The sequence below is a fragment of the Tachyglossus aculeatus genome, chromosome 16 (assembly GCF_015852505.1).
Source record: "Tachyglossus aculeatus isolate mTacAcu1 chromosome 16, mTacAcu1.pri, whole genome shotgun sequence".
In the NCBI taxonomy this organism is placed as follows: Eukaryota; Metazoa; Chordata; class Mammalia; order Monotremata; family Tachyglossidae; genus Tachyglossus; species Tachyglossus aculeatus.
Window position 1 is genome coordinate 6,277,530 of NC_052081.1, and position 288,358 is coordinate 6,565,887.

Consider the following 288,358-nt stretch of genomic DNA (forward strand, 5'->3'; position numbering starts at 1 on the left):
TGGCTCTACCAGTTGCTTGCTGTGTGACTACGGGCAAGTCACTTAACTTTTCTGCGCCTTAGTTCTATTCTACTTCAGGTTCTCCCTCCTGCTTAGACTGTGAGCCCCATGTGGGACAGGGACTGTGTCCATCCTAATTAACTTGTATGCATCCTGGCACTTAGAGCAGTGTTAGACACATAGTAAACGCTTAACGAATACCATAAAACAAACCAACAATTGTCTTGTTGAACCTGCAGCACAAGATGAGTCTGCAGCTTACAGGAGAAACATCCAGGCTTACAACATACCTCCTCCAGGAGGCATTCCTTGATTAATGTCTTAATCTTCCCAGGTCATATCCTCCCTCAACTGTCACTTCAGCACTTCTTCCTGCTTTTCCCTCTTTCTCCTGCCTCTAAATTATTTCAGTGTCTATCTCCCTAACTAGATTGCAAGCCCCTTGAGGGCAGAGATCTGTCTTCTCGCTCTACTGACTCTACAGTACACTCCCCAATGCTTAGTACAGCGCTCTGCACACAGTAGATGCACAGTAAATAATGCCGATTGATGGACTGGTTGATTAGGTGTTTTGACAGGTAAAACCAATACTAGCCCTGAACGTTACTAGAAGGTGCATTTAATGAATTGTCTGCCTTGATGTTTTTTGTTTATTTGATCTCCTGAAGAAGTACCTACGTTCCTCGGTGTGGGTAATGGGTTCAGGTTTTTATTAGTCCTCTGACTACAACATGAGCAGTAGCTGAAATTCCTCCTCAACCCGTGGACGTGTAGATTCCTTTTTCGGCTTGGCCCTTATCTCCGGGAAGGACAGACTGTGTTTCACCAATCAGGTCTGAGGTCAGGAGGCCCGACAGTGGAGTGGTGAAAGCAGGCCTCAGCTGGCGTCATAAAACAGGAGACGGGCTCACAGCCGCCTAGGAACACATTGTTTACAGGGGGTATCTTACCCCCAAATAGGATAGAGATCTGTTTTCAAAAGGAAAGACAGGAGCCATCAACAGAGAAAGGAGCAAGGACGCTTAAAGATGAACAGGGGAATTTCCCAAATTTTTCTCCCCCTCTTCTATCCGGTAAAAGGACCAAATCTGAATCCAGGGAGTTCCCTGGATTTGATTTCATCCCCAAGTGCAATAACCAGAGCTTCCAGACGTGGAAACTTCCCACCCACTGACCAAGTTTTGTTAATATGTTTTGTTGTCTGTCTCCCCCTTCTAGACTGTGAGCCCGCTGTTGGGTAGAGACCGTCTCTAGATGTTGCCAACTTGTACTTCCCAAGCGCTTAGTACAGTGCTCTGCACACAGTAAGCGCTCAATAAATATGAATGAATGAATGAATGAATGAAGTCTCCATCCCTAAAATAAAGCAGATTATTGGAGCCATTATTGGATCCTGAGAGCAAAATTAATCTTTTCCCTCTAAATCATCTGTGTAATTGACTCAATTCTCCACTTCTACTTTAACTTAGAAGCCTGATCTTTGTATACCAGAACCTCCTTTCCAGAGAACATATCATCATCAATCGCATTTATTGAGCGCTTACTGTGTGCAGAGCACTGTACTAAGCACTTATCACTTTTCAGACACCACTTTCCCTTCAAATGATGACTGAAAAATTAAGAACCATCAAAGCTTGCCTTTAAAAGGCTGGAGCAAATTTTTGTGTCCTCTGGGGAAGGACAGCAAGGCTGGCTGTAGCTTCTTTCCAGAGAAATTTGGAAACTCTCCAGCTCATCTCAGCAGATCAGTAGAGGGAGCCGGGGTGGAAAGGAATGATGGCCTCAAGTGTCACTTATTAAAAGTAAAACTAATCCAAGGATCTAGAATCAAATAAGAACACGCAGCTGTTCAATCTGTGCCACCAGGTGGATTTGAGAAGGCCTCCAGGCCTGACGTTTGGGTGGATAAGAAATCTGAAAGTGTGCAAGAAAGTACTTGAATCAAAATGAAAATTTAGTCTGACCTAATAATAATAATAATAATAATAATTGTGGCATTTGTTAAGCACTTACTATGTGCCAGGCACTGTTCTAAGCACTGGAGTAAAACAGGATCATCAGGTGGGACACAGTCCCTGTCCCACGTGGAGCGCACAGTCTCAATCCCCACTTTACAGTTGAGGTAACTGAGGCACAGAGAAGTGAAGTGACTTGCCCAAGATCACACGGTAGAAAGGGACTAGAACCCAGGCCCTTCTGACTCTCAGGCCTGGGCTTTATTCAGTAGGTCGTGCGGCTTCTCAGACGACTGAGGCACAGAGAAGTTAAGTGACTTGCCCAGGGACACACAGCAGACGAGTGGCAGAGCCAGAACTAGAACCCAGATCCATCTGACTCCCAGGCCTGTGGTCTATCCAGTAGGTCACATTGCTTCTTGCTGCTTCCTGTAACACCACTCCAGTCTGCTATCCAGTGCCACCTTCACCGCACTGGTAGAAGTGGATGAACCATTTGCAGGCTGGAGGTAATTCTGACACACTGGACCACTTCTTTGAACCAACGTACAAAGCTGGATTAATTGACCTTTTTGTTTCAATTGACCTGCAAGAGCAGAAACTTGTGACATCCTCCTCTTCCTCCTATCTGCAAATCAGGTCATGTTTGTCTTCCCCGTTAGACTGTAAGATCCTTAAGGGCAAGGATCATGCTTATACCTCTAATGTACTTTCCCAAGCACTTAGTGCAGTCCTGTACACTCAGTAGGTGCTCAATAAATAGTGACTGATTGATTAATTTAGTGATTGAGATATGGCTGAGAAGAGAAACATTCAGAAAAGCAGGATGGAAGGCTTGGAGAAACTGCAACTGGAAGGTTGGTGTTGAGCCAAGTATGTCCACCTAGTCTTTCCAAGGAGCTACAAGCTCTTTCTAAACAGGATCTCATTCATCCCACAGCCTTCTGATGATAATGGAGACAGCAAACAACGTTCCTCTTGTTCTTTTATCAATCAGTGGTATTTACTGAATGCCTACGGTGTGCGGAGTACTTCACCAAGCAATTGGGAGAGTACGACGTAACAGAGTTGGTTGACACATTCCCTTCCCATGATTAGCTTATTTTTGAGAAAAAATTAAGCATCTCACAAGCTGGATCCCAGAGCTATCTGCAAATTGAAGGAATGAAAGACGTAACATTTGATGATAGTGGTCAGGGTGGGAATGATTATCTTCCCTCCCTCTTCTTCCATCCATTTTTATGAATTAATATGGCATTCCGATCAAACACCTAAATCAATCAAAGGCATTTAATGAGGGCTTAATTTGTGCAGAGCACTGTACTCCTTCAGTTTGGTACTCCTTCAGTTTGGTGATCCCTCCCCCCCTCCCAATCTATATGGAGAGGAGTTTAAGGCATGAAAGAGGAAAGGCCAAAGGGAATTTTTAGATGTGTTTTCTGGAGCACGGACAAACTCTTACCTGGAGAAAGACACGAATGGCTTGAAAATGGTGCATGATGGCTTAGGGAAGTGTTGACGTAATAAGGTCATGACCTGGAAAGTGTTGAAATAACATGTTATTTTGGCCTTTTTTCACATTTCTAAATTCTAACGTGTAAATCCCGTGTTCTTATCCACAGTGACAAGCAGTGAAAAAAAGGGTACAAGGAAGAGAGGAATTGCGTAGCTATTACTAGCCAAATGGACGTCAGTTTTATCTGACACCTCTCTTCCGAATTTCTCCTACTGTGAGGTGGGCAGTTAGGGAAACTGAGGTATGAAGGGACTTGGCAGCTTGCCTAAATTCACACAGTCAGGGATAATACCAAGATGAGAATTCAGGTCTGCTTCCACCCAGGGTTTTTAATACATATACTAAAATTGGAATGATACAGAGAAGATTAGCATGGCCCCTGCGCAAGGATGACACGCAAATTTGTGAAGCATTCCATATTTTTCCGCCAAGCTAGCTCTCTTCCTCCCTTCAAGGCCCTGCTGAGAGCTCACCTCTTCCAGGAGGCCTTCCCAGACTGAGCCCCTTCCTTCCTCTCCCCCTCGTCTCCCTCTCCATCCCCCCATCTTACCTCCTTCCCTTCCCCACAGCACCTGTATATATGTATATATGTTTGTACATATTTATTACTCTATTTATTTATTTATTTATTTTACTTGTACACATCTATTCTATTTATTTTATTTTGTTAGTATGTTTGGTTTTGTTCTCTGTCTCCCCCTTTTAGACTGTGAGCCCAATGTTGGGTAGGGACTGTCTCTATATGTTGCCAATTTGTACTTTCCAAGCACTTAGTACAGTGCTCTGCACATAGTAAGGGCTCAATAAATATGATTGATGACGATGATGATAAGGCACTTACTATGTGCTAAGTGCTGTTCTAAGCACTGAGGTAGAATGCAGGTTAATCGGATTGGACACAGGCCCTGTCCCACATGGGGCTCACATTCTTAATCCCTATTTTACAGAGGCAGTAACTGAGGCCCAGAGAAGTTAAGTGACTTGTCCAAGATCACACAGCAGACCTGTGGTGGAGCTGGGATTAGAATCCAGCTGCTTCTGACTCCCAGCCTGTGCTCTATCCACTAAGCCACGCTGGTTCTCATCTGCATGCAGTGCACTGTATTAAGCACTTGGGCGAGTACAATACAGTAGAAATTGTAGCACAATTCCTTGCTCATGGGTGTGGGATTGGACAGACCCTTGGGTTCTGAGTCAGACAAGGAGAAAATGGCTAACGGAGGGTGCCCAGGCTTAGGGGCTTCTTTCAGAGCCTGGGGGGCAGGATGGTGGAGAGTTGAGGCAAGGCATGGAGTGGGAGTCATGAGACACGGATTCCGGCTCCAGCTCTGACATAGGTTGGCTCCAACTTTGGATGCTTAACCGCCCCGGGGCCTATGTGTCCCCATCTGGAAAATGGGGGAAGGAAGAGAAGGGAGATGGGTCCAGCCCCTGAAGCAGCAAACTGGAATTTTCTAACCAGGGAACTCAGAACTGATCAACTGACTGAGAGCCCTGCAAGACACAGGACTGACAGAACTATTTTCCTCTGGCTCGGGACCAAACCTCTGACATAAAAATGAAAATCTCACAGCACCCATATTGTCCATCAATTAGTCAATCAATCAATGGTTTTATTGAGCACTTACTCCGTGCAGAGTGTTGTATCAAGTTCTTGGGAGAGTACAGTACAATGAATTGGTGGACGAGATCCCTGCCTATTCAGTCTAGAGAGACAGACAGACATAGCTTCAATAGTATTTATTGAGCACTTACTATGTGCAGAGCACTGTACTAAGCATTTGGGAGAGTACAACAGAATTAGTAGACACATTTCCTGCCCATAACGAGCTTGCAGGCTCAAGGACGAGCTATATCCACAAAATAGATTATGGATATGAACAGGAGCAACACAAGGGTCGTAGGACAGGAGGTGGGGTGAATATCAAGTGTTTAAGGGGTACAGATTCAAGTGTATAACCAATGCAAAAGGGAGGGCAAGTAGGGGAAATGGGGGACATTATTAGCGAGGCCACTGAATATTCCCAGGAATATCAGACACCTCTTTGCCAACCTCCACTTCTGCACAAGCAATAGCTGAACGCTCTGTTTTGTACATTTCATAATTTCATTAACATAATGAGAAGTAGCATGGTGCAGTGGATACAGCGCGGGCCTGGGAATCAGAAGGTCATGGGTTCTAAACCCAGCTCTGCCACTTGTCTGTTGAGTGACCCCAGGCAGTCACTCTACTTCTCTGTGCCTCAGTGACCTCATCTGTAAAATGGGTATTGAAACTGTGAGCCCCACATGGGACCGGGCCTGTGTCCCACCCAATTTGCTGGATCCACCCCAGTGCTTCGTACAGTGCCTGACACACAGTAAGCGCTTAACAAATGCTATTATTATTATTATTATTATAATGAACCATCTTTCCAGAAGTTTGTGGCACTCTTACAGATGCTGAATGTTTATTCACGAGGCCCCATGACCAACTTACTTGCTTCTTCTAGACTGTGAGCCCACTGTTGGGTAGGGACCGTCTCTATATGTTGCCAACTTGTACTTCCCAAGTGCTTAGTACAATGCTCTGCACACAGTAAGTGCTCAATAGATACGATTGATTGATTGATTCTGAGCCACTGTGTCCCCTTCCCAGGTCTCTCTGAAAATAGGAGCCGCTTCTGAGACAGAGAACTTAGCTGCAAAAGCTGAGGCGGTGGGAGACTGGCCACTTAAATGAAAATACCAGCGCTTAGAACAGTGCCTTGCACATAGTAAGCGCTTAACAAATACCAACATTATTATTATTATTATTATTATTATTGTTATTATTATTAAAAGTCATCCGGTACTGTATCAGCAGGGGTCAGACCCGCTGAAAACTGGACTGTCTGGGGCAAAACGGACAAATGTCTTCCCTGGTCATAGCAGTGTGGGGAGTCCCGAGTTAGGCCTCCGAGTTGGATCCCTTTCGTCAGCCTCATCCCTAGTTTTGGTAGGCCCGAGGAGGGGCAGAAGGGGCAGGGTGCCAGCGCCAGGGCCTGGTGTATATATGTATATATGTTTGTACATATTTATTACTCTATTTATTTATTTATTTTACTTGTACATATATATTCTATTTATTTTATTTTGTTAACATGTTTGGTTTTGTTCTCTGTCTCGCCCTTCTAGACTGTGAGCCCACCACTGGATAGGGACTGTCTCGATATGTTGCCAACTTGGACTTCCCAAGTGCTTAGTCCAGTGCTCTGCACACAGTAAGCGCTCAATAAATACGATTGATTGATTGATTGATTATTATTATTATTATCAAAAGTCATCCGGTACTGTATCAGAGCCAGGACAGGGGTCAGACCTGCTGAAAACTGGACTGTCTGGTGCAAAACGGACAAATGTCTTCCCTGGTCCTAGCAGTGTGGGGAGCTCTGAGTTAGGCCTCCGAGTTGGACCCCTTTCGTCAGCCTCACCCCTATCTTTGGTAGGCCCGAGGACGGGCAGAAGGGGCAGAGTGCCAGTGCCAGGGCCTGGTGTATATATGTATATATGTTTGTACGTATTTATTACTCTATTTATTTATTTATTTTACTTGTACATATCTATTCTATTTATTTTATTTTGTTAATATGTTTGGTTTTGTTCTCTGTCTCGCCCTTCTAGACTGTGAGCCCACTGTTGGGTAGGGACCGTCTCTATATGTTGCCAACTTCTACTTCCCAAGCGCTTAGTCCAGTGCTCTGCACACAGTAAGCGCTCAATAAATACGATTGATTGATTGTTATTATTATTATTATTATTATTATTATTATTATTAAAAGTCATCCGGTACTGTATCAGAGCCAGGACAGGGGTCAGACCCGCTGAAAACTGGGCTGTCTGGTGCAAAACGGACAAATGTCTTCCCTGGTCATAGCAGTGTGGGAAGCTCTGAGTTAGGCCGCTGAGTTGGATACCTTTCGTCAGCCTCACCCCTAGTTTTGGTAGGCCCGAGGTGGGGCAGGAGGGGCAGGGTGCCAGCGCCAGGGCCTGGTGTATATATGTATATATGTTTGTACTTATTTATTACTCTATTTATTTATTTATTTTACTTGTACATATCTATTCTATTTATTTTATTTTGTTAATATGTTTGGTTTTGTTCTCTGTCTCGCCCATCTAGACTGTGAGCCCACTGCTGGGTAGGGACCGTCTCTGTATGTTGCCAACTTGTACTTCCCAAGCGCTTAGCCCAGTGCTCTGCACACAGTAAGCGCTTAATAAATACTATTGCATTATTATTATTATTATTATTATTATTATTATTATTATCATTATTATTATTATTATTATTGTCATCGGATACTGTACCAGAGCCAGGACCTGCTGAAAACTGGACTGTCTGGTGCAAAACAGACAAATGTCTTCCCTGGTCCTAGCAGTGTGGGGAGCTCTGAGTTAGGCCTCCGAGTTGGATACCTTTCGTCAGCCTCACCCCTAATTTTGGTAGGCCCAAGGAGGGGCAGGAGGGGCAGGGTGCCAGTGCCAGGGCCTGGTGTGTCTGATTGATTGATCGATTGATTGATCGACTGCCATGAAAGTCCTGCCAGGATCCAGGCCCTCGCCTGGGGTCTCGGGCCTGGGTCAGCTCCGACCTCAGGTTCCTCCTTGCTCCATTTCTCCGGGAGGAGGCTGAAGCGGCCGCCCCCTCCTCCTCTCCCCGACCTCCGACCCCCATCCCTCCACACATTTCTGCCAGATGGTCGCTCCTACGACCCCCTCCTCCTTCCCTTCGCTCCTGGAGCCCGATTGAAGAGCCAGCTCCCCCGCCGACCCCTCCTCACCCTTTCTGCCGCCCCCTCCTCCGGGGGAGGGCCGAGCTCTGCCGCAGGGTGGGAGCATGAAGTAAGTAGCCCTCTGCAGCTGGAAGGAAACGTTCAGCCTCCTTATTAAAAAGAAATACATAAAGATAATAATTCCTTCCTTCATTCAGTCAATCAATCAATCAATCGCATTTATTGAGCATTTACCGTGTGCAGAGCACTGTACTAAGCTCTTGGGAAGTCCAAGTTGGCAACATATAAAGACAGTCCCTACCCAACAGTGGGCTCACATTCTAAAAGGGGTAATCAGTCGTATTTATTGAGCGCTTACTGTGCGTAAATAGAATAGAACGTTCCGTCTTCTTATTAAAAAGAAATACATAAAGATCATTCATTGATTCATTCAATCGTATTTATTCATTCATTCATTCAATCGTATTTATTGAGCGCTTACTGTGTGCAGTCACACTAAGCGCTTGGGAAGTCCAAGTTGGCAACATCTAGAGACGGTCCCTACCCAACAGTGGGCTCACAGTCTGGAAGGGGGAGACAGAGTTCAAAACAAAACATATTAACAAAATAAAATAAATAGAATAAATATGTACAAATAAAATAAATAAATAGAGTAATAAATACATACAAACAGATATACATATATACAGGTGTTGTGGGGAGGGGAAGGAGGTAAGGCGGGGGCGATGAAGAAGGGGAGGAGGGGGAGAGGAAGGAGGGGGCTCAACCTGATCACTTTGTAACCTCCCCAGCGCTTAGAACAGTGCTTTATTGAGTGCTTACTGTGTGCAGAGCACTGTACTAAGCACTTGGGAAGTATGTAATGTAATGTATATGTATGTATATGTATACGTAATATGTATATGTACATATATATTAACAAAACAAAACATATTAACAAAATAAAATAAATAGAATAAATAAATAGAATAGAACGTTCCGCCTTCTTATTAAAAAGAAATACATAAAGATAATTCATTCATTCATTCATTCAGTCGTAGGTATTGAGCGCTTACTGTGTGCAGAGCACTGTACAAAGCGCTTGGGAAGTATGTAATGTCATGTATATGTATGTATACATATATGTATATGTAATATGTATATGTACATATATATTAACAAAACAAAACCTATTAACAAAATAAAATAAATAGAATAAATAAATAGAATAGGACGTTCCTCCTTATTAAAAAGAAATACATAAAGATAATAATTCATTCATTCATTCAATTGTATTTATTGAGTGCTTATATGTACATGTATTATATGTACACATGTATATATGTTTGTACATATTTATTGCTCTATTTATTTTACTTGTACATATTTATTCGATTTATTTTATTTTGTTAATATGTTTTGTTTTGTTGTCTGTCTCCCCCTTCTAGACAGTAAGCCCGCTGTTGGGTAGGGACCGTCTCTATATGTTGCCGACTTGTACTTCCCAAGTGCTTAGTCCATTGCTCTGCACACAATAAGCGCTCAATAAATATGATTGAATGAATGAAATGAATGAATGCAGAGCACTGGACCAAGCGCTTGGGAAGTACAAGTTGGCAACATCTAGAGACGGTCCCTACCCAACAGCAGCTTCACTATCTAGAAGGGGGAGACAGACAACAAAACAAAACATATTAACAAAATAAAATAAATAGAATAAATAAATTGACTAGAACGTTCCGCCTTCTTATTAAAAAGAAATACATAAAGATAATCATTCATTCATTCAGTAGCATTTATTAAGCGCTTACGTGTGCAAAGCACTGTACTAAGGGCTTGGGGGAGCATAATATAACAACAAAAAGACACAGTCCCTGCCCACATCGAGCTCACAGTCTAGAGGAGGAAACAGACATTAATACACGTAAATAAATAAATAAATTACATATATGTGCTCTGGGGATGGGAGGGAGGATGGATGAAGGGAGCCAGTCAGGGCGACGCAGAAGGGAGTGGGAGAAGAGGAAAGTGGGGCTTAGTCAGGGAAGGCTTCTTGGAGGAGAGGTGCCTTCAGTAGGGCTTTCAATTGGGGGAGAGCATAATAGCAGGTGGTGGTAATAATAACAATAATAATAACTGTCATCGTTAAGCGGAGAAACTCTGCAAGGGACCAGGGAAGGGTCAGAAGGCAAAAACCAGAAGAGAAGAAAGGCAAAAAGAAGTGGAAGGGGAAGAGGGGGATGACGATGGAATCAGCCGGCCTGCTCCCCGCAAGATTAGCAGAGAAGCAGCGTGGCTCAGTGGAAAGAGCCCGGGCTTTGGAGTCCGAGGTCATGGGTTCAAATCCCGGCTCCGCCAATTGTCAGCTGTGTGACTTTGGGCAAGTCACTTCACTTCTCTGGGCCTCAGTTAGCTCATCTGTAAAATGGGAATGAAGACTGTGAGCCCCCCGTGGGCCAACCTGATCACCTTGTAACCTCCCCATAGCTTAGAACAGTGCTTTGCACATAGTAAGGGCTTAATAAATGCCATAAAAAAAGATAGAGACCCCTCCGGGGCAGCGAGAGGAGGGGGAGGAGGGGAGTGGGGAGCCCAGCTCACCCCCACCCCCGTCCTGAGGTCGACCACCGCCCCCAAAAGGAACCACAGGCTGGATATGGGCCTCTCTGGACAGAGGGATTGCGGGTGACAACCACCCTAGGGAAGGGAGACCAAAGCCCTCTTCAGGGCCTCCTGCCCTCTGCCCTCGACCCTCGGCTCCCAACGGATCCACGCTGTAGAAGTAGCGTGGCTCACTGGAAAGAACACGGGCTTGGGAGTCAGAGGTCATGGGTTCGAATCCCGATTCCGCCACATGTCTGCTGTGTGACCTTGGGCAAGTTACTTAACCTCTCTAGCCTCAGTTACCTCATCTGTAAAATGGGGATTAAGACTGTGAGCCCCACTTGGGACAACCTTGATTACCTTATATCCCCCCACGGTTTAGAACAGTGCTTTGCACATAGTAAGCGCTTAACAAAATGCCATCATTGATTAATTAAGGGATGCGGCTTCTCGGGATTCATCCTCCCTCCATCCCCCTTTTCCCCCTCCTCCCGCAGCTCTCTTTCATTTCCTCCCTCTGTCCCCCCCTTCCCAGGCCTCGTGTCCCGGGTAACCCCCCCCCCCCCCCACCCCGGGCACCATTTGCTCACACTTTAAGGTGAGATCAGGGTCGAAGAACCGCATCCCCTTAGTGAGAGCAGAGATGTCTCTTCTCACTTATCCCTCTTCCTCTCTCTTATAATAATAATAATAATAATAGTAATAATGTTGGCATTTGTTAAGCACTTACTATGTGCAAAGCACTGTTCTAAGCTCTGGGGGGATACAAAGTGATCAGGTTGTCCCACGTGGGGCTCACAGTCTTAATCCCCATTTTACAGATGAGGTAACTGAGGCTCAGAGAAGTTAAGTGACTTGCCCAAGGTCACACAGCAGACATGTGGCAGAGCCGGGATTCGAACCCATGACCTCTGACTCCAAAGCCCGGGCTCTTTCCACTGAGCCACGCTGTTTCTCTCTTCTCCCCTCCCTCTTCCCCCTCTTCTTCCTTTTCCTTTTCTCCTTCTCCTCTTATTTCCCTTTTCTCCTCTTCCTCTTCCTGTCCCTCTTTTCTCCTTTCCCTCCCCCTGCTATAATGCTTCCTCCTCCTTTCCCTCGCACTCTTCTCCTCTTCCTCCTCTTCTTCCTCTTCCTCCTCCTCTGCCCCACCCCCGACCCAATCTTTCCGAAATGCTTGAATTCGAGAAAGTCATCAAGGAGAGAAGGACCTAAATCGAGCCTTCTCCCCTCAGGCGAAGCCAACATGAGGCTGAAATCCGGGCTCCAATCTCCAAGTTGGATCGTTTGCGACACAGAACCCGGGTCACTCATGTGGGACACTGCTTCATTCTCAAGTTCAGAAGCAGCATAGCCTTGTGGCCCGAGAGTCCTGAGTTCGAATCACTCTTCTGCCACATTCATTCATTCATTCAATCGTATTTATCGAGCGCTTCCTGTGTGCAGAGCACCGTACTAAGCGATTGGAAAGTACAGTTCAGCAATAAGGAGAGACAATCGCTGCCCATACCGGGTTTACAGTGCCTGCTGTGTGACTTTGGGCAAGTCACTTCACTCCTCTGTACCTCGGTTACCTCATCTGTAAAACGGGGATTAAGATTGGAGCCCTACATGGAACAGAGGAACTATGTCCAACCTGATTAGTCTGTATCTACCCCAGCGCTTAGTACAATGCCTGGCTCATAGTAAGTGCTTAACAAATACATATTAAGTTGACCCCCTACCCATACATCAATCAATCGATCAGTGATATTTATTCAGCATTTACTATGTGCAGAGCAATACACAATTTGTCTATTAAGCCCCGAAGCCGGGGCACAGATTCTAAAGCAAGAACTCATTTTCCCACAAACGTCTTCATCTTCTCTTGCTCCTCCTTCTCCTGTGTTTCCTTTCCATCATCATCCATCAATAGCATGGATTGAGCACTTACTATGTGAAGGGCACCGTACTAAGCTCCTGGGAGAGTACAATATAACAGAGTTGTTAATAATAATGATGGCATTTGTTAAGCGCTTACTATGTGCAAAGCACTGTTCTAAGCGCTGGGGGGATACAAGGTGATCAGGTTGTCCCACGAGGGGCTCACAGTCTTAATCCCCATTTTACAGATGAGGAAACTGAGGCACAGAGACGTTAAGTGACTTGCCCAAAATCACACAACTGACAAGTTGTGGAGGCAGGATCAGAACCCATGACCTTTGACTCCCAAGCCCGTGTTCTTGCCACTAGGCTATGCTGCTTCTGTAAATAAATAAATAATCAGTGGCTAGAGCATGGGCCTTGGTGTCAGGGAGACCTGGATTCTAATCATGGCTCCGCCATTTCTCTGCTTTGTCACCTTGGGCAGATCACTTAACTTCTCTATGCCTCAGTTCCCTTATCTTTAAAATGGAGATTAAGACTGTGAGCCCCACGTGGGACCTGGACTGTGTCCGACCTGATTGACTTGTGTCTAGCACTTAGTACAGTGCCTGGCACGTAGTAAGCGCTTAACAAATACCATAAAAATACAGCAGACACTCAGCGCTTAGAACAGTGCTTTGCACATAGTAAGAGCTTAATAAATGCCATTGTTATTATTATTATTATTATTATTATAAAAATACGGGTGTGTACGTGAGTGCTGTGGAGATGAGGGAGGGGTGAATAAAAGGTGCGAAACCAAGTGTAAAGGCAACGCAGAAGGGAGTAGGAGCAGAGGAAATGAGGGCTTAGTCGGAGAAGGCCTCTCGGAGGAGATGTACGTTTAATAATGAGGCTTTGAAGGTGAGGAGAGTGTTCATCTGTCGGTTAGGAAGAGAGAGGGTGTTCCTGGACAGAGGCAGCACGTGGACCAGAGATCGGCGGCGAGATAGATGAGATCTAGGTACAATGAGTAGTTTAGCATTAGAGGAGCAAGGGCTGGGTTATAGTGGTATAGCAATTTGGTAAGGTAGAAGGGGGCAAAGTAATTAAGTGCTTTAAAGCCAATGATAAGGAAGTTCTGTTTCTTCTCTTTCCATCCCCCCCACCCCGCTGCATCACCAAAATGGGCATCATCCTCGTTTTCATTTATGGAGAGAGAGTATGCCTCTGTATGCCTGGTAGTCAACTTTTGTGATGTTGAGGGGGCGGGAAGGATCGGGTATTGGGGGGTTAGGGCTTAGATTTAGGTTAGGGAGCGGGGCTACCTTAGCACCCCTGTTTCACTTTCTGTCCCCCTTCCTCTCCCAAGTGCATGCAAAAAACTCTTTTCCAGCCTTCACCGCGTAAGCCGGCTCCGCTTCCATCAGACCTAAAGAAAAACCAAAGCCAGTGTTAACCAACTTAAACGACGACCTTGACCCAGGGGACCGGGGCGGAAAGAGAGGGAGAGAGGCGGCTACCGCCCACTAGGTTTGGATGTGAGCCCACTGTTGGGTAGGGACTGTCTCTATATGTTGCCAATTTGTACTTCCCAAGCGCTTAGTACAGTGCTCTGCACATAGTAAGCGCTCAATAAATACGATTGATGATGATGAGGATGATGAGTCTGCTGTCACTCATGGAAAGGCCAACAGCGGCCCTCGGGTCAGCAAGAGAGGGAAGGGGCCGGTCCTCCGGACGAGATTTGTTCACTGCATTTTTACCCGCACGCTTAAAGCATCTAAGATCCATCTTTCTGGCCCCCCGCACGTACCCGCCCAGGGAAACATGCAGAGAAAGTCAGCCGCAAGCCTGCACTGACAGGGCCAGGAGGCAGGAGGATGCAGGCGCAATTCAGACGGGCGAGAGACCCTCGGAAAAGCAAGTGGTCGCGCCTGCAGCATCGCACTTTTGCGCACAACCCAACCGGTCCGCGTCTGGTCTTGCGGATCGGCAGCCCGAACCGTCTCCAGAAATGCGCGCCACGGTCCCGCCTCCACATCTGCACAGATGTTCGACTTGTCAGAGCCCCGCCGATCAAAAGGACACAGTCGCGCTGGACTGGCAGCGGCCTAGGCTCTCTCCGTCTGCAGCAGAGGGGAGAGGGAAGCGGGGGGGGGGGGGGGGGGGGAGGGAGGGGAGGGGACCGCGGCGGACTAATGATGAAAAAGTCTTCCCCACCCCAGCTCCTTAATTAAATGCATGGAAAGAACCGAGACAGGGACATCTGGTTTCAATCTGCAACCCTTTGATGGCATCAAATGTTCTTTTCCCAGATCAGGGGGCTGGAAGTTCTGGGTTAACTGTGGCAGCTTGGAGCCCAGACTCCTGCCCTTTTAACACACACTCACACACACACACACACACACACACCCTGCTCTCTTCTATCGAGCCCCTCACCTCCCCCCCTCCGCCCCCCAAAATCCCCAAAACAAAAAACACCTCAGCAACAACAGTAAAGTCTAGCAACCCAAGTGGTGAGGGCGTAGCCTGGGTGTGTGCGTGTTTTTTTTTTTAGGAACATAAAACGCCACAAATAAGCACTTAATATTTTACCCGCTCGCCCTACAGTAATTCATTTCTAATGAGACTATTAAAACCGTTACCAAATTCCAGCAGGTCATGAAAAATCCGCTCGGCACCTCTCTCTCCGTCCTGTCTCCCCGTTTAAGGCTCCGCGGGGCGGATGACAAAAGTGTGGTGTGTGTAGTTAGATGGAGATGCTTTCCCCCCACCCTTTCTCCCACCAGAAATCGGAAGGGAGCAGGGGATTTCACCGACCCCTCTCCCTTCCTCTCTAAACAGCGGGTTCCCCAGAGAGCCCTTCACCCGAAGACATAGAGAACCCCTCCTTTTTGTCGATGGTGGAGGTGGGTGGGGGGAGCACCCTAATTCCAAGGTGGGAAGGGGGAGGGAGGTGTTGGAGATTCCTTTCTTATCGACTCCTTTGGAGAAGAAGAGTTCAATTGTTGGTTTGAGATTCGGATGCCTCTATGGGAGCGAGAGAGTAACTTTCTCTCAGACACTTTTAAAGGTGTTTCTCTTTAACGCGGATCTTCCTGGAGTCCCCCGCCGGAAGGCGTGGACGAGACTTGAATTATTTATTGTTTAGTTGAGTATTTAATAAGTCGTCGATAGGGAGCCAAAGTGTCTTTCTTCCTTCCTTTCCTTCCTTCCTTCTTTCTCTCTTTCTTTCTTTTCCTTTCTTTGCTTTTCTTAGATTTTCTTTTCTTCTCTCCCTCCGAGGAAACGGTAAAAGAAAGAAGGGAAAATGCGATTGCAAGGACTGTGGAGCTTTTCCAAGAAGTTTTCCCGCAGCTGTTATCAAAACATGCAAATGAGATTTTCTAACAGGATCTTAAACAAATCAAGAGGAGTTAATGCCGAAGCAAAATAATCAGCCCGTTTGAAGTGCCCGGGTTTCAGTTTGTCTTTTCTCCCCGTGATACTATTGCAGGGGAATGATAATTAGATCTTTACTTTACGAAATCCGAAGGGGCTCTCCGGCTCGCTCGCTAGCTCCCCCCGCCCCCTCTCACCCCCGCCTCTCGCCCCCTCCCCTCTCACTCAGATGTTGGCAAAGGGGGTTTTCTTAATCAGACTGTTTTTCTGGTCCGGGGGAAAGGAGGAAGAGGGAGATTGTGATGGAGAAAGGGGGTCTGTAAAACGTCAGAAACAGCACAAAGGCTTTGCCACGTAATTACAGCCTCCTATTAAGTCGAGATCTGCCCTCCCCGAGGTCTCCAATTTTCAAGTATTCCCTACAAAGCCTCCTCTGCATGCCAGTCTGTGGCTTTTGAAGTGCCAGAGAGCTTCTTGATCCAACTGAGAAGGGGAAAGGAGCTCCACAAGAAGAGGGGGGAGAGACAGAGACAGAGAAAGAGAGAAGGGAAAGCGAACCCCCTCCCACCACCCTTTCTTGGACTCTGAAACCTTTCCTTTTTTAAAAAAAATCCTTTACGAAGAGTAAAGTGAGAATCCTGCTCTCCAATACATCTGCAAGACATCATCCTCCCTCCTGAAACCCTAGCACTCCTGAGAATCAACAGGAGTGCAGAAAGGGGGGAACACGTTTTCTTGAAGATGTTTTAAAGCTGGAACAAGCCTTCTTCTGTCGGTGCTTAAACTCTTGCCTGGGAATAACTTCTTAAAGTAAAAAAAACCTTTGATTTTCTCCCCCTTCTTCTCGCTCTTCTTCTGTTTGCGTAAATTCTCCCCGCTCCCTTCCCCCGCTCCTCCTGACTCTCCCCTCCCTTTCTTTCTAACATCCTCATCATTACCGTCCTTATTACTACTTGTATTATTTGCAGCGTAGCGTGGCGGGAAGCTTTCGGAGCGCTGGCAGGGCTCTTTTCCTCTCGACTCGAGCGCGGGGTCCATTCCGTTTGGGGCGCGTGGATTATCCGTCCGGAGTCCGCCGGGCTCGGCTGAAGGGGAAGTAGCGGAGACCTGTCGCGACCGTCGGTGGAGAAGGTTCCGACTGTCTTCTCCCCCGTCCTGCCTTCTGAGCGCTGCGGGGCCGAGGCCGCCTGTCCGTCTGTCGGTCGGTCGGTCGGTCCTTCTCTGCCCCTCGGTCGCTCGCTCTCTCCTCGGCCCCCATCCATCCTCCCATCTATCCAACCATCCATCCCCCCACCCATCCACCCATCCATCCACCCACCCAGCCATCCATCCATCCATTCACCCATCCATCCATCCATCCATCCACCCACCCACCCACCCACCCATCCATCCATCCATCCATCCACCCATCCATCCACCCATCCACCCATCCATCCACCCACCCATCCATCCACCCATCCATCCACCCACCCACCCATCCATCCATCCATCCATCCATCCATCCATCCATCCATCCATCAATCCATCCATCCATCCATCCATCCACCCATCCATCCACCCACCCATCCACCCATCCATCCACACATCCATCCATCCACCCACCCACCCATCCATCCACCCACCCATCCACCCACCCATCCATCCATCCATCCATCACCTCCTCTTCCTCCCCTCGCCCCCTCAGCGTTTAGTGGCACCCCGAGCCGGGCCGGGGGAAGGCGGGCGGCGAGCATGGCCTCCAGCTACGGCCACGTCCTGGACCGGCAGGCCGCCCTGGCCGGCCGCTTGGACAGCCCCGGGAACCTGGACACCCTGCAAGCCAAGAAGAACTTCTCGGTCAGCCACCTGCTGGATCTGGAGGAGGCGGGGGACATGGTGGCCGCCCAGGCGGACGAGAGCGTCGGCGAGGCCGGCCGGAGCTTGCTGGAGTCCCCGGGGCTGACCAGCGGCAGCGACACACCGCAGCAGGACAGTAAGTCCCGGGGAGTGGGGAGAGGCAGGGCAAAGGTGGGACGGTGAGGTGGACGTGGGGGAGGAAAGCTCAGCAACCGGGGAGCGGGCTGACCCCCCGACTAAAAAGATCCCCCTCCTCAGAGCCTCCGGGCCGGCCGCTAGGACCAGGGACCCCCGCCGGACCCTCCCGTGCATCTCAGAGGGCTTCCCGGAGGACAGCGTCCTAAACTGCTAATCCCGGCTTCTCCATTTATCCGCTGTGTAGCCTAGGGAGAGCCACTTCCCTCCTCCCGGCCTCAGTTCCCTCGTCTGTAAAATGGGGATTGAGACTGCGAGCCCCACGTGGGACAGGGACTGTGTCAACTCGATTTGCTTGGATCCGCCTCAGCGCTTAGTACGGTGCCTGACACATAGCAGGAGCTTAACAAATACCGGCTTATTTTTATTAACTCCCTGAGTGCGGTCTCTTAGACTGTGAAGTCCTGGAGGGCAGGGATGAGTAGTCTTCTCACTCGGTACTGCAGTTACAGTGATAATAATTTTGGTACTTGTTCGGCGCTCACTATGTGCCAAGCACTGTTTAAGCGCTGGAGTGGGTACAAGTTAATCGGGTTGGACACAGTCCCTTCCCCATATGGGGCTCACACTCTTAATCCCCATTTTCCAGATGTGGGAACTGAGCCCCAGAGAAGTGAAATGACTTCATCATCATCAATCGTATTTATTGAGCGCTTACTATGTGCAGAGCACTGTACCAAGCGCTTGGGAAGTACAAATTGGCAACACATAGAGACAGTCCCTACCCAACAGTGGGTTCACAGTCTAAAATGACTTGCCCAAGGGCAGACGGCAGACACGTGGAGGAACCGGGATTAGAAGCCAGGTCCTTCTGACTCCCAAGCCCGGGGTCTTTCCACTAGGCCATGCTGCTTTTCTACGATCCTATACTCCTAGTACAATGTTCGGGCCCTCATAAACACTACTGGTCGATTGATGATTGATGGATTAATTGGTTAATGGAGGGCACGGAGAAGCTCTGCCAGGCGCGGGTTGGAGGAACGATTCCTCAGGGGATGAGGAAGCAGAGAGAGAGGGAGAGGGTCCCTGCTGGGGGGCAGAGCTGGACCCCAAGGGCCCCAAAAGGCTGCCTCTGGTAGTCTCCTGATAGCCCGGGGTTGGGGTGGGAGCTGGAGTGTGGGATCCCCGACTTTGTGGGGCTACGCTTGGGCGCCGGCCGGGTGTGAAGCCCAGTGCCCGGAAACCTCGGGAGGACAGGGAACATCAGTGCAGTGCAGCAGCGAAATCCGAGTCTCTCTGCGGCCGGGGAATAATAATGATGGTATTTGTTAAGCGTTTACTATGTGCCAAGCGCTGTTCTAAGCGCTGAGGACAAAAACACACACCACACACACACGCACTCCCCGCACCCCCGGCAGAAGGACCAGATTCAGGCCAACAAGCGCGTCCTTATTGAGCACCCGTGAGCACTAGGCCCGCCCGGAGCCTTTCTGTCGGGAATAGGCCGCTCAACTCCGGATTTTTGCCCCGAAGGCGTCTCACCCCTCTTTAACACCATCCAGCCGAACCCTTTCCAGGGAACCGGGGGCCGCGGGGACCTGCAGGTGGGACCAGACCGGTGGGAAGACTCTGTCCTGGAGCGGGATGAATCGATCCTCTCTGGGCATCCCGGGAAAGGGAGAGAGTGGGACGCTTTGGGTTTGTGTCCAAGGCGGGGAACGAAAAATGGTCAGGTTATAAACGCTGGACTGGGCTCGACCGTACTCACCCAAGCGCTTGGTGCAGTGCTGTGCACGTAGCAGGCGCTCTGTCAATACTCTGGACTGATCAAAAAGTGCTGTGGACGACTGTCTCCCCCTTTTAGACTGTGAGCCCACTGTTGGGTAGGGACTGTCTCTATATGTTGCCAATTTGTACTTCCCAAGCGCTTAGTACAGTGCTCTGCACATAGTAAGCGCTCAATAAATACGATTGACGATGATGATGATGATGATGACTGATCCGGTGTGACAGCCCTGAGACCTCGACGGGCCCCGATCGGTGGAGACCCCAGAAGTGTGGCGAGATGAAGAGGGGGACCAGGGGGGAGAGAGGGAGAGTCTGCCCTCGTGGCAGTGGACAAGTTGGAGGAGAGCTGGTAGTGTGGGTGCAGGGTTGGGGGGTTCTCTTTCCCTCCTTTTCATCCATTCAATCGTCTTTATTGAGCGCTTACTGTGTGCAGAGCACTGTACTAAGCGCTTGGGAAGTACAAGTTGGCAACATATAGAGACCCACCGAGGTCGTTCCCTGCAGGGAGATCCCGGAGCCGACTAGGAATAATAATAATAATAATAATTGTGGTATTTTTAAAGCGCTTACTGTGTGCCAGGCACTGTACTAAGCGCTGGGATGGATCCAAGCATATCGAGTTGACACGGTCTCCTGTCCCACGTGGGGCTCACAGTCTCAATCCCCATTTTACAGATGAGGTCACTGAGGCCCGGAGAAGTTAAGTGACTTGCCCGAGGTCATACAGCAGACAAGTGGTGGAGAGGGATTAGAACTGTGCTCTATCCATTAGGCTTTTGGAGGGCTCGGCGGGGTCGAGGTGGCTGCAGTGCGGCGAGGGAAGCTCATCGCGGGTAACACGCCATTTGAACCCAATATAGAACAGTGCTTCGCACATAGTAAGCGCTTAACAAATGTCATTCATTATTATATACGGCGCCCAGAATGCTAAGTGCTATCGCCGCTCTGGTCACTACTGTCAGCGCCCCGGGAGGGCAGGCCGCAGGCTGGAGCCCGGGATGTGCCAGGCATGCCATGGCTTCCCCGGGCATGAGAGACGGGGGTTGGCAGGGGACTGACTACGGTCTCAACCCTCCCCAACATCTCCGCTACGAAGAAGGGGGAGGAAGGGGAAGGAAAGGGGAGGAAGGCCGCCGCGGGTCCGAAGCCGGGCAGGACAGGACAGAATAGGTCAGGACATGACAAGCCCCATCCTGAATAACTTCCACCGTTTTCCAAGCCGCATAGCCTGCGCAGTGGGCGAGGATAATAATTAATACTAATAGTATTTGGTAAGCGCTTGCTTTGTGCCAGGCGCTGTATTAAGCGCTGGGATGGATACAAGCAAATCGAGGTGGACGCAGCCTCTGTCCCGTGTGGGGCTCACAGTCTCAATCCCCATTTTACAGATGAGGTAACTGAGGCATAGAGAAGTGAAGTAATTTAGTCACGGTCACCCGGCGGACAAGTCACGGAGGCGGGATTAGAACCCGTGACTTTCTGAGTCCCAGGCCTGGGCTCTAACCACTATGCAATGCTGCTTCTCATGCCACGAAGTATGCCCGGTGGTCTGCCCTAGGCAGGGCGGCCAGGCCAGCAGAGAGAACCCAGCTCTGGAGGTGGGGGCCAGGGTGGGTGGGGTGGGGTGGGGGAATCTCCCTAGCTCAGGGGACCCCCGTCTGCAGGTTTATCCCACTCCAAAAGGCCGCAGCTGAGAACCGACCAACTTGGTCTTCGGCCCTGGCATCTTAACCCCGGTGCATGCATTGCCCGGACAAACTCCATGAGAGAGAGAGAGAGAGAGAGAGAGAGAGAGAGAGAGAGAGAGAGAGAGAGAGAGAGAGAGTGTGTGTGTGTGTGTGTGTGGTGGGGGGACCGGTTGTACACCGACACCCTCGGGGGAAGGTTTGGTTGGGAGAGTACAATATACTATAACCGACACATTCCCGGCCCACGACGCGCTTAGTCCAGCGGCAGGAATTGGCCTGTGAATTCCCGATCCACAGAAGCAGCGTGGCTCAGTGGAAAGAGCCCGGGCTTGGGAGTCACAGGTCATGGGTTCAAATCCCGGCTCCACCGCTCGTCAGCTCTGTGACTTAAGTGGCGAGTCACTTAACTTCGCTGTGCCTCAGTTCCCTCATCTGTAAAATGGGGATAAAGACTGTGAGCTCCACGTGGGACAACCTGATTACCTTGTATCTACCCCAGCCCTTAGACCAGTGCTTGGCACATAGTAAGCTCTTACCAAATACCAACGTTATTATTATTATTATTATTATTATTATTATTATTATTATTATTATGTGCATGGACATCCCAGGGTGCGCTCACACTCATACGCACCCACGTAGAGTATAGGCGCCTTGTGAACGCGATGGGCATCTCTCCCGGGCATAATTCCTCCAGAAAAGGGGGACCAGAATCGTCTTCAACCTCCTGCCCGCTCCGGGCATCTTTCTGGCGGGTTGCGAGTTCCAGAAAGGCCCAGGCAGCCGGCCGACCCGCTGGCAGCACTCGGGGCCTGCAGCGCTCGGGGTTTGGGGTGGGTGAGACTTCTCCAAGTCTTTCCTCGGGCCCTTCCAGGTGGGACTCGAGGAGCTCGGGGGGGACCCGATTCTAGACCCTGGCGATGGAGGGGGGTCAAAGGCTCCGAGAATTGGCAGAAGAGGAGGGTGGCTCGGAGGCTCAAAGCAAACTCCTCGACAGACCCTGTCGCGGGGGGCCGGCTGGTTTTCAGGGCTTGTGAGTGAAGCACACAAATGTACACGTACACACACACGCACACAGGGTGGCTTCCGTGAGCGACCAGTGCAGTCTGTGTGGTTTTTTTCCCCCATTTTGCCTTCCTCTAGTGGCCCCGGGACAAGCGGCTGGTAGCTTCCCGGGGCTGGTGTGGAGAATCATTTTTCCCGTGGAGACCCGTTTATTTTTGGTCCGACCCGGGTAGATAACTCGGACCAAAGTCCGGGGAGAAAATGACAGGGGATCGGAAGTCCCCCAGGGCTCTGCCCAAAGCGCAAAGGCCCCAGCCTTCGATTCTACTTTATCCCGGCGACGGCCCGAGAGCGTGGGGTCACCCTTGGGCAAGTCACTTTACTTCTCTGTGCTTCAATTACCTCATCTGTAAAATGGGGATTAAGACTGTGAGCCCCATGTGGGACAACCTGATTACCTTGTATGATGATGATGGCATTTGTTAAGCGCTTACTATGTGTCAAGCACTGTACCTATCCCAGCGCTTAAAACAGTGCTTGGCACATAGTAAGCTCTTTAACAAATACCGCAAATTTATTATTATTATTATCCTTGTTCCGGCCTCGGGAAAACGAAGAGGATGGGGAGCTTTGAGATCCAGCTTTAAGGGACACTGCGCGTTCCTGTCAGCAGGCCTGTGTCCGACCTTGGAGGGGGGCGTCAGAAACCTGGGTCCCCCCTTTTCTGAGGGTCTCAGGTCTCTTCTCAGGCCTCGGGTGGGATCGGGCGAACTAAAATTTCCCGAGGACAGCGAATCTCGGCCATTAGGAAGACGCCTCGTTACAGACAGGGAACGTATCTGCTAATTCTGTTAAATCGTAGTCTCCCAAGCGCTTAGTACATAGCACGCGCTCAGTAAAAAGCAGTGATTGTTGGATGGGCCACTTCATCTTCCTTTTCCCCTGGAACTTTAAACTTTTCCTTCTCTTCCTCAATGCTCTCCATCTTTGGATTTGGCCTTCTACATCAGGACTCCGTCGCCCTCAGCCGGGATGCCCTGAATTCAAGGAGATCAGGGAGGAACCGGCATGGGGAAAGAGTGGGGTGTCGGCTCACATGTGAGGAATGGGGGGGGGGGGGGGGGCGGAGAGAGATTTAAACTCATAAAAATGTGCAGAGCTTCTCCTGAGAGGATGACGAATCCCGCTGTCAGTTCTTAATCTGAACTTCTGCAAAGCCTGTTGTTAAAACGGGGCTTGCCGTCCACCTTCCCCAAGACTAAATTAGTGAAAACAGATTGTCCTAATAAGACCTTTTGTTGGAAACACATGTAGCCATAAAAAGGTAGATGGAAAGTCAATTAGACACACACACATACACGCCTGCAACACACCCCTCTCCCAATCACACCCACTTACACGCAATCGCCCTCTCACACATACACAATCACCGACGCAATTATGCCCCCAATCGCTCTCATGCAATCACACGCACTTAAAATCATAACCACACTGTGATAAATGGGGGTCCGGCATTTCTCCAGTTTCGGGAGATAAATCTAACTTTGAAAACCAAGGTAGTTTCTCCCCTTCCTTAATCGTAATCATCAATGGCATTTATCGAGGGCGTTCTATGTGCAGAGCACTGTACTAAGCACTTGGGAGAGTACACTACGTCAGGGTTGGCAGACACGTTCCCTGTCCATGACAAGTATCTGCCGCTGTCCCCTTCAGGCCAAGTCAGAGGGATCATTCATTCATTCAATTGTATTTATTGAGCGCTTACTGAGTGCAGAGCACTATACTAAGAGCTTGGAAAGTACAATACAGCAGTAGAGAGAGACAATCCCTGCACACAACGGGTTTACAGTCTAGAGAAGCGGGGTTGACACAGCCCCAAGCCCCAAATTCCCCCCCCCCTTCTCCCTTCCCCCATCCCCCTGCTGCAGGTGTACTGGGATTTTACTTTCCACGTTATTCCCGGGAAAGACGTGCTAAGGCCTTGGCCTGGGGAAAGCCCCCCACCCATCTTTCCTCCTCCGACCGCCGAGGCAGGATGAGGTTGGGGGGCGGGGGGTGGGATCCTGTATGTTAACGGGTTAAGGCGTTAAAGAGATCAAACCGCGTCCCTCTTGGTGTGTATAGGGGGGATCTTCGGCGGTTCAGCCCTATTTGGGAGACCCCCCCTGGGGAAAGGAGCCAGTCCTGCTCTATTATAGCGCTTGGTACGTAGTAAGCGCTTAACAAATACCATCATTATTATAGGCCCCCTCCTAGGGACTAGGCCTTGCCAGCTGTCCACCCCTTCCCCTCTTTCTTCCAGGCCCGCAGGGGTCTCGGGGTCCACCTCTGGGGATCTCATCATTCATTCATTCAATCGTATTTATTGAGCGCTTACTGTGTGCAGAGCACTGTACTAAGAGTTTAGGAAATACCATACAGAAATAAAGAGAGACAATCCCTGCCCACAAGGGGCTCACAGTCTAGAGAGAGGGAGGAGGACACCAGTACAAGTAAACAGGCACCAGTATAGAAAAATAGAAGTGAAGAAGTATACATAGAGACATAAGTGATGTGGGGCGGGGAGAGGGGGAAGAGCAAAGGAAGAGAGTCATGGTGGCGCGGAAGGGGATGGGGAGCTGAGGGAAAGCGGGGCTCAGTCCGGGAAGGCCGCTCGGAGGAGGTGCGCCTTCAGTAGGGCTTTGAAGGAGGGAAGAGTGATGGTTTGGCGGATTTGAGGAGGGAGGGGATTCCAGGCCGGAGGTAGGACGTGGGCCAGGGGACGACAGCGAGAATCCCAACGCAGGTGGGAGTGGGGGACGCCTTTCCCGGGTGACCGGCGACGAGGCAAAAGCCACCTAAATCCCAAATCCCGCAAATCCTGATCCCACCCAAAGCCCCTCCCGGGTCGGTCCGGGCCTCTCCACGGGGATCCGGAAAGGACCTGCTTCAGGGCGGCCACTCGGATCCAACGTGGGGGAAGGGGAAGAGACGGTATTATTGATTTCCAATTTTAAAATCATTTCGCTGAACACCGAGGGCGGGAACACCTCGAGAGAGCTCTCTGTGCCTGCAGAGTGTTTTGGAGAGAGGAGAGGTTCTCGGTGGGAGTTGACTGAGCGCCCGAGCGAATGTGCAAGGGTGTGCAATCGCGAATGTGCATGATAATAATAATAATAATATTAGTTAAGTGCTTAGTCTGTACCAAGCACTGTTCTAAGCGCTGGGGTAGATACAAGGTAATCAGGTTGTCCCACATGGGACTCACGGTCTTCATCCTCATTTTACAGATGAGGGAACCGAGGCACAGAAAAGTTAAGTGACTTGCCCAAGGTCACACAGCAGACAAGTGGAGGAGCCGGAATTAGAAGCCACGTCCTCTGACTCCCAAACCCGGGCTCTTTCCACTACGCCACGCTGCTTCTCTCTATGTATATGCGTGAGTGTGCATGTGTGTGCCTAGGAATTTGAGTCTGCGACGAATGTGTACGAACGCGTGAGAGGATGAGTGTGAACGGATGCGCCCGCGAAGTGTGCGAGTGTGTGTGAATGTGCACGCCAGTGAGGGTGTGCGTGTGAGTGTGTAATAATAATAATAATAATTGTGGCACTTCAATCATTCATTCAATCGTATTTATTGAGGGCTTACTGTATGCAGAGCACTGTACTAAGCGCTTGGGGAGGTTCTGTTCTCTGTCTCCCCCTTTTAGACTGTGAGCCCACTGTTGGGTAGGGACTGTCTCTATGTGTTGCCAATTTGTACTTCCCAAGCGCTTAGTACAGTGCTCTGCACATAGTAAGCGCTCAATAAATACGATTGATTGATTGATTGATTGATTGACAAATCGGCAACAGATAGAGACGGTTCCTACGTTTAGCGTTAAGCGTTTACCATATGCCAGGCATTGTACTAAACGCTGGGGTAGATTCAAGGTAATTGGGTTGGACACAGTCCCTGCTCCAAGTAGGGCTCACAGTATATATGTTAGTGTGTGTGCCTGGGATATGTGCGCGTCTGCGAGGGTGAGTGTGCGCGTGTAATAATAATAATAAGAAAAATGACATTTATTAAGCGCTTACTATGGGCCAAGCACTGTTCCAAGCGCGTGTGGCTATCGGGGGTGACGTGGAGACCCCCCGGCCCCGGAGGGAAAAATCCATCCCTCCAGGCTTGTGGCCTTTGGACAGAAGCCTCATCACACCTGCCATTCCCGGCCGTCGCTCCCCAAGGGAGGCAGAGGCGAGGAGGGGAGAACTCTTCTCCAGGAATGGCCTGGGAAGGGCGGGGGTGGAAGGTGCGGATTGCCAAAGGGCAGAGGGGTCGGGCCATCGGGTCCGTGGGCGATCGGGACAGATGGCCACGGGCCTCGCCACCGAGCCAGCGGGGTCAGGGATGTAAAGGGAGAGTTTCTAGAGCTCCCAGGACCAGCTCTCCCCCTCTTCTCCCCCTCTCCCCTTCCCCAGACAGAGCTTCGCCAACCCGTGCCCAGGCCTTCCCTGCCAGCAGCGCTCAACTAACGTTTCTGGGCTTTTCCCCCTGTCCCGGGCAGGCCTCTGGACGCCCTTTCGGGTCCCACTCCCATTTAGGAAATTGCCAGGAGGTGTGAGTTTGCATGAAGTGAATGTGAGAACGTGCGATTGTGTGCGGCTGTGAAATTGGGTGTCTATGGCTGGGATTGTAATAATAATAATTGTGGTATTTGTTAAGCGCTTACGGTGTGCCAGGCCCTGTACTAAGCTCTGGGGTAGACACAAGCAAATCAGGTTGGACACAGTCCCTGTCCCTCATGTAGCTCACAATCTCAATCCCCATTTTCCAGATGAAGGAACCGAGGCCCAGAGAAGTGAAATGGCTTGACCAAGGTCACACAGCAGACAAGTGGCGGAGCCGGGATTAGAACCCATGTCCCCTAACTCCCAAGCCCGGGCTTTTTCCACTAAGCCACGCCGCTTCTCAACGAAATTGCCAGGGGGTGTGAGTGCATGGAGTGAGTGTTGTGAGACGGGGGGTGTGGGTGCGATACTGTGGGGGTCTACGGAGCTGCCCGGAGGGGCTGGGCCCTTCCCAACAGGGGACGAGGAGGCGTCCGGCAAAACGATTGTCTCTCTTTATTGCCGAATTGTACTTTCATCATCATCATCAACATCATCCATCGTATTTATTGAGCGCTTACTGTGTGCAGAGCACTGTACTAAGCGCTAGGGAAGTCCAAGTTGGCAACATATAGAGACAGTCCCTACCCAACAGTGGGCTCACAGTCTAAAAGAGGGAGACAGAGAACAAAACCAAACATACTAACAAAATAAAATAAATAGAATAGATATGTACAAGTAAAATAAATAGAGTAACACACATGTACAAACATATATACAGATATACAGGTGCTGTGGGGAAGGGAAGGAGGTAAGATGGGGGGGGTGGAGAGGGGGACGAGGGGGAGAGGAAGGAAGGGGCTCAGACTGGGAAGGCCTCCACTTTCCAAGTGCTTAGTCCAGTGCTCTGCATACAGTAAGCGCTCAATCAATACGACTTATTGAATGAAAGAAAGAACAACGCGGGGCTGCGGAGTCAGAAAAATAAGATCGTGGACCACTGCGGGGGGTGGGGGGGGGAAATGATATGGGATGAAAAGGCGACCGTCATCAGCCTCCCCGCCATCCTCGCTAGGGTCCTGGCCATCATCAGGGGTCCGGGCAGACAGACAGACAGACTAACAAGAGGGACAGACGGACGAGAGGAGAGAGAGACAGAGACAGAGACAGAGAGAGACAGAGAGACAGAGAGAGACACAGAGAGAGAGACCGACAGACGGACAGACAGGCCAAGTTGCTCCCGCGGGCCGGACTCCCGGGGGAGAAAGGGGAAGGGGAGGGAAGGGGAGAGAGAAAGTGAAGACCTTTTAGCTTTATCCAAAACAGAATTCCTCTTCTTCCCTCCCAAACCCTCTCCTCCACCTAACTTTCTTATCATTGTTGACAACAGTTCTATTGCTCTCTCCCAAGCGCTTAGTACAGTGCTTTCCACACAGCAAGCGCTCAATAAATACAATTAATAATAATAATAAAAAATAACGGCACCATCCTCACAGCCAGGCTGGAGCAGTCCCCGTTCCCAGGCAGACACTTAATAATAATAATAATAATAATAATGGTATTTGTTAAGCGCTTACTATGTGCGAAGCACATAGTTCTAAGCGCTGGGGTAGATGCAAGGTAATCAGGCTGTCCCACGTGGGGATCACAGTTTTAATCCCCATTTTACAGATGAGGTAACGGAGGCACAGAGAAGTGAAGCGGCTTACCCAAGGTCACACAGCAGACGAGTGGCGGAGCAGGAATTAGAACCCACGACCTCTGACTCCCAAGCCGGGGCTCTTTCCACTCAGCCACGCTGCTTGTCTGAATAGTTTGGGGGGTAGTTATTCTCCCAGCTCCAGCGTTTCCCAAACAGGCACATTTGAATCCACACACCCATCCTTGGGTTTAAACCAGCTTCATTCGTGAAGCCGCGACTCGGCGGAGATTGTTAACGAAAGCTCGGAAACTGGACACGCACAACCGCGGGTCGCCAACACAACTGTACACACAACTGCACACAACCGTCTCGCGCACCGCACAGTCACGATAGTCACGCACTCATTTTTTTTTACAGTGTGCAATTATACCCCACCCCCGCACCCAAACGCACACACTCCCCCCAACACGAGAACCCGCGTCTCCTCGGCTTCAGCCCGTGGAAGGAGACGTCCACAGCTATTTCTAGCTCATTTCCACAAATAAATAACGATAAATCCGCCCCGTGCGCACGTGGATTTCGCTAACTACCAGGGCTCCTCGGAGTTGAGGCCTGCACTGTCCCGTACAGAATCAGCCCCTTCCCCCCAAAAGATCGGAACTTTCCCTTGTGGCGTTTTCCTCTTCCTCTTAATCAGTCAATCAATCAATCAATCGTATTTATTGAGCGCTTACTGTGTGCAGAGCACTGGACTAAGCGCTTGGGAAGTTGGCAACTTATAGAGACAGTCCCTACCCAACAGTGGGCTCACAGTCTAGAAGGGGGAGACAGACAACAAAACAAAACATATTAACAAAATAAAGTAAATAGGCGTCTGGGGGTCCAGGGGCAGGTTGCTCGAGGGGATGTGGACCCCAAGAGGGACAGAAAGAGGGTCTGAAGGGGGCTCAACCCTGCTCCCAGCCGACCTTTTAGCTTTGTCCAAAACAGAATTCCTCTTCTTCCCTCCCAAACCCTCTCCTCCACTCCCAAACCTTCTCCTCCACCTAACTTTCTTATCATTGTTGACAACAGTTCTATTGTTCTCTCCCAAGCGCTTAGTACAGTGCTTTCCACACAGCAAGCGCTCAATAAATGCAATTAATAATAATAAAAATAACGACACCATCCTCACAGCCAGGCTGGAGCAAACCCCGTTCCCTGGCAGGGATTCTTTGGGGTGGTTATGAGGGGGAGGGGGATCGTGGGGGCAAAGTTAACGGGGAAAAGGTAACTTTTGTGAAATGAGTAACACCGAGCTCTCGAATTTTCCACAGATTTGTAGAGAAGGGACTTTGGTTGAACCACTGACTAGGAATGCAACTGAAACTTTTTAATAATTATGGTATTTGTTAACCGCTTACAATAGGCTGTTCTAAACCCTGGGGTAGAAAAAAGGTGATCAGGTTGTTCCACTTGGGGCTCCCAGTCTTAATCTCCACTTTACAGATGCGGTAACAGGCACAGAGAAGTTAAGCGGCTTGTCTAAGGTCACACAGCGACAAGTGGAGGAGCCAGAATTAGAACCCACGTCCTCTGACTCCCGAGCCCGTGCTCTTTCCACTATGCCACGCTGTTTCTCTATTGTGCTGTTGTGTTAACAATCTTTTATTACTATCTATTGACTTCTATAAAAGTGTGAGGTAGACTGAATAAAAGTAAGTAATATTGAGAGTGAAATTGCTCCAGACTCTGAGCTCGTATTGTACTCTCCCAAGCGCTTAGTACAGTGCTTTGCACACAGTAAGCACTTAATAAATACGACTGGATGAATAAATGAATGAATTAAGGAGCCTGGGGCTACTTGCCCTGGCCCCTCCACTCCGGGCCTCCGGAGGACTGGCTTCTGGATCCTGAATTGTCCTAACCCTGCCAACGGGGGAATCCCTGTCAAAAGGGGGCTTCGGGTCTCCCAAAACGGGCTACCCAATCCCGGACAGCAGAGAGCAGGGAGCAGGGAATCGGCTTTCCGGCAAACTCTTCCTAGACAATAGATCTAGTCACCCCGGCTCCATCCCCCCGACCCCTTCAGCATCCACAACACTTTCCCTACTCCCCTCCTGCACTCAAATCTGAGTTCTGACAGATTGGGTCTAGCCAGTTAATCTGCTTCATTATAGCTCAGTTTTAGCTGAACCACCTCTGGGGCCTTGGGACCCAATTTGCTGAAAAAGGAAGTTGGGATTTGCGAAGCAGAGGGTAAACTGCACCCTAGGATTTTGGTGCCTCCAAACCAGCATCATAAGAAAGTCCCTGTCCCCGCCATTTGTCAATAATGTGTGCGTCTCTTCACCCACCCCATAAACCCCTTGCTTTGAGAGCTGGGCTTGTTCTTTTCCTTCTGTGGTACACACCCAAGTAATTAGCACAGGACTCTGCTCTCAGTAGACACACAATAAACTCTATGATGATGACAATTTTATCAGTGGACTCCAACTGGGCCAGGCCGGATGGCACCATGGGTCGCAAACAATCTCCCTTTTCCCTTGTCTTTCCTGTGGGTGCCCCTTCTTGCCTCTTGCCCTCAGTGCCTTGGAATTGGGGAAGGGGATGCCAGAATTGTGACTCCATGGTTGCCTGCCTATGGCACTGCCACCCTTATCTGCTCTCTGTCTAGCCCAAACACAGACCCATTGTAGAATGCAAAATCTCTGGACTTTCACAGAGCTTGGAAAGTGCTGGGAATACCTCTCTAGTTCCTGTCTGCTGCCTGCCTTCCTATCCCATCTTCATTGATGTTCTCACTCTTTAGCCTACTCTTCTGCCTCTTCTTCCTCACTCAAGTCTTCTCCCTACCCTCGCGCCCCCACCCTCTCTCCCTTTATAAACTGTGTTGGAAACTTCAGAGGGGTTGGAAGAGGCCCTTGGCTTCCTCCGCTCTCTCAGAGTGTTGGCTTTTCTTTATGCCTTTTACCTCCTTCAGATTAAGGTACAGGGCATGGAGAAAGACCACTGTTTCAGAGGAAGCAAATTCTATAACTTCATTAATCTTTCCCAAAGCTTGAGAAAAATTTAAACGACCGCAGATGGAGATTATCGTGATTTGGGATTCTTTTATACCATCGAGGTTAAAATAATTGGGCTAAAGAGTTCAAGGCAAGGGAATGCGACTAAGGCTTCGCTATACTTTCCCAAGTCTTCGATGTAGTGCATTTAGTGGTTGTTCTATTAACACTAAGACAACTGCTCCAACAGCCAACTTTCCTTGTGCAGAAACGAATGGCTCTGACTCCTTTATACTCTCTACCATCAGTCGTGGGGGCTGGGGCGGGGGGGTGTCATTTTAAATAGATGAAAGGCTCAATGCTGAACCTGTGGTCCAGATTATTGTGTATTTAGGGTCACAGGTAACTGCAGGCTAATCAATCAATTAATGGTGTGTATTGAGTGCTTACTTTGTGCAGAGTACTGTTGGGGTGATCTCTGAGCCTAAATAAAATTTGTTTTGTATAATGTTTATTTTTCAATTTATTAGGGAGAGAGATACATTAGAGAGTGTTGAAAACTTCCAAGTTTTGGAGATTCGAGGGCCTCTATTCTCTGATTTTTCTCTTCATTTGCAGTTATTTAAGGTGAGTCCTAGATAAACTTTTGGAGAAACAAAGAAAAGGAGGAGGGATACAGCACTCACTTCTCTGTCCCCTTTGCAACAGAGGGAAAATGATCATTTCCCCTGAGTAGATACAGTGGACTGTCCGGGGAGGGAAGGAGTTGAAGTCCAACATTCTACTATTTAGGAAACTAGATCATTCCTGATACAGGTCATTCTCCTTTAATCTTAACAGATAATTCTAGAGGAAGAACCACTGCTGGTACAAGGTATCTCTAGCAATTTGCATTGGGCAATTTTTCAGGCTCCGATTCATCCGCCTTTGATGGCGACAGGGAGAACAGTAGCTTTAACGATACAAAGACAGTTAAAAAGGATGAGCTAGCTGTAACTTTAATCATTCCTCTGTCTCTACTTCAGCAAAATAAAAAAAACCAGCTCAGCATTTTGGGAGATAAAAAAAAAAAACCAACAGAATCAAAAAGCTCTGCCATTCCCCACATTGCCTTTTTCTAAGGAACAGAAAATAAGAACCACCCAGAGAGAGCTTTGTCTATAACCAGATGTGTTTTGCAGTAACTTTAATCCTCAAGATGGTTGGAAGACCACAGTCTGAATCCTCAACACATTTAAGAAATAAAACATAATTTAGTTCATTAATCAAGAGGCTGAAATCTGCAGTTTCGCTAGGCAGATTTCAAAGAGTTTCCCTCAGAGAAGAGAACTGGTATAATACTACTGCTATTTTGGATGCTGTGCTGTTGTTTTCCTCCTTCTGCCATGGGAGACAATCTTTGTAAGTTAAGCAGGGGATGGTTAAACTTTCTTAAGAGAAAGGGCCACTTTTTCCCCAAACACCCTTTAAAGCTCATTTCTCTTCACCATAAAATCCTTCTTGAGTGGAGCTGCCAACATCATCTCTGCTGGAGATGTGGCGCTTCCAGAGAACAGTGGTTGTTCTGAATGCCTAGGAAGAGCTGGGCCTGGGGCCTCATTCAAAAGCAGTATTACCTAAAGCACAGAGCATTGAACTGGATGTCTGGAGGCCCAAGACATTGTCCTGGACCTGCCTTATCATTTGATGAGCACAACACATGTTCTGCTGAAAGCTCACCTCCTCCAGGAGGCCTTCCCAGACAGAGCCCCCCTTTTCCTCTGTGTCTCCTTCCCTCCCCATCGCCTCTACTCCCTCCCTCTGCTCTACCCCCTCCCCACCCCACAGCACTTGTGTATATATGTACATATTTCTTATTCTATTTGTTTTATTAATGATGTATACAGATCTATAATCCTACTTAGTTACACTGATGACACTGATGCCTGTCCACTTGCTTTGTTTTGTTGTCTGTCTCCCCCCTTCTAGACTGTGAGCCCTTTGGGTAGGGATTGTCTCTGGTCCTGAATTGTACATTCCAAGCTCTTAGTACAGTGCTCAGCACAAAATGAGCACTCAGTAAATACGATTGAATGAATGACTGAATGATTTTGGACCATTTGCTTCCCCTCTTTATGCCCAGGGCCTTTCCTTTAAAGAGATGCTTGTAAATTCCCACAGGATGGTTGGAGTTTACAATCTAGATTTCCCCCTCTAGACCGTAAGCTGGGTGTATGCAGGGAACATGCCTATCAATTCTGTTATATCGTACTCTCCCAAGCGCTTAGTACAGTCCTCTGCACACAGTAAGCGCTCGATCAATTTGATTACGTGATTGATGCAACTCTCCTCCACTAGATTGAAAGCTCCTTGTGGGCAGGGATCATGTCCACCTTCTGAACTGCCTTCTCCCAAGTGCTTAATACAGTAAGCGCTCAATAAATACCACTGATTAATTGATTAATACTGTTGTGGTCAGGCCCCAACAATCGGGATTTCAATATGAGTATGTGGTTTAATCTTTTTAGCAGGAGACAGATAGTGTCACTCAGAAAGAAGAATATTTTTCTCCGTTGATACCTCTTTTTGTTTGGCATCTTCACATTTTTTTCCCTATGTTTAGGCAGCTTGGACTTGCCCCTACACTCATCCTGAGAACTAATTGAAGGGAGAGTGATTCTGGAGGCTAAGGGAGAAGTAGCTGAAAAAAATATAGAGGTTTGGAGTCCTTGTTCCGGCCTTTCAGAGTTTAATTACAGTTAGACTAAACTACACCTTACTGTCCTCAATTCTGCAGAACTTGTGGGAATAGCTAATAAAAAGGATTAGTAGCAGCAGCGATACTTATTAAGCATTCGCTTGGTTCAGTGCACTGTACTAGATGCTTTGGAAGTACAGAAAAAAAAAAAGTGACACGTTCCCTCCACCCAGGGAGTTGACACTCTAACAGGGGAGCAAACATAAAAATATTTACAACTCAAGTGGTCAAAATAAATAATTGAATCAACATGTACAGATGAATACAGGCTCTGTAAATGTAAAGGCTGAACACGGATTGTGGTCTGATATCGAGAGGGTTTGTGAATTCAACTATGAACTTCACACTTTCAAAGCATCTCCTCTGCCCTCCCCCCCACCCGGCCCCACCACCGCCAGCCTGTTCATACAGTCATCGCTGTTGTGCAGATGGAGAAATTGAGACAATTGACATTTAAGTGACTTGCCCAAGGCCACCCAGAGAGTCAGAAGCAGAGCCAGGAAAACAACTGAGAAGTTCTGGACTCTCAGTATTTAGCTTGACCTATAAAGCAACAGTCTCTTTAATACAGAACAGTAATGCGCTCCTTTTAGATTTCAAATTGTATAATACTGTTGCGTCTGGTACAAAGTTAGATGGGCATTGGGTAGGGCGGAAGGAATTTCAGGATTAGCGGGAATAAAACCAAAGTCTGCCTACTCTGCTCCCTCATCTTTAGGCTCCACCTCCTCACCCTGCCCCATTCTGATTATCCCTACTCACCCCACCCCCTCCTCAAATTGACTTTCAAACTCTGAAACACACAGCATACCATGGAAAGCTACATTACCTAGTCTTCTGGCCTTAAGGTGTCTAGGGGAAACTCACTCAAATTCATCCATTAATAGCCAAGTCCATTAAAGCCATTATTTTATAACCTCTCCTGGTAGACTGAAAGCTCCTGGAAGGCAGGGATTTTGCCTTCTTTTACATTCTCCCAAATGCCAAGCGTTACACCCCACACAGCATAGGGGCTCAACTTATTGACAGATTGGTCCATCATATTTTAAGGAAAAGAAGGTACCCAGTGATTAGAAAACTGATATCAGAACTTCCAGTTTCCACTCTTAGGTTGGCCAATCTCTTCCAGGTGACCTTGGGCCAGTCTTGTTTAATTTCCTTTGAACTTCAAAGTTTCCTAATGTCAGGCTACTGAGGGGCTGCAGATTCCTGCAGGCTTTTGTGTACGTTCACTGATAACGTGTAATTAAGCCCAAGTTAATCTTATCTAATAATGATGATAAAAATAATAATATTTGTTAAGCACTTACTATGTACTATCTGCACTAGGTGCTGGGCTAGATACAAGATAATCAGGTCTGACAGAGTTCCTGTCCCACATGGGGCTCAAAATATAAGTAGGAGAGAAAACAGATCTTGAATCTGCATTTTACAGATGAGGAAACTGAGGTTCAGAGAAGTTAAGTGACTTGCCCAAAGTCACACGCAGGTAAGGGGAAGAGGTGTGAGTAGAATCTCGGTCCTTTGACTCCTATGCTCATGTTTTTTTCACTAATGCATGCTGCTTCCCAGGCCCTTCAGTGTGAGACATTTGAACAGCCAAGTTGATATGTTAGTTCAAATTTCATTCAGTTGTATTTATTGATCCCTTACTGTGTGCAGAGCGCTGTACTAAGCGCTTGAGTGAGTGCTCTTTGGGAATCATGAATTTTAAGATCCAGACAACGACCTTACCCTTCCGGATTTCAGCTGGCTTGGGCCAATCACAGAGGAAGGAGACCCCAACAATCTAGTGTGGTTAAATCCGGGGGCTCTAGCTGGGGAAATGGCAGCACAAAAAGGTGAAGGGCTTACCGTAGAGTGGCATGTGGAACTGACTGTAGGTTAGCTAAGGCTAGAACCAGAGATCTCCTGTGGGCTGTCTGCCGGGGTCTCGAGACTCTTGAGTGGGTCATGGTGTCAATAAGTGCTCTGCGCACACTAAATGCGCAGTAAATACCATGAATGAATAAGGAGCTGGCTAAATTCTGCCCCCAAATGTCACTTAAATAACCTGGGAAACCTTATGAGAATGTGTTTGAGTGTGTGAGTGTGTGTGTGTTTTTGTATATGTGTGTAGTCACCTTATTCTGTTAAAATGCTCTCAGCTTTATCTCATACTTAGAAGGTCTCTAACTGGTCCCTTCAGTTATTTTATATTAGACCAGTGTTTTTCTAATGACAGACCAAGCTTTTTGATAGTTCACCCTGTTCCGGGGCATTCTCTTGGCTCATTGCCCTCCCCTCTCTGCTGAACACTTCTAGAATTTGAGTGAGCATCCAAGAAGTCTCAAGGCAAAGCATATTAAAGGAGGAAATAAAGAAATACGTTTAAAAGCAAGAGTAAAAGGGTATTAACAAACAGTGTCATCTATTCTGTTGGGATTTTTATGCTGATTAGATTCTAACATTTAATACATGTGGTTGGGACTGTCAGGAAAGTCCTTGATGGCCTTCAGATTGGACAAATATCTACGTTTACTGTCGGCCTTTTTAATTGCTCCTAGGGGGAAAAATAGTTTGTTGAAGGGCAATTGAAAGAGATCAAAGAGGAATCTGCCACTTTGATTATTTCCAGTATAGCTCGGCTTTCAAATTCATGCTATTATACTTGGGGAGTTTGGGATATTTCTTACACGAAGATTTGAGAACCTTTCTGGTGATCTAAAAGAGCTTAAAGATATTCCTTTTGGACATATTTTATGTAGCTTGGTTTGATTTTCTTTATACTCCACAGTCTGGGAAAATAACATTTCACTGGTCAGTTTCCTGATTTGTTTATGGTAAGTTTTGCCCCCTTTCAGGCACAGGGCCAAATAGTTTCAGTGCAGAAGGCCGCATTTAAAAAAAAATGAATGAATTGCGGGTGCAGGATTTTATTTGTCACGTAGTTGAAGTAGAGCTTTTAGCTTTGCCAATGTTCTTTCAAGTTTAGATTCTTTTCCCAAAATGGATTTTCCGTTAGGCAGGGGGCTATGCTGCTTTTCAGTGAGGGGGCTGTACCATTCATAGGTTGTGGTTCATGGAAAAAAATACCTCCTTTCTGACCAGCTGTTTGAGTAATTCCAAAGCAACCCCCTTTCCCCTAGCTAGGGAATGCTACTTGGCTTCCAAAGGTTGTGGTTTGGGGAAGAGACGAGATTAGAAAAGGCGGGTGTCTGTGTTACTGAGCAGGGGCTAAAACCAGGGTTTCCCAAATATATACAAGCCATAGAAAAGCCCTGAGTACCAGAACCCCAATCCCATCTGGGATATTTTGGCGACTTGAACTTTGTCCCAGAATTTTTCTGACATCACTTTAGCTGGGCTCGATGGGATTATAGCCTTTTAATTCACAGTTGCCTCGTGTTTAGTCCATCTTCAATCATTTAGGGAGGTTGCTCAGGTGATGACGTGGTTGTGCTCCTGCAGTTTTCTGTTGCACAATTAAGCACGCCATGAGCAATCCATTGAGTGCCATGATCGTCCCTGTTTCTTTTTCGTGTGGGATCTGTGATTGGCTCTGTGATTGCCTCCACACACGTGACCTATGCTCTTTCCTCAAATTTCCTGGATTCCTGGTGGTACTTAACATTGTGCCCAAGGAGGCCCCAAGCTGTCCTGGGAAGAAAACTGTCTCGTACTATCATCATCATCATCAATCGTATTTATTGAGCGCTTACTGTGTGCAGAGCACTGTACTAAACCCTTGGGAAGTACAAATTGGCAACATATAGAGACAGTCCCTACCCAACAGTGGGCTCACAGTCTAAAAGGGGGAGACAGAAAACAAAACCAAACATACTAACAAAATAAAATAAATAGAATAGATATGTACAAGCAAAATAAATAAATAAATAATAGAGTAATAAATATGTACTATCACCATCTCTGTCTCATCCACACCCTTCAGGCCAAATCTACAAACCCCTGAAACTGGGGAGAGAGAGGGAAGAGAGAGCTTTCAGATTCAGGGCATTAGGGATGGTCACAAGAAGCAGCATGGCCTAGTGGAAAGAGCACAGGCCTGGGACTCAGAGGACCCGGATTCTAATCCTGGCTCCGCCAGATGCTTGCTGTGTGGCCTTGGGCAAGTCGCTTCGCTTCTCTGGGCCTCAGTTCTCCTGTTCTCATTCATTCATTCGGTCGTATTCATTGAGCGCTTACCGTGTGCAGAGCACTGTACTAAGCGCTTGGGAGAGGACAATTCGACAATAGACACATTTCCTGTCGACAGCCAGCTTTCAGTCTAGAGGGGGACCTCCTACTTAGAAAGTGAGTCCCACGTGGGACAGGACTGTGTCCAACCTAATTCACTTGTATCTACAGTGCTTGACACATAGTAAGCACTTAACAAACATCATTAACGTGGCTCAGTGGAAAAGAGCATGGGCTTTGGAGTCAGAGGTCGTGGGTTCAAATCCCGGCTCCGCCACGCGTCAGCTGTGTGACTTTGGGCAAGTCACTTCACTTCTCTGTGCCTCAGTTCCCTCATCTGTAAAATGGGGATGAAGACTGTGAGCCCCACGTGGGGCAACCTGATTACCTTGTATCTACCCCAGTGCTTAGAACAGTGCTTTGCATATAGTTAGCGCTTAACAAATACCAACATTATTATTATTATCATTAAAAACTCCCAAAAAACTGTTCTTGTGTAGCTTCCCTCCAAGAAAGCTTAGAAATAGATCCTCAGGAGCCTGGTACAGCCTTGCCCTCTAGTGGCTAGATAACTGAACGGAGGCTGTGGTTCCCCCCATAATCAGGCCTCGGGCAATGGGAAGAACCGGGAAAAATGGGAAGAGAGAGAATAATAAGAAAAATAATGGCATTTATTAAGCACTTGCTATGTGCAAAGCACTGTTCTAAGCGCTGGGGAGGTTATAAGGTGATCAGGTTGTCCCACGGGGGACTCACAGTCTTCATCCCCATTTTACAGATGAGGACACTGAGGCCCAGAGAAGTGAAGTGACTTGCCCAAAGTCAGAGCCGGGATTCGAACCCGTGACCTCTGACTCCAAAGCCCGGGCTCTTTCCACCGAGCCCCGCTGCTTCTCTATGAATGTTCAAGTACATCCCCTCTGTTCAAACTACAGATCAATCAATCAATCAGTTGTATTTATTGAGCGCTTACTGTGCGCAGAGCACTGTACTAAGCGCTTGGGAAGTACAAGTTGGCAACATATAGAGACGATCCCTACCCAACGGTGGGCTCACAGTCTAGAAGGGGATGTTTTTTCTTCAGGGTTCTTCCTGCACACACGTGAATTCTCCTAGTGTACACCAGACAGGCGCAGCCCTAGTATTTTTGCTTTTATTCAGTTACTTCTTCTCCAGGCTTGGATAAGGGGAGTTTTAGGGGCTGAAAAGTGGATTTACATTTCTTTCTTCCAATCTCTGAGCACAATTAGAGCCTGCTACTCCAAACCCAAATCTGCCACACTTGTCCCAAACAGCCCACTGCTAATTGGAGCCACTGATTGGAGCTAAGTCGAGCTTAGCTGGTCTTCGCTTCTTTGCCTCCTATTTATTGTGTTTTTGAATCTATGAGTCACAGGGGTGGGGAGGCAGAGATGCTTAAGTGGATTTCTCTGAATCAGGAATTTGGATTCCATTAAGCCAAGCTGATGTTCATTTGACAAAGTTTCAGATCCCCAAGGGGAGGAGAAAGTTTCCTCAAGCGCATGGGTAACTTGTTTGGAATCACTCTCCTAATAGATGGATGTTATTCTCTAGGACCTGAGGCAAGGTGGATCCATCCATTAGGTGTGATAGGTGTCTAGGTCCCGTGGCCCTGAGGATTTCCGGCCCTCGCTGAGATGTCTCCAATGGTTGGGACCCTACCAAGAGCTGCGGGTTGGAAAAAGACTTGAAACCCAAGCTTTCCTGAGAGTGCCGCTGCAGCCAGCAATGCTGGGAAAATTAAATTTCTGTTAGCTCTGTAAATTTCTGTTGGCATGGGTGGTTCAATCCCTCCAACCCTTTCTGAAGTTTCAGAGAATTGGGAACAAACTCTTTCTGTCTTGTGTTTTCCTAGCTGAAACTGGGACAGCTACCCCAGGCTCTCTCTCAAAGTGAAAACATCCGATGGAAAACAATAAATTACAGTGAGCCCTAAACTATAATTATGCCAGTGACTTACAAGACCATGTGAAGAGAGTGGTTCTTGGGAAGAAACACTGATCTTGATTTTAACCAAACTCTGGAGAAGGCTGACAGACGTCATATTTCCAAACCGCAATTTATGTCAATCAGAGCGTAGTGTACAAATACCTTGGCGCAGACATTGTAATCAATGCTCTTTGCTGCATTTGAGAAGTTGGATGAGGGCCAGGGATTTAAGGTGGTTTTCATCAGGCTGGGCTGAATCCTCTCGTGAGATTTCTTTAATGTCTTCATTCATGGGCTGAAAGACAGAGCAAAGGGAATTTGGTCAGAGCACATCAATCAAGTCCATTGTCATTGGGTTTGAACCACTGAATGAATGTGCTACCACAGTTTACCCGGGAAGTCTTTGGCGATGATGATAGTGATATTTGTTAGTCACTTACTATGTATCAAGCACTGTACTGAGCACTGGGGTAGGTACGAGATAATCAGGTAGCTCATGGGGTTCACAGTCTAAATAAGAGGGAGAATAAGTCTCAAACCCCCATCTTGCAAATGAGAAGCAGCGTAGTCTAGGGGTTAGAACATGATCCTAGGAGTCAGAAGGCCCTGGGTTCTAATCTTGGCTCTGCCACTTGCCTGCTGTGTGATCTTGGTCACGTCACTTCACTTCTCTGTGCCTCAGTTCCCTCCCTCCCTCTTCCCCCTCCCCACCCCACTGCACCAAGGGACAGGGACCGTGCCTAATCCCTAACTGTGCATTCTCTCCTGTGCTTAGTACAATGTTCTGCACACAGTATTTAATGAATACTACTATTACTATTATTATTATTGCTATTGCATTTGTTAGGTACTTACTATGTGCAAACACTGTTCTAAGATCTGGGATGAATCCCTGTCTCACATGAGGCTCACAGTCCAAGTAGGAGGGGGAACAGGTATTGAATCCCCATTTTACAGTTGGAGAGACTGAGGCACAGAGAAGTTAAGTGACTTGTCCAAGGTCACATAGCAGGTAAAGGGTGGAGCTGGAATTAGAACCTTAGGTTCCTTGACTCCCATAACCGGGCTTTTTCCACTAGGCCATACTACTTCCCATCAGCAAGTCACGGATAGATATGAGATTAGAATCATGTCAGAAAAGATGTTCTCATTTGGGTCTCAAAGTCCTGTTTTCTTTGAGCTAAAAATCCTGCTAAGATTGTACTTTTTCATTTAACTCTTATCAGTCTAGGAAGGTCAGCATGGCCTATGGAAAGGGCATGGGGCTGAGAGTCAGGAGACCTGGGTTCTAGTTCCAGCTCTGCAACTGACCAGTAGTGTGCCTCAGTCACTCCATCTCTAAAATGGGGATGAGATATCTGCTTTCCCTCCTTCTCAGATTATAAGCCCCAAAGACAGGTACTGTCCGATCTGATTCTGTTGTATCTTAGCAGAGAGCTTGACCCTCGGTACATGTTTAATAAATACCCTAACGATGGAGTGTTACCCAAAAGCCTAACAGTCCTTATGATTTCTCTAATGTCTGTCTCCTTCTCTGAGAAGATTCCTATCTTACCCCAAACTTTTGCCCTGTGTGAGGAGGCCAAAATAATTAACTGGGGCCTGGGTCTGCCCCAGTACTGTCTTCACTCCAGCTTCTAATCAATGGGAGGAAGTACAAGGAGAGGAAGGCGACGAAAGCAAGAGCTTTCCACGTACATGCCTCTGGTCAGAAATTTGAAGTCCCCTCCTCTGGGGCTGTTCTTTTAAGCTCTCTCTGGGACCCAGATTGGAAATGAAAAGTGGCTGGCCGGTGGAAAAATGAGGGGAGAAATTCTAGAGGACGATGGAATAGTTTTGCAAATAGAAAAATGCTCTACAATAATTTGCATTAGTCCTTGAGCAATGGGCCAAAGATTACACCAAGTTGGTCCTGGAGTTTCCAGCCCTTTGGTTTCCAGCCTATGTGTCAGTGAGGTTTCCAATAAACACAAATCCAAGGGTCTGAGCTGTTCAGTGGACTGACAGGCTGATGATACCTTTTCCTCATCCACATAACCTTTTCAAGATGGGAGTGAGGTTTCCTGCCCCTGGGTTACAGTGGTAGTAGATGGAGCTGTTGCTCCGCTGCTGGAGGGAAATAGAGGCGCTCAATCCACGGCTGTCAATTTGGCACCTTGTGACAGCATTGGACACACTTGAAAATGATGTTAAACAACATTTTAAAATGCCTGGCTCCTTCTGAGTCAAGAGGGTACTAAACAAGCTGTTGTTTGTGTATCTGCTTTTTTTTATGCGCTCTGGTCACTGGAAAAATGGCTGCTTTCACAACAAAGCAGGATTAAAACGTTTCTCAAGGGTGATGCTGGCCAGATTTGACCTGCTAGGCCCTTGTGGGCAACTTCCAGGACTCCAAGTCTACATTTTAGGCTGGTGCCCTGCCAGTTTTCAGTTTTTAAAGTTGGGATGATTAGAGGAAGGCTGGATCTCTGAGAAAGAGAGAGAGAAAGAGAGAAGAGAAGGAAAGAGGGGGGAGAGAGAGAGAAACCCTGAGAGAGTAAGATTTTTCTCATCCAAACAATCCCATCATTTTCAGTAAACTCAGAGGAGTCTGGGTTGCTCAGTGGTGCCTTGGGAGTGGGCTGGAGGAAAATGAATCAATGTCTGAAAATGCTGATCTTGGCAAGTGTCAGAGTCCTGCCCTAAGGGGTTTCTCTGTGTGGTGAGAACAGAGGAAGAGGTGACATGAATGGATGACATTAACAAGACTTTGTGAGGAAGGGACTTGGGTCAGTAGCCAGTACAGGCGGCATAAGGGAAGACTAAAATATCCTTTCCTCGGCAGCTGCATTTAAATCTGTGGTTAGTATCTCCTAATAAAGTCTTTCTCTGATGCTGCTGCCAGGCTCAAATTATATTTCTGGAGAAATATGGGAGAAAAGATGTAGTATGAAAAAGTCAAGGTTCTTTTTTTTTTAAGTGGCTCTTATAATAAGCATGTTTCGAGTTGACAACAAATGCAAGCCAAGCAGATTTACGAGCTTTCTTTCCAGCGCACAAGGGTTTAAAATGGTGAAAGTTTGGCAAAACACATATGCAGGATGTTGATACCAAGTCTGCAAAGAACCAGCTGGAGATCCTTGAGGACTCTAAAGTGGGCTGAAGTCCACCTGCTGGACTCTCAGCTTCAACATGAATCTAATCGCGGCTCAGCTTCTCCCTCCCAACTCTCGCCAAACTCTGTTGGCTCATTCTGTGTCCCTGGACTGGCCTTAGAGGTTTAAGAATCATGGCTTTAACCTGAAGGAGCAGTGGTTCAGAGGACAAGGCCCTCCTTAAGCCCCCCAGCAAATGGGTCCTTTCTCCATCGGCTCACCCTGCCACGAATGAGCGGTTTCTCTTCTGATTTTCGGCTGACATCTGGAAGTTATTGGCCTGGAGGGCCCTTGAGCTAACTGTTTGGGAATTACCCCGAACATGAAAATACGGTCTTGGGAGTCAGAGAAGGAGAGAAGGGAACCAGAGAGGGAACATCCTTATAAACCAAATAGAGGCAGACATGAAAACAGCTTGGGGAGAGAGTAGGAAAAGCGGGAATCAATGTTTAGTCGATACATCCAAACTAAAGACTTCTGGTTTATGGATATTTCTGTGGACATGCAGCATAGTTTGATGAAGAGAATGATGCGTGAGGAGTCCGGGCGGGGATCTGGAGTGCTGTTGCTATGCTGTGTGACCTTGGGTTGGTCACTGTCGCTCTCCACAGTCTGCTGTCTCATCAGCCTGAGAAATAATGACCAGCATCTGACCTGGGGACCTGCTTGGTAATAAAGCAATGTGATGCTGGGAAGATTGGCATTAGTTGTGTTCAGACGTGGCCTCTTTCAAGCAATTTCTTTCCTTGAGTAAAGAGGTTCATTCATTCTGCAGTTCTGTTTATGAAGATCCCCAGAGCGAACTGATATCCTGATTTCTGGGCAGCAGCCTCTCAACTGGATTGTAAACTCCTCAAGGGTAAGGTTTGGAACTTCTAGCTCTACTATATTATCTCATACAGCAGACACTCAGTCAATACTATTGATTGATTGGAAGTAAGGAAAAATGGGATTCTTTGACTTTCACTTCTCACACCAACTATAGCTTTTATTTTGGACCCAGGAAATGGCAAGAAAGGAATTAGGAAGAAGTAAGGTGGGAGGTCAGGAAAAGTAAAAAGAAAAAAAAATCAATTAAATTTCTCTCTATTGAGCACTGAGAAAAAGGCAGATAAAAGAACAGATAGGGAAATATAACTATGTACCTAAATGTCATCACTTAATAATAATTATTATTATTATGGTATTTGTTAAGCATTTACTATGTGCCAGGAAATGTACTAAGCGCTGGGATGGATACAAGCAAATCCCTGTCCCTAGCCCAAGTGGGGTTCATATTCTCAATCCCCATTTTATAGATGAGGTAACTGAGGCACAGAGACATGAACTGACTTGTTCAAGGTCATGCAGCAGACAAGTGGTGGGGTGGGGATTAGAACCCAAGATCTTCTGACTCCATTATACCATGCAGAATCCCAAGTCACTATTTTCCAAGGAAACTACAAGAAAAACCCAGGAGATGATTGGACAAATTACTGAGGATTTGAGAGGCAAAGTGTTCATCAGCTCACATATGGAAACTAAATTATTTTGTTGATGATTACTGAGTAGTAGTAGTAATAACTGTATTTATCAACTACCCACTGGGTGCAAACCACCATTCTAAGTGCATAGGAAAGTTCATTTCCTACCCACAAGGAACTTATACTCTGGTCACATAGAATCCCCCTCTCATCCACAACTGTGCTGGATTTCAGCACTCAGACCCTGTGTCACTAAGTGATGCCTTTATGGGTTGACTTTTCAAGTGGTTAAAGATTCATCACTTGCCATACTGACGATGACTCTTGAAACTTAATGTGTTATGCTGCATAATGCTAATAGGGAGATAATTTAAGCAGAAAAGGAAGTCCTTTAAGACAGTTTCTTCTTTTAGGCACTTGTGATTTTCAGTTTCGTGCTTAGTCCATTTGAGCTCTACTCCACCTAGGACTGAATGCTACAAACTATGGGCGATGAGAATGGGCAGGGATTGAATTGCTTCGTTCACCTGACCAATCAGACCCCACACTTCTCGATATCTCGGTGAAAATAGTTCTTGTGCTCCAGACCCTCTACTGGGATGGCTTTTGGCAAAGATTCTTTTCAGGGCTCAGGACTTCTCTTTCAGTTTTGGATCCAGAAGGTTGCAATGAGGGGTGAGGTAAGAGGTCCAGGGGACACTGGGGTTGGGTTACGTCATGACAGTTTAAGACGAAGTATGTGGAAAACAATGGAAAACAAATTCTTTGGGAGTGAATCATCATCGGAGAGTTGGACAGCATACTGATCAGAAATATGTGACGGTGGGGTGTGGGGAGGAGGGGTACATACAGGAATTCAAAACGAAGACTGTTACAATCCAGCTGCGCCTCTCATCACCCTAGACCGGGTGAGTCTTTACCCAAAGATAGGATTCGAAGTATGCCTTGGAGAAAACTCCATCAGCAACTCCATAAACCCCTCTAGTTCTTATTAGTCATCTTGCTTCGAGTTTTACAGGAGGAGTAACAGTGACTTGATGAATCAATCAATCAGAGAAGCATATTGGCCTAATGGAGTCAGTAGGACTTGGGTTCTAATCCCAACTCCGTCACTTGTCTGCTGAGTGTCCTTGGGGAAGTCACTTAACTTCTCTGTGCCTCAGTTACCTCATCTGTAAAATGAGGATTAAGGCCATGAGCCCCATGTGGGACAGGGATTGTGTCCAACCTGATTAGCTTGTATTTTCCCAAGCACTTAGCACAGTACCTGGCGTATTATAAGAGCATAACAAATACCATTAAAAATGCTTAATAAATATCCCCCAAAAATCAATCAATGTAATTTATTGAGCACCTATTAAATGCTACAAGCCATCAATCAATCACTGGTATTTATTTTGCGCTGAGCACTTTTTTTAGTGCTTGGGAAAGTACAATACAAAAGACCAGTACAACTCTAGCAGTAATAATTCAAGAATATTTCTCCTCTGAAAGTTCAGAGTTTGGCAGGGGAAAAGCAGTTGTCAGTACCACTTTGAACATGAGGAACAATTTTATTTATAATAAATAAAACAGTTGTAAATAAACTTTTTCCTCCATACATGGAGAGGAACAAATACATGCTTGTTTGGGGAGAATAGCAATTTCTAAGCCAAGTGATGAATTTGGCTCTATCATTCCGATAAAGTGAAAGTTAAAATACACCCAACAGGGGGATGGTTTTCTAATATCCTGGTTTCATTGGCTTTTAGTGGCACTTGCAATATACCGAAGGACACCAGGAAATATCAGCAACCATATCATGTAGACACACAAATCAAACTTCCCAGACCCATCAAGTTAAAATAACTAGGTGCATTCACTGCCAAGAATACAAGTCAGGAGAAAATCTCTTTTCCAGCTGCTTAGCCAAAGTCCAGCTGCTTACTCTGCATTTGTATAATTGATGGGATGGGCCACTTGAATCTGATAACTAACACACTTAATAATCCCTCAGCCATAGTGGAGGAGGCAGGGAATTAGTAAACAAGAACTAACTCTGGGGAATAGAGGAAAGAAAAATTTCCCCCTGTTCCCTGACAATTCTTAATGCATCTGAATTTTAAGTGGCGATTCAAGTTTAGTGTGAAGCAATGACATTGTTATTGATGTTGGTAACTGGGATGACTATTGACAATTTTGTGTGTTTCAGGGTGGGGCAATCACAAAAACCGGTTTTTTTCATCCTATGGAATTCAGGGATGGGGAGGCAGCATGGCCCTAGTGACAAGAACTTGAGACTATGAGTCAGGAGACCCCAGTTTAAAATCTAGCTTCTCCAACTGACCTGTTGTGTGACATTGTGTGAGTCATTGAACCTCTATAGACCAATGCCTATGTAGAAAATGGGGATTGAGACTGTGAGCCCCATGTGGGACAGGGACTATGTCCAACCCGATTTGCTTGTATCCACCCCAGAGTTTAGTACAGTACAGTTTAGTACAATGCCTGGCACATAGTAAGCACTTAACAAACATCATCATCATTATTATTTTCATTGAATCATATTTATTGAGTGCTTACTGTGCACAGAGCACTGTACTAAGTGCTCGAGATAGAACAAAATAACAGTAAACAATAACAATAACAGAGAAGCAGCACGGCTTACTGGAAAGAGCACGGGCTTGGGAGTCAGAGGTCACGGGTTCTAATCCCAACTCTGCCACTTGTCAGATGTGTGACCTTGGGTAAGTCACTTAACTTCTCTATGCCTCAGTTACCTCATCTGGAAAATGGGGATGAAGACTGTGAGCCCCACGTGGGACAAGCTGATCACCTTGCATGTATTCTAGTGCTTAGAACACGCTGCTTTGGGAGACTCCTGAAGTCAGTGGTCAGGAGTTTTTGTTTGATGCAAAAGAAGTGAGAAGTCATTGGAGGCTTCTGGAGAGTGCAGTGACATCTAAAATCATAGACATTTAGAACTGGAAAGGACTGAAGAAGGTCCAATTGACTGACCTGCTACGAGGCAGGGCTGGCTGTAAGCCACTGAAGAAAGAGGAGTGCTGAGTCCTGTTCTCTAAGGCCACCAGAGCAGCAATAATAATAATAATAATAATGATGGCATTTGTTAAGTGCTTACTATGTGCAAAGCACTGTTCTAAGCGCTGGGGAGGATACAAGGTGATTAAATTGTCCCACGTGGAGTCAATCCCCACTTTACAGATGAGGTAACTGAGGCTCAGAGAAGTTAAGTGACTTGCCCAAGGTCACACAGCAGACATGTGGCGGAGCTGGGACTTGAACCCCTGACCTCTGACTCCAAAGTCCGGGCTCTTTCCACTGAGCCACGTTGCAAAGCCTCCCATGCGGGGCTTTCATGGCCCTCGCTGTCAGAAAGTTCTTCCTGTAGCTGATCCTGAAGCTCTACAGTAAAGGAGAAAAATCTGTCTCCTGCAGGGGTTCTAAGCCAAGTGCAAATTCTCCTTAGGCATGTGGGAATGGGGTTGGTGATTTTGGATCTGCTTTTAAAAAATTTTTGTATGGCATTTTTTAAGTGCTTTTTAGGTGTTAGGCACTGTACTAAGCACTGGGGTAGATACAAGCTAATCAGATTGGCCACAATCCATGTCCCCCTTGGGGCTCACAGTTTAATCCCTATTTTATAGATGAGGTAACGGAGGCATAGAGAAGTGAAATGACCTGCCCAAGGTCACATGGTAGATAAGTAACAGAACTGGGATTAGAAAACAGGTCCCCTGACACCCAGGTCTGTGCTCTTTCCACTAGGCCACACTGCTTTTCACTGCTTGCTCTTGTCGGGGTCAGTGGGATCAGAACCACTTGCTTGATCTACTTCAAGAAAAATCAGATTCCTTCCCCTCCAGCCATTAAAGATCGCAGTGGGTTACAGCCCGGGGAGTTATTCTAACTTTATATCTGGTGTTATTCTGAAATCCTCAATACGTTTTTTATTTTTAATGACTTTTTAAAATGGTATTTGTTCATTCATTCATTCATTCAGTCGCATTTATTGAGCGCTTACTGTGTGCAGAGCACTGTACTAAGCGCTTGGGAAGTACAACACTTACTATGTGCTAGGCACTGTACTAAGCACTGGGGCGGATACAAGCAAATCGGGTTGACACAGTCCCTGTCCCACGTGGGGCTCACAGTCTCGATCCCCATTTTACAGCTAAGGTAACTGAGCCACAGAGTAGTTAAGTGACTTACCCAAGGTCACTCAGGAGATAAGTGGCATTGCTATGTACCAGGCACTGTATTAAGTGCTTTCATCATCGAAGATGTTTTGGAGCTCTCCGTTATAGGTCAAGAAGTTTGACCAAGTTCCAACCCAGCTGTCAAGATGTCCTACACATACTAATCATCGTATTTCTCTCCATTCCTCTGACCTAAGCCATTCCAGCAGGCTGCTCCTTGCCATTAGCCGTGCTTGCCGACTGCTTTTCTGGACTCTCAGGGGACCGAGGAACAGAACAGAAAAATACCACAGCTTTGTTAGTCTTACTAATCATAGAACCTTGCCTCAGGAGTGGAAGTGAGGAGAGCTATGTGGCAGTAGGTTTCTTGGAAAACATAAAGCACCCTGGAAAATGCTAAATAACTGAACCCAAGAGTGGTGACAGCACACAAATATGATTAAGGACTGGAAGTCAGAGGGCAAATGAAAACCCTGGAAGATGGGTGCACGTAGGGTCACTGGGAGCAAACACCACTGTGATGCAATTTCCTGCACATACCAATCTCGGGAGCCCCTGCTCACAGGAAACAGGGCATTTGAAAGGGCAGTACATCTTTCTTGAGAGGGAGACTAGGAAAGAAAAACAATTGACCTACTTGCTGGGCGTGGGGATCCCTCTTCATTCCCCCCCAGGTTATTTCACAAACTACTTTCCCAACCGATGGGGAAATTCCCACTCCAGGCGAAACAGGGATTTAATGGATAAGAAGACCTCCCCGCTAATCTCAAAGCTTTCATTAGGGAGAGGTTGGACAATTACCAGATACTGAAACGTGGGTGAATCCAGTTTTCCAATTGATACACACACTGACGTACTCACTCTCAGGTGGGTCACTTAAATAAACCCTGTTTGATCTATAGTAGTTCTAACTGGAGTTTGTTTTTAACAGATTCCCCTCTAACCTTTACATGAGCACGGCAGGACTTGCTATCGTGCTTCCTTTGATGTAGGTCTAATTTGTGCAGATAAAAAAGCTGTAATTGTTCAGTGAGGACAGAAACTAGTCCACAATGTACGTGGCATCAAGACCCTTGCAGATAATTATATCGACTAATATTTGCTTCTCAATCTTCACCAATAAACAGGAGATGGTATTTCTCATCAACAAACCCCACAGAGGATGATGAGAAGTTTAGGCAAGTCTTTCTTTTCAGCTGTTGGATGAGTAGTGCTATCAATCAATCAATCAATCAATCAATTAATGACATTTATTGGGCATTTACTGTATGCAGAGCACTGAACTAAGTGCTAGGGGAAGTAAAATGCAACAGAGTGGGTAGACACATTCCCTGACCACAAGAAGATTTCAGTCTACAGGGGAAGACAGACACTAAAATCAATCACAGATACGTACACAAGTGCTGCAGGGCTGAGGGTGAAGTGGATAGCAAGTGCTTAAAGCATAAGGATCCAAGTGCATAGGTGACATAAAGGGAGTTGGGAGTGGTTACAGAATCATTTGTAAATGCAGACACTGCTGTAACTTCACAAGCTAGTGGGCATTTGCACTGGGCTTTTATTTTTGCGCTCCTCAAAAGGTTGTCCAGGCCTTTTGGAACAAGTGGATCATTATTTTCCAAATTGGATTTATGGGAGGAAAAAAAAGGCGCTGAGCATAACTCACTAGGGATGTGTGCGTGCATGCATGCTTGTATGTGTGTGTGTGTGTGTGTGTGTGTGTGTGTGTGTGTGCGTAAATTACCAAGGTATTTGACATATCCTTATAAAATAGTGTCTCACCTTCCCCATATGTCTCTGTATAAGGAAAGGCTCTATCCCTGGGTTCTATTTCCCAGTGACCACAGGTTCTTCATTAGAAGGTAAGCTTATTAGGAAAAGGGGGGTAATGGAAATAGCGGGCAAATGGTCTAAACTATTTGAATATAAGCAGCTGAATTTAGGCTCTGAGAGAGGTTTTCTTATAGGTGATGATGACACCCATAGGGACAGAGGAAAACATCCAGACAGCAGATGCTCAGGTTTTTATTAAACTTCTTCATTACTGGACCCGGCACCTGCCCTGATGGAAGAATTCAGCTGTAAGTGAGGGATTCTAGCTTAAGGGTGTTAATGAGTAGGATAAGAGAGACCTAATTATGAGTTCCACAGTAATAACAGAGCCAGATCTAACATTCCTCCCTCTTACTTTACAGAAGAACTGTGTGGTGTTCCATAATTGTATTTATTCTGTTCTTGTTATGTGCAGGTACTGTCCTAAATGCTGCGGTAGATATATGTTAATTAGGTTGAACACAGTCTGCGTATCACATGGGGCTCTCAATTGTAATCCCCATTTTACAGATGAGGTAATGGAGGCATGGAGAAGTTAAGTGGCTTGCCCAAGGTCCCCCGGCAGACAAGTGGTGAAGTCAGGATTAGAACCCAGGTCCTCTGATTTGCAGACCCGTGTTCTTTCCACTAGATCATGTTGCTTCTTTAAACAGATTTAGTCTAATTTTTGTGCAGATTAGTTAATCTCTCCACGGTGCTTTTAGTTTCTCAAGGAAAGGTGCTTTGGGCTATGCAAATGACGTGTTGTGTACTGTTCCTTTACCTTCCGTTCCCTAAATGGGGAAAGGATTATCCCAGTCTCATTGGTCAGAGGGTAAGCATCTGGAGGGCCCGAATTATGGTATGTGTTGTTTGGCCACAGGTTCACCTAGATCTTAAAGAGGGAAGGAAGCAAGGCCGATAGATCTTCTGCGTGGGACTCTGAAGGCACAGTGAAATACCTTCTGGGCTGAGGCAGGATTATTTACTCTTCTAAATCCCCTTTCCTTCCCTCCGCTCCAGAGTTGGGACTGGAAAATTAAAGCAATATGTGGGATTGAAGAGTTTGGAGTCTCACTTCTGCCCTTCTTGCTTATTCGGCATGTCTCCGCCTTTGGTTTTGCTTCCCTTCTCTCCTGCCCAACTTTCCTATATTTGTTTTCTTTTTTACTGCCACCCACCTGTGACATTCAGTTTTCCCCTTACTCTTTTGTTGGTGCAAGGAAATGGGGAGTATTAGCAATAATAGCAGCAATCAGTGAGCACTTACTTGGTGTGGTGCATTGAACAAGATGCTTGGGGAGTACCAAATAACAAAGTGCCATGTTTTCTGCCTGCAGGAGTTCACACTCCAAAGAGGGAGACAATTACAAAAATATTTACAACACTGTCATAATAAATACATCTAGCAGACACATGAATGCTAAAGAGGGTGTAAATAAATTGACAAATGCTAGAATTTCCTGAAGGGGCGATTAGACTCAGGATACCGGGAAATTAATTGCATTAAACTTGGAGGAGGTGTGATTTCAGGGGCATTTGAATGTGGGGAGAGCTTCAGTTTGATTTAAGGAGAGAGGGGGGAATGGCATCAGTGAGAGGATGGTGGCAAGGAAGCTAGTATTGATCCCACAGGCTTAGTTTTGGAATTAATTAAACAGTGTGGTAATGCAGAATGGAAGCATCTCCTTTAACAGGCCTTGAGTCATTGATATATCACATTCTCTTGTCTCTCTCGGGAACTAGTGAGCCAGATATCTGTGTGTGGCTGTTCCAGTTGATGTTTGAACACCCAGGCAAACAATGTCTGCCCTGGTCCCTTAAATCAGGTCTTTTCCTAACAGGAAAAGAGGAACTCACACCCAAAAGGCTCCAGCGTCCGCATAGGGAACAGAGATCTTGTGGGAATCTGTGGCAACATAAAGAATGCATTGACTCTGACAGGGTCAAATGCCATTGAAAATTCTCTCAAGGGGATAGAGGGCTCTTGGAGTTGATCACTGTGACTCTTAGCAGTCTATAGTGCCTAGGACAGGGCTCTCATACTGTAGACATGCAATCAATACTGTTCATGTTGAGAAGGAGGATGATCGGGACTTTGGATTTAGGCTACTGCTAGTCACATTTGACTGTCTCAGAAATTGTTAGATTGGTCAAGTCAGAGTTGAAAGCGGCCCCCTTAACCTTTTTCCCTTCAACATTGGAATTAAGTTCAGTCGTGTTCAACTGTTCAACCTATATTCTGTGGCTATTCTTGATGGTGTGACCAGCTTCCTGGAAGTTGGGATCAGAGCTTGATGCTATCCCCAAATTCTGTCATCCTGGCACTATGCTATCCAACAATGCATGAATAAACAACAGTTGAAAATTGCTTGAAGGAGACCAGCATTGTCTTTTGGAAAATTCAGATGAAGCTCAATGTACTAATATTGTCAAACTTGGTCGGACTGCAGTTGAATTTATTCCCCGTTATTTCCTGTTGTTGCTTAATCTTTATGGTATAATTCCTACAGTGCAATGCCTCTTTCTACTTGCCACTAAAGGGTAAGTTTATGTGCCTCTTGAGGTTTAGATGGCACCTAATTAACCGCTGGGTGAAATGGACCCATTTGCAAATTATTTATCATGGCTTTTAAGATTTTTTTTTGCATACCTGAATTTCTACTAGACCCTAAAGTGACCAAATACACATCATCATTTGACATGGAGACTTGCGTCTGTTTACTTGTAAATAACTTTAAAAGCTGAAAAAAAAATCATTTTGAAAAACCTATAAAATGTTAAATGTCCCGTTAAGGCAAGTTGAACCAAGAGACTTTGTCAAATAAAACTAGTCCTCACAGATCTACCCTGAACAACTTACTCAGAACCTAAGTACAGGCTCTACTAGAGGAAGGAAATAGTAAAATTCTCACAGAAAGAAAGAACATTTACCAGTCAGTAAAAGGATCTGAGGCTTTCTCCATGAAAGCTTTAATTTAGCTCAGGCGGACTTCTTGAGAGTCAATTTAAAGAACCAATGAAAACAGATTATTTTTGGACCAAGAATCTGCCTGGCACATTCTTTCAACTTTATAAAGTTAAATGCAGATATCTAAATTCCTGTGATTCTTGGAAGAGGTTTGTTATAAATGAAAGTTCGTGATAGCTTTTCAAGGACACCCTTGAGTTTATATACCCACCTGGTCACTGATGTGGAGAGACAAAAAAAGTACACACAGAGACCTGTACACACTGATCCACGCATTTCATACCCATAATTTGCAGCACCATGGAAAAATATTAAGCAAACTCAGATAAAAATGAACTCCAAGATCTACCTTCTGGAAAGCAGCATGACATAGTACAGGCTTGGGAGTCAGAGGTCCTGAGTTCTAATTCTAGCTGTGCCACTTAACTGCTGGATGATCTTGGGCAAGTCACTTAACTTCTCTGTTACTCAGTTCCCTCATTTGCAAAATGGGGATTCAATACCCGTCTTCCCTCTTACGTACTCTGTGAGCCCTATGTGGGACCTGATTATCCTGTATCTACCCAAACATTTAGCACAGTACTTGGCACATAGTAAGCACATAATAGATACTACAATTATTATCGTCATTACACAGGCTCAGATATCTGTTTTGAGGGCATCATGATCTCTGGACCATAAGCTCATTATGGTCAGGGAATGTGTCCATTTATTGCTGCATTTTAGTCTCCCAAGTGTTTAGTACAGTGTTCTGCACCCAGTAAGTGCTCAATAAATACGATCAAATGAATTAATGATCACTTCCAAAAAGTGTCTGGGGGGGGCCGGAGGGGGAAGAGATTAACTAAATTCATTCTAATGCACTAGTAGCCATCCGAGTCCCAGAACGCCATGACATATTCGATTATTTAACATTAAAAAAGATGCTGCATTGGAAGAAAATGATGGCTACCCCACAGCCACCTGGGATAGCCTTCACAGTTGGAAGGAGAATCTACCTTTGCTACTCTCACTCCACTCCAGCTTCAGGTGAAAAGTAGCCCTGGGGGAACCACCTAAGGAAAACAGCCTTAAGGGATCTAAGGAGGAGTCTGTCTTCTAAAACATTAGGATCCCTTTTCTGCTGTCTTGGTTTGAGGCAGACAGGAGGGTTTTGTGCAGTGTTTTTATCTTTTCCAATCCATCATGCCCTTCATTTCTCTTCTACCACCAGGGCGTTATTTGTAGCCTGCCTAGAGTCCTCGTCTTGCATCAGTTTACCCCATTACTGATTAGTTCTGACAGGTGATTCCAGAAGAATCATCATTCCACAGCTAACACGGTCTGATGCAGAAATCTCAGGATTCACCAGCCTTGGGGGCTAAAGAAAAGATGGGTTCAGAGAGAACACTACAGGCAATACAGCGAAAGGGACTTGAGAGGGATGGGAGGCCCAAATTAAGTGGCTCTTGAAAAGGAGGCACCGATCTTACATATTTTAATTCTCCCTTCACAGGCTGACTTCAAGGGAGGCAACCTCGTCAGGGCTCACGTCCCAAGGGACAACAGCTGGGTGGTGGTGATTAAAAATTTGATAGGGCCCACCCTCCCTCCCCCTTGGCTCTTGGCACTGAGGCTGGCATCTCAGAAACATTCCCCCGGCCACTTTTCTGGTATTTGTTAAGCACTTATTATGTGTCAAGCACTGTTCTAAGAGTTGGGGTAGATGAACTCAGGTCAGACACAGTCCCTGTCCCACATGGGACTCACAGTCTAAGAAGGAGGGAGAACAGATATTAAATCCCCATTTTTCAGTTGAAGAAACTGAGGCACAGAGAAGTTAAATGACTAGCTCAAGGTCACACACAGCAGGCAAGTGGCAGAGCCGGGATTAACCCTGTGACTCTCGGGTCACACTGCTTCCCTCGATTAAAGGGGTCTGGGAGGGGTAATATTCCACAGATGGAGTTGGGGAGGGAGAGGGGGGGCCAGACATTCCCCATAGAAGCTCCTTAGTTTCAGAAAGACTTCCATAGGATGCTAGTACATTAGCCTGTGTATCCGCCCAGTAATTTCTAATGCCTGTCTTCTACTCTAGATTGTAAGCTCATTGTGGGTAGGGAATGTGCCTGTTATATTGTTATAGTGTATTCTCCCAAGGGCTTAGTACAGTGCTCTGCACACAGTGAGCTCTCAATGAATACTATTGACTGACTGACTGACTGTATCCAGTATATCTGCAGTTTGGTGAAGGGGTGACCACCCTGTCAGGGGAGACGTTTTTCTCACTTTGGTTGGGGAGTGGGTGCAACACTGAAGCTAGCCCTCAGACTCAAGAGGCACTGACAGTATAATTAACTGTGAGCCTCTGCCTTTGCAACTAATGATAAATAGGCCTGTTAAAGGTTGTAATTTCTTGTTTAACTAATGCCAGTTGTAAATACTTTGTGCTGGGGAATAATCCTCCCCTGCCAAATAAAACACTGGAAGTCTGTGGCGTGATTTGCAGCTTATTGTTAGTCACAGCTTGCCTGACAAAGCACATTCTACACAAAGGATAAACGCTCAACAGGCTCCACCGCCAATTTTACTGCAAAAAAAGGGTTTTTCTTGGATAACCTACTCTGTGTGGAAAATGTTTTTCTGTTTCCTCGGGAAACATTCATTTTTATCTTTTTTTAAACAAAATCAGTTGGTTCTTGTGAAGGGAGTTTTACCCAGGTTATAAATGCTTAGCTCTCTCCCCTCTCCCCTTGCTCTCCAAGTGCTCCTATAGATAAGGGACAGAAGGCAACTCTTCCCTTGGCATTTTGGGAGCTGAGTTCAGGGCAGGGAACTCTCCTTATAAGTTTTCCCTTTTTGGGCTCTGAGCCAGTCCTAGGATGAGGGAGTAGAAATGGCAGCCCCCAAGGACAGAGAACAAAATATTCTAGACCTCTCCTGGAGTTGTCTCTCTGGGAATCTGAAAACCATTCTATTTTTCTTTAACCCAGAAGTAGATCATTTCCCATTTCAGGAGGTTGCACACTGTTCAGTAGTCGGAGGGGCTGGGGACTATTTTGGAATGGAAGAGGTGTTGTTAAAGAGAGCTCCTGAATTAGAAGTAGACCTGGTCACCACCCTCTCTCTCCACATTGTAGCCCTTCGTTTATTTGGAGGCAGTTAAGTCAAATCTCAGTCTACACTCTTCCCTTTGGGAGAGTCAAATTACCACAGGGGTTGCCCTTTCACAAAAGTCAGTGAAGAACTGCTGATCCATGATTAATTGTGTCCAGGGTTTTTTTTTTTTTTTTTGGCTTGGAACTGAACCTTAATGAGGTTTCGATGCCTCTGTTAATGGGGGAAGTGAAAAAAAAAACAGTCAAAGCTCAATAAACAGTCAACTGTCCCAGCAGGAGAGCAGACCCCTAGGTTAGGAAAAATCAACTAGAGGGAGGATAATTTTTAAGGAGTTATCCTGTCCTTGCCACTGTCAAACAGTTTGGGATCCAGGACCAATCTTATTTGAGGAGTCTTGTGATTCTTCCTAAATTATTTTATCCCCTAAAATCAGGCTTAGACCCAGAAGTCCGTTGTTAGAGAAACTTCTTTGGTAGGGACAAAAGGACTATCATTCTGATACAGGCTACATTAATGGAAACCTGGAAGGTAGGCCCCATTACCAATCCCCAGTGGCAACCAAATCCCTCAGATGGCATCTTGAAGGGTCAAGGCCATCTCTATGCAGCCCTATCGAATTTCCTGTGTTTAGTCATGCTCCAGCTGAGAGTAATCAACCTTTCTTTGGTGTTGAGGTCTAGCGGAGAACACACTTAATGATGGGATCCACTAGCCGGTCCAACTTTGCTATTTGTGATGAGACACAGAATGGCCTAGCGGAAAGAGCACAGGCCTAGGAGTCAGAGGACCTGGGTTCAAATCCCAGCTCTGCCAGTTGCTTACTGTGTGACCATGGGTAAGTCACTTAACTTCTCTGTGCCTCAGTTCTCGCATTCTCCCTCCTATTTAGACTGTGAGCCCGATGCAGGAAAGGGACAGGGACCCAATTAACTTGTATCTGCTCCAGTACTCAGAACAGTGTTCGACACAGACTAAGGGTTTAACAAATACCATAACAAGTTCACTTATCTGATCTGTGCCTCAGTTTCTGCATCTGAAGAATGGGAATAATTCTGCATGCCCCCTTCTTTTCTGTGAGGATAAATGAGATAACATAGGTGAGGAACTTTTTTATAAGGGATTTAAGATCCCTCATAAATTCAAGGCTAGTTAATTGTAATTATTCAAACATTGAACTTCCCTTGGAAATTTTAATCACAGAGAAGTCTTGCTTCTCATTCACACTTCTCATCTCAATTCTACTTGAGTGGTGTGATGGATTTTGTTGAAATCAGTCGGCTTTTCATGTTTTAAAAAATCTTTTAAGTACGAGTGGCCTTTAGCCATAACTATGAAAAATATGTTCCAAATGTTTGCCATACTCCAGAGGTTAAGTAAGGTAAAGAAAACATCAGTCAGTCAGTAGTATTTATTGAGTGCTCACTGTGTGTAGAATACTGTACTAAGCACTTGGTAGAGTACAATATAACAATAAACAGGCAAAGTCCCTGCCCACAACAATGATTTATTGGTTGATGTCCCTGCATGCATTGGAGAGGGCACAACACCCATAGCTTGTGCTTAGTTCTGCTGAATTCAAGTCGCTTCTAGCATTGGTACAAACTGAAACTCAGCTTATCAATTAGCCTCTTTCTACTACATCCCTCTGCTAATAATCTGATTGGAGCCCACCTGCCCCAACAGCTCAATTTCAGCAGTAATAAATGACCAATTAATTTATCCTCTAACACATCCTCAATCCTAATCTCCCACAGTTACAGGGCTGCAAACCAAACTTCCCTCAAGGCTGATAAAGCATGTTTTTCCCTCTCCATCTGGGGAATGCATTGCCTTTTTGGATGCTCTCTTCTTGGAAGAGATCCTGGTTCTGGAATCTAACAGACGGGTCCAGATTCTGTTGTTTCTGGATCTGTTGGGCATTGTTTTTCTGCCCTCACTAAGAAATTATTCTTCTAGTGGGGCCTCTAACCTTTCCCAAGACTGGGTTTTCAGATGTAAAGTCTCTAATGGTTTCTGTCGGGCACCCATTTAACTGGGGCAAGTGACACTGGCCACTGCCTTCAGGAATGTAGAGTGAGGAAGATGCTTATACTTTCTACTTCATTTTTAATGCCCTCACTCCTCTTCTGACTCTTCCTCTGTTGTCCCTCTATAATACCAAATCAACACAGCAATTAAATCCTCATTGATCTAGAATCTTTAACACTCCTGGGCACCCTCTGAGCTGGAGTCTAACAACCTCAATTGATCAATCAATAGGTATTTCCTGAGTACCTGCTGTGTGTTACGTGGTTGGCAGAGTGCACTAGAGTCAGCAGAAGGAATCACTGCTTATTTGGCTTCCTCACTGAATGCGTGCTACTGATGGGCAGGGAGTGTAACTTTTTATGGCATTTGGGCCAGGCACTGTACTAAATGCTGGGGTAGATACAAGGTAATCAGGTGGGACACCGTCCATGTCCCACATGGCACTGACAGTCTTAATCCCCATTTTACAGATGAGGTAACTGAGGCACAGAGAAGTGAAGTGACTTGACCAAGGTCACAGAGCAGATGAATGGCATATTGGGGATTAGAACCCAAATCCTTCTTACTCCCAGTCCTGTGCTGTTTTGACTAGGCCACATTGTTTCTCACTTCTTTGTTCTGTTCTTCCCACTCACCACTGCACCATACGGACACTCAATAAATGCTACTATTACTACTACTACTACTACTACTACTACTACTACTACTACTAGTACTATCACTACTGCTAGTACTTCTATTACTCTTACTACTACTACTACTACTATTAATAATCACGGTATTTGTTAAGTGCTTACTATGTGTCAGGCACCGTACTAAGTGCTGAAATAATGAATCAATTCCTGATTCCACTGGGGCTCAAACCCAGGACCTTCTGCGTAAAGCAGATATGATAACCACTACACTATGGAACCAACTGCTACATGACTGTAAAAGGAGCTTACAATCTAAAGGGAGAGAAACACAGAAATATAGACACAAACATATGCATTAGTGCTTAACTATAGTAGGATATGAAAGTCGCTACGTACTGAAGTGCTATCAGTAGTTGTGAGTACACAAGTGCATATTTGGAGCAGAAGTCATGAGCGGGTAGTTGGGGGAATATATCCTGAGGGGAAGAGAAATTAAGCACGTGCACTATCCATTGAGAATAAGTCTCATGCTCGCTGCCTCTAGACTTTAAACTCCTCTAAACTGCAAGTTCGTTGTGGGTGGGGAAGGTGTCTGCTGTATTATTGTATTGTACTCCCCCAAGCTCTAAGTACAGTGCCTGTACACAGTAAGTGCTCAATAAACAAGATTGATTGTTTGCCAAGCCCAACTGGCTGGAGAATCACAAGAGCTGTAGTCTTTGCTTAGGTGTAGGTTTCACATACAAAACAACTCACCTAAGGGAGCTCCCTGATACAGTTGGTCAGGTTCAGATGAGGAGTTATTCATGAGGGCACAAGTCCATCCTTCCCAGGGCAGGGCCACTTTTCAGATGACAAGTTGGCAGGGATGGAGAGACATGCAGATGAACATGAACTTTGCACCTCTTCAAATTCCACTTTAATGGGAAGCAGCTTGGCCTTGTTAAAATGCACACACACACACACACACACACACACAAACACATGCACACACACACACACACACAGAGCCTGAAGACCTGGGTAGTCCCAGCTCTGCCATAGCCTGCTTTGTGATCTTGGGCCAGTCATTTTACCCACCCTGGGCCTCTGTTTACTCAACAGTAAAATGGGGCTGAATCCCTATCTCTTAGTCTCTGTCTCACACAGTTCACAATCTATATCAAGTCTGATTATCTTGGGTTTAGCACCATTTCCCAGCCCAGAGTAAGTACTTAATAAAGACCATAATTACCATGGGATTTTATCATTATATTTTCTCAAAGGAGTTTATCATCTAGGACCCCTGAAGTGGTTTGTTTCTCCATAATAGCAACTTCTACTCTTACAGATTTAGAAAGAAGTGCAAACAAGCAATAAGAAATGAGGGAAACCACTTGGGCCAATCAATCAATCAATTAATCAATCAACAGTATCGATTGAGTGCTTACAGTGTGCAGAGCACTACACTAAGCACCTGGGAAAGCACAGTGCAACAGAGTTGTGAGGTATGTTCCCTGCTCGCAATGAGCTGACACTCTAGAGGGATCCTGCCCAGTTTTATTCAAGATATTTGTTTATATAGTCAATTATTTATTCCATTATTTCATCTTGGAAGGTGTGTCCCATTTCCTGCTATATCGTGCCTCCTGCTCCCACTATTTGTAAATAATTATTTTCTATCTGTTTCCTCCATTTGATTATAATTCCCTTATGGACAGGGGATGAGATCTTGTCGCTCTCCCAAAGACTTAGTACAGTGCTTTGCATTCCGGAAGTGTTCAATAGATATTAATGATGATGATGATAATGATGCAGAAGGGAAGATGAAGCAATGTAAAAGCAGTTTTTAAAGAGGTGTGTATGTCCTCCTGATGAAGATTCACTTTACACTGTGGCCTCACTTTTGCAATGGGTTCGCTCTCCAAGTGGCCTTAAAAGTTTCAATCTCCTAGGCTCTTCAGAAACCATGGTAAACCCGGAGCAGAACCAAAAAGGCCTTGAAGAAAATACATCTAGACTTGTTCTAAAGTTTGTGGAAAATGAGAATGGCTGAGGAGAACTAAAACTTAATGAGGGATTCTGTTTATTTCATTTGAGTGAATTCACAGCAAAGTCTGCCGTAGTGGCCTTTCACTTGAATTCTCAGCAAAGTCTGTGAACAATTAGCCTTAAATAACCTTGCTGCTGGCTATGATTATCATTTGTTTTCCAGGGATGTGCACTCCTGGTTATCATTATTTTTTTTTACTATTGGTAAGCATTTTTATTAGGCCCTTCAACAACTTTGGAGACTTCCTGTTATGAACAGAACTGAATGACCGCTTGTGGCCAAACTCATGAAAAATGGGATTTTGGTGGTAGTGGCCGTGTCATGAGTCATTGTGATACATGAGTGACTCCTAAACTACCATTTACGTTTGACAAGGTTGCCTTTTGTTTACAAGGAACTGTTTAGGATTAGACCATGACAATGATATGAATCATCGGGTTAACAATATTCCTGAAGGATATTTTGGAATTTTTGTCTGATTTCAGCACCTGGGATTTGGGGACTTCCTAGAGTATTTTATTTGTTTTTAACACAGCTAGAATGTTACCGCTATCTCAATCAATCAAGCATATTTCATTGAGTGCTTACTCTAAGGAATGAACAGCCTCGATCTTATACCAGTCTTAGGGCAAATAGCAGATGAAGATGGCAATTTTCACCTATTGAAACAAGGAGGCACCTGAAACCAAAATTGTTTATTTACTATGGTTGCTATTATTTTAGTCTTTGTGAAGCACTTACGATAGGTCAAGCATTGTTCTGTGCACTGGGGTAGATACAAACATGAGTAACTGGTATCTATCATCATCATCATCAATCGTATTTATTGAGCGCTTACTGTGTGCAGAGCACTGTACTAAGCGCTTGGGAAGTACAAGTTGGCAACATATAGAGACAGTCCCTACCCAACAGTGGGCTCACAGTCTAAAAGCTAAGTGACTTTCCCACTGTCACGCAACAAGCAATTGGCAGAGTCAGGATTAGAACTAAGGTTCCTTCTTACTCCCAGGCCCGGGTTCTAACAACTAAGCCAAGCTGCTTTCTTGAACAATTCCCTTAGCATCATCTGTGTGTCATCCAATTATAAAACAGGATCACCAATAAGAATTCCTGAATCCTAGCCCACAGAACTCAAAGTACGACTAGTCCTAATTCAGCTCCATCGAGAAGGACATATAAGGGAGCTCAAACCTTCCAGTTTAGGCTCCTGCTCAAATGAGGTGCTACAACAAGGAACCTGCTAGCTTCGTGGGGCTTCCCGCTCTGTTCGTCAAGCAGTGTCTCACCACAGATTTTAGCTGATTGCCTTGGAAACATCAGGAAATGAATAAGAGGTTGGGTTGGGATCAGCTCCAAGAAGGGACTCTTTCGGGGAATATGGATGTCCTTGGAAGTGGGAAATGTTAATGGGACAATTATTAATATCGGGCAAAGAACTTCATTAGCTAGGGCAATCAGACTAGTTACAGGATTTCTCCTCTTTCTTTTCCTGTCTATTTCCCCTTCCTCATCCTCTCAGTACTTATCAAGTAACCTGAATATCTTATGAAGTCTCTGAGGTGGAAGGAAACTTACTAGAATGTAAGTTCCTTCTGGGCAGGGAACATGCCACATCTCTGTTTTGCACTTCCCAACTATTTAGTAAGGTATACAGTAATCAATAGATGCTTGATAATTACTGTTACTACTACAACTGCTACTACTACTACTAGTACTGTGGTATCATGGGTACAGGAACATGGGGTTGCAATGAGAACTCCAGGGAGTTGTTTTAGATTAATACTAATCTTATAATAATAATGATAATTAGTTTTATTTTAGATTAATTTGATTGCCAGTAACACCATTTAATCTAACCCAGGTTCAGATTCTGACCCATGCACTTACGATTTAAATCATTCGCAATTACCAAGAACATGGCTATATTAGGGAGAGAATAAGAATGGCCTTGGGGAGAAAGATGAGTAGAACTTGGAGGTTCCAATCTATGCATGGCCAGCAAACTTGAGTTCAGACTAAACATCTGCAACGGTCCTAGGGTGGCTCGGGAGAGAAATTCGGGAGCAAGTGGTTCTGGAAGGAGTTTGGAAGGAATGCATTTGGGTCATGTGTGGTTGTCTGTGGCAAAGGGTCAAAAGGACATCCTTATCTGATGCAAACCACTTCATCCTCACCTTGGACCTTTAAAAACAACCTCTTCCAACTGGGAGTCAGAGGTTCTGAGTTCTAATTCCGGCTCTGCCATGTATTTGCTGTGTGACCTTGGGCAAATCCCTTAGCTTCTCTGTGCCTCAGTTCCCTCATTTTCTAATTGAGGATTCAATGCCTGTTCTCCCTCCTACTTAGACTGTGAGTCCCTGGTGGGACCTGATTATCTTGTATCTACCACAGCACTTAGTACAGTGTTGGTCGCACTGAGACCTTGAACACAGTATTTGTCCAGGTTTAGATAGCTGGCAAATGACAGAGCGGGGATTAAAACCCAGGCCCTCTAACTCCCAGGCCTGGGCTCTTTCCAGTTGGCCATAATGTTTCTCTGTGTCAAATCTGCTCTAGGGCAAGCATCCCAATTAAGGGAGGGCCCTTCCAGATGGGCTTGTTAAAAAGAAGCCATCCTAACTGCAGTTGGGACTAAGCACATACCACAGGACTAACTCAATCCCGTATGGCTTTCCATGGGGCTTCCAATAAAAGCCAAACACTTTTTAGTGGTTTTTCCAATTATCCGTCCTTTCAGTTCTCCAAGGGTTCCCCAGGACTGAACCACATAGCTCCCATTAATGTAAGTGGGGCTGTTCTACGACATGAATCTCTTTGAGAACTAGAAGCCAGTGCCCATTAAGCAGTGAGCTGACTGCAACTTGTCCTCCATGTTTGCAAACCAAGTTTCACTGACCAGCTTCAGCGAGGTGATTGTTCTCGGCTACTGATGTTGGTTGTTTTCCTTGTCCAAGGTCACATAGTAGACATATAGTAGAGCCTGGATTAGAACCCAGGTCCTTCTGATTCCCAGGCCCATGGTCTATCCACTAAGCCACACTGCTTCTCGTCATTGGACAACTTCATGCCCGGCATTTTTTTTTTCAGCAGCCAGCCTCCCTCTACTGAGGCTCCTACTGCTTGGAGACGGAGCCAGAGTTCACTCAGACCTGGGAGGGAAGTAGTGTCCTTAGGTGTGACTGAAAAGTGCCCTTTTCCTACTACTACTAATAATTGTGGTAGTTGTTAAGTGTTTACTATGTGCTGAATACTGTACTTGGGTGCTTGGGTGGGACTCAGTAGCTGTCCCACATGGGGCTTACATTCTAAACAGGAGAGAGGACACAAAATGAGTCCCCATTTTACCTATGAGGAAACTGAGATGTAGATTGGTTAAATGACTTGCCCAAGGTCACACAGCTGGCAAGTGGCAGCGCTGGGATTAGAAACCAGGTGATCCGACTCCCAATCCCATGTTCTTTCCACTAAGACAAGCAACTCCCCTTACTAGAGGGCAGAAGATCATTGTGGACAGGGAATGTGTCTACAGATTCTGTCATACTCTGCTCCCCCAGGCACTTAGTATAGTACTCTGCACACAGTAAGCGTTCAATAAATACTATTGATTTATTGGTTGTTGGTCACATAGACTCAACTGTCTCCCCCTTCTCAACTGTGAACCCGTTGTTGGGTAGGTACCGTCTCTATATGTTGCCAACTTGTACTTCCCAAGTGCTTAGTACAGTGCTCTGCACACAGTAAGCACTCAATAAATATGATTGAATGAATGAACTAGAATTACTTGAGTAATTCAGACAACACGATAAATATAATAACAATAATTGTGGTATTTGTTAAGTGCTTACTACATGCCAGGCACTGTTCTAAGAGCTGGGGTAGATATGAGATAATCAGATTGGACACAGCCCCTATCACATACAGGGCTCACAGCCTTCATCTCCATTTTTCCGATAGTGAAGTGAAGTGACTTGCAGTGAAGTCACACAGCAGACAAGTGGCGGACGCGATGCCTCCCAAAGACCCAGAACCTGAATAAACTGTGTAGATCTCAGCCTTGTTGTGGCTTTGCATCCGGTTGACTTGGCTAGGGGCAACTCCAGATCTGGGAAATACCTTGGCAGGCCCTCAAAAGACCTTGATCCCACACTACATTAAAGGGAACTGACATGCCATTGGCATTACTATGCTCAGAAGTCAAACCAGACTTGAGGTGGAAGAGAGGAACCGGTTTGACTCTCTTGGAAGATAATCAGAACACCAGGCTACAGCCAGGAAAACTATCATTTCAATCAATCAATCAATCAATCACATTTATTGAGCGCTTACTATGTGCAGAGCACTGTACTAAGTGCTTGGGAAGTACAAATTGGCAACATATAGAGACAGTCCCTACCCAACAGTGAGCTCACAGTCTAAAAGGGGAAGACAGAGAATAAAACCAAACATACTAACAAAATAAAATAAATAGGATAGATATGTACAAGGAAAATAAATAAATAAATAAATAAATAGAGTAATAAATATGTACAAGCATATATACATGTATACAGGTGCTGTGGGGAAGGGAAGGAGGTAAGATGGGGGGATGGAGAGGGGGACGAGGGGGAGAGGAAGGAAGGGGCTCAGTCTGGGAAGGCCTCCTGGAGGAGGTGAGCTCTCAGCAGGGCCTTGAAGGGAGGAAGAGAGCTAGCTTGGCGGATGGGCAGAGGGAGGGCAATCCAGGCCCGGGGGATGACGTGGGCCAGGGGTCGATGGCGGGACAGGCGAGAACGAGGTACGGTGAGGAGATTAGCGGCGGAGGAGCGGAGGGTGCGGGCTGGGCAGTAGAAGGAGAGAAGGGAGGTGAGGTAGGAGGGGGCGAGGTGATGGACAGCCTTGAAGCCCAGGAAGTTTCTTCCTCAGCCCTCATTTGCCCCAGGCTTGGGCCTTTTCTCTCAACCCTTCATTCGTCTCAGCCTTGGGGCTGCAACTGTTGCTTATTTCCGAGCTGAAATCCCAAGGTGGGCAACTGCAAGTGTCTCCACTGTTTACAATGACTCTGGGGCTTCTGCAAAACCTGTGCCATGCTGTGGTCTCCAGGGTTAGCAGAGAAAACAAAGAGCTCACAGTTCCAGTAATAGTGAGGAAAGGCAGGCAGGCCATCTTAGCTGAAGGGCTGGGGATTGAGCTACCTCTGCCTCCCTCTGCTTCTTTCTTTCCATGACAGGGCTTCCCTTCCCTGTCACATTAGTCTTTTCCAGTACTAATCAATGGTATTTACTGAGTGCTCACTGGGTACAGAGCACTGTAGCAAGCACCTTGAAGAATACAATACCACAGAGTTGGTAGACATGTTCTCTGTCCACAGCAAGCTTACAGAATCATAGATCACTTCATTTGTTTGCCTTTCCCGACATCTCCCTTGATTGTGGTTTTTTTCACAGGTCCTAGAACATGTCCAAAATGATCTGTATGTCCCTGCTGGAGTCATTTCTTGTTATTGTAATGATTTTCTTCTGGTTATGTCAACACTTTCCATTTCTAGAACTCTCCAGGGTCAGGGGTCGGCGGGTTGGGTTGGAGGTTCAGTTTATGTTTTCCTAACTGTCCTCCTCAAACCTCGAACTCTTGGCATTTCACAAAACACCCGAGGAAAAAAAAAATGCATCAGGTTGAAGTCATAGGAATAAAGCACCCAAAATTCCATATGATGTGATTGGAGTTTGGTGGAACCAGAAGGAACAAGTGGAAACCGTTGTTTGGAAGATTTTGGAATTTAAATGGTAGCAATGGAAAATTTTCTGGCAGGAGTTACCCATTACTGGCTCCTGAGGGAGATGATGGATTCTCCCGGCCCCATCTTTCAAGGTGGGGTTCCAAGATCCCAGAGCCTGGGTCCCTCATGGGTCTCCAGGGTGGAGCTGCTCTTCTGGAGATCCATTTGAGGCACACGATCTCAAATCCTGGCTCCTAGTTAAGAGCCTGCATTTCTGTAGGCTTTGGAAAGCATCAGAACAGCCGTTTCATCTAGACCAATCAATCAATCAATCAAACAGTGGTATTCATTCATTCATTCAATCAATCGTATTTATTGAGCGTTTACTGTGCACAGACCACTGTACTAACTGCTTGAGAGAGTACAATATTACAATGAGCAGTCACATTCCCTGCCCACAATGAGCTTATGGTCTAGAATATTGAATATGTACTGTGAGCAGAGCACTGTACTAAGCATTTGGGAGAGTACAATATTATAGCATCGGTATTCATTCATTCAATAGTATTTATTGAGCGCTTACTGTGTGCAAAGCACTGTACTATAGATACCATCCCTGACCACGAGGCGCTTCCAGTCAGAGACAGAGAGAGCATTGTATTAAGAGCTTGGTAGAGTACCACACAACAGAGTTTGTCGACATGATCCCTGCACTCAAGGAGCTTACAGTCTAGACCAGGATTGGGGCAGCAGTTCCTAACCTTAGGGAAATGCAAAGGGAGTTAGAACAGTCTATGGCATCATCCTATTTTGACCTTACAGTTATTTGTCATCTATTTTGTGTTTCAGACGACCAGTTGAACTCAGAAGAGAAGAAGAAGAGAAAGCAGAGGAGAAACCGGACAACCTTCAACAGCAGCCAGCTGCAGGCCTTAGAGAGAGTGTTTGAAAGGACACACTACCCAGATGCCTTTGTCCGGGAAGACCTCGCACGCAGAGTGAACCTCACCGAAGCCAGGGTTCAGGTACTGAAAAGCTATGCTCAGGCCGGGGCCCTGGATTTCAGTCCACGAGCTCTGACTCTAAATCTAGAGAGGCTGGGAGGCCTGGCTGAGAAATGTGGGCCACAAGTTTGGTAGCTGTGAGGATTAAATTCCCTCAGACCATCGTAAGGAAATAATTCCTCAAGCCCTTCTTGGTTGGGTGAGGGGATCGGTTGGGGGCTGGAGTGGTGTTTTCAGACCAACTCCACTAATAACTGTATCAGTGACATTGAGCCTTTTCCCATCTCCCATCCATTGCCCTGCAGAGAGGAAATGAGCTTCCCCCTTTCTCTCCCTTGGTCTCCAGTTTAAGTGGGCTGGTACCTAGTGAGTCAGAGAATCACTTCCTAGACAACGGCAGATGGCCACCATTTTCTCTGATAACTTCCTATGTCCCCCTCTCCGGCCCTCGGGGGAGAAATTGGAAGGGGCCCTTTGACAAAAGAACTGCATGAAACATACCCGCCTCCTCTCCCCTAGCCACACCCACACACAGCTCACCAAGTCCCCCTTTCTTGGGTGCCCTCCCAAATGCCACTTTGTTTGAGCAACCAATCAATTAAACAGTGGTCCTTACTGAGCACCTATGGAGAGCCATGCCCAGTGACAAACCCTAGGAAGAGGATGACAGCAGTTAAATCCACATTCCCAATCAATCAATCAGTGGTATTTATTGAATGCTTACTGTGCAGAGCACTATACTAAGTAATTGAGACACTACAATACAATAGATATAGTAAAAGGAACTTACACTCTAGTGGGAGGGATAAAAAACCAAAACCTTTTTGAATTGTAGGACAAGGATACTTTTCCAAATTTCCAAATTACAGGCAAAGGACACAAGTGAGCACCTAATGCTTTCTCCTGCCATCCCCTAGAAGAATCTTCCTGCAAAGTGAAAGCCTTTTCTTCTTCCCCTCTCTAAAAGTAGAATTGGCCTCAAGAATACTTTAGATTTATAGTGCACGTTTCCTATGAAATCCTCAAAGGCATTTTCACATAGATCATGTTATTTATCCTCATGATGTCTCTGTAAGTACTGCAGAAGCTGGTAAAAGGAAGCTTGGATTAATAAATCTTTCAAATTCACATGCCAAAGAAGTTAAAACTGCAAAGCTTCTTTGTGTTGGCAATGGGAAACAGCTCTGTGGGCCTGGAGAAAACAGGGTTTGTTGCAAATTGGATTAAGTAAGAGTCACCAGGCAGAACATGTCAGTGAAGCAGACTCTTTGTGTTCAGTTTTGTGAGCTGCAAACTGCAACAGACAGTTTGGTTTTATTCATTAATTCATTCATTCAATCGTATTTATTGAGCGCTTTATGTGTGCAGAGCACTGTACTAAGCCCTTGGGAAGTACAAGTCGGCAACATATAGAGACAGTCCCTACCCAATAACGGGCTCACAGTCTAGAAGATGGGCTCACAGTCTAGAAGATGGGCTTACAGTCTAGAAGATGGGCTCTTTTTTATATTATGCAGAGGGATGGATGTCTGCTACTATCTTGAGGAGAGGATGGGAAAGGAACAATTGAGAGGGAGGAGATGAACATTAGCAAAATTGGAGGTGAAGGTCTTTACAGCATGCTCCATTTCCAATATGGCATCCAACACTAGCTCTATGGGTATAAGAGGAGGGATGTGAGCACCTTTCCCAGCCTCTTTGGGAACAATACTCTTCCAGAGGGCTTCCTAGGGATATGGGCTGTGGCCTTTTTCTCCTGTCTGGTTGGACCCCAGGAGTCCATTAAGAGAAATTCAGGAAAAGAAGAAGGAAAAAACCAGTGGGGCCCAGAGGAGCCACCACAAAGGATGAGTTGGGGTAGAGGGAGATGAAGCTGTTGAATATCCGGTTCCCTCTCAGAGCTTAAGGTCAGAACAATCAATCCATCCATCAATCAATAGTATTTATAGAGCATTTACTGCATGCAGAGCACTGTACTAAGCACTTGGGAGGGTACAATATTTCAGAGTTGCATAGTGGATAGAGTGTGGATCTGGGAGTCAGAAGTCATGGGTTCTAATCCTGGCTCCGCCACTTGTCTGTTGTGTGACCTTGGGCAAGTCACTTAACTTCTCTGTGCCTCAGTTATCTCATCTGTAAATGGGAGATTAAGACTGTGAGCCCCACATGGGACAACCTGATTACCTTGTATCTCCCCCAGCGCTTAAGAAGAGTGCTTGGCACATAGTAAGCGCTTAATAAGTACCATTAAAAAAAAGAGGTGGTACAAGCCGATAAAGGGAAAAGCCCCTTGCATTTCCTTCTTGGCCCTCTAGCTACCAATATTTGAACCACTGCCACAACTGTGGCACAGATTTTCAATTACAAATGTGTGCTAAATGGATAGAGCAGAACAATTCAATCAGTCAGGCACTGGTGTTTACTGGGAGCTTTCTGTGAGCCTTACGTAGCAAAGGAAGGGCATAAAATACTCAGCTTTTAAATGAGCTCAGAGTCTTCAGAAAGGAGAAGAAGGCAATAAAGAGAAGAACACACTTATTTCAGGATTTTTCCCAACTAGATGACAGGATTCTGTAAAAGTTTTGTGTGGTGCATTCTGGGAGTCAAAGAAGTGAGGAGATCTGTGTCGGCCAACAAATGAATGGAATCAATTAAAACTGGAGGTCCATTATCCTTGGTTTTTGATCCCAGAGATGCATGCGACATCGGAAGCGTTCTTTTAAGCACTTAGTATAATGGAATGACATCATATGCAACATTTTACAGAAGTTTGGTTGGACCTAGAATGTTTTTTCCGAGGAACCCTAACCCCCAAACTTTCTCCAGAGCTGTTGTGCTCCCCTCACAGATCCCCGGATTGTACCCTCCCAAGCTCTTCTTTTTTTTAATGGCATTTGGTAAGTGCTTACTATGTGACAGGCTCTGTACTAAGCGCTGGAATAAATTCAGTCTAATCAGTTGGACACAGTCCATGTCCTACATGAGGCTCACAGTCTTAATCCTCAGTTTACAGATGAGGTAATTGAGGCACTGAGAAGTTAAGTGACTTTCCCAAGGTCACATTTAGTAACCCTTAGTACAGTGCTCTGCACACAGTAAGCACTGAATTAATACCATTGATTGATTGATTGATTTTTGAGCTGCAGAACTCGGCAAAGCAGGAACACAGTCCCAATCTTCAGTCTCTTCTTGTCAGTGACTCATCTCCTGCTGCTGTTGAGTAGGGACTGTCTCTATATGTTGCCAACTTGTACTTCCCAAGTGCTTAGTACAGTGCTCTGCACACAGTAAGCGCTCAATAAATATGATTGATTGATTGATTGATTCCACCCCATGCTAGAAAGAAGGTTTGAATGCTGAGAGAATGAAACCTTGAACATTTTGAGTGACTTCGGCAACCATTTTGAGTTTGTGAACTTCTCTCCTGGCTGAGCAGTGTGAGAACTAAAAGTCATAGGAGATGTTCAATCCAAAGTTGATTGGAATCATAGCAATAACACTCCTTCCATCTGAAGATAGCAGCTTTGGCTGTAGTAGAGGCATTTATTGAGCACCCTTGGTGTTATGCACCGTACTAGGCTACTGGAAAGTACAGAATAACAAAGAAAAGAAATAACAAGTGTCCCCTGACCTCTACGAGTTTACACTCTAAAGGGAAAGACAAAAACAAACATTAAAATATTTACAACTTGAGTGTTCAAAACAAATCAATTTAGTATACATCTATTTAAGAGCCCTAAGGAAGCTAATCTAGGGTGACTACTTATGACACTCAAGAATTCTAGGCCCCAGTCTTTCTCCCACACACATATTTTTTATCTAAGAAAATAGAAATTATCATTTTGAAAAATATGTGACTTACTTTACATGTGATTATTATATAATAGGCACTTTACAAAAGTGACTATTTTCATAATTATTATTATTAATAAATATTTATTAAGCCCTTACAACATGCTGTGCTCTTGTACAGACACAGGATAATCAGATCAGACAAAATCCCTGTCCCACACAGAACTCACAGTATAAGGGGGAGGGAGAATAATATGCAGTAGATATTTAATGTTCATTTTACAGATGAGGAAACTGAGGCATAGGGTTTAGTGACTTGCCCATGGTCACACAAAAGGCCTTAACCCTGGTCTTTCTTCTCCTCCTGTCCCTGGCCCCACTGGCCACCTCCCTCCACTTCCTTGACCCATACAATACTGTAAACTTGTTTTGGGCAGCGTGTCTACCAATTCCATGCTGCTGTTTGACCATGGGCAAGTCACTTAACTTCTTTGTGCCTACCAATTCTGTTGTGCTGTACTCTCCCAAGCACTTAATACAGTATTCTACCCCCCTAAGTGCTCAATAAATAAAACTGATTGATTGATAGGAAACTGTGGCTCAGTGAAAAGAGCATGGGCTTGGGACTCAGAGGTCATGGGTTCTAATTCCGGCTCTGCCACATGCCTGCTGGGTGACCTTGGGCCAGTCACTTAACTTCTCTGGGCCTCAGTTTCCTCATCTGGAAAATGGGGATTAAGTCTGTGAGCCCCACGTGGGACAAACTGATCACCTTGTAACCCCCCCAGCGCTTAGAACAGTGCTTTGTACATAGTAAGTGCTTAACAAATGCCATCATTATTATTATCACCCCATCTTCTGCTCCTGCTGTAGGATGACACTGGCTCCTACCTGCTGATTTGTCATAGTACATTTTGAAGAATCCATCAGTGGTATTTTCTGAGTGTGTGTTGTGTCAAGCATTACACTAAGCCCTTGGGAGAGTATGCAATAGAGTTGGTAGACATGAGCTCCACCCTCAAGGAGATTATAATCTAGATTTAGAATCATTTCAATATAGGAGAAAATATATTTCAAAGCACTTGAACTCAGTGGATTCTTTGGAGTGATCAGAAGCAGTCTTTCATATTGATGAATTACTTATCTGCTGTGGTCCTGCAGATAAGAAAGGAATCAATGGATAAAGTGAATCTTTCTTTAGTGGCACTTAGGGTAACCAAAGATTCTCTCGTGCTTCAGAACGGATGGAGAAATGTAAACAGCTGACTCACAGAGGAAGTCCTGGTCAGCAGGGCTATTTTTTTTTAAAAGGAATTCAACTGCTTTTCAATTTCCTGTGAAGGCCTTAGATGTAATAAAAAAGGCCTTTATGGGGGAGGATTTCCTGTAAAGATGAAAGGCCAGATACACCAGTTTCACTTTAGAAACCTCTGCTAACTTTCTATTTAGGTCTGCTGTACAGTCGGGTGAGATTTGCTTCTTGGGTTTGATGGCTGATTTTGAGAGAGATAGTCAGGCTGTCAGGGTCAGGGTCACCTGCATTAAGTCATTTCACAAACTTTCACTGGCACTGGCCCTAGGCTTTTTCCCGAGCAGCATTCATTGAAAGGCTTGAGCTGAAAACAGGCTAAAACATAGAGCGGGCAGTAGCCGCTGGCTAAATACCATGCTAAGGCCTCAAGGCTGTGGAGAGAACAGAGTAGTACAAATAATAACAATAATAATCATAATGTCCAGATTTGGAATCAAGCACTGTGCTAAGCACTGCGATAGAAAAAGGACCCAGTCCCTGTCCCACTTGAGGCTAACAGTCTAAAGGGGAGGGGGAACAGACATTTAATCCCCATTTTGAGGCGCAAAATAGTTGTAACTTGCCCATTTTCAAACAGCAGGCAAAAAGCAGAGCCAGGATTAGAACCCGAGTCCCCTGGCTCCCAGCCCCGTGTTCTCCCCAGAAGCCTGCACACCTACAAAGTGGAGCTTGTCTGATGTAACCTTTGATTTCCCTCCCTCCCCTCCTCTCTCCAAACCTTCCAGGTGTGGTTTCAGAACCGAAGAGCCAAGTTTCGCCGAAACGAGAGGGCCATGCTGGCTAACAAAAATGCCTCCCTCCTTAAATCTTACTCGGGGGAAGTGACCGCTGTGGAACAACCCATCGTCCCGCGTCCCGCTCCAAGACCCACTGACTATCTCTCCTGGGGAACGGCTTCTCCGTACAGGTGAACCTCAGCCGCTTTCCATCTGGATCCGCCCTAGTTGCCCGGGAAGCTATGGAAATGGCTTTTGCGGGGTTGGTCTGCCCAGACTCTCATCAGCAGCTCTGCTGCAGTGCTCTAGTTGTCCTAGGAACGGGGTTGGTGACAGAACAGAGAGAGACTCCACCAGACTCATGAACGTTTGGGTAAAGGATGCTCAAAAAAGAATAAAGACCTCTAGAATAAGCATTGCTTCTAGAATGAGGCCCTTTCTTATTTCAACTTGGAGAGACTGGTTTTTTTTTTTTCAGGGACTTCCTTTTTGCTGGTTGGTTAGGACTCTCTAAGGGTTATCCTGAAGCTGATCTGCACATTCAAAGCGATATTTGAGAATTAAATAGAGAACAAGAAAATTCTGACTGGTTCGATGACCCTAATGCTTTAGTCAATCATTCAATCAGAGCACTGTACTAAGTGCTTGGGAGAGGACAATATAATAGAGTTGGTAGACACTTTCCCTGTCCACAAGGAGCTTGCAGTCTAGAGAGAAGCTTACAGTGTACAGTCTACAGCTTTAGTCCTAGCTAGGGCTACTCAAATATCCTTATTCATTGATGCCATCTAATTCTCTGAGGATTTCTAGAAGGATCAGAGTTATGATGTAGGATTGGGTATCATTTTTATATTTAAATCTTACACTTCATCAGAATTAATTTATCCTCTGAACTTCTGAAATATTAATCAAGGTAGGCAAAAATGGGACCTTTAAGAACACTCTATTTAGACTCCAAGCTTTTTATAGTTTCACTGTTAAAAACAATTCAAAGACTAATGAGAATTTTAGTTTCATTAAAAGGAAAAAAAAAGCAGATGATGAGGTTAGTCAGTGACTTGGGAAACGGGCTTGGGACCACAGAGCTTGTGGACTTCAAAATCTGTGACCCGAGCATGCCCAAGGTCAGCAACAACTGAATGTTATGGTTTGTAGAGACATGGGTGGTTTGTTGGAAACTGACTGCTATTCTCTTTCACCTGGATCCTTGATACAAAGATCAATTGGCATCCATGGAGTCATTGCTGAACCTCTCAGCAGAATCCCAGAAGGCCACATGAATCAATGAATAGTATTTTGGAGCATCTATTATGCATACAGCGCTGTACTAAGTGCTTGGGGGAGTAAAATTGACAGACATAGTTCTTGCCCTTAAGGAGCTTGCATTCTATTGGAGGCGCTTACAATCCAATACCCTTTCAGGCTAAGGATTGCAGCGTTCACAAGGTTGAGGATTAAGTATGGTGCTGCTCATATCTGATTACTTTCTGGTTTCCCTGTAGGGAGGGGATTTCTCTCTGATATAATTAGACTTTGTAAAAAGAAGCTAGAAATGAAATCTGATTACTTTCTGGTTTCCCTGTAGGGAGGGGATTTCTCTCTGATATAATTAGACTTTGTAAAAAGAAGCTAGAAATGAAATCTACTGGGCTAGGTTTGGAAAAGTCACTCCCAGGTACTGGTTAGGTTCTTCAGGAGATTAAGCAACTCTTTCAGATCACTAAAGGATTGTCTAGTACCAGTGCATAAATGGTATCCTTCAAACCCTCTCCCAAAGCTCAATTTATATGGAGCCAAAACTGGACTTTATTAAGTGGTTTTATGATATTTTGTTCATTTTGAAAAGATAATGAAATATAGTATTTCAACATTCTCTTATTTTGTTTCTAGCTAAGACACAATAGGGTTGCATTTCACTGGGGGAGTGAATGTAACTGTGGTCGGCTTATCTTGTTTCACTGAAAGCATGAGGCAGAAATGAATATTGAAAAGCAAACTAAATATTAGGTCTTTGGCTCTCTGAAGAGTAACTTCTGTTTGTACACCTTGAGTCTTCCATTTTCCATAACTGAGTTGAATGATATCAGTTCAGGGTTCTTCGCAACACTCTTGTGACACGTTGGTGTTGTCACCCTTATTGTACAGATGAGAAATTGGAGGCACTGAGAGGTTGAGTGACTTGCCCAAAGTAACAGGTCAAGTTCCCAGCTGATGGAAAGGAGAAATCATGACTGTTGATCCTCCTTCTTACTACTTTACTTTCTGATCCATGAGGCTGTCCTTCCCATGAAAATACAGTTGGCTAACAGTGTTTAATTTCACATCACTGTTTTCGGTTTACAGTTCTGGGGTTCTCCACACTCACTGATATCCCCAAGCGATTAAATGACATACCAGTAGACTCATACATGCCAGAGAAGAATTGTTTCAGTGAAAGTCCTAGCAGTTTCACACTGTCAAGAGGGTTGAAACCCGGGCTCAACTGTGCAGCTCAGGAGTGGTGAACAGAATGTTGAGAACATCATTCTTCTCTAATCTCACAGGCTTTCCTCTGACGACGACAGGCAGGAGGGAAAACCAAAGAGCAAAAGCGTTGTTTTTCTTTGGTCAGAACCCAGGCATGAAGCCATAGGTAGCTAGAGACAGCCTAAAGATTTGCAAGCCCTGACCCTTGGCTCTCATTTGAGGAGTAGGAGGGGAACTGCCCCCTTAACCATCCCCTCATGGGAGGAATATAAAGAGGGACGTGGCTTTGGCCATATTTGGCCATGAAAGCCAACGGTTAGGCCAGGGTGGGTGTGAACAGTGGCAGCAGAGAGGGTAGACTCTCTCCCATCTCTTCCGCTCTGCTTTCTTTGTCACTGTCCTCTTGCCGCCACCCTGCACAGCTCGTAGTCCTGGTGCCTGACTTCTGCTGAACTCGTTTGCCTCATTTCTTCCTCTCACACTTTCAAAAATAGATCCTCGTCCCTCCCAAGATGTTGTTTACACGAGGGGCTTCATAACGGATTCTAACGGAAGACACTGAAAAGGTAACTGCCCAGTGGGGGCTGGGGGGTGGTGGTTATTTGGGGGCAGGGTTTGAGTGGGAGGTAGCGTGCTCCTGGATGAGAACCGTGGGCTAGCTGAGCAGTGAGGGGCTAGGCTGGGGATTGCTAGAGAGGAGATCGCAGCCTCTGACTTGGGTCCTTTAGATCATCCCAAGCCTCAGTGAACTGGGAGAATTGCTAAGAGCCCCTCTGGTCTGGAAGGATAGCATACTGACCCAGAGTCCCAGATTGGATTTAGAAATGAGTCCTCATCCTGGCTTTGGCAAGGCAGTTCATCTCTTTTTTTCAGTTTTTCCATCTGTAAAATGGAGTCTTCCTGACTCCCCTGTGATGTGATGAGGATTGAGAGTTAATACATACAGAAATCTCATGATACTTTGAGGGAAGATTCTGCATAAATGGAAACTAAAATTTGATGAAGTGGATAGAGAAATGATAATCAGCTTGGGTAATCTAACCATAAGCAATAAAGTCAGACCACTTTCTGACATAATGTGATAGTATTCTGGCTACTTAATTAAGGGGACAGAGCTAAGAGAAGATATCCACTCTGTGACTATCACCCAATAGCCATTCACACATGGGGGTGTCTTTTGGGAAAATGATAAAAGTGGAAAGAATTTTTTAAAATAACAAGTTCTGAGGCTTTTCCTAACAATCCTGAGAGACTTCAAAAGCCTTCAGTATGTAGAAGTTGCCAAGATTTACTCAAATCTCTTGCATCTGCAGAATTGGACTGGTTTTCTCCTGGTCTTTAGGGAGATTTTTCTTTTTTGCACTTCCTCTCCTCGTGGTAATGTTGAGCCATGTCAGAACAACCACACTGCTGCCATTTTGAGATCTGCACCAGCCTAACTGAAAGTTTGAAGGACCTAATGGAAAAATACCAGACAGGAAAGTAGTCACCTAAACTAATTAGAGGTTCAATTGTCAGGTTCAGGCTGGGTATCAGAAGGAAGTAGAACTCATGCTTTTTTTAGCACTTGAAAATGACTGCAAGCCACCAAGTAAAAGCATTTATCAGCTATTCCTAACAACCACTCTGCAAGGAAGGTGGCTACCATCCCAATGGTCAACTGAATATCACCCATTTTGTTCCAGCTGTCATGTAACCTAAATTTAGAGTCGAACTACAATCCCCCTCCCCCCATCCAGCTAGCTGTCTATTGCCTCCCCTACAAGGAGCTGTGCTTCGAGCTGGATTGGGCCTTCTGAAATCGTTCTCAGAATAAAGATGCAAAACTCATGAGTTTATTGCAGCTGCAAGGGTAGCAAATCCCTATGCAACCCCCATTGATGAGAAATATTTTCTTTTCATCCTTCATACAAAGCCCAGGGCTTGGTCCCCCAAGCTCTCAATTGACACACCTGACACACTGAGCACAGGGGTCCTCACAGTAAACTCAGGGTTATACTTTAACCCTCAGAGGGCAAGTAGGATGGGAAAAGAGGAAACAGCGTCCCAACCAGACGAAATTTGGCTCTCATTATTAAGGCAAGCCCTGTTTTACTGCTGATGGAGATCCTCTTCCCAGTCACTCCAGTGAATCCTGTTCTCAGCTACAGAGTTGGCATAAACCTTCAACTTCACTCCAATTTCTTATGGGGAGAAGTTTAATCTCATGGAGGAGATGCCAGTGAAGGGGTTGTCTGGCTTCTTGGGAACAGGATTGGGTTGCCCGACAGTGAGTCCACTGTTGGGTAGGGACCGTCTCTATATGTTGCCGACTTGTACTTCCCAAGCGCTTAGTACAGTGCTCTGCACACAGTAAGTGCTCAATAAATACGGTTGAATGAATGAATGAATGCTCACTGGACAAGGGATGATGGCACTGATACTGGTTACCTTTTTAGAGGGAAGAAAATGAGGGAAATGGAAAGAAATATGAGAATGAGCAATAACACATGGGGTGGAATTAGGAAGAGGTAGGCATCAAAGAGGACAGTCATTCACTTGCATCTTGTACTTAACAGGAAGTGCCCTTTCTCCTGCCCCAGTAGACTTCCTTAAATTACCACCATGGGAATGGGCATCCTGATCCACTCACTTACCTGGCTGTGCTGGAGCCTGTCACACAAGCCTAACTGGGCCTGTTCCCAGCGCTCAATAAATACGATTGATGATTGATGATGAGCCCAAGGATGGAGATCTTTCTGTGAATCCACCATAAAGGAAATGGGCTTCCGAAGAGTGTAAGCTCCTTGTGGGCAGGGAATCTGTCCACGTCTTTATTCTGTACTCCCCAAGCACCTAATATAGTACACTGCACCAAGTGGGTGCTCAGTAGACACTATTACTATTACTACGACTACTACTACTATTGCTGCTACTACTATTACTACTACAACTACTACTACTTAAAGTGCTGGAGGAAATAAATGGGTGGGGGAACTTCAGGGTTTAGGGTAAAAGCAGGGAGTCAAGACTTCCAGTGTCTGCACCTGAATCAGTCACGGATTGGCTGAGATCCTGGGAAAAGTTAAGTCACAGTACCCCCATTCATACACTTGTAAAAGTGCCACGATATCACCTGCCTACTTTCCAGGGCATTGTAAAATTCAGTTGATTAACATTTTGCAAGTTACCTTCAGGTGGTCAGATCATAAGCAAGTGCTAATTCCAAAAACTTTTTAGGATGAGGGGCCTTAAACCCTGCAGCAATTCCTTCCTCAGTGCCACTGTTCTGAAGCATTATGGGAAATGGCCTAGTTGGGTTTTCTTGAAAAATAAAATAGAAACAATATAAATATTAAGATGGAACTGTCCTAGTGGGAGTGCAAGGATAGGGGAATAGCATAGTCTGTGCTTAAAATATATGCCTAATTTCCTTTGATTTTCTCTTGGGATACAAAACACTGGCCAGGATTAATTTCAAAAATAGAGCTACTGTTTGAGCTATAAAAACAGACTAGGGAGAACCTCAGCCTACCCAAAGACTCTCCAAAGAATCCCCTGATTTGGCAAGGACCAGAATATTAGATGAATATTGACAGGAATGTGCAGAACATTCTTACAGCAAGAAAGCAATGTATTTTGGTCCTGCCCTTTCAGGACTGACTGGATGAAATGTTATTTTCATAGTAGTAGAAATGAATGTACTGTCACAGATGTGATCAGCTTTAGGAAACTCAAGAGATTTCTAAGCATCCTGCATTCAATCCAAGCTTTCAAGGTGCAAAAGAAGTGTGAACCCCGCTCTGATCTCCTGACACCCAAAGGGAGGAACCCCAGTTGATCAGGGGATCAATGGGACGGACTCTAGGAGAATCGTTGGATCAAAGAGCTGATTTGTTGAGACCCACATTGCCTTCTTTCTCCAGCTGGATCTTAGCAGCCGCAGTGATAGAAAACATGTGTGTGAGCTGGTGTCGAGAGGTTGTCTGCAGTGCTCCTGGTTGGGTTCAGAATTGGAAAGGGCTGAGGCACATGGGAGTTTGGAACATGTCATTTTCAAAATACTGTATAGGGAACCTCTTGGCCACTCCCCAAATCGTAGCCTCAGGCCTCTGACATTCATTTACCTTTTTTTTTATGATACTTTTTAAGTCCTTACTATGTGCCAGGCACTGTTCTAAGCACTGAGGAAGATATAAGCTAATCAGGTTGGACACAGTCCATGTCCCACATGGGACTCACAGTCTTATTCCTCATGATACAGATGAGTTCACTAAAGTACAGAGAAGTTAAGCGACTTGCCCAAGATCACTCAGCAGAAAAGTGGCAGAGCCGGGATTAGAATCCAGAGCCTTCGGACGCCCAGGTCCAGGCTCTATCCACTAGGCAATGCTGCTTCTCTAAGTTGGTCATCACCACCTCCCTATTTGAAACCTGCCCAAACAGAAGACCACCCCCTTGTCCCATCCTGCAATACCCTGTGGTGAAAATGGGACACTGTTTGACTGGGGACCGCTGATTTTCTCCAATGGAGCCTCTCTACTCTGCTTGTAAAGTGGTTTGTCCACCCGTGCGGTCAGAAGGTTCAGGAATTGCATTCCTTGTGTCTCTTCTACTCCTCTTTCCTATGTTTCCACACCTGAGCATTTTGGTGGAAGAAATCTATCCACCCGATAATGGTGTGGGAGAAGATCAAGAACTGTAAAGGAATCGTTGGCCCCACTCAGGAAATAGACTGCTTGCAGCCTGGAGGCCCATCCTCTTGGCCTGGCAGTTATCTCAGAGCTCAGAATGCGATCACCATGCAGTAATGAAGGACCGGATGGAAAGGAGCACATTTACAAGGAAAGGCAAAGAGACAGACCTGGTCCCAGATATTTTACTCTGTGATCCCTAACCTCCTGCTTCTGGTGCTCCCCATCCCCTCAGTGGGACACCCCTATATCATTTTGATAAACAGTTCTAAAATGATCCAAACGGCTGTCCATAATCATCAAGTGCTTAGTACAGTGCTCTGCACACAGTAAGTGCTCAGTAAATACGATTGAATGAATGAATTAAGGTACCACCTGAAAACTCAGGGGAAAGCGGCTTTTTGTGGTACAGTAATTGACCCCTAAGGTGGTTTTCTGTCTGGGCTGCGTTGGGTCCCTCTTTAGGGTTTTCACTCTCCCTGTTACTCAGAAATGTCAGTGCTAATGATGTGATCTTACTGCCTCGAGGAGGCAGGTCGGGTTGTTTTCTGGGTTGGTTCTGCCGCTCTCTCTCCCTGGAACAATAAACTCCCTGAGGCTGATGCGATTCCCTTGGAATTCAGGTGACAGAAAAGCACTGGTCACTCTGCCCAAGTAGTCGCTGCCCATTCCAGTGCTGTGGGAAGGGATTTTTGTTGGGTTTAAAAATCAATTAGGAATGTTTTCCTCAAATTAAACTGAATCCTTTAAGAGTTTGGTTTCATGAGTAATCTACGTGCAGTGGTAAAAAGTCATTTATATCCCAAAACACAACAACATGTGGTGTCTGTGCTGGAGCTAACAGAAAGCCACTAATTACACCTCTCAGGCCTATTGGCTCTCAAGGATGGATCCTCAGCCTTAATTACAAGTGCTGGTGACTGAGACATACTCATAGATTTTCCTTAGCACTGGGAGCCAGTAGAAACTGTTTATTTGCCTCTGGGCCATCCAAATCTAGAACCAGAACAGTTTATGCTCTAGGCTCCTTGAGTCTTCTCAAGGTCTTCGTTTCTAAATCTGGTCCGACACACCTTTTTCTACCCAGCCAAACAAGGAAATGGCTACATCCCTAAGCCTCCTGGCCCCTTAGGTAGCCTTCCACATAGAGCTACAGCATCACGCAATCAATCAATAGTATTTATTGAGTGTTTTCTCTGTGCAAAGCACTGTACTGAGCACTTGAGAGAGAGAGTACAATATGAAAGAGTATTATGAAAGACACGATCCTTTTTGGGGGGGTTAGCTCAGGGAAAAGGGCATACACACACACACAACCACACACACACACTCTCCAACTGACTGAAGCAGGGGTTGTCCCTGTTGAGATAAATCACCTGTTCACTGAAGCAACGCAGCAAACGTGATTCTCCCCACATCTCCGGCTCCTGCTCCAAGACAGTGAACCAGCACTGTAGGCGTGCAGTATGGCAACTTTGGTGGCTATGTGAGATGAATGCCTGATCCTTCTCCCTGCTCTCTTCTTTCTCCATGTCCCTACAGTGCAATGGCTACCTACTCTGCCACGTGTGCCAACACCAGCCCAGCCCAGGGCATGAACATGGCCAACAGCATTGCCAACCTGAGACTGAAGGCAAAGGAATATAGTTTACAGAGGAATCAGGTCCCAACAGTCAACTGAGGCCCCAGAAGAAACCCCCCCAAAAAAAAAACCAAACAAAGACACCCATCCTGCTCTGTCATTTCTTCATCTGCTGGGAAAAAAAATGCAGAACTAAATTTGGGGATAAAAGCAGAAAAAAGAGGAGAGGAGCAAGCTGAAAAATTGGCTAAAACACATTTCTCCTCACTTTGGAGTACCAATCATCCTGGTTTCCATATTTTGTCCCCCTGCTCATTCATGCTTTGCTCCGTATACTTCAGCTTCTTCAGTTAAGTCCACCCCAGCCCATTGTTTTATGATTATTGTTTTTAAGAGTTCACAGCCTCAGAAGAAGACTTATATGCTGAAAAAGTGCCTGAAGCCACACCTGCCACAATTCTATCTTGACCCCTGTGGCCTTTCCTGCACCTTCCCCCCAATCCCCGCCCACCCCCTCCGCCCCAATCTCACCTTATAGAAGCTTGTCAAAAGCCTTTGGAGAAGGAAAGCCTCATGAAGAACCCAGACTAGACTTTCTCCGAGGTTTGCGAGCGGGCTTCTCTGCCGCCATCCCCCCGGCCCACCCCTGGAGAAGGCCTCCATGCACAACGCTCGACGCAACATTTGAACGTGCCTTGATCTCTTCCTAACCTGGCTGCCTGCAAACTCCAAGCCTTAGTCGAAAGACAGCCATTCTGGGTTAAGACGCCTGTGTTGCTTTTGAATGATTTGCTGGCACTGCCATTTTGAACAGCCAAAGAAAGTAGAAATGCTTTTCATTCCAGAAAGGAAGGGAAAAACACTCTGCAGAAAAAGGACTGGGATCTGTGATGGCGAATTCTACTGTTTCCGTTTGGTGCCACGGGTATTAAAGGGCTGTCAGATGCACATTTATATATACTGTATATAGTTATATATTATATATATAAAATATTCATGCAAGCTTGGTTTTGTGGTTTCTCAATAAAAATGTCAGGTTGTCACTGTCACCACCTTGCCTGTCTCCCCAGTGAAGGGGCAAATCAATAAATACCCTGTTTTCTTTTCTCTGGATACAGCAGTTCCTATCAAGTCCATGGAACCATATTCAGGGTGAACCCTTTTTAAGCACGCAGTGTGGTTCTAAGTGGATGGTGGTGAAAGCTCCTTTTCTAGACTGCAAACTCTGTGAGGGCAGGGACTCATTCTACCAGCTTTGTTGTACTTTCCCAAGAGCTGAGTACAATGCTCTGCACACGATAGACTGCAAGCTCCTTGAAGGCGGGGGTCATGTCTACTAGCTCTATTGTACTCCCTCAAGAACTGAGTACGGTGCTCTGCACAGAGTAAGGTACTCAGTAAATACTATCATTTGATCAATCGACTGATCATGGGGAATGGAGGCAAGGTGCCCTTTCATGGGGATGAGTCAGCCACAGATGGGAAGACCAGAGCACACTTCACAGCGGAGATTATAACGATGTAGAGAGAGAAGGCAAAGCCAATCCATTTTCCAGGTTTTTCCCTCTTGGTAGAAATTGTCAGATGCCTCCTTAAGCAGGATCCTACCCTCAAATTCCAATATTTTAGTTTATCACGGGCCGGTTTTTTGAAAAGCGTCATGAACCCATGGCTAGTGCCAGAAACTGGGAATTGGGACTTTAATTTTCTTTTTTAAATGTTCAGCTGTGCTATTAGCATGCCTGGGAATCTTGGAGAAGTCATTGAAACATGTTGTGACTTGGTTTACCTGTCTGCAAAATGGGTTTAAATGAACTTACCTACCTCACAGGGGTGTTGTGAGGCTCCATCCTCCCAGTCATTGGGTCTTATTTGTACAGCACTTGGCAGACCTGAGAGATGAGGAATTAGCTATGAATGTGAATGGGATTAGGAATGTAGAATTGAACCGAGGGAGTGTTTCCTTGCTGGGATACACGAGCTGCTAGGGAGAAGTGTAATTTTATACTGAGAAATCGATGCTGATTTAAAGTCACACATCTCACACATGAACACACACATATCACACACATGCACACACACACACATACAAACATCACCTCTTTTGGCCCTTGATCAAATTTTCAGTCAGTAGATCTACAGTACAAGATCTCCAAAAGAAGGCGGGAAGGACTTGATTGGCTCACTCTCGAGTCCAGGCCTCCATGACCAGAACAATTCTGAAATGTTGAAATACTGGTGATTTGAGAGAATCCATCAACTACCAAATCACATTTTTGGATTCAGGTGTATACAACTTTTGCACTGCGGGGAGGTTTGCCTTCACTGCAAATAAATGTGCATCTTTACATCCATCTCTTCGTAGATCTGAGGGTCAAGCTGTCAGGAAAACCACAGCACCTTTTTGAATACCCCACCCCACCTGAAAATATTGTACCCACCAAACTGTACTGAATTCCACCAACCCTCATGTTGCTTATGCCAAGAGAGATTTTTATGCTTTTGGGAGAATTCTAATTAACCTCCGGTACTATCCATTCCAGGCCGGTGGACACGAGGATCTTGGAGCATCCTAAAGTGCTCCCCGCCACATTTTTACCAAACAGCGTGGGAAGAATACCGAGGGCAGACGGACTCTGAGGCCCGGGTGACTGGGTTGTGGTGTGACTGTTGTGAAGTGAGTGCCAAACTTTCGAAAACTCTCACATTGTGACACTTAGAGGAGGACATGATGAAAATCATGGGAATTCCATGTTATTTCATGGGGTTTAATTGCAAATTAGGAATTCAGGTGATGGGAATGGGGCAGAAAGCAGTATTTTCTTAAGGTTTCATCCTGAGATTCTCCTCACTCCAGAAAAGGGAAGCCTAAGCTAAATTAGAGCGAAACTGAAATAAGGCCTTCATGCCCAGGGCTCAGGATACAGCCACATTTGCTAGTCTTCCTGAATCCCTCCTCCCCCACCCCCCAACTACTTTCTATGCAATTCAAGAAATATGCACACAGGGATAGTTGATTCAAGCTTTGTATGCAATTTAGAGAAATAGCCTTCCAAGGTCTTAAGCAAGGTGCCAGATGAGATTCTCAGAGCCTCAGAATTGGAGGTATTTCCCTATCCCTCCTGAATCATACACTAATAAATATATACATGGCTATCTGCCTGTCACCTCCGCCACATCTCTGTAAAGCAGATGCTGATCTGTAGGGCATATTACAGGTGAAAGAAAACCAGGAGAAATGATGGAAGTAATGAAAAGGAAATGATATTGAGGGGTATAAAGATCTCATAAGAAATGTATTATGTAAATTATATCTTGCTTTATGATGTAAAATATACAGTGTTTGCGCTAGAGTAGAAATGAATTCCTTTTCAATAAAGAATGCGGAAAACCTTCATGTCTTTGTGTCATGGATTCGTGTCTCATTTCTTCGGCAGTTGAAAACTCCATAGGATTGTGTTGTATTCTCCCAAGCGCTTAGTGCAGTGCTCTGAACTCAATAAATTCATTCAGTCATATTTATTGGGTGCTTACTGTGTGCAGAGCACCGTACTAAGCTCTTAGCACTGTTAACTGATTGATTTTTGTGCTTCTGTTTGGAATAGAAGGAATATTTTCTGACTCTGAAGTCCAGAATTCCTCTGACTACACTATGCTTCTGTTAATTGTGTGGTGACTCTAGATGACTTGCCTAGAGGCCAGGCAACTTCTAGCTGGGTCACAGTAGTGTCCTGGACACAGGTGGCCTACATAGTTGTCTGACACTATTTATTGAGCACTGAACCCACTGAGCCAGAGCACTGAAGTAGGTGTTGAGGGTCCAAATAGTAGTAGTAGTAGAAGTAGCAGTAGTAGTAGTAGTGTTGCATTTATTAAGTGCAAAGTACGGTACTAGGCTTGGGAAAGTGTAAAAAACCGAACACGTACCTTCCCCTAAAGGAGCTTTGGGGTTTCACCCTCTGAAGACAGAGCTGGTGTGAAAGGATAGCAAGGATTCCTCAAGAAAGCAGTAGATACATTGGCTTGCACAACAATACTGCATGGTGGCTTGCAAAAGAACTACCAGCTGCAGCTTAACGTCATGAGGTTTCACACCTCTTCAGTTTCACAAACAAAATCCTCGTGGATTTTTAAACAAACTCAGAGTGGGCTTTCTGGTTACAGTATTATGAGTTGGTTCTTCCCTTTGCAGAGAGGGAGAAGTGGGGGCCTCTTTCTCTCCGCAGATTTACCGTGGAGGGGCTTGAGGGGGAAGAGGAGAGAAAGGGAGGGAGGGATAGGTGCCCCTTTCATCCATTTTGATGCAGCATGGAAGTCGCCATCCTACTTAAGAAGTAAAGAAAGATGGGTTTGAGCAGGGCAGAGTGAGCAGCGGGGCAAGCCAGTAATAATGATAATAATAATAACAATAGTTAAGTACTTACTCTGATCTAAGCACTGTGTTAGGCACTCGGATAGACACAAGATAATCAGGTGAGACACAATCCTTGGATTATGAAGGGCTCACGACCTAAGTGGGAGGGGAAGAGGTATTGAATCCCCATTTGATGGATGAGGGAACTGAAGCACTGAGAAGTGGTGTGACTTGCCCAAGGTCATGCAGCAGAAAAATAGCAGAGCTGGGATTAGAATTCGGTTAGGTAGAAGCAGGTGGAGAGTTAGGGAGGGAACAAAGGAAGGATGAGTTTCCCCATTCAACTTCAGAGGGATAGATTATATCAGAGACGATGACCGATTGAATGGCATAGCTGGGGAAGGAAGCAAAGGATGCCCCCCTCCCTGTCCCCCACCAGCTCCAAACTTGCCCTGTCCCTACCTCTGCAAGCTCAGAACCCCTGTGTTAATAACACTTGGAATATCTTACCCTCCCAGTAACATGCATTACTTTAAACAGGATCTGTGGTGGCATTAGAGGGAAGAGCATGAGAAGTGGTATCCCATTAACCCAAATAGACCCCCTTAGAGCAATGCCCCCTGGGCAATTCCCCAGTTTTCACAATGGCTCAATTGGCCCTACAGAGCATTTGTTGTAATCCACACTGGGAACTGGGATGAGAGAAAGAGCCACTGGGTGCTTGATCCCAGTATTACAGCTCTGCATTATTATTTTTTTTAACACTTTTTATCTTCATTTCTATTTTGGGCTAAGCATTCTCATAAAATTCAGTTTTTCCCACAACGACATCAAATAAACCTAGGCTTAGACATTCCCCCCTAGGCTGTAAGCTCACTTTGGGCAGGGAACTTGTCTACCAACTGTCACATTGTACTCTCCCAAGTGCTTAGTACAGTGCTCTGCACACAGTAAGTACTCAATAAATAGGACTGATTGATCCTAATCTTTCCTGTTCTTCAAATTGGTTCCCCAGCTTTCTTCCTACTTTGATCAACCAATCAATTAATCATATATGCAGAGGGCTTACTGTGTGCAGAGCACTGTACTAAGCATGTGGGAGAGTACCACACAACATTAAAACAGACAACAATCCCTGAACACGATGAACTTTGAGTGAACACTATTTTCTCATGCATCGAAGTGTCTTCTACTTGCATGTCACCTTCTTGCTCCTAATTCATGGCTCTGTGTATCCCATCTATAAGTCTACCAATTGGGGAAATTCCTATACCAAAGCCAAGAGATACCCTGGAATTTCCTTCCACTGGACAGTTTTTGCTCAGGGCTCCTCTGTCTCTTTATTCTTTCTGTTTGGATCCTGGTTGGAAAAGCTGTGGAGGTTTCCTATGTTCCCTCTAGGTACCCTAGAGTTCTAAAGGCAGGTGGTGAAGGCCAACCTATGAGAGGGTTTGGATAAAGATCTAATTCCAGTGGCAAAAGTAGGTCATCACATGAAATCAGGGCCAGTGAGAATCAATCAATGAATGGTATTTATTGAGCACATACTGTGTGCAGAGCATCGTACTAGGTACTTGGGAGGGTACACAGTTCCATAGAGTTGGTAGACATGTTTCCTACCCACAAGTAGTTTGCAGTTTAAAGTGGGAGAACACATTTCTTTCCTGGAGCAAATGTCATATGACTTGGGTGTGTCTAACAACAACACCTTGTTAGAAACTGTAAGCTCACTGTGGGCAGGGAATGTCTACCAACTATGTAGCATTGTACCCAAGGTCTCTGCACACAGCAAGTGTTCAATAAATGCCATGGACCGATTGACCTTATTCTGAACAGGTAGCCAGATTTTACAAACAATTTCTTTCCTTGCTTCAAGGAAGGATGGTATTTAGTGAGAGTTCTGAAGGGGAATTTGATTACTCCCCTGGCTATATTCTTCAACAAAGCAGTTCTCCACCATGTCAAAAACTCCCAGAACAATGAAATCAAGCCATTGTCATGGCTACCTGTCTGACTTTTCTTTAGAAGACTTTGGAAGTCCGTTTGGGAGAGGTTCCTTTTCCCAACAAGGATGTTTGCTTGGATCATTGTGACTTCTGCTTCAAGAATTTCATGAGGTGTGAGTCAGTTTTGCACTCATTCCTGTCGTCTCTTTTTCTGGTTCTTTGGAAAATGTCACCAAAACATCTGATTTCAGGGTGTCTGGGCATTGCAAGAGCATTAGGAAATGGAGGAAAAATGAATTCAAAACAGCTAATCCCCAAATCAAGTTCGGGGGCCGGTTCAGAGTTGGGGCGGACTCCTAGATTCCTCACCCAGCCATTTCCTCTGGAATTATAACTGCATGATAGAGGCAGCCCAAAACACAAATCCTAGACAAAAACTCAAAATATGTGGAGGAAAAAAATCCCACTATCTTAGGAAAACAGCCAGCCAATGTGTTGAATGTGATTTAACTGGCATCTGAGCTGAGGCAGCAGTTTTTACCCATCTTATGTGGCAGAATGAGATAGCTCAGATGGTCCAGAGATGAAGGGAGGTATGATGTGACCTGGGCTCGGATTTCACCACCACTCCACACTTCCGGAGATTGGCACCCTGTGCTACATCTGTTGCTGCTTTCAGGTCAGAGGAAGGAGTTTCCTCCTCACCCCTCATATTTCATGATCCTGCTCCCGCACGACTTTGTACAAACAGAGACGTTGACTTAGTGGCTGCAACTAAATTCCGAGGGTCAGTCTGGGTCTCTCCCCAAGAGGGATGTATTTTCTCACACTCGTCCAGTTTCACTGTAATGGGCAGCTTCTCGCCGTTACCCCTCTGGTCCTCTCTCACCCCCAAAGGAGCTGGAGTTATTGGTCAGGCATCCTGGCTGTTGGACATTCAAAGTTTTGTTGGGCAGGGATCATATCTACTTGCTGTATTGTACTCTTCCTAGTGTGTAGTACTGTCTTTTGTGCAGAATAAGTGGTCAGTAAATATCATCGATTGATTGATGAGCTATGGATGAACATAGCCTTCTGGATCCGCTCTCCCTCCCTCTCAAGACTGTGAACCCTACTTGGGACAGGGTCCGTGTCCCAGTGCTTAGTACAGTGCTCTGCACAAGTAAGCGCTCAAGAAATGCGATTGATTGAATGAATGCATCTGATTACCTTGTACCTACCACAGTGTTTAGCACAGAGTAAGCCTTAATAATAATAATGGTATTTGTTAAGCACTTATTTTGTGCCAAGCACTGTACTAAGTGCCGGGGTGAATACAATACGATCGGTTCTTGAACAGTTCTTGTCCCACAGGGGACTCATAGTGTAGGTGGGAGGGAGAACAGGCACTAAATTCCCATTTTACTGATGAAGAAACAGAGGCACGAAGAAATTAGGTAACGTGCCCAGGGTCATGCAGCAGGCAAGTGGCAGAGATGGGATTAAGAATCCAGATCCTGGGACTCCCAGGTTTGTGCCCTTTCCGCTAAGCCACACTGCTTCCCAAAAACGCCATCAGCATTAATCATTACTGCTCAGCGTCACATGAAAGACTGATGTGAGGTAGTGTGGCCTCACCCTAGTGAACAGCCAGTCACATAATGCTCTGTCTATATTCAGTGATTCTGGTCCTTGAACATTAGCACAATAATTAATCCACAAACCAAGTATTTTAAAGCTTGATGTGGAGGCAGAACTTGGAACCTTTCAGAGGAACACACATAGGCAAAGAACCTCTCTAGAGGCCCCCCGGACCTGCAGCTGCTATTGAAAAGATGAACGAACTTAAGTCTCTTATCCCTGTAAAGTCATTTTTAGCTCACTCTCTCAGTTTTCACTGCCTCTTTCTCATTTAACGTTGCTTCTTTTGAGAAGTTCTAAGATTTTCCTCTGAAACTATTCAGGGCCATCCTCTTAGGTGAAAGTACATTTTGTCCCAGGGGATGGAAAGAATTCTTCAGTTCATTTTTAATTCCTTTCTGCTGAATAAGAGTCTTCTTCCCCCACCCCAACCCCTGTCATTCTTCCCCCCCAAGTCCTTCAACTCTTACATCCCTTTTGTCTCTGGCATGTTTCCTCTGCAGTTCCAAGTTCCCTACGTGCTAGAGAAGGCTCAAGGGGGTTTCTCTCCATAGATGATGTTTGCTGCACACCCAAAAGACTCAGTGAAGTCATCTGCAAATCCCACATCCACCCCAAGTAATGTTTCACAGAAGAGGCATGTATTGAAAAGCTCCTTCCTTTCATCAATCTCAATCTTCTAGCTTGCGGGAGCTGTACTGTGATAATTGTTTTTTCTGCCAGAGGGATAGTTCTGAAGAAAATCATTTTTCCAACCCCCGGATCCAGGACCTAGCCTTTTTGATAACGTGAATGTCACTGATCTCTTTCTGGCTGATGTCTAGGTGTAGCCAGAGGGCAATCCCGATCTTCCGTGGATCGACAGCACCCGTATCCCCCTCCTCCTTCCCTTCCTTGACATCGAGTCTTCAGTTTCCGAACAGACGATCATGTATAAGAGGCACCGATATGCTTACACTGACATATCAGTCAAGGGCAGAAACAGGCCACATTCCCACTCAGGGTGAATTTGCCTTACCACCTTAGGCTGTGGCCATATAGACAGGCACACACTGGACTAGAGTGACCACTGACAGCTCTTGTGTACCCCAGAAAGGCACATGATAATAATAATAATAATGATGGCATTTATTACTATATGCAAAGCACTGTTCTAAGCACCGGGGAGGTTACAAGGTGATCAGGTTGTCCCATGAGGGGATCACAGTCTTAATCCCCATTTTAGAGATGAGGTAACTGAGGGCCAGAGGAGTGACTTGCCTAAAATCACAAAGCTGACAATTGGCAGAGCCGGAATTTGAACCCATGACCTCTGACTCCAAAGCCCACGCTCTTTCCACTGAGCCACTGGAACCAATCAATTAATCGGTAGTGTTTCTTGAACACTGACAGTGTGCAGAGCACTATATTGAACACTTGGAAAAGTAGAGTAGAGTTGGTAGACATGTTCCCTGCCAACAAGGAGCTTACATAACCTAATGGATAGAACACAGGCCTGGGAATCAGGACTTAGATTCTAATCCTGGCTCTATCACTTGTCTGCTGTGTGAGCTAGGGCAAGTCATTTCGCTTCCTTGTGCCTCAGTCACCTCATCTGTAAAATGGGGATGAGGACTGTGAGCCACATGTGGGACAGGCACTGTGTCCAACCTGATTTGCTTGCATCTACTCCAGCAGTGTGGTACAGTGCCTGACACACAGTAAGCACTTAAATACCACAATTGTTATTATTATTACAGGGATGATGCCCTACATAATGTTTTGCAGAAGGCCATCCATGCTAATCTATATGAACCTGGAGCATTTCTTCACAGGGGCTCCTAACCCCCACCCAACAACTTCCTCTAGATTTAGTGAATTTTCTCCCAGTTCCTTTCCAAGCTCAAAAGTCGGTAATAGGAGCTGAGGCAGAGGGAGGTTGGGAGCTCAAAATAAATGCAGTGGACCTAAAAACACTGATGCCATATGATAATAATAATTATTATAATTGTGGTTTTTATGGTATTAAGTGCTTTTTATGTCAAGCACTGTTCTAAGAGCTAGCCCACTGTTGGGTAAGGACTGTCTCTATATGTTGCCGATTTGTACTTCCCAAGCGCTTAGTGCAACACAGTAAGCTCTCAATAAATATGATTGAATGAATGAATACATGTTAATCTGGTCAGCCCAAGTCCTTGTCCCCCAGGAGGCTCACAGTCTAAGTAGGAGGGAGAACAGGTATTGAATCCCCAATTTGTAACTGAGGAAACTGAAGCAGAGAAGCTAAGTGACTTACCCAAGGTCAGACAGCAGACAACTTCTGGGGCCGGCAGCTCCCAGGCCCATGCTTTATCCTCTTGGTCATGCTGTTTAGCTTTTGAAGTGCTTCCTATGTGACAAGCACTGTACTGAGTGCTGAGATAGAATCAAGATAATCAGGTTGGACATAGCCTCTGTCCACGCTGGGCTCACAGGTGTTCAAACCCCATTTTACAGATGGGGAAACCAAAGCACAGATAAGTTAAGTGACTTGCCCAAGGTCACACAGCAGGCAAGTGGCAGAGCCGGGATTAGAACCCAGGTCCTCTGACTCCTAGGCCCAGGGTCTTCCCACTAGGCCAACTATAACAGAAGGAAAACAGACTGGCTGAAAACTGGACCATCCAGTATAAAACCGGGCAACTGGTCACCCAACACTGTGTGGGTATGCAACAGGCCAAATTGAGTCATTCCTGCACTGGTAACAGGAAAAAGCACCTGTGACTGCTAGTGTCATTGGACAGTGGCATTCAGGAGAAAGCCTGAAGGAGCATACGAACTCAATAGCTTTCTGAAACTAGACCAAGATGTATCCGCCTCCAAAAAAACCTTAAATCATTAGTAGGTAAGCGAATTCCCTTCAGAGCACGGCCTGTCTTTCTGAAGGTTTGTTTTTCTTATCCAGTCCTTGAGTCATCAACATTTTGCTAACAGTTAACATGAGGTAACTCTCCAGAGCTTTCCAACAAGGTGAGTTGATCTGTCCCAATGTTAAAATCCGACATTTATTTCCTTCCGTCAGCAAGTTCACTTACATATAGGCACTGACAGATATGTTGTCCAGGGGGAAAAAGAAAAGGTTGCAACCAAGTCCAGCTTCCTAGACACCGATCGTAAGTTATTTTACAGGTCAATCTTCCCTAAAGTCTTCCTGGCAAACTGCAGTTGTGGCTTAGAAATCTGATTTACAGAACCAGAGGAGGACAGAGTCATAAGTCAATGAGCAGAGAATGTGTCTGCCAATTCTGTTGTATTGTACTCCCTCAAGCACTTAGTACAATGTTCTGCACACAGTAAACCCTCAAACAATACCACTGATGGATTGATTGACCTCATCTATTCTCTTGCTTCAATAATAATAATTAGAATGGCATTTATTAAGTGCTTACTATGTGCAAAGCACTGTTCTAAGCACTGGGGAGGTTACAAGGTGATCAGGTTGTCCCACAGGGGGCTCACAGTCTTAATCCCCATTTTACAGATGAGGTAACTGAGGCACAGAGAAGTTAAGTGACCTGCCCAAAGTCACACAGCTGACAAGTGGCGGAGCCAGGATTTGAACCCATGACCTCTGACTCCAAAGCCTGTGCTCTTTCCACTTAGCCATGCTCTCTTCTTCATTGAAACCAGGGGTAGGGGCAGGAATTCCAACTTGAAAGACTTCTCACCTTCCCTTTTTTATCCCATTCCCACTTCTGGGGAGTCCGACCTCATATCTAACTCAAACCCTTCATGCTGGATTCCCTTCCTCCAGACTGGGAAGACACAAACAGTTGTCCACTACTGTTGGAAGAAACTGTCTTCAGAAACAAGAAGCTTTCTCCTCTTCAAATTGGATAATTCCAGCTTCTTTCATGGCTCCTCAGAGGGATGATTGTCCTAACCTTTAATCTTATTTATCAGTTCCCTTTGAACTCTCACCAAACTGAGAACATCTCTCTCAAGATGTGGGGCTCAGAACTGGAAACCTGGTATCAGGATCGAACCGATGCTGGGAACCAGAGGATGGCTCTCCCCTTTGTATTATGCTGCTAGGATCACACTCACGTTTCAATTCCTTAAGTCCTCTCTCACTACTGCCAATTGTATTTAGTCAATTGTATTTATTGAGTGCTTATTGTGTGCAGAACACTGTACTAACGCTTGGGAGAGTACAATATAACAGACACATTCCCTGCCCACAACCAGCTTACAGTCTAGAGAACGAGCTTAGCCCACACACTTTACTCCTCTAATAATAATAATAGCATTTATTAAGCGCTTACTATGTGCAAAGCACTGTTCTAAGCACTGGGGAGGTTACAAAGTGACCAGGTTGTCCCATGGGGGGCTCACAGTCTTAATCCCAATTTTCCAAATGAGGTAACTGAGGCACAGAGAAGTTAAGTGACTTGCCCAAAGTCACACAGCTGACAAATTGTGGAGCCGGGATTTGAACCCATGACCTCTGACTCCAAAGCCCGTGCTCTTTCCACTGAGCCACGCTGCAACCTACTATTCTCTATTTCACTCATCATCTCCAGTACTCCTTCTCCCTTCACAGGTGATAGACCACTATTCTCCCATCTTCAAAGCCCTACTAAAATCACACCTCTTCCAGGAAGCCTTCTATGACTAATCTCTCACCCCATTTTCCACCCTACTGTGTCACCCATGCACTTGAGCCCTCACCCCTTGACCACTTAGATACTCCCCTCACCTCCACCCCACAACATTTATGCACATATCTATATACTTGATTGCTTCACCTAACTGTAACTTATTTTATTATCTATTTCCCCCATGAGGGCAGAGCTCTATTGTACCCTCATTAGCACTTAGTGCAGTGCTCTGCAACGAGTAAACACTCAACAAATATCATAGATTGATTGAAAATAAAAAGATGAACTGTTTCTCCACACAGTTTAACCCCTAAAATTTGGAGGTAACATCTCATTCTCCCCTCAAAACTCAAGTGCCCAAACTCTAGCCCTGGTTCTTGACCAGCTTCTAACAGTACATCCCAGATTATTGGACTTTCAGGTAAGATTGTAGGGGTCTGAACTAACAATAATGACGATAATGATGCACTTACAATGCACCAAAGCACTGTTCTAGATGTCAGGGTAGATACAAGCTAATGACATTGGATACAGTCCCTCCCACATGGAGCTGACAGTCTCAGTAGGACGGAGCATAGGCATTGAATCCCCCACTTCACAAATGAAAAAACTGAAGCCCAAAGAAGTTAAGAGATTTGCCCAAGGTCACACAGCAGGCAATTAGCAGAGCTGGGATTAGATCCCAGTACTAATCACTTTCAGCTCCAAACCCCATTAACTTCAGTTGCCTTTAGTGGGTTGGACCTAACTCCTTTCAGTCCTGAAAGGTGCTCAGCTGATGGAAGATATGACTTATCAGAGGCTGATCCCCTGCCAGCCATGGCCGGAGAAACGCTTCTGGGAGCGTGAGAAACTTCAACTGGAGAAAGTCAAAACCCTGCAACCAAATTGGAATGGATATTTGTTGCTGTGCCCAGAGAAATGCCTATTAGCAAAGGCTGAAGCTTGCCAGTTTGTGGCGAGAGAGTACGTGATACGTCACAGCGGTTAGTCTTACGACTTGGGAGTGGCACCCTTTGAGGCTGGGGGGAGATGCCCTGGGGACCCTGTTTTAGCCGACCTCAAACTCTAGCTCTTCATCTTTCAATGATCACGTTCACACACCCAGTGCATTTTTCACTAATCAGTCAGGCACGTGGAATAGAGACTGGTTTTTTTGGTCTTGCTTGAGGAACAAAAATAAGAAAACAACCATATAGCTCCAACCAGAAAATAAGACCGACAACTTATTAACACGCAGGGCACTCTGGATCCGTGATCAAATCAGAAGTCAAATCCAGTGGTGGGGATTCAATGATGAAGCCACCTGGAGACTTACAGATATTGCTGTTTGCCCGGACTCTGGAAGAGATTCAGGTTGGTATCCCATCAATGAAGGCTGGGGGAGTGTTGGAAAATAGGGAACTCTGGGGGGGGGGGGCGGGGTGCTGGGTTGAGAAACCCCTCAGATCATAGAGAAAGATCTCAGTCTTTACCTGTCAACGACCTCTTGGTTGGTCTTGGCATTCCAAGTCTTCCTTTATCCTGCCCATCCTTTTCACAGCAGCACACGTTATAGTATTTGTTCAGCTCTTAGTAAAGACACGGTAGTCACATGGGAAACAGTCCATGTTCCACATAGGACTCACAGTCTTAATCCCTATTTTACAGATGAAGTAACTGAAGCACAAAGAAGTTAAGTGACAGTCCCACAACAAACAATGGGCAGAGTCAGGATTAGAACCCAGGTTAGAGTTCCAGATCTATGCTCTTTCCACTAGGCCAAGCTGCTTCTCGATCTTTCCAGTATGCTTACTGGAGCATATCAATCAATGGTATTTATTGAGCTCTTACTCTGTTTAGAGCACTGTACTAACCACATCAAAAGTAAACCAGTCTTTGGGGGCCCTGGAATGCTGGTCACCCATAGCACACTACAGTATCCGTGGCAAATTGCTTACTCTGTCCTAGGGGAATAAAAGCAGTTACCACCTCCCAAGAGTTTTGTTTATAATATTCAAAAATGCCTTTGGGTTTCTGAAAAAAAATAAAACCCCTAAATGGACAATTTTCCTTCCTATGGTGTGACTCTGAAGTCCTTTTCTGGACCTGTAAGCCAGCCCCTAGATTCAGTTAGCTGATGGGTAGAAAAGGACAAGCAGACTGCCAGACTGCTTGCCTCAGGGCAACAGGCTTGCAGCAGGCAACACTTGATGTGGGGCAGGGCTAGCAAGACACAACTGTCTTTGGCCTTGCCCGATTAGCAGTAACCCATATCAGTCTTTAAGCAGAAACACAGTTTTTTTTTTCTTCCAGAATTTCCGGTAAGAGGGCAGAAAGAGGGTTGGTTTTGTTAGACGTTGGGAGGAAGATGACTTATTAACTAGCCCCTAATCTTGAGTTAAGCTCTAAAAAAGGAAGAGAAGCTGGAGTCGGTAGCAATATTATCTTATTATCTTACCATTGGGCAGTGGATCCTCCTTTCTCTTCTCCAGATTGAGGGGAGTGTGTTGGCAGTGCTGAAAGCTGAGGGGAAAGTGGAAGCTTTCACCACAACCAGGCCTTATTCTGACTCTGTGAGGAAGCTGAAGCTTGAATATTTAGTTTGTTTACTCAAGGCGATGTCCAGTGCAGGAGGGCCTCTATGGTAAGACTTTCTTTGTGTTCTCTCTGGTAGGGGGAAAAGATTTTTCTTTTTCTATAGAAGAGCCCACAGTAGGGGCTTAGAAATGGGTGAAACAGAAGTGAAGTCAGTGCTTCTCTTTAAAACTGACTCTCTGTTATGTTGACCCCTTTGCTTAAAGGGATTGCCTCCAGCTAGTACTAAAGTTGAAGAGAATCCTGCTGTGACTAGCTCATTCCCAAGATAAAATAGCCTCCAGTTCTAGCAACCAGTCTCAGAGCAACCTGCCTCAGTCAGTACATGGATGTTAAAGCTGAGGGTTTGCCAGAGAAAGAGGAAGTGGGTAGGTGGAAGAGTTGTTCAGAGGGCCTCTAACCATAAAATGCAGACTCTTAAATGAGCTGACAGTGGAGTCTGCCCTTGCCACAGGAAGGTGTAGGTAAGGAGGGAACTCTTAGCATAGAAAGGAATCTCTGTATGTCTGGGCAGGGGCTGAACAGCCTGCCTCAGAAGACACTTTCTAGCCCCTGTTAAGCAAAGTGTTGGGAACTGGGGGAGACTCTGGTTACTTGGGCTAGACTAGAGCTACAGGAATAATATTAAAGTTACTTCAAACAAAATTAATCTCTGCAATGGTGACCTACTTTAGGTCAAATTTTGAAAAGTAGTGTGGCCTAGTAGAGCACACGCCTGGGAGTCAGAAGACCTAGATCTAATCCTCCCTCACTTTCTGCTGTGTGACCTTGGGCAAGTTCTTTAGCTTCTCTAATAATGATGGTACTTGTTAAGTGCTAAACTATGGGCTAGGCACTCACTTTCTGCTGTGTGACCTTGGGCAAGTTCTTTAGCTTCTCTAATAATGATGGTATTTGTTAAGTGCTAAACTATGGGCTAGGCGTTCTTACCTTATCTGTATTTTTTATGGTATTTGTTAAACAGTAGGTGCCAGGCATTGTACTAAGCCCTGGGGTCGATACAAGCTAATCAGGTTGGATATAGCCTATGTCCCACATGGGGTTTACCATATTAATCCCCACTTTACAAATTAGCCAAGGCAGGAAGTTAAGCAACTTGCCCGAGGTCACCCAGCAGACAAGTGGTAGGTAGAGCTGGGATTAGAACCCATGTCCTTCTGATTTCCAGGCCTGTGCTCTGTCCACAAGGCCACACTGTTTCTCATGAAGGGAATGGGGATTAAGACTGTGAGCCCATGTAGGACACGGTCTGTATCCAACCTGATAAGCTTGTGTGTGCTTAGTACAGTGTCTGGAACATAAGTGCTTAATAAGTGCAATTTAAAAAATATGTATTTTTGGACATCTCTCCAATGTAATTCATGCATTCCTCAAACATTCAACTAACGCCTTCTCACTCCAATCACTGATTCCATTGTCAGGAGAACCCAGTGAATTAATTTCAAAAATGGGCTTTATTATCTTCAGATTACTATCAGTTATGTGGTATTTCATCATCATCAATTGTATTTATTGAGCGCTTACTATGTGCAGAGCACTGTACTAAGTGCTTGGGAAGTACAAATTGGCAACATATAGAGACAGTCCCTACCCAACAGTGGGCTCACAGTCTAAAAGGGGGAGACAGAGAACAAAACCAAACATACTAACAAAATAAAATAAATAGAATAGATATGTACAAGTAAAATAAATAAATAAATAGAGTAATAAATACGTACAAGCATATATACATATACACAGGTGCTGTGGGGAAGGGAAGGAGGTAAGATGGGGGCGATGGAGAGGGGGACGACGGGGAGAGGAAGGAAGGGGCTCAGTCTGGGAAGGCCTCCTGGAGGAGGTGAGCTCTCAGTAGGGCCTTGAAGGGAGGAGTATTTGAGTATTTGAAGTATTTGAGTGCTTACTGTGTGCAGATCACTGTACTAAGCACTTGGGAGAGTATAATACAACAGAGTTGGCAGACCATTTCCTGCCCAGTTTAATGCAGACCCATTTTAAGGCTGAGGCCTTGTAGTCTATAAAGGATAGGAGAAATGAAGGCTGCACTAATCTGTGGCCTAGTCTTGGGGAGGGGGAAGAAGGGATACCTATTTCTCTCCCCTTCCTTCCACTCCCTGTAAAAGTGTTTGTGCTGGGTTTTGTTGGTAGTGTCCAGTTTTTCTGAGAAGCGAAACCACTGGGCATTGGGTCACTGTGTGGGGAGAGGAAGGGGGGCACATTAGGAACCAGGCTGCTAAGTAGTTGGTCTGCTTTATGAGTGCTACCTGTAAACTGGGTCAAAACTATCATACTGCATGCCGATTTGTGGGGGCAAGCTATGGGAGGAACTGGGTCCCTCTCTTCAGCCAAAAGTACACGTGCCAGCCTCTTTCCCATGTCCACCTAAGAAAGGTACCAGTTCCTGTAACTTCTTGAGGAATCAACTTGAAACATCTCACCACTGAAATTCCTCTGGTCAATCTCTAGACTGCATGTTCTACTTGAAACATCTCACCACTGAAATTCCTCTGGTCAATCTCTAGACTGCATGTTCTATTTCAAAACAGGATGTGCAAGGAGAGACTTGAGGAATTTCATTTTAGCTTGAAGGTTTGAAATTTAAAGCTAACATGGGGTGGGGGGGGAATAGTTACAGCAAAAGTAATTGTGTTGGAGAACCTCTTTCTGGGTGGCTTTTTCTCTTTTTCTGCCAGGCCTGTTGTGGAGGTTAGTAAGATGACTGTTTTAAAAATAAAATAATAAAAAAAAGTATCTAGGTTCCCATGGGTTCAAGTCTCTGGGAAGTCCAAATCAGTTCTCCGTTCTTAGGATCCCAGGTGGTTTGGAAGGTATCACTCAACATTCACCAAATAAATCAGCTTTTGTGGGAACAGAAAAGTTTCTGGACAATAGCTTTGTTAGAGACCTGCTCCTGTTGTCACAACCATTAATCAATGGTATTTACCGAGCATGCACTGTACTGAGCTCTTGAGAGAATACAAAAGAGCACGTATAGATGCTCCTTGCCCACAGGGAGCTTAAAGATTTCCTAGAAACTGGATTAGCCTGCTGCGAGCCTTCCCCAAATGCAAGGAGAAATCTGGTTCAGTTGAAATGTATTCTGCATCTCCTCTGACTTTCCAAAAGCTGAACTCTGTGTTTATGCCATCTCTTTCCATTCAAAGAAAAGCAATCAGGACTGTTAGAACAGAAAAATGGGCTTCCAGTCAAAATGAGACGGTGGTGTAGCCTAGTGGAAAGACCATGGGCCTGAGAGTCTGAAGACCTGAATTGTAATCCTGACTTTGCTACTTGTCTGCTGTATCACTATGGGTAAGTCACTTAACTTCCCTGTGCCTCATTCACCTTATCTGGAATATGGGGACTGAGACTTGGAGCTCTCTGTGGAACAAGGACTGTGTTACAGCCCAATTATCATGTATCTTCTCTAGTGCTTAGTAGACTGCTTGGCGCATAGTAAGTGATTAACAAATATCTTAAAATCTTTAGTGACCTGGGGTCTTAAATATATTGGTAGAAATAAAATTGGGAGGAAAATATTAAAGGTTGTTAGAGTTTTTTCATAGTTGAGTGACCACTAGGCAAACCACTAGCACTATAATCGATTCCTTCAGTTTCTCCATCTGTCCTTCTCAACAGTAGACTCATCAGTTTGAGCAAAGCCATAAACCACAGTGACAACAGGAGAAAGGGACGCAATAATAATAGTGGCTTTGAGAATTTTAGGCACTTCTCTCTGATGGGACATCGCACGGCCTCATCAGGTTGGACAGCAAGAAGATATGGAGTGTTATCAGGCCCTCTAAGAAGAACTACTAGCACTGTCCCTAGTGAAGACTTTTTAAACAAAATGCTCCATTTAACTGACAAAGCCATTCTCATTCTGGTCTGTTCAATGTATGATGAGTGAAAAAAGTTGGAACAGAGGGAAAAATCTCAAGAAAAGGGAGCAAAATCAGTGTGTAGTGTAAATAACACTTCATTAGAGTGCTTGTCCCTTTACAACCTTGCAAAAGAATATAAAATTCCACCGAGTAATCACAGGAAAGTTTAGAAGAGCATAATTCACCACTGTTAAGGGTTTCTAATCCCCTCAACATGAAGGAGAATGTGCGAGCATAATTCTCTTTAATGATAGTGGACTTGTGTGTATAAACCCCTGAATGATGAGATGAGAATAAATTCTGTAGACTGAAGTGATGCTTTTCCTAGGGGAATTCTGGGCTGACCACCTTGGGTGACTCAATGATCTAAATTAGAAGTCCCTTAAGTTATTCCCCCAGAATACTGCCCTACAGAGAACACAGTCCACACTAAAAAAAATAAATGGGGAGCCCCTCTTTTCTCCCCCACCCACCCCATAACTCCCTCCTGCCTATCAGTCACACATCCATTGTATAAACAAGGGGCTGCTGCATTTTAAATCCGGGGTGGAATTAGCATACACTGTATACCAAGGACATGGCTCCGTGCCACATCTTCCACAAGTGCTCTTTGTATCATCCTTTGACTATGTTCACCCTGAGAAGTGGCTGGAGGAAGCCAGGCTCTCCAGAGGAGACTGTGCATAAGACTGCAGCTTCCACATGTTCTGGCACCCTGGAAAGGGGGTAACTTCCTTCCGCCAGTCAGAAGTGCTCATTCCAGTATTTATTGAGCGCTTACTGTGTGCAGAGCACTGTACTAAGCAGTCATCGACAGCTGCTCCCATCACCTTGATGCAAAGGACTGCCTGCCCCTCTCTTACAGTCAGGGATGTGTGAGAAGTGGGGTAAATCGCAGGACTTAGTCTAAAGCTTCATGCCGCCTCCATGTAGACGAGCTTGTGATGGGAGTCAACCATAATGTCTCTAAGTAGGACTGGGTAGAGACTGAGAGCCCGCTCTCCTTCTCATCCCTGAATCCACATTTTGCCCCGCATTAAAATGTTCTCATCAGTTCTCTAGCTGGCACACACCTCCATACTCCTCAGACCCCTCCACAGTATTTGGCACATTGTAAGGGCTTAACAAATACTATTATTAATAATAATTATTACCATTATATTCTCTTCTGAAGAGCCTCTTTGCCAACCCATATAAGTCACTGAAGCCTTCAGTGTTACCCTCCCTGATCTCTTCTATGACTTCCTGATCACTTTTTTTCAAGAAGCCGTATAGCCAGTGAGACCCCAGAATTAAGATAAATTAATTGCCAATGCACATGCTCTCTCTTTCTATCTTTCCACTCTGTCCCTCCAACTGAAAAATGCAAATAAGCTTCATACATGAAAGACGTCTGTTTTCCAACTCAATATCCAGTTAATTTTTTTTTGCAAAGCTGTTTCTAGAGAGGATCTCATTCTGTTGTGTAGTTCCACCTTATGTTTTTAAACTGGCTCATCACTTTCCCTATGGATCCTCAAATATCACTGATACAGGGGGAAAAGACACATGGGATTAAAAATAGAGACTTTCATGTTAATGAACGAGAGAATTCCAGTGTGGAAGTGGGTTTAAACCACTATGAAACAAAATATTTCCCTTCAAAAGTAAATGCTGTCCAAGCCCAAAGTAGAGATAGCTCAACCTGAAATTACGGATCCAGGGAAGCACAGAAGCTTTTAGGTTCTGCAAAACTTTCCTCCTCTTTTTCCTGCAGAATCAGTCTCCTCTTCCTAGATTTCCCCATTCCTACTTTTCACTTAAAAAAAATTCTTGTTAAGTCCTCCATATCCCCAAATACCATAACTTCTATTTGGCAATGCATTTCCCCACCTCCATCATTTTTTAATAGTTAAGAATAGATCTCGAGCTTTGCCTAGCTCTGAGGAGCAAGGAATATAAAAGAAAGAGCCATGCAGTGCACTGAGGATTTTTAACCCAATTCTGGGAATCCTTTGTGGAGCGGTTACGGTCAAGGTGCCAGGGCAATAACTGCAGCCAGATGTGGATTTTACTGTTTATGAACTTGACTTTTTCTGCTCTGTATTGTCTTCAGACTTGGATAAAATGCTCCCTAACTTAATACACGTTCTTTTTACCTTGGCTTGCCCTGGATTTTATTTTATTTTGAAATCTGGAACCTATCCCCCCCTTCATACTACATAAAATTGGGTTCACTTTTTCAATCTATGGTATTTATTGAGCACCTACTGAGTGCTAAGCTAGGTACCAAGCACTTGGGAGTACAACAGTGCCAAAGCACACACTTCCTGTCCTCAAGGAGGGCAACTTGCAGTGAGGGGAAAGCTGAAATGTTGAGCCCTGGGTTCAGGAAGGTTTCAGTAAGCAGCATGGCCTAGTGGAAACATCCTGGACCTGGGAATCAGAGGATTCTGCCTCTACCATTTGCCTAAATTGTGATTTGAGCAAGTCACTTCACTTTGTATCAGTTTCTTCATCTGTAAAATGGGGAAGGGGATTAAATACCTGTTGTCCTTCCTACTTAGACAGTTAGCCCTCTTTGGGGCAGGGATTGTGTTCACACTGATTGCACTGCATTTACTCCACCCCTTAAAATGGTGCTTGGAACAAAATAAGCACTTAAAATGTTTTATTATTATCATTATTATTTGCAAGGAAAATTCTCATTTGGGAAGTGATATTTGAAGGCTAGTCATTTGACTCTCTGAGGACCTTTGACCTCTGAGTACACAGTCAAGATCCTGCTTTTAGTTAACTGTAATATGATTGAAGTTGCCCACTCTGTCTGGAAACTGGAACCTCTGGGTGTTGAAGATTCTCTTTAAACTGTCCCTTCCCAGAATAGATCCCCAGTGTAGAGTAAGGAACTACGGAACACAGAGTGTCAGGCTCACAGTTATGATTCCCCACAGCAGTGAAAATTTTCCAGGCAACTTTTTTGGTTTGGGGCTTGAGAAAGTTGGATCAGATGATGTGGTATTAGACCAAATAAAAACAACTCCCTTAGGGGGCTCCATAATTCTCCCCACTTCTTATGAAGGGTCCCATCCATTTCCCTCCTCCTTTCCAGCATGAAAATAGCCATCCCTCATCCTCTGGATTTAGGACATCAACTTCTTTGCCTCTGCTATCTTCTCAGATCACATACCCAAAGTTCTCCCTTCTACCCAAATGGAAGCACGCTAGAATGGATAATGTGTGGACCCTGGAAGTTACATTTATGGAGTAGTAGAGGGAGAGATGTTCAAATTTGCTGACCCAGAACCCATTTCATCCACCCCTGCCTCTCTACCATGCTTTCAGGACTAACGATGTTAACTACCGCAAATGGAACTGGTTCGGCACAGCATTTCAGATTGTTTTGCAATTGGCTTGGGTTTGGCCAAACTCAAAATTGTTTCAAAGGAAACAATTTCAAAGGAAATGTAACCCATATGTTCCTAATTCATTTGCTCTTAAGGAAACATTATTTTGTTAAGGCTATTTGATGTCCAAAAAGCCTTGAAACTATTTTTTTAAAGAATACTTTTAAAGTCTTCTCTTCTCTTTGAACCAGGAATTCAGAACTAAAGTGCTTCAACTAAGAAACTCTTCAGGCGGGGATTGGAGCTCCAAACTGTGGGTAGGATCCCAAACTGACTGGATGAGAATTTTCCAGGAACCTGGAGTTAAAACTCTCCTGGCCATACCTGTTAGCTGAATATCTACAGAGCCTTCCCTGGAAAAGAGTGAGGGGAGATAAGGAAGAAAAAAAAAATCAATGATCCCAATACCACCAGAGAAGTAAATAGTTCCACATGGTAGTTACTTATATTATGGTATATGGTATTAACACTTAAGTGCAAAGCTTTTTCTTATTTTTCTCACATGCACCCACAGGTAAATTCCACTATCAATGGTGTCTTCTTCACACATAAAAGATAACTATATATTTTTAAAGGCACTGTGCTGAGCACTGGTGTAGATAGAGTTCCTGTCCTCTACTGGGTTTACAGTCTAAAGGTAGGGAGAGTGGGTATCTTATTCCCACTGTGGAGCGAGTCAGAGAAGTTAATCGTCTTGCCCAGTATCATATAGCAGCTAGTGGCTGAGCTGAGGTTGGAGAGTGGCTCTCCTGACTCCCAGGACGTGCTTTTTCCACTAAACTACTTAGTTTTCAGTGGGGCAAGGCAAGCAACTTGCAAGTAGTCCATTCTGGATTTCACACTCTGTTTCAACCTAATTATGACTTCATAATGGGTGAGGGTAGTTTTAAAAAAATCTTTCATAGTAATCTAGACTGTGGTAACGTCATTGTCCGGTAACATCTCCCTCTTCGAAGTTGCTTGGAGAACATTAAAATTAGGTATAAATCTTCACCCTCATTCATCATCAATCGTATTTATTGAGCGCTTACTGTGTGCAGAGCACTGTACTAAGCACTTGGGAAGTACAAATTGGCAACATATAGAGACAGTCCCTACCCAACAGTGGGCTCACAGTCTAATTCAATTACAGTCTCATTCAATTTAAGCTAAATTCCCAATCTTTTAAAATTTTAATTTTAGGGACCTATTTGTTTGTCTCCTGACTTATTCTTTCATGTGACCCAAGAAACCCTCTCTGAGGCAGAATGCGAGAGGCAACTTTTCTTCTACAATCCAAACCCTAAAAATAACTGAAACTCTTAACAGGTTTTATCTCAGGGTGATCCCCAACTTGATTCTATAGTGTTCAGCCATAGCTGTGTTCGGTTGGTAGTTCATACGCTGATAGAGTTGGAAAGAGAAAGAGGGTTTTCTGGGCTTGCAACCTCCAATCTACTAGCCACCATATTTGCTTCCATTTTCAGTGGATCCCAGAGTGGTGTGGGCCTATGAGAATTCTCCCTTTGTGTTTGTCACTGGAAGGCATTGATAGGCCACTGACCTAGCTCTGAAATGATCAAACTCAACCCTCCTGGTCAGGCCTAGGGCAGAGGCAGTGGTGGCAACATGACTCAACTACCTATGATCATGCTTTTATCCTTGAATGCACCAATCTAAACCAGATTAGGAATTTATAGAAATTACTAATAGAAACCAGAGTGTTGAAGACGTTACAAATGCTTTGCCGTGAAGAACAGACTGCTTAATTTTGAAAGAAAAAAACTAAACCATCAAGGAGCTAAAATGTATAATCCCTTTCCCGCTCTAGGCTTCTGCCCCTTCTCACTAACAGAAAACGGCAGCCCGACATCGACAGACCTCACCATTATCTCCCAGCAGATTTTCTCGTAACTTTCCCGCTGACAGAGGGCATTAAGTCATTCCCAGATTGCTGATCGGTCATAAATCTTTCCAGAACACGGCCCCCGCTAAATGTTGTTGTATCACTGAGACATAAATCTGGTGGCGGCTCAGCAAACTCTCTGGCCATTGAGTTGAGCATGCCAAGACGGCTACTTAACAATTCTCCGACGTTAGTTTATTTTAAAAATTCAAACAAGAGGAGTGACGCAGTCTAGGAGTTTGGACATATCCGTGATTACACTTGGCTGAAATGGGTCCGAGCTAGGTCTTGGGTTTCTGGAGGATTCTGACGACGAAATGATTCTTCATCTTCCTGGCTTTTTGGCCCATCTGTAGTTTTCCCAGCTATAATGAAATTCCAAGACTTGTTTCTGTTCTAATGCGCTTCCCCTTCCATATTTTGAAGTGGGAGAGCATGGGAAATGATTACTGGAAATTTGTGCACATTCACTGATGTTTGTAATTTAATGTCTGTGTTCCCCTCTAGATTGTAAGTTTCTTAAGGGCAGGGAATATGTCTACCAACTCAGTTGCATTGTGCTCTCCCAAATGCTTAGTACAGTGCACTGCACATCTTAAGTGCCCAAATACTACTGATTGCCTGGAGACTTTTTTTCCACTCTCTATTCTACATGTACAGTTACTACAATCTCTCCATGATCTTACCCTAGAGCAGTTTACAATACTTCACACAATACTTCTCCTTTCTAGATGGCCAGATGTTAGACTTAAAATATCAGCCATGTCTATGCAACTGACCCACCAATCATTTTCTCATGAGACTCTTACTTCTGCTTGAACTTGCTTAAAGCCTTACCTTTAAGGGCCATCTTAGGCTTTGAGCCAGGTAAAGGCAAGGGCTGTGTTTCAGACTGTGAGCCCTAAATCAGTCACTGACTGTAATATACAGCCTTATCCTTGGAGAGCAAAGGAAGTGAGCCTGGAAAGGCCTGGAGTTGTGTTTGCAAACCAAAACCCACCAGCTCAGAGACTTGTTCAATTCTAATGAGCCTGGGAAAGGAGATGGAGAAATCACCTGGATGGATGTTTCACGATCTTCCAGAGCCTGCTGACAGTGCCCTAAAATCATTAGTGATTAGGGGATTTGAATTCTCCCTCTTGGAAAGGGCACTAAGCTCTTTGTTACTCCGTGCAACATCCCTTAAGATAGTAATAAGAATGGTGTTCACTGAGTTCTCTCTGGGTGCTGTGCATTCTACTAAGCACTTGGGTCAATCTAACAGAAGCCCAAGGACTGTTCATACTCATAAGAATCTTACGCTCTAAGGACTAAATTTTTTCAGACTCTCTGGGAAAATCTTACTGTGAGAGGCTGAGGTATTCTTGAGTGAATTTCCACACAGCTTAGAATACGGGCTGAGTACGCTCAATCTCAATCATTTAATTTTTAAGGAGTATGTTAGAGGCTGGGGAGTAGTACAATAAAGGATAAATAAGACGGCCCCAGAGCCTCGGGGGACTCACAATCTATAAAGGAGGCCTGGGAAGTTGGCAAAAGAAACATGAGGAAAGATTGAAAAACTAGACACATTAAAAACAACACAACATACGATCTGAGCATATATGAAATGCTGGTACCATTCTGAATTCCAGGACTGCTAATGGGCAAGCCCAATCTAAGATCGAAATTACAAAGGCGCAAGTTTCTTGAACTCATCCTCACTTCAGCCGAAGTCTTCCCTCTAAGTGAAAATGTTACTTAACATAGGCTTTAAGTCAAAATTTCTATGTTGCCTGTCAGGAGAAAAGCCAACAAATCCCTTTCAGATCTGCTTTCCTTTCTCTGCATTTCAACTTCCCCATGAAATATTCATACTGATGGCTATCTTGCGCTATTTTCCTCTACATTCCTTGATTCTTAATTTTAAAAAGCACTGGGCAATCTTTTGTCCTAATTAACCATCTCATCTTGACTCCAGTTGCTCTAAAAGCCTTTTACCAATTTTGCATTCAGGATTTCAAGTCTTTCTGGATTGCCCTCTCCTCACTCTTTTGAAAATGATCGGTGCTCTGTTGCTTCAATCAGTTCTCAGTGCAAGCGAAATAATAGCTTTTCCAGACCTTAGTCAGTAATTACTGAGCAAGAAGTCTATGTACTGCACTAAGCTTTTGGGAGAGCAGATTGAGCAGCAGTGTACCTTGCCCTTAAGGATTTTAATATTTATTAAGGGAGAAGCTTCTAAAAGGGAAAAGCCCAGAGGTACCTCAGGGTCTCTGTTTTGGAAATACTGAGAGCTTAAGACCATTCTTTGGTCTATGCTTGGATGAAAGCGACACGGAAACAATGGAACAAGTCATTTTGTCAACAGACAACCAGATTACCTAGAGCCCTTCACAGCAGCTGACCTCATCATTCACACAAAGGGTCTGATCTCCACAAACCTTCCAGAACTCTCTATCCCCAGCCAGTTTCAAACCCCAGAGTTGCAGGACAAGCCTCCCTCTGCCAGGGTGATGGAATCAGGACTGAGCGATCTGCCAGTCCAAGCCTTCGAGTTTGTAGATTTAATGTTGGGTCCATTTTGCTGGGGGTGGGCCAGTTGGGCTAATTTCATGATGTCATCTCCCTTTAGTACTGAGTTTGAGGCGTCTGTCTCTCCACATCACCTGGACTTTCCCCAGGTGTAAAGCCAGCCAGTCTCACTGATGAATTCTCCAATCCAGCAACGAATGACCTGAGGCCTCGCATGTGTAAGTAGCCCAATTCTGCACAGAGCATCTTGGGTCCCAGTTATGGTGTGTTGATCTAACGATATCCAAAAATCACATCTTTTTCTGAAGATTTTGGAGCAATGCAGTGGTCAGCTCTGACTAACCTCTAATTTCTCCATGTTTGTCAAGGAGAACCTCATTTTGGTGTCTTTCCCCACAGTTTTAGGGAGTCTCCGAAAAGAACCCAGACCAGACAGAGACTTTTTCCCACTCCTGCTCACTGTCCTGCCACACTGTTAAATAACATCCACCTTCTGGGCTTTATAAATCTCTGGGAGGAACTTTTGCAAAACTATTAGTGGTGTTGAGAAAGGCGGTGGCTGAGAGCTTGAAGCCCACAAATTGCCAGCCTTTCCAACAAGTAATTGTTCTTCTTCCTTGTTCTGAGAGAGAAAATCCACCCACATTCCCACTAAAGAGGACTCCTGATGCTGGCCAGAGTCAGAGACCAGAGAAACTGGCTCTGGAGGCCACCTTTGTGCCTCTGGATTTTGGACCAGGAGCACCTCATTCATTTGTTCAATTGTATTAATTGAGCACTTACTGTGTGAAGAGCACTGTACTAAGTGCTTGGAAAGTACAGTTCAGCAATAGACTGGTATTCTGGAGTTTCCTAGAGATCCAGCCCAATGCACCCTATACTGATCCCAAACCTGAAGGGGTACGTCTGCCCTGTCTGTGTGACCTTATCTTGGCCAAAATGCCCCCAACTGATGGTGTTCTGGTTCCCCCAACCCCTCCAGAGGAAGGTATGCTGTCTGGCCTTCAAGAAACCCTGCTGCGGCTCTTAGCTGGGAATTTGTTGGGAGGAAGTGGAATGAGACCACCAGGATTTATTTTTTAACTGGAATGGAAGGGTTTAAAAACTAGCCAAAGGAGAATTGGGGAGTTTCTACTGGGTGTTTTCTTTTCTGCACTACGTCCACATAGCTCTTTTACTACTGAGCCTAGAGAATGTTCCGTGTGGCACTAGTTATTGCTGGGGTACTAAAGTGGTGTTTAGGCAATGAATTTTCCTGGAAACCTTTTCCCTCTATGGTATTAATTCGGCCTTACAGATGGGTTCCACACAGTCTCCAGGCCAATAAAAACTTCCAGGCTGCAGAATTTGTATTGGCCCTGGGCTCACTCACTAATGCCTGCCCCTCCCCCTTCTTAACTGCTCCCCATTAAACTCCTTGTTGTAACAGACCCCAGGAGACCCAAAAACCTGTTTCTCTTGCCAGGCAGGTGAACTTCACAATTACAGATTTTAAGACCAGGTCACCGAGGGCCCTTCCGAGTTAGCATGGCTGTTCACAAGTTTCATGCGGCTGCAGGAGGAGCGGTGTCCGTGCCCACGAGGCTTTGAATGAGAGAAGGTGGGAGAGCCATTGGCTTATCCACAGCTGTGGGTGGCATGGCTTTGTACTTGGGTGGGAAGAGAGAAGAAAGGAGACTTCAGAGCCCCTGGCCTTCTTTATTATTCTCTAGGTGCCAATTTTCTTGAAGTTAATAGCATTGCAAGAATTACTTTCAGAGGATTAGAGATTTCATTTCTTTCAAAAGAACAAACACATCAGTTTTAAGAAACCCTAAAATAGAAAGGTGAGGCCAACTTAATTGATTTACTTTGGAGGCCCCTGGGAGGTAAGAGTCATTTGGCCAAATAAAACTTGATTTGACTTCCCTTGCAGTGAGCAAATCTAGGACTGCTGAAGGTGTTCAGGGATCATTTGGATCAGGGAGTGTTAAAAATGCAATGCCCTCAGAGATCCAGGAAAACAAAGCCTCAAACTCAGCTGAAAACTGTGAGTCAATTGCTGCTGATAGCCCGAGGTGGCAGATTCAATACTGCCACCACCATCCAGGGAGGATGAGGCAACGAAGCACTTGGGTTCACGGCCAAGTCTACAAGTTGTATGTTTTAATTGTACGATTGGCTCTTTGGGTACCAAGGTTTCATCTTATTTGGCTCTTTGGCACAGGAAGGTGGCCGAGCCCAGCTTAAGAAAGTCCATTCCTCTTCGATACAGCATCCTCATGTGATTCTTTCCTGGCAAACCTCCGCATCCTTTTCACTGAAAAGTGAGGCTATCTGTATCACAGGCCTGTTGTGTGTCAAAAACATCTTTCAAATCATCTTCACCAGTGAGCTCCAAACCATGTGTGGCAACACAATCGCTACACCACACAAATGTGAGCAAGGGTTCTTAACCTAAATCAGGCTAGGCCAATGTTCTGGAAATCTTCAGGCTTAGAGAAAACAGCAGTTGGCTAAGATAATAACTGAGAAGGCCATAGAAATGACTATCATAGAACACTTCTTTGTGCAGGAGAGTGACACTCACCTGCAAATACACAAGAAGACTTGCCTCTCCGGGTTACACAAATGGGAAGCTCCCACATCAAAACTCACCCAGACCTTCCTTAGGATGCTGTTTAATCTCCATTTTCCCATAAGACTGGTCCAGGAACCAGGTTAATAATAATAATGGCAGGACATAACTACTATGTGCTAAGTGCTGGAACAAATGCAAGAAAATCAGGTTGGACACAGACCCTGTCCCATGTGACACTCATAGATTAAGGAGGAGGATGAACAGGCATTGAATTCTCATTTTACAGATGAGGAAACTGAGGCATCAAGAAGTTGTGATTTGCCCAAGGTCACACAACAGGCAAGTGGCAGACCTGGAATTAGAACCCAGGTCCTCCAACTCCCAGGCCTGGGCTCTTTCCACTAGGCTATACTGATTGTAAAGGGTAAATTGTCCTGGGACCCATCCCATTCATGACAGCCCAGGGTGAACAGATGAGTGGAAAAGAAAGTTCCAAAATGTATCCCTAATCTATTTTAATGTCTGTATCCCTCTGAAGACTGTAATCTCCTTGTGAGCAGAGATTGAATCTACCAACTCTGTTGTACTCTACCAAGTGCATAGAACAGTGCTCTGCACACAATAATCGCTCAATAAATACCAATCATATTTATTGAGCATTTACTGTGTGCAAAACACTGTACTAAGCAAGTGGGAGAGTATAATACAACAGAATTAGCAGACACATTCCGTCCCCATAACAAGCATTGATTGATAATCATCCAACACCCCTTATACAATGTCACTTACCTTATGGTAGGTTACACAATATTAATTTAACAGTCACCGCTTCTCCCCCATTCTGAAACAGCTCTTCTCCTCAAAACTGTCAGATTTCCCATCTCCCTTTCTTGCCACTTGCCAGCTGCATGCCTGTGGGAAAGTAACTTCTTTGTACTTCAATTTTCCCACCTGTAAAAAGGGGATTAAATGCCCATTCTTCTTCTACTTAGACTGTTAGTCCCACGTCGGGCAGGGTCTGTGCCCAAACCGACTGTCTTCTACTACCCCAATGCTTAGTACAGTGTTTGGCACATAAGAAGGTTCTTAGAGAATATCACACAAAATAAGCTAATTATATGTGGCCAAATAGATTACCAACTACCTAGCTGGTACACAGGGATAGATTATAAAATCAGGTGCCATATTAATGTCCATGTTTATGGGGTTATGGAAATGAAGTAACTCACCAAGGGCAAGTTCACAGGTTCCTCTAGAGACTTGCTCTAGGTTTGGGTGAATTTGGCATATTTTTGCAAAAAGGTATGTATGATGTTAGGATATTCTGCAGGCTTTGCATACTGAATGTTTAGTACAGTGCTCTGCACTTGGTAAATGCTCAGTAAGGCCTTCTCAGTAAAGCCTTCATTTCCTCTTCTCCCACTCCATTCTGCATCACTCTGACTTGCTTCCTTTATTCATACCTCTTCCCAGCCCCACAGTAATTATGTACATATCTGTATTTTAATTTTTTTTAATGTCTCCCCCTCTAAACTGTAAGCTTGTTTTGGGCAGTGAATGTGTCTGTTTATTGTTCTAGTGTGCTCTCTCAAGTGCTTAGCACAGTACTCTACACACAGTAAGTGCCTAAGGAATACAATTGAATGTGACATTATGTCTATCTCCATGGCTGGCATTTTTTAGTGTCACTAGTGGCACTATCCCTTTGGATTTGGCATTTTCTAGCTCCTGCACCTCTGGACTTGTTTTTTTGTGTTGTGTGTATTTTTCTGTTGCATTTAAAATGTATAAATCCATAAGCAGTAAGCTTCTGATCCCTTGTACAGTACTATGCTTGTAAGTTGTATTCCAAAATAAATTTATGCCTAATAGTAATGACCATAGTACTACATATCTAATAGCAGTAATGAGTGTGTGTCCTTGTGAACTGCTATTTCTAACTTAAAATGTACAATTACATCATCCTCTGAGTCCCTCAGCCATTTTCATTACAAATCCGGCACTGCAGACCAGAATTCTTCATCTGAGCAATTCTTTCCATGGGAGCAGCTATTCACTGAAAACGTTTGACATTCGTGTGAATTCACCTTAAGCATGAATACTTGGAAAAGGGTGGCTGTCAATACAGAAATTTTCATCCAAGATCACTTCATTCTTTTAATTTGGCCCCAAATAAGTTTTCTTGACCTAAAACTCATCTCAGGCTATTGACAGTGTATGTAAAAAGACTGCATGTGTACCTGGATACCAGACATTCAAAATGAACACTTGTAAACAAGCTTTTCTTGTCACTTCTTAAAATGATCCATTTCACATTCTGTCTCTTATTGGCTCCGCTCTTTTTCTGTTCAGTATCAAGAATAACACTCCATCAATCTTATTTCAGTAAGTAGATTGTACGGGCAATGAGGGAACTTTAAACCAGTTATTCAAAGAGTAAAATGTGGATCAACAAACAAAATATTCCAGATTCATTTATCAACTTACATATCCAGCTTTTATTCATTTCTTTCTAAATGCTTCTAAAAAGTCAAACATTTTTTTTAAGTCCTTAATGATTGAGAGTTGTGGCAGAAAACACATGTTAATGTGTTGTGGTGAGGTTTGGTAGTCAACATCAGCTTGCTTCCTGAATGATTGCAATTTGTGGTAAAGATGTGCAAATATTTCCACATTTACACTGGTTGTGTAACCAAACACTTCCAGTGGAAGAATGTCATAATTTGGACACAGTTGTGAATAATTTGGACTCTACAACCAATTTCAAGCATCTCATTTTTAAATTTTTGCAGCTTTGTCAACCTATCGATGGGGCCCAGTTAAAACTCGAAAGACAGCCTGTGTGTGTATGTGTGTGTGTTTGGGGGGTAAGGGGGGCAGGTAAGGGGAATCTAGTGGTTCAGAAGGCTATGAAACGTCTTTTCAGAAGCAAAAAAGACATTTATACTGTATAAGCACCATAGCCTAGTGAAAAGAGCACTGGCCCAGGAGTCAGAGGACCTGGGTTCTAATCCCTCCTCTGCCACATACCTACTGAGTGACCTTGGTCAAGTCAATTAACTTCTCTGTGCTTCAGTTCCCTCACCTGAGTAATGGGGATTCAATACCTATTCTCCCTCCTACTTCGACTGTGAGCCCCATGTGGGACCTGATCATCCTGTATCTACCCCATAACTTAGTGTTGCACTTAGCACACAATAAGCACTAAACAAATACCACAGTAATAATTATTATTATTTAAGGAGAAACATTAAGATTTATTGACAGTGTTAAATAATACTACTGATTGTGGGGGAAAGTTAAGCCTTTCCCACTACTGATTTGTTGCTTTAGTTGTATCAGCGAATATGTCATGCAACTGAATAGTAAAGGAAAAGAGCACAACATAACTTCCTTCACTAGATTGGAAAGCCTATTCAAACACTTTCTTTTGGAGTTATTGATTTTTATCTACCATGACAGAACAAGGAGTCTCCACCTGCACTTTAGTCAACCAGTTTATCTTATAATAATAATAATGATGGCATTTGTTAAGCGCTTACTATGTGCAAAGCACTGTTCTAAGTACTGGGGGGGGGGGTACGAGGTGATTAGGTTGTCCCACATGGGGCTCACAGTCTTAATCCCCATTTTACAGATGAGATAACTGAGGCTTAGAGAAGTTAAGTGACTTGCCCAAGGTCACACAACAGACGTGGCGGAGCAGGATTAGAACCCATGACCTCGGACTCCCAAGCCCAGGCTCTTTCCACTGAGCCACGTTACTTCTCTTATCAGCAGCTGATGCTCACCACAGAAGAGAGCCAATTCCAGACTAGTAGTCTTTGAGCTGGTGCTTGGAGTCTCAGATGTACCTGCCATGGGCTTAGGCAATTAGCCTAAGTGAGATAAGGCTGAACAAAGCCACCTAATACAGGAACCGTGCCAAACTGAAGTACAGCCCTCTAAATTGTAAGCTCATTGTACGAATAATTATGGTATTTGTTAAGCACTTACTATGTGCCAAGTATTGTTCTAAGCGCTGGGCAGGGACGTGTCCACCAACTCCACTGTAGTGTACTCTCCCAAATGATTAGTATGGTGATCTGCATACAGTCAATCAATCAATCAATCAATCGTATTTATTGAGCACTTACTGTGTGCAGAGCACTGTACTAAGCGCTTGGGAAGTACAAGTCGGCAACACATAGTGACAGTCCCTACCCAACAGCGGGCTCACAGTCTAGAAGGGGGAGACAGAGAACAAAACCAAACATACTAACAAAATAAAATAAGTGGAATAGATATGTACAAGTAAGATAAACAAATAAATAAAATAGAGTAATAAATATGTACAAACATATACACATATATACAGGTGCTGTAGGGAAGGGAAGGCTCAATAAATGCCTTTGATTTTTCAAATGATAATGCCTGTAGTATTAAATGTTTACTATGTGCCCAGCACTGTACTAAGCAGAGGGGTAGATTTGAGATCATCAGTTTTGGACCCAGTCCCTGTCCCAAGTGGGGCTTATAGTCTAAGGGGGATGGAGATTAGGTATTTAATCACCATTTTACAGGTGAGGAAACTGAGGCACAGAAAAAGGAAGTGACTTGGCCAAAGTCACCCATCAGGCAAGTGGCAGAGTCAGGATTAGAACCCAGATTGCCTGAAGAGCATCATTTATCCCCAGGATGAATGCCTTCAATATTTCTAATCCTTCAGTTCAACTAGGAGGATCCTAGCAAGGACCACTACTTGGGATTCCAATCCAGTGGGAAAGCATCATTCCCAATCTCTGACAAAGACTCTCCCGTAGGAACAAATGATTGCTTGATAGTTGAACCAGTTCCAGAGAGAGCCCAAAATGGCAGAGGCAGTGTTGGCACAACACTTGTGTTGGCATGAAGTTAACACTGCAAGAATGTGTGTGTGATAAAGGAACGTGCTGGGCCCATAAAAGGCAAGGTCATGCTGCTCTAGAAATGTTCCTCCACGATGCTTTTCCCAGTGATCTGTGCTCTCTTCCCAATGGAAAGTTGGATCCCAAAGCTATGGCCCCACCAAACCCCCCATCCTGCAGCCCCCTGACGTTTTTCTTTGAATTAATTATTTCCTCCAGTTACTTTCAGATGCACGTAGAGTACATGGACTGGATTGTATAGGATGGGTGGATGGAGATTTATATATATTGATGTCTGTCTCCCCCCACCCCCCGGCCCATATAGACTGTAAGCTCGTTGTGGGCAGGGAATGTATCTATTGTTGTTCTCTACCAAGTGCTTGGTACAGTGCTCTGCACACAATAATCTTTCAACAAATATGACTGAATGAAGTGGGCTCCAGCAATAGCTACAGGATTTCCCTCCCCTACTCTCCCCCAACTCAAATGTTTCCCTCCTCTCACTTCCTCACTCTAGATGGTCTTTAGACTTCCTCGGACTTTGGGCCAGTCCTAATCTGGCATCAGAACTTATAGCCCAGGGGAAATGGTCAGTCTCATAAACCATACCTGGTAAACGAATTGTGGTATCATTGCTGTCAGGTGTGTGGCAAAGACACCATACCGAAGCCGTTGCTTTTTAAATCAGGGTTGGCTTTAATAGACAAAGATGACTTGCTCACAAAGCATCCCACCTCCCATCACTTTACATCTTTTTTTAAAAAATGATATTTAAGTACTTACTGTGTGCCAGACACCATACCAAGTGCTGAAGCAGTTACAACCTTTTCAGGTCGTCAAATGTCCTACATGGGGCTCACCGTCTTAATCCCTGTTTTACAGGTGAGGGAACTGAGCTCCAGAGAAGTTAAGTGATTTGCCCAAGGTCACACAACGGACAAATGGCAGAGGTGTGATTAGAACCCAAGCTTGTGCTCTATCCAATAAGCCATGCTGTTTCACCTCCTTGCTAGATAGTAGACTCCTTGGGGACAGGAATGCCAACTAACTCTGTTGTACCCTCCCATGTGATTAATAGAATACTCTGCACACCGTTGAGGTTTAATAAATACTTCTGATTGATTTTAGAGTGTATCCCATAGGACTAGAATATAAGCTCCTCGTGAGCAGTGATCATGTCTGCCAACTCTATTGCAGTGCACTTTCCCAAATGCTTATTATAGTGCTCTGCACACAGTAGGTGCTCAATACTATTGGCTGATAGGCAGGAAGTTACAGGGTGTAGCTGGAGGATTTTTCTAGGGATATTTTGGAAGTGATCTTTGGCGAGAGGGCATTGTGGGAAGCAGTGACAATCACTGGCATACAAACATACCCCCTCAGCTGCAGCTGCTCTGGAAGGAACTTTGCCCTCCAAGTTGCATGAGAATCAAACCCTTGCAAACCAGGCCTTTGGCGAAGGGAGCAGTGATGAGTCTTTAGCTTTGGGAAAGTGGCCAATGGCGAGCTAAAATCAAAGTCTGAACCTGCCTTTTGCAGCTGAAGGACGTCAGCAGCCGCATGACTTTATAATGCAGTGAGGAAGGAAGAGCACAGTCTCTCCAGAAATAGTTTTTTTCCTTTATCTCCTTAATTGGACTACCACAGAGAAACAGCCTTAGCAGAACCCCGAACTCAGAGGAACAAACAGACTGATGGCAGAATTTCCCAGCTCATGATGGTTTTCCCTTGTGGAGATTTAGCGTCCTCCTCACATTTCTTAACTTTATATTTTGTAACTTTGTCTTAAATGCAAAATGCTCTCAGTGAAGATAACTGACTCCTAGAAAATGGGCTATAAAGAGGGCAGCCATTGGTAACACTAACATATACTGTTTTCACATTTGCTGACCCACGAAGTATCGCACGAGCGCTACATAGCTTGCGTTATGTAACAAAAAAGGTCCTACAAAATTCTTTAACAGAAATCCCCAGGCCCTAGAGCACTGCTCCAGGGAAACCCCTGATTTTCCCCTCTCCTTGAAAGCATACAGTGCTGTATCCATCTCAGGCAGGAGATACATTTATTCTTACAGTATTTAATAATAATGATGGTATTTGTTAAGCGCTTACTATGTGCAAAGCATTGTTCTAAGTTCTGGGGGGATACAAGGTGATCAAGTTGTCCCACGTGGGGCTCACAGTCTTCATCCCCATTTTACAGATGAGGTAACTGAGGCCCAGAGAAGTGAAGTGAGTTGCCCAAAGTCACACAGCTGACAAGTGGCAGAGGTGGGATTAGGACCCATGACCTCTGACTCCAAACCCGTGCTCTTTCCACTGACCCACACTGCTTCTCTAACTTACTGTTAACTTACTATTGGATCTTACTGGGTTAGAAACAAGTTAATCAGGTCAGACACAGGAAAGAGAACAGGTATTGAGTTCCCATTTTACAAATGAGGAAACTGGCCCAGAGAAGTGATTTGATGAGGAAACTGGCCCAGAGAAGTGATTTGATTTATAGTCATGTCTGTATCTCCCCCACTTGACCGTAAGCTCACTGTGGGCAGGGAATGTTTACTAACTCTGATGTATCGTACTCTCCTGATTCAGTACAGTGATCAATACTGACGGGTGATGATGATGAAGTGATTTGCCTAAGATCATACAGCAGTCAAGTAGTGGAGCTGGGATTAGAACCCAGGTCCTTTGACTCCACTAGGTCTGTGCTCTTTCCACTAGGCCCACCAAGGCAAGCACGTTTCCATCTCTAGGGGCAGCAGCTTTCCAGCTTGGCGAAACAGCATCCACAAAAGAATTTCCAGAATTTTTGAAGCCAAATAAAATGCAAATGGGTTTTCAAGTCTGTTTTTCCCCTTCCCTGGCCTTTCATGGTAAACAGAGAGTCCCTACATCTCGGGCCAGACAAAGACACGCTTTTCTGTCGTCCTGGACACCCACACCAAAGAAAAGGGACTAGAAACTTGTGGGATGCTAAGGGAAGCATAATGCATGTAGTGGTTTTATGTATTTATACTTACATGATCAAAATGCTGCTGAGTTCTGGCTATTTAAACTGCTCTAATGGATTCTGGGACATCAAAGTCCAAATCCATTAGAGCCCTTTGCTTAGAAAAGTAATATTTTTCTTCAGGAATAAATAAATCCAAACATTAAAAGGTACAACTTCTGTACCTTTTATGTACAACTTCTACCCCAAGATCATCTGTGGGATTTAAACATGGCAAAGTGAATTTTCCAGTCTTAAAAAAATGCACAGGACACTCTTTCTTTTGGATAAGCCACTGCTTTTAACCTTTCTTTCTTTTCTTCCATAAAACCTTCTCAGGCAAATGAATTAGCAGGAGCAGAAACCAGAATAACATTAACAGCAGGAGAGAGGAAGGGGCAGAAATATGTATTTTTGGTTCATGAAAAGGGGTGTCAGGAATATTTACTTTTGTTCTCAAAGTAACAAGACCCTGGGAAAGAGCCTGGGACTGGGAGTCAGAGGTCCTGGGTTCTGATCCCCTCTCTGCCACTTATCTGCTGTGTGACCTTGGGCAAATTACTTAAGTTCTCTATGTCTCAGTGACCTCATCTGTAAAATGGGGATAAAGACTGTGTGCCTTATGTGGAACATGGGCTGTCTCTAATCTGACTATCTTGTAATCACCACAGTGCCAGTGCCCGGCACCTAGTAAGCGCTTAACAAATCCCATGTAAAAATCAAAAGAAAAACTTTATCTACAAGTACTCAGTCTATCCATGAGTGATTAGAAGTTTGCAATTTCAAGAGTGGCTTTTCCGTGACTTTAAACTGCAAGTGGCCAATGACCCCTTACCAGGAAACCTGCCTTCTCACTTCACAGTTCAGTAATATTTGCTCTTCCCATAATGCATGTATTATTCAATGACTTCGCTGGACTTTAAACAATTCAACTACTTTACAAGCTCTTCCTGTAGACCGTAAGCTCTTTATGGGCAGGAAATGTGTCTACCAACTCTGTTACTTTGTACTCTTCCAACCACTGAGTGCAGTGCTCTGCATACAGTAAGTGTTTAATAAATACACATGATTGATTGATTACTCACTTCTCTGGCCCCTGCCTCCTGACCACTGTCACCTGGTTTTTACCCTGACAAGTAAAGAGGCTGAGCTGGGATTAGAACTCCAGACCTCTCACTTCCAGGCTTTCCAATTGGCCACACTGCTCTCTTTTTGCTAAAAATTTCCTTCTGAAGGTCCATAAATTCCCCTTTCCGAAAGGTGTGAAGACAAGAAGAGAGAAGCAGCGTGGCTCAGTGGAAAGATCATGGGCTTTGGAGTCGGAGGTCATGAGTTCGAATCCCGACTCCGCCACATGTCTGCTGTGTGACCTTGGGCAAGTCACTTAACTTCTCTGAGCCTCAGTCACCTCATCTGTAAAATGGGGATTAAGACTGTGAGCCCCACGTGGAACAACCCGATCACCTTGTATCCCTCCCAGTGCTTAGAACAGTGCTCTGCACATAGTAAGCGCTCAATAAATACGATTGATGATGATAGTAAGCGCTTAACAAATGCCATTATTATTATTAAGAATAGCTTGAACAGAACACTTGATTTCATTTCCTACGCTCAAGCACACCTTTAAAACGCTTTCGGTTTGCACTAATAGCCTCACTCCGGGACTGGGAGAATACACCGTGCTTTCAAAATTTGGGGGGGATGTCTGGCCCCTGTTTTGCTCTCTTCTGTGAGTCTTTGCTCAGGAAAGACTGGCACTGGATGGAATAATCTACTACTTAATATTGGATTAAATAGACGTAATCAAAGGCATTTGGGGGCTTACAGTGCTACCTAGTGGACGAAGGAAAAAAAAAACTCTGAAACGTGTTGGAAGCCCCTCCAAGTATGTTGTGGAAAAGGTCAAATTGGCTCAGGAGAAGGGAGGATAGCAAGAGAGGTTAGATGCAATTAGAAGAGAGCAAGGAAAAAGAAGTTCTGAGGCAAAATTCGATTAAAAAAGCATTCCTCTCAATAAAGAGTGGACCCAAGCTAAAGTTAGCAAGTAATGGGAAACTGGTAATTCCTCAGGTAGCAGAGTAAGCTAGTAATAATAATAATGGCATTTATTAAGTGCTTACTATGTGCAAAGCACTGTTCTAAGCTCTGGGGAGGTTACAAGGCAATCAGGTTGTCACACGGGGGGCTCACAGTCTTCATCCCCATTTTGCAGAGGAGGGAACTGAGGTACGGAGAAGTTAAGTAATAATAATAATGATGGCATTTATTAAGCGCTTACTATGTGCAAAGCACTGTTCTAAGCGCTGGGGAGGTTACAAGGTGATCAGGTTGTCCTACGGGGGGCTCACAGTCTTAATCCCCATTTTACAGATGAGGTAACTGAGGCACAGAGAAGTTAAGTGACTTGCCCGAAGTCACTCAGCTGACAATTGGTGGAGCCAGGATATGAACTTATGATAAAGAGTGGCTCACACCATATACTGCCAGTCGATGTTTCACGCAAATAAGGACAGAAAGCTGAACTCTTACAAAAATTTAGACCAGCAGTAAAATGTCTGTTTTAATCACAATGCTCGGCACATAGTAAGCAATTAACAAATACCATCATTGTTATTATCATCTGTGTAGCCTAATAGGTTTTCTTCAATCTTAAGTGACCTGCCCAAAGTCACACAGCTGACAACTGGCAGAGCCAGGGTTTGAACCCATGACCTCTGACTCCAAAGCCCGGGCTCTTTCCACTGAGCCATGCTGCTTCTCAAATCAGTGGTGTTTACTGAGCACTGATTGTGTATGGAGCACCTTACTAAATGCTTGGGAGAGTACAGTACAATATAATTGGTAGAATGGGAAATATGGCTAAACCATTTGCATCATTCATTATGCTCAAAGCATTTTCCAGAGAGGGTAAAGTTTGTCTCACTCCCAGTGGCACCAACTGTCAGCTCCGAGCATATCTAAGGTATAGTAATGTGGAGTTAGTGCGGATATTGTAGGATTTTTAAAAATCCATTATTCCCCTCTCAGATCTGCCGTCTCCAAAAATGGCTTCTCTGAAACAAGGGATCAACAAACTCAGGGTATGGAGATAAGCCAAGAAAATTCTTTTAGTCTTAGGAAGTTCTAGGAGTAGCTATGAACAATTTCCCAAGGTAGAAGAGGGATAAAGTCTCTAAAGTTATCCAGATGTCTTCTTCCATTTCCAAGAACCCTGCCCCAATTTATCCAGGGCTATTTCCAACCCCAATGCTTCCCGTGGCATTGGTATGCCTTCACTTCAGTGATGATATGTTGGTCTGTGTTGGCTCTGTTTATGTGTTGATTTTTACGCCTATCACAACTCAGTTTCTGCCCTGAAGTATTTTGCATTCTAGTAAGATAATGAGGGACCATGTCTATTAACTATAAACCAAAGGCTTATGCGTAGTATAATGTGCATATAGTGTACATTAAAAATACATGTCTATCCGTATATGTATCTATCCATGTATAGCCATATATATATATATATATATATATATATATATATATATATATATATATCTGTATGTACATCCATCCTTGAGACACTAGTTAGTTGGAAATGAAAATAGGAAATTAACAACCATCAACTTTGGTGCTTCTAAAGCTAAGGGCTATTGGAGCTGGTACCCTATCTTTGTTTTTTATAAGTCTTGCTCACTTCTTCCATACTTCCTTACCTCAAATGAGAAGCAGCATGGCTTAGTGGCAAGAGCTTGGGCTTGGGAGTCAGAGGTCATGGGTTCTAGTTCCACCTCCACTACTTTTCTGCTGTGTGACCTTGGGCAAGCCACTTAACTTCTCTGAGCTTCAGTTACCTCATCTGGAAAATGGGGATGAAGACTGTGAGCCCCACGTGAGGCAACCTGATTACCTTGTATCTACCCCAGCACTTAGAACAGTGCTTGGCACATAGAAAACGCTTAACAAATACCATAATTATCATTATTATTAAAACCACTTCAGAAGGGCTTGCTGAGCTCACAAATCATGCCATGAGATCAAGAAGCATTCACCTACAGAAAGCGAGCATAATGAATGCACTTTGACGTTTATTTAACTAGTGTCTGCCATATATATATATATATATATTTTTTTTTAACTTCTGGTTGGTCAGGTCTTGTATGCCCAAGACTGCTAAAACCCACAATACCCAGTAGAGTGTCAGGCACCCTCCAGGTCCCTTAACATATGGTTGGGGTATATGATCATCATGGATTTAGTTGGGGAGGGATTTGTGTTTCCTCTTCCTTTCACTCCCCTCTCTCTTGGGTGGCATTAAAAGCCGTATTTGTAAAATGTTTAGTCGATGCCAAGCACTGTACTAAGTGCTGGGATTGGGTTCCCACTGGGAGCCATAACAACTTCTCCCCTTTCTCTTGGAGGGCCCGGGAAAAAGTCTTGAGTCTAAACAGGATTGAGGGAAAGGGAAGGCTGTCAGGTAAATGACTGCCTGGAACAGCACGACTCACTGGTTTGGCATTTGAGCTGAGGGCAAGAACAGAAGATTGTGAACCTGTGCCAAATTACAATCAGCAGTGGTTCGTCGGCATGGCGAGGGGAATGGAATGCGCTGCTCACACAGAAATCAGAGCCTGGGAGGGAAGCTCCCAGCTCCAATTTGGCCGGTGAGTTGGCTTTTCCAGCCCCTTGCCTCCTTTGCCACCCATCACAACCGACAAAGGGGCTTACGGTTTCCTAAAGACATAGACTGAGTTATCAGTGGCAATGTTTTTAGAGTAAGGGAGGCCTTACTCTAAAGGGACAGAGGGGAGGAAATCATGACAGAACAGGATATCATGGTGACCAAGCCCCATGTGGTTGTTAGACCTAGCCATACTATGGAAGTAGTATCCAGCTACTGGAGTAATTCCACCAGCGCTTTTTACAAAACATACTCAACATTTATTACATAGCTGAGGTTACCACTGATGAGCTCTTAGTACAGTGCACTGCACATAGTAAGTACTCAATAAATACCATTGATGATGAGGTTCTGGAACAGAGTCAGATCCCCAGTATTTGAAGCAGTGCTCACTGCAACAGAGTACTGGATGGAACATGTGAGGAGAATGGACCATAGCTGGTTACCCAAGCAGCTGCTGTTTGGTGAATGGAAAGGGGGCAGGATAAAAAGGTGAAAGGCAGTGAGTCCCCCTCTCAAACAATACAAAATGGCAGAGAAACTGTGGAGAAACCATGTCAGTGGATTGAGTAGCCTGGCAGCCAGCAACTGGAGGAGGGGAGCAATTGGGTTTGCTCCTCTTAAGCAAAGGCTTTGTGAAGATCAGGACCTCAGGACTTGTCCCTGTTTTGGACAAATCTATTAATGCAGCAGAGATTTACTCTTAAGTGCAAACAATGCACTTAATGAATGGGATCTCAGGCACGCCATAACTTTACTCAGGTAATCAAAATATATATAGTCTAATTTCACTAGCCATGGTGATGAGGGCTGGGAACATTTTGTCTTAAATTTTCTTTATGAATATCTATTTGTAGATCTGCATATTCCCTGTTCTTCATTGTTCTCTGCCCCTTGCCTGCTGGGTGACTTTAGAGGAGTCACTTGACTGCTCCGAGCCTGAGTTTCCTCATCTGTAAAAGGGATAAGACAACGATTCTTCCTCCTACCCAGACTGTGGGACAATAACTGTGTCTTACCTGATTACCTTGTACCTATCGCGGGGCTTAGGACAATGCCTGTTATGAAGGAAATGTTTAAAAAATATTATTATTATTAGAGAAACAGCACGGCTCAGTGGAAAGAGCACGGGCTTTGGCGTCAGAGGTCATGGGTTCAAATTCTGGCTCCACCAATTGTCAGCTGTGTGACTTCGGGCAAGTCACTTCACTTCTCTGTGCCTCAGTTACCTCATCTGCAAAATGGGGATGAAGACTGTGAGCCCCACGTGGGGCAACCTGATCACCTTGTAACCTCCCCAGCACTTAGAACAGTGCTTTGCACATAGTAAGCACTTAATAAACGTCATTATTATTATTATTATTATTTTCATGTTACAGACTGGGAGTTGATGCTCCATGTTACAGCAAAACTCCTCCAGAACTCTTGCTCGTAAACCCCACTCCAGTTTTTCACATCATTTCCCAAGATACTCCTTAAGGCTACACCCTCTCCCCTCCCTCCCAGCCTGCCCCACTTTGGCCATGCATGAGAAAGATCTTGTTCTCCCTCTGGAAATGCCACAAATATGTCCCTGGCTTCTGTAAATAGCCCGGAGCAATGTTTTCTCAGTGTTGTCACTAGTGATGGAGCCTTCACAATACCAGAGAGCAGACAGTTTGCCACCAGAGGTTCAGTGGAGAATCCATTCTTCAAAGAAGCCTCTTCCTCAAAGCCTAAGTGGGTTGGGGAAATGCCTTCCTCTTCCTCTTGAACTGCGCCTTCTTTCAGAAACTCTCCGGGCAGGTCCACACAGTCACCGTCTCTTTTTAAAAAAGAAAATCAGGGATCCAGCAATATAGGTCAGGATCTTCTTCTTTGGAAGATGACTGCTCTTCTCTGTTTTTCTCTTCCAGCTAAATTTGCTTTTCTCTATTTTTTAAAAAACCTGGATTGATCTAGAGCATGGAGTCTTCAGGATTGTCAAAGAAACAGTTTAGCTCCAAATGTACTTATATTTCTTCCTGTTTCCTAATCCCCCTCACCTGGAAGCCCAACCTTAATGCTAGTAATAGCATGTAGTAAGTGCCTACTGTGTGCAAAGCAATTTACTAAGCACTAGGGAAAGATACACAGGCAAGAATTACAGACTGCCCCTGGCCCTCAAAAATCTCTCAATCTAAGAAATCTGGTATCATTTAATATGGAAAGTCACTCCTCAATTCTGTCATAGGTAATGACCATATGGTCTTAAACTTGAAAAATACTCAGAAATTCATACTCATGTAAACGAGGTTTAAATGGACAGGATTATCTGAGTTTAAAATGGCAAGTATGCATATGACCGCATCCATGCGTACCCAATTTATTGTGCAGCTGCACTGAATAACAAATAAATGTATACAACACATGCATACATTATATACATTAAAGTGGCAGAAAATGTAATCAGCACATATGTGTGTGTGTGTACATAAAATGTACATTCAAAAGGTGACAGGCCGTAAACCCACATGGATATAGGGGACATTGGATCGACAGGGATACAGGGAACTAAGTAGTGATACATAGGTATGCATTTATAGAGCTCATACGCACAAATGTGCACACCCATAGCTATCCGGTTGAGTTTTGTGATAAGCCAAACTGTTACAGATAAATATCTCGTCTCGAAATGTCATTGGGATTTGATTGCAAATTACAGTACAGAAAACGTAAGATTTTCCTGCATAAAAGTAAGGCCTTATATAGGAAGATTTGTCCTGAATGCTTCTCTGTTATCACAAATTTTTTTTCCCCCCTACACCAATCAGTACCAATCAGGAGTGCAAGCTCAACCCAGCAAGTGGAAATTTCAACCTTTAGTCACATATTATGTCAAAGTTAATGACAAAATCTATTTTTGCAGTGGTTGTGTTTAAAATATTTCCCCTTAATATTCTCAAAATACTGTAATTAAAAACAGTTCTGGGACATGCCAATGCATACTCCTTTAATTCTACCCTGTGCCATCTGCTTCCAATGGAAGTGCAATGTCTGTTTGCAGTTACCAATCTTATGAAAAACAGGCTTGTCCCAAAATAGACTGGACCAAAAACCAGAAAACATTTCTATTCAGAGGCATACTTTCAAGCCAATTAACTTTAATCATTATGGAAATGTTTATTTCCCATCTTAGGCTCTTTTCACATGTAAATTTCCTTCAGGGGAGAAGATCGCTTTTATGAATGTTTGAATAGGTCCAATTTGGATTAATCAGGACCTGCTGCCCTGGTTTTGTTCCTATCCCGCGTCCTGGCAGCTTTCTTGATGATACACAGTCCAGGCAGATCTGAATGCACAGCAGGCATATGCCTCCGATTGGATGGAGACCATTTCCTCCTTCTTCCCCTCCCCGCCCTACTCACTGCCCCTCCGCCAAGGATGAGGATGAAAGTAGCCACCTGACTGGTGGGAGCTCTGAGGGAGAGTAAACTGTGTCAGTATGAGGCCCATCTTCCAGAGAGCTCTAGACCTGCCCTCAGACAAAACAGCTTTTAAAAATGGCTTTATAATGACAGAGGACAGTTCAGGCCATGAAATTGAGGCTTGCGATATTAAGTACATTGAGAGAGAGAGAGAGAGCTAGTTCTAGTTATCTTGTATCTAACCAGTGCCTAGCACAGAGCTCAGCACATAGAAAAAGAGAAATACCATCCACTCTCTTAACCATATTGGCCACCTCTAGAGGAGAGCTTCTGCCTGCTTTTGAAATCTGCCAGCACTATACTAAGCACTTGGGAGAGTAAAATATAGCACTGCTCCCTGCCCACAAGGAACTCACAGTCAAGAGGGGGAGGTAGATATTAATCAATCAATCAATCGTATTCATTGAGCACTTACTGTGTGCAGAGCACTGTACTAAGCGCTTGGGAAGTATAAGTTGGCAACATATAGAGACAGGTCCTACCCAGCAGTGGGCTCACAGTCTAAAAGGGGGAGACAGAGAACAAAACCAAACATACTAACAAAATAAAATAAATAGAATAGATATGCACAAGTAAAATAAATAAATAAATAGAGTAATAAATATGTACAGACATATATACATATATACATACATATATACATAATCTAAATAAATTAATTATGGATATGTATGTATGTGCTATGGGACTGAGGGGGGGGTGAATAAAGGGTACAAATCCAAGAGTGAGGGCCATACAAAAGGGAGTGGGAAAGAGGAAATGACAGCTTAGTCAGGGAAGGCCTCTTGGAGGAGATGTGCTTTTAATAAGGCTTTGCTTGGGGGTCATGGATCAAATTGGAATAGTCATACAGAAGGTTTTGGACAAAACTACTGAGATGATAGTAGCGTGGCTAAATGAATTGTTCAATTTCAACTCTGGAAGATGTTCAGAACCCATCTCAGCCACTCGCCTGCTGTTTGACCTTGGACAAGTCACTTCACTTCTCTGGGCCTTTATTTCTTCCCCTGGAAAATGAAGATTAATTCCTACTCCCTTCTTCTTAGACTGGGAGCCCCATTTGGGACTAGAATTGCATCTGACCCGATTATCTTGTATCTGCCCTAGTCTTCAGGACAGTGCCTGGCACATATAAATGCTTAACAAATCAGTCAATCAGTGGTTTCTATTCAATGCTTAGTGTGTATAGAGCACTGTACTAAATGCTTGGGAGACTATACAGAGTTGGTAGACATGTTCCCCGCCCACCATGAGATTACAAATACCTATTATTATTATTCCTCTCCAAGAGGCACCTTCTATGCTACAATCATTAAGTGGCCCCATTTACCAGTTTCATATTTTTGAAATACCGGGAACCTATTATTATTTACTTTGGCATTCTATGCAAAGTATTCATCCAATTCCTCTCTGGCTGGTCCATGTCATTTTCTTGGAACTGGTCAAGACAACGAAGTATTGGACAATCCCATCTAAAAGGGACATCTGGTCTTGTTGGTTGATCTCAGGGCCTGTTAAAACCTATTATTCCTTAAGTAGAATGCTCTTGTGCATTGGTTGTGGGCAGAACCATTGTCAAATAGAACACTACTGAGAAGAGTTTACCCCCAAAATGACTTTGCCTTTTAGTTATGCAGCTGTAACTCCCAGCAAATTCTGTCAAAATATCATCATCATTTACAAAGGGTAGGCTTCAAGCCAGAGCATTTAGGAATAAATGCATTTATGAGTGGTTAAGATAGCATTCAAGGCAGATGATCCTTTTGAACTGGATTTCATTCTGATTTCAGTCCAACCAAACCGAGTCTGTCTGGCTTCTTCCACTTTTTTTTTTGGATCCAGTGATTGATGGCAAAGATTTTCTCCTATTATGCTTGGCAAGGCAGATTCTGCTCCCTCCTCTTACCTCCTCCATCCATCCTTCTTCTGTCTTTGAAAAGACAGAGCAAGGCAGATTTTGGAAGATAGAGCTGGGAAGGATGAATCGGGTCAATTCTCTATTGCCTCGACCAGGGAAAAAATTACTTCTTTTAATATATTTTCTTGTGCTTTGTCTCACTTCATCTTAAAAATTTCAAAGGGTGGGGCTATTCTTGGTTCCTAGCTGTTCCTTCGCAGTCTCATTCACTGGATCTTCCTCTGCTTCCCACCCACTAGTGCGAGTCCCAAAAGGTTCAGTTCTGGGTCCCCTTCTATTCTCCATCTGCACTTACTCCCTTGGAGAACTCATTTGCTCCCATAGTTTCAACTACCATCTCTTCATAAATGATTCCCAAAACTTCCTCTACAGCCCCAACTTCTCTTCTTCTCTGCAATCCCTCATTTCCTGTTGCTTTCAGGATGTCTCTACTTGGATGTCCCACTGACATCTCACACTAACATGTCCCAAACAGGACTCCTCATCTTCCCACCCAAACTCTGTCTCTCCCCTGATTTTCTCATCACTGTAGACAGCACCACAGTCTACCTGTCTCTCAAGTCTGTAAGCTTAGCAAAATCCTTGAATCATCTCTCTCATTCGACCCACATATTGAGTCTGTCACCAAATCCTATTGGTTCTGCCTCTACGTCTCTAGAATCCACTCCTTTCTCTCCATCCAAACCGGTACTATGCTGCTCCAAACACTTATTTCCCACCTAGATTACTGCATCAACCTCCTTGCTGACCTCCCTCTCTCAAGGCTCTCCCCACTTCCATCCATGCTTCACTCTGTTACCCATATCATTTTTCTGAAAAAAAAAATTCACTCCATCTCTTTCCACTCCAAAAATCTCCAATGGTTGCCCTTCTATTTCCGGAGAAAACAGGAACTCCTTACCATCATCAAAAAGACAATCAGCTCTCTGCCTCTTATTTAACCTCACTGATCTCTTAATACAATTTAATCTTCACACTTCACTTTTCTAACACCAACCACCCCTCTGTATCTCTGTCTCATCTATCCCTCCCACTAACCCCTTGCCCATGACCCCCTCAGACCTGAAACTCTCTTCCCCTTCGTATCTGACAATCCACCAATCTTCCCACCTTCAAAACCCTCCTAAAATCACATCTCCATGAGGCCTTCCCTAAGAACTCATTTCTCCTATCTGCCCTCTCCTCTGCATCATCTATTCACACCCCTTAAGCACTTTGAAACTCACCCCACTCCACAGCACTTCATGTACATATCCTAGCACTCTGCCATTTCCCCTTTCTGTGAATGATTTCAGTGACTGTCTTCTCCTGAAGGTTGGCTGGGGGAGTAATCGTAACTACCAACTCCATTGTATTGTACTTTCCTAAGCACTTAGTACAGTGCTCTGTGCACAGCAAGTGCTCAATAACTGTCACTATTTGAAAAATGCCTCACTGAGATGTGGCTTCAGTTAATAAACAAGTGCTGAGGTATGAATGAATAAGTGCAAATATTTGATTCAGTTGAATGTGCAAGAATTAATTTTGATTACTCTGCTTATATTTTTGTGCCAGTCTCCGCTGATAGAATGTAAGTTTCTTGTGGACAAGAAACTTCACAATGCTTAGTATATATTGACCATCAGTTGGGTGCAGTGAGTTCACAGTTTTATTACTATTACTACTACTCCTTTAGAAAGTTTTAAAGAAATTTGTCATTGGCAACGGATCATTTAAAGTCAGGGGGGATTCAGGGAGAAAGTAGAGAAGTGCTTGGATCCAGAAGTTAATCCTGAAGAGTCCAAAAATCCATCATGAATCAAGATGACATGCTCTAAACAGTGATGACTAAGCTCTTGCTTATTAATTAATATCCCATTTGGCAATAAAATATCTCAATGAGACATCTTTAGTGCAGTAGAGGAACCCCATAAACCCACTTCCATGATTAAATTAATGGTAGATAAGGCAATAAGGCTGTTTTGATTCTGGCTTGTTTTGATTCTGGAATTGATGGTTTGTCTTGAAAATTTGAAAGCCTGGAAAGAGATAAATATTGCAAAGTTGACCTTGGGTGGAGCAGAAGACTGGATAATCAGTCTCTTGCTTAACCATATCTTAAAAATAATCCCCATCACTTCACTGTACAGAGTCCGAGTTTCAAAGGATTTTGCAAGGCAATCTTCACTTCTGGGAAGCTGAAACTGGTGGAGAGATAGAGCCATTTGACCTGGGAAGGAGATTACAGCTCATGTCTGTGGTTTCCTTCAGCGATCAGAAAAAAACTATGGGGCTGGTCGTCATCCTTCTAATTGGTCACTCATGTCACAATAACATGTCAGTGGCATGGATTAACTCCAAGCCCTATTTTTGCTGAAATCCTCAGGCAGATAAATAGGCCTTCCAGATGACGCCAAATGCACATTTTATTTGGCAGTGTCTTAACTGTCCAAGCAAATCAACCAAAGTAAGCATCTTATTTTCCCAGCAATAGTGCTCAAAGAGGACGTGCTTGTTTCATTCATCACAGTGAAACAAACATTTGGAGTACAATTGATCCTCTTTATTATCCTGCAAGAAAAATGTTTCCACTGGGTTACTCAAATCCTGCTGTCCTGTAAGAGACAAAGAGACAATCAGCTCATCAAAAAGACAATCAGCTCTCTGCCTATTTAACCTCACTGACCTCTTAATACAACTTAATCTTCACACTTCACTTTTCTAACACCAACCACCCCTCTGTATCTCTGTCTCATCTATCCCTCCCACTAACCCCTTGCCCATGACCCCCTCAGACCTGAAACTCTCTTTCTCTTAGTATCTGACAATCCACCAATCTTTCCACCTTCAAAACCCTCCTAAAATCACATCTCCATGAGGCTTTCCCTAAGAACTCATTTCTCCTATCTGCCCTCTCCTCTGCATCATCTATTCACACCCTTTAAGCACTTTGAAACTCACCGCACTCCACAGCACTTCATGTACATATCCTAGCACCCTGCCATTTCCCCTTTCTGTGAATGATTTCAGTGACTGTCAGATTCCACTGACAGATTAATTGGTTAGTCTACCAGAGAGGCGGCATGCTCAACTGGAAAGAGCATGAGATTGAGAGCCCGGAAAACAGGGTTCTAGCCCTGGCTCTGCCAATTTCATGCTCTGTGACCTTGGACTGGTCACTTAACCTCTCTTTGCATCAGTTTCCTCATTTGTAAGATGGGATAAAATATCTATTCTCCCTCATTAGTCTGTGAGCCTTAGGTGGAATGAGGACTGTGTCCAATATGAGCATCTTATATTTCCCCAGCAATGTTTTACACCCAGTAGATGTGCCATTAATAAGAATAGCAGCACAGTGCTTGACAAGTAACAGATATCTGTGACTATTTATTCAGCGCTTACTAAGTCCTTGGGAGAGTACCCCAGAAATAAGACACGTGATCCCTGTCTTCAAGGAGCTTACACTCTAGTGGGGAAGATGCTAGGGAAAACAATTTAGAAGTACTGGGAGAAGGAGAAAGAACCAGGACAATAGTACCAGTATGTAAGGATGAAATAACTGTGTAAATAATTAAATGTGTAAATAAATGTGCAAATAAAAATGTTCCCTGTAGGCATATGTAGAAAGAAAAAGTGCATTGCAGTGTGGAGCTTGGAGACACAGCTGCAGAGAAGAGATCAGTGAGGCATTCATTCAAATGAGGTGACAATCTGGGAACTGAAGCTTCAAGAAGATTGACAACAAGAAGCAGTAACAAAATAGTACCAGACATTGTGGGTAATAAATGAAACAGTGGCAATCCCTGCATCAATCAATCAGTGGTCTTTATTGAGCACTTATTATGTGCAGAGCACTGTACTAAGCACTTGGGAGAGTACAACAGAATAATCCCTGTCCAAATCATCCAACACGATTTGCTTGTAAACATCCCAGCGTTTAGTTCAGTGCTTGGCACAGTAAGTGCTTAATGAATAGCACAATTAGAAGACTACATGCATGTAAAACTGTTCATATACTCGTCAGCTACACCTCCCTAAATTGATAAAAAAAATGCCATCAGTAGTGTCACCTGCAAACTTGGAGGGCTTACATATTTATTCATGAACCAGCATATTCCCTCTTGGACCAATAAGTCTTCCTGCTGCCCAGAAGCAAATGGAGCATCCTCAAGAATGTTCTAAGAATTCCTGGTTTGCCCCAGTCTGTTTAACCCAATATTTTGTCTTTGGCAGTGGCAATAGGATGCTTGAAGGAATTGTGTGATGCCCTCCAACACATCCAAAGCACTCCAAGCAGGTAATGGGAACACAAACCATCCCAAGAAAAGTACCATTATATAGTTTACATTGGAAATCCAGTCCTCATATTATACTGGACTGGTCCAAGTGCTTTAGTACAGTGCTCTGCACACAATAAGCACTCAATAAATATCATTGATTGATGGATTGATATTGGGGACCACCCTCAGTGATAGCTATGAACCACAGATTGAGACTGGGATCTGAATTTTACTTTGTTCCCCTTGTCCTCTCTGGCTCCACTGTCTTTTCCTGTTCGAATTCCTGTTCCAACTCCCTCCCTCCTCCCCTCCCCTCTTTTTCTCTCCCCCCACAATAGGAGGGAAGTCTGCCCCACTTTGGTTGCCTTTATACCAAAGGAGTGTCTATAAGTCTCCACAACAGCCAGTGTCATGTGACCACAGAAGAGCAGACAGGGAGCCCTGTTGGCATTCAAGCTTTGGAAAAACAGGTCATCTCTCCCCACCACATTCCAATGTTTCCTCAAGGCCCTTGGAGTCACAGGGGTGGAAAATGTTCCCTTCATTTGTCAGCCCAAGGGAAATTCAATCCGTATGTTTCTGATTCATTTACACTTAACTCATCAAAATGTTTTGTAAGAGTTGTTTCCAGTCCAATAGTCCTTATGAGCCTCTTAAAACTTTCCTCAGGGGGCAAGGGAGGAGTAGGGGGTTCTTTCATCCTGGGAATGGTTGGGCCAGAATCAGAGGGAATAAGTAACCTGGAAGTGTGAAGACAGGTCTGAAGGCAGAACCCTTGGGGCAGGAGTGACTGGCCCCTTTTCCTATCTATCGTCCTTGTGACTGACCTTTCGGAATTTTAGCAGGATTTGTGAAAGACCAGGAATGAGCTTGCATGTGCATTGTTTTAAGAGCTGGAGTTTTCCACCCTGCACAGGGACTATTGAGCCAGCAACTGCCCCCAGAAATATTGTCCTGAGGGGTCAAAGGCCTCACAAAAGCCTCTACTCAGCATGGCCGAGTAGAGAAGCAGCATGACCTAGTGAATTGAGACAGGTCTGAGAGTCAGAAGGCCATGGGTACTAATTCTGACTCTGTCACTTGTCTGCTGTATGACTTTGGGAAAGTCAATTTCTCTGTGCTTCAGCTACCTGATCTGTAAAATGGGGATTAAGACTCTGAGTCCCATGTGGGACAGGGACTGTGTCCAACCTGATTAACTTCTATCTACCCCAGTGCTTAGAATGGTGCCTGGCAGTAAGTGCTTAACAAATATCATAGAAAAATTGCACAGGCCTGGGGGTCCTGGAGTCTGATCCTGTCTCTGCCCCTTGCTTGCTACTTGACCATGGGCAAGTCACTTAACTTTCTCTGTCCCTCAGTTTCTTCATCTGTAAAATGGGCATTAAATACCTGCTCTATCTACTTCCCTAGACTGTGAGCTCCATGTGGAACAGGGACTTAGTCTGATGCGGTTCCCTTGTCTCTCCTTCAGGGATTAGCACAGTGCTTGGCACATAGTAAGTGCTTGCTGAATACCACATTATTGTTATTATCACAATTACTTCAGGACAGATTGCAAGGCACTAGAAGTTGAAGGACTATGACCAGAGCAGACACTTACTACTCATCTCTGAGGCAGGTTGTTGCCCAGAAGTCTGTGTGTTTGAGAAGTGGTTCGTGGGGTCCGGTCAGCTTGTGTTTTGGAAAGGGATAGCACTTGTTCTCCTTTTCTCCTCACTTGCTTTCCTCTTCTGTTTATCACACACATATATCAGCACCCTCAGCTCTCCTCTTCAGCCCCCGGGAGACTGACTTGACCCCCACCCTCCAACCTACCAAAGGGTTTTCCTTTCTGCTCTCTGAATCACTTCCCTCCTCCCATTAACCACTGTTGCCTCAGAGAGAAGTTCAGGCATCTGCTCTCTACATCACCTACTCCTCCTTCAGGAATGTTCATTTGGGATGGGAAGAAGAGAGACAGAGCAAAGAGTATCTGAAGAAGGCAGAGAAGTAAGAGCTAGGTTACTACTACTAATAACGATGATGGAATTTACTAAGCACTTACTAGGTGTCAAGCACTGTTCTAAGTAACTGGGGTAGAAATAAGCTAATCAGGTTGGACACAGTCTCCTGTCACACATGGCGCTCACAATCTTAATCTCCATTTTACAGATGAGGGAACTGAGGCTCAGAGAAGTAAAATGACTTGCCCAAGGTCACAGCAAACAAGTGGTGGAGCTGGGATTAAAACCCGGGTCCTTCTGATTCCCAGGTCTGTGCTTATCTCCTAATGTCACTGCCACCTTGTATCTCCTTCATAGCGGGGGCAGAGAGCTCCACAGAGATTCGAACTGGGGGTAGTGGAGCGGTGTCACTTCACTGACACCTGGTTCTCAAATGTCTCGGTACCTCTGATTGCCCACTTCTGGACTGCCCTCTCCCTCTACTTCATCTAATACCAGCCTTCTCAAACAATTTATAACACATTACATATTATAATTTATTAATATGATGAGCACTGAACTAAGCACATGGGAGAGTAAAATAGGCGCAAAAAAACACAATCCCTGCCCTCCTGAGCTTAAATACAGCAGAACTGACAAACACAAATAATTTATTGAGAGAAAGAAAAAGAAAATAGAAAAAAAAACTCATTTAAAAATCCATCTTCCCTCACAGAGAACCAGCTGGTCACCCATCCACCACAACTTCTGGCATTCATGCACGTATCTGTCATCTTGGAACATATTTCTGTTATTTATCCTTTTACACTTGGACTATTTGTGTTTCTCCATCTTCCCCTGTCCTCATCCATCCAATAGAACTGAAAGCTTTTTAAAGGCTGGAAATTTGCTCAATACTTCTCTAATTCCACTCAGCACCTAAGGCAGTGTGTTGACCCAACTGGGCCACTAAATACTGATGATCATGGCATAATTGGGGTAATACTGTTGAAAATTATTGTGTTTTGAATTCCTTGGGGAAAAATGCTCTATAAAATGATAATTTAATGTATTTGCATAGAAGAAGAAGAGAAAAGAATGAGGGTGTCAATTATTTTACTGTCTGCTCCTTTTGTGAATGTTTGCTATGCAAATATATATCAAACATTTACTATCCCAACAATCACAATCTGATGACATAATCTACAAAGGAAAAGGACAATATATAAAAAGGGTGTGTGTAACAGGAAACTGCAGTCCCTTTTATGTGTCTGAATAGCAATTCTGATTGCATAGGCTGATGTATCTTCCACCTGGTGTGCATGTGGAAGATATAAATTTTCAACAGCAACCTCCCTGGGGGGTCACTGTTTGATCTTTAACTTACCTCATCACCCTGCTCTGCAAGGTCATGGGGAGTGAACTGGCCAAGATCATACACTCCCAAACTAATGCAGCCAAACTCCAACTTGGATTTCCTTGCTGTCTGGCCAGGAACATTTTCTCCTGCAGTAGGAGGGCTTCAGTTCAGAGAGTAGTCAGTTAATCAGTGGTATTTGAGTTCTCACGTTGTGCAAAGTACTGTGCAAGAGTACAACACAATAGAGTTAGTAGACAGGAGTAGGAGTTCACAGGCTAGAGCTTGCAGTCTAGTAGTCCTGGTAGGATTAAAAGGAGCATGGCCTAGTGGGAAGAGCACGAGTCTGGGAGTCAAAGGACTTGGGTTCTAATCCTGGCTCCGCCATTAAAATCTGCCGGTCTCACCCCTGCAACATCGCCAAGATCCGCCCTTTCCTCTCCATCCAAACTGCTACCCTGCTGGTTCAATCTCTCATCCTATCCCGTCTGGACTACTGTATCAGCCTCCTCTCCGATCTCCCATCCTCTTGTGTCTCCCCACTCCAATCCATACTTCATGCTGCTGCCCGGATTGTCTTTGTCCAGAAACACTCTGGGCATGTTACTCCCCTCCTCAAAAATCTCCAGTGGCTACCAATCAATCTGCACATGAGGCAGAAACTCCTCACCCTGGGCTTCAAGGCTGTCCATCACCTCACCCCCTCCTACCTCACCTCCCTTCTCTCCTTCTCCAGCCCACCCCGCACCCTCCGCTTCTCTGCCGCTAACCTCCTCACCGTGCCTCGTTCTCGCCTGTCCCGCCATCGGCCCCCAGCCCACGTCCTCCCCCTGGCCTGGAATGCCCTCCCTCCTCACATCCGCCAAGCTAGCTCTCTTCCTCCCTTCAAAGCCCTACTGAGAGCTCACCTCCTCCAGGAGGCCTTCCCAGACTGAGCCTCCTCCTTCCTCCCCCATCCCTCCCACCTTACCTCCTTCCCCTCCCCACAGCAAATGTATATATGTTTGTACATATTTATTACTCTATTTTGCTTGTACATATTTACTATTCTATTTATTTTATTTTGTTAATTTGTTTTGTTTGTCTCCCCCTTCTAGACTGTGAGCCCGCTGTTGGGTAGGGACCGTCTCTATATGTTGCCAACTTGTACTTCCCAAGCAGTTAGTACAGTGCTCTGCACACAGTAAGCACTCAAATATGATTGAATGAATGAATATTCAATCTGTCACTAAATCCTGTTGGTTCAACCCTCTCCTCTCCATCCAAACTGCTACCGCATTAAGCCAAGCACTTATCCTATCTCACCTTGATTACTATATCAGCCTCCTTGCTGATCTCCCTGACTCCTGCTTCTCCGCACTGAAGTCCATACTTCTCTCTGCTGCCCAGGTCGTTTTTCACTTAAATCACTTAACTCTCCTGTGCCTCGGTCAACTTATCTGCAAAATGGGGATTAAGACTGTGGGTCTCACGTGGGACAAGGACTGTGTGCAATTTGATTAGCTTGTATCTACTTCAGCACTTAGTGCAGTGCCTGGCTCTTAGTAAGTGCTTAACAAATAGCATTAAATGAAAAAAGCAAGATGAATCCAAGGTCTGTCACAGAGAACTGACACTTGTGATGTTTCCATCATCTCTCTTCCTGATATTTATCAACTTTTTCCCACTACACCCCAACTTGCAGGTTTTGTTCCTCCCAAGCCAATCTTTCTACCCTGTTCTGGACTCTTCCATCTCCAGCCCACTTGCCTATTCCCTCTCCTTCACCTGGGAATTATTTATTCACCTCTCCATCTGTCCATTCTCTTTCCTCTCCAATTTTTAAATGATTTAGTGTCTGTCTCTCCCCTGTTAGACTGTAAGCTCTTTGAAGGCAGAAATTGTGCCTCTCTCCTCCTTTGTATTCTCTCAGCTGCTTGGAACAGCTCTGTAAGCTTCAACTGATACTCTTGATGGGTTGATAGAGAATGTGATATCAAAATGCAAAATCAAAATGGCCTACCTTGGAATTAGCTTTTTGAAGAAACAAGAGCCTGACCTTTCCTTTGGGTTTTATTTAGCATTTTGTTTCCTCATTTAGGTGGCAGCAGATTTGCTACTTCATTATCAAGGACTTATCTTCTAGGGATGGTGTTCCCATGCAGTGTTATAGCAAGATACATAACTAGAAGACTTTTTCTTGGCCTCAGAGGTTGGAGATTTAGTTTTGATAGATTCCACATGAGGACAGAGTTCCAATCTTTGCTGGCTGCTGATGTCTAATTTGTCATTTTGAAGCAGCAGTTGTAGTCTGCACACTAAAATAATTATTTCTAATTTCTTCAAGGATTACTTTAACAGATTCATTCTCTGATTGCCACTTGAGAGATGAAGAGTGGTGGAGTCTTTAATACTCCACACCAATGGAGGAAAAGTCTCCAGAGTGGGGAGTTCACCATCAACATCTTGCCCTACCACATCAGCTGTTTTGGTTAATGACAGCCAAACTCCCCCATGGTGTTGAATAAATCAACAAGAAAGCAGCTCCCTGCAATACTCTGGGAACCGGTCTTACCCAAAGGCAGCTGCCCAATGTCTTTGAGTGTCACTACATCAGGAAGCATTTTGCCTATTCAAAAATTGGTAACCAAATTAAGTTGGGGTGGAGAGGGGGCAGAGGGAGAAGTGGGAAAGGGAGAGGAAAAGAAAGATTATATTGTTGAACTATAAATTAGAAAAATGAAAATTGTCTTTTTATATCTTCCCCATTAAGAACCCTTCTTTTTATACTTTCCCAACTCCAGATCTGCTAAAACTGTGATGTAGGTCTTTTTCATTCATTCATTCAACTGTATTTATTGAGCACTTACTGTGTGCAGAGCACTGTACTAAGGGCTTGGGAAGTACAAGTTGGCAACATATAGGGATGGTCCCTACCCAACAACGGGCTCACAGTCTAGAAGGGGGAGACAAACAAAAAAACAAAACAAGTAGACAGGTCTTAGACATGGGTCCTGATGAAGTACAAAATAGAAAAAGATGGGAGGAAATGAAAGTTCTTGTTCTTTCTCATTTCCCTGAATATGAACATATTTAAAAGTCTGCACCAAGTTCCATAGGCTGCATATTTTCCTTATTAAATATTTTCAAATCATAGGACTTCCTTTAAAAATGCTTAAAAACCCTAACTGTGGTGGAACTTAATCTTTTGGGCCTCAATTTGAAGGAATTATTTTAATGATATCCCAAGGATCCCTTGAATGGAAGGAGTTATGCAGCAACTCAAGAAAATATCCATAATTCCTTCAAATGGGACACCTCTCCCCCTCAACCCTGCTGGTTGTTCTGTTAATATATTCTGCTAATTGCGACGAAAGACAATGAAATGTAGAAAACTAAATGATATAATGGTAAGATGTGGTTCTCATGACACTTCTCCTGTATAAAATAAACCCATGGATTTAGAAACTGATAGACAAATTTGGATAAACCATAAGTGTTATTCTGTCCTCAGGAGGCCTGTTGCTCAGAGAGGGGAATTTTTTTATGGTATTTGTTAAGTTCTTACTATGTGTCAAACTCTGTTCTAAGCACTGGGTACTTAAGTATGCAGTTAATTAAGTACCCAAGTTAATTAGGTTGGACACAGTCCCTGTCCCACATGGAGCTCACAGTCTAAGTAGGAGGGAGAACAGGTATTTAATCTCCATTTTACAGTTGAAGAAACTGAGGCATAGGGAAGTTAAATGGGGATTAGAACCCAGCCGGGATTAGAACCCAGGTCCTCTGACACCCTAGCTTCTGCTCTTTCCACTAGGCCATGCTGCTTCTCTGAAAATGGTGGCTTGTTCTAACCACTCTCTGTGTCTCCCCTAAAACTGGCTCTGAGAGTAGAGCTTGGGGCCAGAGATGTAGAGGAGTTTTCTCTCTCTTCCCTTCTCTCCGGCCCCAGGAATTTAAGCGGAAGAGTCTTGGGTTCAGGCAATTCTGCTCTTTAAATGTCCCTGCTCCTGGATTGAACATAGAGGCTGTTGCATCCCGGATCCAAAATCTCCCAGATTCCATGTGGGGAGGGCCCAGTTTGAATAGGTGTGAGAGCAGAATTACTGGCGTAGCAAGTGGTTCTGGTCCATCCAAAGGTATGGGGAGACTAAAATGATCGCTTTTCCGGGGATGCCAGATGCTGCGCTCATATTAAGACCCATATAACTGAAGTCCTTCAAGTATCCTTGTAGAAATCTTTAGAGTAGAGACCCTCACTGCTGGGAGCTTCAGTAGTCCCTAAAACACCATACAGCTGGGAACCCAGCAGTCATAATTGGGCTGCTGAGAATCCCTCACCAGCTGCACCCCAAATCTTTTTGCCTTTGGGGGCCCCTATATCTTGGGAGAGAAGATGTCCCATTGAGAAACAGGGGGATTGGCTTAGGGGAAAGGGAATGGGCCTAGGAATCGGAGACCAACATGGGTTCTAATCCCGGCTCTGCCAATTGTTATCTATATGACTGTGGGCAAGGCACTAAACTTGTCTGTGCTTCAGTTTCCTCAACTGTAAAATGGGGGTTCAATATCTGTTCTCCCTCCTATTTTGACTGTAAGCCTCATGCAAGACAGGGACTTGTCCAGCCTGATTAACCTACATCTACCCCAGGGCTTAGAACAGAGTTTGACACATGGGGTAAGTATTCAAAAAATACAATACTACTACTACTGATAATAATAATCCCATGGTGGGGTGGGGAGTGGGGTCTTATTGACAATCCCTATGAACAGAGCTCATTTCATCGATGAAGGATCCAAAATGAGAATGACCTCCTAGTATAGAAGAAAAAAAAATCAGTCCTCTAGACTGTAAGCTCATTAGAGAAGCAGTGTGGCTCAGTGGAAAGGGCACGGGCTTTGGAGTCAGAAGTCATGGGTTCAAATCCCAGCTCTGCCACTTGTCAGCTGTGTGACTTTGGGCAAGTCACTTAACTTCTCTGTGCCTCAGTTACCTCATCTGTAAAATGGGGATTAAGACTGTGAGCCCCCCGTGGGACAACCTGATCACCTTGTAACCTCCCCAGCGCTTAGAACACTGCTTTGCACATAGTAAGTGCTTAATAAATGTCATCATTATTATTATTAGTGAACTTACCTTCTAATTTTGTTATACTGTATTCCCCCAAGTGTTTAGCTCAGTGCTCTGCACATAGTAAGCACTCAATACTATTGATTGATTGATCTCAATACTATTAATTGATTGGTTAAGGGTCAAGGAGAAGACAGAATGGAGTGAAAAAACAATTGTTTAACTCCTTCCAGCAAGAAATTGGAATTTGTCCTAGGGGCAAATACTAGTTTTGACTTAAAGTCTGCCCTTTTCTTGGATTCTGTTTCCCTTTTGATATGTATGTCAGAAAAAACAGGCACTGGATGTTCCTTGCTGACTAAAATCACATCTGGCCCTGGGAGCAGAGAACGGGTGCTCCTCATGGGACAGCTGAAGACAATAAATCTGACTTAATGACCTACCGGCTCCCTACTCCAAATTTCCATCCTCTCTGATGCCATTGTCTCTAGTCTCCCAGAATGCCCTCCGCATGCTCTGAATATTAGGAAACCTTCAAAGATTCTTAATAAGGGTTTTCATCTTGTCCAAATCTCACTTCACCAGTTTTTTCTTGAAGTGGAATCCATATCTATTTCAAGGGAAAAGTCAATTTTTAAAATCTTCAGTGATTTTTTTTCCCCTTAACTAAATGGGAGCGTGAGTTATATAAACAGAGTCTCATTTTAACCTGATTTTTATCCAGCCCCTGCCTAGAAGAAGAATGTAAAACATGTAAAAACATGTTTTTACCAAGAAGCCTCCTGCCACATTTTGGGAATGCCACCTAATCAGGACCAATAAAAATGGCTATTCCCTCCCCAAATTAAAAACTAGAGCCAACCCCGTAGTGGTGAGACTCCAATCCAGGCCCAACAGGAATTTCCAGGACCAAACTTTCTGGCTGCCTTCAGAGACTTGGGCCGCTCTTTAAGATAGCTGTGGTGGGGATTATTAAAGAGCAAAAAATATGTCTTCTGTGTTGTCACTGCCTGATGCATAGTACTCAGTAAGGCCTGAAATTGAGGAACAACAAGCCCTAGTGGATGGAGCATAGGGCTGTGAATCAGAGGACGTGGGTCCTAATCCTGACTCGGCCACTTGTCTGCTTTGTGACCATGGGCAAGTCACTTAATTTTTCTTTGCCTCAGTTTCCTCATCTGCAAAATGGGGGATTAAGACCATGAGCCCCATGTGGGACATGGGCTGTGCCCAATCTAATCAGCTTGTATCTACCCCAGTGCTTACACTAGCCTTGACACATGGCAAGCGCTAAACTAATACCACAAAAAAAAATTAAAATTGAAGGGATGGGAAGGAAATCGAAAACAAATTAATCTAGTTTTCTCTCTCCATGGTTCTCCTTTAGTTTAATCTTTGTTAGGGAAATTAAAAGTTGATCTTATCGGACTTTGGATTGAAGACCTTTTTTGTTTTGACGTGAAAGGAAGATTCTGGAAAATGTGATTATCTGTGATATGAGAAGAAGAAAGTGAGTCAGAGGGGGTCTTTCTCTTACTGCTGAAGTCCCATATATGTCTATCTCAATCATGACCAGCAGAGGAACCAAAGCTAGAAGCAGCTGCAGTCAATAAATCAGTGGTATTTACTGAGCACTTAACTGTGCAGAGCACTGTACTAAGCTCTTGGGAGAGTGCAACACAAAAGAGTTGGTAAACACATTCCCCGTCCACGGAGCTTACGGTCTAAGAGGGTGAGGCAGACATAAATAGAAATAAATAAATTCCAGTTTTGTACTTTAGTGCTGTGGGGAGGAGGATCAATCAATCAATCAATCGTATTTATTGGGAAGTACAAGTTGGCAACATGTAGAGACAGTCCCTACCCAACAGTGGTCTCACCTGCTTAAAGGGTACTGATCCAAAATCAGCGGTGACGCAGAAAGGAGAGGGCGAAGGGGAAATGAGGGCTTAGTCATAGAAGGAAGAGATGTGATTTTAGTAAAGCTTTAAAGGTGGAGAAAATGGTGATCTGCTTTAAGTGAAGTGGAAGGAAGTTCCGGACCAGTGGGAGATCATTATCCCAATCAAATGGGAGACAAAAGACTTGGGGATCAGTAGTGTAGCTGTTGACTTCGGGGCCGAAATTTCAAGTGGAAGGAAGTTCCAGGCCAGTGGGAGGACATTATCCCAATCAAATGGGAGACAAAAGACTCGGGGATCAGTAGTGTAGCTGTTGACATTGGGGCCGAAATTTCTGGGAGTCGAGTGCTGGGAACTTTCAAAATCTGTTTTCCTAAGAGCACATCCCCTGTGAAGTCTCTGGATTCCACCTCCTTCCCTTACTGTAAGTAGTGGTAGAGCAAGGCATTTTAAATCTTGATTTTCAGTGACATCTAGTGTTTCAGTGTAGGAATGAAAAGAAGACCAAGGCTCAGTGCTCTCTCCTCCCAAACAGGCTGCCTCAGTGCGTGGCAAGACTCCCTCCAGGCTGTGCTGATGGTTGGCTGCCCAGAGGACAGGAATGGCCCATGTCCCCTTCACTCTAGGCTGCACACCCATGTAGTTCAATCAATCTGTAGTTCAATCAATCACTCGATCACCTCACCCCCTCCTATCTTACCTTGCTGCTTTCCTCCTGCAGTGCAGCCCCAATGCTTCACTCCTCTAATGCCAACCCACTGGCTGTACCTCGATTTCATCTATTTGCCACCTACCTCTCACCCACATATGTTATACTGTACTCTCTCAAGCATGGAATACAGTGTTCTGCACACGAGTGCTCAATAAATATGATCAATTCATTCGTCTCTGACAGGTGACCACTCACCCCACCTTCAAAGCCTTATTGGAAGCACATCTCCATGAGGCCTTCCCCATGTGTTCTTCTCCCACTCCCTTCAGTGTCACTCTTGTACTTGGATTTCCACCCTTTACTCACTCTTCCCTCAGCCCCACAGGATTTATGTACATAACTGTAATTTATTTATATTAATGTCTGTCTCCCCCTCCAGACTGTAAGTTCACTGGGGGCAAGGAACATATCTACCAACTCTGTTATATTGTACTCTCCCAAGCACTTAGTACAGCACTCTGCACAAAGTAAGCACTCAAGAAATACCACTGATTGATTGATTCTCAATGAAAAGAATGGGGGCTGGATGTATAGACACCTGCTTCACATTCCTTAGCTGGTCCTGCCTGTGTCTCCAAGTCAAAGTGGTCCACCTTTTCTGCCAGATTATATCACCTGGTACTAGCGCAGAAGCTTCTACTCTTCAGTACTTTCCCTCACTTTCTTCTTCCATCTGTACCCACCCCTTCACCCATCTAAAAGCAAAATTCCCACTGTGTGAGCCCTGTGAATCTCATATGACCACTGGATTCTGGGCACTGTCAATCCATCAGTGGTATTTATCGAGTGTTTCCTGTGTGCAGAGCACTGCACTAAATGCTTGAGAAACAACAGTACTACCACCACAGTACTAACAGTACAACAGCTGTGTGACTTTGGGCAAGTCACTTAACTTCTCTGTGCCTCAGTTACCTCATCTGGAAAATGGGGATTAAGACCGTGAGCCCAATGTGGGACAACGTGCTTACCTTGCATCTACCCAGTGCTTGGCACCTAGTAAGCACTTAACAAATACCAAAATTATTATTATTATTAACAGAGCTAGACTTGATCCCTGGGCTCAAGGAGTTTACATTCTAGAGGGGAGATAGACATTAAAATGAATTACAGATCAGGGGGAAATGGCTGAGTGTAAAGGTATGCACTTAAGTGCTCCGGGGCTGGGGTGAGGATCAAAATTCTTAAAGGGCACATAGACAAGTGAGTAATGAACACAGGAAGGGAGGGTGGAGAGGGGTAATGAGTTATTAGTAAGGAAAGGCCCCTTGGAGGAAAACCTTTCCCCAGCTTTATCACTACAGTCCCTTTACTCTCTTAAGTAGTCTTCTAGACTGTGAGCTCACTGTTGGGTAGGGACTGTCTCTATATTTTGCCAACTTGTACTTCCCAAACGCTTAGTACAGTACTCTGCACACAGTAAGCGCTCAATAAATATGATTGATTGATTGATTGATTAAGTCTCTACCTCTCACTCTCTCTGACTAGGTGACCAGATGTCTTGCTTTAGCTGCTTACCAGCTTATCAGTTTACCAGAGAAGCAGGCTGGTTTGGGGGTCCCTTTCTGGTTAGCCCAGAGGGTCCTGGATTTTGTTGCACTTCCTGAGCAGCTTCATGAATGTCATCAATGAGCCAAGTTCAAATTAAAGACAGGATTGTGAGTGATAAGGTCTTCCAGGAGGGAGTTAAATATATATAGAACATGTGCAATTAACAGCCTTTTCTTTTTTTAAAAAAGCCAACACCAGGTTAGAGGGTTTATAGTCATCCAATCTCTGACTCAACCTATCTATGACTGACTGCTTTCATCTTTTTTTCTGCGTATGTGTCCTGCTCTCTCTGTCTGCTTGTATCTCTCTGAGACTTCCCCTGGGCTTCAAGACTTCTCAGCTTATATATCAACTCTCTTCATCTCTTACTCCTCAACTTCCTCCATGCTAAGCTTCTAATTGTACCTTGCTCACAACTCTCCCACCTCCACCTCCTTGCTCATTAGAGAAGCAGCATGTCTCAGTGGAAACAGCCCGGGCTTTGAAGTCAGCGGTCATGGGTTCAAATCCTGGCTCTGTCAATTGTCAGCTGTGTGACTTTGGGCAAGTCACTTCACTTCTCTGTGCCTCAGTTCCCTCATCTGTAAACTGAGGATGAAGACTGTGAGCCCTCCGTGGGACAACCTGATCACCATGTAACCTTCCCAGTGCTTAGAACAGTGCTTTACACATAATAAGCACTTAATAAATGCCATTATTATTATTATTATTATTCCTCCAGCCTGGACCTCCTTCCCTGACTCAAGAGCTCTCATATTCAAAAATTTCCTCAAAACCCACTTCCCCATTTGATCCCTTAAACCCCAAATTATATCAATCTGTAAATCACCTTTCATTTCATTTGTGTTTTTATTCTTATTCTCAGCACTTCTGTATATACATATATTCAATTGTGTACTCAATTATTCTGGTTATTCTAGTGCAGGAGGCACATATTTACACTTAGAGTGTAAGCTTCTTGTAGGCAAGAAATGTGTCTCTTACTTCCATTGTAATTTTAAAAGGACAGCACTGCACCTAGTGGGTGCTCAATAAATACCATTATTTCTACTCCCACTACTAATCACTTTACTGCTCTATTTCTCTATTTTTCCCATCTCCATCATTGATGAAGTCCAGTGGTGAGACAGTGTCCAGGATTACTTATACCTCAAAAGATCTCTTCGTGTCTTCTACTTCCTTTGAGTCTGACAGATTCAACCAATCTGCATGCATAAATACAAAGGATATAGCATAAAAACATTTCATAGCCATAAACAACAGTGGCAGAAACATTGACACATGTGTATGTTTAAATGTTTCTGTCATCTGTGTTTATGGAAATGTATGTCTTTCTTCAGCCAGAGTTATTTATGTGTAAGTCCTAGGGAAGTAGGGAGGTGGGAAGGATAAAAATTGTGGGGAGGATATTGGAATATTCTCAAGTCTGATTTTTCTACACTCAGTTCTTCCATTAGATGTGTTTTCACTAGACTTTTGGATAGAATGCTGTTAGGGATTTAGACACATGTTATGGGAAGAACTTTATCTGGGTAGAGCATGATACATTATTGGAAGAAATAGTTTTGTACATGGTGTTGGTCAAGGCTTATATACTATGAGTTTGCCAAGTTTGCCAGTCTGCTTAAAATAGTTGGAGGAGATGAATACACTCCTTTCTTTAATAAAGAAGATGCAACAATTTCAAAAGATATGCCTAGGCTACAAAGGCAAATTCAAAGTATAGAATTAATCAGTGGTATTTACTGAACACTTACTATGTGTGGAGTACTGTACTATGCGCTTGGGACAGTATGACACAACAGAATTGGTAGACAGGGTCCCAAGTGCTTAAAGGGTACAGATCCATGAGCGGGAGCACTTAATGCACATAGTAAGTGCTCAATAAATACAATTGAATGAATGAATATGGAGGTAGAGGGAGTAGGTGGAATGAGGGCTTAGTCTGGAAGACCTCTTGGAGGAGATGTATTTTAATATGGCTTTGAAGATGGGGAAAGTCTGTTATGTATGAAGGGTGAGTAAGAGGGAGTTTCAAACGAGAAGGAGGATGTGGGCAAGGGCTCTACTGTGAGATAGATGAGATGGAGGTACCGTGAGTAGGTTGGTGTTAGAGGAGCGAAGCATGCAAGCTAGCATGTAGTAGGAAATCAGTGAGGTAAGATAGGAGGGAGAGAGCCGATGGAATGGTTTAATGCCGATGGTAAGGAGTTTCTGTTTTATGGGCAACCACTGGAGGTTACTGAAGCGTGGGAGACGTGGACAGAACTGAAACGTTTCTACACAAATAATCTGTGGTGGTGGTTCCCACTTAATGGGAAACTATGTCTTCTCTTCTTCTGCAGGTTCTGTAGACCATAATTCATAGTTAGTGATTGGTCAGCCCTATGGACAATCAATTATATGTCTTATTCTGGAATGGAATCTTTGAGCTGGTTGTTTAGTTGCCATAGCAACTCTGGCATCCCTGTGCCCTCTGACATCCCCTCTCATGGGACTCGATCTCTTTATGTTCTCTTTGTTGGGAAGAGGAATTTGACTGGCCATCCTCTGTCACATCAGCAAAGAGAAGTGAGTGATTCCCACCAACCCTCCACCCTCGGCATCCGACCACCACTATTGGAAACTACAACAGTACAGACTGAAATGACCATCCTGGGTGGCTTCTTGCCACACCATGGTTCTTGTGCTGGTGGGGATAGGGACAACCTGAATCATAATATTAGAGGCACTGAATCCACGGCCCTAATCCTTCCAACATCTAGCAACTGTCACTTCTGCTTTTCCCTTTAGTAGGGATACATTCTCTATCAAACAGTCCTATCTATTGAGTGCTTACTGTGTGTAGAGCACTGTACTAAGTGCTAGGGAAAGGGCAGTAGAACAGAGTTGGTAAACACAATCAATGCCCACAAGTAACTTAATATTTGAATCCTTTGTGGGACTATCTCTATTCATTCCTCTCTGTAAGGGAAATAGAAAAGGGAGAAGGAGATGGGGTATCTATCGCTGTCTTTTTTTTCTCTTCATTCTCAGAAGGATCTAGAAGTTATTTTTTCATCTTTTTAGCCTCTTAGTTTTATAAAATGTTAGTCCTAAAGTTCTGTTTTGTAAAAATATAGTCCTCATTAACAGAGTGGTCCTTCAGCTCCAATGATTTGCTTCATCCCTAGGGACAAACTCTGCCCTCAGGCAGTGATAGATCCTTTTAGGGTACCTCTCAGGTACTAAGGAGCCACCCCTGCAGGACCCTTTTCCGCATATAAACCATTTTTCATTTCTTCCACAGTGGCAAATCTCCAGGCTCTGCAGTCCATTGTAAAATGGCAGCATTTGGTAAGTCACCTCTTTGGAGACAGGGGACCATTTTCAAATCACATCAAAACTTAAAGGGCAGAACTTGCTTCCCTCTCTTCATCGGGTCTTAGAGGAGCATAGTTGATGATGAGACACTTTTCCTCCCCTCCTGGAGCAGCCCATCACAGGTAGTAGGGAGTAGGATGGCCACACTCTCAGTGATACCTATTGAAAACACGATCTCTTTAGGAAAGTGTTGCTATAAGTTATCCACCATCATGGACGTCGCATCTTTTTAAAATGGCTCCAAGTGTGTTAACTTACGGCAAGTTGAGCTCACTGATGTTTGGAGACATAGAAATAAAGAAGGATGGCTCAAGGCATTTCCAGAGCCACTAAGGACAGAGGGATAAATATATAATGATGATGATTATCTGTAGTTGGTGAGCCTTTCCAAGTCATTTCTTCTTTGGTCTTTCTTCTCCTCTTTCTAAATCCTTCCATCTGAGCTTAAAATATCCATTTTGGCATCCTCTGAGCCTACTGTCTGACTTTGAACGCTTGAACCCTTTCCTTTCTATTTGCATTCTGGGTTGCTTTGTTTTTTATGGTATTTGTTACTGTTCTAAGCAGTGGGATAGATGCAAATTAATCAGTCCCTGTCTCACACAGGGCTCACAGTCTAAATAGAAGGGAGAGTGGGTACTGACTCCCGATTTTGAAGTTGAGGAAACTGAGGCACAGAGAAGTTAAGTGACTTCCCTAAGGTCTCACAGCAAAAGTGGCAGAGTCGGGATTCAGAGTCGGGATTAGAACCCAGGTCCTCTGACTCCCAGGACTGTGCTTTATCCATTCATTCATTCATTCAATCATATTTATTGAGGGCTTACTGTGTGCAGAGCACTGTACTAAGCGCTTGGGAAGTACAAGCTGGCAACATATAGAGACAGTCCCTACCCACTAAACCACACTGCTCCCTAGTTGGCCATGCTGCTTCCTGTTGACCTACTGAAAGGTTTTTTCCCATCTTTTATGTGTGTAGTTGGTCATTGATGACTACATGCTATTGAAGCCTGTTGTAGGTGGGCTGTACTTGAAGAATTCAGTACGTGGTAGAGCTTGGGCTTTGGGCTATTACACTAGACTTCTCCTTTCATATCTGTTCCAAGAAACCTTCCTCAAATAAACTTTCATTTCCCTACCCTATTCACCCTCCCTCCTGCATCAATTATTCACTGGAGTCTGTACCCTTTAAGGGCTTTGATACCCACCCCATCCTCAGCCCCAAAGCACTTAACTTTGAATCCTTATACTCTACCACTTCCCCCGATCTCTAATTTATTTTAACTTCTGTCTCCTGCACTAGAGTATAGTGCCTTGGCAGCAGGGGTTGGGTCTACCACTCTATTGCATTGGATTCTCCCAGGTTCTTGGTACAGTGCTCTGTACATTGTAAGTGCTCAATAAATATTATTGATTGATTTCCTGTTCCCTCAGTTGGCTGTACCTAATCAAACTTAATTTCTTCCCCGGGTGCACCTAATCCGGTATTCCTTCTTGATGAAAATCAGTGAAATGTGGTCATTATGGACTTGTCCTCTGGTTGGTTTGCAGGAACATGTGCGATCCGATCTGTTGAATGCGTTCTCCACTCTGCTAAGCCAGGAGGCCATAATCTTGGCTATGAACAACAGGTACTGTACTTTTGAGGACTTGATATCTAAATATATAGGCCTCGGCTGTAGCGACCCAAAAAAAGCATTCTAGAAATTTTGGCAAGTTAAGATAATTCACCTAAGCTAGATACTGAAAGTTGCATTACCAATGAATTCCAGCGGCAAATTTTCCAAAAATTATAATGAACCTCAGTAGTCAACATACTCATAAGGGTAGGAAAAAGCTATAATTAGTTTTAGGAGGAGAGCTAGATTCTTCTCAGGTCATACCCCTTTCTTAACACCTCAGTACTCCTGCATCAATTCAACGTTTTTGCCCTCATACCCTTTCTGGATGTATTAATATACCTTCCAATTGTGACGGTATTTACTAAGTGCTTACCATTTGCTAAGCATCAGAGTAGGTATAGGATAACTGGTTCCTCATGGGACTCACCTTTTTAAGAGGGAGGGAGAACAGGTGTTTTTTTCCACATTTTACAGGTGAGAAAACTGAAAGTGACTTGTCCATAAAGGCAAATGGTGGAGTTGCGATTTGAATCTTGGGTCCCCTGACCACCAGTCCTGTACTATTTCCACCAGTTTAAGCTGTAAGCTCTCTGCAGGCAGAGACTGTGTCTCATGATTGTAAGAAGCAGCATGGCCTCGTGGCACGAGAACAGGTTTCAGTGTTAGAGGTCGTGGGTTCTAATGGCTCCACCATTTGTCTGCAGTGTGACCTTGGGCAAGTCACTTCACTTCTTTGTGCCTCAGTTACCTCATCTGTAAAATGAGGATTGAGGCTTTGAGCCCCACGAGGGATAGGAACTGTGTCCAACCCGATTTGTTTGTATCCATCCCAGCGCTTAGTATGGTGCCTGGCACATAGTAAGCACTTAACAAATAACACAATTATTATTATTATTATTATTATTCTCTGTGTCTCAGTTACCTCATCTGTAAAATGGGGATTGAGACATGAGCCCCACATGGGACAGGGACTGTGTCTAATCTGATTACCCTGTATCTACCCCAATACTTAGAATAGTGCTTGGCACATAGTAAGCACTTAACAAACACTATAATTACAATTGTTATTATTCTTACTCTAGATTACTCTCCCCCAAACCTAATAGTGTTCTGCATGCAGATGCCCAATAAATAGAATTGAATGATTCAGATTAATCACTAGATCTTAGGTTTTTAGGCTTGGGACCACCGTGGTTATGTTTGGTTTAGGATAAGGGTGAGGATTGCAATTCGTTTTGCTGTTTGTACTGTACTGTTTGTTGTAGTACACTACATTGTTGTATGGTACTCTCCAAAGTGCTTAGTACAGTGCTGTGCACACAGTAAGCACTCAATAAATATTGCTGATTGATTTTTTGGGCCATTGCTGAATGAATATTAGGAAGGGATCCACCAACATTCGACCTTTAGGAGTAAATGATAATAATTAGGGTATTAAGTATTTACTCTGTTCCAAGCACCATACTAAGCACTGTGGTAGATCCCAAATACTCAGGCCGGACATAGCCCCATCCCACATGGGGCTCACAGTATATGAGGGAGGGAGAATAGATATCCCATTTTACACATAAGAAAACCAATGCTCAGAGAAACTGCATGACTTGCCCAAGATCACACAGGAGGTAAATGACAGAACCACGATTAGAAACCAGGTCCTCTGACCAAAGGCCCATGGTCTTTCCACTAAGCCCCAGGGATATTTGATCTTGACATTCTTTATATACTGTTCTTTCCCAAGTGCTTAGTACAGTGCTCTCTACACAGTAAGTGCTCTATAAACCCCTTTTATTGATTTATCCATCCTCTGTTCTTGAACTGACGTTGCCAATGGACCCCCAGGTCAGTTTTTATTGAATAAAATCTAATTTGTCCCCCCTCCCCTAGCTTTGTGGATCCCCTTCTGCAGTTTGAAGCACAGCTCGAGCTAGTACATTCGTGTTTCAACATGGTGTTTTCCCTACCCGTTATTGGAATACCAGAGGAAATGGAAAAGAGCATTGAGGACTACAAAGATATGCAGGTTGTTGTTTCTCTCTCATTTTGGCCTTACCCACCTGCTTTCCCGTGGTTTCTGTCTTCCCCAGCTGTACCCCCTCCATCAGGAGGCTGAGAGGTCGGGTGGTCATTGGTCCAGTTTTACACCGGACAGTCGTGTTCATCTAGTCTATCCCAATCTGGTGCAGATTGTATATCTTCGTAACCAATGAACTCCCTCTACCTCAGCTCCTGCCACCGAATCCTGTCCACGTGTTGGGAACAGGTGGAAGTGAGGGGCTCCTCCAGGGACACACTCCGGCACCTGTAGATTTCCAGTGAAGTTTTCATATGACATCCTTACATTGCATATGGATTGTACATGTGTTGTTTATTTCCAGGTCAGCAAAGGGCCATCCCATATTGGAAAATGCCATCAGAGACCACATTTCCGAGCAGAGCAGAAGCCTCCCCTTCTAGACTGTGAGCTCTTTGTTGGCTCTGTTTATTGCTATATTGTCCTCCCCCAAGCGCTTAGTACAGTGCTTTGTACACAGTGAGCGCTCAATAAATACAATTTAATGAATGAATGAATGAAGGCTCTCCTCCCACCCTGGCCTGCCCCTGTCCTCTTGGGACCTACTTGGCAAAATGCCACAGAAGGCAGCAATCAGAAAGGCTACTAGCCAGGGGCAGAGGTACAAAGGATACTCTGGGGAATTGGACTAGAACTAAGAATGAGTGTTTTCCTTCCTTTTCCAGTTCCTCTATAACAGTATTCTAAACACCTTCGAAGACATCCTTCTGATACTGGTATCTAAAGATTTTTACAAGCTCCAGTTCATAAAGGTATAGTACACCTAACCCGGGACAGTCATATGAATACTTATAGTGGAATTTGTTAAGTGCTTACTGTGTGCCAAGCACTGTACTAAGCCCTGAGATAGTTACAAGATCATCAGGGCAGACACAGTCTCTGTCCCACATGGGGCTTACAGTCTCAATGGAAAGGAGAAAAGGGATTTAATTCCCATTTTATAGATGAGAAAACTGAGGCACAGAGAGGTTAACTGACTTGCCCAAAATCACACAGCAGGCAAATAAATTATTTATATTTATGTCTGTCTCCCCCTCTAAACTGTAAGGTCATTATGGTGAGGGAACCTGTTCGTTAATTCTGTACTCTCCCAAATGCTTAATACAGTGCTCTGCACATAGTAAGCACTGAATAAATGCCATCAATTGACTGATTGAAGTGGTGGGGTTGGGATTGAGCCCCTTCCTTCCTCTCCCCCTCGTTCCCCTCTCCATCCCCCACATCTTACCTCCTTCCCTTCCCCACAGCACCTGTATATATGTATATATGTTTGTACATATTTTTTACTCTATTTATTTATTTATTTGTTTTATTTGTACATATCTATTCTATTTATTTTATTTTGTTAGTATGTTTGGTTTTGTTCTCTGTCTCCCCCTTTTAGACTGTGAGCCCACTGTTGGGTAGGGACTGTCTCTATATGTTGCCAATTTGTACTTCCCAAGCGCTTAGTACAGTGCTCTGCACATAGTAAGCGCTCAATAAATACGATTGATGATGATGATGATGATTAGAACCCAGGTCACTTCAGTCTCTTCGTGGACCAGCCCTCTCCCTGACACCTACTGCCCACTAAAGTTCCCACTGCCAGACAGGCAGGAGGCAGAGTGGATCGATTTCCCCGCCTTCAGTTCTCCCCTGACAACCAGTCAACCCCTGAGTAGCAGCAGCAACTCCCAGGGAGCTAGGGGGATTCGCATAGGGACATAGTGGTGTGGAAAAGTCTCGCTGCCTGTTTCAGCTCAACCTGAAGCTGGCTGGTCCTTCCTTGTGGCCAGGTGATTATAAACTGTGAAAATCCCCCTTAAACTGGCCAGTGAGTAAGATTCCATTCCTACCACTGAGACTCAGGTTGTCCAGAATGGATTCCTGCTATTAGTCTGGAAAGGCTGAGTCACGGAAGGGGAGAAAAGGGGGCCCCTTTGGAGAAGCTGAATTTAGTGGCCAGGTGATTATAAACTGTGACAATCCCCTTTAAACTGGCCAGTGAGTAAGATTCCATTCCTACCACTGAGACTCAGGTTGTCCAGAATGGATTCCTGCTATTAGTCTGGAAAGGCTGAGTCACGGAAGGGGAGAAAGGGGGGCCCCCTTGGAGAAGCTGAATTTAGAACTAGATCATTCAGTAGATGATTAAACTCCTTGAGGTCAGGAGTTATGCCTACTTAATCGAACTTGCCTAAGCACATAGTACAGTGCCCTACACACAGTAAGCGCTGGAGGTATACCGATGATGATGATGATGAGATCTTCAGTTTGCCATAACTGGTCAGAGTAGGTAAGCACAGGATTGAGGGTGAGGAGACCTGGGTTCTAGTCCCAGTTCAACCGGTGTAATCTTGGATGAGTCACTTAACTTCTGGGCCTCAGTTTCCTCATCTGTAAAATAGGGGTAATATCTGCCCTTCTTTCTTCTTGGGCAATCCTAAGGGTCCCGTGTTTATAATCTAAGTCACTATTTCTCCTCAATCATTTATTTGGTTCGATCTACGTCAACTGAAGGACTTTGGGATGGGTATTTCTGGACTTGGTTTTGGTTTTGGCACACATCTGGGGATGAGAAGTAGCCAAGACTTCCAGTCAGAGAAGATGGAGGGTGGGATCTCTTGTGTTCTGAAAGGAGGAATAGGGAAGAAAACATGGTTGAGGCTTGACACTGAATCATGTCCGAACTCTTCCCTTATCTCCCTACAACAGGAAATTATCACATGGATGAATGAGGATCCCATTTACATGCAGAAGGGGTCATGAAGACAATAGTCACGGTGCTAGAATTTGCGTCCAGGAAAGCTAGTAAAAGTGTAAGTGCCAAAGAACTAGGTGGCCGCCTGATTTCTTAGGCCTCTTATGAGCATCTCCTAGTGGGAAAAGCATGAGACTGGGAGACTGGATTCTAACCCTAGGTCCTCTACTTGCCTGCTGTGACCATCTTGTCGTCTCTCCTCTTCCCCGTCTCTAGTCAAGTGTGGATGCCCCCTGCCTGGGCGAGCTGGCAGCCGAACTGGCTCTTCTCTGCAATTACCAAAGTTCAGGCCATCATTGCAGCAGGCCGCCCTGGGGATGCATCATCTTCTCTGCATAGCAATCCAACAGACAGGTAAGAGTGGAAAAGTGGGGAGGATTGATTTCCCAGCTCTTCTCCCCAGACACCCAGAAGGCCTGCACTTCCCTTCCTTAAACAGTCAACCAATCATGTTTATTGAGCACTTGCTGTGTGCAGAGCACTGTACTAAGGCGCTTGGGAGAGCTCAATGTAACAAAAATCAGATACATTCCTTGCCCACAATGAGATTAAAGTCTAGAGGACTTTACACTCTCCCCACCCAGCTGTCAATCTTGCCAGGATGGGAAACCTGTTGTAGGCAGGGTAAGTGTCTACTAACTCTGTTATATCGTACCCTCCCAAGTGCCTTAGTACAGTGCTCTGCATATAGTAAGCGCTCAGTAAATGCCATTGATTGAAGTCAAGGGTAACTTTTACTTTCACTTTGGCACTGGTCCGGGGTAATGGGCTTTGGTGTGTCCAGACATCTAGAATTTGAGTCCACAGGGGCAGGGCTAGACATACCATGCTGAAAAAGATGCTCATTTGCCCAATTTATTTCCACTGGGCAGTGTCTCATTTATTACATCCCACAGGGCTCAAATAGCCTGTCAGTTAATGTGCTCGCTATATGCACTGCACTATATTAAGAGCTTGGGAAAATATGATATGATTCCACAAGGATCTTAGAGTGACCTTTGCCATCTGGGGGGTCCCAGGTGCTGAATCTTCTTGGCTCTTCCATGCTGCCCCAAGTGTCCCAGTAACAATGGATCCGAAAAATCCTGTAGACTGTGAGCTCGTTGAGTGCAAGGAATGGGTCTGTTACATTGTATTCTCCAAAGCTATCTCTCCCTCGCCAGCCATGGATTTTATCTGATTTAATGTCTTACCTGCCTATAGCCTGATTTCTTTTAGGCCCAGCCTCATTTCTGTTCAGTTCTGGGCCGGTGAATCCCTGCTCAATTTGTACGCCGGTACAAATTGTACCACGCAAACTGTCAGGGATCATGCATGAACAGAGAGATTTTGCTGCCCTTGTCTTGCCCGAGTCTTATTGGATTGAGGTCCTTTCCCGTTGCAGTGTTATATGGCAAAGAGAGAACAAGGAAGGATGCAGCAGAAAATTGGGTCAGAAGTCTGATGCTGACTTGGAGATCTCCCCTGCCTTGTTGCAGAAGAACAGGCGATAGAATTGCTATGGTAACTACTCTGAGTCTTCTCCACCTCCCTGGAGACCTCAATTTGAGTTCTTCTGACCCTTGTCCCTGAATGTTTTGAAAGAAGCAATCTGTTGCCCATAGCAGTTGGGGAAAGCAGGTGCTTGTGTGGCTAGATTGGGAACTATCCCCAGTTTTTGCATTTTTGTTTTATTGTTTTTGTATTTGTTAAATGCTTACTATGTGTCAGGTTGGACACGTAGTTAATCAGGTTAGTCAGGTTGGACACAGTCCAGGTCCCACATGGAGTTCACAGTCTTAATCCTCATTTTACAGATGGGGTATCTGAGGCACAGAGAAGTGAAATGACTTGCCTAAGGTCACAAAGCATGCAAGTGGTGAAGCCAGGATTGGAACCCAGGTCCTTCTGACTTCCATGCCCGAGCTCTATCCTCTAGGCCAAGCTGCTTCTTAGTTTGTGTGGTTGATCGCCTCATCTACGGTTCTGCATTCAGTTGCCTTTAACCTAGCAGGTTCATTGGCTCCCAAACCAACCTTCAGGCCATCTCTGATTAGCTTGGAACAGTTGGCCTGGGGAGCTGTCCGTTATATAGGAGTCAGACAATCAGAGGCTTGAAGAAGGTGATCCAGACAGAAATACTGTCAATACTATCAAGGTACAGAAACAAACAAGTTTAAGAGCGAGGAAGGGGCTGTGGATTGTTCTGGCAAATTGAAAAATAGCTTAAACTAGGTTGGAAAAAAATACAGCGATGTCAGAAGACTACCCTGACTGCCCATTTCCAGACTTTTTTCTCAGAGAAGACTATTTGTGAAGCCAGTTGTGACTACTAACTAATGTTAACAAATTTCTGGGATATCATGTGCACGTCACTGATGCTCCCCCCATGTGCAAATATTGGCTTATGAGAATGACATCTAGGTTTCTTCTGCATCAATCCTCCTTGTCAGTTTAGGAGGGCAAATCAACCTGGACAGCTTCCTCCATACGAATGGCAGCCATTTTAGAAGAAGAAGAGGCGTTACTATGGCACCTCTTCCCTCCTTTTCTTTCTCCCCTACCAGGTACCTGCCGGGCCTAATTTCTGCTGGTCACACCCACTTCCAATTTGGGCAGGGGCCAAAGGCTCTGGTTGGATACAATTGCTGAACAAGTCTCTGAACGGCTGTTTGGAATTTGAGCAATGATTATTCCACCATCAACATTCACCATGTCATTCCCCTTCCTCCTTCCCCCTCCACCAGCCAACTTCCTGTCTTCATTGACCTCTCGTCCACTCCTCTTTGTGTCTCATCTCTTTGGTTTTGTCCTATTTGGCTGAAGTGTGTAGGGGATTATTTAATGCCACCACAGCTAACCGACTTTGTGTGGAGTCTCCTGAGCAAACTGTCAAACTCTTCTTCGGCTGTGGCGTCGGAGGCGGCGGTGCTGCTGAGAGTCACTCTGGAGAAATTTTCCTATAAGGTGACCATGGTAAGAGGCCCGGCAGATGGCTGAAAAACCTAATTTTATTAGTACTTGTTAAGCACTTACTATGTGCAAAGCGCTGTTCTAAACGCCGGGGTAGACACAAGTTAATTGGGTTGGACACCGTCCCTGTCCCACGTGGGGCTCACAGTCTTCATCCCCATTTTACAGATGAGTTAACTGAGGCCCAGAGAAGTGAAGTGACTTGCCCAAGGTCACCCAGCAGAGCAGTGGCAGAGCCTGGAATTAGAACCCGGTTCCTTCTGCCTCCCAGGCAGATGCTCTAGCCACTAAACCACGCTGCTTCTCAAGTCTTAGGTGAGGAGGAGACACTTACTGATAAGTTGTTTCTCTCCCAGGTGTCCAAAGTTTTGGATTCAATTTATATACAGCTGAAGAGCAGCATCACTCATCCTATGAAGTATGCTATGCTTCGCGTCATAAGTTTATTCGTCTGCACATGCCCTAAGAAAATCATCTTTCTACTCCTGGACTATCCCGTCCCAGCAGACAGGTATGAAACTACCTCATGGTGATAACTCACTTATCCCTCCAGTTTAGAAACGTTCCTCTTCTTGGTGTTAGCCTGAGGAAAAACACCTCCCAGCTCCTAGGGGTTTTCTTCTCCTTATTCTTCTTTTGGGAAAGCCCAGTCAAGTCACTGCCCTCCTGCAGCCTCCAGCAATGGGGTCAGGCCTCTGACAGAGTAAGTCGCTTGTCCTAGTGGAAAAAGCATGGGCTGGAGAGTCAGAGGACCTGGATTCTAATCCCTACTCTGCTACATGTCTGCTATATGACCTTGGGTAAGTGCTTGACTTTCTTGTGCCTCCATTACCTCATCTGTAAATGGGGATTAAATCCTACTCCCTCCTATTTAGACTGGGAGTCCCATGTGGGACAGGACTGTATCCAAACTAGTTAACTGCTATCTACCCCAGCATTTACAACGGTGCTTGGTATATAGTAAGCACTTAACAAGTACCATAACTAATTTAGTTAAGTGTCTGCTCCCTTCTGCTACTGCCACCTGGGATCTTGTCCCATCCTGGGGTGGAGTGCATCACGGACTAGAATTCAGGAATAGGATTTTGTTGGTTTTTAACTTTTTTAATGGTATTTGCTAAGCTCTTACTATGAGCCAGGTACCATTCCAAGCACTAAGGTAGATACAAAGTAATCAGGTTAGAAACCATCCATGTCCCTCATGGGGCTTAATCTCCATTTTTACAGATGAGGTAACTGAGGCACAGAGAAGTGAAGTAACTTGCCCAAGGTCACACAGGAGACAAGTGGCTGAGTGCAGGTTAGAATCCAGGTCCTCCTGGTTCCTAGGCCCTTGCTCTATTCATTAGGTCACGTTGTTTCAATGAAAGCCCGAGTTCAGTCCTGGGGACTGAGGAAGGAGCTGGAGGGCTTCCTACCCCAGTAAGCTCACTGGGGACAGGGAATGTGCTTGCTTATTGTTGTACTCTCCCAAGCACTTATTACAGTGCTCTGCACACCGTAAACGCTCAATAAATATGATTGACTCGACTGACTCTACCCTTTGACCCTTAGCACTTAGTATAGTCCCCTTAGTGGATAGAGTACAGGCCTGGGAGTCAGAAGGACCTGGGTTCTAATCCTGGGCTCTACCACTTGTCTGCTGTGTGACCTTGGGCAAGTCACTTCACTCCTCTGGGCCTCTGTTACATCATCTGTAAAATGGGGATTAAGAGTGTGAGCCCCAAGTGGGACAGGGACTGTGACCAACTTGATTAACTTGTTTCTCCCCCAGCCCTTAGAACAGTGCTTGACACATAGTAAGCATTTAACCAATACCATAATCATTATTATTATTATTCTCAGTAAACACTCGATAAATACCATTGATTGGTTGGCAACTCAAGAAAAAGGAAAAAGAACAGAAAGAAGCAGTCTAAGCCCAGGGCCCTTCCCTGCCACCAACTGCAGAGACTGAACTGCCTAGAGCAGAGGAGAGAAGTCTGAATCTCCTGTGGAAGAGGGCAACTCTCTCCTGGGGAACCAACTGCCTGATGCCTGAAAACCTGTGTTTAATTTAAAGAACATCAGTGGCTTCCCTCCTGTCCTGCTCCAAAGAGAGAGAGAGTGAGCCCATCCCAGAAGGGGAGGTCATGTAAGCCCGTTGTTGGGTAGGGACTGTCTCTATATGTTGCCGACTTGTACTGTGCGGTGCTCTGCACACAGTAAGTGCTCAGTAAATACGATTGAATGAATAAATGAATGAAGAAGCCACACCTTTCCAAAGTTTTGACGCCACTGCTTGGCTCCTCACCCCGACCTTTGCCCAGAGGTGGAACAGCCATTTTAACCCACAGGGCCAAACACCCAGGTTCCTTTCTCTCTTCCTTTGGCCACCCAGAAACCACCCAGAACATCAGTGGCCATTTTAAGCAGTCCTAGGGAACAGTTCAGAGGGACAATTTGATATGGGATGGGCTGGGGTCCTTGGCCTTTAACAAAGAGAATTTGCCAGTCCTGCTGGGAGGTAGCACTGATCGATTTCCTCAGGAAAGACCTCTGATCGGAGCGAGAAGTGTCACTTTCAGCTTGGGAGCTGCAGAAAGGATATCCTTTTGGCCTCACCTGAGGGTGGGCAAGAGCTTTTTATCTGGTGCTTCATCCCATCCCTCCCAAGGTGCTTCCCCAAGCCCAAATGCCCCGTCCTCACCTGCTGCCTGATCTGTCTGTGCAGCACCGTGATCCTGATGTGGCACGCGGTGAGCTCTGAATCCAAGGTGGCCTGTGAGGTGCTGAAGACGATCCTGACGGTGCTCAAAGGGAAGCCCGGCGAGGTCGAGGATAATCCAAAAGTCACGAGCAGAAAGCGCTTCTCCGTGGATGCCGTCAATATGATGCCAGTGGCCGTGAGTCATGGAGGTTCCTCATTTTCAGCCGGATGGGATTCTGGCCATGGGGGGCTGCCTGATCTCAAAGGGCTTGCTCATCTCAGGACCCAAACCCATACTCTGCCCCCTGAACGTCCTCGCTCCCCGTCCTCTGCCTGCATGGTACCAAACTCCTCTTTGAGGTCCTCAGTGGGTGCCAGTGGGGTCTGGGCACCACACCACCCCAGCACAGACTCCTGACCCCCTCCCCTGAGGCTTGGGGACTGTCCCAAGACTGTGGACTGGGAATGCCCTTTCGTAGGACAGGAAGGGTCCTGAGATATAAGAGAAGGTGGGCAACCCGAGTAGGGGCACGCCGGCACCTCTGTACTCCACGGGCAGATCTGTGACCTTTCCTCCCATCCTCTCAGCAGAGAGTTTGTGTGGAGAGTCGGGGCAGGGGATTGGGACAGTAGAGGAAGCACATTCAAGTTCTGCTACCACTCGTGCATGGGCCACCCGTAAAGTGAGAGGCTTGGGGCCGATGGCCCACCCTTCTGTCACGGGGGCCCGCAGCACTTCTCTTTTCCTTCTCCTTTAGGCATCGCAGGCCCTGTGCATACTCCTGCCTGCCTTTGAGTACAAGATCGCAGTGGCAGAGTTCTTCCCTCAGCTCTTAATGGCCCTGATTCTGCAGCTCTATTACTCTGGAAACTTCTTCTGGACAAAGAAGAAGCCCCTGTGAGATGGGAGTGAAGACCACAGACTCAGGCTTAACATTCAACCGTGATTCTTAAAACGGGAAACTGGTCAAGTCCATGGACTGATATCCTATTCCTACTTTGAGGGGAGGGCTCCCAGCAACCCTGATTGGTGGATGGAGTAGTGGCATGGGGGCACTCAGAACTACATAGACCCCCCCCCAACTCCCGCCACCAAAAGTCTGGAAAACTATGTCCAATTAGGGACCAGTTTCTCAGCGCACTAGTAGCAGCATTCTCTAAAAACCAACTGTGGGCAAACCTCTAACCTGGGTGTTGGAGAATGTAGAATAGAAATGTAATATCCAATTCCTGCCCTTGAGGAGTTTAATACAGTCTAATATAGTTTGGCACCTGGAAAGGCAAAAGGATCCAAATTGCCCAATATATGAATACATACTCTCCCAAGCTCTTTGTACACTGCTCTGCACACAATAAGAGCTCAATAAATAGCATCGATTGATTGATTGTGAAATCCTTCAGGGAAGAGTCCCTGGCTAGACTCTTAATCTGCACCTCAAGTGCCCTGCAAAGCTTTGGGCCCCCAGTGAATGTTCAATAGATGTTTGGTGACTAATTGGCTGACCTAGGGAGGTCATTAGGGGTAGACCCCTGCTTCCAGGCATACGTGGCCCAAATTATCCTAGGTGGATGAGTTTCTGCCTTGCTTTTAAAGGCCTGATAAGCTGCCCCCTCTGCTGAGGAAGTCCTTTTTGTAGTACATTCTGAGCCCTCCAGCAGCAGTTTGTGTCCATTTCCTCTTGGTCAATCCCCGGTGGAAAATAATTCCCTGCTCACCAGAATGAATTAATTCTAAGGCTAGGAGGTAGCATTCAAGTGGACATCAATCATGGTGACTATTGGGGGCTTACTATTTTTCTTATAGAGCAGATTCATTCCCTGACAAAAGTGAGCTTGTGGTCTAGAGGTCATCAGCTGAACCGGGTGAGGCTGTTATAAGGGGATCCAATTTTACTGTTCTTGTTTGGGGTGTAGCTACGCACGGGATGCTTTGAGGATTCTGCTGAGATGCTCGGGGTTGTTCAAAGTGGATGCTGCCCTTCAAGAGAAGAAATGTTGGGAACACTTTCCTCAACAGATGTTTTACCATCGTGGAGTGTATCTTGTGGCCAAGTAAGAGCTCTGGAGCCCCAGCCCTCTCCCCTCACCCCTGGCCTAGGAGTCAAACCTACTGTCCCTGGGGAAACCAGAACTGGCTAAGTGCCCCATTTCTGTGCAACAGAGAGAAGCAGCTCCCTATGACAGATCCTTCCCTGTTACCAGTCAGTTCCCTCCTCCTCCTCCTCCTCCTGGTTTGGACCATATGGTCACCCCAAAAATGGGGCAAGTTGGAAGAGGGGGCTTTTGGTTTCTCCTCCTGGGATTTTTTTTTTGAGGGGAATTTCATATTGCAATAAGTAGGCAGAACCCATCCCTTTTCTGAACTTTCCTGGAGTCTTTCCTTCCCTCCCACATTTGTGTGTGAGGGTGAGCACTGAAGCACATTCTCAGTGTGCAGCAGGCATTGCCTGCCAGAAGTTGCTGGGCAGAAAGAACAGCTTGACCACTGAGGCTTGGGTGCAAGGGAAGAAACAGGATTCTCAGTGGATGGGTTGGGATGGAGTGGCTGCTCCTTAGCTCTGGCTGCTGCTTTCTCCCTCGAGAACCCATTCTCTGGAAGGGGAATCTGGGTTCAGTCAAATGAGGAGAGCAAGTGAAGATGATAATACCTTGAATTTGTACTATCGCAATTATATTTTTCCTCAGCACTTTCATAGCAATTGTCACATTTTATCCTCACCATATCACTGTGAGGCAGTGAGAAGCAGGTATCATTTTCCTCATTTGGCAAAGGAGGAAACTGAGGTACAGTTCCGGTCAGGCAGCAGGCCAGTGGCAGAGCTGGGACTAAAAGCCCAAGTTTTCTGACTCTGCAGCCTATGCTCTTTCCAATGGGCCACAGGGATCCTATATTATTCCAGAGTTAAAACCCTAGGTTTCCCCTTTCCCCTAAATCCAGAGAACTCTAGACTGTGGAAGGAGGCAGAAAAGGGTAAGGACACAAATCCGGTGCAGGTTCCCATCACTAATGGGTCTGAAGGCACTGGGAGAAATCCTGCTAATGTGGAGATCCCAGTGAAGTTGAAATCTGTGCTGTAGACTGTAAGCTCATCATGAGCAGGGTACGTGTCTACCAACTCTGTTATATTGTTCTCTGCCAAGCACTTAATACAGTGATATGCATACAGTAAGTGCTCAATAAACACCATTGAAAAGCACAGGCCTGGGAATCAGAGGACTTGGGTTCTAATCCCAACTCGATCTGCTGTGTGACCCTGGGCAAGTCCCTTCACGTTTCTGTGCCTGTTTTCTCATATGCAGTCCTTCTAGACTGTGAGCTCGTTGTTGGGTAGGGACCGTCTCTATATGTTGCCAACTTGTACTTCCCAAGCACTTAGTACAGTGCTCTGCACACAGTAAGCGCTCAATAAATATGATTGAATGAATGAATATGGAAAATGTGGACTAAGGCCTTGAGTCTCACATGGAACATGGACTGTGTCCAGCTGGTTATCTTGTGTTTATTCCAGAACTTGGTACAGTGCCTGGCCTATAACAGGCGCTAAGCAAATTCCATTTAAAAAAATGATTGATTGCTAACTGCTCTCCATTACAGAACTCTCAGCCAGTTCAACTTTCCTCAGTTTCCCAAGACTCTGCACTATCTGTACAAGCTCTCGGTGGAAGGCCCCAGGAGGGTGGAGGACAGTATCACCACTGTGATCTTCCTCATTGAAGTAAGTTTCCCGCAGATCAGGACTCTTCAACCTTTTCTTTGAGAGTTCTACCGTGGCCCTAGTTGATACCTGTCTTAAGATTAAGCTCCTTGGAGGGAGAGGGAAGTGGAGAACTAAGGCAACTGGGAAATTGACAATAACTCCCACACTGTAGATAACTGGGGACGCTTCATGTAAACACGTAAGGCAACAGAACCCTCACCTTCCCATCGGAAAACGGACACCACAAAGGTTTTCTTAAGGCCCGAGGGGTCATTCCGAAATGGAAAACTGCTTCCAAGACACAAGGAACACTAGGTGGTTGGGCCTTATTGTTAGCCAGCTGGCTTGATATGTTCAATATTGCTGGAAGACTGGCCAGATGGATCAGTGAATGTTTTTAGGCTGTTTGCCTGCCAGATTCAGGGGGGTTAGGGTAAAGGAAGGAACCCAGAACACAGTGGTGTGGATCAGTAGGATCCACAATGGAATTTCCTCTGTAGCATTTGCAGCATCCTTACGTCTAGGAAGGAGAGAGCAAGAGTAACTAGTCCCAGGTTAGAAGTCTTTTGGCAAGACTGATCTCATCTGTAAAATGGGGATTAAGATTGTGAGCCCCACGTGGGACAACCTGATCTCCTTGTATCCCCCCAGCGCTTAAAACAGTGCTTTGCACATAGTAAGCGCTTAACAAATACCATTATTATTATTATTATTACTACAGTGTCCATCTTAGAGTATAAGCTCCTTGTAGGCAGGAAACATTTATGGTGCTTTTGTTGTTCTTCCCAAGCCTGTAGTACAGGGCATGACACATGGCTTAATAAATTCTATTGTTTCACTAGAATGGTAGGACCATATCTCTGTTGAACCACAACCAATTGTTGGTATTTATGGAGCCCCTTCTGTGTACACTGGTGTAAACTCTTGGAAGAATATGAGGAGAATTCTCTTCCTTCACTGAGCTTGGACTTTAAGGTCACCGTTTGATCTCTCTCATCAGCTCCTTAGCAATTTTTTCAAGGACCCATTTCCAGAGCCATTCCTGATTCTCTTCAGAAAGTGGGTGAGTGACTCAGACCCTGCTGTGTGCAAGCTGAGTCTGAAAAAGATCGCCTGCATGGCCCCAGTTATAAACGAGGTAGGTGTTAGGAGAGAGAGACAGAGACAGAGACAGAGAGAGTGCCTGCATGCATGCATGTGGGTGATTGAGAGAGACTTTTATAAAGATTCCTGTCTGTCTGCAATGAAGTGGACCAAACCATCACTGAATGTCTAAAATATCATATTTTTTAATGATTTGAGCACCCCACCTTTCCCCTTCACAGATGAGGAAGCAGAATTCAGCCAGCTGTATTTATTGAATGTTGAACTGAGCAGAGTGCTGTGTGAAGTGGTTGTGAGGAAGGCCTGTGTCTTGCCCTCTAAGTGTTTATAATCCAATCAGGGGGGTACACGAAATGCACATAATCCATGGGACACCAATGACAGGAACACAGAAGCCAAAGAAAATGGGTACATAAAAGCAGAAATGCCAAGCACGTGAATCCATTACAAATAGAGCTACGCACAAGGAGGTTTAGAATAATAATAATAATAATAATGCTAGTAATTAAGCACTTACTACGTGCCAAGCACTGTCTAAGCGCTGGCATAGATACAAGGTAATTAGATTGTCCCACATGGGGCTCACACTCTTAATCCCCATTTTACAGATGAGGTAACTGAGGCACAGAGAAGTCAAGTGACTTGCCCAAAGTCACACGGCTGACAAGTGGCAGGGATTAGAACCCACAACCTCTGACTCCCAAGCCTGGTCTCTTTCCGCTAAGCCACGCTGCTTCTACCAAGATTTAAGGGTGAAGTGAAGTTAATCTGAGATGGCTTCCTGGAGGAAGTGAAGTTTTAGCAGTGATTTGAAAATTGGAGGAAAGAGTTGAGATTCAGTAGCTCAGGATAGGTGGTGGCTTTAGGATCAAAGCTCCCATTCTGAGCTGGCAGGCTCAGATTGTTGTTTTCTTTGCCAGAGGAAGAAAGAGGAGGCTTTCTTCCCAGTTGCAAAAACAAACCAAAATATCTACTCAAGATATCAGGAATGCAAGACTATGGAGGCCCTTTGCCAGACCCTAATCTTGCTTCAGGTTCAAGGAAACAGGCTGGTCTAGCAGAAAGAGCCCAGCCCTAGGAGTCAGAGGCAGCCTAGGAGTCAGAGGACCTGAGTTCTAATCCTGACAGCTACTTGCCTGCTGCGGGACCTTGGGCAAGTCACTTAGTTTCTCCATGCCTCAGTTTCCTCAACTGTAAAATAGGGATTCAGTTTCTGTTGTCCCTCCTACCTACATGGTGAGCCCCGTTTGGGACAAGAACTGTGTCCAACCTGATTATCCCAGCACTTAGTACAGTGCTTGACACATAGTAAGCGATTAATAAATACCAGCAACATTACCTAGTTCGATGCTCTGGGCATGCTCACTACATGATTACTGTTGTTCGTGAAGGCTTTGCAGAGAGCTCAGGGGATATCTCAACAGGAGATCAGTGACATTATCACACTTCTGTCCTTCCCAGTCATAGTGGCAGTATTTGTTAAGCACTTACTATGTGCCAAGCACTGCACTAAGTGCTGGGATAGACAAAAGATAATCAGGTAGGAGACAGTCCCTGTCCCACATGGGGATCACAGTATAGGAGGGAAGGAGAGCAGGAATTTAATATCCATTATGACAAAGAGGAAACCAAGGCAGAGATAATTTAAATGAATTGCCCAAGGTCACCCAATAGGTAGGTGGCAGAGCCTGGTTTAGAGCCCAGGTATCCTGCCTTCCAGTCTAGTGCTCTTTCCACTAAAGCGCAGCTCCTCTCTAGTAGTGTTAGCTTCCTACCAGCCTAGGGGCTGCTTCCCTCGATCGACCCCCGGCCCACGTCCTCCCCCCGGGCCTGGAATGCCCTCCCTCTGCCCATCCGCCAAGCTAGCTCTCTTCCTCCCTTCAAGGCCCTACTGAGAGCTCATCTCCTCCAGGAGGCCTTCCCAGACTGAGCCCCTTCCTTCCTCTCCCCCTCGTCCCCCTCTCCGTCCCCCGCATCTTACCTCCTTCCCTTCCCCACAGCACCTGTGTATATGTATATATGTTTGTACATATTTATTACTCTATTTATTTCTATTTATTTTATTTTGTTAGTATGTTTGGTTTTGTTCTCTGTCTCCCCCTTCTAGACTGTGAGCCCACTGTTGGGTAGGGACTGTCTCTATATGTTGCCAACTTGTACTTCCCAAGCGCTTAGTACAGTGCTCTGCACACAATAAGTGCTCAATAAATATGATTGATTGATTGATTGATTGATTGTTAGATGTTGAGCGGGTCAACCTTGAGATTGAGAAGGTCTTTAGGATAAAAGACAATAATCTCTGGTATGGTTTTAGATGTCATCAGCCCAGGGGTAAGGGAATGGGCTAGATGACCATAACTTCATATCGCAGAGCTGGCAAATGATGGCTGTGTGCCCAGTCATCCCTCCTGGAGGCCCCCATCCTGGGATCTCCCATCGTATCCCGACCGGTATGGCGAGAACTTCACCCCTCACCTGCCTTTCCTTTTGGGCAGATGGAAAACCCCACAGAGTTGCTGCTAGCCATCCTGGATGCCTTCTCTTCCCAGAACGGCTCCGTGGTCATCCAGGCCATGCAAACTCTCCGAAGTCTCCTCAACATCTTAGACAAGATGGTCTACGCCTCTGTGTGCAACAGAATTGCTTCCAGCTACTGCCCGCTTCTGGATCACGTAAGCGAGAGGACTGATGAAAATCAGGCCAAATGGTTTCACAGCCTCTCAGAGATGACTGGTTTCCCGGTAATGGTGGTTATAGGCAGAGACTGACCTGGTTAGGGGGAAAGTCTTAATGCCTTTCTCCCTGGCCACCTCGAAATTTCCTTCTTCCTCCCATTAGGTGCCTGTCTTGGTGATGGCTTTTTGCTTTCCTCTCTTTTGCCCTCTCGACTCATTCTTCTGGTGGAGTGATTACTTCTTCCCTGGTGCCCAGGGCATGTGTCGTTTCACACCTATGGCCCAGCGGATGAGAACTATCTTAAGGAGAGAGGGCCACCAGTAAGACCTTAACTGAGCATGAGGGGGTGTGTGTAAATGCAATGCCAACTCTCAGGCATAGTGTTGTGCTCTGCACACAGTAAGCACTCAATAAACCCCACTGATTGATTGATTCAGTCTTCTGGGGTTTTTTTGTTGCTCTTTTTTCTAATGGCATTTGTTAAGTGTTCATTCATTCATTCAATTGTATTTATTGAGCACATACTGTGTGCAAAGCACTGCACTAAGTGTTACTAGGTGCTGAGTATTGTTCTAAGTGCTGGTGCAGATACGACTTAATCAGGCTGGGTACAGTACCTGTCCCACACAAGGCTCACAGTCTAAGTAGGGGGGAGAACAGGAATTGAAACCCCAATTTGCTGTTGAGGAAACTGAGGCAGAGAGAAGTTCAGTGACTTGCCCAAGGTCACACAACAGGCAAGTGGCAGAGGCAGGATTAGAACCCAGGTCCTGAGACTCCCAGGTCCTGTTTTTTCCACTAGTTTATGCAGCTTCCTATGCTGTTTTGGTGTGAGAGAACAGTGCAGCTGGAATTTGCCCCTCTGAGGTCCAGTGATTCAGGATGGAAGAGAGAGGTGAGAGGGGAATGGCTTTCTGCCTGTTAGGTGGAGAACCTCAAGACCCCACAAAAACAAGGAAACAATCAGATTAATCACCTCTTCCCTTATTAAGCGAACTGGCATGGGTGTCTGGCTTCTGCTAGACTAGCCCAAGCAGTTAGTACAGTGCATTACTTTCAGTGGTTACTCAATAGTTCCCATTCCTACTATTCATTCATTCATTCAATCATATTTATTGAGCGCTTACTGTGTGCAGAGCACTGGACTAAGCGCTTGGGAAGTACAAGTCGGCAACATATAGAGATGGCCCCTACCCAACAGTGGGCTCACAGACTAGAAGGGGGAGACAGACAACAAAGCAAAACATGTAGACTGGTGTCAGAACCGTCAGAATAAATAGAATTATAGCTATATACTGCTATTACACTAAGAGAAGCAGCCTTGCCTAGTGGTTAGAGCATGGGCCTGAAAGTCAGAAAGATCTGGATCCTAGTCCCAGCTCCACCACTTGTCTGCTCTGTGACCTTGGGTAAGTCACTTAACTTCTTTGTGCCTCAGTCACCCCATCTGTAAAATGGGGGATTAAGACTGTGAGCCCCATGTGGGACAGGGATATGTCCAACCCTATTTGTTTGTATCCACCCCAGCGCTTAGCATGGCACCTGGCACATAGTAAGTGTTTAACAAATACCACAACAACAACTACTACTACTAGTGATGGTAGTGGTCCTAGTAGCGCTGGTTGAAAAACAGAACCATTGTGCAAGACACCGGCCCCAGGCGAAACACCAAAATCCCGCAGTCAGAACCAGAGAGGTGGATCCCATCCAGATGAACCCACCCTGGATTCCATGATCCTTGGGAGCCAATAACACCATGGAGCAAAAGGAAAGAAATTCTGTTTGACCACACTCTCCTTCTGCACCTGTTCTTCAGGGTCTGGCTTCCGTCAGGGCCTTGTCCATCCTGCATTTTGGGGAGTTGCTAAAAGACATGAACGAGTACTCTTGGCTGTTGAAGGATGCAGTCTTCAAAGCTCTGGTCCCTTTGATTCTTTTCCTGGAAGATAAGAAGAAGGCTGTGGTTGAAGTGAGTGCATGTACCTAGACTCTTTTCCTAATTTCTCAGGCCCTAGATTCTCTTTTTAGGGTGTGAAACTGTGTCCAGTCCATTTCATTCATAGCCTGACTACCTGGAAGTGATTTGATTCCCACCTGAAATTTCCATTTTAGTCAATCTACTAGATCGTAAGATCCTTGAAGGCAGGGATTGCGTCTACCAACTCTATTGTATTCTCCCTAGTGCTTTGTGCAGTGCACTGAGCACAATAAACGCTCAACAAATTGATTGATTGATTGATTCTCATGTGGCAGAGCTGTTACCCAGCTCCAAACTCTTTTTTTCTTTTTTTTTTCCAGTGGTATTTGTTAAGCTCTTAGTAGCATGCTACTAAGCGCTGGGGTAGATACAAGCTAATCAAGTTGGACATGGTCTTCTCCCTGTCTATGGAAGGGTTGGAAACTGCTCTCCAATAGGGGGTCTGCACTGCTAGACTTGAATTTGACCTTTACCCCCAAGTGGGGATGTCCCTCCCCTCTTTCTCTGCCCCACCTGGCTCTCTGTCAAATTCAGTCTCTCCCCATCTCTACCTCCCTATCCTCTGCTGTTCTGGGTGACCTTAGGGACTACAGTCTAGACAGGCATAGAGAAGGGAAGGGGAGGAGGGCAAACTGCCTCCCACCATATCACCAGAACACCCATCATCCACCTCCTTCTCCATCTGGGAAGGTGAGGAAACAGCAACACCGTGACACCTTCTCAAATTTCAGAAGGCCGGAAGGCTGTGGCTTCCCCGCTTTAATTGTGACTGTAAATATTGGACCCTTCTCCTTCTCCTTCTATTTTTTAAGCACTTACTGTGTGACAAACACTATCCTAGGTGATAGGCTAGTTACAAGATATTCAGGTTGGGTACAGTCCCTGTCGGACGTGGGGCTCACAGTCTAAGTACAAAGAGCAGAATGCTATCCTGATTTTACAGATGAGGAAACTCCTCTCCCTTATTCTTAGATTGAGAGCCCCTTGAGAGCAAAGAACTTTGTCTAATTTTCACCCATGTCTATTTTACCCAGAGTTTAGTACAGTGCGTGCATACAGTAGTGCCCAATAAACACCATTTCAGTAAAATGACCACTAAATAGCAGTGGTAGGATTAATAGTATTCAGCTTATCAGAAGACACGGCCGAGAAAGTACCCATCACGGTTGCCTGACTTGTCTGCTCAAGCCAGTATGCCATTATGGAGGGGAACTGAGACCAAATTAACTCCATTCCAAGTTCCCTTTTAATCTTTTGAGTCAGGGATGAAAAGAAACACTTAAATGGATATTGGGTTTCAAATCAATGAAAGGTGAAAAGATGTTGGTTTTCTTTCAACACTTTTCCTTTGGACAATATCACAATGTTGCTGAGTGGCTAAGAGATCACTGATGTCCAGAGAGTAGATTAAAAACCCTAGTAAGACTGTAATAGTAGTGATAGTAATAATAATAATGGTAATAATAATAATAAAAAGAATCTAAGTGCTTACTTTGGGCCAAGCACCATACTAATTGTTGGGGATGATATAAAATAATCCTCATCCTTCTCAACCTCTCAGATGCCTTCGACACTATGGACTACCTACCCCCTACACCTGGAAACATTTAGCTGTAGTTTCACTGATACTGTCCTCTGCTAGTTCTCCTCCTGTCTCTTTGACTACTCCTTCTCAGTCTCTTTTGCAGACTCCTCCTCTGCCTCCTACCCTCTAGCAGTAGCAGTCTATCAAGTCTGAGTAGCAGCATGGCTTAGCAGATAGAGTACAGGCCTGGGAGACAGAAGGACCTGGGTTCTTGTCCCGGCTAAGGTCACATCTCCTGCAAGAGACCTTCCCCGACTAAGCCCTCTTTTCCCCTACTCTCTCTCCCTTCTGCATTGCATGTGCACTTGGAACTGAACCCTTTAAGCATTTGATATTCACCCTAGCGCCTGCCCCACAGCACTTGTGTACCGATCTGTAATCTATTTCTATCAATATCTGTCTCCCTCTCTATACTGTAAGGGTCCTGTGGGAAGGGAACATTTCTACCAATTTTGTTGTATTGTACTCTACCAAGTGTTTAGATGCTTTGCACACAGTAGGTGTTCAGTAAATACCGTTGATTGAAATTTCGTTGATTGATAATCTAAACCTAAGCCCTTTAGGCTTCTAACCCTAAAGCCTACAGCATCCTAATGTTGGATCAGTCTTCAACTTGGCATAGTGATCACCAGCTCAACAAAATACCCAGTATCTAAATCCATCAAGCAATTATATTTATTGAGCACTTACTGGGAGCAGAACATTTTATGATCTCTTTGCCAGGAGCAGTGGTAGACAGAAAAGGAAGACAGGATGCCTACACGCTGGACCACAGATTGGTCCCACCAATCTGTAAGTCATCAGTTTCCAGAAGAAAACATTTCTTCCTCTACCATTCACCCCCTCCCTCCCTCTCTTTCCATCTCCCAGGCCTGTAAATATACACTGAACATCTGTGCTCCGTATTTGAAGTGGACAACAGCCTCTTTGCTCACAGACAAGAGTTACAGATTCGAGATAGTGGTTCTCAACATCTGTAAAAGTCTGGTAAGTAAACTGTGGGTTTTCACTGGTATGGAGCAGAGTTTCTCATTCTGGAGATTAAGTTCCCAGAGTCCTCCAGGGAATCCCATGAGGAACCACAATGTCATAAGGAAGAAAAACAAGATTTCCAGTTTGTTTTGTGCTCTCTGGCCCCCCGTTTGGAGAGTGGATGATCTCTTTCCCCAGCTTAGCTCCTAGTAGGGAGGATATACCTTTTCATTACTGAAGGGCTTCTTATTTTTCCCTCTCTTCCCAGTTCAGTAGTCATGGGACCTACATTACAGAATTGATATCCGAAAGCTTAGGATTCTTCAAGAGCTCCCGAGCTTATCTAAGAAGAGCAGCTGTCATTTTTATAGGTAAAATAATAAAGAGAAAACACTTTCACAAGGTATGAATAGGGGACTCAAGGCCCAAAAATGGGAACCACTAATCTCATCGCACCCAGGCTAAATTTCCCTCAACCGACACGAGATGTGAATTGAAAGGAGGAAGGAGGCTTGCCACATGAGGAGAGGAAGTTGTTGGAGATAATAATAATAATAATAATGGTATTTTTTGGTGTTCTTACTATGTGCCAAGCACTGTTCTAAATGCTGGGGTAGATGAAAGGTAATCAGGTTGTCCCACATGGGGTGCACAGTCTTCATCCCCATTTGACAGATGAGGTAACTGAAGCACAGAGAAGTTAAGTGACTTGCCCAAAGTCACACAGTTAATAAGTGGTGAAACCAGGATTAGAGCCCACAACCTCTGACTCCCAAGCCCGTGCTCTTTCCACTCAGTCACACTGCTTCTGTATATAAGGGCAGTAGGGAAGATGGGTGGACAGGATTTGGGAGATGAATGGAAATGGTTTAAGAGCTTTGCTTACCTGAGAAGCGGAAGTAGTGGAAAGAGCATAGGCCTGGGTGTCAGAGGATTTAGGTTCTAATCCTGACTATACCACTGACTTTGGGAAGGTCACTTAGAGAAGCAGCATGACTCAGTAGGAAACAGCAGAGGCTTTGGAGCCAGAGGTCATGGGTTCAAATCCCAGCTCCACCAATTGTCAGCTGTGTGACTTTGGGCAAGTCACTTAACTTCTCTGTGCCTCAGTTACCCCATCTGTAAAATGGGATTAAGACTGTGAGCCCCATGAGGGACAGCCTGATCATCTTGTAACCTCCCCAGTGCTTAGAACAGTACTTTTGCATGTAGTAAGCACTTAATAAATGCCATTATTATTATTATTATTATTATTATTATTAATTTACCTGGGCCTCAGTTTCTTCAATTTTAAAATGGGGATTAAATAGCCATTCTCCCTCTTCTCTAGACTGAGTCCCATGAGGCACAGGGACCATATCCTTTATCACCCTCAGTGCTCAGTACAGTGCTTGGCACATAATATAAGTGCTTAAACATCCCAATAATGAGAGTGGGGATGTGGACAGACAAGTAGATGAATTTGGATGATTCTTTGAGTCTGCTGAGCTGGAAAAGTTTCCCCTTGCCTTTTGAAACTAAAATTCCCCAGCCTTACCTTAAGAGGGTCTAGAAGCTCCCATTCTGGTGAAAGACCCAAAGGTAGCCAGTCCTTAGGTGAGAACCTGCAAAGTATTGAGATGTGGATTTGAATGGTAATGTTCCTCCTAGGGTACCTGGCAAAACTGGGTGGCCACATATTACTCAGTGATGAAATTGAGATCATGCTGGAGGGTAAGTCATTGTCCTTGCCTGTGTGTTGATGTGGGGGCCTAAGTTCAGTAACCTTGGTGAGGATCAGCATCAGTTTGGGCCATTCCTAAAAGGAGCAGTGGGTGGTTAACTTCAGTGGGCTGCTGGTCTGGCCCCCCCATCCCTGACTCCCCAGGAGACATTTTCTCATCAGTATATCCCTAGGCATGACCCTACTGGTGAGCTTGGATGAAGGTGTAAAGCTGAGAATCAGCATGCCCTAGTGGGGCACCCAGGGGCCTGGGTGTCAGGGGATCTGAGTTCTAATCCTAGCTCTGCCTGCTTTGTGACTTGGGCAAATCATTTTTCAGTGACTCAGTTGACTCATTGGTAAAATGGGGATTGAATACCGGACATCTCTCCTACTTAGACTGTAAGTCCCATCTGGGACAGGGACTGTTTTTCTACCCCAGTGCTTAGAGCAGTACTTGACACATAAGAAGCTCTTAATGAATACCATTATTTAAAAAAAAACAAACAAACAGATATGGGACACTACCCAGGGAGAGTTGGGTTGTGGGGCAGGTTGGAGTTCTTGCGCATGGAATGGGCCAGCTTTCTTTCCATGGTTGCAGCTCTAGAAAAACTGCTAAACGATCAAGACCCCACGGTGGTCCAGGTGGCCGAACGGACTCGCAGGTTATTTAAGGACCTGGCCATTGAAATGTCGACCTCCAACTTCAAACAGAGCCTCCGGAGAATGTTCAGCTTCATGTACTTCAGGGACTCGGCCCTCATCTATAACTATGAAGGAAAGCAATCCTATCAAGACAGCCAAAGTGATTTAGTGATTAACGTGATAGCCCACCAAGATGGAATAGAGCCAAGCTTGGATATCCTGTCGGAAGCATCTGAGATCTTCACGTTGCCCCCAGTGACCGTAGCCAGGAGAACCTGATGTGTGCTCTGTCTTGGCTGACTGGACCCTGGCTGTAGGCCTCTCTGCTCAGAAAAAGCTCAGCCAACGTTGAAAGAGTCCCATTATGAGCTCCTAATTCTGTGGCAAAGTTTTAACTTTCCCTGGAAATCTACTGCAGGGATGGGTCCAGGACTGGCCAGAGTTCCCACCTGTGGAGTATGGTATTAAATCTGTAAATAAATGACCAGCGAGAATAATTTTTCTGCAAGTGTGGAAGGGGTAAAACATTCTGAAGTTCTGAATGAGCCAAGATAACTTTTTTTTGTTTTACTTTTTTTTCAAATATAGGTAATCTAAGGACATGGCCAGATACATTAGGTGTGGAACCTGCTAGCATGCAATAGTGTGTCATTACTGTGGGGAAGGATTAGGGGTTACTTGGAAAAAAAAAACAACTCTCTGATTCGCTGTCCCTTCTCCCTCCCTCCCCCCCAAAATAATGTGGCCTGGCCCATAAGCCACTCTAAGACTCACTGAGACCAGATGAAATTGTCAGAGTTGGAGGAGAGGAATTTTCTGGACAATGTTGCATTGACGCTTTGAGGCACAGGTTAGAAAGATCTAGATTGACTCAGTTCCAAGAGAGGGCTACTGTGTTTTGAGTTGGGCTGATGCTGGCCAGTCATCCCACCACAGGCATTCATATCAGTCAATCACTGGTATTTACTGAACACCTACTTTGTGCAGAGTGATCATCTAAGCATTTTGGAGAGTACAACACAGTTGGGAGACATGATCCCTGTTCTTAAGGAACTTACAGTCTTGTGGAGGAGATAGAAATTGAAAGAAATTACAGGTAGGGGAAGCAACAGTATAAGGCTATATAAATGCTGTGTTGGGGTGGGGATGGGGGAGAGTGATTACCCATCTTTTCCTTGTTGTGCCACCTAAGCTGTGGGCAACCTGATTCGTGGGCAACCTGAGGTAACCGTGGGCACATCAGGCTTGGCGGGGAGGAGAATGAATGTCAGGGGCATTGCTGGGGAAGTCAGCTGTACAAGGCTGGTGTCATCCAAAGCAGAGCTCTCTTTTGTGGGGTGTCCAAGGCTGCTACCCAACTTGCCCCAACCTCTGGATAAGGAGGAACTTCTCAGAACCTAGGCAAAATGTCCTACCACCCTTGAGATTCTCCTATGTTACAGAGAGGTCGGGGGTTACCCTGGTGACACCTCTGTCTGGTAAAATTATCCTTTGGCATGGTTGCCCGGTAATTTAATGATAGGTTCATCAGAGAGCTTTACCCCAGGAGCCTCAGTACCCCCAGATTCTGGGTCTTGCCTGACCCCGGGCTCTCTCCCTGTCTAGAAGTCAGGAGACAGGAGAGTCTAGGAGAACCGGGCAGCTGGAATCTGGATCTGAAGGAAGCATAAATCAGTAACCTGAGCATTGCTGGACTGTCTCTCCCTTCCCAACTCTGGCATTGGATTTTTAAACAGCACTGATGCCTCCCTCCCAACAGAGACACTTCTTAGATTCTTAGCCTTGGCACAAATACAAACTTGCAACTGGAAAAGCAAGGGCTGTTTATGATTAAATTGAGAGTCCATTTTTACTATACAGGCTTTTTTGGACTATATCCCAGGGTTTTAATTGATATCAAGACAGTGTCCATTAACAAATGATTTAGGTGAGACTGATTAGTGGTTTCTGACCACACAGAGTCTTTATACTCCATTCTATTTAGCACTGCCTGGCACACAGTAAGCACTTAACAAATGCCATTATGATTATTATTATTATTCCAGTGACCCCAAGAGAGCTCTGGCATACTTTGGGTCAGGATGCCACAGAAAGTCTGAATAATAATAATAATAATTGGGGTATTTGTTAAGCTCTTTGTATGTGCCAAGCACTGTTCTAAGTGCTGGGGTAGATACAAGGTAATTAGGTTGGACACAGATGTTGTTCCACATGGGGCTCATAGACTTGATCCCCATTTTACTGATGAATTAACTGATACATAGAGAAGTTAAGTGATTTGCCCAAGGTCACACAGCAGACATATGGCAGAACCAGGATTAGAACCCACTTCCTCTGACTCCCAGGAGTGTGCTCTTTCTACTAGGTCATGGTTCTACATCTGCATGTATCACTCCCCTTCTGGGGGTGGAGCATGGAGCATGTAGCACAGTCTTTTAGACTGTGAGCCCACTGTTGGGTAGGGACTGTCTCTATATGTTGCCAACTTGTACTTCCCAAGCGCTTAGTACAGTGCTCTGCACACAGTAAGCGCTCAATAAATATGATTGATTGATTGATTGGGGTAGGGAGTTTGGGGATGGCAGAAGGTAGAAGGACTGAGTATTGTTGCGGGGAGGTGACTTAGGGACCCTGAGACATCCATCCCGGGAGGACCCTGGGTTGGTTTTTATTATTGGACCTTTGTGTGAACTAATAAAAGTGTTCCAGATCCCCGTAACTGGTGCCAAAGCCTATTCCCAAAGTAATCTTTGATTGGATTTGCAGGGCCCTTTTCCCTACGGTGGTTCTGCCAGTGATTCCGGGCTCTAAGCAATCTTCTTAGCAGAGCTGGAAGTCGGCCCATCTTCCCTGATCAGTGGCTGCCATTGCATTTCCATTTGGAACTGGGGTATCTCATTCATTCATTCATTCATTCAATCGTATTGATTGAGCACTTACTGTGTGCAGAGCACTGTACTAAGCGCTTACCCTGCCACCCCTTGCTGCCAACCCTTGATGCATGCCTGGAACCAGCTTGATCAATTAGGCATTAACTACTGGGCTAAGCATTAGGGGAATAATGGTGGATTTTATCAATTGTTTCCTTTGTGTCAAGCACTGTGCTGGACTCTAGGGTGGGATACAGACTTAGTCCCTGTCCCACATGGGGCTCACAGTCTAAGAGGGAGAATATAGGCACATGGGAAAGAAGTAAGAGATGTTAAGAAACAGACAATTCCGAAATGAAGTACAATGAGTGGAGTAGCTCCAGTATCCACCTTGCTCCAGGGCTAGGAGGGTGGGGGAGACGGAAGAAGCAGTGTGGCTTAGTGGATAGAGCACAGGCCTGGAAGTCAGAAGGTCATGGGTTCTAATCCCAGCTCTGCTACTTGTCTGCTTTGTGACCTTGAGCAAGTAAGTCACTTCACTTCTCTGTGCCTCAGTTACCTTATCTGTAAAATGGGGATTGCGACTGGAAGTCCCTCATGGGCCTGGGACTGTGTCCAACCCAATTTGCTTGTATCCACCACCGTGTTTAGTACAGTGCCTGGCACATAAATAAGCACTTAACAAATATAATTATTATTATTATCATGGAGCAATTCATAACCAAGGACTAACGGGTGCGATGGTAGCGACTGCTGATGACTCTGCTCCTCCAGCAGGGGAAGGAGTGGGCGCCTGGTCTGACCAACAGAACCTCATGGGGCCTTGTGATGGTGGACCCTCCTTGCATTTCTGAGAAGGGAGAGAGGCCTCTGTCACGGGATTCCCCAGAGTTGACAGCACAGGGAGACCCCAATAACCCAATTGCTGGCTCACCCTGAACCCTCTGCAGACGACCTGACTTGTTTTCACAGGTCGCCTAGTTGGCATTTCACAACTAGACTTCGAAGGAAGGGAGGGTTGTTTTTCCAATCCAGCCAATTTCTCTTGCTGGAATGTGCCTAACTCCCGCCGCTTTCGTCAACGGCTACGAAGGCAGCAGCCCAATCCAACAATCCCGGGACAGGAACGTGTAAATAGAGTAAATGGAATTCCCCTTACTAGCAAACAACTGGGGAGGACCCCTCTCCAACAGACCCTATGCCCCCGTTTCCATGGTCTGAACCCAACTCTGGAAGCATTTTAGATGACCCAACACTTCCATTCTGCTAGGAATTCGGATGACTCTGCCTCCTCGGGTCTCAGGCAAAGCACGGCCTAGTGGAAAGACTACAGGCCTGGGAACCAGAGGACATGGGTCCTAATTCCAGCTCTGCCATGTGTCTGCTGTGTGACCCTGGGCAAGTCACTTAACCTCTCGATGCCTCAGTTACCTTGTCTGGAAAGTGATGATTAAAACAATGAATCCCATGTGGGACAGGGACTGTGTCCAACCCAATGATCTCATATGTACCCCAGTGCTTAGAACAGTGCTTAGCACATGGTAAGCGCTTAGCAAATACCACAGTTATTATCTAGAGATATGGTGGATCTTGAAGTGCAGCTGTCAGATAGAGATCATCTCTTTGCCTTATGCTTTTACCCAAATAACTCAAAATACCAGTCCAGAATTTTAATGACAGCATAAAGGAGTTGAGTTTGAATTTCTGGGTTTTCCACTGAGGTTTTCGTGGTCGCAGTCAGCACCAGTGCTTTCACTTCTTGATGAGATGTAATAATTATGGCATTTATTAAGTGCTTACTATGTGCAAAGCACTGTTCTAAGCACTGGGGAGGTTACAAGGTGATCAGGTTGTCCCACGGGGGCTCACAATCTTAATCCTCATTTTACAGATGAGGTAACTGAGGCACAGAGAAGTGACTTGCCCAAAGTCACACAGCTGACAATTGGCAGAGCCAGGATTTGAACCCATGACCTCTGACTCCAAAGCCCATGCTCTTTTCCACTGAGCCGCACTCACTTCACAAATCAGAATTCTTTCTTCACAGAGTCAACCATCAGGGAAATTCCTTGTTCTATTTCCTCATCCAAACAGTGGCCCTCTCCCTGATTCAAGAGACCACTCTCTCCAATTAAACCATCTCTGGGATGGAAAATGACCTGATCCAATCTGAGAGAGTGACTGTTGGTAGGGAAAGCTTTCTTCATCTGATTAAAGGCACCTGATTGGGCTTCATGCCTGGAGATATCTTCAGTGACTAAAACCAGGTCGTGACTTACGTTCATTCAGAGGGCTGGAAATGGGACATGGCAATCATTATTTGCTCACTTGTCACTTATTATATAATGCAGGGACAGAGTAGAGTTGCAACTTCATCATTTAAAGAAATAAATGGTCTTTAAACTAAATTGGAGAAAATTCAAGCACTTACCCATTCATTTCTAGGGCAATTACCAACTCAGTGCTTTGATACCTTATCTAGATTTTGCTAGGCCCTGAGACCTTGCTGAGCAAGCCTGCCTCAGATAATATCTCAGAATTTTCCAAAGTAAGAAATGCCTTTAACTGCCCCCTTGAAAGACAAACCATTAAGTATTTATATTCAACCCTTTACAGCCTTTGCAGAGCTGTGCTTTTCGGGTTGAAGATTGGTGTTAATGATGGTGGTTGTTACCTGTGTTTGAGTTGGTTGAAACAGCAGTGGTGAATTTGCAATCTGGGTTATGGGCATTCCCCCGGGCCTGGAATGCCCTCCCTCTGCCCATCCGCCAAGCTAGCTCTCTTCCTCCCTTCAAGGCCCTACTGAGAGCTCACCTCCTCCAGGAGGCCTTCTCAGACTGAGCCCCTTCCTTCCTCTCCTCCTCGTCCCCCTCTCCATCCCCCCATCTTACCTCCTTCCCTTCCCCACAGCACCTGTATATATGTATATATGGTTGTACATATTTATTACTCTATTTATTTTGCTTGTACATTTCTATCCTATTTATTTTATTTTGTTGGTATGTTTGGTTTTGTTCTCTGTCTCCCCCTTTTAGACTGTGAGCCCACTGTTGGGTAGGGACTGTCTCTATGTGTTGCCAATTTGTACTTCCCAAGCGCTTAGTACAGTGCTCTGCACATAGTAAGCGCTCAATAAATACGATTGATTGATTGATTGATTGGCTAGGCTGGCCAATAGTCCATATCAGGACCTAGGTGTATTTAACAGTAATAATAGTAATCACTGTGATATTTGTTAAGCATTTATTATGTGCCAAGCACTGTGCTAACTGCTGCAGTAGATAACATGTAATCAGATCAGTCACAGTCCCTGGGGGCTCCCTAGGGGGCTAACTAGGGAGAAGGGAGAGCAAGTGTTGAATCTCCATTTTACAGATGAGGAAACTGAGACAGAGGGAAATGATTTAGCCAAGGTCATCCAACAGGTAAGTGGTGGAGCTGGAATATAGCCCAGAAGAAAAAGGAGTATGGGACCCTATAGAATCCCCCTCCTGTTCCACCTCATCATCATCATCATCAATCATCATCACTAGGGTAATTATTTATTTTTCCAGTGTTTTTAGTAATAATAAATAATAATTATGGTATTTGTTAAGTGCTTTCTATATGCAGGCATTCTACTAAGCGCTGGGTTTGGACACAAGCCAATCGGGATGGACACAGTTCCTGTCCCACGTGGGGCGTACAGTCTCGATCCCCATTTTACAGATGAGGTAACTGAGGCACAGAGAAGTGAGGTGATTTGCCCGAGTTCACATAGCAGACAAGTGGCAGAACCGGGATTAGAATCCATGACCTTCTGACTCCTGGGCCCTTGCTCTATCCACTATACTGGGCTGCTTCTCTAGTACAGTGCTTTCCACAAGGTGAGTGTTTCAGAAATAGACTACTGTATTATCTTCCTCACTGGTGTCTCAGGCTCCAATTTCTTCCCCCATTCAGTCTATACAACAAGCTGCTACCTGTGTGATCCTCCTAAAATTTTCCCAATGCAGAGCTCTCCACTCTTCAGAAAGCTCCAGGGGCCACTCATTTCCCTATACATCAAGAAAAAACTCCTTACCATTGGCTCAAACAGTTCTGCCACCTTACCTTCTCTTTACCTGTTACTTTTCATCTTGAACTCCTTGCTCCTCCCAAACTTATCTTCTAACTGTACCTCACTCTTGATCTCCCACTTTCTCTACCACTTGTCTGCTGTGTGACCTTGGGCAAGTCACTTCACTTCTCTGTGCCTCAGATGCCTCATCTGTAAAATGGGGATTGAGGTTGTGAGCCCAACATGGGACAGGGACTATGTCCAAATTTGGTTTGCTTTTATCCACCCCAGCTATTAGTACAGTGCCTGTTATATAGTAAGAACTTAACAAATACCATCATCATCATCATCATCATATTCTTCTTTCTGACTGAAAACCCCCGCCCTCTTCAGAACCTCCAGACTACACCTCTCCCCATTTTAAAATCCTACCTCCTCCAGAAAGCCTTCCTCAATTAATTTCCCACCTCCCAAATCACAACAGCTATGCAAAGCACTTATGTATTTATACTCACTTACGTACATTTATACACTGTTATGGATCATTTATAAAAAGAGCAGGGGAAGAAGAATAACAGACAGTAGTTATGAATATTTGAGGATAAAGTAGTTGACTGTATAACAATATATGTCTGCCTTTCTCCCTCATTAGATTAAAAATTCCTTAAGGTTAGATGTGTGTTTTCTTTCTGATGAACCTTCTCAAATGTTTTGTACTTAGTACTCTATATTCAATAGGTAGTCAATAAATACCATTGTTAGATAAATAATAATATGGATAATCATTATCAACCACTGTATTAATTGATCACTTACTGAGGGCAGGGTAGTTGTTCTAAGTACCTGAGGATTGGGGGTGTAGGGATGACACACAAAAGTAAAATCCTTGATCCCCCAGGAAAAGCAAAGAAACATTAATTAATGAAAATATAATTGTTAAAAGAACTCAGAGAGATATTACTCACCAGCATAAATGAATATATATCAATTTCAAATGAAATCACTAACTAATTAACTAGAAATGCCTCTGACCTCTTGCTGAAGGCTTTTCTCCAACCTGGAACTACCTCCCACTTCAAACCACCAGACCGCAGCCCTCCCCATTTTTAAAGCCCTTGGCTTCTTTGCTTATCTCCATAATTATTTATCAGGCATTGCTCAGAAGTATTTATTTCCCTTGACAAATAGGCTAATCGACTTTAAAATTCATGTTTCAAACCCCCACATTGCTCAGATAAACGGGGAAATTATTATTATTTTTCCTTCAGGCAGGAGGGAGGAGCCCTCCTCTGCTAGCATCAAGCCTTAATTGGCCAGATCTTTGACTCCGGGAGGAAAGCCAGAGCTTTCCAGTGGCCTGCCTTTCTGCTGGAATTACTCCAGAAGACAAGAAAAAGTCAGGTTTGGGGCCTCAAGTTATCCAGACAGGCTGTCTCCACAGCCCCAAATTAGAGTTGACAATCTTTCACCTGTCACTGACTTGTGTTGACCTGACCTGGAGGGTTCTATCTTCATTCCCTTTCTGCGTTCATCTCCAAGCTATTGAAGAAAAATGGACAGGAGAATAAAGCCCTCCCAAGGGCTCTCCTTCAAGCCACCTCTCCAGCTGATCCTTAAGCCGAACAGAATGACACTTTAACCACCCCTCTCAGGTTTGGAGGGTGAAAAAGATGCAGGGCCCTAGGGGAAGTTGCTAAGTGGTTCCCCCCTACCCTGAGCAGCAAGACAACTGAATGAATGATGACATAAGGGGTGGATGTAGGTAATAATAATTGTGAAATTTGTTTTCTATGTGCCAGGCATTAAGCTGTGGGGTGGAGACAAGCAAATTGGTTTGGACACAGTCCCTGTCCCACGTGGGGCTCACAGTCATAATCCCCATTTTATAGATGAGGTAACTGAGGCACCAGGAAGTGAAGTGACCTGTCCAAGGCCACACAGCAGACAAGTGACAGAGCCTGGATTAGACTCATTATCTTCTGATTCCCAGGCCCCTGCTCTATCCACTAAACCATCTGCTTTTGAATAGGTAGGTCTATACATAAGCAGTGATGGAGCAATTCATCTTTCCTTACTCTTGCTTCTGCCAATCGTACTCTTGTTTTTCCTCCTGCTCCCGCTAGGTAAGAAGACCTTGGAGGAAAAAAAAAAAAAGCAAAGGAATTGGAGTGGGAGAGCTGTGAAGAGATCACTCTGCCAAACAGGAAACTAAGAAGGGAGTTGTAGAGTAATGGGGAATTCTTCAAAAGAAGACACAGGAGTAAATCAATAGATAGGTATTAGCTAAATGAGTAGCTTTTTGTAAATAATACAGGCATTTCAGGCAACTCCTTAACTGAATATAAAAATTCATCACAATGTTTACCAGAGACATTTTATTAGCGTGATTATTGGGCATTTTGAAAGGAATGATTCTCATATGTTGAGATTCCTCCAAATTTCTATGTCATTTGTAATCTTTCTTTGTACAGTTAAATTAAATTGTGTGTTTCAGCCTCAGAAGTTTAACACCATTTTTTCAAATCTGAAGGAATACAATAAATGTTGATTTAGTTTTTATAAACAGCCTGATTTTCTAATATCAGATGGATCAAGAAGCATGTGGATGAATTCCATTAGTGAGAAGCCTATAATAAGCCACTAAGAAAGGGATGGAGAGGACAAAACCCAGGACTGAGTAGGATGTATCTATTTCCATCAGGAGGGGTAAAAATAATAACAATATTTTTTGGATGTTATTTATTAACACTTACAATTTGCCACACACTGTACTAAGGATTGAACTTAATATACAATAATGAGGTCAGACACAGTTCCTGTCCCACATGAGGCTCACACCTTAAGAAAGAAGGAGAAGAGATAGAGACTCCCCATTTTACAGATGAGGAAACTGAGGCACAGAGAAGTTAAGTGACTTGCCCAAAGTCACACAGCAGATGAGTGGCAGAGCTGGGATTGGAACCCAGAGCCTCTGATTCCCCAGCCTATGCTCTTTCCCCTAGACCACATTTCTGATGTTTGGGTGAGAGAAGCAGTGTTCCCTAGTGAATAGATCATGGGCCCTGGAGTCAGAAGGACCTGGCTTCTAATCCCAGCTCCACCGCATGTCTGCTGTGTGACCTTGGGCAAGTCGATTCACCTCTCTGTGCCTCAGTTCTGTCATCTGAACAATGGGGATTAAGACTCTGAGCCCTATGTGGGACAGGGACTGTATCCAACCTGAGTATCTTGTATCTACCCAGTGTTTTCAAGTTTTCATGTTAAGCATATAGCAAGTGCTTCATAAATACCATTATTATTATCATTTATTATTCTCACAGGGTGAGAAGGAGGGCAATCATCTCTCGGTTCCTCTAAACGTCTTCTATCCTTTTTCCTTCCTCAAAGACAGAACACTGGGCTGGGTGGATCAATCATTGCCCCTTCTTATGTTCTCTTGTTTGAGATGTGTTACCACTTGTTCGCTTTTGGCAAAGACTGGCTCGATGCTCTCAGGATGACCCTACTGTCCTTTAGATTTTATTTGAGACAGTGAAAGAAAAGCCTGTCCCCTTCTTGATAGTGTCCCTGAAAGGAGCATCAGAGAAATACCAGTTGCCCAAGCTCCATCCATGGGTGAGTTCCAGATCAATAGTGATGCATCCTGGTAGACAAATAGATGACATGGCTTGGAATTCTTTAGCAAGATAAAACATTTGGTGATTTAGCACTTATTCTTTAGGAAAAGGGCCAGATTCTCTGTGTGGGTTGGGATGGAGAAGTCAGCAATGAAGAAGAGACGTCGGAAGACGTATTGATAAACAAAATGGAGCCAATTCATCTGCCTGAAAGGGGCGTGGAGAGACCAGCACTGGATTATCCTTTAAAGGGGAAGGCAAAGGTGGGCCTGAGGAGAAAGGATTTAAGAAACTCTCATCCTGCACATCGGTCGCCCAAGGAGCTTTGACAGCAACCGAGGTGCTCGGGTGAGTGTCCCTGGCTGCCTAGCCCTAATCAGAAAAATGAGAAGAGATTCCATGATTCTTGGGAACCAGTCAGCTAGACTCAGGGGTGAGGTGGGGAGTCCCTTCAACCTGATTTGGATTTTTCACTTCTACAATAGCTTCCTTCCTTCCCTCCCTCCATGCTATTGGTTTTCCCAGCCCCATCACATGTCTTTGATGTATGTGATGCATTTAATGTGTGATGCATTTACCAGCAATAATCTCAGTGAAAAGCCAGGTTAATAACAGGGGGCTCCCACCATCAGATAATCAGGATTTATGCCAAATGGCTGGCATAATTTACAGTTACTCGGGGGGCTTCTTTGGATTGACTTGAGCTTGACCCAGAGCATTTGGGGTCTTAATGTGAGGAAAGTACAACTCTATTTTCCCTTTGGTAAAATGGTATCTTTTTTTAAAAAACCAAACCCTTGGGACTGGAAAAATGAGGGTTTTGTCCTCTCATAGGACGAAGAGATCATAGATGATTTGGCACTTGCTGGGGTTAAATCATTAAGAGGTGTTTGGCACAACTACTAGTTTAACACAGTCACAGGGAGGAAAAGGAAGGGATTTTATATGGACTATGAGTGGGTAATAAATCAACCGCAATTATTGAGCACTTACTATGTGCAGAGCACTGTACTAAGCACTTGGGAGAGAACAATAATAATAATAATGGCATTTGTTAAGCACTTACTATGTGCAAAGCACTGTTCTGAGTGCTGGGGAGGATACAAGGTGATCAGGCTGTCCCATGTGGGGTTCACAGTCTTAATCCCCATTTTACAGATGAGGTAACTGAGGCACAGAGGCAGAGCCAGGATTTGAACCCATGACCACTGACTCCCAAGCCCATGCTCTTCCCATTGAGCCACGCTCCTTCTCTATGACAGATATATTCCCTGCATTCAACCAAGACATCTGTCGCCACTGTTGGAGACAGAATTCGGAGCCAGGGTTCTGATCCTATAATGTGAGTGCTCCTCAGATTGCTGTCTGCTTTCAGCCTCAAAATCAACCAATCATATTTATTGAGCGCTTGCTGTATGCAGAGCACTGTACTAAGCGCTTGGGAGAGTACAGCATAGAGTCTGTAGGCATGTTCCCTGCCCACACTGACCTTATAATCCAAAGAAAGAAGACACCAAATTCTGGAAAACAGGTAGTCTTAAACTTGAAACATTTCACATTGTAATGGATGGCACTTATGAAAGTTCTATGTTTATACCATTTCAGGCTACCAACACATCCATTTTGACTTGAATGAATTGATGAATATTAGCTTTCATGTACTCTAACAGCTCTCTTTCCCCTACTTATCCTTGCTCCTTTCCCACTACAACACAGCCCACACACATCAGTCCTCTAGTGCCAATCAACTTCAATGGTTCTTCTCTCTCTCACTGGCAACTCCTTACTTCACACCCTTTCTCCTTCCTGGTACTTCCTCCTCCCCTTTTATATCCAACTGACCATTACTCCCTCCAATCTTCAAAGCCCCACTAAAAATCACATCCCCTCCAGGAAGCCTTCCCTCACTAATCTTATTATTATTATTCTTATTAATCTCACATCTCCCCACTTCATTTTTCCTCCTTGTGGAATCATCTATGCTCTTGAATCCTTGCCCCCTAAGCATTTAATCACCTCACATCCTCTTCCCACAGCATATTCATGTACACATTTTTATACACGATTGCTCTTCCTTTCATTTATTTCAGTGTTGGTCTCCCCCCAATAGATTGGAAGTTCCTTGAGGACAAAGATCATGTCTAGTAATAATTGCGGTATTTAATAATTGTGGTATTTTTTAAGTGCTTAATATGTGCCAAGCAGTGTATTAACCACTGAAGCAGATACAAAATAATCAGGTCCCACCTGGGGCTTCCAGTCTAAATTTGAGGGAGAACAAGTATGGAAACCCTATTTTGCAGATGAGGGAACTGAGACCTAGAGAAGTTAAATGACTTACTTAAGGGTCATACAGAAGGTAAGTGGTGGAGCTGGGATTAGAACCCAGGTCCTCTGACTTTCGGGCCCAAGATCTTTCTGCTAGGCCACAGTGCTTGTATAATCCATGAGTGCGTTCATTTTGTTCTCTCCCATCTCTGGAATTCCCTACTACACCCAGGAAAAAGATCTACAAACAGCGGCTGCCCACACAGTTGACTTGACTGTATAGGTAATCTTTTCATGCAACCTTCTAACCTGCAAGAACTTCTGTCTCCAGATACCTCAGCCCAAAAGAATCTCCCCTTGCCCTGCTTCTGATCCAGGAGGCCATGGCCAAAAGCGTGGCAGTAATTGGAGCCGGTTCCTGTGGACTGCCTGCCATAAAGTGCTGTTTGGATGAGGGTCTGGAGCCCACCTGCTTTGAGAAAAGCGACCACATCGGGGGACTCTGGAAATTCCAAGTAAGAGATGTCGGTCAGCTGATTTCTCCTCCCCGTTGGTGAGCTGAGTTTAGTTAGGGCTCTGAATCACAGAACCCCACCCCAAGCTCCATCCTCCCCAGAGTCAAAGAGCAGTACGATCCTCCTCCCTGGAAGAGCAGATCCATCCCGGATTCCCCTGCAAACCAAACCTGAATATTAAGACTGGATGATGAAGTTTAGGAAAGGCCACATCCCTTCCTCATTTCCCTCCTGAAATTTTCTTGCTGTGGCAAGAGTAGCAGCCTTAGCAGCAATAACAGACCAGTGGGCAAGGTCAGGTTCAGGAGTAGAAGAATCCTGGAGACCCCAACACTGAAGTTCAGCCTTGCTTCTAGGCACTGAACCTCCTAAGTCCCCAGGTCCCCAGAGTTACTTTGCAACACCATGTGGCTATAGCAGAAAAGAGCACCTAGGAGGGCTAACAGATCTGGGCCTGTGGGTGAAAAGATTATGAGAGCAGAGATTTGGACTTCCTCCTAACTAGCTCCCCACTTTCTTTGTGGCCCACCCCCCAACCTTCCCTCCACCACTGGAAGCTGAGCAGCAACAGGGACCAGAGAGAATTTAGAGTACAAACTCCTTGTGGGCTGGGACTGCGTCCCTAATAATAATAAAACCTGTGGTACTGGCTAAGCCTTTACTATGTTCCAAGCACTTTGCTGAGGTCTGGAGTTGAAACCTATATAAGCATATCGGACATAGTCTCTTTTCTTCACGGGGCACACAGTCTGAAGGGGGAGGGAGACCAAGTATTCCCCATTTTACAGCTGAGGAAACTGAGGCACAGAAATGACTTGCCCAAAGCCAGTTGTTCAGGAGACAAGTGGCAGAGCTGGGATTAGAAGCCAAGTTCCTCTGACTCCCAAGCCAATGCTCTTTCCACCAGGCAACATTGCTTCTCACAGCCTTGTTTCGGCATGTCCCAGGCACTTAGTGTAATGTTTTGCAACTAGTGGGTGCTCAATAAATACACTCCTCTGTGTGGCAAATGTGTCACACTAGCCTTTGGAATAAACACAATTCTCATTTCTTGGCATCCCATAGGAGTGCAGTATCGAAGGCAGAGCTAGCATATACAAATCTCTGACTATCAACACCTCTAAAGAGATGATGAATTACAGTGACTTCCCCATTCCAGAAGATTATCCCAATTATATGCACAACAGTCAGATCATGGACTATTTCCATTCGTACGCCAAGCACTTCGACCTGCTAAAGTACATAAACTTCAAGGTAAGACACAAAAATTGTGATTCTATGCCTGGGGTTCTTTTCAGAGCTGAAGTGACAGGTAAGTGCTCACTTGGTTACTTGGGATGGTGCCAGCCTAAGGTATGACCTTGTTTGAGGGTTTTGGTGTGTTGTTATATGTAATATTCCATCTCTGAGTGGACCCCAGTATCAAAGATATCAGGCTCAGTGGCTTCTTCGCCCCAAATTAGTGCTAGAAGTAGTGAAGGAAAACCATTGCAAGTACCAACAGAAAAAGAAAGATTAAGATGCTCCATTCTCTCTAAGGTATTAACCCTCCAAGATCATCCCATGGCAACCTGGAATACCTGTTGTCTCTGTTCATACCCTTCCACATTTCAGACTGGCCATGACTGAATACCTGTTACAGCCAATCACTGCAACGGGAAGATTTCTAGTGACTCAAAAATGATTTCCTCTCTTGGATCTGCCGCACTCAGGGCTTGGTTCTATGGCTACAAGCACACTTTAATTCATTCATTCAATCATATTTATTGAGTGCTTAACTGTGTGCAGAGCACTGTACTGTGCTTGGGAAAGTACAATACAGCAATAGAGACAATCCCTGCCTACAATGGGTGGCAAAAATGATCCTCTTTGACTCACTTCCACTCACCACCAGACCCAGTAGAACATGAGAAGCAGTCAAACAAAGCCCTCTGGACTTCAGGATTCAGCCGGAGACTTGAATTGCTAGAAAATCATAGGAAGCCCTTCCTTGAGGTGCAGTAGCTTCTGAGCCTAAGGTGAGGTCTTCCCTTTCTGACATAATAGCAGCGGAGAGCTTTATAGATTTTTAACCCAGACAACTTGCAGTACTTTATTTAGGTTTGGAGCCTGGGACTAAGATCTTGACATTGGGGCCACCTTGGTTGAAAATTCTCACCCTCCATTCCCCCATCTCTACTCCTCAGGGACAGACCCATGATAACAGGGCTGGTCCATCACCAATCAAGCACAGAGAGTTTCCACCGTGTTTCCTTTCTATTCTAGACCACAGTGCTCAGTTTAAAGAAACGACCAGATTTCTCTGTCACTGGCCAGTGGGAGGTGGTCACTGAGACTCAAGGAGAGAAGAAGTCGGCCATCTTCGATGCCGTCCTGGTTTGTACTGGCCATCATATTGACCCTTACTTACCACTGGAGTCTTTCCCGGGTAAGTCCCTGTCCCGAGTCCATGAAATTCCATTTCCCCCATGGTAAAAGCTGCATTCTCAAATCCTGATGAAGCTCAAATCTAAGAAAAACACTGAAACCAGCATTGTCTATAACATCCTGGCCCCCAGAAAGAGCTTAGAGCTGATGCCTTATTTCTGAGCAGGTTTGGAAATGCAGTCTTCACCAACATGTGCATGATTTAGTCACTTTAAACAATGCTTGACACATAGTAAGTACTTAACAGAGACAATAATAACAATAATTTGGGGCAAGGTGGATGGGGAGATTAAAACCCTGGTTAAGACAGAGAGTTACAATGGCTGGGAGTACATAATGAGAACCCTGAGGCTTATAAAAATCTCCCAGCAAATTGCAGCAGCGTATAGCTTCAGAGAGTTTCCCAAGGTTAAACCCCAGCTCCGGGTGAGCTCACACCTCTTCATCTTTGTTTTTACCTCCCTCCTTCCCTCACTCAGGCATAAGTAAGTTTAAAGGGCAGTATCTGCACAGCAGGGAATACAAGTACCCAGAAAAATTCAAAGACAAGAGGGTCGTCATGATCGGCCTGGGGAACTCCGGAGCCGACATCACTGTGGATCTCAGTCATTCTGCCAAGAAGGTTTGTTCCTCACAATCCTGCCACTTCTTTCGCTCTTCTGGGGCTCTGATCATTGTTTTGTGGTCATCACCACCCTCCCAATTGCACACTTGGCTAAAGTTTCCATTTTATTATTATGGGCAAAGGGGACTGCACTTAGTTCTTCCTCCTGATGCCCATGCTAGGTTGGGAAATGGTAATAATAAATGTGGTGTTTGTTAAGCGTTTGCTACGTGCCAGGCACTCTATTAAGCGCTGAGGTGGATACAAGCAAATCGGGTTGGTACTAGACTGAGCCCATTACCCAGGGCTTCGGTCCCATCTCCTCCCCTACCCTTCTCACTACCAAATTCTCCCTTATAGAAAGGAGGTTTTGGAGCAGATCATGGACTGGGGGTTTATTTCCTCCCTCTTCCTCCAAGTCAAGGATGGACCCCGGGGGAGAGGGGTCCAGTTTGTCTGAATTTACCTCCATCTGCCCCTTCCGTGACATCTAGAGCCCTGTTTCCCGGTTGTCCATGGCAACTGCTTCCCAAAGCTTCCCTCTGCTCACCGCATTCATTCATTCGGAATCTCCCTGCTCCCCACAATTACTGCCAGGGAGCAGGGGCCGTTTTAGGGATAGAATACAGAGCCACTAAAGGCAGTGTCTCTGATGGGAATTCAATTCAGTTCAATCGTATTTATTGAGCGCTTACTGTGTGCAGAGCTCTGTACTAAGTGCTGAGGAAAGTAGCATTAAAGAGAGAGAACCCCTGCCCACAACGAGCTACCAGGGAAAGAGAGGTGGTTTGTAGAGGACATAAGCGCTTAGTACAGTGCTCTGCACACAGTAAGCGCTCAATAAATACGATTGATTGATTGATCGATTGACTGAAAACGTTCATCTTATCCATCCTAGAACAATCCATGTGTCCAGGCTGCATCGCTGCTTCAGCCACGTGCCCACTAGAGGGCAAGTCAAGCCAAGAGAAAATCCTTTCTTCTCAAGTAACGTCAGCAACGACAGTTTGGGAGATTAATGACGCTCCTGTTTCCCAGAAGGGTTTCAAATCAATCAGTCATTGATATTTATTGAGCACCTAAATGGAGCAAAGCACTGCAAAGAACCTGAGAGAGTATAATCAAAGCAGAGTGGTTAAATGGATAGAGTCAGAAGGACCTGGGTTCTGGGTTTCTTCATTTTCTTCATTTTCTTCCTTTCTTCCTTTCTTCCTTTCTTCCTTCCTTCCTTTCTTTCTTTCTTTCTTTCTTTCTTTCTTTCTTTCTTTCTTTCTTTCTTTCTTTCTTTCTTTCTTTCTTTCTTTCTTTCTTTCTTTCTTCCTTCCTTCCTTCCTTCCTTCCTTCCTTCCTTCCTTCCTTCCTTCCTTCCTTCCTTCCTCTTTCTTACTTACTTTCTTTCTTTCTTTCTTTCTTTCTTTCTTTCTTTCTTTCTTTCTTTCTTTCTTTCTTTCTTTCTTTCTTTCTTTCTTTCTTTCTTTCTTCCTTTCTTTCTTCCTTTCTTTCTTTCTTCCTTCCTTCCTTTATTGCTTCCTTCCTTCCTTCCTTTCTTTCTTCCTTTTCTTCTTTCTTCCTTTCTTCCTTCCTTTCTTTCTTTCTTCCTTCCTTTCTTTCTTTCTTTCTTTCTTTCTTCCTTCCTTCCTTCCTTCCTTCCTTCCTTCCTTCCTTCCTTCCTTCCTTCCTTCCTTCCTTCCTTCCTTCCTTCCTTCCTTCCTTCCTTCCAGAATTGGGTTCTCCCCCTCATCCCCCTCTCCACCCCTGCATCTTACCTCCTTCCCTTCCCCACAGCACCTGTATATATGTATATGTTTGTACATATTTGTTACTCTACTTATTTATTTATTTATTTTGCCTGTACATATCTATTCTATTTATTTTATTTTGTTAGTACGTTTGGTTTTGTTCTCTGTCTCCCCCTTTTAGACTGTGAGCCCACTGTTGGGTAGGGACTGTCTCTATATGTTGCCAACTTGTACTTCCCAAGCGCTTAGTACAGTGCTCTGCACACAGTAAGCACTCAATAAATACGATTGATGATGATGATGATGATGATTCAGACTTCACCACTTGCCTGCGGTGTAGCTTTGGGTGAGTCACTTCACTTCTCAGGGCCTCAGTTCCCTCATCTGTAAAATGGGGATGAAAACTGAGCCTCATGTGGGACAGGACTGTGTCCAACCTGATTTGCTTTTATCCATCCCAGCACTTAGTTCAGTGTGTAGCACATAATAAGTGCTTAACAAATACCATTATTATTTATTATTATTATTATTATCACAATAGAGTTAGGTGCTACATTCTCTGCCTTCAGGGAGTTTTCAGCCTCTAGAATTTTCTGTGGCCTTTATTGCTCCCAAATCTTTCCTTCTTCCGACAGCGGGGTCATGGGGAGGCACCCACGTGATTTCACTTTTTTGCATTTCTCATTCAAGGTATTTCTGAGCACCAGGTCGGGATCGTGGGTGTTAAATCGGGTTTCGGATGCAGGCTACCCCCTCGATGTCATTCATTTCACTCGCTTCAAAAATTTTATCCGACACGTTGTGCCCCTGGGTCTGCTGAACATGTGGGGGGAGAACAAATTGAACTCAAGATTCAATCATGCCAACTATGGACTGAAGCCTCCCTTCAGGTATTTTCTGCATGTCTCTGAACAAAAGAGCTGCTAGACTGAATAGCTGTCCTGTTATCAGCCACTCTATCGAGTGAACTAGGTCAGGATTAGGTGCATATGTTTCTGAGAAGTCACAGACAGAGACTTTTCCTTAGGAAAAAAAACTTAACTGCTCTATAGACTCAGGGCCAATATCTTCTAGAAAAATCAGTGTTGGAAGGGATGTATCATCCATTAGCATGACCCCCGTGAACACTAAACTGGACAAGCAACATATTTAATGGTGAAACATTACTGAACGTCATTACATGTAGGCTTTGTGTTGGGTTAGATTTTTAAATCAACTGTGTCCACAGTGAGCCAGTGAAAGGCAGGTTTAAAGTATTATGCCTAAATTTTGATGGCTATGTTTCCCTTAAAACTTGATCTCAATAGTTATTTTTTATAATACAGCCTGGTCCGAAAGGCTTTTAGCAATCATTTGTATTTACTGAAGACCTACCATGTGCAGAGCACCGTTCTAAGCACTTGGGAGAATACAGTTGGGTAAGGAGCATGGTCCCCGTCCTCTTCAAGGTGTTTCTATGCTTCAAGGGGATAGAACATGAGCCTGGGAATCAGGTGGACATGAGTGTTAATCCCAGCTCCACCTCTTATCTGCTGTGTGACCTTAGGCAAGTCACTCCACTTCTCTGTGCCTCAGTTAACTCATCCATAAAATGGGGATTAAGGCTGAGAGCCCAATGTGGGAAAGGAATGGTGTCCAACCCAATTTACTTGTATCCACCCCAGTGCTTAGTGCAGTGCCTGGCACACAATTAGCATTTAATAAATACCACAGTTATTATTATTAATCACCCCTCGTGTTTTAAACACATTCAGGTTTCTCAGCAAATACCCCATAGTGGGAGATGACCTTCCCAATGCCATTATTTCTGGCCGGGTGACTGTGAAGCCAAACGTGAAGGAGTTTACCGAAACAGCTGTGATTTTTGAAGATGGCACCCAGGAAGAGGACATCGATGTGGTTATCTTTGCCACAGGCTACTCTTTCTCATTTCCCTTCCTCGACGAATCTGTCCTCAAAATCAACCAGAACCACCAGGTCTCCCTGTACAAATTCATCTTCCCCCCGTATCTGGAGAAACCCACCCTGGCCATTATCGGCCACATCCAACCCTTGGGTGCCATCATGCCAGTGGCAGAACTGCAAGCTCGTGGGGCCACACGGGTCTTCAAGGGTGAGTAGAAAAGATCCAATCAATGAATCAATTTTATTGAGCACTTACTGTGTGCAGAGCACTGTACCAAGTGCTTGGGAGAGTACAGTGTAACAGAGAGGGTAGACATGTTCCCTGCCCATGATGATTCATACAGGAGTAGGTTGCAGAGGGAAGGAACACTTCCTAGCAGGAGTCTGCCAGAGTAATTTGCCGATGGCAAGCAATCTGACTAGAGTGAGGAGGAAGCCCAGGTCTAAATCCGTTGAGAAGGTTCACACCTGTGTACCAGTTTGCTGATCTTCTTTGCACCTAAATGGGGTTTCCCCAAAGTATATAGGCATCTGTATGTCCAACCATGCTATTTAAAGCCTCTCAATTCAGGCCAAATTCAGAATCATCCCCATTAGAAACAGGTATGAAAAGGAGTACAAGTTTCAACCTTCCACCTTTTGACTGTTTCCAACAATACACTGTCCTGATATATAATGTGGCTAAGACTAGATAACCCAGTGAATTGCCAAAATGTTCAGTTAATTTTGATCATGAAGATGTGTCTGTCCTTAAAGCAAAACACAACATCACCTGCAGCATGGGTCTTTGAGACTGCAAGTCTTTCACCCATTAATAATCCAGGTCCGTTAAAATGTATTTGGTCTCTGGGAGGGCTATGATTAAAACTCTGAAGTGTCCTTGTCTGAATGTGTAGCTCCTACCTTAACTGGTCCATCCTGATCTTAAATCTCTCCCTTTGCATGTACAGTGGGATGCTGGGAAGTGAAAATATAGGTTGGGATTCATAAGGACTATAGGTCAAGAATTGAATAGTGGAATATTTTCTGGATTTTCCAGGCCTGATCCAACTCCCTAAAGAAGACGTCATGATAGCTGACATTATCAAGAAGATAAAGGATAATGAGAAACGGTAAAATCTCTCTGGGCTAAGCTAAACAGTGTTGGTATATGTCCCCAGAAAAAGAATGCCTTTGGCTTTCTTACTCTCAATTTTAAACCCTCAAACTGAAGCTCGTAAAGAGAGCTCGAACATACTACTTCACCTGAATGGCATTGCCACTGAAGTGAGAGAGAAGAATAACTCTCATCCTAACCACAAAGTAACTCTCATCCTTCTTTTAAAATAAGGAAGACTTCATTCTAGTAAAGATTTTTTGGGCTGGAAAATGCAGGTGTTCTAGAATCAATCAATCAGTGGTATTTATGGAGTGCTTATTGTGTGTAGAGCACTGTACTAAGTGCTTGAGAGAGTACAATACAAGAGTTGGTAGATATGACCCTTGCCCACTAGGATCTTAGAGTCTACAGGAGGAGACAGATATTAAGGTTAGGAATAGAGGGAAACAGTAGAGGATAAAAATGAAGCTTAGACTCTGTGGGGACTGTTGAAGTGAGTGACTATAATTTGAAAGGGTTCAGATGGAATATTAATTTGAGAGGGAGTGGGAATGTCTCTGCCTGTCCACCATCTGCTCTCAAATGATTCTCCCACCTGGAAAACTACTTATTGTGCACTTACTGTGTGCAGAGCACTGTACTAAGTGCTTGGGAAAGTACAATACAGTAAAGTATAGTAGAGCGCTTAGTACAGTGCTGTGCACACAATAAGCGCTTAATAAATATGACTAAATGAATGATCATGGTATTTGTTAAGCTCTTATTCTGTCCCAAGCAATATACTAAGCCCTGGGTTAGATATAAAAATAAGCAGTTTGGACAGAGTCCCTGTGTCACAGGAGGCTCACAATCTAAGTAGCAGGGTGACAGGTATTGAATTTCCATTTTACAGATGAGGAAACTGAGGCATGGAGAAGTTAAGTGACTTGTCCAGAGTCATGTAGCAGATAGGTGGAGGAGCCAAGATTAGACCCCAGGCCCTCTGGCTCCCAGCCCTAGGCTCTTTCCACTGAGCTACACTGCTTGATAGCTATAAGCTTCCAGCAAAGCACAAAGCCTCATGGCACCATAAATATTATAGGGCCGTCTGTCAATTGATCATATTTATTAAGAGGTTATTGTATGCAGACCACTATATTAAGCACTTGGGAGATTACAGTATAATACTAATGATGGCATTTATTAAGCACTTACTAAGTCCAAAGCACTGTTCTAAGCACTGGGGAGGTTAGAAGTAGATCAGATTGTACCACTGGGGGCTCACAGTCTTAATACCTATTTTACAGATGAGGTAACTGAGGCACAGAGAAGTGAAGTGACTTGCCCAAAGTCACACAGCTGACAATTGGCAGAGCTGAGATTTGAACCCATGACCCCTGACTCCAAAGCCCGGGCTCTTTCCACTGAGCCATGCTGCTTCTCTCATAACAGAGTTGGTAGACACATTCCCTGCCCACAGCGAGCTTATAGTCTAGAGGGGGAGGCTGAAATATAAATAAATACATTATCGGCATTTACATAAGTGAGATGTGGGGCTGAGGGAGGGGTGAAGGAAGGGTGAATAGTGGAGTCTAGGACTTTCAACCTTAAGATGGGTACTGTAGGAAGGGTGAGAGGTGGTGGGAAGGAGCTGAGTGAATTCTTTTCCCCAGTCCCGGTGGTTTCCACAGCTATGAATGGACCTACAGGTAAAACAGCCAATGTTTGCATGAGAATCGAGTCTTCGCCAAGTGGTAGGGATGCTCACTCCCCTCCCTTTCCCATCCAGGTACGTGCCCAGTCTGCACATCACCCTGCAGGTGCAGTACATCGACTACATGGATGAAATGGCTGCCTTCGTGGGTGTGAAGCCTCCCCTGTTGTCGCTCTTCCTCACTGACCCTAGGCTGGCTTGGGAAGTCCTGTTCGGCCCGTGCTCGCCCGCGCAGTATCGGCTGACTGGACCAGGCAAGTGGGCTGGAGCTCGCGCATCCATCATGGCCCAGAGGGCGAGGATCGTCAAGGCCACCAAAACCCGGCTGCCTCCCAGCCCCGGCCCCACCAGCCCCTTCTCCTCACCTCTCCTGCTTGTGAAAAGCGTCGGTCTTATTGCCCTTTTCACGGTGATTTCTATTTACTTGTAAAGCCCCCCTCCAAGGAGATGTCCGACCATGCTGTCCCCACACTTGACCCCATTTTGCCCTTTGGCTCACAGTCCTTAAGCTGTGTTGCTGAAGAGGTCAGCTGGAACCTGGTGTGTAATAATAATAATAAAAATAATAATAATGGCATTTATTAAGCGCTTACTATGTGCAAAGCACTGTTCTAAGCACTAGGGAGGTTACAAGGGGATCAGGTTGTCCCATGGGGGGCTCACAGTCTTAATCCCCATTTTACAGATGAGGTAACTGAGGCACAGAGAAGTAAAGCGACTTGCCCAAAGTCACCCAGCTGAAAAGTGGCAGAGCCAGGATTTGAACCCATGACCTCTGACTCCAAAGCCTGTGCTCTTTCCACTGAGCCAAGATGTAGCCAAGTGTTCATAACCATTCCTCCTCCAAGACTGGTTTAATTTCCCATAGGCCTCCTGGCCAGAGCATGAAATGTCCTATCCCAGGACAGAGAAGAGCCAGCATTTTGTACAGTGCCTAGCACATAGTAAGCGCTTAACAAATGCCATCATCATTATTATTATTACTGGCAAAAGGAAATTGAAGAGAACAGAGAGGATGGGGGTGCGGCAGATCAGATACTCCCGCTCCAGGAACCCGGATCATTTGGTTAGATTTAAGGATTTGGAAGATCTACCTTAATGAGGGTGTTACCCCATCCTGCCCCACCCCCAGATTTCATTATGGTTTTCTTCTGGAAAGAAATAACATTTTAGTCTCCTTTTCCGTCTCTCACAGAAGCAAGCTGGCTTTTGTATTAACAGCATTAAAGCAACCTTCTATCTTCTATGGCAAATCCACGTGTTTCCTAATCAGTTAATATTAACTTCAGATCTGCTGTGTGTACCATCAATATATCAGTTGATTTCAGTTCTACATTCAAGCTAATAGGATAGAGCCTAAAATCAATTATAAATATACATATTTTCAAAGCAGTATGTTCTCTTTTTTTTTATCAAAAATAGGAGCAACTTCAAATACAGCCCAAACCTTCTTTCTTTCCCCATACACTGGGGGAGTCAGGGTAGAGTGGTTTGTAGAGGTAGGTTGAATTCATGTAGTGGTGGGAGGGATGGGGAAATTGGGAGGCTTTTTTTGTTTTTCATGCACTCTTGGTGGTGTTCAGCACTTACTTTCTGAAAAGCACTGTCTTGAGTACTATGGGAGAACGTCAGAGAACCAAAAGGAGCTTTTGATCTAATGGGGGAGGCAGGTGGACATAAACTATTTATAAAAGGGAGAGCAGGAATGAGAACAAGGAAATAACTGGTGGTGGTAGGAGTATGGAAAGGGGGAATGGATGACTATGATTTAATAATAATTATAGCATTTATTAAGCACTTCTAGGTGCCAAGCATTGTACAAAACACTGGAGTGTCCACAATCTCATAAGATCAGACCCAGACCCTGTCCCACATGGGGCTCACAGTTTAAGGTGGGGAGAGAACATGCATTTAATTGCCATTTTATAGAAATGGAAACTGAGGCCCACAAGAGTCAAGTGACTTGCCCAAGGTCACACAGCAGGCAAGTAGTGGTGTTGGGATTAGAACCCCGGTGCCCTGACTCCCAGTCCTGTGCTCTTTCCATTAGACCACATTACTACTCCATGAGAATGAGGTATCTGTGCTTAGGTTAAAAAAAAAAATGGCATTTGTTAAGCACTTACTATGTGCCAAGCACTGTTCTAAGCACTGGGAGAAGGGATACAAAGTAATCAGGTTGTCCCACGTGGGGCTTACAGTCTTAATCCCCATTTACAGGTGAGGTAACTGAGGCACAGAGAAGTTAAGTGACTTTCCCAAAGTCACACAGCTGACAAGTGGCAGAGCAGAGATTAGAACCCATGACCTCTGACTCCCAAGCCCATGCTCTTTCCACTGAGCCATGCTGCTTCTCGGCATCAATTAATCAATCATTTATTGAATACTTACTGTATGCAGAGCACTATATTTAGCATTCGGAACAGTACCGTAAACACCCCATTAATTGATTGCTATGTGTAAGTACTGGGAATGGCTGTTGGGTTGGAAAGACTTGGGATGTAAGGAATTAATCAGGGAAGGCTTCCCTGAGGAGGTGAGTCTTCAGGAGGGCTTTGGAATGGGGAAAGCTATAATCTGATGGATTTCTTTAAGTGGTATTTGTTAGGCACATACTGTGTACCAGGTACTGTATTAAGCTCTGGAGTAGATACAAACTAATCATGTTGGACCCAGTCCATGTCCCACAGGGGGATCAAAGTCTAAATCACCATTTCACAGATGAGGGAACTGAGACACAGAGAAGCGAAGCGGCTTGCCCAAGGTCACAAAGCACACAAATGGCAGAGTCAGGATTAGAACCCAGGTCCTTCTGACTCCTGGGCCCATGATTTCTTCCCTAGGCCATGCTGCTTTTCCTGATTTGAAGGGGAGTGGAGTTAGAATCAGGTTCTTCTTCCCCTCCCCAACTGCACTACAATAGATACAAATAATCAAATCAGACTGTTCCCGTCGCACATGAGGCTCATAATCTAAAGGGAACACATGAGTTGGGGTTAAAAAAGAGAGTGGCAGAGTCCAAAAATAGGAACCAGGTCCTTTTGTGGACCAAAACCAGAAGGGGTCCCTTTTCCTCAGGTGAATATGGCAGGAAGGAGGCAGGTACAGGATGGAATAGAGGAGGAGGAAGAGGTAGAGCAACAAAACCCTTGTCTTTCTGGGACCAGGTCAGCCCAGGCAGCCGGAGTCCAAAATAGAAATCAGGTTTTGCTAAGCAACAAGTATTTTTATATTCATCTCCCCCGTTAGAGTAAAAGATCCTTGTGGGCAGAGAATAAGTCACTTCTAAATCCTAGCCACTGCATGTTTCCAAAAAACCCAAGCCAAACAGATTTTCCCTTTAAGAGAAGCTCCGCCCTTCCTCTAATCAAATCCTCTACTTGCAGAGATTGTGTAACACAACCAGTTTCGCAAAACCCTGCCAGCTAGTGGGAGACAGAACCCTATCCAGAAGAAGTGAGGCAAAGAAAAGGTAATTAAAGGACATAATTAACATTATTTATGAGGGGAAAGGAGATGGACACTGAAGTGCTGGGGGAGGGGAATGAAAATGGTGTTAGGACAATGGAGCGGAAGGGAGCATTTAGTAAAGTGCTTAGTACATAGTAGGCACTTAACAAATATCATTAAAAATAATTAAGTTCTGTATGTAAAGCAGTACTAAGCTCTTACTGTGTGCCAGACACTAAGCGCTGGGATAGATTCAAGTGGATCACAGTCCCTGCCCCATATGGGACTCACTATCTTAATCCCCACTTTCTAGACCTGCCCAAGGTTGCATAGCAGACAAGTGGCTGAGGTCGCATTAGAACCCAGATCCTTCTGGATCCCAGGCCTTCACCTTCACCTGCTGTTGAGAGCCTTCAGCTCCTCTCTGGAACCAACATCATTGAGGAATCTGGTAACCTCTATCCCTAGCCTCAGAGGCAGTCTCAAGCCTGCAGGACAAATATTCCAGGACTTTTTTGGAACTGACAGGATCTCATCTGACACCCCTAGTTAAGCCCCACACCTCATCTATCCCTGTAGAATGTAGCTCCTTGTGGGCCGGAATCGCACTCTCCCAATCGCTTAGTATAATGCTCTGCCCACAGAACTCAAGAAATTTTGATTGACTGAGCCACAACTTCCCTGCTAAACATCTCAATAATCAGCTTGCAAGGAGCAGGACTGAGCAACTCAAATGACCTCACATTTCATTTCCCTGCCCAATCCTTGGGAAAGGTTCTAATGAGTGGAGAAATCATAACAGTAATAATGATATTTATTGAGTGCTTACCAGGTGCTAAGCAATAAGGAGAATGCAATAGAATTAATATGCATGATCCCTGCACTCAAGTTCAGAATCTAGCTGGAAAGGCAGACACTAAAAGAATTTGCAGATAGGAAGAAGAAGATAAAAGGATAAATACTTGAATTAGTGTGTAAGTAATGTGGTGTGTAAATTGTTTGTATTTTTTTATTTTGAGGCTGAAAGAGCCAAAATAGTAGTGTGATGAGGTGGAGCGGAGTGGGGAGGAGAAGAGAGGAGGAAGAAGTAGAATGGAGGGAGAAGGGAGGAGAAAAAAGAAGGAGGGAGGAAGAGGGGGCTGGATAAAACTCCCACCAGGATCCTTCAGCCTTGAATAATTCAGGTAAGGAAAGGTGAAGAAAAGCCTGAGATGGACATTTATCTAGGCAAAACTCAAGCAAATGCTGACAGGTCTTTGGCAGAAATTCAGGTGACCAAAGAGCAAGCCTCTATTCGTTCAAAAATGTTAATACAAACGCTTCTACCTGTATGGCTGCTACAGCTACTGTGAGTCTGCTTGGGTGTATGTCCTTCCCCGCACACCCGCACACAGGAAGCGGAAGCGATGGTGAAGCGAGTGGCAATCGTTGGAGCTGGGGTGAGCGGTCTGGCCTCCATTCGGAGCTGTGTGGAAGAGGGGCTCGAGCCCACCTGCTTTGAGAGGAGTGATCATGTCGGTGGACTGTGGCAGTTCTCGGTGAGTGAGAATTCACTGCGGGAAGAAAAGGGAGAAGTGTTGGCCATACCCCCATGTGACGCCACCCTAACCTGTTTGAATCAATGTGGCCACAACATACCAATGTCCAACCAAGAGGACTGTGGTCAAGTCAGGAATGTTGCACATTTCAAGACAGGCCCAATCGGTTAATCGGTGGTATTTATAGAGGGTTTATTGTCAGTCAATTAGTTAACCACTGGTATTTACTGAGTACTTTGTGCAGAACATTGTACTAGTGCTTGGAAGAGTACAGTACAATAGAGTCAGTAGATAGGATTCCAGCCCACAAGGAGCTTACACTCTGCAGTGTGCATAGGAGTTATATTGAGCTGCCTTTCTTCCCAGCTCCTATTCCCCATTCCAGCATTCTCCCATCTGGCAGTGCTGCTGAGGGATAGCAACCGTGTCAATGAAAACATCCTCAATCCACCTGTAGCTCTCTCGTCTCCAAGTGCCCTATAGAAACACGGTAGGGAGAGAAACCCTCTTCATCAGTATTGGGAGAAAAAGTCCTCTTTGCTCGCCCTGTTATAGCTCATGGGATGCATTCTCTGGCTTGGGTGCACTCCTGTAAAGAAAGGTCAGTCCAATTGTAGATTTGCCAAACCTAAATGAATGCAGATCACCCTGTTAGCCGGCTGAGAAAGTGAATTTTAGCCAAAAGTTCACTCCACTCCAAAAGTAGCCCCAGAGAATCATGTTTGGTTTGTCTTATTGCATTTGTAAAATTGAGCCTTCACTTTAAAAGCTTCCTAGAGACTGGCCAATAAAACTGAGCCCTTAGGGGATTGGATGGAATGTTTTGTCAGAGATAGAAAGTGGCATAAAAGAGAAGAAAAAAGAATAGTGACATCACTTTGGGGAATAGAAATTTTAATATGGAGCCTCCCACTTGGATCAGTTTTATTCCACATGTTAATAAATGAGCCAAATACCCCTCACGGCCATCTGACCTGGATTCCCAATCTTGCTCCTTCCAGGTCTCTGTCTAGTTTCAAGAGTTTTCAGTCAGGGCTAAAAAGCCCCGAAAAGGTGGCTTTCTGGTCTGTTGGTTCTTTGAAGCCCGTCCTCTTCTCCGTCATCCCCAAAACCTGACCTTCCGGCTCCCTCTTACTGATTCTGCCTCCGTTTCCTTTTCCAACCTTCATCGTCTCCCCTTCTGTACATTCTTGGACTAGGAACCTGCCTTGTAAAGCCCTATTCCCTGGATGTCCCACTCCTTGCCCTACTTTGCATAAAGAGACCAGAATTGTTCCTGCTCAGAGAAAGCCCAGGGAAGGAGCAGGGCAGGTTAGAATTATCTTTAGCCAGTTTCAGTGCACATGGCTCTGGGCACAGAGCAAGAGGCTTTCCAAACGTAAAGTCCATTAGAGAGTAACCTCCTCAAGGTCAAAAGGGTCTTACTTCAGCTCACCCAAGCACTTAGTACAGCCCTTTGCCCTCAGTAGGGGCTCAATAAATATCATTGATTATACACATCTTTGCCATACACCACTCGTACATTCAGAAGTTTTCACTCAGGAGCAGCAGGGTTGGGAGAGTCTCTGTGACTATAGGAAGATGCTATTATTGCTGTTACAGGATTAGTAGTTGTTTCTTAACATTAATTGACAGATTCTTTTTATTGACAAATACAACCATTATGTTTCAGCTAAATCACTAACCAGCATAACTGTGCATTAAAGACGCCCTCTTCTCCCCCTATTAGTAGACTGGTCCAGAGAAGAGTATATCCTAGAGGAAACAAAGAAAAATACAGAGGCTGGAATATCATTCACCTCAGCCTCCCCAGTTCCCCAGAGCTCATACCATCAACCCCAAAAGTCTGACATCATCACTGTTATATGCTGGGATGTCACCTGCTGTTTGACATCAGTTTGCCATGCTTTCTGCCACTCTGCACTTCACAGTCCCCTTCGCCTTGTGGGGTATTTGTTGTGTCCCAGTGGAAGTCTCTATGACATCATTCATTGGTTGGTCTGCGATATCAGTGATTGCCTGTTGCCCTGCCAACCAGACTCCTCATCCTCACACCCACAAAGGCTAAGAGTATATCTTTAGGTCAATCAATCTATCTTCTATGATCATGTACTCTGATGTATTTTAAGCAACTTGCAAGTGGTAGAGGTAGTAGCAGTAGTAGTTGTAGTAGTGTTCCCAGAACAGGTATTTGGACACAGAGAGTACAAGTATGAATATTCTAGTCCCTTTTTTGAAATGTATTTGAAACTTCAAAAAAAGTCAGGAGACAGGACTTGCACTCTTCTATAGGATTCTCCATTTTTAAAAATGTCATAGTCAAGTGGATACATCCTGAGTTGTACTTTACTGACTCCTATTTCAATTTGTAATGAAAATCTTAAAAAATGAAAACCAAAGCCCACACCTCTGGCCTCCTATTATCTTGATTTGTGCCTGACAGGAAATCCTTATAACATGCCTGCAATTACAGGATTACAGTAGCTAAAGGAGCATGAGGTAGTGGTGACTTCTCACTTAATCTTTGCCCTTGATCTGTCATGACCTGAATTTAAAATTACAGGTTTGCTTGGGTCCATTTTGTAGCTAAAGATTTATTATGATAAAAATAATTTATGATAAAAGATGTGTTATGATAAAAGAACTCACAGCCCCCCCATCCCTCCAAGTGATTTCTCTTAAGTTTCCATCATCTTCAACAATATAGACTGTGAATCTTTTGAGTGACAGGGTCCATGTCTATTTCTTACTTGTCAGTCAATTGTATTAATTGAGCACTTACTGTGTGCAAAGTACTGTACTAAGCACTTGGGAGATACATTATAACTGACAGGTTCCCTGCCTACAAGGAGCTACTCTTTCTTAGGGCTTAGTGCACTCACACACTAGGTGCTTAATAAATACTGTTAGTACCAACAGCAGCAATGATCAAGGCCTTGCTTTGGGCAGAGTGCGGAACTAAGTGCCTGGAAGAGTACAGCAGAATTAGGTCCACGCCCTTGGTACCATTCTAGCATCCCTGAAGGTTGTCATAGAGATGGTTCCTACAGACTGGGTTCCTTGGCCATGTCATTATCACTTGCCTTTGAGCCTTCCCAGCCTAACGCATTTCTGAGCATGCCAGAGCAATGTTGCTAGGACAGGATTCATAACTGTTTGAAAAGCAGTAGTCTTCCTCTTCCTCCCCCACTTTCTCCCCAAGTTCTAAACTACTGACCGCCCCACCTCCACTCCCAGAAATGCACCCTTAATCTTCTTTGATCATATTAACTCACTCCATGAATGTGCATAAGTCAGGCCTCCTCTCAGTCTCAGGCCTGACCATCCCTATTTCCAGAGATGAAATATAATGTGTTGTGTTTGTATTGTATCTACTCCAGGGCTTAGCACAGTGCTTGGCATGTAGTAAGCATGTGACAATCATATCAGACACAGACTGTGAACCCCATAAGGGGCAGAGACTAACAGGGGGAGAGAACAGATAGTAAAACCCCCATTAATGAAATCCCCCTGCTGAGACCTTCATGGCACTGGGGTAATGTCGGGTGGGGGAGAGAACCTTGGTGATCCCATCATCACGGGATGGGGAGGGGGTGAGGAAAGAGTTGACCCCAGATTAGGGTGTTCCCAAGCTGAAGAGCCTACCAAGTTTGGGGGCACTGAGGGTGAAAACCCCCCAGTCTATGTAGATCCCCTGTAGACTGTAAATACCTTTGGGGTTTTTTTATGGTCTTTGTTAAGCACTTATTACATGCCTGGCACTATTCTAAGCAACTATAATTATTTCTATTAATAATAATAATGTTGATGGCATTCATTAAGCACTTACTATGTGCAAAGCACTGTTCTAAGCGCTGGGGAGGATACAAGGTAATCAGGTTGTCCCATGTGGGGCTCACAGTCTTAATCCGTATTGTACAGATGAGGTAACTGAGGCCCAGAGAAGTGAAGTGACTTGCCCTAAGTCACACAGCTGACAATTGGCAGAGCAGGGATTTGAACCCATGACCTCTGACTCCCAAGCCTGTGCTTTTTCCACTGAGCCATGCTGCTTCTCTGTCTGCCTCCCCTTCTAGAATATAATTTCACTGTGGGCAGGGAATATGTCTGTTTGTTTTAATACTGTACTGTTCCAAGTGCTTGGTGCAGTGCTCTGCAGTCAGCACTCAATAAATACAATTGAATGAATGAATGAGTGCTGGGGTAGATACAAGGTAATCAGGTTGGACACAGTCCATGTCCCACATGGAGCCCACAGTCTTAATCCTTGTTTTATAGATGAGGCAACTGAGGCACAGAGAAGTTAAATGATTCGCCCAATGTTATACAGCAGACAAGTGGCGGAGCTGGGATTAGAATGCACGTTCATTCAGTCAGTCGTATTTATTGAGCACTTTCTGTGTGCAAAGCATTTTTTTAAGCACTTGGGCACTGTACGTCCTTCTGACTTCCAGGCTCATGGTCTATCCACTATAGGCCACACAGTTTTCCCTGTGGGCAAGGAGCATGTCTGTCCCCCAAATGTTTACTACAGTGCTCTGCACATAGAAAGTACTTAATGAGCAAGATTGATTGATTTGATTGAAATTCAGAGTGAGCCAGTAGGTAAGCATCATGGCCACCTAGATCTCTCCCTCATCAGTAGAATGGCTCTCCCTATTCTTGGGTCTGGGGTCTGTGCTCTGTTTCCTTCCCAGGAACATGCAGAAGAAGGCCGGGCCAGCATTTACCAGTCCGTGTTCACCAATTCCTCCAAAGAAATGATGTGTTTTCCCGACTTTCCGTATCCAGACCACTTCCCCGTTTTTATGCACAACAGCAAACTCCAGGAGTACATTGTCCTGTTTGCCCAGGAAAAGGATCTTTTCAAATACATACAGTTTAAGGTAAGGCGCCCCAAATCCCCTGGCCAAATCCATGTGCGCTATATGCCAAGAATTGCTTTCCCCCCCATGAAGTGTCACTCCAGTGCCGTTGAAATCCATTCTGCATCACTAAACATTTTCAATGTCTTTTACTTATTTAATGCAAGGTTTTATTTTGGTAGAACATTAGGTTCTGAGGGTACATAATACACAATTAAAGCTATATGGTATGTTGGGCTTTATCTCCTCTCTCTACAACATTTTCTGACCATTTCTCCAATTCCGGGGAAATTCAGAGAGTAGTTGTCTAACCCACCAAGCTTTCAGTTCACAAACTGTTTTCTCTGCTTCTCCTTTAAGACGTTCGTCCACAGCATCAAAAAACGCCCTGATTTCTCCACCACCGGACAATGGGATGTAGTCACGGAAAAGGATGGGAAACATGAAACAGCCGTGTTTGATGCTGTAATGATTTGTTCTGGACATCACGTTTATCCCAATTTACCAGTTGATTCTTTTCCCGGTAAGTACAGTTCTTGGAAAAGGACAAAGGTGTCAGTCCTGGTTTTCTGGTGGGTTTGCAAATGGAAATCTAAAATCTTTGCATCTAAAAGCAGATATTACTTTGAGGTAGTAAAGGAATAATTATGTTGACACTAAATCTCTAAGTCAAATTTAAAACACAGTTGGCTTATTTTAAAATATTCCGCTTGTGTGGACACTTGGAAACAAGGAGAAAATTCACTTCAGTTGTCTTTTTCCCTGTCAAAAATACCAATCTTATTATCTTTTGTCAATAAAGATGTCATTAATGGAGTTTTGAATGAATGTATACCCAAAGTAGAGGAGTTCCGTGATGGCTAACAGGAAAGCTAACTTTGAGGGAACCTCTCCAAAAAGTAGCTCTCTGGAGAAGGAGTGTCTCTCAAAGTGTGAGCCAGAGGAAATCGCTGAAGAAAAGAAAAGGTTAAAAAGTGGAATTTGTTAAGCATTTACTATGTTCCAGGCACTGTACTAAGAGCTGGGGTAAATACAAGATAATCAGGTTGGGCACAGTCAGAAGCAGCGTGGCTCAGTGGAAAGAGCACAGGCTTGGGAGTCAGAAGTCATGGGCTTGAATCTGGCTCCGCCACTCGTCAGCTGTGTGACTTTGGGCAAGTCACTTCACTTCTCTGGGCCTCAGTTACCTCATCTGTAAAATGGGGATTAAGACTGTGAGCCCCAGGTGGGACAATCTGATCACCTTTTATCCTCCCCAGCGCTTAGAACAGTGCTTTGCACATAGTAAGCCCTTAACAAATGCCATCATCATCATTAGTATTATTATTATTGTTATTATTATATGGGGCTCATAGTATTAATCCCCATTTTGCAAATGAGATAATTGAGGCACAGAGAAGTTGAGACTTCCCCAGGGTCACACAACAGACAGGTGACAGAGCTGGGATTAGAACGCAGGTCCTCTGACTCCCAGCCCCATGATCTTTAAATTATTATTATTATAATTATTATTATTAATTGCATTTATTGAGCTCTTACTGTGTGTAAAGCACTGTTCTAAGCACTTGGGAGAGTACAATACAGCATCAGACACATTCCCTGCCCACAGCAAGCTCACACACTAGGCCATACAGCTTCCAAGGAAGGCTTAAAATTCCTCATGTTACCAAGCAAAGGGATGCCAAGACAGTGATGTCCTGAGGAATAATTCATCAAGGGTGTGTTGAAATGTTCAGTTATTTTATAAATGTGGCACATTATTAAACATATTTTCAACAAAGCAATGAAAAAGATTGAGTTCTGACACAATTGAATCAACAACTCATTTTCCTTTCAGGGCTGAATGAAGCCCAAATCCCAATTACGGAAAATGTTTTTCCAGAGAAGATTCGTCTGACAGAGGACCCAGCTGGGTTTTTGGTTTCCATCTGGAATCGGCAGTAATTACCTGTCAGATGAAATGACCTAAAACTTGTCTGAAAACCAAACCCTAGCCAGTGGGTTTGTCTCGTCCAATGTCACTCTTTCAGATGAAGGATTTAAACCAATTACAAGGGGTAAATCTCTTTATTTCATTCAGCAAGTGAACTGACTTACCCTCCCTTTCTGTTCAGGACTGAAAGACTTCAAAGGCAGCTACTTCCACAGCCGGGATTATAAGGGACCAGATGCATTCGAGGGAAAGAGAGTCCTTGTGATTGGCCTGGGGAATTCTGGTTGTGATATTGCAACTGAGCTCAGTCACAAAGCTGCACAGGTAAGATGTTTCACGATGCGTGACACTTTGCCCGGGAAATGATCAATCAATCAATCAACCAATCGTATTTATTGAGCGCTTACTATGTGCAGAGCACTGTACTAAGCGCTTGGGAAGTACAAATTGGCAACATATACAGTCCCTACCCAACAGTGAGCTCACAATCTAAAAGGGGGAGACAGAGAACAAAACCAAACATACTAACAAAATAAAATAAAGAGAATAGATATGTACAAGTAAAATAAATAAATAAATAGAGTAATAAATATGTACAAACATATATACATATATACAGGTGTGGGGAAGGGAAGGAGGTAAGATGGGGGGATGGAGAGCGGGACGAGGGGGAGAGGAAGGAAGGGGCTCAGTCTGGGAAGGCCTCCTGGAGGAGGTGAGCTCTCAGCAGGGCCTTGAAGGGAGGAAGAGAGCTAGCTTGGCGGATGGGCAGAGGGAGGGCATTCCAGGCCCGGAATGATGCTTTTCAACTGTTAGTATGAAACAAAACAAAAATGGTCAAATGACTGGGAAGGGTTAATCTTCACCATATGAGAGATCCAATATTACACCTTATCTAGATGAGTCTCCCACTAAAAATGCAGTGGATAATGCGGTGAGAACATTCTACAAAGCTACCCTTATCACTCAAGTAGTCTATCCTAAAACTTAGCTTTTTCTTTTTATTATGATATTTCTTAGGTGCTTACCTTGTGTCAGGCACTGAATTTAGCACTGAGGAAGATGCCAGGCAATCAGGTTAGACACAGTCCATGTCCCTCATGGGGCTCACAGTTTTAATCCACATTTTTCAGTTGAGGTAACTGAGGTACAGAAAAGTGAAGTGACTTGGCCAAGGTCACCCAGCAGATGAGTGGCAGAGTCGGAATTAGAACCCAGGTCCTTCTGACTCCTAGGCCTGTGCTCTATCCCCTAGGCCACACTACTTCTCATCAGCCCTTCTCTCCTTCTACTGCCCAGCCCGCACCCTCCGCTCCTCCACCGCTAATCTCCTCACCGTACCTCGTTCTCGCCTGTCCCGCCATCGACCCCCGGCCCACGTCATCCCCCGGGCCCGGAATGCCCTCCCTCTGCCCATCCGCCAAACTAGCTCTCTTCCTCCCTTCAAGGCCCTGCTGAGAGCTCACCTCCTCCAGGAGGCCTTCCCAGACTGAGCCCCTTCCTTCCTCTCCCCCTCGCCCCCTCTCCATCCCCCCATCTTACCTCCTTCCCTTCCCCACAGCACCTGTATATATGTATATATGTTTGTACATATTTATTACTCTATTTATTTATTTATTTATTTATTTTAGTTGTACATATCTATCCTATTTATTTTATTTTGTTAGTATGTTTGGTTTTGTTCTCTGTCTCCCCCTTTTAGACTGTGAGCCCACTGTTCGGTAGGGACTGTCTCTATATGTTGCCAATTTGTACTTCCCAAGCGCTTAGTACAGTGCTCTGCACATAGTAAGCGCTCAATAAATACGATTGATGATGATGATGATCAGCCATGCTTCTTCTCTTCACTGGATGAGCAGCGGTTTCCGCATCTTGGGCAAAATCCAGAAGAGTTTCTTTTGGAGTGATCATCTTGATTGCTTTCAAGTCATGTCAAGAATGATATTCCCAGTAAGGGGTCAATCTCCCTTAATGTCCTTTGGCTTAGAGACTCCATGCAACAATCTGATTCTGGATCATGATTTTTCCTTCAAGGATAGCTTGAGTGAAAAGCTGTTGAATATTAGGTCAGGTGCATACTAACTTAACGATTTAGTCATGTTGTTCAAGGAAATTCACCCATTTATTTGCATTAATGAGAAACACCTGAACAACTTGTGTCAGATCAAACAACCACACTTCCCCCCTTCAAAGCCCTATTGAAGGCTCACCTCCTCCAGGAGACCTTCCCAGACTAAACCCTCCCTTTTCCTCAGCTCCCCCTCCCCATCGCCCTGACTCACTCCCTTTGCTCTGCACCCACCCCGGCTCCACAGCACTTGTGTATATATATGTACATAGCTGCAATTATATTTATTTATATTAATGCCTGTTTACTTGTTTGCTGTGCATATGTCCATAATTATTATTAATAATAATAATGGCATTTATTAAGTGCTTACTATGTGCAAAGCACTGTTCTAAGCTCTGGAGAGGTTACAAGGTGATCAGGTTGTCCCACGGGGGGCTCACAGTCTTAATCCCCATTTTACAGATGAGGTAACTGAGGCACAGAGAAGTTAAGTGACTTGCCCAAAGTCACACAGCTGACAATTGGCAGAGCTGGGATTTGAACCCATGACTTCTGACTCCAAAGCCCATGCTCTTTCCACTGAGCCACACTGCTTCTCCCAAAGAACAAATAACTCTGTTTATATTCATTCATTTATTCAATCATATTTATTGAGCGCTTACTGTGTGCAGAGCACTGTACTAAGTGCTTGGAAAGTACAATTCAGCAACAGATAGAAACAGTGCCTACCCAACAAAGGGCTTACAGTCTAGAAGGGTCACAGTTGATGCCTGTCTACTTGTTTTGACGTCTGTCTCTACCCTTCTAGTTTGTGAGTCCGTTTTGGGCAGGGATTGTCTCTCTTTGTTGCTGAATTGTACTTTCCAAGTACTTAGTGCTCTGCACACAGTAAGCACTCTAAAAATATGACTGAATGAATCAGTCAGTCCAAGACCTCAGTGGGAGCTTGAAAATCTAATACACGGGAGTTTCTCTGCCCAAGTTCACTGGGGAAGTTTTCCAACCTGTTGTCATTGTTTGGATGCAATCTTGTTCTTTTTAGAAAATGAAGATGATGAAAATTTCGGACAGGGTCATTGTTTATTGTCATTTTATCTGTCAACAGCTCAGTTCTGCACCCTTTCTACTTTATAGGTCATCATCAGTTCCAGAAGTGGCTCGTGGGTGATGAGTCGTGTTTGGGATGATGGCTACCCTTGGGACATGGTGTATATAACGCGCTTTGAAAACTTTCTGAGAAACAACCTCCCCAAATCCATGTCCAACTGGCTCTACATGAAGCAGATGAATACCCGATTTAAACACGAGAACTACGGCTTGATGCCTTTAGATGGGTACGGTTGCAGTCCTAGGCCCTTACATACTTTTGAATTTTACCACAGACATTTCAAAGACTATGAGCTAAAAAACATTTGAGAAAAATCCTTAATTCTCATTCTTTGGGGAATAAGAACATTAAACATTGCCCCTTCCTTTGCTCCTAGTTGGAGAATTGTGCTTTAAAACAGAAATTAACAGGAGCATTTCTGGCGTAATGAGATGCCTGGGAGAAAAATCCGCCATGCACTATGCTCAGCTGATGTGCTAGAACAGCATAAGCCTAAGAAACATTTGCCATTTGGAATCTGATTTTACTAAATGAGACTTGTAATGGATAGAGCAAAGGCCTGGGAGTCTGAAGGACCCGAGTTCTAATCCCCGCTCCGCCATATGTCTGCTGTGTGACCTTGGGAAAGTCATTTAACTTCTCTGTGCCTCAGATAGCTCATCTGCAAAGTGGGGATTAAGACTGTGAGCCCCATGGTGGGACAGGGACTGTGTCCAACCTCATGAGCTTGTATCTACCCCAAGTGCTTAGTACAGTGCTTGGCACATAGTAAGAGCTTAACAAATACCACAATTATTATTATTGTTATTATTATTATTATTATTCGGGACTGACAACCAATCAGCATTTCTGATTGGCTGCAAATTCAAATTCAAGTCACATGTTACTTCCAAGTGTTTTTCTGCTTGTGTTGAAGGGGAGGTATCAATCAATCAATCGTATTTATTGAGCGCTTACTGTACGCAGAGCACTGTACTAAGCACTTGGGAAGTACAAGTTGGCGACATATAGAGACAGTCCCTACCCAACAGTGGGCTCACAGTCTAAAAGGGGGAGACAGAGAACAAAACCAAACATACTAACAAAATAAAATAAATTTAATAGATATGTATCAGCCAGCCAATCAATAAATCAATGGTAATTATTGTGTGTTTACTGTGTAAAGAAGCAGTGTAAAGACCATTAGCCTGGGAGTTAGAGGTTCTAATCCTGCCTCTGCCATTTGTCTGCTGGGTGACCTTGGGTCGGTCACTTAACTTCTCTGGGCTTCAGTTCCCTCATCTGCAAAATGGAAACTCTCCCTCCTACTTAGACTGTGAGCCCCACGTAGAACCTGCTTATGTTGTATCTACCCCAGTGCTTGGCACAAAGTAAGCCCTTTACTATTATTATTATCATCATTACTACAATTACAGTAGAACTGGTAGAAAAGATCCCTACCCTCAAGGAACTACAATCCAGTGGATCTTTGTCTTTTTTCCCCGGACAGAACTTTGCGGAAAGAGCCTGTGTTCAATGATGAGCTTCCAGCCCGGATCATTTGTGGCAAGGTGACAGTCAAGCCCGACGTGGAGAAATTCACAGAGTCCTCAGCCGTGTTTCAGGATGGGACGGTGTTTGAGAACATTGATTCTATCATCTTTGCAACTGGCTACAGTTACGCGTATCCCTTCCTCGATGAGTTGATCATCAAGAGCAGAAACAATGAGGTCACCTTGTACAAGGGCATCATTCCTCCTCCACTCGAGCAGCCAACTCTGGTGGTGATTGGCCTTATCCAGTCCCTTGGAGCAGCTATCCCAACTACGGACCTGCAGGCCCGCTGGGCGGTGAGAATAATGAAGGGTAAGTGGTGATGATGATCATGATGGCATTTGTTAAGCACTTACTCTGTGCCAAGCACTGTGCTCAGCACTGGGGTAGATATACAAGAGTATCAGATTGGACACAGTTCCACATGGGGATAATTCATTGTCATATTTATTGAGTGCTTACTGTGTTCAAAGCACTGCACTAAATACTTGGGAGAGTACAACAGCAAACATACACATTCCCTGCACACAATGAGCTCACAGTCTAGAGGGTGACGCAGATGTTAATATAAATAAATAAGTAAATAAACTACAGATATATACATATGGGCCATAGGGCTGAGAGGGAAGGATAATAATAATAATGGCATTTATTAAGCGCTTACTATGTGCAAAGCACTGTTGTAAGCGCTGGGGAGGTTACCCGGATATCATCATCATCAATCGTATTTACTGAGCACTTACTGGGTGAATTTGAAAGGATGAATGAAGGAAGAAAATCAGAGGGATACAGAAGGGAGTGGGAGAAGAGGAGAGGAGAAGAAAGGATTTAAAGAAGCAGCATGGTTCAGTGGAAATAGCACGGGCTTTGGAGTCAGAGGTCATGGGTTCAAATCCCAGCTCCACCAATTGTCAGCTGTGTGACTTTGGGCAAGTCACTTCACTTCTCTGTACCTCATCTGTAAAATAGGGATTAAGACTGTGAGCCCCATGTGGGACAACCTGATCACCTTGTAACCTCCCCAGCGCTTAGAACAGTGCTTTGCACATAGTAAGTGCTTAATAAATGCCATCATTCTTATTATTATTATTAGTTAAGAAAGGCTTCTTGGAGGAGAAATGCCTTCAATAAGACTTTGAAATGGGGGAGAGCAATTGTCTGTGTGATATGAGGAGAGAGGTCATTCCAGGCCAGAGGAGGATGTCGGCAAGAGATCAGCAGTGAGATAGATGAGCTTGAAGTGCAGTGAGAAGGTTAGCATTAAATCACAATATAAGAAGAGGTGAAAGTAGGTAGTTTATCCCCCTTTTATGGATGGGGAAACTGAGGCGCAGAAGTCAACTGACTTGCCCAAGGTAGCACAGCATGCCAGGGATAGAACCCAGGTTCCTGCTCCCAGTCTTATGCACTTTCCAATAGGCTATGTTGCCTACCATAGGGAAGCACTGATTGGATGAAGGGGAAGTGTGTGTCTCAATGAAAGTGTCTGGGAAAATTATCATAATCATGTCTGCAGCAACATTCATTCCAATGAACTCTAATAGCATTATTACAAAATACTGTTTCCCCAGCCACTAATGAAGGACTCTTAGTGAACTTAGGAAACAGATGAACAGAGGGGAAAAGGAATCTGACTAATTTTACATTGTTGAAGAAAAAGGTTAGAATTGCGCTTTCTTCTTTGTGATCAGAGGCAAGAATCATACTCAGCTGTTTTGTCACACCATTACCACGTAGCCCTTATCAGCTGAGAAACACAGATCATACAGCACCATGCATAAAATAGCAGGTTACCATTCTCGTTTTCTTTTCTAGGATTGTGTCTTTTACCCTCTGTGAAAGAGATGATGGATGACATTGATGAGAAAATGGGAAAAAAACTCAAATGGTAGGAATGGCTCTTTCTAAAGGTCCTTTCAGTCCCCAAATGAAACTCCTTTACTTATCAACAATTCTGGGTTTTTTAATGGCATTTATTAAGCGCTTACTATGTGCAAAGCACTGTTCTAAGCACTGGGGAGGTTACAAGGTGATCAGGTTGTCCCACGGGGGGCTCACAGTCTTAATCCCCATTTTACAGATGAGGTAACTGAGGCACAGAGAAGTGAAGTGACTTGCCCAAAGTCACACAGCTGACAATTGGTGGAGCCGGGATTCGAACCCGTGAACTCTGACTCCAAAACCTGTGCTCTTTCCACTGAGCCACGTTCCGGTTCCCTGCATTTTATTCTAGAAATGGTAATTGTGGTGTATGTTAAATGCTTACTTTGTGCTAAGCATTAAGTGCTGTGTTCGATTCAAAACAGTTCAAACACAGTTCCTATTCCAAATGGGGCTCATAGTCTAAACAGGAGGGAGAACAGGTATGGAATCCCCATTTTACAGATGAGGAAACAAACACAGAGAAATGAATTGACTTCCCCACAGTCAGGTAGCAGAGCCAGGATTAGTACCCAAGTCCTCTGACTCTTAGGCCCAGGCTCTTTCTACTAGTCCACACTGCTTCTCTTAATGATGATAATGATGATAATAATAGTACTATTTAAGTTCTTACTATGTGCCAAGCACTGTACTAAGCCCTAGGGTAGATGCATGATAATGAGATCTCACTTGGGACTCACAGTCTGAGTAAGTGGGAGAACAGGTAGCGAATCCCCATTTTGCAGATGAAGGAACTGAGGTCCAGAGAAGCAGCGTGGCTCCGTGAAAAGAGCCCGGGCTTTGAAGTCAGAGGTCATGGGTTCAAATCCCGGCTCTGCCAATTGTCAGCTGTGTGACTTTGGGCAAGGCACTTGACTTCTCTGTGTCAGTTACCTCATCTGTAAAATGGGGATTAAGACTGTGAGCCCCATGTGACACAACCTGATCACCTTGTATTCCCCCAGTGCTTAGAACAGTGCTTTGCACATAGTAAGTGCTTAACAAATACCATCATTATTATTATTATTATTATTAAGTGACTAGCCCAGGGTCAAACAGCAGACAAGTGGCCCTGCTGGGATTAGAACCCAGGTCCTTTGACTGCCCCCCACCCAACCAATCTCATGGTCTTTCCACTAGGCCAGGCTATTTCTCAAAATATAGCTCTTGCCCCTCTTTCCATTTCATTCTATCAGCCTGTTATCTTTCGTTCATCCTCTCATTCTCATGAGCCACTCACAGAATAGGGATAGTTTCTTTAACTCAGGAAACTGATCCACAGTTTCCATCCATCGATCAGTGGAATTTGCTGAGGGTCTGCTGTGTGCAGAGCACTGCACTAATCTCTTAGAAAAGAACAATCAAGTTAAAAGACACGGTCCCTGCTATCATCTCCAGTCTAATGGGGAAGATGGCATTTGTTAAGCACTTACTATGTGCAAAGCACTGTTCTAAGCACTGGGGGGGATACAAGGTGATCACGATGTCCCACGTGGGGCTCACTGTCTTAATCCCCATTTTACCGGTGAGGTAACTGAGGCTCAGAGAAGTGAAGTGACTTGCCCAAGGTCACACAGCAGACATGTTGGGGAGCCAGGATTCGAACCTATGACCTCTGACTCCCAAGCCCGGGCTTTTTCCACTGAGTCACGCTGCTTCTCTACCCATTAAACAGACATTAAACAGATTTCAGGTAGGAGGAAGCAATGGAGTTCAAAGATATGTACTTAAGCCCTCTGTGCATGTGTGGATATGTGTGTGCCCAAGTGATTAGGAGATACAGAAGTGAGGGGGATATAGTAATTGGGGTATTTTGTTTAGTGCTTACTATATGCCAGGCATATAGCACTGGGCACTGTACTAAGTGCTGATGAGGCAATGAGAGGTTAATCAGGGAAGGCCTCCTAGAGGTGATTTCAGAAGGGCTGTGAAGATGGCGAGATTAATCAACGCAGCGGCTAGTGATTCACAGGGGTGTGCTCATTTCTTCCTCAAGGTACGGCCAGAGCCAGACTCTACAGACGGATTACATCGTCTACATGGATGAGCTTGCCTCTTCAATAGGAGCAAAGCCCAATATGCTTGGGCTGTTCCTGAGCGACCCCAAGCTGGCTACTGAGGTGTATTTTGGGCCATGCAGCCCCTATCAGTTTCGCCTGAGCGGCCCAGGGAAGTGGGCTGGAGCCCGAGATGCCATCCTGACCCAGTGGGACCGGACGCTGAAGCCCATGTGCACACGAGTTGTCAGTGCTCCTCAGAAACCTCGCCCTCTCTCACAGATTCTCAAGCTCCTTTGTCTTCCTCTTCTAGTTCTTATGGCCTTGCTGGTATTCACCTGATGATTTAGGAATCCTTTAGGGGTTTTAAAAAAGATGCCTAGCAATTTCTTGGGAAGGAACCACATTAACAAAAATTGTGGAGAATTTAACATTTCCTACTTTCCCCATTTTCATCTTCCCCACATGCAGGATTAGCCTAGATCAGCTACAACCTGGTGAAAACAAGCAATATCACACCAGCTGTGACTATCCTATAATTGGGACCCCAGGAAGAAGTCTCAGATCCTACTCTCGGCTGCATCAGGCCTGAAAAGGGGCCCTGACTCCACTCTTAAAGATGTAACAGGAAAGAGAAAATCCAACTTCCAAACTGATTTCAGTTCATACCATCCGTCCCTGTCAGCATTTTCTCCCTCCTAAGAAGCCCAAAAGTTTGAGTTGCTCTTTTGCTCGACTAACATAAAAGAGCTCCAATATGAACACATCATACTACTTACCTTCAAATAGGCAATCAGACTGTTAATTGTCTTTAATCCCCATTTTACAGATGAGGTAATTGAGGGACAGAGATGTGTAAAGGAGTTTCATTTGGGGACTGAAAGCAACTTTAGAAACAGTCATTCCCACCACTGAGTTTTTTCTTCATTTTCTCATCAATGTCATATCATTGCAATTATCATCAGCATCAAAGTGGACTGAGCTCTCAGTGGGTGGAAGAAACCATTGCTCCCAAGGGAGTACAGCTGTGGGATAATGAAGGCATTGCTTTCTTCCCCATAGTTTCTAGGCTGGACTTTCAATCTCACTCATCCTAGATCTTCAACAAGAGCAGAACAGGACTGAGAAGGGTCAATAATAACTGTGGTATTTGTTAAATGTTGAGGTAGATATAAAATAATCAAGTCAAATGCAGTCCCTGTCCCACACATGACTCACAGTCTAGAGGGAGAGGACTCCTAAGCATAAGTGAAAAGCCCCCAAATAGTTTTTTTTTCTCTTTTTTTTTATTACTTCTTAACAGCTTTAGTATATGCCAGGTCCTGTAAAAAGTACACAGTGATCAGGTTGGACATAGTCCCTGTCCCGAAAAGGGTTCACAGTTTAAGTAGGAGAGAGGAGGATTTAAGTCCCATTTTACAAATGAGGTCACTGAGGCACAGAGAAGTTAAGTGACTTGCCCAAGTTTACGCAGCAAGTACGTGCAATGCTGGGATTAGAACCCAGATCCTGACTCCTTGGACAGTGCTTTTTCCATTAGGCCATGCTGCTTCTCATCTGAGTTAATAGTAATAGTCATAGTAATGGTATTTATTGAGCACCAGTTGCATGCAGTGCACTTTACTGAGCACTTGGGGATTACATTCCCGAGACACATTCCCTGCACACAGTTCTTTGAAGCCTACCTACCACTTTCAAGCTCCATCCCTTTTGCTCCCCAGTTTTTTGACCCTTCATTCAAAATTAAAAAATCATATCTATAGCAGTGGACTACATGCTTGGGAAACACAAGGAGTACAAGATGTCATCTCTGCTCTGAATCTTAAAACTGGTACTTTTTCTCATTTATATTTAACATGTGTGTTTATTAGATTAGGAATCTGGAGTCAGGAAGTGTATCTTAAAATGAGGGAAAACAGGGGTCGATAACATCTATTTATAATCTCTCTGAGGAAGATCTGGTGCCTCAAATTCACTTCCTTTAACTCTGAATGGCAGTCATAGAATCCACCACCTGTGTTTGCATCAAACATCATAGCCAACAGTTTTCTGTCACCATCGTTGCGAATGAGGAGTCAAAGATGACTGAATAATTTAGAAATGTTTGCAGAGTATTCCACCCAGGGCAAAACCAACTCTTGTTTGTCAAAAGGCAAATCCCAAAGCCACAGGTCTCCAAAAGGCATAATAGAAAGCAACTTCATCATCCACTACGCAAAACAGGAATTTGCAACAAATCTATTTGATTGACATTTAGAGGGCTCATGTGCCAGCCATTGGAGGAATGTGAGTTTGTCAGTTTGCAGCCTTGGTTGTGTTTTTGATTTGTCCCATGCCTTGCTGAATCGAACAACCTGCCTTGGGGTGCACACTTTTCTTATCTGATATTTCTTCTCTGCTAATGTTCTAATTCTTCTTATGTGCTATGTCTTAAGGTTAACTTCTAAAGGGCTAATTAAAGCAGCAACCAACCTGATTACCAAGCTGTGTTTTTGGGTTGGGCTATGGAAGGAGAGAAGGGAGGTGAGGTAGGAGGGGGTAAGGTGATGGAGAGCTTTGAAGCCAATAGTGAGGAGATTTTTCTTTCATGTGAAGGTTGATAGGCAACCACTGGAGATTTTTGAGGAGGGGAGTAACATGCCCAGAGTGTTTCTGTAGAAAGATAATTCGGGCAGCAGAGTGAAGTATAGACTGAAGTGGGGAGAGACAGGAGGATGGGAGATCAGAGAGGAGGCTGGTGCAGTAATCCAGTCGGGATAGGATGAGAGATTGAACCAGCAAGGTAGCAGTTTGGATGGAGAGGAAAGGGCAGATCTTGGCGATGTTGTGGAGGTGAGACCAGCAGGTTTTGGTGACAGATTGGATGTGAGGGGTGAATGAGAGAGCGGAGTCAAGGATGACACCAAGGTTGCGGGCTTGTGACACAGGAAGGATAGTAGTGCCGTCCACAGTGATGGGAAAGTCAGGGGGAGGACAGGTTTGGGGAGGAAAGATAAAGATCTCAGTCTTGGACATATTGAGTTTTAGATGGGGTGCAGACATCCAGGTGGAGATGTCCTGAAGGCAGGAGGAGATACGAACCTGGAGGGAGGGAGAGAGAACAAGAGAGGAGATGTAGATTTGGGTGTCATCAGCGTAGAGATGATAGTTGAAGCCATGGGAGTGAATGAGTTCACCAAGGGAGTGAGTATAGATGGAGAACAGAAGGGGACCAAGAACTGACCCTTGAGGAACCCCTACAGTAGGGGGATGGGAGAGGGAGGAAGAGCCTACGAAGGAGACTGGGAATGAATGGCCAGAGAGATAAGAGGAGAACCAGGAGAGGACAGAGTCTGTGAAGCCAAGGTTAGATAGCATGTTGAGAAGGGGATGGTCCACAGTGTCAAAAGCAGACTGATGCCTAAATGTATACTGATGTCAAGCTTCCTTGGGAGAGCAGAGAGGCGAGGCTGGAGGGAGAATGCTCTGAAAGTGTTAGTTTTGTTTGCACAGAACCATCTCTTCAAGCATTTGACCTCCAAACATCAGTCTTACTCCAAGCCCCTTCATTGCCCTTCTTCCCGTCCCCCAACAGTACTGCAGTCTTCTGTCATACCCATCCAATCCTACTTTAAACTTTGCAAGGGCCTAGCAGAACCCTAAAAATCTTGACCTTTCCCACCTATCACCTGAATTCTGCTTTATTCTCCCCACCTCCAGGCTCACGCCACAAATGCATGGTCACACTGGGAGTAGAATGGGACTGCCAGTGCATGAAACCTTTTAAACTGTCACCTGAGAGAAGAAAGGGGCTCACCCTGATTCAGTGTTTACTTTCAGCCTTGACTCCATTTACTCACAGTCTTTATTCAAAATAAAGAAAAAGGGCAGGGGGAGCCAAGAATATTTGAAGAGGGTTATATTTCCTTGAACAATCCTCCTTGAAGGATTAAGAGCCTTCCAGAACCCAGATTGCATTACTGCCTACTGAGTTAACCAATTTGCGGTCACCAGGTGAAGAGAGGCACATTCATTTTTAATTATTCATGTTTCCTGATAAGTGAACCACACACAAAAAAGTGAGACATTCCCAAGATGTCTGGAAAGCTTTCCAAAGAACCTGAGTTTGAGACAAAATACTTGTGGAGTCCAGTCTCAGGCCAACCCATAGGAAATTTTGAGAGAACCCAAGATGAGCTATGTACTCATTTCTAGTTTTGGTTTCTTATTCCTTCCATCACCTAGCTTCAGGTGAATGTGGTTAACTGTGTTTGTTACACACCAGTTATTCTCCTCCCACAGCCTGTCCTATGGTTGAGAAAACTGATAACTCTGTACTTCCCAGCAAAATGGCAGCAATCTCATATTGAACATGAAAATGGAGACAGTGGACATGCTCTGAGCTTTGGGGATTTCCCTGTGAGAGGCTTGTTATTGCCAAGGTTTTGCCCCTATTTTTATTAGTGATTTCTCAGAGCAAATCTCAGTAGTTAGCAGTGCTGATTCCATTAACCTCAGGAGAAGACTTTTATCTCTTGACAGCCAGGCTCAGCCTGAGGGTAGGAAATCATCATCATCATCATCATCATCATCAATAGTATTTATTGAGCGCTTACTATGTGCAGAGCACTCTACTAAGCGCTTGGGAAGTACAAATTGGCAACATATAGAGACAGTCCCTACCCAACAGTGGGCTCACAGTCTAAAAGGGGGGAGACAGAGAACAAAACCAAACATACTAACAAAATAAAATAAATAGAATAGATATGTACAAATAAATAAATAAATAAATAAATAGAGTAATAAATATGTACAAACATATATACATATATACAGGTGCTGTGGGGAAGGGAAGAAGGTAAGATGGGGGGGATGGAGAGGGGGACGAGGGGGAGAGGAAGGAAGGGGCTCAGTCTGGGAAGGCCTCCTGGAGGAGGTGAGCTCTCAGCAGGGCCTTGAAGGGAGGAAATGGCCCTAAGAAGTGAAAAATCACCCCTAGAGCGACTGTGAGCCCATTGTTGGGTAGGGATTGTCTCTGTTGTTGAATTGTACTTTCCAAGTGCTTAGTACAGTGCTCTGCACACAGTAAATGTTCAATAAATACGATTGAGTGAATGAATATTTCTCTCACCTTTGACCCCTTGCATTCGCCCTCCCTCCTAAATGGAACTCCTTCCCCCTTCAAACCCATCAGACCACTGCTCTCCCCATATTTAAAGCCCTACTGAAATCACATAGGAACAAAGACGATGAGGTGCCCCCCCCCCCCCCCCCCCCCCAGGGAAGCAACAGGGAGCAACACTGAATGCTAAGGACAGTGGGAAGTATGATATGGAGGAGGAAAGAGACCAAGCAACCATCAGAGATTAGTGGGATTTCTGGTATGAGGGTTTGGTATTGGTGGACTTAGCAAAATAGTCACTGGCCTTGGGGTGAGGAGGAGGGCTGATTTCTAGCCTAGTTAGATTTACGAAACACACAGGATGGAACTGGGGCTTGTAGGATTAGGTCCTTAGCTTAGTGACAGGATTAGCTGTCACTTCCATGGAACACTCCAGAGCTAATGGCCCATACCCCATTGTACTGAAGCCACCCCTGGGTCCTAGTCCCTAGAGTGGCTCAATGTGGGTAAACAATCCACCACACCAGGGGCTGGAACCAGGCAGCTCAAATGAGCAGTGGCTGGAGCCAATACATTCTGGGATTCTCCACTCTCATCTGGCTCCACTGAGTCATAGAACCTGCCTACAGGCTCGGGATAGCCCCCTGCTTATTACCTGATGTGAATGACTGCATCTGGAGAACTAAGTGGAGATGCAAATTTTTGAACTATTTTGATTCTCCCCCTCTTGACTGTAAGTTGGAGAATGTGTCTGCTATATTGTTGGGTTATATCATCCCAAGCTCTAGTACAGTGCCCTGCACACAGTAAGTGCTCAGTGAATGTGGTTGTCCCTAAATCGATGAACTACTAACAAGCCTGGTACCATTGGACTGGAGAAAGAGGGCAAATTCTTCCCACCCCCCTCAAGCCTAATTCTGCCTAGACATGCCTCTTCCCTGACCCTTTCTTTACTCATCACTTCCCAGAAAACAAATCTTCCCAGTGCTTGTACAGAATGTACACATTCTATTTAATGTGTTTTACCTCAGTGTTTGTGCAACTGTCTCATCATCAGTATGTCCTCATCTTTGTCCTGGACAGTGGGATGAGGTTTGGGTTTGAGTCCATAAGTACACCCTGTCATCTTGCATGCAGTTTGGGAAATGCCAGGTTCATCTCTCATTTCAGGATGGGGGAAGAGGGGAAGCCATCTTTCAACCCCTCACCTTGAACTTCCTTGGAGCTAGAGTGGTCCTCCCTGGGGAAGTGAGGAGCCTGAAGACCATTGCTCTTGAACTGTTATTAATGTTCTCGAATTTTTGTCATTATTTTGCTGAATTTCCTGATTTTCTTTCCACATGGGTCAGTCCCCACCGTCCTTAGATGGTAAGCCTCCTATGGAAGGGGCCATATCTGCCTCATTTGTGCCCAGGGCTAAGTATGTAGCATCACACATCCCAAATGCTCAGGAAATGTTCTTCCTTCAGTTGGCCCTGTGACAGTCCATCTGAGACCCTGGTTGAGCTCCATCTACTTGGAACCACCTTCAGGACCCCCAGCTTCTTCCTCACAGAACATGGATTCTAGGAAGTCCTGAGGGGCTGCAAAGGTCAGAAGCCTGTTCCCTTCAGGTCACTCAACCCCTGGAGTCTTAATAACCCACATTCAGCTTCTTCCTCACAGAACATGGATTCTAGGAAATCCTGAGGGGCTGCAAAGGTCAGGAGCCTGGTCCTTTCAGATCACTCTACCCCTGGAGTCTTAATAACCCACAGTCACACTATCGTACTAGAAGACTCATGAGTTAAGGGGCAAAGTTAACTTCCTCTCTCCACTTCATTTTCCAGTGCCATCTCCTCACCTGAAACCTGAGTTTGACAGGTATTACTCAAACCAGGTGTAATCATCAAAATAATCACGGTGATAATTGCTAAGGATTTATTATGTGTCAAGTACTGGGCTAGGCATTGTGGTAGATGCAATACGAACAGATCAGTCACCAGTTCCTGTCCTGCGTGAGGTTCACATTCTAACAGGGAAGAAAAGCAGTAAATCCCTATTTTATAGATGAGGAAATGGAGGAACCGAGAAGTTAAGTGACTAGTCCATGGTTGCACAGCAGGCTATTGGCAGGGCCAGGGTTGGAACCGAGATCTCCTGATTCCCAATCTTGAGTTCTTTCCCCTGTGATAACCTGGATGTGAGATACTAGTCTTTTAACACCAATAGTCAGGGAGCCTGCCTTGGATTGACAGCTCCTAGAGATCAGTCCTTGCATTAATTTTGATTCCCTTGATTGGCACAGATAAATTTCTTTGATGGAAATGTTAATTAAAAATCACCTAGGATACAAACACTCCAGTAATAGCAGCCTTGAAAGCCTCCTAGCATTAACCCCCCTGCTTCCTCTTCCCAATCTTCATCCACCCTCACCCAAATGGGGCTCCTTGATTCTGCGTGGCACCACATAGCCATCTCGGTGATCTCCAGGCTCAAAGCAGCAGCCACGGGTATGACATAAAACCGCATGCCTCATGCCAGCATCCTGGAAGTCCCTTGGATGAGCCTCTGTTGCTTTGGGCTTAATGATGCTCAGTTAGGGGCGGAAAGAAGAGAAACTCCTCCCACTTCTCAAATATTCCTCCAGCTCTTATAATGCATCCAACTATTTACAGCTTAGCACTCAACCCCAGGGAAAACAGCGAGACTAAATTGGAGTGGGGCTAGGAAAACACAAGAGGTAAGAAATGAGATAAAGTCCTTCACTCCAAAGAAGGAGCTGGGTGAGGAACACATTTCCAAAATGCTGATGAAAGGCCGGAAGTTCCTGACATGCCTGAAGTTACTGGATAGGGTGACAAACTCTCAAAGATTAAACCTAGTGCAGAGAGAACTAATCCACAGCAGCAAAACTGAGAGGAACCAAGCTTTTCAGAGGAGCTGTCTCACAATCCGGGGACCAGGAGGGGGTTGAGGGAGGCTTTGGAAAGTTGAAAGGTTTAGAAAGGGTTAGTTTAAGCCTGAGGGAGGGGCCTTTGCATGGTTCTGTGCAGGTTAGGAGATCTGCTTGACTATCCCCTAACTCAGGTGACCATGGTGAAGAGAGTGGCGATCATCGGAGCCGGGGTGAGCGGCCTGACCTCGATAAAGAGCTGCCTGGATGAGGGTCTGGAGCCCACCTGCTTTGAGAGGAGCGATGACATAGGGGGGCTGTGGAAGTTCAAAGTAAGTGAGGTCTTCTTGCTCCATGAAACATGGGGACGAGCTGTCTGGAAAGAGTCCTAACTTGCTAGGCCAGGTGTTTTTAATTTGGGTTTCAGAGAAAAGTTCGGTAGGTGAAAAAAATGAAACCTGAGAAGAGCAGGTGCAGGAGATGGAAGATAGTGTGGCATGCCTAAACGAGTTTTTCTCGTAGCAAGTGTTCTATATTCTTCTGTTCGATAGTTTGATAGCAGCCAGGATCATTTTCGGCTTTCTTGGAACTGTGCTACTCTAAGAAGTTCTTTGGTTGCAGCCTAAAAGATACTCCTTTTTTTTCTTAAAATTTTCTCCACCTTGGGTTGATTGTTCAGTCTAAAGCTGTAAGCATCCAGGCTTGCACAGGTCATCTTATTTTGGTTTATTCTTTCTTCATTCATTCATTCAATCGTTCTTATTGTGTGCTTACTGTGTGCAAAGCTCTGAACTTAACTTGGGAGAGTATGCTATAACAATAAACAAACACATTTCTTGTTTCTGAGTAATTTTTGGCAAATCAATTAACTTCTCTGTGTCTCAGTTACTTCATCTGTAAAATGGACATGAAGACTGTGAGCCCCATTTGGGACACGGACTGTGTCCAACCTGATTACCTTGTATCTATCCCAGGGCTCAGAACAGTGCATGGTACATTCTAAGTGCTTAACAAATACTATTTAAAAAATCACTAAATGCAGTTGCTGCTCTCTTTGCTTATTTGTAACTTTGTCTTAAAGCTCTTTGGTAGAGGGAAAACAATTTATGAAGTGTTTTAAAGAAGATCTATCTAGAAAGCTAAGATATGAGTTACATGTTGTTCACCTTCATTTGTAAGGTAGTGGTGGAATAAAAACGGTAGCCTACTCAGAATTGCATATCTCTAATCTGTGATGCTAAACATTTTTCAGGTTCTGGTATTTTAGGAAGAGTAGCCTAGCAGGAAGGGCATGGGGCTGTCAGGAGACTCAAACTTTAATCAGGCAGTGGTATTTATAATAATAATGATAATAATGGTGTTAAGTGCTCACTATGTGCCAAGCGGTGTTCTAAGTGCTGGGGTAGATACAAGGTCAACAGGTTATCCCATGTGTGGCTCACAATCTTAATCCCCATTTTACAGATGAGGTCACTGAGGCACAGAAAAGTTAAGTGACTTGCCCAAAGCTACACAGCTGATAAGTGTAGGAGCCAGGATTAGAACCCACAACCTCTGACTCCTAAGTCTGTGCTCTTTCCACTATGCCATGCTGCTTAGTTTGTGGAGATCCCTATACTAAGTGCTTGGGAGAGAAAACTGCAATAAAGCTGGTAGACACAATCTCTGCCCACAGGCTCTAATCCTGACTCTGCCAATTGCCTGGTGTACGTGAACTTGGGGGAATCACTTAAACTTTCTGTACCTCCATTTCCTCACCTGTAAAATGGGGCTTAAATACCTATTCTCCTGTCCAGAGTTCTAATCCCAGCTCTGCCATTTGTCTGCTATCTGACCTTGGGCAAGTTACTTGACTTCTCTGAACCTTAATTACCTCATCTGTAAAATGGGGATTAAATCCTACTCCCTCCCATTCAGGAATTTTTCCTTCTCAGAAAAAGGCCCTGTGAAACAAGCTTGAAAAGCTTAGTCCTCTTCCACTTCCTCTGCCTCCATCTCCCCCAGCTTCCTCTCATCCTCCGCCTTGCCTTCTTCCTTACTTCCCCTTTCCCCCTTTTCCTCCCCTTTCTCCCTCCCCAGTCCTTTTCTTCCTTTCCCTTCTTCCCCTCCTCCTTTTCCCTACTTCTTCTCTTATGTACAGATATGTACATAAGTGCCTTGGGGCTGGGAGTGGGGACGAATGAAGGGAGTGAGTCAGGGCGATGCAGAAGGGAGAGGGAGAAGAGGAAAGGAGGGCTTAATCAGGGAAGGCCTCTTGGAGGAGATGCGCCTTGGAAAAAGGCATTGAAGGGGTAGAGAGTAATTGTCTCTCTGATATGAGGATAGAGGGCATTCCAGGCCAGAGGTAGGATGCAGGTGAGTTGTCCATAGTGAGATAGATGAGAGAGATAACTACATCCAAGCGTGGTCCCAAGCAACAGAGAGGGTGGTGAAATCAAAGACGTCAATGACCAGATTCAGGTTGCCCCTGCTCTTTAAAGGTTGAAAAGCACTTATCTAGGGAGTGTATGCACATTTACCACCAGTAACCTGTGTTATCAGAATAGAAACATTCCTTTTTAAGTCCCCAAACTTACTGTATTTAGTTTATCTCCTCGGCAAATCTTTTACCAGAGTGACTAGCTGGTATCAGAATTGCATTTCACTTCCTCTCCTCTCTCCATACTCATCTCTCAGTGGGGGCTCTAAGAAGCAGTGTGGTGACTAGCAGAGGGGAGAAGGAGGAGAAACAGAAGGCCTGGAGAGTCCACAAATGGAAGCTTGTCGACCTAGGAAGGTCTAGTGGAAAGGTCATGGATCTGAAAGACAAAAGACCCTGTTTCTAGTTCCACTCTTCCTCTGGCTGGCTTTGGACTATTCACTTTACTTTCCTGGATCTCACTTTTCTCTTCTGTACAGTGGGGCTAAGCCACATCCACTTTCTACTTAAGTGAAGCAGTGTGGCTCATTGGAAAGAGCACGGGCTTGGGAGTCAGAAGTCATGGGTTCAAATCCTTGCTCCGCCAATTGTCAGCTGTGTGACTTTGGGCAAGTCACTTAACTTCTCTGTGCCTCAGTTACCTCATCTGTAAAATGGGGATTAAGACTGTGAGCCCCATGTGGACAACCTGATCACCTTGTATCCTCCCCAGCACTTAGAACAGTGCTTTGCACATAGCAAGTGCTTAACAAATGCCATTATTATTTTTATTATTGTTACTTCTTAAACAGTGAGCCCTAGGTGTAGGACTGTGTGTTTGGTTTGATTATCTTGTATTCATCCCAGCACTCAGCTTGGCACTTAATGAATACCAGTCAATCAATCAGTGTTATTTATTGAACACCTACTATGTGCAGAGTACTGTTCTAGGCACTTGAGAGGGTAGAGAAGCAGCATGGCTAGAGAAGCAGCGTGGCTCAGTGGAAAGAGCCCGGGCTTTGGAGTCAGAGGTCATGGGTTCAAATCCTGGCTCTGCCAATTGCCAGCTGCGTGACTTTGGGCAAGTCACTTATCTTCTCTGGGCCTCAGTTCCCTCATCTGTAAAATGGGGATTAAGACTGTGAGCTCCCCATGGGACAACCTGATCACCTTGTAACTTCCCCATTGCTTAGAACAGTGCTTTGCACATAGTAAGTGCTTAATAAATGCCATTATTATTATTATTATTATTCATTCAATCGTATTTATTGAGAGCTTACTAGAATCAGGAGGCATGTAATCTAGCAGGAGAGACAAACATTAAAGTTCATTACAAATATGAGGAAGGAGGAAAAGGGGATATGATACGTACATGAGATTAGTACTTAAATAAAAGGAATGTAAGATATGTACATAAGTTGAGAGGTTGAGACTATTTGAGTGTTTAGCTGGCATACAAACTCTCCTTTAGAAAATGAGGAGATTTAAATTGTGAAGATTAGGAATTGAACAGGAAAGGTCCCCTGAGGGAGATATGATTTCAGAAAAACTTTGAAGGTGGGAAGAGCTGTAGCCTGTTAGATAGGAAGGGCAGGGGAGTTCAAAAAGTTCCACATGGCTCTCAAACCACATCTACCCACATGCAGAGATAAGTTAATTTCAAGTTCAAAGTTCAATGTTTGTCATCACCCTAAACATAAGTGCCATTTTTATATTTTGGATAGCTGGGAGAAAAAGAGACAGGACTTTTAGGGAGAGGGGGAAGGGGAAGCTAGTCTTCCAATTGTTAACAAATCAGAAAAGCCCACTGGGTGTTTTCAGCCCTGCTTGGCTACTGTCCCACCTTGAGAGGGGCCTAGGGTGAGAGTGAGGCTTGGAGTTGAGCCTGAAAAGCTGTGGGAGTTGAAACAATTGCTTCATCCACCCATCCAGGGACCAAGCCCAAGGGGGCCATGGTCACCATTGTCCCAATAGAATTGGTGCTATGACCACTCCAAACTCACAGCTGAACAGGCCCTGTGACTCTGACTGGCCACACCCAGCATCATAGAATTCTTCAGTCATAAATTTTCTTTGCTTGAGTTACTTCATTTGGAAAACAGGATTATGTGGGAAAGGGACTGTGCCCATCTTGATTATAGTATATCTATGCCAATGCTTAGACCTGGTACATAGTAAGTGCTTAACAAATACCACAAAAAAGTGCATGCGCGCACGCACACACGCACACGTATATGTGTGTGTGTGTGTGTGTGTGTGTGTGTATTCCCTGCCCCCCTGGATCTGACAGGCCACCGCTGCCTTTTAAGGAAGTCTCCCTCTCCAAAACATAGTCTTTTTCCTCCTTTCTTCTCACTGTTTAATAGTAACCAGGAGAGCTTGACACCTACTACCAGTTCCTTTTGGAGACAAACCTACCAGACTCTGAATTTTCTTCTTCAATATAGTCTCAGAACAGATATATTTAACTTGCATATTTAACTAATACAGTACAGTAATGCTCACACCTTAATTATTTAATTGCCTTAAAGGAGAGCTGTTGGTACCAAATCAGGCACACCCCTCAGGAATGATGCCCACACAGCTCAGTGTACTCTTTGTTAAAAGGGCACTGTGGAAACCTAAGGTAACATCAATATGTTGATGATGCTGAGCCATCCAGAGCTCCCAAGGCCACAGCCCTGCACCCTCATCTGCCAAAGGGACAAAGTCCCCCTTGCCCTCTCTCAAATGTATCATTCAATGTGGACAGGAGCTTGCAATCCAAATCAGTGGCATTTACCAAGCACTTACTGTGTGCCAAGCACTGTACTTAGAGCTTTGGAGAGCACAGTTCAGTTGGTAGAAACGATCCCTGCCCTCAGGGATCTAGCTTACAGTCTAGGACACCAAAGAAGCTTTGCTGCTGCCCACTTTTCCCTCTCCCAGGGAGGCTCTTTAAGCTGGCTTGGGATCTCTCAGGAGAGTGGTGTAGCAAAGGCCACATCCATAGCAGAACCACTGACAGCAGATGCTAACTGCCTTACCCCTGAACTCGACTACACACCCTTGAGTTAGCACCTGTTGCAAGAAGATAACGTAATGCTTATGTACTGGGTGGCTTGTGTTAAGCTTTTACAATGTGCCAAGCATTATGCTGAATGCAATTACAAGAACCCCTTTTCCCCTTCCCTATCCTGCCCATCTAACTCTATGGGAATGTCACTGCACCAATTTACAACAATAGAAGCTCCCTCTTCACAATGGAGAATGAAATCATCCTTTGCTGCCTGATTCTTACTGCACAGAGTTAACTAGCTCTTAAGGGAGGAAATCCGTGAGTTTTCTATCTTCCGAGGGCGAGCCTTGTTGGTTTCTTCCTGTTTCCACTTCTCTGTAAATAACCTTTGCTAGCTTGGAAATCACAATATCTGGATTCTTTCCTGACTACAACTCTAATCTGCTGCTTGACCTTAGGCCACTCTCTGACTTGCTGTAAATGTTTCCCCATATTCATCCATTCAATAGTATTTGTTGAGCACTGACTGTGTGCACAGCACTGTACTAAGCACTTGGAAAGTACAATTCAGAAACAGAGGCAATCCCTGCCCACAAAGGGCTCACAGTCTAGAATGACTGCTATAATTCAATTATCCAGCTAATGTTTGTGTGTAAGTGAACTGCTCAATCTGTTCCCACAATTCTCTGCTTTGAGAATCCAGAATTGACTACCGGGACATTTAGGATTATTTAACCCATCTATTGTCCAAACAGCCAGAAACTGTCTGACATACTGAATCAAATAATCAGCTGGCATATTATTTTCTCTTACCTGGGGCAAATTCTGAGCCTGAAGTCAGGAGAAACATTCTGTTAGAGTCGAGAGAAGGGTGAGTTATATTTGCTCTTCTCCTGGAAACTCATTGGCAGAAAGCTATACCCGACTTTTTGTTTGGCTAGTTCAACCTTGTCAATCGATGAATCGGTACTAGTTACTGGGAAGCATTTACTAGACCATAAGCTTGTTGTGGGGAGTGAATCGTGTCTGCAAACTCTGTTGTACTCTCCTAAGCAGTTAGGACAGTGCTCTGTACACAGTAAGTGCTCAATAAATATGACTGAGTGAGTGTCTATTGTGTGTAGAGCCCTGAACTAAGTCCTTGAGGAATTACAGTGGAAGCAGAGCACTTTGTTCCAGTCTACAAAGACTTTACAATCTCATTGCCTACTTTGAGTCTTAAAGCTCTACTACTGTGAAGGTTTCCAGATCTGCCCCACCTCCTTTCATCATGCATGATGACCAGGCAGGTTTCAAGACTGCTGACTCCCTTGAAAATGAAAAAAGGCTTTGAGTCACATTTCACTTGTACCGGGAGTCCCATGTGAGACAAGGACTGTGTTTGATCTGATTGGCTTATATCCAGCCCAGTGCTTAGAACAGTGCTTGATGTATAGTAAGTGCTTAACAAATATAATAATAATAATAATTCTTGGATCTCATCAAAGGAAAATCAATCAATCAATCGTATTTATTGAGCGCTTACTGTGTGCAGAGGACCGTACTAAGCACTTGGGAAGTACAAGTTGGCAACATATAGAGACAGTCCCTACCCAACAGTGGGCTCACAGTCTAAAAGGGGGAGACAGAGAACAAAACCAAACATACTAACAAAATAAAATAAATAGAATAGATATGTACAAGCAAAATAAATAAATAAATAGAGTAATAAATATGTACAAACATATACACATATATACCAGGAAAACACTGGTTTGTGATGGTGAGGTAGGGAGTGCCACTAATTACAAGGTTAAACTTGGCACAGTGCATTTATTCTTTGTTTTGGCCATGATTAGAGGTTTGCTTTATGTTCAATATTGACTCTGGAAAGCTAATGCCAAACCTCTCATGTGATTTTTTTTTGTTGTTTTTTTGTTTTTTCTATGGTATTGGTTAAGCACTTACTATATACCAGGGACTGTACTAAGCACTGCGACAGATATAAGCTAATCAAGTCGGACACAATCCATGTCCCACACGGGGCTCACAGTATTAATCCCCATTTTATAGATGAGGGCACTGAGGGGTAGTGAAGTGACTTGCCCAAGCTCACATAGCAGACAAGTGGCAGGCTGGGATTAGAGACCAGGTCCTTCTGACTCTCCGGCCGTGTTCTACCCACTAGGATGTGCTGCTTTTACAGTGTACACAGCTTTACATACTCCCCCAACAACACACAAGGGAGGACGATGAATTTTGTCCAGTCTCGGGTGATCCAGGGTCCATAGTCAGTACTATCTCCTGAACCACTCGCTTGCTTCCACGATCCTCCTCCCAACTACAGGAGGTCTAGATGAGACATTGACCCCATTTTTTCCTAGACACAGACACTTGGAATGATAGCTCTGTTTAGAATGTCTCCTCCAACTCTTTAGCCTCCAGATGGTCTTCATGAGGTTTGCTTTGGCCACTTCAAAAGCATCGGCACTTGAAGAGGATACATGCCTGAGCGTTTTGGGAAATATTACAAGTGTGGGAGCTGTTAGGAAAACAAAGTCAGAACTGCATGCTTGCCAAGGACATGTTGTTCAGTGAGTGACTGACCTAAAAACACTTAAGTTATAAAGTGAAGCAGCATGGCTTAGTGAAAAGAGCATGGGTCTGGGAATCAGATGACCTGGGTTCTAATGCCATCTCCACCACTCATCTGCTGACTGACCTTCGGCAAGTCACTTAAATCCTCTGTGCCTCAGTTCCCTTATCTGCAAAATGGGGTTTCAACACCTGTTCTCCCTCCTACTTAAACTATGAGCCCCATGAGGGACCTGATTATCTACCCCAGTAGTGCTTGACACATAGTAAGGGCTTAATAAGTGTCCTTTTTTTTAAAAAAAAAAAGTCTTTATTTGACTTGAACCTACCTTCCCGCCCACCCTGTCTTGAGAATTTTCCTCTCTCCCTTTGAGCTCTCTGATCATCTAAAATCTTGCTCTTTCATGTAAATCTTGTCCAGGATTCAAATTTAGATTGAGACACTAAAGCCCTGGCTTGAGGTCATGGAGGAGATTAGCCTGTGAGCCAGCCGAGAGGTTGAGGAGAATTAGGAGAATACAGCTGTCATCATCAACCTGACCATGTTCTGGCAACTGCAGTGGAAGGGGAGGTGCCAGGATCCATTCAATGAGGACCAGGGAAAAGGAGGAGGCTGGAAAGGACCAGGCCTATTTGGTGACCTCAATATCGGGCTTTCAAAGTTCTGCTTTTCTCTGTCCTTTTATCTCCACCCTGATGAAATTTGTACAACCGCTGAATCTCGTGAGCTGTTCTTCATGTTGTCCCTTGCAGAGAAAACATGGTAATGAGGCATGCATACTAAAGGAAATGTATAATTAGAACTTGGTAACCCTGCTAATTGTGGTGGGCTTTTGTCACCTGAATATGTAATTCTCATCGAGATCCCACTGTACCGGTGAACTGGAGGTTCCCATTGACTGGAGGCAGTGTGAGCACAGGCCTGAGACCAAGGAGTGTCACGTTCTAATCCCAGCTCGATCACTGGCCAGCTGTGTGAACATGCGTAAATCACTTAACCTCTCTGAGCCTCAGTTTTTTCATCTTTAAAATGGGAATAAGACTCCTGCTGTCTCAACCCCTTACACTGTGAGCCCTGTGTGGTTTAGAGTCTATGTCTAATATAATTATCTCAAATATACCTCCATGTTTATTGGCACAGTTTTCAGCATCTAGAATAATTAAATGTCACGATTATCATTATTTAGCAAGCAGCAAGAATATTCTTTCTTTCATAGAGTTACCGCAGACAGGTGTTTTAAGAATCCAGATGCATTTTTACAGATTACCGTTCATTTCTTTTGTCCTGTAGCCTAACGTGGAGGAGGGTCGAGCAAGCATCTATCAGTCTGTTATAATGAACACCAGCAAAGAAATGTCCTGTTTCAGTGACTTCCCAATGCCTGAAGGTTTCCCAAATTTCCTGCACAACTCTAAACTCCTGGCCTATTTCAAGATCTTTACCAAGAAGTTCGATCTTCTGAAATACATTCAGTTCCAGGTAATATAGGCCAGTGACATGGGGTTGTGTGCCTACCTACCTATACCATTTAGATGGGAAGACACGTTCTCAGAAAGTAGAGAGACTGCTCTGAGAAATCACAAGCATTCAGTTCTGCCCTAGCATCCGCTTTCCATGCATGCTTTGGCTAGAAAGCCATTTGGGACACCGGGATCATATCCGGGCTTGATGTGAATGGGTAAATTTAAGGGTGTGAGTTTTGGCAAGTTCATATTAAAGAACTAGTTATGTCTGAGTGTTAGGTTGTCCAGCACCAGATAGAAAAGAGAAAGTGCGGGTCGAGGAAAGGCAAACGAGCAGAGCCTTTTCTGGGAAGGACCTCAACTCTTTGAGATAGACTTGATGATTACTGTGCAGGCTACAGTGATTCATACTGAGGGACAGATGAAAGGAAGTCATTTTCCATCATCCCTAATAAGAATAGATTGAGCCCAAAAAGTGCACCCCACTGTGTGCTAGACTGTGATTCCCATTAAGAAATGGTTCCAGACTTTAGGGGAGCTAGCAGGCTTAATGGGGGAATCAAGGCAATAACTAGACACAAATGAGTTCCCCTACTTTATGTATTTATTTGTTGTGTAAAGACCATTACCTGCACCTAGCCTTGATGTATGTTTGCAGTTCTGGGCAAAACTGCACTTTAAACCGCTAGAATCGGTGAATATTTTACTTAAGGTCCCTACAAAGGACACTTTTCCTATACGCCGTCTTAAAAAATGAAATCCTCACTTAAACTTCCTGAATATCATTTTCCTGGACAATTTTTGCTCAACTGAGTTTACCGTGGTAAAGTAGGAACAATTCCATTCCTGGTGATGGTGCAGCTTTTCTTTTAAGCATTAATGAGCTCCTTGAGCTCCTCCTCCTGTATCTGGAACTCTGACTAGAAAGCCTATTGTCCCCATACTCTAGAGCTGGCAATCTTTTAAGTTTGGTCCGCATTACTCTGCGTTTCCAAGATGCTCATATCAATCTATGATTATCTTGTGTCTACCTAACACCTAGTACAGTGCCTGAAACATAGTAAGCACTTAACAAGTAGCATAAAAAATTTTACTGAGCGTCTTCACTAAGCGCTTGGGATAATGTAACTGAGTTAGAAGACACACTTCCTGCTCTTGAGGACTTTACAATCCAGGGTTTTTTCCTCATCGCTAGGATTGCCCTTCCCCTACTTTTGGCGTATAGAGTGAGGAGGAGAGAGGGTTAGAACATGACCCATATCATTGACTGCTCAGATGTCAGACACCCAACTATACATGCATGAGATTTAGACAAACCTGCTCTGGGAGTTAAAAATTTTCACACCAGGTTGCACAACTGTGCATGTGCCTGGTTTAAAAAAAAGAGAGAAATTCCTGAGATTTCCCAATCAGGAGGAAGAAACTCTGCCTGAAAGATTAGCCAAAGTCCAGAGGGGTAGCAGTCCCACCAGTAGTTGACTCATAATTCACAGTTCTACTCATAAAATAACAATTCACAGCCCTGCCCCAGAAGAAGTGGATTAGTAGTAATAATACCTACTGACAGCAGTGAAATGCTTGAGAAAGCACAGCAAAAGCAGGAGACACATAAGGGGCTAACATTCTACCAGGACTGGTCAAACTCTAAATGAAGCCATTCAACCTCCCATGCTAACCAATCAAAGGCCCCAACATATGGTCTATTTTGGGGTCTTGAATGTTGCCTTTTCTCTTTTTGTCCAAGACTACAGTCCTCAGTGTGACAAAACGTCCAGATTTCTCTTCCACTGGTCAGTGGGAGGTTGTTACTGAGAATAATGGTAAAGAGGCCAGGGATGTATTCGATGCAGTGATGGTTTGCAGTGGCCATCATATAGAATCTTATGTTCCTCTGAAGTATTTTCCAGGTAAGCACTTCGTGTGTCTTGAAATCCTTCTAGGGTCTCTGTCTGGGCACCAGAATGACAACGATATTGGAGAAGTGGACTCTATTGCTATCCAAGGCTCAGTTCTAAGTCTTAGGTAGCGATACAAAGCCCCATTGAAAAATTCTCCCAATTTGTTTTAATTGTTCCGTTTATTTGGGATTTGACTAATAAGGGCCTTAGAGATTTGCCTGCTCCACAGAAAGACTTCCAGCCTTCTGGTCCTTAGATTCAGCCATTTTGCCTGGACTCTAAGTATTAGGCTGGCCATGTTGCTTTGTGGGAATTAGATTGAGAGAGAAAACAATCAATCATTTAATCAGTGGTATTTTACTGAGTGCTTACTGTATGTAGAGCGCTATACTAAGAACTTGGGAAAGTACAATGCAACAGGGATGGTAGGCCCACTCCTGGCCTCAGGGAGCTTACAGTCTAGAAGAGGCAAGGAGAAAAAGGAGACATTTGCTCTGCCAACTGAGTTCACTGAAATAGTTCTGTGGTGTTTCTTCTGAGCTATGTTTCTGACTCTAGCCTTTTCCCCTTCCTCCCACCCCAAGGTCTTATGAATGCCTTGTTCTGCATTTTTCCAACTTGAACACATGCCTGTGAGCCAGAGGACCCGGGTTCTAATCCCGGCTCTGGCACTTGTCTGCAGTGTGACCTTATGCAAATCACTTAGATTCTCTGTGCCTCAGTTTCTTCATCTCTAAATGGGTATTCAATATTCATTCTCCCTCTCCTCTAGACTGTGAGCCCCATATGAGAGAGGGACTGAGTATGACCTGATTTACTGGTATCTACCCCAGTGCTTAGTACAGTGCTTGGCACATAGTAAGCCCTTAACAAATACCATAACTATTATTAACCCCTGAATTACAAAGCCAGTGTATGCTTTGGTCATTATTCAGATTGGGTTTATTTCTTTGAACCAAAATAAATCAGGAAATTAATTAAAAAGAAAACAAATAAGAATAGGTATAGGTGCTACAGTTAAAACTTCACATCTTGAACCCTTCACAAAATGGGCATTATGAGGGGTCAGTGTAATTATTTTTTAATGGTAGTTGTTAAGCACTTGCTATGTGCTAGGAATTGTATTAAGCACTGAGGGTAGATAAAAGCTAATCAGGATGGACACAGTCCAAGCCTCTCTTGGAAATCACACTCTTAATCCCCATTTTACAGTTGAAGTAACTGAGGCACAAAGAAGTTAAGGAGAATTTAAGTGATTCGACCAAGGTCACACAACAGACAAGTGGTGGAGCCAGGAGTAGAACCCAGGTCCTCTGATTCCCACACCTGTGCTCTTTCTGTTAGGCTATATTTCTTCTCAAGTATGTTCTCAATCAACTGCTAAATGGATAAATGCAAAGGGACAAGGAGAAACAGGAAACCTGGAACTAATCTGACCTTTGGCAGTGACTGGCTAATTACCCTGAATGACCCAACTGAAACTGCTTAGTCATAGCTGCCTATTCTTCAGCTCATAGGGATGCTGTGAAGACAAAAGAATATTGTATTCTCCCAGGAGCTTAGTACAGTGATGATGAGGATGGTATTTGTTAAGCGCTTACTATGTGCCAAGCACTGTTCTAAGTGCTGGGGTAGATACAAGTAAATCAGGTCATACTCAGGCCCTGTCTCATATGGGGCTCACGGTCTAGAGGAGAGGGAGAATGGATATTGAATACCCATTTTACAGATGAGGAAACTGAGGCACAGGGAAGTTAAGTGACTTGCCCAAGGTCACACAGCAGACAAGTGGCAAAGATGGAATTAAAACCCAGGTCTTTTGGACTTCCAGGCTCATGATCCACTAGGCCACTAGGCTTCTCTGTTAGTGATTTAAACTGAAGAGTTAGGAAGATTAGGCAACTCTCAGAGAGAGAAGGTAGGGGACAAGTTTTATAGTAATCACAATTTTACCCGAGGCAAAGAGAAGAGAAGTCACTTCCTCGGGGTCACTGGGGCAGAGGTAGAAAGAGTTTTATTCACCAGCCTTCCAACCCAATATTCCACTATCAGTCTGTCAACAGTCATTGAGCTCTGATGCTTATCATTTCTACTGGTTAAGAGTCTCCATCAGTAATCAGGGGAAAAGACTGCTGCTTTCGCTTATTTTCTTTTTCTTCCTCCAATTATTTCAGGCTATAAACATCTATTATGAAACATTCCAATCCCACAAGAGTAATTTTGGTTTGGGATTGAAGCCAGAGATTAAATGAGTTGCTAATTTCCCCAAACCATTTGTTTGTCCCTAGTAAAAATTAAACTTTCCAGCCCTTGAGTTCTGTTGCTTTGGGCTTGGGCCAGTTGGCACAGTGGGTTTGCTAACTCTGCAAACTTTGCTTTGCACTAACTCTTATTATCCCAGAATAACCAATGGACATACACTGGGTCCAGATGGAAGGACTTAATTGAATTGTCATAACTGAGAGTCCAAGAGGTTCTGGGACCTTTTCTCTTCCCCCTCTTTTAGGAATTGAAAAGTTCAAAGGTCACTATTTGCACAGCCGCCAATACAAGACTCCAGATGGATTTGAAGGGAAGAGGATCCTGGTGATTGGAATGGGAAATTCAGCCTCAGACATTGCAGTGGAGCTGTGTAAGAAGGCCTCCCAGGTATAACAGATCAAATAGTGACCAATATCTATTCCTTTGTCCCAAAGGCTTGCCTTTCTACTGATGCTAGAGGTGGACTGAAGATTTCAGAACTGCTCCTGTTATTAGCCAGGAAGCAGGGAGAAAGTAGTGTCCACTCCCAGATTTTCCTCAGTGATCATCATCATCATCAATGGCATGGACTGAGTGTTTACTGTGTGCAAAGCACTGTACTAAGTGCTTGGGAGAATACAGTTCAACAGAGTATTGCCAATCAGACAACTTTCAAGAACTTCACTTTCAATTGATGGGGAATATGTGGGAGTTCAGGGTAGGACCAGAGCTCCAAGCCCTTTTTGTCTTCAAAGGCACACCCAGGTTTCCCCCTGACCTCTTGGTTGAATTTAACGTCTCTGAGATTTAATAGTAGCTCAGTGGGGAAAGCATGGTCAGGACATCCAGTTTAGTAAATATACAGACTCTGGAAAAAGGATCACCAGCACCAACCAGAGCTGCCTGTTGAAGACATGAAGTATTTTTCATCCATGTCCCAGCTTGATCAGAGACTGCTCTATTAGGGTAGTGTCCAACAATCATTTCCCAATAATCATTGCCTTTTGCTGATCAATCAATCAGTTGCATTTATTGAGCAGTTTCTATGTGCAGAGAACAATGAAACAGAGTTGGTAGATGTGTTCTCTGCCCATATTAATAATAATAATAATAATTTTGGTATTTATTAAGCGCTTACTATATGCAAAGCACTGTTCTAAGCACTGGGGAGGTGATCCGGTTGTCCCCTGGGGGGCACACAGTCTTAATCCCCATTTTACAGATGAGGTAACTGAGGCACAGAGAAGTTAAGTGACTTGCCCAAAGTCACACAGCTGACAATTGGCAGTCGGGATTTGAACCCATGACATCTGACTCCACAGCCCGTGCTCTTTCCACTGACCCACGCTGCTTCTCTAAACATTGAGATGCTAAGACAGCAGCACATGAGTGCATTCATTCAATTGTATTTATTGAATGCCTACTGTGTTCAGAGCACTGTGCTAAGTGCTTGGAAGAGTACAAAATAGCAATAAACAGACATATTCCCAGAGCAGCAGGTCCCAGAGCAGCACATGGTCCAGAGCTTCAGATTGGAACCTCTTGGGACATCTGATCCTTTGGAGTGAGAGCATAGATACCTCTCAAAAAAATCTGGAGAAAGAACCCATTTAAGGTACCGTGATCAAATGGTATCATCCGGACGGTAGATGACCCAGTTTCTAGCTCCATCCCCTGTTCCCCTTCAGGTGTTTGTCAGCACCAGACACGGCTCCTGGGTCTTGAGCCGGATTTCTGACAATGGTTACCCTTGGGACATGGTGTTCCACACCAGATTTAACTCCACGCTCAGAAATGTTCTACCCCGGCCCGTGGTGAAATGGATGATGGAGCATCAAATGAGCCGATGGTTCAACCATGAAAACTACGGCCTGGTGCCTCAAAACAAGTAAGGTGTTCTTTCTCTTTTTCAATTATTCAGTCAGTTGGCAGGCTCTATCAAGTACCTATTTAGTGTCAAGCACTGTACTAAGCATTTAGGAGAATACAACAGAAGCAAGAAGCGTGTTTCCTGACTTGAAGGAGCTCACAACGTGGCCTAGTGGAAAGAGCCCAGGTCTGGGAGTTAGGAGACCTGGATTCTAATCCCACCGCCACCACTTTTTGTTGTTCCCGCTGTGAGACCTTGGACAAGTCACTTAACTGCTCTGTGCCTCAGTTTCCTCATCTGTAAAATGAGGGGGGTGGTCAATACCTGTTCTCCTTTCCCTTTAGACAGTGGGATGGAGACTGTGTCTGACCTTATAACCTTTCATCTTCCCCAATGCTTAGCACACTGTTTGGCACATAGTAAGCATATAATAAATACTACTATTGCTAATCAAATGATGTTTTGTTTCATTGGAACCCAAGGTGGTAGCTAAAGCATAGAAAATACAAACCAACATATCAGCTTTCTAGCTGTTACCTTTACATGTACAATAGCAGTTAAGGCTTCTGCTTCGTGAGGTATTAGTTCCATTTCTTACCGAGTTACACTTAATTCTTTTTTTGCTAAGAGCATAGAAATTGAGCTTCCCTGTAAATCCCCAGTTTGACATCTGATTACATCCACCACATTGACCCTGTTCTGCAAGAGGGTTTCCCCACTCACTACATTTGAGAAAGTTCTTCTGAGCTCTTTCCCAGATGCCCAACCCTTTTTAATATCAAAACTATGCTGCTATGCTCTTGCAAACTCAAATGACCACTTCAAAAGAGCAAATGTTTATTTTTCCTAGTTGATAACAGGGTTTCTCCGGTAAACAGAAGAATAATGTGATTCATTCCACAAATGACCGGAGCCAAGGTCTCACAATAGAACTCAAGTCCTCTGACGTCTAGGCCTGTGCCCTTCTCACTAGGCCACACTGAGTCTCGGTTACTTGCCTGCTGTTGTAACTTTGGGCAGGTCTATTTCCTCACCTGCAAAATGAGGATTAAATACCTGTTCTTCCTCCAGTTTAGATTTTGAGCCCCATTTGGGACAGGAACTGTGTCCACTCCAATTGCATAGCATCTATCCCAGTTCTTAGTACAGTCCTTGGCATGTACCACAGGTATTATTATTATGGACAAAGAGTGAAGAGAAACTGTATTGGTAATTTGGAATTTTAGAACCCTTCCATGTCACAAAATGTAAGTATTTTTGTTGTTTTGTTTTTAATGATATTTGTTAGGCACTTAATATGTGATAGGCACTGTACTAAGTGCTGGAGTAGATACAAGCTAATCAGTTTGGACATAGTCCCTGTCCCTCATAGGGGCTCGCAGTCTCAATCCCCATTTTACAGATGAGGTAATTGAGGCACCAGGAAGTGAAGTGATTTGCCCAAGGTCACACAGCAGACGAGTGGCAATGCCAGTATTAGAACCCAGATCCTTCTGAGTCCCAGGCCTAGGCGCTATCCAGTAGGCCACACTGATTCCAGTTTCTGCCAACAAGGTGCCGGTTTATTTTGTTTCCATCCCAGATCACTCATGAAAGAGCCAGTGTTAAATGATGACCTCCCCAGCCGCATCCTCTACGGAGCCATCAGGGTGAAAACCAGTGTGAAGGAATTCACTGAAACCTCAGTCATATTTGAAGATGGAAGTGAGGAGGAGGATATCGACATTGTCATCTTTGCCACAGGATATAGTTTCTCTTTTCCCTTTCTTGATGAGTCGGTCATCAAAGTAGAAAACAACCTGGTCTCACTCTACAAGCGTATTTTCCCTCCTCAACTGGAGAAGCCGACCCTGGCTGTCATTGGTCTCATCCAGCCATTAGGTCCCATCATGCCAACCTCAGAACTCCAGGCCCGCTGGGTAGTCAGAGTTTTCAAAGGTGAGGATGCTTTCCCAAATGTGAATGCAAGTTTCCCCTCTTTAACCTTTCCTCCTTTTATTAACAACCACTTGCAACTGTACCAAAACCTGCCAGGGAGCAAGGTCACTTATAAGTGGACTTGACCTTTATTGTTCTTTTCTAATCAAGTGTGATGAGCTTGGAGAATACCCATATTTTTCCCCCCTTGATAATCATTAAAAATAATAAGTATGGCATTTGATACTATGTGTTAAATGCTGTTCTCATTGCTGGAGTATACACAGATTAATCAGGCTGCATACACAGTCCCTGACCCATATCGGGCTCAGAGCCTAAGTAGGAGGGAGAACAGGTATTGAAACCCCATTTTACAGTTGAGGAAACTGAGGCACAGAACAGTTAAGTGACTTGCCTAAAGTCACACAGCAGGCAGGTGGCAGAGCCAGGATTAGAATCCAGGTCCCCTGACTCCCATGCACAGGCTTTTTTCACTAGGCCATGCTGCTGATGTTAAAAAATAGCCAAATTGTCAGGGCCTTAGATGACCTCCTGAAAATGTTGGGCTGATCAGATTCCATCGAGTCATGATAAGACAAGTGGAGTTTCCTCTCTTGGGTTTTTGAGAGGCTAGAAATCTGACTAAAGGAAAGGTGAGCTCGATCTTGTAATTCTGACCATGTGGTGTCCAGAGGTCCTTTTGTGCAGTGCACTGAGGTGAACATTGAGAAGGTCGGTCTTGTCCCTAAATTGGCCTATTTGTGAAATGCAATTGAACCTCCCAGCCCACTTCCGACATAAAGTAGGATTTGAAAAGGAACATAGTCTTCAAAAAGTATTCCCCTCCTTTCTCACTGCTCTAACCCTGCCAAGGTACTCATCACTTACTTGTGCCTATTGAAAAGTATGTTGATTTATTACTCTGGCTAAGCCATCTTTCAGTGACTATTACAATCTGGTGTTGATACATTAAGAGCTCTTTAGTAGAAAATAGCTAGATTAAACACACTGTATTATTTTTATGTTATTTCCTTGATTCCTTGCTTGGTCTCGTGTCAGATGAATAAGGCAAGGGTACATGTACAGAGCTTTTCTTGTCCACTGTAAAAATCTGCACAGACTTGAACCATCTCAAGTTCAATTTTTCTGTTCTAGGTTTGAGTACCCTGCCTCCAGAGAGCACTATGAGAACAGAAATTGCCCAGACAAAGGAAAGAATAGTTGACATGTAAGAAATGTTTTACAATCTCTTGTCTTGGGTCCACTTACCTTGGGGATATCAGCTTTGGTTCAGGAGGGACCTTCTAGAGCCTCATTCTGACAGGATTCCTTGGGTGGCACTAGGAAACTGAGCCAGGAAATGTATACTTGGTTGGTTTGTGGGAGAGAAAAAGCTTGGACCAGTTTTTCAAGTGACCAGCAAGCTTTTGTTGCTGTCCAAAACTTCCACTGCACAGGACCCAACCCCTATAAATTCTGCTCTGTCTATTTCTTGGTGACTCTGTTGGAGTCGTTGACCCCAGGAACCTGGCAATCTGGCTGGTTGGGGCTAGTCAGACCCCAAAATAAATTACAGATGAGAGGAAGAGACAATGGAGTGTAAAGATAAGCACCTAAATGCTATGAGGAGGATGGAGTCCTCATTTGGGAGGGTGTGGAAGTGGCAGAGGTGGGGATATAGAGTGGGAGATGAGAAGTTAATCCAAGAATAATTATCGATTTTATGTAGTTGGTGGCTGTACCTCAGAAACGTAAAGAGAGAACATCTGCTACCTGGTGGGAAAATCTGACCAAGGGGGAAAAAATGGTGAATAATAAAAAAGTCTTCTTTCCTGTATTCTTGATTTCCACTGTGTTTGTGTGTTGCTTTGACAAAGGTTCGGAGAAAGCCGGAGCCAAACTTTGCAGACCAACCACGTCGACTACCTAGATGAACTTGCGGTGGAAGTGGGCACAAAGCCTGACATTCTGTCTCTCTTTCTGAAAGACCTGAAACTGGGCCTTAAAGTGTATTTTGGGCCATGCAACCCATACCAGTACCGTCTCTCTGGGCCTGGAAAGTGGGAAGGAGCTAGGAATGCCATCCTGACCCAAGATCAACGACTTCTGAAACCTTTGAAGACTCGTGTGGTAAAGGATTCTTCCAATTCCTCAGCTTCCTTCCTGGTGAAAATTCTGAGCCTTCTGGTTGTTATCTTGGCCCTTGTTCTTAGCTTCAAATAGGTCTGGACTGTCAGTTGAAAAGTTCCTTTTAGAATATTCCTGTGATCCTCAGATCATTTCTTCTATGGCGAGTATCTTCTAACATTGAGATTGTAACTGGTAAACATCTAGACTGGATCCAGTGGGGAATTAGAACGTACTCAGGCTTTTAGAAAAAGTCAAAACGATTTCCGGTCCACAAAAGCACTTCTTCAGCTTCTCCTCCTCCAAACCATGCTTCACAAACAGTAAAATAAATCAAATCAACAAATTGCTGCAGGCCCTTTGCAAATGGATAAGAAGTTAGCTGTAAGGCTCACCTATTCTAAACCTTTTCTTCAGTTCAAAGTGGACCATATGAGCATCAATCAAATGGACATTTCATGTATTCTGCATAGCTTTATCTAAATGCTGCTTTTTTCTTGAGATAGCCAACAAATAGCACTCCTTTTGCAATTAGTACTCCTAAATGGATTTTAATTATCTAATCATAAAACACTAATGAAGCTTCCAATCTGGGAGTTAGATGCTATAATATCAGAGAGGTGGATTACTGACAAAAGGGACATGCCTAGGGCACTAGAAACTTTTCCTATCCACATTAGGGGTCCAGTTCAGAAGCTTGTTTCTAAAGTCTCAGACTAGTGAGTCCTTTTCTTTCTGTTCCTTGGCAGGCTCAAATTCTTTAGGTTTGGGAGTGTCTGAGGTATGAGCTAGCAAAATAATGGAAGTATTTGACTGTGTGCTGTTTTTCACTGCTCAGTACGCCAGAGTGCCGATGGACATATTACAGATTGGATTCAAGTTCATTGTTCATTGTTAAGGAGGCGACCTCTAATTGCAGAATTAATGAGGGAAAATGTCTTTCTACATTAATGGCATTTGCCAAAAGTGTTATATTCCTATGTGCTTGTGAAGTAACCCATTAGTTACTGCCACGGTTTTAGATACTCTTTGCAAAGTATGGTGATTTTCGTCATAGTGAATAGCTGAGGCTGGAACTCACTTGAAAAGATCTTCAAATCCATCTCCCTGCCTCTAGATGGGATGAAACCTAACACCATCCTAGATAAATGGGAGTCTATTACATTTTTTTATCATTCCAGGTAGGACTCTTCACAAACTCTTTTTGGTCATGCAAACCAATTTTTCACCATCCAGTCAGAAAATTCTTCCTTATATTTAACTTCAGTTCTCCATGCTGCCATTTAAATCAACTTCTTGTCTGTCCTGGGTAGAAATGGAGAACTACAGGTCACCATTCTCTGGACATTACCTATTGGGTATTTTAATATTGATTCCGATAAGCCTCTCCTTTTCTCCTTTCCTAGCTACAAATCATCAGTCCATCTCACCAACTCTTTTTCCCTGAATACAGTTCCAGGATCTTAGCAGCCAAACCAATCAAAATATGGGCTGCTTCGGCATATCCTTGGGAAAGATAAAGTCTAGACAATTCAGTGACAGGCCTGGACCAGAGCAGGTATATTTCAGAGCTGAAGATCATGGGTGTCAATTCTCAAAATTGCTGCTTAACAAGGGGGTTCCTATGTGTGAACAGTTGCCTAATTTGTCACAAGGAGCTTTGTCTTGATTTATCAGATTTTCGCTATAGCTCTCTGAAGATTAGATTGATTACCTCTGTTTTGCTGATGGCTAAACAAAAGCACAGTGAGATAGAGTGAAATCGGCCCCAGTCCCTAGTAGTCTCTATTCACTACTGCCTCCTCACAGTACTTTCTTCATTGTCAAGAGAATCTACTGGGGCAGGACCCATTAACACCTTCAAGACCCTAATAAAAAGACCCTTTTCTCTAGGTATTCTCCTTTCAGCATTTTTCTTTTTCTAAGGTGAAAGTTTCTTTTCTTCAGTTGATCCCTCTCCACTCATTGCAGATGAAACTAGTCCTTTTTTTGGTAGTATAAGTCATAGTAATAACATGTATTGAGTGCCTTCTAAATATGCACTTTAGTAAGTGCTCAGGAAGTACAGTAGACATTCAAGACACATTTCTTATCCACAAAGGGTTTATACTCTAATGAAGGAACTGAGACTCTGCTTTCTTTCTCTGCTTCCTGGTATAGGCCTTGGGTTCACATCAGGAAGGCATTCAATTCCTCAAACTAGTAATCATTTATAAACCCCTAATTCCCCCCACTAACATTCTATTGGAACAAATCTCTCTCAAACAAAGAAGGAAAAAGAAACTGATTTAGCAGTGAATCTAACCCAACCTCTTCAGATCAAGCATTCTGAGCTCTGAATCTCACTCCTTAATTATTTTAGTTCCATAGGTCTAATGATACTGAAGAATGTTTTATTAAGAATAATGGATATTTGAGTTTTTGTTATTCAAATAGGAAATTATGTAGATCAGATTTTTAAGCTAAATTATTTCATTTCTTTATTTTAAGACTATTTAAAATCTTTCCAGTTTTGTTTTTCATAAATAATCATCCTGATTCGTGGGCTGAATCTCTTCATTGCTGTACAACTGTGAAAAGCAGTGTGTGATTTTATTAGTCCACAGTATTATCATTTTGCACTTGGCTGGATAATCAACTATAATGGGTCGCATAGTTAAAAAAGACAATATTCTAAAGTTTGTGGAATGGGCAACCATTTTTTAAAATCCACAAAAGCTAATGAATTTGTGATCCTGAAACACTGACACAATCACAAATGACATTTTCAAATAAAATGATAGATGCATTCTTTTTGAATTTATCTGAGAGAATTCAAACTTTCTAGAGGATTGTGCTGGAGAAAATCCAGCGCAGATTTCAAAGAATACTCTTATGCAGCTGTTCTGAACAATAACTATAGGCATGGAAAGATTTTGATAAAGATTATCTTAAACAAATCATCCAGAGTATTTCAACTATTTTTCCCAGCAAGTCAACACCCAGTCCCATTACAATCAATAGGTTCTAGCTCAGCGAGTTGGAATTAGAACTCAGTTAAAAATGCAAAGACTTGTATATCACCATTTCCCCATCTTCCCTACTTGTGTAGACTCATCTAAGGGGACATGATTTACTGCAGGCCTAGCTAGAATTAGCCTTCCAAGTCCAGACCAGAGATTTCTGTTAAGTATTTGGGGCTACTTGCTTGAAGGCTAGAAACACCCTGATCACATTTGGTTTCTCTCTCTTCAATGCCATCAAGTCTTGTCCAATTCATAGCAACTCCGTGGACACATCTTCTCCAGAACGTCCCACCCTCTACCATAGTCTGCAGCCCAGCCCAGAGCTCTTACACTTTAGTTGCCATGGTCTTCATTTGTCTAGCTGCTGGTCTGCACCTCCTTCGTCATTCTGGTATAGATTTTCCTTGCTACCTCATTGCATATTTTCCATGTTACCTATGTCTACTGCCCACTGTACTGCCACCTCTAACTGATGAATCAGTTATATTTATTGTAGACAGAGCACTGTACTAAGCACTTGGTTAGTGCTCTAGCTTGCCAGAGACCAGCAGAAATGGAAACTTTGCAATCTTAGAAAAATTAAGCTGAGATGAATTAAACTCAGGCTGCTATATTCATTTTCTGAAGGTAAAGTTCTTCACGCTAGGGTCATTTTCCATGCTAGGCTTGAGGATCCAGTCACCTGAGCTTCTTAGTTGAAATGCTCTATGGTTAGCTATCCCTGTATAAGAAACAGAACTTCATTTGCTAATGTTGCTAGAGTCTCCCAGTCCCTATCCAAGCAATGGGGAAATTTATATTTAAGGGTGACATTTTCTGCTCACATCACACTGTTTGTTGGTAATGTTAACTGAACGTGATATGTCATTGATTTGCCACTGATTTGTTCCATTTTCCCCCTCAATTGTGCACTGCATTACCAGCTGGGTTTTTTTCTGTCCTCTGACTTACAAGTTCAATAAAATCTTACAGAAGTCACTCAAATTTGGAGGGGTTTGTTAGCTCATTTGAAAAAGAGCTTCTCATTCTTCATCTATCCAGACAGCAGTGACTTGGATGAGTCATAAGTTACTGGTCACAGCAAGAGAGCAGAAATCTGTCCTGGCCGGTAATGTTGATGAGAGGGAGAGAAAAGGGAGAAATCCTCGATGGGGTAAGATGGTTTTACTTGGAGGGATTCACTTGAGGGAGAATTGAAAGTGGAGGAAATGGGCTGGTTGGGGATCCTGTGACTGTTATCCACTGGAGTGGTTGGGTTGGTTGGCCGATTGGAGCAGGGTTATTAGGAATTGAGAGCTCACTAATAAACAGCCCAGATTCAATGAGCTGCCAGCCGAGAGCAAAGCAGCGTGGCCTAGTCAAAAGAGCAGGGACCTGGGAGTAAGAGGTCCTGGGTTCTAATCGTGGTTCCTTCACTTGCCTGCTGTAAGACTTTGAGGAAGTTACGTATCTTTTCTGTGTCTGTTACCTCATCTGTAAAATGTGGATTAAGATGCTGAGCACCATGTGAAACATGGACTGTATCCAACCTGTCTTGTATCTACCCCAGTGCTTAGTACAGTGCCTGGAACATGGTAAGTGTGTAACAGATACCATTAAAAAATTCTAGGCAGTGGAGCATTGTAGGGAGGGCTTTTGAAAACGAAGTCGATTCTTGGGAATTTTCCCTGCAGAACCACTGCATCATGGGAAATAGTCTCGAGAAGCCACTTGCCCACTGGGAAAACACCTGAGAATTAGAAAATTAATTTTGAATTAGAAAAACAAATAGAAAGGCACAACCCTCCCCTTTCTCAATTGGCTGCCTCAGAGACCTAGGGAAAGGGAAATATGATGTCAGTGCTTCTGGGAGAACGATTTTTCCAAGCTTGGAGGCAATACAAGGAGGACAATTCAAAGAGGTAAGACCACTCAGTGGGCTATCAAATGGCCATAATAATAATGATAATGATGGCATTTATTAAGCGCTTACTATGTGTAAAGCACTGTTCTAAGGCCATACCTCTCTTGGTAAATATGGTGCAGGGAGGAGCAGGGCCTGCTGAATTAGGAAGCAGGAATTAGGTGGAGCAGGGCCGGCGGAAGGAAGCAGGAAGCTGAAGCCCTTTCCTGGAAGAGTAGCCACAGTTTGGAACTCTAAAAATTTCCAAGACCAACCTCATCTCTCCTCCCCAGTCCATCCCCCCTGGCTACCATACACACAATGCAGAGCTGCATTTGCTGTGCTACTGCTACCAATCAACAAAGCTGGTTATCTTGTATCTGCTAGTCAACAAGTACCACAATGATTAGGCTCAGGTAAGAAAAGGTGCAAGTCGCTGTCTAAGAGGAAAATGCAGACCCTCAGAGTCCTTCCAAAGCAGATCTAAATAAATAAAATTATGTAATGATTGTATTCCAAAACTTTTGTTGTTCTCTGAAGGCTTATGGCTACAATTGGCATTGTGCGCTCTTTCTCCACTAAAGGTATGGTGCCCTCTGAGGGCCCATTCAAATTTGTACCCCTTCCCACCCCACCCCCCCATGTTATGCCTTTCCCATTGCCCAAAAATCCTCACCCTGAGATGCACACTTCTCTAATCAGCAAAATTTGGGAAGAGGTATGCACAGCAACAGGCATTTATAACCATTCCCCAGGTACACAACATGTTCCTCATAGCACTGGGGATAGGTAATGGCTTTTACCTCTGTCCCCCAAGAGGGTGTCAAGTGTGCCATTTACCCCTCTTGTCATATCCATGTCCTGGCTCTGCCCGTACCCTCAAGATAAGTGAAAATATGGCCTCTGGATCCCGTTGTGAATTGCCCCAAATGTCATCTTTCAAATCTCACAGTCTAAGTCAGTGATGGTAAATCTGTTGACCCTTTGATGACAAAGGATCTAGCTGGAGACTGGAAATAAGAAGACTGAGCTGACCAGTTTTGGAGTCCAGCACCTTGAAAGAGTGAGGAAGCTATCGAGCTCACTGGTTAAATGTCTTGACAGGATCCATGTAGAGTAGCCATGTGACAGTGGATAGAGCATGGAGCTGGAAGTCAGAAGGACCTGGGTTCTAATCACAGCTCTACCAAATGTCTGCTATGCGACCTTGGACAAGTCACTTCACTTTTCTGAGCCTCAGTTACCTCATCTGTAAAATGGGGAGTAAGAGTGTGAGCCCCATGTGGAACAGAGACTGTGTCCAACCTGATTAACTTGTATCTACCCCGGCACTTTGAACAGTGCTTGGCACACAGTAAGTGCTTAACAAGTACCATAATTATTATTATTATGTATTAGGGCATTGGGATAGCTCAGTCAGTTTAGGACACTTTAATGAAGTATTCATCACCATTTACCACTACCACCATCATCATCCCACTCGACATATCTACAGCAAATATGCCTTAACTAAAGTGGGGTGCTCTCTCTGTTCACTATTACCCTTCCATGATTGTTTTCAGGATATGAAATTACAATCAGGAGCTGAAGTGACTTGCTTTTGTGCTGACCATTTTTCCTAGAGAAAAGGGGATGGCACTAACGTAACACTAGCAGGCACCACCCTAGCTGCAAATATCTCTCAATCTCACAAAAACAGATATATTTCTGTCTTTAGAAATGGTTGAGCAACTGCACAGATGGCCTTGGCTCTTATCTTTCTGACCTAGAGACAGTCAGAATGTTATCTTCCACCCAGATGCTCCTCGCCTCAGAGTTCACAAAGAGTGACTGAGGGACTGTTCTGGTGAACAAATCTATTAACCACAGAGAAAGAAACAGGAGCAATGACCTGGAGGCTGAACTAGAGATCTGAGATTGAAATCTGAAATAGTGAATTATCAATTAATCTACGGTATTTACTGAACACTTACTGAGTGCAGAGCACTGTACTGAGTGAAATTATAGGCCCAAGACCTTCTTCTGATTTTCTCTGGACCTTAGTTCTTCACTTAGTCTACCAGTCTGCAGAGGACTTGACAATCTCCTGGTTAAAGTTTGATGTTACACAAGGTCACTTGTGAGTTGAGGTTATAATGAGAGTCCCCTGTGAGATGCCTTATAACAAGAAATATTACATAATTTGAAACCTGTTTCATCCACATTTTCTAAACAGTTCCTCTTTCCACATCCAAAACTCACAAATCATTGCTCAGCCTAGCAGAAGTAGCTACTATTTGCTAAACCCTGAAGTAACCATTAAGGAGAAATTACAAGGATGTTGATTCAGAGGTGGTTCCTAGCCCATAGGGGCCTTACAATCTAGAGGAGAGAAACACAGGGTGGGAATCCAGAAAAAAACAGCAACAATTCAATAAAAATGACAAGAAGAAGAGGCTCCTCTCTGCCCCTGGCAAGACCATCCTAGGTCCAAAATGCAACAAACATACCCACATTCTAACTGCTCTCATCTTGCACCAACTCCACAACTCCTGTAAAAGGCAGGGCTGGGAGCCATGACATTGTGCAACCTGGAAGGTGGGGTTCCCCCGAACCCCAACAGCCCAGCCCCCGAGGTAGAGGGGAACCTTACTCAATGAATCAATCAATGGCATTTATTGAGTACTTACTAAGCACTTGGGGCAGTCCTCTAGACTGTAAGCTTCTTGTGGTCAAGGAATGTGTCTACCAATTCTATTATATTGTACTCTCCCAAGTGTTTAGTACATTACTACACAGTAAGTGCTCAATATCATCGATTGATTGATTACCACAGAGTTGATAGACACATTCCCTGCCCACAAGGACTTACAGTCTAGAAGGGGAGACAGGTGTTAAAATAAATTACAGGTATGTACATAAGGGCTGTGGGGTGTGAGTGGGGTGAATATCAAGTGCTTAGTGGCTCAGTGGAAAGATCCCGGGCTTTGGAGTTGGAGGTCATGGGTTCAAATCCCTGCTCCACCACTTGTCATCTGTGTGACTTTGGTCAAGTCACTTAACTTCTCTTTGTCTCAGTTACCTCATCTGTAAAATGGGGATTAAGACTGTAAGCCCCATGTGGGACAACTTGATCACCTTGTATCCCCCCCCAGCACTTAGAACAGAGCTTTGCACATAGTAAGCGCAAAATAAATGCCACTATTATTATTATTATTATTTTACAGATCTGCAAGTGCAAGGGTTATGCAAAAGGGAGAAGGAGTAGAGGAAAACAGGGATTAATGGATGAAGACCTTCTCTGGAACTTTCTCTGTCCCCCCCCCCCCCCCCCCCCCACCTTCTCTGTGACCTCTTTTCCTCAACCCCAGCTTCCTGCACCCCTGGTTTCACAGCACAGGTAACTAGGCATCAATCAATCAATCAATCATATTTATTGAGCGCTTACTGTGTGGAGAGCACTGTACTAAGCGCTTAGGAAGTACAAGTTGGCACCATGTAGAGACAGTCCCTACCCAACAGTGGGCATCCTTCCACATCCTTTGGATCCTTCTGATTGGTGCATGTCTACAACATTGCCCAGCTAGAAATGAAATAATTTCCCACAGAAAAGCAAGTGCAGCAAGTTCGCAAGCTGTTTCACCAGTGCAGCAGACACAACAGCTCTGAACTCTCTCTCTCTCTCTCTCTGTCTCTCTCTGTCTCTCTCTCTCTCTCTGTCTCTCTCTGTCTGTCTCTCTGTCTCTCTCTCTCTGTCTCTCTCTCTCTCTCTCTCTCTCTCTTTCATACAGCCTGCAAGTCAAAAGATAAACTAATGGGGGTTCCAGATAGGGTAAGCTTCCTCTCATGAATCCCAAGTGCCGTACTGCACTCTTTATCACATGCTACAAGGAAATCAAAACAATGTGTTCTAAGCTAAACCAACAGTATGTATCTCTCTCTACACTGATGTTTTGAACTTGGGTTCCTTCCAGAAGAACAAGTTGGCCAAATGATCTCTGAAATGAATATTCCATGTTTGTAAATGGGCAAGGAGCCTAGTGCTGCCATAGTTTATCAAGAGACATCCAGGGACTGTATATAATAAAAGCCAGGTACCAAGCCCTAAATCCTTAGAGGACTGAGTGAATCCTATTTGACAACTGAGATTCTCATAGTCATCACCCACAGAAACTCTCTTTTCTCAAAAGGCTTTCCACATTCAATCACCTTGAAGGAAATATAGAGTCTTCATCTGCCTTCATCTTGAGCTATTTTTAAAAATCTGAAGGAGCCTTAGCAGAGAGAAGAGTCAGCTTCACCCTTCTTCGTGCCCAGGTAAGAACCCAGCATGGGAAATGCAAAGTTTAAGTTCTAAACTTGGGATGAGAATTTCCAGCGCTAAGAGGAGAGAGTTTGCATGCATCTTTTTTGTCCAGGAGATCTGTTCGGGGCTCTTTCTGTGATTTACATTTCTGTGTCTTGGAGTATTTTTTATTAGTTAATCAATCAATCATATTTATTGAGCATTTACCTCAATAAATACTCAGAGCAGAGCACTGTACTAAGCTCCCAGCTCCACCAATTGTCAGCTGTGTGACTCTGGGCAAGTCACTTAACTTCTCTGGGCCTCAGTTACCTCATCTGTAAAATGGGGATTAAAAACTGTGAGCCCCCTGTGGGACAACCTGATCACCTTGTAACCTCCCCAGCGCTCAGAACACTGCTTTGCACATAGTAAGCACTTAATAAATACTATTATTATTATTATTATTATTACTAAGCGCTTGGGAGAGTACAATATAACAGAGATGGTAGACATGTTCCCTGCCCAAGGAGCTTAGAGATAAAAGGGAGAGACAGGCATTAATATAAATAAATTAATTACAGATATGTACTTAGGTCCTAAGGGACTGAGGGTGAGAAGACTAAGTGTGCAGATCCAAGTGCAAGGGTAATGCAGAAGGGAGAGGGAAGAGGGAGGGAAGGGAAATAAAGGAAGGCATTTATATCCTTGTCTTACCCGTTCAATTATGAGGGGCATCTTCTGTCCCTCTGAGCCCCCAGTACAGTGCCACAGATAATTTGCCTCAGGGCCACCAGCATCTCTTTCCCTGGGCTAGTTGCCTATTTCTGAAATCTCCTAAACAGATAGAGATTAAGTCACATCTGCATTTTCAGACTCCCTCTCTGGCAGCTAGAACCAACTGTGATGCTCTGCTCCCACCCCAGAGAAAGCTTCCTGAATCATCTCCCCGTCTCCCTTTGATTCTAACTTCATTTTTCCCTTATTATTTTCTTATTATTCTCTCACTTTCATTCCTCTCATTCTGGTCCAAACTCCTAGCTGTGATTTCATGGTGGATCTCTTGTTGGGAACACAATGGATAGATTTCAGCACTGAAGTTTCAAGACCAAGAATCCACAAGGAAGGATTAATGAGAGTGCTCGTGGCTTTCTCAGCACTACTGTTACATACTCTCTCATACCTGCAACTATTGAGTCAGTGAGTAGGGTACAGCACATATTATGCTCTCCCAACTGCTTAGAATAGTGCTCTGCACACAGTAGGAATGCTAAAAACATGACTGATTGATTGCGAAAGACACGTAAAGTTTGATTTTAGAATTAAAGGGGGTCTCCGGACTGCAGGCAATACTCACCCAGTCTCTTCTATTGCTTTCCACTAGTTGTCCCAGACTGTCTCCCTTAGCACCCTGAAAGCTGAGCCCATGGATTTGATTGTGAAAGAGTGTATGAGAGCAAGGGTGAAGGACAGTGCTTATGTCTATATGGGAGTGAGCGGGTCTGTAACCCCTTAGTCTTTAGGAGAAAGCCAGGCTTCGTGAGCTTGGCATTTGCCGGAACTCTGCAAAACCCTCTGTGAAACCCTCAGCCCTGAGAAGCCTCCATTTGTAGGTGAGTTACTGAGCATGTGTATAGACATGCACAAGTGGAGAGGGTGGCTAGTGATGTGAAGGGAACCGTGGACTGAGTTTTTACATTTGAGAAGTGATTATAATACCTGGAGATGAGACGATGTCGACTTCTATAACACAGGAAGAAAGTTTTAATAACTGTTCCATCTTCCGTCCTGACACAGTCATTCGCTGCTGAGTTTGAAGGGAAGAAAATTGCAATCGGATTGACTGATTGGTTACTGGGGCTCAGAAAGAAAAGGCAGGCAGCCCAAATATTTGGGATGTATCAATAGATGTCCCAGTGTTAGACACCTGTCAAATATGATTGAATGAATGATTGAATGAGTAACTTCCCATTGGGGCTCCAGCCACTAAAATGGCACACCACAATTTAGACCAAGGCAAGAACATTCATATATGGGGTTCTCAATATTATTTATTTTCCCTTTACACTTTAAAGCTTCTTCTGGTTGGGGTAGGAACCACAAAGCTTTGAGCCTTCTGTGTCTTGCTGATGGTGTCTGTTTCTTCATGGCTTTAATAATAATAATAATAGAATTTATTAAGGGCTTACTATGTGCAAAGCACTGTTCTAAGCAATGGGGAGCTTACAAGGTGATCAGGTTGTCCCACGGGGGGCTCACAGTCTTCATCCCCATTTGACAGATGAGGTAACTGAGGCACAGAGAAGTTAAGTGACTTGCCCAAAGTCACCCAGCTGACAATTGGCAGAGCCGGGATTTGAACCCATGACCTCTGACTCCAAAGCCCTGGCTCTTTTCCATTGGGCCACGCTGCTTCTCTGTATGCTTTCAGATCTACCCTGATTTTTTTAGACTCTGGGATGTGGGTTCAAATGTATTTTCACGTACGAAATAACAGATCTGAACAGCACTTAGAACAGTGCTTGGCACATAGTAAGCGCTTAATAAATACCATCATTATTATTATCTAACCTGCTTTAATTTTGTCCAGATGTGCAGAAATATTTCTCCCCAACAGTATCTCTGGAAAATAATCTAGAAACAGCTTGGTTTAGTGGAAAAAAACATGGGCGTGGGAGTCAGGAAGACCTGAATTCTAATCCTGGCTCCACCATGTGTCTGCTGAGTGACCTTGGGCAAGTCACTTAACTTGTTTGTGCCTCAGTTACCTCATCTGGAAAGTGGGGATTGATTGTGAACCCAGTGTGGGTTAAGGACTGTGCCTAACCTGATTCTCTTTTATCTACCCCAGTGCTTAGTACAGTGCTTGGCATATAATAAGCCCTTAAAAAGTATCATTTTATATATATATAGAACTGTGCTTGGCATATAATAAGCCCTTAACAAGTATCATTTATATATATTTATATATATATATATATAATCGAACTGCACAGCAGCAAAGCTAAGACAGAGACTTCAAGCTTCTCTGTGTTTGGAAGATTAACTCTTAGGCAGCAGGAGACAGGGTGTCTAACTGGCTGATTTGCAGATGCTTTCAGCATATGGAGACCTAGATACCTAAAGTCATGTGGTACCATGGTGGTCCTCTCCTAGACCTCTGACACATCTGGTACTACCTGAAGGAAAAATCAGGATGTTCAGAAATTGGGATGGTAGGGTTCGTGTGAAAATAACCCTCAAGAAGCAGCATGGCTTAGTGGAAAGAGCAAAGGCCTGGGAGAGAGGACCTGGATTCTACTACCAACTGTGCCATTGCCTGTTTTTGTGACCTGGGGCAAGTCACTTCACTTCTCTGTGCCTCAGTTTCTGCATCTGTAAAATGGGGATTCAATGCCAGTTCTCCCTTCTTAGGCTTTGAACTCCGTATGGGATAGCGACTGTGTCTGACCCAATTATCTCATATCTACCTCAGAGCTTGGCTCATAGTAAGCAAAGACCATTGTTATTAAACTATTCATTTCTATCAGAACTCTATAGTGGGATGAAATTCACCCCCTCAGTTGACCCTGGGAATGGGCCATTTTCATAATCCTCCCTAAGTGCCTTAGTAAAAAGAGGCCGATTTACTCCAAAGAGGTAACGTAACCCTTCCAGCCAGCCAAGCGGACAGTTATTGATTGGCAAAACTGCACCCCTGCAGCGGTGGATGAAAGCTAGAGGTATAATTTCACTGGAGAAGAAACTAAACAACCAGATTGAAAAACACAGTGGATTGCCAACAAAATCCGGAAGTGGGGTAAAAAGACATCAAAGCAGAAGCAGAGATTTAAATCCATGTACAGGGTACTTCTTTTCAAGGTGCCCCAAGAGTGAAATCAGGTTAATCTTTCTATCTCAAGGACACTATTTCCTGATAGGCTACATAGGCCAGTGGGTGGAGCCTGAAGGTCTATGTAAAATAATGGGTTCAGTGTGTTGAAGGTCGATTTGATTATCCCCTACTCCAGGAGACCATGGCCAAGAGAGTGGCAATCATTGGAGCTGGGGTGAGTGGCCTGACCTCCATTAAGAGTTGCTTGGAAGAAGGGCTGGAACCCACCTGTTTCGAGAGGAGTGATGACATCGGAGGACTGTGGAGATTCACGGTAAGTGGAGTCTTCCCTTACTGTGACACTCAGTATGCTAATTGGACCCAACTTTGCCCGCAACCCAGTAAAGCTGTAATAATACCTTCAGAGGAGAAAATACAAAATGGGTGGACAAACTGCATAGAAGCAGAAGGCAGAAGATGCCTATGTCACCATGGGGAGATGGGATAATGGAGATGGTGGTAAAATGTACTCTTGTCATTTGTCCGCTGTGTGACCTTGGGCAATCATTTAACTTCTCGGTACCTCAGTTACCTCATCTGTAAAATGGGGATTGAGACTCTGAGCCCCATGTGGCTCATGGACTGTGTCCAACCTGATTAGCTTGTACCTACCCCAGTGCTTCGTATCGTGCCTGGCACATAAGTGCTTAATAAATACCATAAAATAAATAATAATAAATCCCCAAATGATGACCATACCAGCATTCTTAGAATTTTTATTTTTCTTCACCTACACACTTGGATCTGTAACCTTTCAGTACTTGATATTCTCCCCAACCTCAGCTCCACAGCACTTATGTATATAATGGTAATTTATTTTAATGTCTGACTTCCCCTTTAAACTCCTTGTGAGCAGGGATCCTGTATACCAACTCTGTATTGAACTCTCCCAAGCACTTCCTAAACAGTAAACATTCAATAAATACCACTGACTGATTGATTAATTCTGCTTAGAACAGGGATTGGAATAACCCTTTCATTCTCAGAGCCCAGCGATAAAGCTCAGGAGGGATGTAATAGTGTGGGATCTCAGTCACACCGAATTTTGTGTCCTAGTGGGAGGAAAGGTAGAGCTTCCAGATGGGATTTCTCAGATCTATGGTCTAAGCATGTTCTGGGTTAGGGAAGAGGGAAAGAGGGAAAAAGACAGAAAGGAAACTTGAGTCAGAGAGACAGACAAAGACTGAAGAAACAGTCAGAGAAAGGAAGAGAAAAAGGAGAGGGAAAGAGGTAAACATCCCAGTTGCTTTGTGCAGCTGTTGCTACAAATTACCTCTTCCTGATGCTACTTCTCTTTGCTATGCTGGGCTCTCTGGAGTTCTCCCTCTCACTCCTATCCCTGTAGAAGAAGTTCAGAGTTCTCCCCTGGCACCCAACTTGGAGACTGGTAGGTGGAAGTGGGGAGAGCCACTGCTGTGGGTTTGCTATATGAAGTAAATCAGGCTTGCTGAAGGAGATGACTCCAGGAGGCCTTCCCAGACTGAGCCCCTTCCTTCCTCTCCCCCTCGTCCCCCTCTCCATCCCCCCATCTTACCTCCTTCCCTTCCCCACAGCACCTGTATATATGTATATATGTTTGTACATATTTATTACTCTATTTATTTATTTATTTTACTTGTACATATCTATTCTATTTATCTTATTTTGTTAGTATGTTTGGTTTTGTTCTCTGTCTCCCCCTTTTAGACTGTGAGCCCACTGTTGGGTAGGGACTGTCTCCATATGTTGCCAATTTGTACTTCCCAAGCGCTTAGTACAATGCTCTGCACATAGTAAGCGCTCAATAAATACGATTGATGATGATGAGACGAAGCTCTCAGCCCTGTTGCTGCTGAGGACTAATAGAGCTGTTATGTAATGCAGGAAGAGTAATGAGGCCTGCACTCTGAGAGACCTATGTGGTAGAAATCTTTCTGAGGAAACTGAAGTGAGGCACTTCACTCTAAAGAGGGAGATGATCTAAAGTTTGTGCTTTTTTTTCTTCTCTAGTAAATCTGTTCTCTTTCAATCAAGCAATTTTATTTATTGAGTGCTTACTTTGTTCAGAGCACTGTACCAAGTGCTTGCAAGTGTACAGTATAATAGAGTTGATAGACATGACCCCTGCCCACAAAAAGCTTACATTATAAATCCATGAAGCAGCGTGGCTCAGTGGAAAGAGCGCGGGCTTTGGAGTCAGAGATCATGGGTTCAAATCCCAACTCCGCCAATTGTCAGCTGTGTGGCTTTGGGCAAGTCACTTCACTTCTCAGGGCCTCAGTTCCTTCATATGTAAAATGGGGATTAAGACTGTGAGCCCCCCGTGGGACAACCGGATCACTTTGTAACCTGAACAGTGCTTTGCACATAGTAAGCACTTAATAAATGCCATCATTATTGCTATTATTATTATTATGAAGAACAGGGACTGTGCCCAACCTGATTATCTTCTATCTACCCCAGGGCTTAACAGTAATAATAATAATATTTTTTAATTGCTTACTATGTGCCCAATCCCATTTTTAGAACAGAGAAAACACTTAAAAATGGCATTACTATTGTTATTATTAGTATTATTGTCGTCATTATCATCATCATCACCAGCAGCAAGATTTAAAATTTTTCTAACAGCCCCTTGATGCTTGGCAGTAGTTTACCCAAGCAAACTACTTGAGTAAACAAGTAAACTACTCAGTTAAGTATAGGACTTGAGTTAGGCAAACAAAACTGCCTTGGATTAGGAGAAAATAATCAAAGGGGAAATAGAACAATTTAATCCCCAAACTCTGAATTTTTTAAAAAAAAAATGGTATTAATTATGTGCTTACTATGTGCCAAGCACTGTTCTAAGTACTGGGGTGGTTACAAAATTAATCAAGTTGTCCCTCGTGGGACTCACAGTCTTAATCCCAATTTTACAGATGATGTAACTGAGGCACAGAGAAGTTAAAGTGACTTGCCCAAGGTCACACAGCAGTCAATTGGCAGAGCTGGGATTAAAACCCACATCCTCTGACTCCCAAGCCAGTGCTGTTTCCACTAAGCCATGGCGCCCTTGTAACTGCAAACTAATTTTAATCAAATGCACTGAGATATAGAATGCATAGTATTTATTGAATGCTTACTCTGAAAAGAGTTTGTGCACATATGGATGTGAATGCATGTGAATGAAATATACATAATGCATAAGTATATGTACACATACCCTCCCATATGACCATATACCTCCAACTGTGTCCTTATTGTGATAAATGAAATTGAACCGATGTTCACAAGTTCAAGCACTCCTTTAAAGTAGCAGAATGATACAGCCCCATTTGAATGGGCCATATCTTCTTCCTGTCACATTTGTACTTTGTTCATACGGAGCCAACATTTTGTTTCTTAGTAATAATGCTCTCCCTTTCATGCTGTGTCCACAGGAGCATGTTGAAGAAGGAAGGGCCAGCCTCTATAAATCCGTGGTTAGCAACAGCTGCAAGGAGATGTCTTGTTATTCAGACTTCCCATTCCCTGAGGATTTTCCAAACTATGTTCCTAACGCCCAGTTCTTAGAATATCTCAGGATGTATGCAAAGAGATTCAATCTTCTGAAAAATATCCAGTTCAAGGTAAGAGGCTGAGGAATTTCTGATTGTCTAGTGAGTCTCCTGTCTCCTGTTCATATTGTCTGTGGCTTGAAAAAGCTTGGCACTGAGAAAGTGGCATAGTTGGCGATCAGACTGAGATCCATTGCCTCATTTAGGCCCATTCATGACTTCTTGCAGCTGCTCTTTGTTCTCTTTCTAAGTGGAGTAACATAGATTAAAAACAGGCTCTCAAGTAGGACGCGGACAGTGTGAAGAGGAGGGTAGATGGGAGAAGAGTGAGACCCCCTTACCACCCCTCCTGATTGTCTCCCACCTTTATCATGCCACTCTCCACAGTGGACCGTCTTCCCGTCTGAGAAGGCTATACCTGGAGATAAGGGGAGGGGCAGTGGAGCATCAAAGTGTTGACAGTAAAGGGGAAACAGGGAAGCCTCATGAAATTTAATCAATTGTATTTGCTGAGCACTTACTGTGTGCAGAACATTGTACTAAGTGCCTGGGGGGAGTACAGCACAACAGAGTATTCCCTGCCCACAGTGATCTTATAGTCTAGAGGGCTCTGGAGGAAAGAGCATGGGCCTGGGAATCAGGAGAGGCAGGTTTGAGTCCCTCTTCTCCCACCAGATTATTGCACAACCTGGAGCTAGTCACTTAATCTCTCTGAGCCTTGGTTACTTCATCTGTAAAATGGGGCAAAAATAGACTGTGGCACAGGCCTGTTTTTAGTCTCATATTCTTGTCTCTATTTCTATGCTCAGCACACAGTAAGCACTTAATGCCATAATTATGATTGAATGGCCGAATGAATGGGCAGGAGTAGAATGAAGACCCAGAGCTAGAAAACAGTGGAAGAAGCAAAGCTGGACCTTTGGGAAGTTTGCGGCCGATGGTCTCCATCTTGTCAAAAAGTCTTTTGACTCACTTCTCCAAGTCACAAACTTTAACACATCGAAGAGATAAAATGGGGCTCTCTTTCCTCAGCCTCATGTCACTCTGCCTGCTCTGTGCTTAAATCCCTCCCAACCTGCCTCCTGACCCTTTTGGCTTTCCTCTACTCTCAAAGTATTATGATCCTAAAAGGCCCCTTAGCCACTTAGTAGTGCCACATGGAACCACAGACTAACTGAGGGGTTTCTTCACCCCCTTCCCTCCTTCACTTCCCTTTAGGACAAGGTTGAATATAGTATCTTCTTCCTAAGGAGACTCAGAAATACTTAGTGTCTTGTGAAAATGACAGAGGAAGGTGAAGAAGGATTCCTGCTACCTCCTGGATCTGCCCTAGAATGTCCACTAGAAAAGAAGACACCAAATCACCCCCGAATCCAAAGTTCTCTTGGGCACTGAGAAAGGATTCTGAAATTCCATCAAACTCTGGAAAATGTTATCAGTCACAAGGACCTTTCAAGAATGGAGTCACTTAAGGGAAGCTTCTCTTCCCAACTCCAGTGCAGATTCCTATGGGGGATTCCTATGGGGGGTGGGGCGGGGGTTGTCTGGACCAGGGGTGTGAAATCGAATGTTTCACTAACTGGATAGCTATCCTTGCAGCCTAGGAGATACCGAATGCTGTTCATTCTTCCATTTGTCTGCTCCATTTTTCAGACAGTAGTCTGCAGTGTGAAAAAGCGACCGGATTTCTCCACCTCGGGCCAGTGGGATGTTATCACCAAGCGGGAGGGAAAGGAGGAGACAGCAGTCTTCGATGCTGTCATGGTTTGCACTGGTTTTCTCACCTACCCATATTTGCCACTTGACTCTTTCCCAGGTATGGTATGGACTTAACATCAATGCCAGTGTTGTGTGGATACCAATTCTGACCTATTGATGCTGACCTTGATCCATCTCTGTGCCAGCTCTCTGCTCCCCAATCCCAGAGCTAGAATTCGGACTCAGTGTTCCCAGAATGATTTTGGATTCCTAAAGGGGATTTTCTTAATGGTAGCGGTCAAATATCACAGGATAGCTTGAATTTAGCCATTGATAACCATCCAATTTTCTCTCTATAGACTTTCCAGTGACTATTTTCAGTAGCACCTTACAGGGAGTGTAGATTCCTTTGGATTCATCCCTTCACCTTCTGCAGATCTAGGTTTTAGGCTGGATTAAGAATTTTTGCAAAGAGTTGAAGTTGGGTTTTTCTTAGGCTTCCCCTCAAAAGTCTTATGACTCTAGCCTTTGAAACATGCTAAATAGCCATTCTGTCTGGGTAAGTCCCCACTCCGTGTTACACGGCACTGACTGTCAACCTCGGTGTCCTGAATATGTCTGGTCTATGTTCTGAGGAGTACTAATCTCTGTACAGCAGAAACATTTCAGGTTTTCTATTTCAGCTTTGGCAATGATTTCTAAAATCGGTTAGACCAAAAAGAAACAATTAGTTACAAAATTAGTATTCCCCCATTTTTTACTTGAGTAACACCCTTTCCTGCTCACCTTCCATCCTCACCAACTTTTCCTATCCCCTCAGCCAAGCCGAGAGAGTCCATCTCGGCCTGCAGCAAACCCATCCAGTGGCCCCAGAAAATATAAATTCTCATGAAAACCAAACCTAAAGGAAACTAGAAGTGGAAGTTCACAGTAAATTTCTCTTCAATTTATATTCTGTTAGCCTGCCCAAATCTCTGTCAGGTTTTAGATCTGGGAAAATGTGTTTATTTTCATGACTGAGGTATATATAAAGTTGTTCTCCATGTTCAAAAATGATGGTGCCTCTTTCTTTCCTAAGGCAGCATTATTCAGCAATTCCTTTAACAAGCCCTGCTTTTTCCTCCTTCCCATCCAGGATAACAAAAGAAGGTATTTTTATTAGAACTCGTTTTTACCACATGTCCAAATCACAGGAATCTGTGTGTTTGCATTTGGTGATCCAGTGATCATCAGGGTCAAATAAACTGAATTACATGATCTAAATAAGCTGCCCATAGGTCATCAAAATGGTCTAATTAAAACTGATGAGTCTGAAATTTACAGCCAACACACAGAGTCTTTCATGCACCTAGAAGCCTGCTAGTAATTAGTTTGTGAAAACTACTAAATTACCAACCTAAGTTAACGGATGTTAATGTATTGAAAAAGCTTGAGTCTTAGTCACCTGACGTCAAATCTCTAGGTGGCTTCTTGTTTCTTTGCAGGTATAAACAAATTCAAAGGCCAGTACTTCCATAGCCGCCAATACAAATATCCAGATATATTTAAGGATAAAAGGGTCCTTGTGATTGGATTGGGAAATTCTGGGGCGGATATTGCTGTGGAGGCCAGTCGCATTGCTAACAAGGTACTGTTGTTTTTTGGGAACTTCGAGAGGGAGGGGAGGTCTCGAAGAATGTTTTGCTCCTGGCTTTGGGAAAATTTGAGCCAGCACTGGGAAAGGAAGTAGAAGGTTGGGGGAGGAGGTATCCAGTGAAAAAATATCCTCAAAGGTTGCAGAACCAAGTCAATCAATCATATTAATCAAGCACTTACTGTATGCAGAGCACTGTACTAAGTGCTTGGGAGAGTACAATATAACAATATAAGACACATTCCCTGCCCACAACAAGCTTACTGTCTTGAGGGTGAGACAGACATTAATAGAAATAAAATTACACATATGAACTTTGGGGCCGGGAGGGGAGATGAATAAAGGGAGAAAGTTAAGGTGATGCTGAAGGGAGTGGAAGAAAAGGAAAAGAGGGCTTAGTCAGGGAAAGATTCTTGGAGAAGATGTGCCTTCAATAAGGCTTTGAAGGAGGGGAGAGTAATTTGTCTGGTAGATAGGAAGAGGGAGGGTATTCCTGGCCAGAGGCAGGACATGGGTGAGCATTGAGATATAGGGGTAGAGATGGACAAGGCAGAATAAAACTCTTTTTTACTTGGTGGTTGAGGACATTATCACATCCTCCCACAGGGAAAAATCGTGCTCACTGAATCAGTTAGAACAAAACATTCTCCTGAAGTCCTGTCCAAAGGGATGAAGGGCCCCGTGGCCTGCCATTGATTTTCAGGGAAAGATAGGTTTGACCGAACAACCTCGTGTCTGTGTGAAAATGGGAAGGTTGTTACTGTTGCTTGCAGGTGTTCCTGAGCACCACCGGAGGAGGATGGGTGATGAGTCGAGTGTTTGACTCGGGATACCCCTGGGATATGGTATTCACAACGCGGTTCCAGAATTTAGTCAGAAATACTCTCCCTACCGTGGTTTTGAACTGGATGATCGGTAAAATGATGAACAAATGGTTTGATCACGCAAACTATGGCATAATTCCAGAAAACAGGTAACTTTTGGTTTGCAGAGCTGCTGACAAATGGGTAATCCTTCAAATTATTTGTTCCCACAAAAAAATGACCCCAGCAGCAGCCTCCAAGTTATCTAAAAGACCTTGGGCATGTCACTTAACTTCTCTAAGCCTTAGTTATCTCATGTATAACATGAGGATTGAGACTGTGAGCCCCATGTGAGACATGGACAGGGTCCAAACTGTTTATTTTGTATCGACCCCAGCATTTAGTACAGTGCCTGGCACTAAGTAAGCGCTTAACAAATACCATTTAAAAAATGCTGGGACAATGAATTGAAAGGGTTGTATTCCCATAGAGCTCTCTTTCTTAAATAGGGCAAACCCCATTCAGCGAAAGGCGAGAGCCCCACATCTGGGAGATGCAGGAAACCTGGGTGCGGAAAGATCTGAGTTTCAAACCCAGTTCTGCCACTTGCCTTCTGTATTAGCTTGGACAAGCCACTTAACTTCTCTGTGTCTCAGTTTCCTCATCTGTAAAGTGGGGATTAAGTTCCCATTCTCTCTCACCATCAGACTTTGAGCCCCAAGTGGGTCAAGGACTGTGTCCGATCTGTATATCCTTTATTTATCCAAACACTTAACCCAATGCTTTGTCCATAATGGGCACTTAACACACACCAACATTATTTTTTTAAGAAGCAGCATGGCCTAGTGAAAAGAGCACGTGCCTGGGAGTCAGAGGACCTGGGTTCTAATACTGGCTCTGCCACTTGTCTGCTGAATGACCTTGAACAAGTCACTTCACTTCTCTGCGCCTCAGTTCCCTCATCTGTAAAATGACCGTGAGCCCTATGTGGCACAGGGACCTTGTCCCATCTGATTAGCTTCTATCTACCCCAGCAATACAGTGCCTGGCCCATAATAAGCTCTTAACAAATACCATTTTAAACACCATCTATTATAATTATCACCATCATCAAGGTTTCAGTTCACTGCTTTGCTCTGGAAGATCTAATCCTTCTCTCTGCTCCTGTTTTAGGACTCAATTCAAGGAACCGCTGTTGAATGATGAGCTCCCATCCTGCATCATCACTGGGAAGGTATTGATCAAACCTGCGGTGAGGGAGGTGAAAGAAAATTCAGTCCTGTTTCAGAACACTCCCAACGAGGAACCCATTGAAGTCATCGTCTTCGCCACCGGTTACACCTTCGCTTTCCCATTCCTTGATGAGTCCTTGGTCAAAGTCGAGAACAATCAGGCCTCCTTGTATAAGTACATCTTTCCCGCCCACCTGGAGAAGCCTACCCTGGCCATCATCAGCCTCGTCAAACCCCTGGGCTCCATGGTGCCCACCTCGGAAGTGCAGGCTCGATGGGCAACCCGCGTCCTGAAGGGTAGGTGGGAAGGATAGATGGGATGGGGTGAGAATCAGAGAGGAAATTCTATGATTATCCCTTTCTACATTGGTGACTTGGGAAACACTCTTCTTATTTTGTAGGCGTCAACAAACTACCACCAAGAAGTGTCATGATGGAGGACGTTAACCGACTGAAGAAAAATAAAGCCACTGGGTATATGCTATGTTCCCTATCCCCACCCCCTTGCATGGAATGCTTTAGTTTCAGTCAAAATTGAGAAGCAAGTGGCTTAGTAGGTAAAAGATGGGCCCAGAAGTCAGAAGAACCTGAGTTCTAATACTGGCTCTGCCACTTGTCCGCTGTGTGACCTGGGGCAAGTTATTTCACTTCTCTGTGCCTCAGTTGCCTCATCTGTAAAATGGGGATTCAGTCCATGAGCCCCAGGTGAGACATAAACTAATTTTCTTGTCTCTACCCCAGCACTTAGTACAGTGTCTGTCACATAGTAAGCACTTAACAAATATTAAAAAATAAATAAAATATATTTCCAAGACCAGGATCAGCAGCAAATCATCTGCTATGGAATGAATGATAAAGTGGATAACATTTAGGGTCAACTTTTCAACACAGATGGTTCCCCAAGATTCTCCACTGGAGAAAGTGGCCCTTTTTCATTTCTAGAGCCCTGAGTGGAAAACTTATTCTGTTTCCACTTCCAATTTGCACACCCATAGTTTTTCTCTTCACATCTGTGATCCCATTAACCTCCCATCTGTTGTCATGAAAGAAAAATCAGAAAGAGCAACAGGCTCCTTGGGTTCCTCACCTTCACCTGCTAGAGGACCATTCGGTTAATATGAAAATAATAATTATTATTATTATGGTATTTGTTAAGCCCTTACTATGTGTTAAACACAGTTCTAAGTACTGGGATAGATACAAGTTGGCTGTGTCGAACACAGTCCCTGTCCCATATGGGACTCACAGTAGAAGTAGGAGGAAAAACAAGTTTTAAATACCCATTTTACAGTTGAGGAAACTGAAGCACAGAGAAGTTAAGTGCCTTACCCAAGGTCACACAGCAGGCAACTGGCAGAGGAGAGATTAGAACCCAAGTCCTCTGATTTCCAGGTCCGTGCTCTTTCTCAATCATACTGATTGAGCTTTTACTGTGTGCAGAGCACAGAACTAAGTGCTTGGGAGAGTACAATATAACAGAGTTGGTAATAATAATAGAGAAGCAGCTTGGCTCAGTGGAAAGAGCACGGGCTTGGGAGTCAAAGATCATGGGTTCAAATCCCGGCTCTGCCAGTTGTTAACTGTGTGACTTTAGGCAGGTCACTTAACTTCTATTTGCTTCAGTTACCTCATCAGTAAAATGGGAATTAAGACTATGAGCCCCACGTGGGACAACCTGATCACCTTGTATCCTCCCCAGCGCTTAGAACAGTGCTTTGTGTACAGTGAGCACTTAACAGATACCATTATTATTATTATTATTAATATTACTATAAGCATTGCCATTCACCCCAGAATTAGAGGAAACTGGGAACATCAGGGTAGTTCTTGGATCAACTCCAGAGCTCCAGGGTACCAGATTTATCCAGTGCTTGAAACCATTCCAGATCCTGGATAGAGAGTGACCTGAAGTCAGTCTAGATCTTCAGCAGCCACTCTAGACTGGAGTTCATTGTGGGCAAGGAATGGGTCTGTTTATTGTCATATTGTACTCTCTGAAGCACTTAGTACAGTGCAGTGCACACAGTTAGTGTTCAGTAAATATTATTAAGTCGAATGAATGAGTGCATTTCCTGGGCCCACCTGGACTCCAAACCCACAGAATATATAATCGGGGTACTAGGGCATGGGAGAGTGCATACCTCATGCTGCTCAGCATCCCGATTTCTGTTTGTCTGACCTCCATGGTTTCTCCAACCCCTCAGGGGCCGAAGGCACGGCTCCAAAAGCTGACCCCGATGAGCCCCAAGACTGTATCGAGACAGTGGCCAATCTAGAAATGCACTGTGGGGGTTGGAAGGGAGTGGGGAGGGGACAAAGCATGAGCAAAGAATCATGGTGTTCCAGGTTAAGGAATGGTAGGTTGGGAAGGATTAGAGGAAGAGAATGTTTGATTATCCTGTATCCACTGGTGCTTGGCCTGCTGCAGACCTGGGACTCTTTCCCAGTGCTTAGTACGCAGGAAGTACTTAATAAATACTATAACTCCTACTACTATTTTTCTATGGTATTTGTTAAGTGCTTACTATGTGCCAGACACTGTACTAAATGCTGGGGTAGATTCAAAATCAGGTTGGACACAGTCCCTGTCCCACAGAGGGCTCACAGTCTTAAATTCCATTTTACAGATGAAGTAACTGAGGCACAGAGAAGTGAAGTGACTTCCCCAAGGTTGCATAGCAGGCAAGTGGGGGAGTCAGGACTAGAACCCAGGTCCTTCTTTCCACTAGGCCACGCTACTTCTCATTTGCTTCTCATTTGCACTTCTCACAAGTGCTTGGCATATAGTAAACCTGGGTTCTAATCCTGGTTCTGCCACTTGTCTGCTGTGTGACTTTGGGCAAGTCACTTAAAATCTCTGTACCTCAGTCCCCTCATCTGAAAAATGAGGAGTCAATATTTGTTCTTTCTCCTACTTAGATGGTAAGCCCCAAGTGGGACCTAATTATCTTGTATCTACCCCAGAGCTTAGTACAGTGCTTGACATATGGTAAGCCCTTAATGAATTTCATTTCTATTATTATTATTTGCTGAGGTAGATATGGGATAATCAGTTCAGATGTAGTCCCTGACCCACATTCAGCTCACAGTATGCATGAGGGAGAATAATGATTGAATCCCCACTTTCAGATGAGAAGTTCAGTGACTTGCCCAAGGTCACACCGCAGGCAAGTGGTGAAACCAAGATTAGAGCCCAAGTCCTCTGACTCCCAAGCGCATGCTCTTCCCACGGGGTTGCACTCCTCCAGTGACCTTCTGAGCATTTAGGAAGAAGGAGAATAATTCCGAGATGAGGAAACAGAGATGTACATGACAAACCAGATAATAACAATAATGACAGTTATTATTAATAATAATGTTTGTGCTAAACACTTACTATGTGCCAAACACTCTACTAATGGCTAGTGTAGACACAAGATAATCAGGTTGGACACAGCTCTGATCCCACATTGTATCTAAATTGTTTACATCATGGTGTCATTTTTTATCTATGTATATTTCAATGTCTGTTTGGTTTTCTCTTTCTATTCCTTGACTTTTGGTGCCCTCCATTCAGGTTTGGGCTGTGCTACGGCATGGTCCTGCAAACAGATTACATCATGTACCTGGACGAACTCACCTCTTACTTCAATGCCAAACCCGACCTGCTGTCTTTACTGGTGACGGACCCTTATCTGGCCCTGAAGCTCTTCTTCGGCCCCTGCACCCCCTACCAGTACCGCCTGACTGGGCCGGGGAAGTGGGCCGGGGCCAGAAACGCCATCCTGACGCAGTGGGACCGGACTTTCAAGCCTACGAAAACCCGCGTTGTGGAAGAGTCTCCAAATATCTCTTCCTATCTGCTCAAATTCTTCAGCCTTTTCACTCTCTTCGTGGCCATGTATTTGGTGTTCCAATAGACCTCAGCTCCTGAAACCCCATTCCCAATTTTCAGAGCAAAGTTGCATTATTGTGGTTCCTCATGAGAGCTTGGCCTTCTTTTTTTGGGCCAGGCTTGCTATTCTGAACTCTTCCAAGTGCTTAGTACAGTGCTCTGACCACTGTGGGCATTCAATAAATACCTCTGCCCGATTGATTGGTAGTCCCAATTCTACATTATGGTCTTTCAACACATGTTTTCTTCTCTGGCTCACAATCCTCCGATTTACCTCAGAGCCCTGAGGTGTCCTGGACTCTAGAATGGCTATTACTGCCACCATGGCCACTGTACTACCCTGCACCAATGCCACAGGGACCAAACAGCTATATCCCTGCTCCTGGAGGCTGCTGAGGGAGTTGTGCCACTTAAAGGGGTGAGAAGATGGAAAGGCAGCACTCCGAGGAGGTGACACCCCATGTTCCTTGCTGACACCTTGCAAATCCAAGTCATTCTCATCCAGATCTCGTGGACAGAGCCCAGGCCCAGGAGTCAGGAAGACTCCTTGGGCAAATCACAGTCTTAAATATATATATATTTTATGTATATTTTATATATATACATATGTGTGTGTGTGTGTGTGTGTGTGTGTGTGTGTGTGTGTGTGTGTGTGTATTGGGGGGGCGGGTCTGAGGGTCTAAACTAGCCCTCTTCCTCCCTTCAAAGCCCTACCCACTGTTGGGTAGGGACCGTCTCTATATGTTGCCAACTTGTACTTCCCAAGTGCTTAGTACAGTGCTCAGCACACAGTAAGCGCTCAATAAATATGATTGAATGAATGAATGAATGAAATCACTTCACTTCTCTGGGCCCCAGTTTTCTCAATTTTAAAATGGGGATTAAGATGATGAACCCCACATCGGACATGGACTGTGTCTACCCTGATTAGCTTGTATCTCCCCCAGTGCTTAGTACAGTTCCTGGTATATAGCAAGGGCTTGACAAATCCCATTTAAAAAAACAAAAGGTCAGACCAAAGTCAGATGCTTAGGCAGCTGCTGGGATCTGGTTTGTTGCAACGGTACCCTCTGCGGTAGAAGAGCCGGGGCACAGCACAAAAGTGTTCCTTTAGTTGGTTCGCACCGGGGTTAGGGCCAGGATGGCTGGAGAAAAGATTGAAGTGGATCAAAGCGGCAGCCTAAGTGGCAGAAGGAGTGAGTGGAGTCTTTCTGCCTGAGCCAGCCTGCACCCCCCACTGTCTCTCTTACTGGGGCCGGCTTCAGACGGTGAACAAGAGAGGCACTCTGGGCAAATATTGGAGCAGTCAGTCAGTAAATTGTATTTATTGAGTGCTTACTATGTGCAGAACACTATACTAAGCACTTGGGAGAGTACAATATAAAAATAAACAGACACATTCCCTGCCCACAACAAGCTTATGGGAGCACTGCCTTGAAACTCTGTCAGGAATTTCTATTCAGAAATTCTGAGGCGTGGCCAGCGTGACAACTGCTAGGTGTAAGATTAAAACTGTGGCCATAGTGCATTTATCTCATATTTTTGCTACTATTATATTCTAAATGTATATATACATATATATGTGTGTGTGTGTGTGTGTGTGTGTGTGTGTGTGTGTGTGTGTATGCTATTCTATTCTCAATTTAGGTCCAGGTGGACAACCTCAAAAATTCTGCATGTAGGCCTTACATTACTGTGCGCCTGGCATAATACATACACAGGGAATATTTGATGTCTGGAGCCGGCCCTGCCCTTTACCATAACAATAATAATAATGGCATTTATTAAGCGCATACTACGTGCAAAGCACTGTTCTAAGTGCTGGGGAGGTTACAAGGTGATCAGGTTATCCCACAGGGGGCTCACAGTCTTAATCCCCATTTTACAGATGAGGGAACTGAGGCACAGAGAAGTGAAGTGACTTGCCCAAAGTCACACAGCTGACAATTAGCAGATCCGGGATTTGAACCCATGACCTCTGACTCCAAAGCCCTTGCTCTTTCCACTCTAAAGCTCCATTCCCAAACTGTTCCCAGCATGATGTGACATGACTCCCTCCACCTCCCTGACCCAGAAACTCCTCTCAGTTGTTAGTTGCAGCCGGAGCAGTAATCCTTTCAGACTTTCCTCCTGTGATATTTCTTCTCTGATCATTCTTAGTCTAAATTCAGGATTTCACCATATGGGTCACCACTTGCATTATTTAGTCAAGTCATTTACTCATTTGTTCATTAAATTTTTATGGTACCTTTTCTTCCAAAGAGCTTGGAGCACTGTGCCAGTAAGCTTTAAACTTTACTAACAGCTTTAAGTTTAACTCCGCTCAACATGCTAAACCTAATGTAAGTTGGGAGAGTGGAACAGATAGGAAGGGAACAAAGGGGGAAAACAAGAATAGAGATGGGGGAAGGAGAAAGAGAAGGAGAGAGAGAGAGAGAATGGGAAGCAGTGTGGCCTAGTGAGTGGAGCACAGGTCTGGAAATCAGAAAGATGTGGGTCCTAATCCCAGCTCCACCACTTGTCTATTGTGTGACTTTGGACAAGTCATTTCACTTCTCTGTGCTTCTATAACCTTATCTGTAAAATGGGGATTAAGACTGTGAGCCCCATGTGGGTCATGGACTGTGTCCATGATTAACTTGTACCTACCCCAGTGCTTATTACAGTGCCTGGCAAATAGTAAGCGCTTAACAAATACCCTTATGAAAGAGAGAGAGAGATACAAAGACAGAGAGACACAGAAGGATAAACTGAGAGAGACAGAGAGAGATGGTGGGGAGAGGGAAGCTGATTATCACAGTTTCAGATAATGAAAGGCACCCAGAGGAGTAGCAGTGCTGCTTCCCAAGGTGTTACTTGACTCAGTGAAATGCAAAGGTTTGTTGACAAGCCGACCACACCTGTCTCCTTCCCACCACATCTGCTCTAACAGTGCGAAATCAAACAGTGGGCCAATCCTAGTAGAAAGCAGGGAGCCCTAGTCCTGAACTCTTTCTGCTCTAAGCATTTCTGTCCCTTCCCATCCAGTGAAATGCCACTTATAGCTAAAAGGTAGATTTCGAGTTTTCTTCACATGATTCCAGAAATGCTCCTGCTGCTGGATCTCTTTTCCTCCACCAAGTGACATGACAGTTTTCTGGGCCCAGGCTGGGTTTTTTTTTTGTTGGTTTATGCATTTGTTAAGCACTTACTGTGATCCAGGTACTGTATTAAGTGCTGGGTTTGATATAAGCTTATTAAGTTGGATACAATCCCCGTGGGCAGGGAAGGTGTCCGTTATATTGTATTTTCCCATGCGCTTAGTTCAATGCTCTGCGCACAATAAATGCTCAATAAATACTTAATCCCCATTTTATAGATGAGGTAACTGAGGCACAGTGAGGTTGAAAGACTTGCCCAAGGTCACACAGCAAACAAGTGGCAGAGTAATGATTAGAACCCAGGTCCTTCTGACTTCCAGTCCCATGCCCTATCCATTAGGCCACACTGTTTCTTGAAGCATATGTTAATAATGGTATTTGTTAACCACTTACTCTATGACAAGCACTGTACTAGATGCTGGGGTAGATGCGGGATAATCAGATCCTTCATGGGGCTCACAATCTAAGTAGTGGAGAGAGCAGGCATTGAATTCCCATCTTGCAGATGAGGGGACTGAGGCACAGAAATGTTAAATGACTTGCCCAAGGTCACGCAGGGAATGAGTGGCAGAGCCGGGATTAGAACCCGGGTTCACTGACTCCCAGTGCTCTCTCTACTAGACCCGGGTGTCAGAGATGGTAGGTAGTTCCTTATTCTACTCTTGATGTATAGACTGGCTACTTGCTGGCTGCAAGGGCCTTGTAAGGACGGGCTTCTCCCTTGACTAAAGGAGGAAGGGTGTATGTAAGGAAAAAGCATGAGTCTGTGAGATGAGACCTGGGTTCTAACCTTGGCTCCACCACTTACCTGCTGTTTAACCTTACCTTCTCTGTGCCTCAGTTTCCTCATCTATAAAATGGGATTCAGTGCTTTCTCCCTCCCCTTTAGACTGGGAACTCCAAGTGGAGCAAGGACTGTGCCTGATATCATCATCATCATCATCATCAATCGTATTTATTGAGCGCTCACTATGTGCAGAGCACTGTACTAAGCGCTTGGGAAGTACAAATTGGCAACATATAGAGACAGTCCCTACCCAACAGTGGGCTCACAGTCTGATATGATTATCTTGTACAGAGCCCAGCAGAGTGCTTGGCACATATGCATTTAATGAGTACCATAATTATTATTATTTTTCTTAAGAGTCACCCGGGAAGGACGGAGAGGAACAGGGAGAAGTGGGCGGCGGTCTTACAAAAATTAGAAAACAAGTCTCTCTGTGTAGTCACAGCCAGGCAACGATTTTTTACTATGAGCAATGCTTTGATCCATCAATCCATCAATCCATCAATCAAAGTGATAGAACCAACCTTGCTCACCCCATCTCTAGAAAAAGACTTAGCTGAGTCTTTTTTAGAGGCCATTCACCACGCCTAAATTGCCAATTTAACTAGGACATAGATAAAGGGCAGTTTGGTTTCTCAGCCTCCAAAACAAACAGGATGTCAGGAAGTTCAGCCATAGTACATTTTTCAGGCTGTTTTTTGCTAGGAGGGTAAATTTTCTTTACTTGTATCCATAGAGGTGGAATAAATCCAACCAGACTGTGTATGTGGCTTTTGGCTCTAGAGTGCTTGTTTTCCTGGAAAACTATCCTCAACTGGTATTGGGGTAATTCACAGTGAATTTTAGATGGGAAAGAGAATAGGAGTTATATGCTTTCTCCTGCCTGGAATTCCATCGCGCTTCAAATGTGCCAGACCACAGCTCTCCCAGGCTTCCAAACTCTTGTGAAATCCCATCTCTTCCAAGAGACTTTCCTAGATTATTTTTTTCCATATCACATCCTTCTACAATCATCATAGTACTTATACACCCTCTTCACACTTTTGCACTAATTTCTCTTTGCACTTCTGCGCATATTATCTTACATATTCTATGTTATGCACTTTTTCCACCTATTTGTAAATTAGTTTACCTCTGTCTCCCTCATTGTATTGTAAGAGCCTTGTGGGCAAGAATTGTGTCTTGTACTTTCCCATGCATCTAGTACAGTACTCTACAAACTGTAGGTGCTCAATAAATAGTATTTATTGATTAATTGAAAGAAAGACGGAAAGAGAGAAGTCAGAACTCTAACAGTTGATCAGGTTTCTGATAACTGTCCTCCTTTCTTGGTCAATATTCATCCAGTAATATTTATTGAGCACCTAGCATGTGCAGAGCACTGTTCTAGATAGGTAGGAGGGTTGGATAATGTCCAAAACCACAGTTCTTGCCCTCAAAGAGCCTTAATATAGTAGATGATTCTGCTGATTGTACTTGGGGAAGTTACAAAGAGAAGAAGAATGAATTTCTGAGAGGAAATGTGAGTTATAATCCATTATATTTTACTGGATGTTTGCTGGGTCATTGCACCATACTAAGTACTTTTGAAATAGACTAAGGGGAAAGATGTTAATGAAAAAAGACGTCCTCTTTCTCCATAGTTTTAGGCTCAAAAAGGGGTCCGATCAAAATGTGCTACACAAGACAAACTGCAGAATGTGATAAGAGAATTAGAAACAGATCCACATGGTTTTAGCCAACTATTCCAAGCCAAATTCATGCTGGATTTTTTTATTTCTCAACTGTGGTAGTTGTTAAGTGCTTATTACATACAAAGCAGTGTAAATAGCCAGATCAGACACAATCCCTGTCCCACATAGAGCTCACAATCAAAGGGCAAGGAAGAATGTTTATTTAATCCCCATTTTACAGATAAGGAAATTGAGGCACACATAAAAAAACTAATTGACTTGCCCAAGATCACATAGCTGACAAGAAGCAGAGTCAGGATTAAAACTCAGGTCTCCCAACTCCAAATCCTGTTCTCTTTTCACTTGGCCACGCTGCTAATCAATCGTTTTGTACTTTTTGAGCACGGGTACTGTATGCAGAGCCCTGTACTAAGTGCTTGGGAGAATACAATAAAGCAGAATTGATAGACAAGCTCCCCGCCCACAAGGATCTTTCAATTTAGGGGGAATGCTAAAATTCCACTCTTTGGGGTCCGAGGCACCTCAGGCAGTGAAGAAAATGATTGCTATTCTAGCGGCTTCTCTTTCTCTGGGGTAGATGAAAACTACCCAGAAGCAGCTGGAGATGGGCACTCTCCATCTACGCAGGTGAAGAGAAAAACCCTCCTGCCTAGATATGTGCCTGTCAGCTCCTCTCTGTCGGCTAGGACAAAGGACATCCTTGGAGGCAGGGAGTTCTGCACCAATAGGAAACAAGGAGCAAAGGTGGGAGCCAGATAAAGGGGTTGACACTGACCAGTGGAGTGACTTTAGAGGCAGGACTGAACTTCGACCTTTGGTCCTACGCTACTCAGCCACCTGGTACACGGTTAGCCGGTCTTGTGGAACACCGAAAATATCCCTAAGATAATCAAGTTCTATATGAGGTTCACCATTTCAAAAAGGAGGGTGAACAGGTACTGATTCCCCATTTTACAGATGAAGAAACTGAGATACCGAGAAGTGAAATGACTTGCCCAAAGTTAGCAAACAAATGGTAGAGCTGGAATTAGAATTTTGACTCTTTTAGACTGTGAGCCCACTGTTGGGTAGGGACTGTCTCTATATGTTGCCAACTTGTACTTCCCAAGCGCTTAGTACAGTGCTCTGCACACAGTAAGCGCTCAATAAATACGATTGATGATGATGATGATGACTCCCAGGCCTGTGCTCTTTCCACTAGGCCACACTGCTTCCTTCCGTATACCGATATGTCTCCATATCAACTGATCAAAGAGAATCTGAACACTCAAGAGTTCTGGATCAGAAAAGGGGATCAGGCAGTATCACATGCCCATCCCTGAAAGATTCCATCACTTAAAATCAGGCAAGAGTTTATTCCTTCAATCGTATTTATTGAGCACTTACTGTGTGCAGAGCACTGCTACTAAGCACTTGGAAAGTACAATTAGGCAACAGATAGAGACAATCCCTACCCAATAACGGGCTCACAGGCTAGAAGGGGGAGACAGACAATAAAAGAAAACAAGGAAACAGACATCAATAGCATCAAAATAAATGAATAGAATTATTGATATATACATATCATTAATAAAATAATAGAGTAGTAAATATGTACAAATATACACAAGTGCTGTGGGGCGGGGAGGAGGGTAGAGCAGAGGGAGAGAGGAGGGGCGATGGGGAGGGGAGGAGGAGCGGAGGAAAACGGGGGCTCTATCTGGGAAGGCCTCTTGTAGGAGATGAGCTTTCAGTAGGGCTTTGAATGGGGGAAGAGAGCTAGTTTGGCGGATGTGAGGAGGGAGGGCATTCCAGGACAGAAGTAGGACATGGGCCAGAGGTTGATGTGGGACAGGCAAGAATGAGGCACAGTGAGAAGGTTGAGCTGCAGAGAAGTAGAGTGTGTGGGCTGGACTGTAGAAGGAGAGAACGAAGGTGAGGTAGGAGGGGGCAAGGTTGAAGGGTGACCTTGTGGGAAACACATTGGTATAAGAGTCAGGAATCCTGAGTTTATTCCCCGACTGTGGTAGTTGTTAAGTGCTTATTATATACAAAGCAGTGTAAATAGTCAGATCAGACACAATCCCTGTCCCACATAGAGCTCACTTGGCTCCACTACCTGTCTGCTGTGTGATCTTGGGCAAGTCACAACTTCTCTGTGCCTCATTCCCTCATCTGCCAAAAGGGGATTAAACCCCTGTTCTTCCTCCTACTTAGACTGTGAGCCCCATGTGGCTCACATGGAGAAGCAGCGTGGCTCAGTGGAAAGAGCCCAGGCTTTGGAGTCAGAGGTTATGGATTCAAATCCCAGCTCTGCAAATTGTCAGCTGTGTGACTTTGGGCAAGTCACTTCACTTCTCTGGGCCTCAGTTACCTCATCTGGAAAACGGGGATTAAGACTGTGAGCCCCCCGTGGGGCAACCTGATCACCTCGTAACCTCTCCAGCGCTTAGAACAGTGCTTTGCACATAGTAAGCGCTTAATAAATGCCATTATTATTATTATGTGGGGCAGGGACAGAGTCCTGCCTATCTTTGGTCTGCCTCAGTGCTTAGTACAGAGTTTGGTGCATAGTAAGCCCTTGTCAAATGCCATTATTATTAGTACTGTTATCATTATTACCACAGAGGCAACACATTCCTTATTTTCACAATATCCTTCCCCACCGCCTCTGCCTGATTTAGCTACTTACACTTAATTACGCTTCACACACTTAAATTCACTTAACTGAGTGAGGGGCGCCCCCTGCTGGTCCTGCAATGCTGTTTATCGTAATTTAGAAATCCTGTTTATCGTAATTTAGAAATCCTGTTTTTTGCCCCTTGCAGAGCCAAAAACAGGGGTGGGAGATGAGAGGAGGGGCGACTTCGGCCACGGCCTGCAAAGCCCTGCAGTGCTGCCTCTGGGAGTTTGGAAATTGGAGGAGAGGAGAGATAATCAATCAATCAATCAATCAATCATATTTATTGAGCGCTTACTATGTGCAGAGCACTGTACTAAGCGCTTGGGAAGTACAAATTGGCAACACATAGAGACAGTCCCTACCCAACATTGGGCTCACAGTCTAAAAGGGGGAGACAGAGAACAAAACCAAACATACTAACAAAATAAAATAAATAGAATAGATATGTGTAAGTTAAATAAATAAATAGAGTAATAAATATGTACAAACATATATACATATATACAGGTGCTGTGGGGAAGGGAAGGAGGTAAGATGGGGGGATGGAGAGGGGGACGAGGGGGAGAGGAAGGAAGGGGCTCAGTCTGGGAAGGCCTCCTGGAGGAAGTGAGCTCTCAGCAGGGCCTTGAAGGGAGGAAGAGAGCTAGCTTGGCGGATGGGCAGAGGGAGGGCATTCCAGGCCCGGGGGATGACGTGGGCCGGGATAAGCTTTAGCTAATTTGGGAAAAAAAAATCCCCCACCGCTGCAAGCCAAAGGGCAGTCTGGGGAGTCGCTCAGGCCTAACTGGTTTGCCTTAAGACTATTTTGCAAGGAGTCTTTTTAGTCAGCCCTCTGTCCTCCCCAACGCAGGTTTGGAGCTGGAACAAGTAGTGGCTGGACTTTGGCAACTCCAGCTTGGAGAGATAAGGGACACCACGGAACCACCGTCCTGTCAATAGCCCACAGTAAGTCCATAAGGTAAGTGCGGGGCCCTTTCTGGGGGTTCTCTTGGGTGAAATGCCCGGAGGGGCTCGACTTGGCGGCTGATATTTTACAGGGGTGGGGTTAGGGGGGACGCGGACTGAAGGAGGGTGGAGGCGAACTCATGTTCGATGATCCTGCTTATTAGGGATCCGGTGAGAAGAGCTGCTAAAAATGCAACTAGAAAACTAAACTAGTTGGACTGTGTCCAACCTGATTATCTTGTATCTACCCCAGCTCTTAGAACTGGCCCGCATAGGGCTGTGCTGAATGCCAGTGGGTTGATTATAAAAGGCTGATCCTGTTTATTTTTAAGTGGGTACTTCCTCTGCGGTAAACTTCCCCTTTCCTTAAAATATAGAAAATTTCCTGTGTGTTCTTCCTGTGCAGCCCCTGAAGCAAGTGGGTCTCTGGGGCTCTTCCTAGAGACTCCTGGGGTAGGTCAGCCCCTCCACCCTCCCCAACCCAACCTTCCTTTTCCCCTTGCCCTCCCCCGCAGCTCCCAAAACCTCCCCCTATTCCGGACCTAAAAGGTGTCTTAGAGGTGATTAGGGCTTGTGCATGCTTTGGGATAATCAATAATAATAATAATAATAATGGCATTTATTAAGCGCTTACTATGTACAAAGCACTGTTCTAAGCGCTGGGGAGGTTACAAGGGGATCAGGTTGTCCCACGGGGGGCTCCCAGTCTTAATCCCCCAGCAGCAGGGCCAAGTGGATAAAGCACGGACCAGCCTGGGAGTCAGGAGGACCTGGGTTCTGATCTCGGCTCTGCCAATTGTCTGCTGTGTGACCTTGGGCAAGTCGCTTCACTGGGCCTCAGTTACCTCATCTGTAAAATGGGGATTAAGAATGTGAGCCCCATTTAGGACATGGACTGTATCCGATCTGATTAGCTTGTAACTACCCCAGGGCCTTGTAGACTACCTGGCACCCAGTGAGTGCTTAACATATACCATTAAAGAAAAAAACAGGTCTTGGTATTTATGTACTTAATTATTTTTGTACTTGTTCAGAGCTTACTGTGTGCCAAACACTATACTAGGCAGATATATGATAATCTGGTTAGACACAGTCTTTTTCCCTTGTGGGGCTCAGTCTAGATAGGAGGGAGGAGGATTTTAGCCCCATTTTACTGATGAGGTAACTGAGACACAGGGAAGTTGTGACGTGCCCAAATTCATATTGCAGTTAGGTGGTGAAACTGGAATTAGAACCCAGGTCCTCTGACTCCCTAGCCTGTGCTCTTTGCACTAGGCCACGCTGCTTCTCTAATGAGTTATTGAGTCTAGCATCTCTGTTATATTGCATTTTCCCAAGTGCTTAGTACAGTGCTCTGCACACAGTAAGCAGCTCAGTAAATATGATTGATTCTTACCAACACATCCTGATTCAAAAATAGGCACGCACATTCTAGATCATGGGGCACTTGGCAATGAGTCAGCAATAAAGTCTTACTGAAAAAGAAACTGAAATACTGGCTTTGAAGCAAGAAGTACTCTATGGACCCTTGGTTCATTCATTCATTCATTCAGTCGTATTTATTGAGCACTTACTGTGTGCAGAGCACTGTACTAAGCACTTGGAAAGTACCATTTGGCAACAGATACAGTCCCTTCCCAACAATGGGCTGGTATATATCATCACATCAGACTTAAGAGAGAATCCTCACAGTCTATTAACCACTAAGAGAAGCAGCTTGGCCTAGTGGAAAGAGCAGCGGCCTGGGAGTTAGAGGACCTCCGCCACCTGCCTCCTAAGTGACCTTGGTAAGTCAGTTAACTTCTCTGTGCCTCAGTTACCTCATCTGTAAAATGGAGGTGAAGACTGTGAGCCCCATGTGGGACATGGACTGTGTCCAACCGGATTATCTTGTATCTACCCCAGCTCTTAGAACAGTGCCTGGCAGTAATGTTTAACAAATTCCATTAAAAAATATTAACCAGGTCTTCCCTCGAGTTCTGTGTCTTATGCTGCATACTCTTCCAGACTTGGAAAGAGTTAAGGGAAGAATGACCGAAGTGTTCTCTGATTAAAGGGTTGGAAAATGAATGCTCCATAAGGACAATCTTCCAGTGTGTGGAGGGCTCTTAAATGGAGGATGTAAACAGTTCATTCATCCATTCATTCAGTCAATTGTATTTATTGATCGCTTATTGTGTGCAAAGCACTGTACTGTTTGAAAGAGAACAATACAGTCCATTAATCTGTATTTGAGTACCTGCTGTATGGAGAATACTGTATTAAGGGTGAGCTTCATTTGGGACAGGGACTGTGTCCAGCCTGATTATCTTATATTAACCCTAATGCTTAGTACAGTGCTTGGCACGGAGTAACACAATTGTTGTTATTATTACAATAGAATTAGTAGACATAGTCTCTGCTTACACTCTAGTTGGAGAATGCAGACACTGAAGTGTTTGCTGCATCTCTTTTAAAAATAGAACATGGGGAAACAAGGGGAAACAAGGGGATTTGGCTGAAATGTGAGAAAGGAAATCCTAGGAGAATTTAAGGCACTGAAGTAGATGAACAGGAGCGGTCTTTCATTTTTTTAAAAATGGTATTTATTGAGCATTTACTGTGTGCATAGCACTGTACTAAGCACTTGAGAGAGTAAACAGAGTTGGTAGATGCATTCCCTGCCCACGAGGAGCTTTCGGTCTTTAAAACAAGGCTTGGGCTGGCTGTTTGGTCCTGCCTTGTTGGGGGTTAAGTGATATTGTCCTGTATGACACCTCATACATTATGACCACTGGGTAAATATGGAATAAACCCATTCACGGTTCCTTGGGGCTCCAATGATTGATGAAGCCCCATTTATTCCTCCCCTACCCCGCAGACCATGGTCAAGAGTGTCGCAGTGGTTGGAGCTGGGGTGAGTGGCCTGTCCTCCCTCAAGTGCTGTCTGGATGAGGGTCTGGAGCCCACCTGCTTCGAGAGGAGCGATGACATTGGGGGGCTCTGGAGGTTCACAGTAAGTGGAATGCTTCCTCTGTGGCTTTGCATCAGTGTTTGGCCTCCAGCTTAATGATTCATAGTAATGATAATGATGGTATTTCTTAAGCGCTTACTCTGTGTCAAACACTGTTCTAGGCGTGTCTGAGACAGAGCTGTTCTGAAGCCCCCACATCCTAGCCCTCCATGGCCTAGTTCTCTCTGAGCATGTGATTGAGGGGAGAATCCAAAGCCAATAAGGGAATCAAAGATCCACCTGTAGAGAGAGCTCTGGGAGGGTTCTCCCAATTCCACCACCCTGGTCCACACCACCTGACTCCTGAAAAGGCTCCAGCCTACATTTTCTAGGAGCCAAATGTGTGATCAATCGATCAGTGGTATTTATTGAGCTCTTACGGTGTGCAGAGCACTGTACAAAGAGCCTGGGAGGGTACAATACGATAGAGTTGGTAGACACATTCCCTGCCCAAAACAAGCTTTCAGACTAGAGGACTGAGCACAGTTGAATCCAGGAATACATTTAATGGCTCAGAAATAACAACTATTCAGTTTGTCCATTGACAGTGGGAGGAATTCCAGAAGAGAAGATTCAGTCCAAACAAAGCTCAAGTGTCAATTAACTCCTCCTCAAAATAAGTGTAAATCATTTAGCTGTAAAGCTTGTAAAACCAGTCTACCTAGGCGGTCTAGTTTGTCATCTAAATAAACAAAAAGAAATGATTTTTACATATGATTTGTTCCCGCAGAAAGTGACTAAACAAAAACCCATCAGCGGGTTCAGGATAAATAGATAAATGGAAGATGTTGACTGAAGCATTTTTTATTTTGGCCCCGTAAACGTGACCTGTGTATTTGTGTTTCCCTCTTCACAATTTTTGACCCCACCAGTGAGGACCACTACATCTAACCAATGTACGGTCCCTTAGTGTGTTGGAGCATCTAAACTTTTGTAGCAAAATGTGCATTTGAAGAGCAGACCCAATCCCAAATCTCACTAATGCAGTGTGGAGCACATTGAGGGAACATTTCCATTATTCTGGCAAACAGTAATCTTCCTGTGTAACACAAGCATAAACTAAGCCAAGGGTGGTGGCTGAGGGGGCAGTGGAGCAGATAATTGGAGCTGCTCTGAGGGACTTTAAGGGAAAAGAGGCAAGTGACGAGAGAGAAATACATCTTGGAGGAGCCAGGGTTTGCACATCTCGCCTAGGCCTCAGGCTAAGCTGGCCTTCCCCCAGGTTTGGCTTCCGGGTTTTTCCCCAAGCTGCTAAAAGTCTCCCTCGCTGACTACCAACTCCCCCAAACCACGCTTCTCACATGCCTTTCCTCAGGGCGAGCAACAATTTGCTGATTGTTCAGAAAGTCCAGGCATAGGTGTTGGCATTTCTGGCAACCAGAAATTCCTGCTACTGTATCAACACTTAGATTGGGTTGGAATTGATGTGCAGCTTGCTACCCAGAACTTGTTTTTCACTGATGACTTTTAACATTTTATTAGCAACTGCCCCAGAGCTAAGTTATGATTGTCTGGGAGGCCTGTGAGGACTTCAAAGTTAGACCTGTCCTGTGCTTATTGTGCTGGCCAGGTATTCCAGCCTCCAGGTCCTGGCTCAAGTCCTATCTTTTCAGTGTCTTCTGGCCTCAAATTGTACCCCAAAATGTTCAGTCTAACCCCTAGTTCAGTGCTAATAGGGTTGGGCTACCCAGAGAACAGTCATACATTGTCCTCGGGGTTAGTGACAGTAGCCCCATCTTTTCAGGGAGAAAGAAACAGCAGCTCCAGCTAAATGTCTCATCCCACTTTTACTCCTCCCCCAGTGATATCACCAGTTTTCCCAGAAGCCCTTAGGAATCTGATCAGGAAGCCCCTGGGAATTAGTCCTGCCTCCTTGGCAGAGGTAGTCCAATCGTCAGTACTGGGAGAGGGGAAGAGACCCCCTCCTCCTTTGAACCCCTATTAAACCTGTGCTCTAACCACTGAAGTCACTCCCTGTAAGGTTGAGAAGCAGCGTGGCTCAGTGGAAAGAGCATGGGCTTTGGAGTCAGAGGTAATAGGTTCAAATCCCAGCTCGGCCAATTCTCAATCAATCAATCAATCAATCAATTGTATTTATTGAGCGCCTACTGTGTGCAGAGCACTGTACTAAGCGCTTGGGAAGTACAAGTCGGCAACACATAGAGACAGTCCCTACCCAACAGCGGGCTCACAGTCTAGAAGGGGACTCAGTGTATCAATTGTCAGCTGTGTGACTTTGGGCAAGTCACTTCACTTCTCTGTGCCTCAGTTACCTCATCTGGAAAATGGGGATTGACTGTGAGCCCCCTGTGGAACAACCTGATCACCTTGTAACCTCCCCAGCGCTTAGAACAGTGCTTTGCACATAGTAAATGCTTAATAAATGCCATTATTATTATTATTAAGGTTGCCTCTGTGCTTTCCATAGGAAACCGCCGGAGATGGGAAGACCAGGGCCTATAGGTCTGTGATGACCAACACTTCAAAGGAGATGTCCTGTTACAGTGACTTCCCCTTTCAGGAAGAGTATTCCAACTACATGAATCAAGCCAAATTTTGGGAATATCTGCGCACGTACACCGAGCACTTTGACCTGTTGAAATACATACGCTTCAGGGTAAGGAAGCATTTGAATTAGTGAGCATGTGCAGAGCACTGTACTAAGTATGTGGGATAGTACAATACAGCAGACTTGGTAGACGTGATCCCTGTCCACAAGGAGTCTACAGGAGGAGA

At 44.5% G+C, this 288,358-nt stretch overlaps 7 protein-coding genes and 1 pseudogene across 17 annotated transcripts in view; all 8 read left to right on the forward strand.

The window, feature by feature from the left end:
* Positions 1-3,796: 3,796 nt before the first annotated feature.
* On the forward strand, positions 3,797-3,895 carry LOC119938837 (annotated as a pseudogene).
* Positions 3,896-16,317: 12,422 nt separating this feature from the next.
* PRRX1 (paired related homeobox 1) lies at positions 16,318-84,424 on the forward strand. Of its 3 annotated transcripts, XM_038758727.1 has the most exons (6): positions 16,318-16,844; positions 17,719-18,006; positions 68,465-68,640; positions 74,449-74,630; positions 77,400-77,471; positions 83,121-83,206. In XM_038758727.1, the coding sequence occupies exons 2-5, from the start codon at positions 17,766-17,768 to the stop codon at positions 77,452-77,454; spliced, it is 654 nt and encodes a 217-aa protein (XP_038614655.1). In that variant the 5' UTR covers positions 16,318-16,844; positions 17,719-17,765; the 3' UTR covers positions 77,455-77,471; positions 83,121-83,206. The 3 variants fall into 3 exon arrangements, with proteins under 3 accessions (XP_038614655.1, XP_038614653.1, XP_038614654.1); XM_038758725.1 differs by lacking the exon at positions 77,400-77,471 and having other exon boundaries at positions 83,121-84,424; XM_038758726.1 differs by lacking the exons at positions 16,318-16,844; positions 77,400-77,471 and having other exon boundaries at positions 17,663-18,006; positions 83,121-84,424.
* A 13,810-nt stretch (positions 84,425-98,234) lies between these two features.
* Positions 98,235-177,558, forward strand: MROH9 (maestro heat like repeat family member 9). Its single transcript, XM_038758589.1, is given in 25 exon segments — positions 98,235-98,325; positions 134,626-134,689; positions 150,455-150,501; positions 152,077-152,156; positions 154,032-154,167; positions 154,884-154,970; positions 156,916-156,958; positions 156,961-157,019; positions 157,178-157,249; positions 157,252-157,315; positions 158,346-158,390; positions 158,393-158,447; positions 159,604-159,916; positions 160,270-160,424; positions 162,627-162,798; positions 163,361-163,500; positions 164,517-164,654; positions 166,198-166,318; positions 167,301-167,438; positions 169,900-170,076; positions 171,897-172,049; positions 174,514-174,630; positions 174,884-174,986; positions 176,266-176,328; positions 176,922-177,558. Coding segments are annotated over 24 exon segments (2,835 nt in total). The 5' UTR covers positions 98,235-98,325; positions 134,626-134,655; the 3' UTR covers positions 177,245-177,558.
* Positions 177,559-190,127: 12,569 nt separating this feature from the next.
* LOC119938030 (flavin-containing monooxygenase 5-like) lies at positions 190,128-200,171 on the forward strand. Its single transcript, XM_038757685.1, has 8 exons — positions 190,128-190,274; positions 191,340-191,528; positions 192,540-192,702; positions 193,181-193,323; positions 195,735-195,934; positions 196,799-197,157; positions 197,989-198,061; positions 199,817-200,171. Exons 1-8 carry the CDS (start codon positions 190,143-190,145, stop codon positions 200,169-200,171), a joined length of 1,614 nt encoding a protein of 537 aa, XP_038613613.1. The 5' UTR covers positions 190,128-190,142.
* A 2,988-nt stretch (positions 200,172-203,159) lies between these two features.
* Positions 203,160-220,587, forward strand: LOC119938028 (dimethylaniline monooxygenase [N-oxide-forming] 3-like). 4 transcript variants are annotated; one of them, XM_038757681.1, is made up of 9 exons: positions 203,160-203,213; positions 204,535-204,729; positions 209,427-209,615; positions 209,955-210,117; positions 211,709-211,851; positions 214,733-214,932; positions 216,196-216,551; positions 218,055-218,127; positions 220,156-220,498. In XM_038757681.1, exons 2-9 carry the CDS (start codon positions 204,598-204,600, stop codon positions 220,496-220,498), a joined length of 1,599 nt encoding a protein of 532 aa, XP_038613609.1. In that variant the 5' UTR covers positions 203,160-203,213; positions 204,535-204,597. The 4 variants fall into 4 exon arrangements, with proteins under 4 accessions (XP_038613609.1, XP_038613610.1, XP_038613611.1 ...); XM_038757682.1 differs by lacking the exon at positions 203,160-203,213 and adding an exon at positions 203,577-203,642; XM_038757683.1 differs by lacking the exon at positions 203,160-203,213 and having other exon boundaries at positions 204,598-204,729; positions 220,156-220,587.
* Positions 220,588-227,768: 7,181 nt separating this feature from the next.
* FMO2 (flavin containing dimethylaniline monoxygenase 2) lies at positions 227,769-248,486 on the forward strand. Of its 2 annotated transcripts, XM_038757762.1 has the most exons (9): positions 227,769-227,979; positions 228,327-228,464; positions 237,394-237,582; positions 239,311-239,473; positions 241,971-242,113; positions 243,394-243,593; positions 245,158-245,513; positions 246,648-246,720; positions 247,370-248,486. In XM_038757762.1, the coding sequence occupies exons 2-9, from the start codon at positions 228,333-228,335 to the stop codon at positions 247,713-247,715; spliced, it is 1,602 nt and encodes a 533-aa protein (XP_038613690.1). In that variant the 5' UTR covers positions 227,769-227,979; positions 228,327-228,332; the 3' UTR covers positions 247,716-248,486. The 2 variants fall into 2 exon arrangements, with proteins under 2 accessions (XP_038613690.1, XP_038613689.1); XM_038757761.1 differs by having other exon boundaries at positions 227,769-228,464.
* A 12,291-nt stretch (positions 248,487-260,777) lies between these two features.
* Positions 260,778-273,613, forward strand: FMO1 (flavin containing dimethylaniline monoxygenase 1). The gene is made up of 8 exons (XM_038758405.1): positions 260,778-260,918; positions 264,046-264,234; positions 265,816-265,978; positions 267,345-267,487; positions 268,267-268,466; positions 269,470-269,825; positions 269,930-270,002; positions 273,085-273,613. The coding sequence occupies exons 1-8, from the start codon at positions 260,787-260,789 to the stop codon at positions 273,425-273,427; spliced, it is 1,599 nt and encodes a 532-aa protein (XP_038614333.1). The 5' UTR covers positions 260,778-260,786; the 3' UTR covers positions 273,428-273,613.
* An 8,869-nt stretch (positions 273,614-282,482) lies between these two features.
* Positions 282,483-288,358, forward strand: part of LOC119938766 (dimethylaniline monooxygenase [N-oxide-forming] 4-like) — a 15,709-nt gene continuing 9,833 nt past the window's right edge. For 3 of the 5 annotated variants that reach the window (XM_038758665.1, XM_038758667.1, XM_038758669.1), the window contains exons 1-3: positions 282,483-282,643; positions 285,491-285,625; positions 288,051-288,239. In XM_038758665.1, the coding sequence (XP_038614593.1) occupies positions 285,494-285,625; positions 288,051-288,239 (321 nt within the window). In that variant the 5' untranslated portion in view covers positions 282,483-282,643; positions 285,491-285,493. Of the gene's footprint in view, positions 282,644-285,462; positions 285,626-288,050; positions 288,240-288,358 lie in introns of all 5 variants that reach the window. The other 2 variants (XM_038758666.1, XM_038758668.1) reach the window with 2 other exon arrangements.

Bases quoted from the DNA above. Each gene is read 5' to 3' on its own strand.
- LOC119938028 (XM_038757681.1), top strand. From the start codon at position 204,598: ATGGTGAAGCGAGTGGCAATCGTTGGAGCTGGGGTGAGCGGTCTGGCC. The intron at 210,118-211,708 runs GTAAGTACAGTT...CTTTCTGTTCAG, and splicing joins ACCAGTTGATTCTTTTCCCG to GACTGAAAGACTTCAAAGGC. The intron at 211,852-214,732 runs GTAAGATGTTTC...TCTACTTTATAG, and splicing joins TCAGTCACAAAGCTGCACAG to GTCATCATCAGTTCCAGAAG.
- FMO1 (XM_038758405.1), top strand. From the start codon at position 260,787: ATGGCCAAGAGAGTGGCAATCATTGGAGCTGGGGTGAGTGGCCTGACC. The intron at 264,235-265,815 runs GTAAGAGGCTGA...TCCATTTTTCAG, and splicing joins TGAAAAATATCCAGTTCAAG to ACAGTAGTCTGCAGTGTGAA. The intron at 265,979-267,344 runs GTATGGTATGGA...GTTTCTTTGCAG, and splicing joins GCCACTTGACTCTTTCCCAG to GTATAAACAAATTCAAAGGC.
- FMO2 (XM_038757761.1), top strand. From the start codon at position 228,279: ATGGTTCTGTGCAGGTTAGGAGATCTGCTTGACTATCCCCTAACTCAG. The intron at 237,583-239,310 runs GTAATATAGGCC...TTTTTGTCCAAG, and splicing joins TGAAATACATTCAGTTCCAG to ACTACAGTCCTCAGTGTGAC. The intron at 243,594-245,157 runs GTAAGGTGTTCT...TTTCCATCCCAG, and splicing joins GGCCTGGTGCCTCAAAACAA to ATCACTCATGAAAGAGCCAG.
- LOC119938030 (XM_038757685.1), top strand. From the start codon at position 190,143: ATGGCCAAAAGCGTGGCAGTAATTGGAGCCGGTTCCTGTGGACTGCCT. The intron at 193,324-195,734 runs GTTTGTTCCTCA...TTCTCATTCAAG, and splicing joins TCAGTCATTCTGCCAAGAAG to GTATTTCTGAGCACCAGGTC. The intron at 195,935-196,798 runs GTATTTTCTGCA...AAACACATTCAG, and splicing joins GGACTGAAGCCTCCCTTCAG to GTTTCTCAGCAAATACCCCA.
- PRRX1 (XM_038758725.1), top strand. From the start codon at position 17,766: ATGGCCTCCAGCTACGGCCACGTCCTGGACCGGCAGGCCGCCCTGGCC. The intron at 18,007-68,464 runs GTAAGTCCCGGG...TTTGTGTTTCAG, and splicing joins CGACACACCGCAGCAGGACA to ACGACCAGTTGAACTCAGAA. The intron at 74,631-83,120 runs GTGAACCTCAGC...ATGTCCCTACAG, and splicing joins GGAACGGCTTCTCCGTACAG to TGCAATGGCTACCTACTCTG.